Source organism: Alosa alosa, chromosome 8 (genome assembly GCF_017589495.1).
Source record: "Alosa alosa isolate M-15738 ecotype Scorff River chromosome 8, AALO_Geno_1.1, whole genome shotgun sequence".
NCBI classification, from domain to species: Eukaryota; Metazoa; Chordata; class Actinopteri; order Clupeiformes; family Clupeidae; genus Alosa; species Alosa alosa.
This window is the reverse complement of record NC_063196.1, coordinates 220,637-485,501: the sequence shown is the minus strand read 5'-3', so window position 1 is coordinate 485,501 and position 264,865 is coordinate 220,637. Positions and strand designations below refer to the sequence as shown.

The 264,865-nt window shown below is 40.0% G+C and overlaps 1 protein-coding gene across 6 annotated transcripts; it reads left to right on the top strand.

Moving 5' to 3' along the window:
• The first annotated feature begins 24,050 nt into the window (after positions 1-24,050).
• On the top strand, positions 24,051-261,396 carry enah (ENAH actin regulator). Of its 6 annotated transcripts, none has more exons than XM_048249976.1 (15): positions 24,052-24,170; positions 51,297-51,419; positions 97,249-97,414; positions 118,469-118,646; positions 144,395-144,467; positions 156,938-157,272; positions 171,597-171,704; positions 198,452-198,789; positions 200,791-200,927; positions 201,186-201,234; positions 223,777-223,825; positions 223,972-224,038; positions 256,008-256,092; positions 258,243-258,300; positions 259,825-261,396. In XM_048249976.1, the coding sequence occupies exons 2-15, from the start codon at positions 51,406-51,408 to the stop codon at positions 259,860-259,862; spliced, it is 1,695 nt and encodes a 564-aa protein (XP_048105933.1). In that variant the 5' UTR covers positions 24,052-24,170; positions 51,297-51,405; the 3' UTR covers positions 259,863-261,396. The 6 variants fall into 6 exon arrangements, with proteins under 6 accessions (XP_048105935.1, XP_048105933.1, XP_048105934.1 ...); XM_048249977.1 differs by lacking the exon at positions 24,052-24,170 and adding an exon at positions 24,296-24,430; XM_048249978.1 differs by lacking the exon at positions 51,297-51,419 and having other exon boundaries at positions 24,051-24,170.
• The last annotated feature ends 3,469 nt before the right edge of the window (positions 261,397-264,865 follow it).

The window sequence follows — 264,865 nt, the reverse complement described above, 5'->3', positions numbered from 1 at the left end:
CAGTTAGATTCTCTTACCATTTGTAAGTTAGATGAACTACCCATTACGAGCGCTCTTTGGGGACGTGGTTGATTACGTTACTGTTGAGCATCTGTCCATCATCGTATAAAGCCCGCCCTGACAATTTCATTGGCCCGCCAGCCCACTATGGATCAATGCCAGACCGAACTTCCCGACCTCAAACGTTGTGGGCGGGACTAAGTTCGGAATGGCACCCAGGCTACCCACAAGGTGTTTGGGTGCTCTGAAAATGATAACCAAAATTATTTTTCAGACTTGTGAGGTCTGCTGTTCAGACCCTGAAGGGATTTATTTTCTGTTCATTGCTTTTTGTGAGAGTGTTTCTACTTATCTCAGTAAGGAAAATAAATCAAGAGCCTATGTTGAGTACAAATATGTCTTCTGAAGGCTTAAACAGAGCCCAGCCAAAAACTCCAATAAAATTTGTATCAACTTTGAGGGACAGCTTTGACCATGCAGGATTATCCAGACCAAACGTGACCATTTTGCTACATACTATTCCTATGTATGTACCACCAAGCAAAATTTGAGCCTCCTACATGGTTTAGTTCTTGCGCTGTGGGCTTGTGAACTTTGACAAAAAAAAGAGGCTGGACAAAATCGACACCCCCCTCCCCCTGTAAAACTGTCTGTATCTTGGAAAGTATTGATCTTACATAAGAGTAATTTTACAGTGTGTCTCCTGGGTAACAAAGGTACACCTGGTAATTTCAGAATTTTTTGAGACCTAAGTGCGTGGGCCCTGGTTGAACTGACGTGGAATGACCCTAAATGCTGTTCACAGGTACTCAACAAGGGGTAAATGCTGTTCACAGTTACTCAACAAGGGGTAAATGGGGTTCACAGTTACTCAACAAGGGGTAGTACCACTGACTTTGTTCTATGTAGATTGGAAATGTATGTATCTAAATGTATGTATCTATGTAGAAGTATGGAAATGGTCTATGCTGATTTTTTTTTTTTTACAATTAGTTCTATTTTTGGCTCCAAAATGGGTTACTTTGCCTGGACTAAAAGTCCTCGGAATTGCTTTTCTAATTCTTGTGGTATTCCTCCATGTCCCAATGCCCTTTGCCCTATGTTCTGTGCCTACCATAAATGCCAGTGCCAGTCTGCCATCCTGTGTCCGTAGAATACCTTTGCAAATGTATTAATAAAGGGCAGAGAATGCCCTGTGCCTGTGTTATTTGTGATATAACCTTGGCATAAAGGTATTTCTATAAGTACAGATATGTTTTAGTGGAAATTACTTGAAAAATATTGTCATTGCGGTCTCATTTATTGCTAGTCTTTGAAATGGCCTTGGCCCTTTCCCTTTCTTGAAACTGAATTGCCCCCAGAGTGAGTTGCTCCCACAGTTTTCCCAGTTATCCTCCACACACCATTGCCCAGATGCATTCTAGATGGAAAGACCACTGGAAGTCTTATCACCTGAGCTTTTCTAGATTCTTTCTGATTGGAATAGTGGGACTGGGGCTGGAATGAAAAAAATATGTTTCTATACTACACCATCTTCTCCTGGAACGTTTAGCCAATATCGGAGTGCGGGGCAGCGTTCACCAGTGGTTCACCTCCTATCTCTCTGGAAGGACACAGTTTGTACAAATACAGAGTTGCAAGTCTGAGAGCAGTGTTGTGACAAGAGGGGTACCCCAGGGGTCTGTGTTGGGCCCTCTGTTGTTTATTATCTACCTCCTCCCACTTGGCACTATCCTCAGGCAACATGGTGTTCAATTTCACTGCTATGCTGACGACACCCAGCTCTACTTATCTACAAAACCTACTGCCACTCTTCCTCCAGCTGCAATTACTGCCTGCCTGCATGACATAAACTTGTGGATGACACAAAACTACCTGAAGCTGAATAGCAGTAAGACTGAGCTCTTAGTGGTTGGCTCCAAATCAGCTCTTGCTAAGATGGAACCTTTCACCCTTTGTATAGATGGCAGCACCATCCCTTGCTCCAACCAGGTCAAGAGCCTTGGTGTCATACTGGACAACACACTTTTATTTAGTGTGCACATAAACAGTATGTCTCAAAGTGCTTTTTTCCATCTAAGGAACATTGCACGGCTTCGCCCAGCGCTCACCCAGCAGAGTGCAGAAGTCCTTGTAAATGCGTATGTGACATCGCGCCTTGACTACTGTAATTCCATCTTGTCCGGAATCCCTAACAAGCTACTCCATTGGCTCCAACTAATTCAGAAATCTGCAGCAAGGATTATTATAGGCTCCAAATCAACTAGTTATGTAACACCATTACTGATGCAACTGCACTGGCTTCCAGTTGCCTACAGAATACATTTCAAAGTCCTACTCCTGGCATACAAGGCCTACACAATTATACCCCCACCTACCTCACTGACCTCCTAAGTCTACACTCCTGCCCGCTCACTGAGATCCCCCTCAGCAGGCCTACTGCATGTCCCTAATGTGAACCTCAGCACCCAGGGAGAGAGGGCTTTCAGCTACATAGCCCCCAAGCTGTGGAATTCACTGCCAGACTACATGAGACATTGTGACTCAATTACTGACTTTAAAAGCACACTTAAAACATATCTCTTCAAGATGGCTTATGGACTGACTGACTGACTGATTTTTACTTTTTTATTTTTACTTTTAATTAATTTTTTTGAGATGACTATAATTTTACACCCTTTTTGTTTTTGTTTATTTGTGAAGTGACCTTGGGTGACATGAAAGGCGATGTATTATTATTATTATAATGAACCAAACCCCTGCACTAAACAATATCACATACAGTATCTGCTTCACAAGTTTTACATTCTAAAACACCCTTTCTGCAAATAACTAGCATGGTAATTTACATTATGTGGCCAACCCAACTACTATGCCATTCCCCTGTACCACTCTCCCTATCATCAATATGTGTTCCAAGGCCTTTCCTCTAATTAGAAACTGGTTAGAACATAATAGGAACATTGTTAATGATGCTCTTTTTAAAATGACATTGCCTTTAAAAATGATTTATGGTGGCATGAAAGCCTTATACAAAGCTCATCAGATATGGGGAGCTGTGGCACGGACGACAGTGTCCATACTATGCTCTGGTCCGGATGTCCATAGGTCCCAGTTTTGGCCTGCAGTTATTTTCCAGTTCCATACATCTCTCGCCCATGCAAGGTAATCTCCAGGAGGCCTGGCAGGGTATTAAGACAATGGCAGCAGTCAACACTGTGCCTGACTTCAGACCTGTGTGTGTGGCTGGCAACAGTGATGAATCCCTCCCCAATGAGCTTAACTCTTTTTACACCAGGTTTGAGAATGATCACCAGTCTCAGTTGGCGGATATCATCAGTAGTTTGCCCGGCTCCTATTTGCGGATTTCTCGTCTGCCTTTAACACCATTCAACCTCACATGCTGGCTAAAAAAATGTATGGACTGTTTCAATCTGGATCATCAGCTAATTCTGTGGATTACAGACTTTCTGACCCAAAGAACACAGACGGTGCTAGTCAACAAGAGGTTCTCTGACATCAGATACACGTCCACTGGCTCACCCCAGGGTTGTGTCCTCATACCACTACTTTTCATCTTGTACACAGATGACTGTAGAAGCCGCCATGCTGATCGTCATCTAGTGAAGTTGGCTGACGATACTGTTCTCCTTTCCCTGCTACATGGTTTTGTCCAAGATCACGGGCCTGTCCTCAGTGAGTTTGTGGAATGGTGTGATAGCTCCTTTTTGGAGCTAAATGTTACAAAGACCAAGGAGATGTTCATTGACTTCACTAAGCATGGAGGAAGCAGGACTGCAACTACAATCCATGGGGAACCAGTGGAAGTTGTACAAGAATACAAATACCTGGGCACTGTCATTGATGACAAACTGCGTTTTGACTCTAATACAGAGGTGATCATTAAAAAATGTCAACAGAGGCAGTATTTCTTGAGGAAGCTTTACTTTACTTTACTTGAATTTCCCCTGGGGATCAATAAAGTATCTATCTCTATCTATCTATCTATCTATCTATCTACTCCTTTGGAGTGAACAGGAAGATTCTCAGCATTTTTTACACCTCCTTTATTGAAAGTATACTGACCTTTTCATACATGTGCTGGTTTCACTCCCTCTCAGTCAAAAATAAGAAACACCTCCAGAGCATTGTGAACACATGTTCTAAAATCATTGACCAGACAACATTACGGACATTAAGGAAAGCCAACTGCATCCTAGAAGACTACCCATGTCCTACACAAAGTTTTTGAATGGCTGCTCTGGCTAGGACTAACAGGAGGAAGGCCACCTTTACTTTTGAGGCTATTCGCCTTTTGAACTTGAATATGCTCCAAGCCCCCTCCTCCATCTTCTCCTGGGACTAACCCCCACCCCTCCCCCCTTACACTCCTGTCTGTCCTGTTCTTTCTTTGTCTGTCCTGTTCTTTCTTTTGTCCTGTCTTATATGTTGTGTTATGTCTTATATGTTGTGTTATGTCACTATGCCGGCATAGAGAAAATTGCCCCTCGGGGATAGATAAAGTTTTTTGAATTGAATTGAATAGTCCAAACGATGTAGAAAAAATCACATCAGATAGGAATAATAAACTAGAAAATGTAATTTCGGGGAAATTACCAGTGCATGATGTTACAACCACCCGGCTCGTTCTGGGTGATTTAACATAGGGAGACCACACGTGGGTAAAGAGTTAACAAAAAATATGTATTTCATGTATGCAAAATGTGAAGAAGTCAGTATTAATGAGATGGTAAGAAAACAAAGGTGTGGTGTAAATCAGAGTAATGTGCTAAACCCAAACAAAAGACAAAGGCGACGCATGTTGCAGTGGAGAGAGGGAACCCCGAACTTCAGCCAGGTAGCCTCTTTTATAGTGCAGATGCCCGAATCAGGTGATCAGCAGCACCTGTGCCTCGACTCCACCCTGCACACAGAACGACAGAGACAGGCAGGCAGACAGAGACCGGCAAGGTCGTAACACTCCCCCCCCCTAAAAGACAGAGGACCCTCGAAGAGGACCTCTGTTAAATCACAAGACAGCCAAATCAAAAATACAGCAATCAAAAATAAATTAATAAACAAATCTAAACAGTGATACATAGAAATGTCAATCAGTCACTTATCTTACGGGGGTCCAGAGATGTGTGTGAGAAAATAGAGCATGAAGCCCCAGCTGCAGGATAACAGTCTCCCATGTCTGAATCTCACCATCCAGCAATTCTTTGCCACTAAGAAAAGCATTTTAAGGACAAGAGAGAGACAGACAAAAAACACAGCCAAAGTTACAACTGATCGACCTGGATCATTTTGCCTCTGGGTCCAAGTGAACACAGTGCCCACACCCCAGTCCACCAATGGAAGAGCACAACACGGAGACAAAATCTCTTTTTGTATGGTGGTAAGTGGTAAAAACAAGTTCAAAACCTGAACTTTACATCTAAAGGTGGGCAAATGAAAACATAAGGCCTCGCCAAAACTGACTGATGCTCTAACACCAAGTCCACATCCTTTGCCTTTTCCTTGTCCAGAGACACAGGAAGGGAGCGCTGAAGTATTGGGGAAGCCTCAGCCAAAACCTCAAGGTCAATCAACTCTGTGGGTGTGAAAGCACCTGCCAACTTCACAGGACCAGATAACAAACATCTCCCCTGCACATGTCTCTCCTCAGAGTGGCAGGAAGAGAACTCCCAATCATGTTCAAGCTGAGGCTGGAACACATGGTCAACAGACTGAGGCTGGAATACATGGTCATCAGACTCATTCACCTCCTCCTGAGTGCATGCTGCCACCATGCTAGGAGTGAATGAGTGAACCATTTCCCCTGCTGAAGACCGTCCCCCAGGCTTTACCGCTACTATACTCTCCTCCTCAGAAAACTGACCAACACAAGACACCAAATCAATGCTGCAGAGCTGAGTGGACGGTTGCCGATCCAGAGAGGAAACTAGATTCTCCTGGTCAGACACACAAGGCCTACCAATCTGCTCAGCAGATACGTCCAAAGCAAACAAGTCAACTAAGCCCATCTCCTCAAATTCATTGCCAGACAACAAGGCAGGAAAATCTGGCAACCACTTACTCGTACAGCTAGCTGTACTGTTAGTAAGAACTGCATCAACCAAAGTCCCCTGTGAAATTAATGAAAACCGCTTAGTCTCATAAGGGACCGTTCGTTATTTATAAACGGGGCCACTGGAGGAAAATAGGGGAGGGTCATGTCTTTTTATTCTTTGTTGAGGGGAGGGTCACCTAACTTTTTTTTTTGTCTAGGAGGCAGGGTCACCCATCTTTTGTCTTAATGAAAACAGCAAAAAGTGGCTTGTTTGATTGTTGATTTCTGTCGCCATATAACGTTCTCTTTCGTTCCATAGCTCTGTCAACATTGAACAATGAAAATAAGGGAGATTTCCGGTTTCTCACGCATAAAATACGGGAAAATGTCAACATTCGTCTCCATTAACTTAAATTTAACTTTGGTTTACTTGTAGTTTACCGTGTAGCCTAACTTTAAACAGTGTGCATGCTTAACATAAAGCACACTTGTGCTTCATTCATCCACACATCCAGCTCCTAACGTTTTGACAAGCATTTCTACCAATTGACCTCGTTCCTGCCCATCTCTAGCTTTGCTGTCTCCATCCTTTCTGTTTTTGTTGTTTGCAAAAAATATATAGTATTTATTGGTAACCAGCAACAAGTGCAATTTGTTAATCGCTGTCATTCTCTCTCCTGCCAACAAAAATGTGTAACGTTCCAAATAGCAGTGCGTAATTCTGCTTCATAAAGTTGAACAAATACATTTGGTCATATAAATAGCCAGTTTATGGTCTACAGTGTAGTTGGTAAATTGTGGTAGGCCAACTTGGAGTGAATATACAGGGGGAATTCTTTGTCTAGCCGAGTAGCCTGGCAGGTGCGCACGTAGGCATAGCCTACGGCCGAACACTGCAAGCGCTAATGAATCGTGCTCTCACGACAACCACGTTGTTAACTTAAATAGGCCTAGAATAGGATTTGAATACATCTGTTTCACTGGAAGGGCTAGGGGTAACAGGACAACACAGAGACAGGCCAGAATGCAGGACTAATGTTATGAGAGTATTACAGTAATATGGGATATTCTACGGGAAAATATTAAAACGGCAAGACAGCGGGGAAACGTTAAAATTATAAACCCGGAAAAAGTTGGCATGTTAGTTATTCTTCGGTCCCTGTGATTATTTGTGAAATTGTGCAAACGGCCTTTTAAAGCCATTTGAGAAGGAAGGAGTGTAGCAAGCTCCCAAATTGACGCTCGTCTAAAAAATTGAGTTTTGGATAATGTTCAGCTTCGGCAGCTTTACAATGACTGAGGAAGCCTAGAGACGAGTCCATAGCAACAAGTTCATGTGTTGAATTTGTTATTACCCAGTGTGCTTTGTTGAATGGTCTCAATGCTTTATTGTTTTATTTCATGTGAATACTTACTAGAGGAGTAACTTTTCAAGTAGGCTAATGCAGTTGCAGGAAGTGTGCATTTAGTTGTTTCCACAACAATGTTAGTAATCTACTGAAATGGCCACCATCTTGGTGAAGTGTGATGTGTAAGATCAGAAAGCAGAGGTTGGTTATAGGGCGGTAGCATATGTAGATGTGTTTTCATGGCGGGAAAAGAGCGTGGGCGGAAGACCTCGACAATTGGCCGGGGAGGGTCATGTCAGTTTTGAAAATGCTGCTGGAGGGTCGTTGAAAATTATAGCTCAGGCAGGGGAGGGTCATGCAACTCTTGATCGAAGCACTCAAAATCCCTCCGGTGATCCCGTTTATAAACTAGATGTACCGCATAGCGGTACAAAATATGACCGCCGCTCAGTCCTGTACATCCGTTCCTTGAAAAATAAATCACACTTCAATTTGTCTCCATATTTTACTCCATCCCCCACTCTTGAAACTTTTGTGTATGCTTGTTTGGCATGCCTGAGTGTGTGTGTGCGGCTGCACAGAGAGTAGCCTACTGGTGCTGAAAAGGTGAATAGATTGTAGAATAGCCAAAGAAGATGTAGCATTGTTATAAAACCTTTAAAATCTCTAAACAATCACAAGTAGGGCAGTTAATCACAGTTCATCCATTGCAACTGGATTGATGAAAGGTCACTTACACCTGTAGGCTACATTGTATTTGGGAAAAGCAAAAGGTATCAGCATAATGTTATTTATTTATTTATTTATTTATTTATTTATTTTTTGTGTAAAACATCTCTTGTCAGTTCCATGCCGTTTTCAACAGCTATCAAAAACAAAGGTCATTTTTGGATGGATGGATTTTTTGTGAATGTTTCTTCTTCTACATAAGATTTTAGTCATCTTTAGTTCATGTAATACTTTATTGTCAATGCACAAATTAAGTAACAGTAGTCTGAAACGTTATTGTTAATGCACAAATTAAGTAACAGTAGCCTAGTCTGAAACGAAATGCTGTTTTACATCTAACCAGTGGTGCAAATAACTGACATGTCCAAATGGGCCTTGATGAAATGCGTCGCTAGACTGTTCATACACATTTTAACGGGCCAAAGTTGAAGAGCTTTTGTCCGTTATTGTTCGTTGCAAATATAGGCTGATTCATGTTCCCTTGCATTGTGTAACTGAGGTCCATGGCTAGTCTGGCTTTCATCAGACCAAGCTCAATCTTTTAAGAAATCAAAAAAAAAAATAAATAGCGGGCAGATCAGGCTGGGTTCACCCAGCCTAGTCCATAGGCACCGATATTGTTTAATTTTCCGATTGAGATATACACGCTCTGGCTATTCTAAATGCAAAAATGCATCAGGGAGTTATGACAAAACGGTAACTAACTGTTCTAACTGACGGTTCCATGCTATCCATGTGGGGGTACATGCCCACCAAGTTTTGTGTACCCCGGTCTTTCAGTGTCCCAGGAATCCTTGTTGGTGTACGTCACTAAATGTACACATAAATTATTTTATTGTAAGGCCCCCATGAACGAAAAGTACACAAAACTTGGCATGCATTCGGAGGGTGTCATAATGATCCTACACTTTTAATTTTGTGCAGTTTTGACCTTGTCAGCCAGAGATATTGTGATGAAAACACCTAATTTTTGCTTTTTAATTTTTAACTAGGTGGGCTATACATGAAATAAGTGGTAATGGGATGGGTTGACATGCCCCTTAAGACCAACATACATAAAAAAAGGTGGACCTCCTAGGCCCCACGGTTATCGAGATATTCACAGAAAACTGTCTCCGGCCACCTACAGGCCAGTTGGTGTATAGTAACATAAATTAATTTATTGTGTGGCCCCCCATGAACGGAATTCCACAAAACTTGGCGTGCATACAGAGGGTGTCATAATGATCCTACAATTCCAATTTCGTGCAGTTTTGACTATGTTAGGTCACAGATACCTTCAATTACAACACCTCATTTTAACTTTTTTGTGTTTAACTAGGTGGCGCTATACATGAAATGAGTGGTTATGGAATGGGTTGACATGGCCCCTTGAGATCAACATACAAAAAAAAATGGTCCTCCTAAACCCTACAGTTTCCGAGATATTTACAGAAAACTGTGTTTGCCCTACCCTCCTTTCGGGGGGGTCCAGTCCAGCGGGGGGGCTACAGATCAAAACGAAAAAGGATGGTTTCATGCTATCCATGTGGGGTTACATGCCCACCAAGTTTCGTGTACCCCGGTCTTTCAGTGTCCCGGGAATCATTGATGGAAATTTGGGCATCTAAAAAAAAAAAAAAAAAAAAATCTGACTAAACCTATATGACTGCCGCTTCACTGCGCGGCGGTCATAATAACGAACGGTCCCTAAGCCTGTTCAATTTCTTTCATTTTGGCTTTATGTGCTAGCTCCCTTTCTCTTTCCCGCAACACAAAAGGCAAAAGCAAACACACTAGCTCTTTATACTGTTCGACAGTGTAACCATCACCTATGCACACTCGGAAAAAGCATAGATTCGATGCCAGCCCCAAGTTCTAAGTCAAATTTTTCAGCTACCTCCTGCAGCTCCGCTTTATTTAATCTCCCCAAACCATACGCTGTAGGGGAGGCCACAAACCGATCAACAGTATCCATAGTAACCAACAAACTAAGCCACGTAACCTAAAATAAATCTGACCAACAATTTACCACGGCGTTAAGTGCCTGAAATTCAAACAACCATACAATTTCCTTGGCGTTGTACATGAATTGGCATCGTCTACGAAACAAAACAAAAGAGCGATCAGGAGCTCCCCGCATCTAACTTGTCAAGTCCCCTGAATACACTACCCACCTGCGTCTTCTCGCTTCTCCCCAAGAACCGAGATTTTTACTCACCATACCGATGGAGCGACCATCCGGGCTAATCCCCTCAGGCCAACAGTCCACGGCTGAGTCCTCAGTCAAGGGCAAAGCACGCCAATCCCCAAAAAGCCAGACAAAAAAGCGCAGAACGGTCTGAAATCTAACGCAGGGTTAGTACTTTGCTCCAATGAAACAAACGAAATCAATGTTCCTGCAAACAATGCCAAGACAGCACTTAACTATTTTATTAAAGTTGCTTACGAACAGCCTGGCAAAACCAAACTGGTTTCCCTCTCTCCGTGTATCTAACGGAACTATACAAAACTGAAGTATCAAAAGAAACTCTTACCATCCCAACGATATCCACGCAAATCTCCCAAAAAAAATTCACCTACTGGCAGGCTTGGAATTTCACCATTCTGGGGGCATGGCCACTTGGCCTTCAGTTGGGCATATTTGGTAGGGGGCACAAAGGCCACATGTCAGGGCACCCAGGCCAAAGTTAACTATACAGTAGTAGGCTATAAAAATGATCAAAGTTTTATTTAGCCTATTCACTGCAGTAGACCTGCATCACTGACTGAAACATTACAAAAACATGAAACATGACATATTACATAGAACTGGCTGGCTTGCACTGAATACAACAGGAAAGCCCTGCAGCGCATAGTGAACACAGCTGGAAGGATTATTAGTGCTTCACTCCCCTCCCTGAAGGACATTTACACCACCCAGCTCACCCGCAAGGCGACCAAAATTGTGAGTGATGCAAGTCACCCCGCTCACAATCTGTTTGATCTACTGCCCTCTGGGAAGAGGTACAGAAGCCTGCGCTCCCGCACTACCAGACTCACCAACAGCTTCATACACCAAGCTGTAAGGATGCTGAACTCTCTCCCTCCTCCACCCTCAGCTACATAATATCCTGGACATTGGACCCACAATGGCCGCCTGCACTACTCCACTTGCACACTTGTACACTTTACAACTTGTTGTTGTTGTCCTGAAAACACAACACTTCTGCTGCTCTTACATAACTTGCACCACTATGCCACTTTCTTTCTTACTTAGGTCAAACAGAACTATTGGCCTGACCTTGCACTAGTATTTTATTGACTGTCTATGCACAATTTCAACCAAATTTTGCTGCTCTTATTTTTTTTCATTATTATATGTGCCCTCTTATTTACTTATTTACTTACTTTTTTGTTTACTTGAATGTTATGTTTGTCTGTGGACTTAAATTGGTAAAATATGTCTTGTCTTCACCGTGGGATAGTGAGAAACGTAATTTCGATCTCTTTGTATGTCTGGAACATGTGAAGAAATTGACAATAAAGCTGACTTTGACTTTGACTTTGAGAACTGTAAATCATCTGATCATCTAATATTTACAGATCTAGGCTATATATAACATTTATTTTATATTTGGCCTGTTATAAAATCATGTATTGAACAATTTAACCACAGCTCAGCTTTAAGAAACTCAAATAGCCTAGATGCATGCTTAGCATTTTGTGATCATTAGGCTAAGGCTACTTTCACAAACTCAGTCAGCTGTCCTCTGATTTACCAATATCTAGGCGATATTTGTAACATTTATTTTGTATTTGGCCCGTTATGAAATCATGTGGAACAATTTAAACACATTGTAAAACTTAAAGCCCAAATTTGGAGACATCCATGCATGTCGAAACTTACTGCAAATTCAAAACTGGATTACTCTGGAACGGCTAACTGTACAGGGGACCTGTACCTGAACTGTACTTTACATCTTTGTGTTCGGTAAGGTCTGCTGTTTATTCTGATACATGGTTTGTCGTGTGTTAAAAGAAGGGTTCGTGAAGTATTCCACCGAGATGAATGGGTTGGGAGATCATGGGACGCAAAACCTTCAGTAGAATGTATGATTAAATTGAATTATATTATTTACTTTTCTCGCGAACCGTTCAACTCAGCAATTATCGGATAACATCGTTTAAAAGCTGAGAAAAAGCGCTTTCATGTGATACTTGTGATGTCTGTGTGATGAATAGGCTACTTCGCGAGTAGTTCAAGATGAATGGGTGAATTTGGACGCACTTTATTTCTTGCGCTGTCACTTTCTCCACTGCGTAAAGGACTAAATTAATTTGCGCTGTGAATGCTAAGATTATTTTGACTGGCCACAGGCTAAATAAAAATCGCTATTAGTAGGACGCAAAGCAGAATATTGAAAGAAGGGGGCACCAAGGCCACTGTGGCCTGTAAACCTCTGAAATTCAAAGGGGCCTCACGGCCAACGCAAGAGGCCATGGCCGTCGTGAAATTCCTACCCTGCCTACTGGCCTAGGGTGCACTCAAGAACAAGGAGTAGCCAATTAAATGCGCAAATGCCCAATTCAAACAGGTCGCGTCTTCTAGACCGCCTACCTATTCACAAATTTAAGTGATACGTTCACTTACCCAAAACCGGCGGAATTTACCTACTCCGCTGATTTAACATGAGACCACACGTGGGTAAAGAGTTAACAAAAAATATGTATTTATTAAAGTAATCATGTATGCAAAATGTGAAGTGAAGTCAGTATTAATGAGATGGTAAGAAAACAAAGGTGTGGTGTAAATCAGAGTAATGTGCTAAACCCAAACAAAAGACAAAGGCGACGCATGTTGCAGTGGAGAGAGGGAACCCCGAACTTCTTCTTCTTCTATTAGGTTTGCACCCCACAATGTTGCATTGCTGCCTCCTGCTGGACTAATGCTCTACAAAATTAAATTCTCCCATACAGCCCAGTATCCGATAAAAACTTAAAGAAGTGGCGCTTTCCCTTTACACTTGTGCCCACATCAAGCACACTTTTTAGTGACACTTCTTTCAGCCCACACCGCTTTAGGCACCTGAACAAGTCTTGCCTATGTGATTCATACTTCCTGCAAAATAGCAATATGTGTTCAACAGTCTCCCTCTGCTGGCAAGAACACAGTCCGTCCTGATGCTTTCCTAAAATATACAGTGTGCTATTCAGACATGTATGGCCTATTCTCAGTCTTGTAATGATAACATCCTCCTTACGCTTACCACTAGCGCAGGCCGTAACTGAGTCAGAAACACTACCAATAATGGAATAGAGATGTCTGCCCTTTGTGTCTTGATCCCAAAGCTGTTGCCATTTAATAAGAGAATTCTGCCACACAATACTCTCCTTCAGACTTAGACAGTGTCAGAGGAACATCTATGGCTTCTTTTCGAGTCGCCTCCTTGGCCAACGCATCCACCTTCTCATTCCATCTGATTCCCACATGTGCAGGCACCCATAAAAATGACACCTTCACTCTCTTTTTTGCCTACATTATTGAGTGCCAATAGCATCTCATAAACAATATCCTGCCGCCCCTTTGACATTCCCTTTCCAAGGCTTTTGACTGCAGACACAGAGTCACTGCATATTAACACCTTCCTATCTCGTAGTTGATCCGCCCACTGCACAGCCATCAAGATGGCATATAACTCAACTGTGAACACATGTAATGAATCAGACGTTCTCTTTGAGCCATGAACCTTCATTTTCTTTACAAAAAAGGCTGCTCCAGTAACCCCTGACTCCTGATCCTTCGACCCATCAGTGAATATTAAAACACAGTCAAGGTATCTTTCTTCTATATGACAGTGAAAACTATACACTAACTCCACTTCAGGATCATTTTCCTTAATTTCAAGTAGTGTCAGGTCAATTTCTGGAACATGTAGCTGCCACACAGGAATCACAGGCCATATTACTGTTGAGCAAAAGGAACAATGTAGAACATTCATTTCTCGCGCCACAGATTCTCCAGTCCACCCAAAACTCGGCAAATCTGCCACCACACTCCCAGCTTGGCTCAATAACAGTTCTCACAGGATGGTCGGGTCGCTGACCCATCAGATTCACCCAATAGTTGGCCTGCAACTGTCTTCTCCTCACCCCCAGAGGCATTTCCCCAGTAATCACTTGCAAGGCGCACACAGGAGAGGACTGCACAGCTCCAGTACATATTCTCAATGCAGTAGCCTGAACTACATCCAGCTTGGCCAGCACAGATGCTGCCGCAGAGGCATACACCAAACATCCATAGTCGATCCTCGTCCTGATCAAGTATATATAGATCAATTTCAAAGAGGCCAAATCAGCACCCCACTCTTTCCCAACAAGACATCTCATTAAATTCAGAACAGTTTTACACTTGTCTACTACCCTGGAGATATGAATTCTCCACGTAAGTCTAGTGTCAAAAAACACACCCAGGAATTTAAAACAAGGCACCCTCTCCACAGGACAGTTGTACAGTTGCAGTTTCAGACTATCGCATACTTTCTTCTTCGTAAAAAAAACATTGCCTTCGTCTTCTCCACTGAAAATCTAAAGCCCCACTTCCTACCCCAGTCCTCAACAGTTGTTAAGAGCTTCCTGAACTCTCTTCAAAGTGTGTTTCACATTTCTCCCTCTTTTCCACAAACTACCGTCATCAGCAAAGAGGGACCGTCCAATATCGGGCTGTACTTCAGAAAAAATATCATTAATCATTATATTGAATAGGAGGGGACTGACCACACTCCCCTGCGGAGTTCCATTTTCAACTAAGCAACGCCTTGATATATCCTTCCCTATCTTAACCTGGATGCTGCGGTTATTGAAAAAGTCCATTACCCAGTTGAAAAGGTTCCCCCCAATACCTAGCATATGCAACTTGATCAAGAGGCCCCCCACCCAGAGCATATCGTACGCTTTTTCAACGTCCAAAAATAGCCACAACAATTTCTTTATGTATTTGAGCTTTTCTAATTTCATTCTCGAGACACAAAACAGAGTCGATTGTATTCCGACCCTTTCTGAACCCACTCTGATATCTAGACAACAACCCCTTTTCTTCAACAAAGTACATTAATCTTTCATTGACCAGTCTTTCCATCAGCTTACCTAACTGTGAGGTTAATGCTATTGGTCGGTAGTTTACAGGGTTAGAAGGATCTTTGCCAGGTTTTCTGATACAATGGTACAATGACCGCCTCTTTCCATCCTGGAGGAATGCATCCCTCCTCCCACACCCTATTATATAAATTCAAGATTGCCATCAATCCCTCATCGCTCAAATGTGATAACATTTTATAATTATAATTTCATCCTGTCCAGGGGCTGAATTCCTGCACCTCTCCAACACATTATTAAGTTCCAACAACGTAAAGGGAACATTATATTTGTCCTGCAATTTCTCCTTCTTTTGAATAACCTCACCAAAAAGTGCCATTGTCTCCTCTCTACCTCTCCTTTCCTGATCTGAGAGATTATCAGAGCTATGGACCTTGCTCAAAGTCCTCACCATCATTTCTGCCTTCTCAGCATCAGATACAGCCAGCAGGTCACCATCTGAAAGAATTGGATAGTCCCACCCCCTCCTATTACCCTCCATTTTCTTAATCATACCCCACACCTCAATAATATCCACACTATTACCTATTGTACTGCAGTAATCCCTCCAGTAAGACCTCTTACTTCGCCTGATGACCCTCCTAACTACAGCCTGTGCCTGCTTATATTCAATCAGACGTTGAAAGTTATGTGTCTGTCTCAGCTGTCTAAAAGCCCTTTTCCTGGCTCCCACAGCATTCTCACATTCCTTATTCCACCAAGGAACTGCATTTCTAGCCATCTTCCCTGAACTTTTTGGGATTGACTCCATGGCAGCCATATAAATCCTCCTGCACACTTCACCCTCATGCCCCTCCACATTATCCGTGCTTGTAACAGCCCTAAGAAACAGGTCACTTAAGTCCCTAAATCTTTCCCAATCTGCCTTTTCAAAAACCCACCTCCCAGCCCTCCCACCTGGCCCTCACTTCCTCCCACTTTAGTCCCACCATACCCAGATGCTGAACCGCTGCCTTTGTAATAATTTGGATCCTTTCAGCAATAAACGTTACCAGGTCCATTTTCTCCCCCCAGCCTTCAACTCCTTCACAGGTCGAGCCACAGTGCTCCCTGCCCCACCTCTAACCACTGGCAAATCCCTACCAGCAGGTCCGGCTTGGTCAACTCTTCTCACCGCCTCTGCATAGGACACTTTATTTTTCCGCTTCACATTATGAATTTCAGTTTCTCTTTTCATAATCGCGCAGCCCCAGTACGCTGCACTGTGTGCCCCTCCACAATTACAACACTTTGGGCTCGTTCCCTCACCATATTGTCCATACTCATGAGCTCCCCCACATTTTGCACATGTTTGCACTCCTTTATACACCTTAGCAGCATGACCAAATTTCTGACATTTAAAACATCTCAAAGGTTTATGTATGAACTCCCTCACTCGATATCTCATGTAACCCAAGTAGAGCTCAGTGGGAAATTCTCTAGTACTGAAATGAATCAAAATCGACTCTGTCTCCTTTTTCTCAACTCCCCTAGTCAATCGTGTTGCACTCTCAACAGCCCTACATTTCTCTTTCAGATTCTTAACCAACTCACCCATCTGCATTGTCAGAGGAATTCCGTATATCACTTCTTTACTCCCTTCACTACCAACTCTCACCACTTTCACAACTTTCGCCTTCCCAACACATTGCAACCTGCCAGCCTTCACAACCTGCTCCTCAGACACACATCCAATCAACAAATTACCATCCTCCAACACTCTAGCATTTTGTATTATCCCAATCTGACTCTTGAGCACATTCGTCAATTTCATCGGATCCATATTTTTAACGCCACCATTTTCAAACCTCACAACCACAAAGGAACATTTCTCCCTGTCACTTTCACTGCCCTCTTCTCTAGACCTCTTCAATCTCCTCAACCGCCATTCTTGACTATCCACCTCTATACCCACTATCCTCTCCCTGCCTCCCCGCCATGGCAGAGAACTAAGAAGAGTATCGTATACCGGACCTATACAGGCCGTCGGCCAACACCCTCACAAAATTCTCCACTCACAGCCTAACCCTACTCTAATCAAATCAAAGAACAAACAAAATCAAAAGAAAAACAAAAAAGGGGCAATGAACGTGATTAAACGCGAACTTTCACAGGACAGTGTGCCGAACGTGCTCGAGAACCCGCGTCGTATGCAGCATCCCCTCTCCGAACCCCGAACTTCAGCCAGGTAGCCTCTTTTATAGTGCAGATGCCCCAATCAGGTGATCAGCAGCACCTGTGCCTCGACTCCACCCATGGGCGGATTATGAACTTTTGGGCCCCTGGGCCCAGATGTATTAAGGGCCCCCCACTTATTGTCGTATATATGTGGGAGGGGGGGTTTGGGGGTCCTCCCCCAGAACATTTTTCATTTGTTTGATGTAATTTCCTGTATTCTGGTGCATTTTGGGGATGGCCAATACTAAATTCAATCAGATTCATAGCCTACATCCTGATTTGATAATATTGAGGCAATGATTCCATGCAAAGGCTTGGGCTTCAGGGCCCCCTGACCCCCTGGGCCTGGGCCCGGTAGGCCCGTGCAGTAATCCATCCCTGACTCCACCCTGCACACAGAACGACAGAGACAGGCAGGCAGACAGAGACCGGCAAGGTCGTAACAATGAAAATGCAAAACATATATTAACATAAAATGCAAAACAAACTTTTATTTGGAAACAGTTGTGGGCAGAGGAAACAGTTGACGGGAGTCATGGTTGATGACAACTGACAGTTGTAATGGCTGAACAGTTAAATAGTTGAGTAGTTTAAATAGTTAAATTATTTAATAGTGAATTATAGTAGCGAGGACTTTTATTTTGAACATATTTTTTAATGTCTCTGGAAGGGTATTGCACACTTCAGTATGACTAATTTACAAAATGTGGTGAAACTAACAGCTAACTGAATTAATCCTATAAGGAGTCTGGGGAACACCTTTGTAGAATGGACTTTTAAATACCATTTCAAATAATGTTACAACTGCAAGAAGGCCTAGGCCTATCATTTTCACTCTGGAAAAACAGAAATGGTTTTGTTCCCATTTTCAATTATGCTCATCCCAAAATTATATTTTCGTTTTTGTTCCTGTTTGTTATCCCTGGTTTAGTGTAGCCTACCTGTTCAATAGATAGGTGACGACGTTTCTGTAGGCTAACTGTGCCACAAACATACCAGCTTTTGTGTCTTATGGCCACCTTACACCAAATAAGTTCGACAAGATTTGGGAAAGATTCTTTAAAGATTGTAGTATTTTAACTAATGCCCCCCATTTAAGCTTTACTCAAAAGACTCCAATCTTTGAAGAATCTTTCCCAAATCTTGTCAAAGTTGTTTGGTGTAAGGAGGCCATTAGCAATTTAACACAATGGCATTGATTCGACAAATTCTGATTGATCTAATACTGATTTTGTGGTCTAGGGTTTTCACCATGTCAAAGTGCTTATTCATGAGTTAGGCAAACGTTTATTGTGTCACTTGCATGTGTTTGTCAAATCATGAGGAGCAATGCAAATGTAATTTTACCACTTATGTTGCATGAATAATGGGAAAATGTGTGTGCCTACACACTGTGGCACCCAGAAACTGAAATGAATTTAAATAGGTTATGCTCATTCTTTGCGGTATAAATTACATGCATGCTATAACATTATTATTCGAATGAAGGAAATCTGTGCCAACCCAAGAAAAGCACTGATTAGGGAATCATTCTATCCATATAGGCTAGTGACAAATGGTCAGAAAGGGCTTTAGTTTTTGAGATACCCTTACCGGAGGTAGAACTAAACCCAACAATGTTTTTCCTCATCTCTGGTCTCCCATATATGAAATGGATTCTTGGCTAAAAATATTTTACTGCTAAGATTGTTAAATTAACAGATATTGTTACACACATAGACTGTATATATAGAACTATTCTGTTCTATATATACAGTCTATGGTTACACACCCCAAAACCAAAAAAGGACTAAAATATAGCCTGTCCGTATTGGAGTTAAGGCATATAAGTTAGTGCAGATTAATCACACAAGCTCTGAGAGCTTTGAAACTTGGCATGTTCATAGTCAGGAAGTTGCTTTACCTACTAGAAAAGACTGGATGTGAATATCTTGATGTATGGAATGAATAGAGACATGTAAATATACACCTAAAATAAGCGGACATGCAAAAAAATGAATATCTATGCAGAATGTTTTCATTTACTTTGTAGCTGCTTTACCAGGGATTATCATAGAAACACATATGATGGCTTGTTGGAAAGGTGGAGTTGTTCTGAATCCAACAATACCAAATATATAAATATAAATATTAAATATGTATATAATTATGTATATTAAATATGTATATAATATATATATATATATATATATATATATATATATATATATACTGCAAGGTAAGTGCTGCTCTATATTTACATTTAATAATGATACATTTCATATGTCCCAGTATTAAACAATTCATATGAAACACAGCATCCAACTGAGGTTAAGGTTAACATTGGAATGGAACACCTTTATTAAAATATTTATATTCACTTAAATTTTGTTTTGGTCAAGTCATTACTGAATAATGGAAAATAATATTGTTAGCTTTTGTCTGTCCAGACCAGCAGTGGACAGTGGCCTACACTGCTTACTTCACCCCTAAGTAGCTAAATAGTTAGTTGTAGAAACTACTTTCCCTAGCTAAGAAAGTACTTAGCCCTCTGACCAATGTTGCACGTGTAATTCAACTTGATTTGCATTTCAATGAAAATTCTGAAATGTATATAATTTTTCCTTTTCACTAGTCTTTTGAATTATGGAGAATGTCTTACAGGCATTGGATCCAAAGATTTGTATCATTTGTGGGAAACATTTTGAAAAGGGCAAGAAAAAAGATCCCTATGTCCAAAACCCTACAGTAGAAGGCCTCCAACGCATACTTACCCTTGCTCAGCAGAGAGAGAGATGGTGATGTCCATAAAACTCTGGCTCCATATACAGATGATATTTTCTTCCAAAATCAAAGTTTCATATCATGTAGAGTGCTACTGCAGTAAGACAAAAATCATTGAGCAGCAGCAAGTTGGAAATGTTGAGAGTGAGAGCACATCTGCACCAAGAAGGCTGAGTAGGGCTGATACAACATCATTTCAAATACTGAGAGATTGTTTCATTTGTGGGAAGGCCAGCTCTAGATCAGAACCTCTGACAGCCAATTCGACTGGTACAGGGGCAATGTAAATTATAGGCCAAGTATATATTGCGTAAATTATAGGCCAAGTATATATTGATACAAGGAATTTGGTCTCTGCATTTATCCCATCCGTGAATTAGTGAACACACAGCACACAGTGAACACAATGAGGTGAAGCACACACTAACCTGGAGCAGTGAGCTGCCTTATTACAGCGGTGCTTGGGGAGCAGTGAGGGGTTAGGTGCCTTGCTCAAGGGCACCGTGGATGTGGGCATGGGAGAGCAGTGCTCAACCACTTCCCCCGCCTTTTTTCCCTTCTGGGTCGGGGATCGAACCGGTAACTCTTCGGTTAGCCCGAACCCCTAACCAGTAGTCCACGGCTTTCCCCAGTACCAGAGACAAGGTCCTTCGGGCAGCTTCTGAATGTACATTCAAATTCTTTCATGCCCATGATCTCTTTGCATATGATGGCAAATACCATAAAATGTGCCTTGCACACTACATCTCTAAACAAAATATAACAGCAGCCATAGAAAATAATCAAAAAAGCAGACCAATGTCTATAACAAAGCCTTTATTAAGATCACTGAAGACATTGATAAAACAGTATTGTCCAAAGATATAAAAGTGAAGACTCAATTCTTTGACTGATAGCTATGACAACATACTAAAGACCATTGCTGAGCAAGAAGGTGTGTCTATAGTTCAACACAAGAAATATAGATCCTGGAAACTAAAGGAAAAGCTGATACAGCATTACAGAGACAGGCTTGCATTTGTTCTACGTCCTAGACAGTCAGATCTGATCTGCTCAGATAGTATGACCATATTGTGCACTGAGGAAAGCTGCTAAACTCACAGAAATAACAGTAGACTGAGACTACACTTCCACAGACAAGAGTCTTTCTGAAATCCAAATATTACACAGGGCTGCAGACATATTGAGGAAAAGCATGGATCAGGTAGAGCATGACAGTGAGTAACATGTCAGCAGTGACTGTCTATTATGTTTCCAATGCAGCAAGTATGTACCCAACATCCTGTATGACATCCTGTATGAACTGTTGTGTTGATTAACATGCCCACAGAAATTACCTAACATGTGATGATGACCCAGCTTCAAAGGAGAATCTGTGTATTATCGCAATTTGTCATGATCTCATTGAACAGAGCTGTCACATCCATACGCCAATCACACTGGGACTTCCCATTTTGATACATCATAAGTTTGGTAGTAAGACAGTCATCAATGAGCTCAGTGCAATGGGACACTGTGTTTCCTATACAGATGTTAGGCACTTCTCACATCTTTTGCAGCAGACCAGATATCAAGGACAGAGGGTGGTGTCTACATCCCAACTGGCCCCACTGGAGTTGCTGAACATGGAATTTGTGATGCAGCCATCAGCAACTTTGACCAAAATGAAGACACCCTGGATGTGAAGCGTAAAAGAATGGACAAAATGTACCTGTATACAAGTTTATCTCCATCCATTCATATCAATCATGTTTAAGGTGGTGAGGGACCTCTGAACCTGTGCTAGGCATTTATCTGCTGTGGAGACTTGGCCTCTTCGGAACACAACAGACATCATAGCATGAGTTGTACCCTTCCCATCCAGGGTGTCTTCATTTTGGTAAAAGTTGTCGATGGCTGCATCAACAATTCCATGTTCAGCAACTCAAGTTAGAACAGTTTGGATGTAGACACCACTGTCCTTGATCCATATTCTTGTGTTGACACACCTTCATGCTCAGCAATGGTCTGTCAGTATGCTCTCATAGCTATCAGTCAAAGATTTGAGAGTTGAGAGTCCTCACTTTCCTACCTTTGGACAATACTGTTTTATCAATGTCTTCAGTGAGCTTAATAAAGGCTTTGTTATAGACATTGGTCTGCTTCTTTATTCTTTTCTATGGCTTCTGCTAAATTTCATTTAGAGATGTAGTGTGCAAGGCATTTTATGGTATTTGGTATCATGCAAGAGATCTGGGCATGAAAGAATTTGAAGATGTACATCTTCATCAAGCCTTTCAGAAGCTGCCCGAATGACCTTGTCTCTGGTACTTGCGACTGTTCCAGTTGAAATTGCTGTCAGAGGTTCTGGTTTAGAGCTGGCCTTCCCACAGATGAAACAATCTCTCTGTATTGGAAATTATGTTGTATCAGCCCTACTCAGCCTTCTTGGTGCAGATGTGCTCTCACTCTCAACATTTGCAACTTGCTGCTGCTCATTGATTTTTGTCTTACTGCAGTAGTTCGCTATACATGATACATGATATGAAACTTTGATTTTGGAGGAAATATCATCTGTATATAGAGCCAGAGTTTTATGGACATCTCCATCTCTCTCTCTGCTGAGCAAGGGTAAGTATGCGTTGGAGGCCTTCTACTGTGGGGTTTTGGACATACATCCAAAGGGATACAGGGATCTTTTTTCTTGCCCTTTTCAAAATGTTTCCCACAAGCTTTGGATCCAATGTCTGTAAGACATTCTCTACAATTCAAGAGACTAGTGAAAAAGAAAAATTTCAGAATTTTCATTGAAATGCAAATTAAGTTGAATTACACATGCAACATTGGTCAGAGGGCTAAGTACTTTCTTAGCTAGGGAAAGTAGTTTCTACAACTAACTGTTTAGCTACTTAGGGGTGAAGTAAGCAGTGTGGGCTCTAATGTCCACTGCTGGTCTGGACTGACAAAAGCTAACAATATTATTTTCTATTATTCAGTAATGACTTGACCAAAACAAAGTGCAAGTGAATGTAAATATTTTAATAAAGGTGTTCCATTCCAATTTTAACCTGATTCAATTGGATCTGTGTTTCATATGAAATGTATCATTATTAAATATAAATATAGAGCAGCACTTACCTTGCAGTAACAATGAATTTGTCAACATTCTTCTCACCACTGATAATGTGATTTGAACTTGAGACTGTATTTTGCCAGTGTTTCATTTTGGACACCTCATACATTGAGTGACAGAACACCCTAACTTGTCATACTATATGTACATATTTGGTATTGTTGGATTCAGTACAACCCCACCTTTCCAACAAGCCATCATATGTGTTTCTTTGATAATCCCTGGTAAAGCAGCTAAAGTAAATGAAAACATTCTGCATAGATATTCATTTTTTGTATGTCCGCTTATTTTAGGTGTATGTTTACATGTCTCTATTCATTCCATACATCAAGATATTCACATCCAGTCTTTTCCAGTAGGTAAAGCAACTTCCTGACTATACACATGCCAAGTTTCAAAGTTCTCAGAGCTTGTGTGATTGATCTGCACTAGTTTATATGCAATAACTCCCATATCGACAGGCTACATTTTAGTCCTTTTTTGGTTTTGGGGTGTATAACAATATCTGTTAATTTAACAATCTTAGCAGTAAAATATTTTTAGCCAAGAATCCATTCCATATATGGGAGACCTTAGAGATGAGGAAAACATTGTTGGGTTTAGTTCTACCTCCGGTAGGGGTATCTCAAAAATGTGGGGCCATTGTCACTAGCCTAATAAGGATCACTTAAACGCAAAACCTTGGAGGGGGCGTGACACCATGTTCTCTGTACGTCCTTTGCGTGACTCACGTAGCAAAGGCTCTGCGTCTGTCTGGGGATAGAACGTGTTGTTGGCGGTACTCCTACATAGAGAGACTGCAGTTTTTAGTTTGTTTTTTTTTTTTGGGAGGGGGGCAAATTCTGTTTGGGGATTAACGTTATATCTAGTTTCCAGTCAAATCTGCCGGGATGTGGTAAGTCGTTTAGAATGGTTGCTGAAATCATTTTATTTCATCATGTGATTTCGTTGTTTAATGGATGTAACGTTCCAGTCATTATCCTCGAGAAACGGCGTTAGGCTGTTTTTGATGGCAAAAGTGTGAACTTTCCAAAAACTAGCTATCGTTAGCATGCTAATATAATTTACTGCAAAAACATCAGATTCTTGTTATTCCCGACGGAGAATCAGCCAGTAGTCTTACTTGGTTGAAGACTTTTGGCTAACCATAATGAGGTAAGGAGTTTTAAATTCCCACACGTTGCAGAAAATCCTCGTTAGGAAACGCTATCTTCAAAACCCAGTCTTTAATCACGTTTTTGTTTCTATTGTTTTTGAGCTAAGGATTAGTGAAGACTTTCGAGACGGCCAATAATATCGATATGGTTTTTTTTATGTTTGGTGAATGGTACCGTGACGTTAACCTGAATCAAAGTTACATCGTCAACGTTAGCCTGATGACCGTGGTAGTGCTACACATTATACATGTATACATTATAGCCTAATTTAGATCAGTGATGGTTGGTGTCCGTAGATTATTAAGGTCCATGTTGTTCATGTACATTTGTGAAATGTTTGTTTGTGTCTTAGTTTGCCCATGTGTCTTGCATGGTCATCATGCATTGCTACAATTTACGTCAACATTGGCTAGTTAGTATTTGCAATGCAACCCTTTGGATTTCTGACCAGTGAAATGCGAGTAAAATTACTCCATTAGTTAGGATTTTGCAATGTTTGTTATTCATAAAGATGGATTAATGTCCAGAATTAATGACCAGGATATCAACGTGCCCACTCAGCATTGATGGCTCTGCCCACATTTAGGTTAGGTCTTCATCAGACAAAGATGACGGGAGTTTTTAAAGGTATTAGGCGAGAGTAAACCATGTAGCCTAGTTAGTCTTCATGGTAGCCTACATAACATGTAACGTTATGTGACTAGAACGAGACAGACCGCTGTTCCATGATACTTCCACTTTGGATGCATTTTGAATATTTTCTACATTTTCAGTAGGCATACGTTTTTAGATTTTTTGAATATTGTGAAGATAGTTTTCACATGTTTTTTGTTTATGCTTGTGTGTGAAATATGTGACTTAGTGCTGCATTCTATGAAAAAACAACAACATTGCATCAGTGTTCTGGTATTTAAATCTGCAATATTGCAATAGGTAAAAATACAGGAATTGTCATTAGTAACTTGATCTTAAAGGCCTGGAGAATTAGGCCTCCTTGATGATTGGGGTGATTTTCGAGGGAAGTGAGTCTGCATAGAAACCCATTGAACAGCCGAATCACAGGGACTTACTTTTTTGGCCTCTTGAGGTGATAACTCGAAGGTCTCATACTTGGGTAAACTATAAGCAGAACACTCTTAAGCCCAGAATTGCACTGGACTCCTGACATAATCTGGGCATCAAACAGGTGGGCTGTATACTGTATGTGAACAATGTCCGGATTATTTTACTTCAAAATCACCCGGTCTGACACTACCAGTCCCTAGTACTAAGTCTGGACATCACTAGGGGGAGCGAATGTCTGAACACAAAAGGTTAAAGCATGGGTAGATTCCTGGGCTGAAACGATTCATTGAGTTACTCGATTAACTTGATTACAAAAATTGCTTGAGGCAAAAACTCTGCCTCAGCCTCACTAAATTCCTATGACACGCAAGGGATCTGATTGTTCCACACGGACCGTTGTTCAGGATGCACACCACTAGTGCGTGATACATTCAGAATTTAGTTGGCGCGATGACAGTCAGGATGGCCATAAATGGCAGAGAATGTCTTAAGTTTTGGGATCATTATATACTCAAAAAGGAAGGGAACAAGCATCTGAACTAAAAACATCCACTCCATGCTGTTTCACCAAGCGTCGCTGAAACAATCAATAAAAGATCAATATAGTATCTCTATCTATCTATCTATTTATCTATCTATCTATCTATCTAAAACATTGATGTTCGCTGATTTTAATCGCATGCTGTATTTGTAGTGATATCGTGATGCGGTTTGACTAGATATGATGTTTAGCTTTGATGTTTTTATGTAGTAAACTTATTCACGTTCAATTGCAATCTTGTCTCGCTCACTCTCCCTCACGCACCGAACGCGTGCACACACACAGGTTGCTACTCTAGGTTACCATAGCAAATAGGCTCACCCCAGAAATAATTTTTTAGTAGCCTAATGGTAAAAATATTTGTTAGTAGCCTAATGGTAGGCTATTTTTAAATGCTGCAGGTGTAGAAAATATACGTCCATAAAACGGATATTTACTTTTATGTCAGAGCTAGATTACAGTATTGATAAGAAGTGCTAGATTAATCGATTACAAAAAGAATCGATAGCTGCAGCCCTAGTAGATTCATACCTAGTGAGGGGGTGTGGTGGTGATGTTTTGTGCAAAATGTATTGTGTTCCCTTGTCTTTACCGTATGTGTCGCACTTTGGTACTCTATTGGCAAATATGGGAAGTTCCCAAGGACAACCATTGTACTTTTTTACCTGTGTGTTATGCAAGCCAAACTCTGTTTTCATGAGCCAGGATAAGGATCAATGACTGGTGAAAATATGAATGAAACTGAAATAAACAGACATGGGGAAAAACTTTCTCTTATGTCGCTTGCAGAAAGTCCTTATGCTAGCACTGCAGCAAGCTAAGTTAAGATATTGATAGAAAATCACATGTGAACAAAGTGCTAAGTTAGCCCATTCATATAGGTCTAGGCTACCACTTGTATTGAAAAAGATGTGCCAAACAGACGTGCACGTTTTAACATCGTTAAAAAGAGAAGACTGTCTTAAAAGGACAACTTTTGATCCTCAGGATCTTATTGTGTGTGGATCTTTAATTCAACTCAATGTATTGTTATTTAAAAGTACAGAGCCATAGTCTCAGAACACTTACAGTACAATTAAAACAAGCACACAGCGGGTGAGCTAGTTGGCATGGCTGCGTAATTTCACAGCTCTGGTATCAGCATTAAAATTCCCCATTTAAAACTCTTGCATTCAAATTGACTGATCATCTCAATAGGGTCATTCCACGTCAATTCAACCAGGGCCCACACACTTAGGTCTCAAAAAATTCTGAAAAAATTACCAGGTGTACCTATTAGGGCTGGGCGATATGACTGAAAACTGTATCACGATATAAGTATTTCATATCAGTCGATATCGATAATTATTGATTTTTTTCTTTTTTTTAAATCTATTTCAGATGAGGACCAGAAGGGAAAAAAAAGTTCAAATTAAACAGTTTTATTTTAAACTTAACCTTCCTCTGATTTTAATTACCTCAGCTATCAATCAAAGCAAACAGGGAAAAGAAATAGCAACACAATCATGAAAAACACTCAAATAAATAAATGTGCACATAAGTCTGAATGAAAAGCAGCACTGGTTGAAGCCTGGAAATATTGTAAACAAATGAGCTTAATTCGCTAGTTTATCATAGTCTGGTTAGACTGTTCAGTTTCCCCACGTGTGTTTAAGTTTCAAATGAATACTTTTTCTCCTTGGGACAGGCCCGTTTGAGTCTTGGAAAATACTTTTCCATTTGCATCGGGATTGAGATGATTAGAACTTAGCAGTCAATTTGAATGCAACAGTTTTGAACAAATTCGTGCAGCGTGCTAAGGCATAAAAAAAAAAAATTCTTGGGTTCCGGGGAAGAAATAACACTAAATACATTAAATAAATCCACAAATAAAAGGCAAACTATAATTACATTAATTACCCCTTGCGTTATGTATAGGGATGAGCGTATTCTCTCTTTTACAAAGTAGCCTATGCACAGCTGTTCACGAAGACGATTGTTTTCGTGACTTACCAAGGCACTCGCAATTTTGTCCAAACACCGCAAATTTTTTTGCAATTTTGACCAATCATCGTAGTTTCACCGTGAAATATCACCTACCACAACAGTCCCTCGCGCAGAATATTGAGCCAGATGGCACACTTACTTCTGCACCTTCTGCATATGACACCAAAGACTGCCCTAACGTGTTCGCTCCTCTACAGTTTTGATGACCATAAATAGAAGGCTAACATTAATGATCTGCTTACTTGCATCTGTCAACCTGGTGTTGCTAACCTACCTAGGCTATGAAAGTAAGTTAATTAAGGCCTACTTGGTTTACTGACATTTGAGTAGGCTATGCAACCCATTGGCAAACATTTACCTGGATATGTCCTTTTAGCTTATGTCATGTTTGCTAGCTTGTGGGCTTAGTTTGAGAAGTGCTACCAAAATCATAGAAATTAATAAAATTGCAAGACATTTACCTCTTCTATGATCCAAGAATGATTTCATTCGAGTTGTTTTTTTTAACATTTATTTTAACTAATGACATAGAAGACATTCCCAATTGCATCCACATATCGTAATGCACTATGCAAAAAGTGATTTACACTCATAGCCGAACACAGTGAGATGCAAGCCTTCCAATCCACTCAGAAATGTAATTGGGCTACTCTCACGTCCTTAAAGGGGCAGGCAGTCAATTAGACGTACACCACCAATGTAATGACATTAAACAGAAGTGTAGTCAAATAGTTTAAATCAATATGAAATTACTAGATACTTACTTGGCTATTAGTAATTATGCAGGCCACAGACTATGAATTTTTAAAAAGATATGAACTTAATATGAATTACAAAATATATGAATGGATTGAAACATATGACATGATGCAATCTATTTAGGTGACTGTCTTTTTTGGACAGTTCTACGAAAGGTTATACTGATTTGTGAATTACCTCAGTCAAAGCATTCTCACAAATAAAGTAGGCCTACTTTGATTTTCTGTAATCCTTACTGTTTACCTTTGATTATCCTTTTTTAATAAGCATCAAGATTATCAGTGTGATTTTGGTCTTACTAACCTTAATTGGCCTAAATTTAAAAAAAAAAAAAAACCCAACTATTTTTGCAATTTTCATTTCCTCCCGCAATTTCAATTTCTCCACAAGAAACAGCTAAAAACACAGCAACTTCCATCCAGGCATTTTAGGTCGTAACAGTCTCAAAAAACCTCGTGAAATCCTGGAGGGACTGATTTTCTACCTATCCCTTACTGCCACTGGGGAAAAAAAAAAATTCCCTACCGACCCATGGCCTCAACTGACAACCAACAGGAACCAAACCTTTTTTTTTTTATGCCTAATGATGCTAACCGGATTTAATAGCAATTTACAGTCATCTTGCACGATTGTGAATGTTTGGATTATATGTCCATGTACATATTACATGTACATATGGCTATCGTTTTATCGCCCAGCCCTAGTACCTATGTTACCCAGGAGACACACTGTAAAATTACTCTTATGTAAGATCAATACTTTACAAGATACAGCCAGTTTTACAGGGGGAGGGGGGTGTCGAAGTCGATTTTGTTCGGGCTCTTTTTTTTGTCAAAGTTCACAAGCCCACAGCGCAAGAACTAAACCATGTAGGAGGCTCACATTTTGCATGCTGGTACATAAATAGGAATAGTATGTAGCAAAATCGTCACGTTTGGTCTGGATAATCCTGCATGGTCATAGCTGTCCCTCAAAGTTGATACAAATTTTATTGGAGTTTTTGGCTGGGCTCTGTTTAAGCCTTCAGAAGACATATTTGTACTCAACATAGGCTCTTGATTTATTTTCCTTACTGAGATAAGTAGAAACTCACAAAAAACAATGAACAGAAAATAAATTCCTTCAGGGTCTGAACAGCAGACCTTAGAAGTCTAAAAAATAATTTTGCTTCTCATTTTCAGAGCACCTGAACACCTTGGTAATTTTTTCAGAATTTTTTGAGACCTAAGTGCGTGGGCCCTGGTTGAACTGACATTGAATGACCCAATACCAATGTTTCCCAAAAGGACCTGTCCCAAGGAGAACAAGTATTACCTTGAAACTTAAACACACATGGGGAAACTGACCAACGGTCCAGTCAGTATACTATGATAAACTAGCCAACTATGATACAAACCGAATCGTGAGGTTGGTGTATCGTTACAGCCATAATAACAATAACTAACAGATACATAAGCGGTAGTGTGCAATAACTATCTGTAAGTGGGATATCGATAATGTTAGCAGGGTTCTAAGGGTTCCCACGGGTCCTTGAAATCCTTGAAAGTTTGTGAATCTGAAAAAAATAATTCAAGGCCCTTGAAAGTTTTTGAAAAGAGACATAAATAAATGGAGGTCCTTGAAAGTCCTTGATTTTCTTTTGAGGAAAAAAAAATCCATACAATTACGCATAATTCCTTTTTTATTAACATGTACACGGCCATCGTGATTTCTGTGTGTTTCCCGCGTGTAGTGTTTGTTGCCCAAATATTTAATTTAACATTCTGATGAATAAACCAACATGTTCATGGTAACGAGTTTAACTTGTTTAGGACAAGTTTATTTCAGTTCAGTTTTATGCAAAATACAAACATGAAAAATAGAATAGGCCTGTCATATGACCAAAATTAAAAGAAAACTGTGACAAGGTATCCTTGGTCTGTTGAGGTAACATGATTTAACCACGCGCTTGAAATTTATCAACACATCACAGTAGGTCCTAGAATTTAAGGATATTGGGCCTGGAAAGTCCTTGAAAGGTCATTGAATTTGATCTTAACCAAGGTGTGGAAACCCTGTGTTAACTTTACTGAACATGCCAGAAAGGAGTAATGTTAACGTTATGTGATATCTGCAAATAAACCTGGCATGGGCTTATCATAAACTTTATGGTTAATTAGGTTATGACCCATCACTGAATTATGTCTATACTTTGCTGGTGCTAGCTAAACTAATAATTAGCTAAACATAATTGTATTTTGTCATTTTCTTACATCAATATGATTGTCACTGACATCAAAACATGGGGATGGTGGATGCACATCAATAATATCTCACCTAAAGAGAACAGACGCGGACGCTTGTTAGAAGCCATAACTCTAGAGGCACCACAACTCCTCAGCCGGTCAGTCGTGTGTAGGCTAAACTCAAAAATACCGGAGAATGTGGTATAGAGGGTTAATTCAGTATTCTATTCACTCAAATAGATTAATATATACAATGAGGGGAGACAAATCCAAGAGGGGAGTAAGGACACAAAGTAACGTGGGAAGAGAAATGGAGAAGGAGGCCGGAGCCAGCTATACCCTACAAGATGGAGACTATGAAGGCAACGAAAATTTGGTATCAATTTGTGAAGCCGTGAGCGAGGTTGAGTCTACAAGGTAGAGACCGACTGATTTGGGTTTTTCTAAAGCCGATGCCGATAACGATTTTTAGCGGTCGGAGTCAGCCAATGGCCGATGTGACCTGCCGATTTTTTGGGCCGATTTTTAGGGCCGATATGCTATCGTATTATCCTTAATTGGCATGCTAAAATAGCATAGAAATCTAGACGCACCCTAACGGCGGCAAATTAATTTGCTCAGCCTGTACGTCTAGTATCAAACCATAGGGATTTCTATTGGCTGGCGTGGACTTCATCCAATCACAGCTTCTATTTTGTTAGAGAGTCTTAAGGCGGGCTTAACAGGATAACGACAGTCCTGCGACTGTGAACAACAAGAAAGGTGGCTATGGCTTAACTAAGAGCTGTTGTTTGAATCGGCGTTGGCGGCCAACTTTGGATGAGTTGGACTTGTGCTTTTCTTTGAAAGTTGAGCAACACAATGCACTTAAGTCATTACTTTCGAAGAAGGATGTATTTGCCGCTTTGGTCAACCGGATAACGGATATGGTCGTAGCGCTGGCCTATTGCATGCCTAGGCAGTTTGAAAGACAATTCTCTGCCCGCCCCTTGGATTAAGCGAGGTGAATGGTTCGATTCCAGACTATACATTTCAATGATACAGGATGGCCCGTCAGGCTAATGCTAAAAATCATACTAGTGACTTCTTGCAGTCTGTTAGTCTATTAATTATTCATTTTAATATGTTTAACAGAGTGCAAGAAGACTTCCATGATGTGACAACTTCAGATAGTTACTTCAAAACGGCAACATACATGTTCAGGTTATACAGTTTCACTGTGGAACTTCTATGCCTTACCACAGACCTAGGTTTCAACAATATAAAACTCCGTCTCCCAGCATTCTGTGCAGGAAACCGGAAATAGGAACTAGAGAACATCCGTTTGATACTTCTCAAATTAATCAAACATATACTTCGCTAAAACAAATTTACACAAGATGACCATGTTTTAAAACGTTCACTTGTTATTTATGTGTCTTCTTTTTTCTAACATTTCACTTAGATTGTCCGTTACTTAAGTTTAGATCGTAACATAGCAGTCACCAGCATTGAGGGCGGGGGCTTGCAAAGTCGGCGCATTCCCAACGCACTCGTAGCCACAACGCTAAGCAACTTTCATTTCTTCTTCAACTCCGATGCAGTTGAAAACGAATGGACATGGGATGACAGTGTTATAAAGCGTTCACATGTTAGATTTGCGTCCTCTTTTTGTTTTTCATTTAGATTGTCCGTTACTATAGTTTAGATCGAAACATCGCTGGTCATCAGGGGTGGTCATCAATAGGCGCGGCCAAATAAGAAAATCGGCCGATGCCGATTGATTAAATAATAGCAAAAATCGGCCGATTACATCGGCTGGCCGATCGATCGGTCGGTCTCTACTACAAGGACGGCAATGCTATGAGCTGAACTGAAAAGTGATCTGTCCGAATTTCACAAGTGCTTAAGAGAGGATATAAAAAAAACAAATTCACGACAGAAACGAACAGAAAAATGCAAGATTTGACTGGCTAGATAGGAGTGGAGAGGAGTCACAGAACTGGCAAGGAACATGGCTGATGCAGAGCAGTGGGACATTGGAGTCAAGGGTCTCGCTTAACTGCTTTCTAGTCAGAGAGCATTGCAAGAGAAGGTGACCGAGTTGGAAGAACATTCCAGGCGCAACAATGTTCGAATTTATGGCAATCCGGAGGATGCGGAGGGCACCTTCACGGCTGTGTTCATCGCTAATATGATAAAGACGAAACTGGGAGATGACCTCAACCCAACTGGGGCAGTGACGTGGGGATGGAACTAACTGCAAGCGCTTCCCCCCCACTCAGTGGCACCCCTTATCTGCTAAAGGCTATATGTCGCCTTTTTTTTGGAAGCTCTGTTCAGTGCTTTGTATTATATTTCATGGAGTTTTCCTATTTCTTTTCTTTTTTTGATTGTTTGAGGTCAGGGGGTTACAAGTACAAAATTACAAAGGTAAACTCAGTGCATTATCAATACTATAACGTACTCTCTCTGAATGTGAAAGGGCCAATCCAATTAAATACAGTAAAATAATAGCTAAGATTAAAAGGTAAAAGATCAACATAGCATTTTGGCAGGAGACTCATTTATCGGAAGTTGAACATGAAAAGTTAAAAGAACTAGGCTTTAGGCATATTTGTTCATTATATAAAAATGGTAAAAAGAGGGGAGTGGCTATGAATCTCAAATTCAATTGCATTTGAATTAATATCTGAGATAAGAGATGGAGAGGGCAGGTTCATGTTGGTAAAAGGAAAATAGACCAAAAAGAAGTGACCTTTATTTAAAGCAAAACCAAAGCACTTTTCCTCTGTCGCGCACACACACTATTTATTTATCCAGCACTAGCTTTGGAAGTAACGATGTACAGACAAGGTAGAGTATGTTGCATGATTTTATGAAAGTATGATATATCATACAGAGTAAAAACAGACTAGACTGCATTTCCGAACATAAACGAACTGCGAAAGTGTGCTTGCCCTGATCCGGTCACCAATGTGAGCAGACAGTGGCATACGCTATGCTGAACCTGGCTTGATCCAAGCATTGTAACAGTGCCTTTCAGTGTTGGAGCAGTGGCAATATCTCAAAAGCTCTAGGAGAGGGCTATTCAACTATTGGCTTGCGGGTTGAATGCGGTTCGTTGGATTTAACCTGTGGCCTGCCTTCGAATTTAGCTTCTATGACTAAGATCAAATTAATAAAATAAAACGACAGCAGTGATTAGCTGCAAAAATAAATAATGTCATGCGTCTTGCGCCTCTCAAACTGGGTTATCAGGTAACCTACAGAGGAATTGAAATTATGAAATATGACCAAGGCATTAAAAGCTGCTTGTTTGTCAGGATAGTTTTTCACTGATTTATTTAAAAAAATATGAGTTAAGAGTGTGAATGTTATATATTCCATCCCACAAATGATGTTTTACTGGTTTATTTGACAAAAAATAATCTATATAGATTTGGTCTAAAAAGACCTTATGTCTGTTTGGGATTGATTTGTGAGCCTGGGGTTGTTTTGAGAGCCTATTGATGTAGCCTATCTCAGATGTATCTCAGAATAAAGGAATACTTCATATTACTCTAAACCCCCGTCTGTAAATCAACTGTATACTACTGTCTACATTGCACAATATTTCTTGACCTGTCTCTGTATATTTAATCCCCTTTCTGTACTATGCATCACAGCTCAGATCTTTGGTTGCTATGAAGGCCAGTCGTTCTAAATGGATGGTTGCTATGGCCAAAGGCCAGTTCTATCTCTGCCGTTGTCAAGCGGGCATATCATAGAATTCTGATTAAGCTTATCTTATTTGAAACACCTCTATTTTACTTAGCCCACTTCCATACAGTGGGTCCCATTAAGAAGTGGCCACTTCATTCGCGCTTACTGTTATTCACACAGCAACATTATTAAATTAATCTGTCACCATATGCCTATGCCTACGTTTGCAAAGAAAACATTTTAATTTGATTCACAATGAAACGTTACATTTAATGTACATGTTGACAATGAGTAGGCTAGTTTTGGTTGTTGGTGGTATTATTGCATCCCTTAGTTATGCCTACAATGCAAAATTGTTTCCTCGCGATTGGAAGCTCCTGTAGACCATAGTAGACGCATTTCAAAACATCGCGTTAGGAGCTAGGAGTCCTCGCGACTTCTTTTAAGCTGTCACAGACTCAGGTGCTACTTTTAGAGCTAAAGTGCTTTGTGAATTACTGTTAGTAAAAAATAGCAGTCCTAAAGTTACAAGAGACTAAGTTACGTGTGCAAGCATCTCATATCAAAAGAAATGACCATGGCATTACGCTAAACAACATAAATCCCAATTAGCAACATACATCTCCTCCCTATAGCTAGCCAGCCACTCAAGAAATTAATGATACTTAATCTCTGCTTAGCATGCTTCTCCGCTTAGCATTCTAATAACAGAAGGGGCATATTTATGTTGACCACTACAACATGACTCATGTCTGTAACTCTATAAAACACTTACTTTCATAAAGGACGCACACCATTCAGCACATACACATGGAAACCGATATTTTGGGCACTTGTTTGGCCACAAATTCGTCAATCTGAAACTGGACTACTGTAGGCTGCACCCAGGAGGGTTGCTAGGGGCAACATCAAATAAACGAAATGAGAGTCTTTCAGTATTAAATGTGTATGTGTGATTATGAATGGATGTGTGTGGTTTGCAATTAGAATAAACAAGAAATAACATTTCCAATAATTTCCCATTATAAATTACATAATATTTGCACCTTCCTTACTTGTGAAGCTCACATAATTCTAATGATGTCACCGTATGTATGTGAAATGTAATACAACGTTGCCACCTAGCGTTCAAATGTATTTAACATTAACGTGACATTTTCTGCTTGTACTGTCGTCAAATCCATGCTTTGAGGAAAACAATCTTTTTATCATAGTTTCCTCTTAAGTGAGCGATTACCAGGTCGTTTTTGTAACAGAGATGGCTGTTTATTGTCCCTACGTTTACAGAAACACCTATTTATATTAAGACGTATGGAAATCAAGTTAACGCTGCAGACCACTGTTTGTCTATTACATGACCCACAATGCCTTGCATGTCTTTACAACAAAACAACCCAGTAAAACCTAATTTCCCGTAAACATATGAATTTGCGTACTTGTTACATTTTTAATAATACTCTCCCATCATGACATTTAACAATAAGGAAAAATTTAATTTGAAAACTGTCAATGTGAAAACAACTGTATTATGTAAGCTATATATAACTACTGTTCTCCTTGCTATTTCAGTTCGTAAGTCCATACTATCCCATGGCAGAGCAAGGATTTCATGATTGGGTAAGGCTTCCCATAGACATTGTGCACGCGGGGGCCAGCCGCGTATAGGTGTGACGGAGAAACAGCCAATCAGATTGAAGCTTTGTTCAGCCCTGTGCATATCATTATCTATTTTATTATTTAATTATTTACTTGAAAGGTACAGGTTCAAATCCCGTCAGGAACAATATGAAGTATGAAAAAAATGAGTAGAAAGCATTGAAAATAATCATTCTTTAAAGAAATTTGCAACTGTAAATGTAAAATATAACTTAATATTTTATATAATTTGTTTTTGATGGAAGAAATGCTGCTCCTTCAGCACAGTAAAATACTGCAATAATAATAACAACAATAATAATAATATAATGCAACATTGCAGAGGAGAGTACTTTTCCAGTTATTCTCTTATTTTTTGTTTAATTATCATTAATATCTTCAAGGAGAAAAAAGAAAGGCAATGTGTAGTATTTCAGAAGCAAGGTTCCATTTTATTTGTGAACAAGTTATAAATTACAGATAGTAAACAGTTATGAACAACATTGATAAAAAAAAAAAAAACGGCATTCTGTGTGTGTGTGCGTGAGAGGCAGTGTGTGTGCATGTGTGTGTCTAATCCTGTGTGCGTGTGAAGGTGTGCGTGCGTCTGTGTGCGTGACAGCGTGTGTGTGTGTGTGTGTGTGTGATAAAATCATCTCTAAAAAATAATTAAAGTTGGTAAATTAAAGATTTAAGTTATGGTTATGGGGTTTTGCAGACGCTTTTGTCCAAAGCAACACACACATACATAAACAACATAATATTTAAAATTTAACAGGGAACAGATTAGAATGTTGGTCAAACTATAATAAGGAGAATAACAATACTAAACAACAATGACAATTCAATCAATAGCCTAATAAAATAAGTAATGAAAATGAGGGAAAAAGCGAAAATAAACAATAATGTCCATTCCATCAATAATATAAAAAAAACAATGACATGGTAAGACTATATTAAGGATTATATTAAGTGATACAAAAATTACAGAACATTGGAGAACCGCATGCTATGACTAAATGAACACCAGCTGAAGAAGGCGAAGTGTGTGTGTGTGTGCCTGTGCGTGTGTGTGGGTCGGCTGCTTCTGGACGATACACTTAGACACCAGGGTTGTGCACAATTCGAATTGCAATTCTGCTTCCTGTTTGCTACCTCATTTGAAATGCAAGTGAAATTCAAGAATTAGTTTCAATTCCATTCTGGAATTTTGCACAAGCCTGTTAGACACTGCTGGTGGCCCTGGGTCCGCTGCTGATACAGCGCCATTGCTGCTGGATCCTGGGTGCGCTGCTGTCACTGCTGATGCTGCTGGGCCCTGGGTCAGCTAATGTTGGACGATACACTGCCGATGCTGCTGGGCCCTGGGTCGGCTGCTGTCAGACGATACACCGCCACTGCTGAACCGGCCGCTGCTGTCAGACGATACACCGCCGCTGCTGCGCTGTGGGTCCACTGCTGCTGGACGATACGTTGCCGATGCTGCTGGGTTCTGAGTCGACCCTGCTGAGCCCGTCTGCAGTGCCTGGTCAAGGTGCCACCACAGTCCTCTCTGTTTCCCTCTGTGTTCTGACGGACCTGTACAAATAATTAAATGTCACCATTTATGTACAGTCCTTAAAGCGGGTAACTGAATATGACCACAGCGTTGTGCTAAAACATTTGACCTACCATTGGGAGAGTGCCCTTTGATTTAGCTCACACAGCTGTATCGGTGCCCGACCCATCAGCCTGCGCACATCACGCTCTGGGGTCGCCTCCTTTCAGTGCCACTGTGTCCCTTGCCTCCATGCACACCCTGTCCACCCTCTTGATCTTCTAGGTAGTGGTCCCCTTCTGGCGGTACTCAAGGGCCAGTTCTGCTGCAGCGGAGAGCCACAGGGTCAGTTGGGAGGACGAGGGCTCAAACCTAAAGGGGGACACAGATGCAACTTTCTACGAGGAAAAGACAAACAATTTAAATCGCACCATACAGAATCCATTTTGAAGACACACACAGATCCCTGGAGTTGTAATAGCCTATCACTATTAGTTTGATAGTGGTGTACTCATTAACACACATAAAAAAAATCAGGTGTTCTGTTTACATATCTAAAGCATACTTAGAATTTCGTATGTAATGTAGTAAAAACATCTAGAGGGTCTAAACATGCTAGGCAGATTATCTGATGAGGGCTTAAATACATTTACAGAGACCACCAGCCCTCGTAAAAGTAGTAAACAAAAAAAGTCCATTCATCACTGTTTTTAGCATGGAATTCCTGGTTGGCATGTTTACACTTCAAAAGCATATTTACACCTCAAATTCCAACTCCAAACTGTTGTAACACCATCTCTATGGTCTTAAGAAGTGAGCTAGGGTGTCTGATCACGTTTTTAAGGTATTTCCAGTGATCGTCAGGTCTTTACAGTGGCGATTGGTAGCTCATTCGTTTTCAATGCATTTAGCTGCTAGCATGCTAATCGTGGTTGATATTCTAACGCATCTAAAGCATATTTGCACTTTACATTTCGAGTCCACACAGTAGCAGTACATTCTCCAAGGTCTCAACATGTAAAACCAATAGTCTGATCGCATTTTAAACGCATTTCAGAGAGATCGAACCTAGCTACTTGAATGTAAACAAGCGGTGCTAGCCTAGCCAATTGGTGGCAGAGAATTAGTGTCAGTACGGCGCTAACAAGATATTATCACGTAAAATCATGAATATCAGACAAAGTATCCAAAAATATACCGAGTTTCATTCATTGAATAGCACGTAATTAGACCAAACTTACCTGAGAGTAAAAAGTCAGTCCGATATCCGTCATCGGTAACGCCGACCACAACAAATGATTCAAAGATGGCTGCCAATATTTTTAAAAAGCAGCTCAACAGCGCAACAGCGCCAAAATGTTTAGTGGACAAAAGCATATTGCATCCGTAGTGTTAAGAACTACCATAGAGAATGAATGGGGAAAAGTTAAGAAAGTTAAGCTTAACTATCCATGGCTCCCGTACTTGGAAGGCATTGTGATAGAAGTACAACAGCAATGAAAGGTGATAGTTACCAAATACGGGTGGGTGGTTTGCTAAATGCTGGAACTTTTTGGTATGTTTTCTTTTTTTCTTTTTAGCTTATGCACCCTCACATTGGAGTCCCGAGTTCAAATACAAAATTTGGTATCGATATGTGACAGTGTTCCTGAGATATGGACAACTTCCTGTTTCAGAGCTTCGCTACCGATTTCGTTTGGCTGTGACGGGCAAACGCTTTCGAAAATCAAAAATCCTTCTAATAACTTTTGTGAGGCTTGGTCCAAGGATAATGTACGTCAAGTTTCGTGACGTTCGGACCAAATTTGTGACCTTTGAAAATTTAGTTTCGCTTTGTGTTCAATCCAATATGGCGGATGAACGACACGCCCACCTGACATCATCTTCGCGAGCAACTTACACCGGTACTGACCAGACGTTTTAAAGTTGGAACGGTGTCTCTGTCTCAAAGGGCCTAGGCGCTAGAGCTGACAAAAAATTAGGGAGACGGGAATAATAAAACTTAAGAACAATAAGTCTGTGCGTAAAAACACGCATCTGTGCGTGTTTACCTTTAAGACCGATATCACGCATCTATGCGTAGTTACCATTAAGGCCGGCAAACGCGTCTGTGTCATTTTGAGTGTTGTCGTCTTTTTCGAGGCACATGGCCAATTATATGTACTGTGATTGGCTGAAATATCCTTGGGGTGAGTGACGGAGATGCTTCGGGATTTAAAAAAATAATAATAACATGCTTTGTGATTGGTCGAAATAAGCCTACACGTGGAGTATGTTTTGGTGAAAATTTTAAACACCGTAGCGATCCGTCATGGCTGACTCAAGTGAAGGAAGTGATATTGACGAAGTAGTAGATTCGAATTTTAATGGAATTATGGAGGATGACCGGACCAGATTTAAATGATATTCCAGATTTAGATGTCGATGTACCAGCCGATGGCGTAGTTAAAGAGCAGTGGATATTGGCAATGTTTCAAGAGGGAGAGGCGGATATGCACGATTTTGTTGGCTTTCAAGAAGAATGGAAGACTGACAACTTTCACTCACGTGATAAGATCCCGTACAATCGCGAACCAGGTGTCAAAATAGAACTTCCAGATGTTGTTACACCAATACAGGTATTCTCTCATATTTTCACGGAAGAGTTGTGGATGTGACTTGTAACAGAAACAAATCTGTATGCTGAACAAACACGGAGCGCAACTCCATCAAACAGCAAGTGGGTACCCATCACAGTTGTAGAAATGAAGACCTTCGTTGGACCATGGGCATTCTTGAACTGCCATCACGTAGAGATTTCTGGCATCAGAAAAAGTGGCTTTTTCGAACGACCATCCCCCAAGCCATTTCAAGGGACAGATTTGCCATCATTTGGAGGTAGGCTAATAATAATAAACTAGAGAATGTAATTCCAGGGAATTTCGAGTACATGAATATGAAGCTAGGACAGACATAGCATACCTTAATAAAAGTTGATAGTTTAAAAGTTGAATGTAGATAGTTTAACAGTTGTTAATAGACAGATAGTTTAATAGACAGATAGTTTAATGAATGTTGAAAGTTTAAAAGTTAAATGTAGATAGTTTAAAAGTTGTTGACAGACTGAAAGTTTAATGTGTGTTGAGCTTATCATTTTTAGTAGGTATGCTAACTAGCATGCTAACTATGCTAACCATGTGACTTAGCTAATCATTTTTAGTAGTTATGTTTACTATGCTAACTAGCATGCTAACTATGTTAACCATGTGACTTAGTTAACCTAGCTAATCATTTTTAGCAGTTATGTTAACTATGCTAACTAGCATGCTAACAATGTTACCATGCTAACCATGTTACTCAGTTAACTTAGCTAATCATTTTTAGCAGTTTTGCTAAACATGCTAACTAGCTACAGTGGGTAGGAGTCATAGTTGATGACTGGTAACAGTTACAATGGCTGAACAGTTAAAAAGTTCAGTAGTTTAAAGGGTTAAATTGTTTAACAGTGCAATATTGTAGTGAGGACTTTTATTTTGAAACAGTTTTTGGCAGAGGAAGCAGTTGAACAGGATGTGTAGTCTTAATAGGGCCAGTTTGTATGCTTAAAGCCTGAGACTGGCAGTTGATCCAGGTGGCCGGAACACCTGGCATAGGATTGTAATTGCTTAACGGCTCTATTGTGATGTCATCAGCCCATGTTAAGTCTATGGGGAAATTTTGAGTAGTTTTTAATTAATAGTTTAAAAAGTATAAAAGTTACAAAGCTGAAAAATGCATAGCCCACATGTCCTAAGTAAGACCTACGGAACATAGTTTGAATGAAGTTTCTACGTTAAACGGTTGAAGCTGCATTAACAGCGTTAGAAGAAGAAGTCAGAAGAAGAAAAAGCCTTGGAATAACAGTACAGTGCATTTTCATGCACTGTAATAAATCGGATAACAGTAGAGTGCATTTTCATGCACTCTAATAAAATGCCTAGGAAGAACAGTACAGTGCATTTTCATGCACTGTAATAATACCAATGGCAACTAGAAAACGCAATTCCAGGGAATTACTAGTGCATGAAAATGCAAAACATATGGTGTGGGTGTGAAATATATTGTTAAAACAGATGATGTGCTAATTGGCAACCAACATGATGAGGTTTAATATAGTTGAAATGACTGAACTAGGTAGATGAGGTTTAATATAGTTGGAATGACTGAACAGATAGGTGGATAGTTTAAAAGGTTAAATTATTTTCTAGGTAGACGAGGTTTAATATAGTTGGAATGACTGAACAGATAGGTGGATAGTTTAAAAGGTTAAATTATTTGCTAGGTAGACGAGGTTTAATATAGTTGGATTGACTGGACAGTTAAATAGGTGGATAGTTTAAATGGTTAAATTATTTGCTAGGTAGATAAGATTTAATATAGTTGGAATGACTGAACTACGTAGATGAGGTTTAATATAGTTGGAATGACTGAACAGTTAAATAGGTGGATAGTGTAAAAGGTTAAATTATTTGCTGGGTAGATGAGGTTTAATATAGTTGGAATGACTGAACTAGGTAGATAAGGTTTAATATAGTTGGAATGACTGAACAGTTAAATAGGTGGATAGTTTAAAAGGTTAAATTATTTGCTAGGTAGATGAGGTTTAATAGTTGGAATGACTGAACTAGGTAGATGAGGTTTAATATAGCCTGGCCACCTGGCCTTGGATTCTAATTGCTTAACGGCAGTCTTAATAGAGCCATGTTGTATGCTTAAAGCCTGAGACCGAGTATATAGTTTAAAAAAATGTAGATAGTGTAATGGATGTTAGACAGAAAGTTGAATGGATGTTGATAGGCAGATTGTTTAATGGATGTTGATGGATAGTTTAATTGGTGGATGAGTGAATGGTTTGAAGTGGATGAATGGATAGAAAGTTGGATGAAATGTGTCTTATATCCTTGTAGAATGGAGAGAGTTGGACTAGTTCAACAGAAAGCAGTTGATACAGGTGCAATCAGTTGAACTGATTCTTTGATGGGGCCTAGATGAGCAGCTGGAAGTTGATACAGGTGCAAATCAAGTTAATTAGTCCATTGTGATGTTATCAGCCTAATGTTAAGTCTACGTAACTTTTATACTTTTTAAACTATTAATTATTAACTTGTATAAAATCCCCAAAGATGAAAAATACAAAGCCCCCATGTCCTAAGTAAGACCTACGCAACATAGTTTGAATGAAGTTTCTACGTTAAACGGTTGAAGCTGCATTAACTGCGTTAGAAGGGGTACGGTGGTACTGTAGTGTAGTGGTTAAGGAGCTGGGCTAGCTAGCGTGCAGTAGCCTGAAAGTTGTCGGTTCAATTCCAGGCTTCCACCGTTGTCCACCGTTTAGCCTAAATGTCTAAAGATGATGATTGATAATAATTCATGATTATGGATAACAACAATAAATATTAAATATATAAATAAATATGATGCTATAGACACTGCTAGCTTATGATGGATGATGATAATTATGGTGTCTGATGATTGATAATAATACATAAAACATACATAAGTACAAATGAAAATGGTAGCTCATGATGGACGACCGTAATAATTATGATGACTGATAAAGTGTAATTATTCATACACATGACAATGAAAGCTCATGATAATAACAACAACAACAATAATGTGTAATTTACTGTCCAACTTGTTGCATTTTCAGGTATCTTCACTTGCAAGACAACCACAGCAATGATGTGAACCGTCCTGACAAGCTCTGGATTGTACCTCGACTACCTGAAAGATCGATTCCAGGAACTGTATGACGTGGATGGGTTTGTGAGTGTCGATGAAAGTATGGTGAAATTCAAGGGGAGACTCGCTTTCTGCCAATATCTTCCTCTCAAACCCACCAAGTGGGGCATCAAGGTGTGGGTCATGGCTGAGAGCTCCACTGGGTATGTATCAAACTTCCAAGTCTACACCGGACGTGAGGGAGGGAGTAGTGAGAAGGGCCTTGCACACCGTGTTGTGATGGATCTGGCTAGACCATACTTTGGGTTCCATCTCTCCATTTTTATGGATAACTTTTCTTCTCTTATTCTGGGGTGCCGCTTTTTGAAGATTTGAAAGCTCATGGTATGTATGCGTGTGGCACCGTTAGATCAAACAGAAAGGGAATCCCCCCAAAACCGCCCGTCATGGATAAGCATCAGTACCAAGTGTCTCAGAAGGATGACCTAACCTTCTGTGCTTGGCAGGATACAAAGGTTGTTTTGGTACTGTCAAATTACCATGAGCTAATGGCAGAAGGAACTGTCAGGAGAAGACAGTGAGACATCCAGACAGAGGCCACAGTGCCAGCGTGCCTTTCTGACTACCAGAAGAACATGAAAGGTGTCGATCTACTGGATCAGATGGTAAGCTACTATCAGTTCCAGCATCGGTCCAAAAAATGGTGGCGGAGGCTCTTTTTCTTTTTCCTGTCTGAGCTGCTACAACTCTTACATTGCTGCAAGGAGTGCTGGATCCTACAAGGGTGGCTACAAAGAGTGGCAGGAGGACCTTGCACAGGAACTTGTCACCCCTGTGACGAAAAAGAGTGCTCCTCAGTGCGCCGCAGCACCTGTGACAGCCTCAGCCGAGCACGACTGTGAAAAAATCTTTGAGAAGAGGAAGATCTGCAGGGAATGTTTACTGTCGAAGAGTGGCACTGAGGCCCGTCCTGGTGCAACAGTGTATTGGAAAGCATTACCGCAGCACTCGACAGTAAATGATGAGTTGTGTTGGGACTTGAGACTGTACTGTTCTGTTAATTTGTACACTCACCACCAAGTTATGATTATATGGTTTCTCAAGATGCTTTTATCTAAAGCGACTTACTTAATACAACAAACAACAAAGTCTTAGGTAAATACTCTGTTTTGTTTTTGGTTCTTTTCTATATCTTTGTTTCAGTGATGTTCATGTGTCACTTTGGTACCTCAAAAGTATGAAATAAAAACAGATTGTTAATGATTTAATAAAACTTTCAATATTTTTTGATGTTTCTTGATTTAAAAAAAAAAATGCAGCTGAAGATTATGCCCAAGCAAGTCTGTCAGGTTGAAAGCCAAGGAAGTAAGCTCTCAAATGCTTTTTATCTCATGTTTTTATCTGCTACAGAGCCTGAGAAATTAAGGTTTTAGTAAGCGTTGACATATTTTTATATATTGTTCTGAAAACCCTCAGGTTTTGAGAGGGGGTTTACAGAAAAGTATTTAGGCATAAAAAGTCCCTTTTATAGCAGGCGTTTTAGGCCTAAATGGGTTAAAGAATGAAAAACACTTGATCGGTCAGAGTCTATAGCAACCTTGACGAGACTGACGACATAACAGTGCAATCGTGGTTGAAATACTCCCGAAACACACAGAAAACAAAACAAAAATCTATATCTATATAAAAAATGGATGTTTTATTCCAAACAATACTACGATAAAATGATGGGAGGATGAAGGAATGAAGGAGAGACCACTATGAGAGTTGGGATGTCCTGCTCACTCACGCATCACTTTTAAGAGACGTCAATTACTGATGATGTGGCGCATCACCTCTTAAGCTACAGTAGAATAAACAGACTCGCAAATTGCAGAGAATATGAGCTTATACCAAAGCCTAAAAATGACTTCCCACTTATTGACCCAGATAATGAGGTGGTGTTTGATAGTTCTTGAGACATGAATGAATACTTATTATACAATATGTGAACAAAACAGGCATGAACTTTTAAAAAAAAAAAAAAAAGTTTGCATGGTAGTTTGTGATAATTCCTGCATATAAAAGTCCTTTTTTTGGCCTAGCTACTAGTATTGACACAAATAAATCCTTATGAACTTGTTTGAAACCGAAAGTTGAGACGTGGGAGGGAACCTTTTACCTTGGCAGCTTGGACCAATGATCGTACAATTCCGACTGAAAATGCTTCCGCGTAGGGTACTCTTGTGTTTCATCGCATATCGGGCCATCCACCTCCCTCCTCTCTCCTTGGTCTTGCCTCCTCTGGTTGCAATTAGATGAATGAGATGTCCTCGATGACGTCGGGCTTTGAACAATTTCCGGGGCACGAGCTGGAGGACCGAGGAGAGAGGCCGTATGCAAATAGAGGTTTGAGAAAACCCCTCTGTGTCTCTTCATTCTACAAGGATATAAGGCACATTCCATCCGACTTTCTATCCATCCATCTTCTTCAAGCCATTCACTCATCCACCCATTAAACTATCTATCAACATCCATTAAACAATCTGCCTGTCAACAACCATTACACTCTACATTCAACTTTTAAACTATCTATTCTGTCTCAGGCTTTAAGCATACAATCTGGCTCTCTTAACTCATTGAATGCCAAGCTGTTTTCGGGAGCTTTGTCCTAGAGTGCCAGCAATCTAGACCATTTGTTGATGATTTTTGTAAGGCCACAGCATATTCTGTGTTATAGCTATGAACACATACAATGGCTCGATTAAAAGGTGAGACTTTAAGCTCTCGGTGTGTGCAAACCGTGTATTTCTACACGCCTCTGTTCCTGAGAGATCCCAAGCTAAACAGTGGCTAGTTTTCATCAAATCGCTGTTTTTTTCTAGAAATGGAGATATAACGTCTTTCATGAAATATGAAGTGTTGCCTGTTACTTACTTGTGTAAACTTTCCGGGAAGTGATCAGCGAGACCTGGCGAGACTGCCACCTATTGATAGACCCACGAAAATGGCCTGGTTTTGACCTGGCGTGCATCGTCACTGATTCGACCAAAGCGGCAACCGAAGTTATGATAAAATGTCCAGATTGTGCGTTTTCATGAGTTTTCGATCGTCATATATTTCATTTCCATTCATCACAGAGTTCCCAAAATCACATATAAGGTGTGTTAGAGTGTCTAGTTTCGTAATAAAAAAAAAAGAGCTAAAAACGTAATATTACGTTTTTTGCACTCAACGCATGGGGAGGAAAAACTTAATATTACATTTTTGGCACTCAATGAGTTAAGACTACAGATCATTTTCAACTGTTTCTTCTGCATACAACTGTTTCAAAATAAAAGTCCTCACTACAATAATTCACTATTAGATAACTAACCACTCGGTGAGTTGCACAGTTTTGAAAACAAACGTTAAGGGTTGTTTTAAGGACATGTTTGTGCATGACTGTAGCCAGCCAATCTGAAGCAGTCAAAGGCGATTCTAAACGAGTCAAAAAGTCGAGACAGACCCATCGTCAACATTTCTGTTTCCACCACTCTAGTTTATCCAAAACAAACCAGAAAAGGGACTCAAAGTGCTAAATACCGGAATTATCCTTTAACTATTTTAACTATTCAACTATTTAACTGTTCAACCATTCCAACTGTCGGTTGTCATCAACTATGACTTACGCCAACTGTTTCCTCTGCCCACAATTGTTTCAAAATAAAACTCACTACAATAATTCACAATTAAATAATTTAACTATTTAAACTATCCCACTATTTAACTGTTCAACCATTCCAACTGTCTGTTATCATCAAATATGCCTCCAGCCAATTATATTAAACCACCACCTACCTAGCAACCAACATAGCAACCATTGAACTAAAGCATCTATGTCAGTTTCCATAGCAACCAACATGATTACCCTAGCAACCATAATAGAAACAGCTTCATTTAGCATATTGAAGAGGTTCATTAGGCTTACTGTTTTACTAATTCTTACTGTTTCTCTGTACAAGCCAATAAGGTAAAATTGTGTACCTGACAAGTTTCGGCTACCTTGCCTCTGTAGCCTTCATCAGAGGGGTCACGTGATGTTGGTGATGTGGAAAACTCCATATAACACAGCTCAGACGACGTCACACCAACATCACGTGACCCCTCTGATGAAGGCTACAGAAGTTCGGAATGGCACCCAGGCTACCCACAAGGTGTTTGGGTGCTCTGAAAATGATAACCAAAATGATTTTTCAGACTTGTGAGGTCTGCTGTTCAGACCCTGAAGGGATTTATTTTCTGTTCATTGCTTTTTGTGAGAGTGTTTCTACTTATCTCAGTAAGGCTCTTGATTTATTTTCCTATGTTGAGTAAAAATATGTCTTCTGAAGGCTTAAACAGAGCCCAACCAAAAACTCCAATAAAATTTGTATCAACTTTGAGGGACAGCAATGACCATGCAGGATTATACAGACCAAACGTGACGATTTTGCTACATACTATTCCTATTTATGTACCAGCATGCAAAATTTGAGCCTCCTACATGGTTTAGTTCTTGCGCTGTGGGCTTGTGAACTTTGACAAAAAAAAGAGGCCGAGCAAAATCGACACCCCCTCCCCCTATAAAACTGGCTGTATCTTGGAAAGTATTGATCTTACATAAGAGTAATTTTACAGTGTGTCTCCTGGGTAACATAGGTACACCTGGTAATTTTACCTAAGTGCGTGGGCCCTGGTTGAACTGACGTGGAATAACCCTGCTTATGATTAAGCATTAAGGTTACTTTTCTTTACCACAGCAACTAGCGGCTTACATCGTTTAAAAGCTGAGAAAAAGCTTTTTCATGTGATGTGATATATGTAATGTCTGTGTGATGAGTAAGCTAATTCGTGAGTAGTTCAATATAGAAGAATGGGTGAATTTGGACGCACTTTTACTATCTGCCCTATAGGGCTAAATAGCAGCATCATAGTGTTCTGTAAAGATATCATGGCGGATTAAAATGTTAGTAGTATACGGCCGGATTTCTACCGAATCAAAGACTAAATTAATTTGCGCTGTGAAAGCTAAGATTATTTTGATAGGCCATAGGCTACAAATTAAAATAGCTATTAGTCGGATACAAAGCAGAATATTGAAAAAAGGCCACGGTGTCCCGTGAACCTCCGATTTTCAAAGGGGCATCACGGCCAACACAAGGGGCAACGACGGCCGTGGCCACTGTGAAATTCCAGTACTTGTCCACGGTGAAGTTAGTTTTGAATTAAAATAATAGGCGAGTGCACAATGCATGTAGTCACAAACAGGTTTCAATAAAATCAAGGTTTAGTGGAATCCCTGTGTTCCATACACAGTCTTGCATGCAAGCAGAGGCGAAATACTAATACGCTGTTTGAAGTTGCGCTGCTTGTTAAAGGGAATGACAGATGTCAGTCTCATTGGTTTAAAGGATGTTGCGCCCAAAACACACCCATGACTGATTAAGAAACAAAAGAATAACCCTTTTGAACAATGTGCCTGACGTTTGATAACAAAATAACATAATGAATGGCTGGACACACGTCTAAATGTATTTAAGCTTTTCGCCACTGACCATGCGTTTCAAATTGCCAAGATAGGGCCCATGGACTGAGTAGCCAAATGTGCATGGAGGGGAGGGGCGGGTCTGCTGTCATTTGGGATAGAGTGTGGAGTAGGGCTGGGATAAACGATTATTTTTTTAAACGAATAATCTAGCGATTATTTTTTCGATGCATCGATTAATCTAACGATTCAGTTTTTCAGTCCGATTCAAATTCGATTATCGATTATCTCCCCATTAATTCACTAATAGCAACGTATACATGTTTATTTATATATCTGAATGAAAAAACATGAATTCTTTAACATTGCAATGTTTATTGCTTTTAAGATTACAAAATAAAAGACTATACAAGTGCAAAGTAATGCATTCTTAGTCAGAGGTAGCATTCAATAAAGTTCAGTAGTTGTAATGGAGTAATGGAGTGCCTGTCATTTTAAGACGTTCCTGTGGGAATCCTTGCAATTAACATGAACACAGTTAAAAGGCTGCTGATGTGTGGATGCAATTCATAACGTAGTTAGTTCAAATAACGGTTCGTACTTCTCCTTTGGACAAGCACTTTTGAGTCTTGGAAAACACTTTTCCATTTTCCATCGGGATTTCGCAAACAGTCAATAAAATGAGCCCTGCATGAATAACGAATACGAGCAGCTGCAAGTAAGCATGCTAAACTTGACATCCAAACAGTATTCTAACTTTGCTTTAAGATACTGCTTGATTGCATACTGTAACTTAACTTAGTTTAGTCTCCTCAATGTACTCTGTTGTGATAAGACCTTAGCAGAGTTTACTTTAACTTTAATGCAGCAGATTTGTACAAATTTGCAGCATGGTCACGATGCTAAGCGGATTTAATAGCAATTTAGCCCACTGTGTTCTATGCAGTGCTTCTATGTGGCAACAACAATCCTTCAACAAACGTGAATATTTTGCTAAATGCACATGCAGAGGAGGAGCAGCGGGCTCGTTACGAGAGAGAGCGGGCGGGGCGAGGAAAGGCTGTGTGAGTAAAAAGTGCAGCTCAATGAAATTATTTTATCTTTAATTTAAATAGTAGGCCTACAACATAGAACATCAAAGTGTGGTGGCCGGTTTTGATTTTGTGGTGCCCAGCCACAGATTAGTAAACGTATGGAAAACACTGAAGGTGTAAGATTCAAAATATTTAGCAGCACGTGTTATGCTTCACGAATCGCCGCTCATATTTTGCGTCGACGTCATTGATTACGTCGACGCGTTGTCCCAGCCCTAGTGTGGAGCAAAGTGGTTTTGTGAATCAGTGTGCTTTACATAGCTGTACATGAAATATTGATCTACTTCCAAAACATTATTGCTAACTGAAATTTGGCAAAATAAGATTTTTTTCTCAATTACATTGTTTTTGTGATTGTTGGGAGCTGAAGTTGCGATCAAAATAAAAAAAATAATTGCACAGCCCTACTCTGCATATTATCTGAACATTTAACAAAAAATTGTGCAGTGCTCGTAACCTATGTTGGATCATGTTGGAATACTATGATTCTTTGATTTATAATTGTCAGAGATCCCCCTTCCTTGCCCCTATAAGCCTCCTGTGTCAAGCACATGGATTTTCTCTCTTAGTGTTGCATAATCACAGTCCTTACTGATGAAGTTACTTCATTCTTAAAATAGCCCTTGTGCTCTCTTGCAACTTGGAACATTTGAAAGTTGAGGTGACTATACTTTAAGTCTTGAAAGCTACATAGATAATAATTTTTAATGTATTTTATGTATACTATATGTTCTGACTCACATGATGATTCATTTGGATTGGGTATCCACCTATCCACCAGTTTTCTGCACTACAGATTTGAAGGCACTAATAGTCATCAGGACAATCAGCCCTCATGCAAAAAGTCTGTTTTATTTTTGCTTTTGTTAGCACCTGTCGCTCTTGTGTCTTATGTACCCGCTGGCGTCTGTGATTCTGATTTTCTTTGTATTATAGAGACAGACTTCCAGTAATTTAAGAGTTAGAAACTCCCTCTATCCCACCCCCTCCATATGAGCTCATGAAGCCTCTATGCCTGTCAGTCAGCAGGTTTATTTTGGGGTTAGGCAACATTCTTCCTGGGCTGCCCAGTTGCCTCTTTTAGCAAGGAGGGAGGGGATTCAGCAGCAGAGTGGTCAAAGTACTAACAGGATCCTTCCACTTTCATCAGGCAGCTCAGAGGACACCTTGGAAACCTAGGACTCAAGAAAAATCTTTTTGGGAGATTTCTTAAGGCAGTTTGACTCCTTGCGGGTGGAGTTGGTGGATATACTGCCAAGATGACACTTGATGTGTAAGTCTGCTTCTGTATGTGACTATCACATCTTTTTATTTATCAAGAACTCATAACAATTAATATTTTTTGTTAGAATGTTTAGCAAGATTTTTTCGCCGATCTGTGTTGTACCCTTAGAAGAACCAAGCCTACCTAGGTTTTGGTTTTAAAATGTGTGAAATGTACCAGGTTTCATATTCGTTTAAATTGAATGATTAAATATAATTGTAGTTGTTGATGTAATTTTCAATATTACTGCATCTGTAGGCTGATTGATTTATTTATTTATTTATTTATTTATTATGTTTAAACTTGCCAGCTTTTTCAGATTACTAGTCTGTTTGTTGTATCCTCTTTTTCCAGAAGAATTAAATGGATTTTATAATTGAATTAGTGTGCATTGTTTCATAGTCTAACTGCTGGTAAATGCAGCTCATCCTAGAAATCCTGTCTTGTGGTGTTAGAGCTTGTCTATATGTATTAGTTGAATTTGAAGATGCAGAATACATTGTGTTGTCATCCATACTTAAGTTTGTCGTTTTGTTGTCTTCTGCACTTGGTATTGGTAGACTTCAGGTGTCTTTGGGAGTTTCTGGTTAAATGCTGGTAACTATATTCTTGTTGTGGTTCAGTCACATTGAGAGTATGAAGATATAGTTTGTGCTGAGACAGTGTGTCTTTGGCCACCTGTTTCCTTTAATCACCATGTTTTCCACAGTCACCTGTTTTGCAGTTGTATCTGATGACAACTGTGTAGAATGTGGGTAGTCCCCATAACAAAAAGTTTTTTGCTCATTCATCTGTAAAATGTACAAGCAGTAAGGAAAAGAAGCATGAGCAAAATGCACTTAGTATGAATCCTTGTGGAAAACTGAAATGTGTAGTTTGAAATGTGGATTGATTTTTTTTTTTTGTTGGAATCCATCACAAATTATCTCATTTCCATCACCCAGAGGTCCATTCAGTCTGACATTATGTGACTGAAATATTTGTTGGTTTATGGATATGTTGCATAAATGGCTATTCAATTTGACTGCTCAAGTTATCTACTCTCTGATAAGCACATGAACACTTTCAACACATATCTGGGAACCAGCAATAGTAGCTGGTCATGCATTCCTGCAGGGCCTGTAAGGCTTTGTGGGGTTCTTAAGGTCAGGCTGTTGACATCATTGGCGTGATGCTTCATGTTCATAATCATGCATCATAATAACTGTCTAAATATTCAAGTGATTACAACGCATATGTTGGCTTACTATTGCTGGTGTACAGTACAAAACCACTACAACTATTCCTTTGTTAAGAATATAAACTTCCTGTCCATGCTCAATTGCTCATTAATGACCATCGGAAATGCCTTTGTCTCTTTATTTAAAAAGGCACTATTTTGCTATTTGAAGCCATTATACGTTTCCATGCGGTGTAGTTAGGTCTGCATTATTTTCCGCCAGTCATGGTATTCTGTAAGCAAACTGAGCAGGCTTAGTGAAAGTAAGGGGATGGTCATCCCAAAAGATAATTTCCAACATGGTCTTCTAGTTGTGTCGAAATGAAACAGGTGGTTATGATTTTATAAGATCTATTTATATTAGTAGTAAATGTGAACTGTTGTTTGTAAGTGTGATGATGTGGTTTGTTGTGGTTGACTGTGAAAAGTACTGTATGCATATATCCACAAGAGGGCCAGAAGTGTGTCTTTTAAACAGAGTATTGTTAAAGTAACATTAGGAATAATAATATATCTAACATGTTTTATATAATATGTAATATATTTTACTTGGTCGGGCCGCCCAGGTAAATCAAAGCCCACCTATGTATAATTGGCAACACATTTTTGTTTGTGTTTTCATTCAAAAGTTGCATCTCTGTAGGTCTACCTTTGTTATAACATAATCTTCTAACGTACTGTAGTCTGTCTATCATGTAGGCTTAGGCTCCTCTCTCCATTTGATGATTTAAGTTGAGGCTTTAGGCTACGTTACAACAGTGGTTCCACATGAATAGTTTGTCATATGGTCCTACAAAGAACCACCCCACGTTTCAGAAGTGAGACCTGCTATTCATGGGTTTCATCAGGTCCATTGCCACAGGTGTATAAAATCAAGCACCATGTAGACTGCATTTATAAACTCCCGGCCTGAAAGAACATTTTGAAAAAAATGACTCCTTAAAGGACAAGTTCGGTATTTTACACTTAAAGCCCTGTTTTCAGATAGTTTATGATTAAATAGAACGTTTAAGATTGAAATTTGGACACATGCTGCTGTCCTGAGAATTTTCGGTTTCTGTGGTAGCAGATCAATCAATCCTTCCTAAAACGCATTAAACTTTTGTTTACAAAGACGTGAAACTCACCGAGTGGTCAGGGGTGTTCGCTGATATGCTCACACAAAAATCGCTACAAAAGATGCTTTCCAACAGGTGTTTTACCATGCGTTGTAAAACTGTGGAGCTATTTTTCCAAACGCCTCACACCCGTACATTCTTCTGTTGAGACCTTGAATAATAGACACTCCAGCCCAGTTGGTGGCGATAATGCACCTTACACAGTCTTGCCAATTACAAGCAAACCACTGGCATTTCATTGAATACACAGAAGAAGCAGAAGATTGCTGTCTTGGAGTATTTTGCAACAGACCGCTAAAAATGAGGCGATTTTTGTGCAGTTCCGAATTGCGGGAAAATTCAACGCAAAAAAAGTTGTCACAGACTTCCTTTCAACGATCCAGAAAGGCTAAAGTTGTGGCTGGAATTTCTGGGGTTGGATGTGAGCACACATGTTGAGAATCTGCAGAAAGCTGATCACCGTGTCTGTCTCGGCGGTCTGCATTTTACTGAACTTCGCTGGAGGTTGAAAGAAATCGCCCAAAAAGCTCTTTCGCCTGAGAAATACAGCGGTTCCCACATTACCTCCTGGGACGACAGAGTTGGAAGAACTTGGGGTAAGGTTGACATTTTGTAACGTAACGTTTGTAACAGGCGGAAAATGAACTTATTTGTTATGTCCATAACCTGTCATGTTCACATCAACACTAACCCTAGCCTACATGAATAATTTGGCTACATGATTTTGTACGTTTACTATTTTTTTGGCTCTGGAACTTTCATGATGAAAACGTAATGATTCACGTAGGCTATCATTCACATCGTGCAAGTTCCAACCCATACAAAAATGTGATATATGGCAATCACATATATTATGTATGTCAATGTATGCCTGAACATGCCCATGCCTACACGAAGAACATGTAGCCTAATGATTCATACATCAGAATACTTTGACAAGATTTGGGAAAGATTCTTGAAAGATTGGAGTCTTTTAACTAATGCCCCCCATTCAAGCTTTACTCAAAAGACTTTCAAGAATCATCCCCAAATCTTGTCAAAGTCTTGTGTTGTAAGGATGGCTTAACACTACCCTTCACAAACTAAAGATCCATTTAAGCCTACTAACGTTCACGTTAGCCTGCATGGTTATTAGCAGCCACTTTAAATGTAGCCTAAGTTATAGCTAGGTTAGCTAACTTACTTACACCTGATATTTCATTCAAACTAAAACTTATATTCATAACGACATCTCAGACAGGCTTGTTGTTGGATATGATGTTAACTATCATTCTAGATATTCCACATAATGGTAAAGTTAGTTAATGGAAAAGTTAACTTTAATAGCTAACATTAGCAATATTAGCTCGATAACGTTATGATAGCTAATTGATAACATTAACGTTAGCTAATTCTAACATGATGGTTAGACTGTTAACAAACGGATTTGGTTAACATTACATTATAAAAACAATATTTTTCTAACTAATTCCCGTTTACTAAAGGCCTTCTTACCTTGGATATGATGACAGCAGAGTTTGTACAGCTTACAAAGTCAGATGCATGACAGGACAGAAAAGTGACTGTTGAAGTCACCGTGGTTGGTGTTCAAAAGTCAGTCAAGGGTGGGGGATGGGTATTGCTGTGTGCGCATGCACATATCAAGATACGATAAGCATCCGTTATATTTAAAGTAGCTTTGGCCTCACACATTTTTGTATGCACATGGTACAACCCAAACGCTCCACACAAAACATTGACACATAAGGCAAAAGATGCTGAGCAGCATAGTCGACACCATACCTGTGACGCCAAGACATAAACAAATATATTCACACTAAGTTCTCCATTTGGAAAATAAGTAGGCTAATGGAATCTAGTGTATGGATATGGATGCCACCATATATGGAGACTACATATAAGTCTGTCACATATTCACACATAAACTTCTCCATATATTTGGAAAACAAATAATTGGATCTAGTATATGAAGATATATAGCATCTTATATGGGAAATTAAAATATTTTGCTTTGAATATATGTTTGACATAAATATTTGAATCGCATATATGTCCATTCAATCAAATGATAAGTCCCTGTTATTTGACATATATGTTCATATATTGCCATATATCACATTTTTGTATGGGAAGACATTTTGGCATTAGCCATGGTTGGACGTGACAGTAATTTGGATAGCGTAGTAGCATACGATACCGCGACTGCATAAGACTACAGAAAGAATACAAACAACCCCATATCCGTTTCCGGCAGCGGAGTAATACCGTACCTCACAGCACATCCAATACAAGTCAATGGAGTTGGATAAAAACTACGTTAAAACCTGTTGGAAAGAATCTTTTGCAGTGATTTTTGTGTGAGCATATCAGCGAACACCCCTGACCACTCGGTGACAGTGAATGGAGTTTCCACACTATCGTTCTCATCCGCTTCTATGGGTGCATGAGTCTTCAAATTGTGCATAAAAAACATTTAACTCATTGGCAACGGAGTTACTCACTCATCACTGAAGGAGACTTGCTTTCATAGCCCGTGATAGTTCTCAGTCCTTTCCATACACTAGCTGGACCACCCTCACTGAAGTCGGCTTCCACTCTGTCCCTACAGTGGGCATCGCTTTCAAATGGCCACTTCAGTCGCGCATTACGAGGCGTAAAACTTTAGGACCACTTTCAGCCACTGTGCGTCGCTCTGCCACTGTACATCGCTCTGCCTGCCGCCCCTTCTGAAAAAGCTCGATTTACCTCGATTTAGGCTACTTGGGTATGGCTTAAGGCTTGACTACACGGTGGTAACGAAAATCGAAATTTGCTGTCTACATTATTGTCAGTGTTGGGTTAACGCAACTACGCAAATCAAAACAGTGGTGTGATAATTGAGCCAGTAGAGAAATAACTGTTCAGAATTAATCTGTAGCCTTAGGTAGGCTTCTGCGACGTTTTTAACAGGCTACGCTATAGAGGCTTAGACAACTATGACCCACGTTTTGGTTTCGTAAATTAATTTGCCCTACTTGACTGCAATGTAGTCAATTGACTGCTTGACATGTCATTTTTATTTTTCTGTACAATAAACAAATAGGTACATCTGCTTTATGCCGCATAATTACATTCATATTTGGAACTTACATAGTCCAATGCATCGTTACACTACGTTAGTGTTTCCCAAAACCATAGTAGCAACGAACGTTCACAACCACTATCGTAAAGTTGTGTAGTTACAACTACACCTCTCGACCTGTGGTAGAATGCTAGTAGAAGCGTAGTTCCAGGGATCTTCATGTCAAAGACGTCACTGACGCCAGTTATTTGTTTGCAAATTAATAATCATAAATATATTTAGGTTTCTAATTGATATTTACACTTCTAACCACCATACATCCATATTTTAAAATGCCCAAGGCAGAAAATACATAAATTAAAAGTCAATTTGCAGCCATGTGCACGTAAGTAAAAGTCACACACCTGCAGATAATAATAAGGTGGTGCATACTTGACGAGTCAGCTGAGAATATGTAGCCTTTGATTTTCATGGGGGGGCTGATTCTGATTTTGATAATATGATCTGCACAAAAGATAAACTTAGGTAAACAACGATGTCAATACTGTTGTCAAAATGTTAACCCAGATTCGAACTCATGGACAGGGGACTGGTAACTGCTGTGCAACGGCGGCTGTCATCTGCCAGCCTTAACGCAATGCGCCACAGAAGTATGTGCAGGTGCCCGTTCACGTGCTACTAAACGTCATTAACCACCTTAGTCCAGACTACTGAAGTTTGGAAACTATCATGGTCCAAACTTACAGTACTACTATGTAATCACGACAGTTTTGGGAAACAGTCGTAACTTACATGTTGGTTAGTTGAATGATGCATCCTGTTAGTAAAAAGCTAACCTCCGTAGTTGTACGGGAAACGCACCCCAGATCAGCTTGTAGGCCATTAGCAATCTTTATTTTATTTTATGAAGCCTACACAGTAGATCACATGCCACATTCTCACTTTCAATAGACAGATGCAATAGCCATTGGTCAAGTATTGAGTATAAAGCAATTAAGATAGTACCCTATTCAAAGAGTACTTCATACTATCATAAAAATTCGTTAAAACGAATAGCATTTTGCAACTTGACAAAACACTGGATTAAATATTGTAGACACAGGGGAAAACTTGTACATCCATTGGCCCATGGGGAGATCACATGCCAGTTGCCTCTCCCTTCAGTGCTGACTCGTTCGGCTGTGAGCATGTTTCGCCAAAAAAAACTATTGCAGATATCAATGCGTCTTTGTTCATGGGTTTGGCCTCACAGCAGAGGCTTAGACAACTATGACCCACGATTTGGTTTCGTAATTTGCCCTACTGCAGTGTAGACAATTGACTGCTTGACAGGTTATTTTTATTTTTCTGTACAATAAACAAATACATCTGCTTTATGCCGCAGAATTATGCACTCGGCCAGCCTATAGAACGGGCACATTTTGGAGAGAATAGAGCAGGGATGTCAAAGTCAAATACATTAGAGGGCCAAAAAACCTTGCTACAAGCCGAGGGCCGGACTAGTTCAATGTTTATTAAAACATATTAAAATGACTGCACGTAACCTATTGAACCAAGACGTGTACTGTATTTTTTTAATGATTAAATGATTAATGACTGACTGAAGTGCAAAGTTTGCACAGAAATGTACGATTTTTCCCATCCTCACCGACCTAGTCATAAAATTTGTTTAAATGATCATATGATGCCTCCTTGCTGCTTTGTCGTCTACATCAGCCTTTCTCAAACTTCTTTGACAAGAGGCCCAGTCAAGGCATACTTTGGGGTCATAGGGCCCACCTACATGAACCCACCCCCCATCAAATTATCATAATGATATCACACTTATTATTATTTTTATACTATATTGCTATATATGCACTTCAAAACAGTCAATGTTTAAAGTGCTAAGATTGTTCACAAAAGTTTGTGAAAACATGCACATCAGAGTACTGCTTTACTAATGTAAAATATAATTAGGCCTACAATAGTTTAATTGTTTTTGCATTGTTGCATGATGCTTGTATGAGAAATACTTCTCAAAACAACAGCAGTTATATGGGTGCCGTTGTTTTGGGATGTTTCCCTCATGCAAGCATCATACACTGATAGAATATTTATATGCTATTTAATTACATTTAATTTGAATGCCTGAATGTAAGGATTCAGGAAACACAATACCAGCTTTTGTGAATGGTAAATGGCGGATCAGATCATGCGTAAATCACTGATCTGGAGATCTTTAACTAAGACTAATTAATAGCTTTTGGCTGACTTTGATACTTAATGCCAAATAGTGTTTTGTATAGTCTGTGCTCTGTTTTTTATGGAAGTTGCATAAATCCACATCGTTCTATTAAATGTTCTTCCAATAGGTTGAAGCTTAGCTTTGCTACCAAAGTGCACACGCATGCATTGAATAAACGCTCATACCACGACTTAATTCTATGCCTTTATGTTTGATGACACCAAATTAACAAGTATTTCCTACTAATTGCAGAAATGTTTGTTTTCTTTTTCTGTCCGCGGGCTCCTTGACCAATTGCGCAGCAAATTATCTGAGGATGACCCGGGAATAATTTCACTCTGCAGACCATTGTCCACATTGCGGACCGCGGCCCATAGTTTGACAAATGGTGACCTGCATGCTGCCATATTAAGGCTTTTTTACGGTGTGTTTTAGCCGGGTTTTCGCGTGGAAGGCTCTGTAGAAATCTAGCACCCTATTCAACGAAGTTAAACTGAAAGAGCGTGCCGTTCACAGACACCAGAATGAACGAGTTCACAGTAACGTTCTTCAGGCAGTAGTAATACAGTACGTTCAGTTCACGTTCGCTCAAAATATGAACGAGTTCATGAACTTTCGTTCAATGAACGCGCTCAGGCACAACACTGGGGAGGGGGGTAGCTGAAAGTTGACATTTGCCCTGACTGAATACTGATGAATAATGAAGTCGAGGCCCACTTGCGGCGCTGTAGTGAGTTCGTGGGCTACCGTTGCATTGTGGGGAATAGAGTATTGGTGCGTGCAAAACAGCAGCCGGCGGCTGTGGCCGGTTCTAATACTAATCAAATATTATCCCGGTGGCCGTAGATAATTCATTCTTTATGAATGAATTTGACATGTCTGGAATAGAGAATGTACGCACGCAAGAATCTGTAGGCTATTTGTGGCTGGTTACCAGCAAACAATGTTTAATGCATTAACTCAAGACGTCAAACATTTTCTAAACAATACAAACAGAAAGGATGCAGCAGGCAGCAAATGTAGAAGAGTCATTTCCAGTGGAAGTGCTGAATGAAGCCCAAAGATATGAAGGCATATCTGGCAAGTTGTTATTTTTTGAATACGTAAATGGTTGGGCTATAGACCTAGTTTGCAAGGAGACATAAAGCATGAGCATGCCACACTATCCACAGCTGTGGTAGCGGGGGGTAGGAGGATTACTGTTAGGATTTATATAAAATTCTTCAACAGAAGGCCTGCCTTGGATGCAGGCTTGCCCAAAAAAAAGGCCTGTGGTTTGCGCAGCCTACAGTAAGTAGGATTAACAATTCATAGACCCTTGGGAACAAATGTCTGATGGCCCCCCTGCCCGCCAGCCAACGTGAATCGGGCGGTCAGTTAATAGGCCCATTTAAGGCACGAGCGCATCTGTGAGGCCAAGCCTCACCAAGTAGCCTGTTTGTTTACAACTAACATTACATTTAATTAAACTGCTTATAGGCTATGCTGAAATAGTTTCAACATTTTGAATATCAGTGTCGGGTGAATTAGGAAATGCCTTATGGCTGAAAGCTGCTTGGGATCCCCCTTGTCAAGCAATAACCATACTTAAAGAAAAAGTAAAAAAAAATGACATGATGCGCGTCACTGACATAATGCGCAAATAATATAGCCTAGATATTCCAATATATTCGAATACATATATATGTATATATTCGTGTTTATTTTAGAGGGGATATTCGAACGTCATTTTTGAGCCATTTTGACAGCCCTAGTCCACTGTGGGCTACGCCAATCGTCTATTAAAACCTTCCACCTAACCCCGGTGAGTGGGGGTCGCTATATTGCGTGTGAAATAGCACCATTGAGTAGCCTATGCGAAATAGCCTTAAAATCGTTCCGGTGTTGTGTGCCTTCTGGTTTCTCCACCTACTGGTTTCCTTGCGTGTGCATGCGCTGCAGCAGTTGTCAGACATACACAAACAAGTTGTTTTAGGCAGTTTGAAGTTGCTTTTTATATGCCATGAGCGCTCGGCTACATTACAGCCACTCGGACAAAAGACATGTAAAAAATATGTTTTGAAAACTAGCATTAAACTGGATTCGATCACGCAAAAGCAACACACGCGTGACTCTCTCCATCCTGATTCCCCTAATCTTTGAGCCAACTAATATGTTACGCGAATCAATTAACTACTGTAGGCTACCATTAATTAAAAACGTAAGCAACACCCAGGTAACATGTTGTCCAGGCTATCTGAAACAAGGGGTTGCCTCTCATCTACAACAACTGGTTACATTGGGCTGCTACAGTCGTCAGTGCACTGTGCACAGTAGGCCTATGCTACTCTTTGTGGTTGATCAACTAAAAATAAAAGATCGTATTTGGTGATGACATTATTGTAGGCCTAGTAGACCTACATTCTGAGAAATTGAATGGTACGAGAAACGATCTACATAGCGCACCAGACCGCAATGTCTTCAAGGGTTGAATAAAGGGAATTTCCAAAATTTAGTGTATTTTTCAAGTCAATAAACATTCTTAATTTTCAAATGTCTTTGTCAGGGAACATCTGACTTTTAAAAACCATAGGCCTGGTAGTCGCTCAGACAAGGAGTTATAAGATAAAGGCAATACCATTTGTGTCACCTAATGCAGTTCAGTGAATTAGCAAGATACCATCAGAAGCCAACAATCATAAACCACAGTGCGCGCGCGCTCTCTCTTCCCTGCACATGAAGCTGTCTGCGTGTTGTAGGCTAGATTTGCGTGAGTTCTTTCTATCTGCTTTACTTTTGTGAGTTGCGACCACCTAGGCTATGTTATAGACGTTCTATGAGGTACCAGTGTTTAGCTGTGTCACAAAACAATAAGCTTTGTCAGACTACTTTTAAAATGATATTCAGGGCTATATACATTTTAAACAACTCTATCTTACCACTCCCTCTCCCTCTGACCCCCACCACACTCCCTCACTGAATGCCTCTCTGACTTAAAATTATGGATGCAAAACAACTTTCTCAAGCTCAACACAGACAAAACCGAAATTCTGCTGATTGGCCCTAAAAGCATCCTCACCAAATATCCCCATCTCACTCTCAAAATTGATGGCTCATCTGTCCACTCCACCCTTGTTGTTAAAAACCTTGGCATTCAGCTTGACTCCACCCTTAGCTTTGATTCTCATATCAAATCACTCACTAAGATTGCTTTTTTTTCACCACCTAACATAACATTGCCTCTCGACCCTTCCTCTCTGCTAGTGATGCACAGACTTTGGTTCACTCTTTCATAATGTCCCGTTTAGATTACTGCAACTCACTTTTCCTTGGTCTCCCCACTAAAACCCTTCAAAGACTACAATATATTCAAAACTCTGCAGCTAGGCTCCTCACCCATACCAGACGATCAGCACACATCACCCCCATTCTCCATCAACTCCATTGGCTACCAGTTCCGTCCCGGATCAAATACAAAATACTACTAACCTTCAAAGCCCTCCACAACCTTGCTCCCCCCTACATCTGTGACCTCCTGACCCCTTACACGCCTTCCCGCTCGCTCAGATCCTCTGACCAAAACCTCTTGGCTATCCCCCGCTCCAGACTCTCCACCCTGGGTGGCAGGTCCTTCAGTGCCTTGGCCCCAAACTCTGGAACTCCCTCCCCAACCCCTTAGGTGCCTGTCCTTCTCTCCCTTTCTTCAAAGCACATCTCAAGACCTTTCTGTTTAATGATCACTTCTCCTCCACAACCAACACATAGTTCCTACATATAACTTGTCTTTGTTGTATTGTATTGTTTTGTTTGTTTGTTATTGTATTTCCCTGCCTTTGTCTCTGTTGTATTGTTTGTTTGTTTGTTTGTTACTGTGTTTCCCTGCCTTCCTACTCTGTAAAGCGACCTTGGGTTTGAGAAAGGCGCTATATAAAATAAACTTATTATTATTATTATTATTTTTACGAGACACCCTGCTCACTTGAGACCTTTGCCGGTTGTTCCAGCGTCATTGCAGTGTCACTTCCCGCGAGGGAAGCTGGCCAAGTCGAAGCACTGCCCACTGTATAGCGCCGCTTGGCCTCTTTAATGGTCTTTCGTAGGTTGTATGATGCTGCCTTGTAGTCATTTCACCCGTGATAAGTCCTGCATTGTATGTGTTGGTACGCGTTGTTAATTCTGTGCGGACTTGTCTATCGACCCATGGTTTCTGGTTCGACGAGCAAAACAGGTACCAGTCTACGTTGCTTAAGGGTATCCTGCAGCAGGGCTTCGGATTGGTCAATCCAGCACTTGACCTCCTTTGTCATAGGGGGCTCCCTCTGACTTCTCTGTTTATACTTGGGGAGGAGGAAAACAGCGGCATGGTCCGACTTGCCAAAAGCTGGTAAAGATGTTGCTTTGTGACCCTCCTTGAACTGCGTGTAACAGTGGTCAAGTGTGTTCTCTCCTCTCGTCTCCTCACCTGATCTTTTCCCTAAGAGTTTTTTCTTTCTGGGCCTCGGAGGTGCATCCCCGTTTCCATGGAATTCCGATGCGCCTCAAAGTATCTCAGGCGGCCAGGTTGGTTCAGTGGTTAAAACTTTACGAAATAAATTAATGTACTCCATATCCGATGTCCCGAAGTGTAATGCTGTCATAAGTAATTAAAGCATCACTTATTTGGATACAATGAGAAATTAAAACTAGATAAAGTAGTAGAAAAATGCACAGTTTAAGTGGATCAACTAAAAAAAAAAGGCGTCCGAACGCGGCAGCGCCATTGCAACAAGATTATTATTAACATGACCAGTCAAAAAACACACGAGTCTCACTACACACCACACACACACATTCTCTCTTTGTGTCACACACACACACACACACAATAACACTGACCTGCCTGTACATTGCAAACATAGGAAAGATCTGCACACACACACTATGCATGCACACACACACACACAGAGAGAAAGAGAAACACAGGCCGACACAAAAAACGTTCTAATTGATGTCACTAGTCAAAACACACACAGACATAAAGAGGCACATCATTGCAACCTACATATTTGGTGAAGTGTCACCTAGTGGGTATGTGAGTAAGTGTTTCCAATGTATAAAACTTGCAAAAACAAACATGTGAGTGCATTGTTGGTTTCCGAAATGGCAAGGGTCGCAGAGCCACACGTGCTCGGGCCCGTCATGGCCGCTTGCGGCTATATTTCATTTTAGAACATCAATGTAGATCTAATTAGAAAAAAAGCCATAAGCTATTTTAAGTTAGAATGAAAAACTCATGCAGTGCCATTTTTAGAGATGGGTTTTTATTGTAGGCCTAGGTCTTTAACTAGGCTTTCTTTGTTGATTAGCAAAGACTGTGTAACCGATTGGCCGAAGTAAGCTATTAATACTTGGGAAAATATCCTTTGAACAGACATCAACATTCACGATCAGTGAGGAACAGGAGTTACCAGCACTTACTTTACTCCTAATTTGCTATGCAAACAGTGATTTCGGGGTCTTCGATGGCGCGTCCATAATGTGCGCTGGCTGCGTTTTGACGGGTGTTTGGCGTGGCTTGGATTTAAACATGGAAACAATTTCATCATAAATTACTTTCAGGGGCTTCTTTAAAGGGCATGCTAATAACACCATAATCGACTGAATCAATGAAAGCTTATTTCCATGACAGTAGCCACTGAGACAGGCCAAGAGCTAGTCTGGGAAAAACCCTGACGTACTTCCGGCAAATTCGAGATTCGCTCTGAAAGTCCGTCTGGCCAAGAACCCATTCTAGCCCATTTCCAATTTTCCTAGATCGAGGCACCAATCAGAACCCTTGAGGCGGGCTTTACACGATGACGATAGTGCACCCTGTTGAAGAAGCCGGGTTTTAAAAACAAAAAACAAGCTTGAAGCTGATATCACGTTGGTTTAAGACAGGGAGTTAGAAGTTTCTTAACTGCTTCCTTATGTTGGAATATGCAACATTGTACAAACATGTATGTAAGGTATACCTATGTGATATCTGCAACAGTGGTAGGCTACTGAAAACGGTTTGATATTCTGTTCATTTATAGGACTATAGCAGCTGGACACGTAGCCGTCAGAAAACACATAGGCAACATGATAATGTTAACAACCAAAGTTAATGCATGGACATGACCTTATAATCCGTACATGAGTGGGAAAAAAATCTGATGAATTGGTGTCACATACTTTTTGAATGAGAAGCCCTCAATGGTGGTGATGTTTTTTTCACATATTGAATTTATAGCCATTTTCAGAGCTTTGCAGAGGGGGAATTACACAAGATACACCTGACTTGATTGAATTGTTTAATTCAACAGGAAAATGTACTTCTATTCACATAGTTTCAATAATGTGTGTGAAATACCAAAAGAGCCAATAATGTTGGAAGTTGAACAAAAAGGATTGTTCACCACGATGCTTAAAATGACTTAAAACTTCAAAGGGCTGTCATTTTGGAACCATTAGTGATACAGATATATTATTTAAGATTTATGCATAGGTTTTGGTCTACAAACACCTGTGATTTTTTTTTTTTTCAGATTTTTTGGGAGAGGGTGACCTGCCAGCCACTGGGTGATTTGACACGGAATGACCCAAATATTCGTAAAACAAATAGCAATTGGAATAGAAAAATAGAAAAAATGGAAAAGAAATACACGCATTTTCGCCAGGTGAGACGATCCCCCCTCCAACTCGAACTCAAGCAGGATCTTCCGACAAAAATGTACATTTCTTTGCTAGGAGAGAAGGAGATAGAGAGTGCATGCATAGCCTAAGTGACGATTATTTCTGGTGGCAGCAGAGTAATGGATACCTACAAGAATTGTTTCGAATAAGACAAAAAAAAAGATGTAGGCAACAAATGAAATGTAGGTATCTGTGTGCAGCGGGTAAAGTGAAATAGATCAACCTATTCTGTTCTTGCTGTTTGTCTGAAACTATAGAAAGTGCTGAAACTATAGAAAGCCCTAGACGAATAGGCTAGATGATGGGCCCTGATTAGAAAATATTTCTTAATTTAGTGTTATCAAATAAAGAGACATGCAATTAGGGGTAGTGGTGTCAGCGCTCATTCAATGTATGTGCACGTATGCGCAAGTAAAACTAAACCACTGGAGATGAAGTGTGTAGAAGCAACAAACAACGTTATTTAAAAGAACGAGCAAAGCGGATCCTTGCTGTCCATGAAAACAGCATGGAGACTGGCTAGTCTAATCCAAAAATGGAAATAACAGGTCTTTGAATTGACACGCGAAATGTAGGCCTATAGTAGCAAATATCGTAGCAAATAGCCTATGGTAATGACACAGCTTTAAAACATTTATTTCACTCTCGCTGGAGAACGGGCTGTTGTGCAGACAAATGAATTAGGGTGATCTGCTTCTCCGTTCACCAAAACCTATGGTCTTGCTAACCCATTCGCGCAATAAATAATTTCTGAAAGGTTCTCTCCATTGTTAACGTGCAACATTTCTCCATGTGGGGTAGTGTCAAGTGAAGTAATGTCCTACTGCAGGTCGGCAATGTTCAGACAGAAGATGGGCACTGCTTTCTGTGTTAAAATGGTGTTTTTAGCAGTCAATTTATTTATTTTTTCCTGGGGAGAAACCCCTGGACATCACATCATCCGCACCCCCTCTCAGAAAATACTTCCAACGTCCCTATCGTGACCTCATGAGCTAAACCATTAATGAAAGCAAAACAAACATAAACAAAGCAGCCAGTTGCTTCTTCATAAAATCAATAAGACACCTTCATTAACAATAACAAGTTTTATCGCGAGACTGCGTGTCGTTTGGAGCAGTGTATCGGTAGGTTATATTAAAAGCAAACGATTTTCAGTTTGCTTCGGGATTTAGGCCTAGCCTAATTCACTTTTGAATTATTTGATTATAGTGCTAAATGTTGGGACTGTCGCAGGAGACGTACTGTAGGCCTATCAGCCATCGAAATGAAAGCTCATCGGGGGAATATTGTGGAAACAACTGAAAAAATGTTGGGTAGGCTAAATATATGGCCCATACTGTAGTGCGCATAGACTCAAAGCGGCAAAAGCCGACGTTCCTAACCCTGCTCACAAGTGCCACCTGGTGGTTGTTTGGGTCATTGTAGCTTTACTGGGGAAATATAAACAAAAGACGCGTGATCAACACGTGAGGTCACGTGTGTGTATATATGTTATTCTCCCATTCGAAAAATCCTAAGATACCGGATCTCAAAGATGACAGCTTTTTTGTAGGTGAATTTCAGAGGTCTATGAACTACAAAAAATCTATTGATTGTGGTAATGAATATAGTATGTGTGTGTGTGTGTGTGTGTGTATATATATATATATATATATATATCTCAGAGGAGGCAGAGAAAAATAAAAAAATATATAAAGTGAATTACTAATCTGATAAATTACTGTTTATTACTATTTGAACACTTTGAATGAACAAAATCGTTCCCCTAGGTCAAAATGCCAACAGCACCCCCTATCGCAATTGAAAATTACTGTATGGAGAAGCTTCCTCCAGCAGCTCATTGTAAACGCCTCTGACCCCAGCGGCTCGTGAATCACGCCGTTTTCAATGGCCAAGGGAGGTAGCTCCTCCGTACAGTAATTTTCAATTGCGATAGGGGGTGCTGTTTTTAGCGGCAACGCTGAACTAATGAGCAGCTAGCTGCTCTGCAAGCAAGAACGTTATCTGCAGTCATACAACTTGCTCCTGAAATAAACAGTACAATGTCATCAGAGGACAATGTCCATCTTTTATACATTCAAATACAGTGCAAAGGTTAGGATCAAAGCAGGAAGACCAGTTCCAAAAATGAAGGATGGTAAGGCTAGTGAAAGCTACTCAATGCTACGTAGTATGACAAATAGCCTACCCATGACTAACTGGTAACGTTAGCACTGGTCTGTCACAAACGTGGACAGTTCAGGGTTTTGGTGATAAAACATTTTCGGATAGTTATGCGTTGTTATAATCATCCAAGTTATACCTCAACTAAACAATTGTTAAAAAATATTCTTGTTGTTAATATGTTCTTGTTTTCACCGTTCTAACTGTATCTTTGGATGGTTACATTGTTAATGAATGTTTCAGACCATGATGCATTCCTTTAATGACGTCTTCAATAACATTTGCAACCTGTCTTTAAATTATAGCAATTTGGCTTTAAAAACAATAACATGTTACAAACTAGAAATGCAATTCCAAGGAATTACCAGTGCATGAAAATGCTAAAGTTGTGATGTAAAATATCATGTATAGTTAAAACAGATAATACAGAGATGGTTACTACGATGATGCTAGGATAGACATGGTTGTTGCATAGCTTAATAAAAGTTGATAGTTTAAAAGTAGACTGTTTAAAAGCTGAAAGTAGATTGTTTAAAAGTTGTTGATAGACAGTAGATAGTTTAAAAGTTGTTGATAGACAGCTAGTTTAATAGATAGTTTAATGATAGTTTAAAAGTAGACCGTTTAAATGTTGAAGGTAAATAGTTTAAAAGTTGTTGACAGACTGGAAGTTGAATGAATGTTGATATTCAAATAGTTTAATGGCTGTGTATAGGTAGATATTTGACGATAACTGAAAGTTGGAATGGCTCTAATGTTTGCTAGCAGTTATGCTAAGATTTTTAACTATGCTAACCATGTTACTTAGCTAATGTTTTATAGCAGTGCTAGCAATGCTAACCTGCTAACCATGTTAGTTAGCTAACGTTTTCTAGCAGTTTAATGAATGTTGATATTCAAATAGTTTAATGGCTGTGTATAGGTAGATATTTGACGATAACTGAAAGTTGGAATGGCTCTAATGTTTACTAGCAGTTATGCTAAGATTTTTAATTCTGTTAACCGTGTTACTTAGCTAATGTTTTATAGCAGTGCTAGCAATGCTAACATGCTAACCATGCTACTTAGCTAACTTAACTAACATTTTCTAGCAGTTTTGCTAAACATGCTAACTATGTTAGCAATGCTAACATGCTAACTATGTTAACCATGTGACTTGGCTAACCAAGCTTATCATTTTAGTAGTTATGCTAACTATGTTAATTAACATGCTAACAATGTTAGCATGCTAACTATGTTAACCATGTTACTTAGTTAACTTAGCTAATCATTTTTAGCAGTTATGCTAACTATGCTAACTAACATGCTAAAACCATATTACTTAGCTAACCTAGCTAATCATTTTTAGCAGTTTTGTTAAAAATGCTAACTAGCATGCTAACATGCTAGCATGCTAACTATGTTAACCATGTTACTTAGCTAACTTAGCTAATCATTTTTAGCAGTAATGCTAAAAATGTTAACTAGCATGCTAACTATGCTAACTTTGCTAACCATGCTAACTAGCTACAGTGGGTAGGAGTCATAGTTGATGAAAAGTGTTGACATAGTTGATGACAAGTTAAAAGTTGTTGATAGACAGCTAGTGAATGTATATAGTTTAAAAGTTGAATGTAGATAGTTTAAAAGTTGTTGATAGACAGCTAGTTTAATAGATAGATAGTTTAATGATAGTTTAAAAGTAGACCGTTTAAAAGTTGAATGTAAAAAGTTCAGAAGTTTAATGGGTAACATTGTTTAACAGTGGATTATTGTAGTGAGGACTTTTATTTTGAAACAGTTTTGGGCAGAGGAAACAGTTGAATAGGATGTGTAGTCTTAATTGACCCAGATTGTATGCTTAAAGCCTGAGGCTGCAGGTGGTCTGAACACCTTCCATAGGATTCTAATTGCTTAATGGCCGTATTATGATGTCATAATCAGCAATGTTAAGTCTATGGGGATTTTTAAAAAGTTTTTCTTTAATAGTTTAAAAAGTATAAAAGTTTCAAAGTTGAAAAGTCATACCAACCCGATCTGTTTGAAGACCAACGTTACAAAGTTTGAATGAAGTTTCTAAGTTAAACTGTTCAAGAGAAATTGCGTACGGAAAAAGTGGTAAGCGGAATAATAATAATAATAAGAAGTTGTTGAAGTTGCCTAGGAAGAACAGTACAGTGCATTTTCATGCACTGTAATAACCATATATTTAAGGTCTATTTTTAATGGTAAATAGTTACATGGTTGAGCAAAACCTCCAGACTTTCCATATTTTTGCACATCTGGAAAACAGTATTTCATAACTAGACCTACATATCTTCCCTGACTTCCCAGACCTACATTTACATTTATTTACATTTATTAATTTAGCACTATTATCCAAAGTGACTTATATATTTTAATTATATTACAAAGTCTATTGTCCCTGGAGGAGTTTGGGGTTAAGTGCCTTGCTCAAATGCACAATGGTGAAAGCCAAGAATTGAACCCACAACTTCTGGCTGCTGCATGCTAGCCTAGCTCCTTAGGTCAGACCCCCCCCCTAAGAATGTCAGAACAGCTTTATTGCACAACATTGCCAGTTAAAATGCTACATAGTACATACTGCTGCTATAAATGTGTCTGGCTAGGCGGCCTACATACTCGTTCACATATGCCACCAACACCATCACAACCTCACATTTGCCACTAACACCAATCAAGCGGACATTTCTTCCTCCGTTATGTTTTTAACCATCGGCGGCCACTGATATATATCGGACAATTAAATTTGCAAAAACAGACCCATTGGCAAAAATGGCATATCACATCCTCTCCACCAGGCCATTATTATGACCGCCGCTAGCGAAGCGGTCATATAGGGATTGTCAAAGTCGTCCCCCCCCCCCCCCCCCGTCATCTACTTCCTGAATTTTTGGTCACCGATACCCGGGACACATGAAATTTGGTGGGTATGTAGCCCCACTAGACTTTTACAGAAAAATTTTGTTTCGTCCCCGGGGGCCACTCCCCCAACCCCCCCCGTGCTGGGCCCCCTGAACCGCAAAAAAAGCAGTTTTAGCATTTAGTGACTGTACACTCATTGGCCTGTAGATGGCGGTGCACACATATACACATGCACACACACACACAGGCACCCACATACTATCGGTATTAGAACGGCCGATACATAATTACAAATTCAGTAGCATTAAAAGAAAGCCAAAATAAATATTTATTATCATCATCATGGCTGCATTTCCAGTATTGGCGATAAGTAGTCGTTTGTCCACTAGATGGCGCATCGTTGCAGTGAGACGTAATTTTGTTGGAAGTTAAAAGTGGGTTGGAAAAACAATGGACGCTTCTTACAAGGACTGTAGTTTACCGCAGAGAACGTCTAATAAGGATAGGATGATGTTCACATGAAATGTAATTCCCATTTCTTCTTGAAGCCGAAATAAATCTGAGGATGTTTATCGGACATGCTTGGTTTTTACTGCAGGTACGTTAATCTTATAATATCAATAAGGACCTAGGTAATGTTACCGTTAGCGTTGGTTGAGTGATGGAGGCCAATTTGATTGATTGCATTTGTCGAAAACTATAAATGCGGTTATAACAAGCAAATTGATACAGCACTGTAATTGTATCTTTCGACTGTCATTTGTTGCACGTGCTACAAAAATCATTCTGTGCAATGGAAGATTTACCAACGTTACACCGGTCTGATACAGTTTTGCCTACATGCGTGAGACTGAGACGCCTGTTTATTTTGTTTTAAGTGCGTGCAGGGTGTGAGAGGGGAATCGATGTGCTTTGATTCCAGCTTGGTAGTTGTAGTATGTGAAATTAAAAAGCATGTGTGTGTGAAGTATCCAAACAATGACACCTTAATTTCATTATGGCTGCTTTAGCAACACACCTTTAGCTACTATGTAGTGGGTCCCATTTAGAAGTGGCTACTTCATTCGTGCTTTCCTTGACTCATGGAGCTGCGTGAATTTTATTACAACTTTTCGCCACGATATGGCAGTTTAAGTCCGCTTGATAGCCTACTGTAAGGCGTAAGCCATTGGTTTCCAAAGGAGATTTTATTTGTGTCGCCAGCCTATTGTCGAAAATAGCCTATTGACAATTTATGTTGTAAATAGGCCTACCTTATAAGCCTACCTGTAGCTTAGGGAAGCTAACAGCTTTCTATTAGGTGCTAGTTTGTTAGTTACAGTTTTGTCATAACTCCCTGATGCATTTTTGCATTTAGAATAGCCAGAGCGTGGATATCTCAATCGGAAAATTAAACTATATCGGGTGCCTATGGACTAGGCTGGGTGAACCACCCTGATCTGCCCGCTATTTATTTTTTTGATTTCTTAAAGGAACCATATGTAAGATTGTGGCCAAAACTGGTACTGCAATCACTTTCAAATTACTGTGTCCCCTCCCCCTCCCCCCTGATTCGAGGTTGCCAACCCGGATGCCGAAACACTACCAACGTGATTAGTACATAGGTGGAAGGTGGTAACCTGACCCAAGCCAGTTGAATGTCGTTCCGCTTAGCTCCGCCTAGCTTCACTCACATCCATCTGTGACCTCTTCCATTGAGAGTGATTTCTCCAACCAACTTTATGGTTTAGCCAATCAGGACGCAGGGCAGGAGTTTCATAGATGTGACATAGCGTAGAAGCGACTGTGAGTCTGTTATTAGTGTCACGGGTTGGCTTCGATGTGAGTGGTTGAAGTAGCACGTCAATAGATGACGGACAAGTGGCTTATTCAATCATATGCAAGCATTTTTTGATTAGGCCCAGCCTTCTGAAGCAACACTTCAATGGATCGGTTCCAGATGGATGAGTGGAGCTAGGCGGAGCGAAATTCATCTGGCTATTGCCAGGTTAGGAAGGTGGCGCTTCAGGCCAAAACACAACACAACATGACATGACAAAACACAACATCAACATCAGTTGAGGGCTGCAACTTCACTTTTTAAAATGACAATATCCTGGCCGGACTACTGTTGTCAGTGATATAAGTATTTGAAATGAACATGATTTCTTAATGTCTAGTGACATACCAGGGCCATTTTATGATTAATTAAAATACATTTCTTACATACGGTTCCTTTAAAAGATTGAGCTTGGTCTGGTGAAAGCCAGACTAGCCATGGACCTCAGTTACACAATGCAAGGGAACACGAATCAGCCTATATTTGCACGAACAATAACGGACAACAGCTCTTCAACTTTGGCCCGTTAAAATGTGTATGAACAGTCTAGCGACGCATTTCATCAAGGCCCATTTGGACATGTCACTTATTTGCACCACTGGTTAGATGTAAAACAGCATTTCGTTTCAGACTACTGTTACTTAATTTGTGCATTAACAATAACGTTTCAGACTACTGTTCCTTAATTTGTGCATTGACAATAAAGTATTACATGAACTAAAGATGACTAAAATCTTATGTAGAAGAAGAAACATTCACAAAAAATCCATCCATCCAAAAATGACCTTTGTTTTTGATAGCTGTTGAAAACGGCATGGAACTGACAGAGATGTTTTTGTTTATAAATAAATAAATAAATAAAACATTATGCTGATACCTTTTGCTTTTCCCAAATACAATGTAGCCTACAGGTGTAAGTGACATTTCATCAATCCAGTTGCAATGGATGAACTCTGATGAACTGCCCTACTTGTGATTGTTTAGAGATTTTAAAGGTTTTATAACAATGCTACATCTTCTTTGGCTATTCTACAATCTATTCACCTTTTCAGCACCAGTAGGCTACTTTATGTGCAGCCGCGCACACACACACTCAGGCATGCCAAACAAGCATACACAAAAGTTTCAAGAGTGAGGGATGGAGTAAAATATGGAGACAAATTGCAGTGTGATTTATTTTCGCTGAACGGATGTACAGGACTGAGCGGCGGTCATATTTTGTACCCCTATGCGGTACATCTAGTTTTGTTAATTTATGTAGCAATAAGATTTTGTAGCAATAAGATTATGTTCAATTATATGAGTCACGTTTAATGGAAACGCATTTGCAACATCAGAGCATGGCAGTCTATGGAAAAATAGTACATGTAGGCATAGTGCCTTAATCTATCCTGAAATATTAAATATATATTAAAAAAATCGGCAGACAGGGGCAGCTCTATTTTCTATGTAATTGAAGTAATTCCAATGGCATCCCGAGGGGGTACTCTATGATGATGCAAAGCAATTACCTTAGGCTTAGGAGTTCATCTCTGATAATCTATGATAGGCATACTATTGTAATATTTCAAGGATACAAGGAAGTTTATTGTCACATGCATATAGTTACTGGAAGTAAGAAATGCAGTGAAATTATGTCTGGTGTCAGCCTATTTGTGCAAAGTGTGTGTGGGGGGTGGGGGGTAAAAAGTGAAGTAGAAGAGGGGTTTAGTAGATTAAGTGGCAAGGGCTGCATAAGAAAGGTGAGGGAGGATTGGAATTGGGGGGGGGGGGGCACCAACAAGGAAGAAACCACCAAGGAAGAAACCTTGGGCAGATCCACGGCTCAAGGGGCTAACCCAACTGCCAGGGGTCTTGGTGTGTGTTGGGGGGATGACAGGGGAGATGGGATAGTGTGCTGTGTATGTGGGGAGAGGGCAGTGTGCAATATGTGTGTTGGAGATATTCTATTCTCATTCTGCGTTGGTAATAGTTGGAAAGAAATGTAAAAAGAGATGAATGAGCTGAATGAATTAACTGACCAGACTGCAAGTTATGATGCATAGAAATATTGGTTTGTCCACCTTGTGTCATATGAGTTTGCCATGCATTGAAATACTAGGCTATACTATCTGTGGGCAGGTCATGGTTGGGAATTGATGTTATCTATTTTTTGGGTGTTGTAGCCTATGTTTTAGAATAAGTGAAGTGATACTTTTTGTGTCCTCTCCTGCACGCTTGCATGGTCTGATCTACTCCTCATGCATCTAATATTTTCCAAATTAAGCACTTACTGTATGAACAGAAAAGAGTGGACTAAGGTCAAGTAGTTGAAAGAAAAAATACACAACTAACTTATACCTGATTTAAAAAAAGTGTTGACACAACTGTGAAACTGTATAAAAACATTAAAGTGTCATTTGAAAAACAATATTGCTGACATAAAATATTTTATAATGTTTCTTTACATGGAAAGATTCTCTTGACTTAAATACATTTTGTTATTTATAAATGATTGAAATCTCTTTTGTGGATACACTGTTTCAGTTATGTTAAGTCAGTATGTGATATACATATTGCTAATTGAAATTCAAGAGAATAAATGTCTAAAGTCTAATAGCATTACACTTTGTTGGATATGTTTTGTCTCTCTTTTCAAGAATGACTGAGATCCTGGTTTGAATAGTGTGTCTATACTTGCCGGCTGGCTTATTGAATAATAGTGAGGGTTGCGGTGTGTTGTGTGCAATAATGTTTGTAAGGATGCTGAAGTGAATTAAAGTGTTTATTTAGAGAATATGTACCTTTCAAAAGAGCAAGGACAAGGACAATTTGAAGGATTTCAAGGACAATTTGAATTTGCGTTTTTTCCAAAGCTGAACTGATGTCCTGCCCTTAGTGAGTAATGTTGTAATGATCCAAAGGAACTAGAGCTGCTTTCCTTTCAGCTTATTTATCATCGTATCTTAAGATGATAAATAAACGGATTGTCCTCACTTCTACAGTACATTACATGTTAGTCTTGTATTCCAGTCCTCAAAACAAACCTGTTGGTATGAATTTTGTAACAGCGGGTCACTGGCAGAGTTGATTTAGAGCGGAAGCAGAGCACAATTTTGCGGCGAAGAGGTGGAATAGAGAGAGGACGATGCTCTGTTGAACAGTAATAATACTGTGCAGTGAATTCATCTTCCTCAAGGATGATTCTCCCCCAACAGCTGCTAGAGTCTGCTTCAGCGCTTGTTGCCAGGTTACCCTTCATCACTGTGAGCGTTGGAGGGGGATGTTGTGGGGGTTTCAGCACTCTACCAGCTTGGAGCAGCACCATTGATCTGCGGCACTCTTTAAATAATGAAGCAGTGATGTGTTCCGTCAGAGCAAAGAGAATGAATCGACAAACATAATTCTGTGGGGCGGACTGCTAGCCGCAGATAGTAAGGCTGTAGCCATACTACACCAGCACTGGAGTGCTATTACAACGTCAAAGGAGCCATGCAGCTTCAGTCTGCCTCCAACTGCAAGGTTTCAGGTTTCATTCTGAGTGAGAGATGCACCTGGACAGCTAAGATGGAAATCCACCGGTATGTATTCTGGGACTTTTCTGCTGCTGCTGCAGTCCTGGTGAGATTGTTGTAGGAAAGGGATGGTGTGCTGACCGAGAGATGTGCCCTTATCAAAGCAACTGTTGCATGATCTATTAAGATGTTTTGTGAAACATCAAAGCTGTAGCTCTATCAAGAGGATGGGAAGGGTGTATTTTATAACATGAACAACACAAACTGAAATATATTTACTGAAGTCTCGCACATGTTTGCATGTGAACTGCTGTGGTTTGTGTAATGGAGGGTCTTGTGTTTGGTTTGATTGCAAAAAGGCACAATGATGAGGGAATAGTATTCTTGTGTGTACAAAATGCATGTTTTACAGCATAAGTGGTCCCTTACAGCTACCATACAGCAGTTGTTTTGTGTAGTAGTGGTGTTGTGTCATGAATAATGTATGGTTTGATCTGAAACGATAAGCTAACACGTGTACCGTGTAAACCCCAGGATAACTGTTTTACATGCAGTCCACTCTTTTGTAGCATGGAGATAGGGGTGTTTCTGTTCATTGTCTCTTGTTATTCCACAGTTTGAATTAGGGCTTCTACAAGGACTGTAGCGGAGAGTAAGTCTTACTTGCTTAACCCTCCATAGTCCCTTTTAGGAAAGGTTTTAAAAACAGAATAGACCATGGTTTTTTTGTGTGTTGTTTTTGTTTGCCGACAGTGATGGCCATAGTTGTGCCACTGCTGTACTGTGCTGAGACTGATATCATCATCATCATCATCATAATCATCATCATCAGTTTTTTTTTTTATATATCACTGTTTGCTTTGTGTTGGTGTGATGAGAGTTTGTAATTTGTGTGTGTGAGTATGAAATGCAAATTAATTTTCAGTGAGTATGAAATGCAAATTCATTTTCAGTAGTAAAGTGACATTGCAAGAGAAACAGACTCAGTGACACTTTTTTAATTTCACACCACCTTTCTACTTCAAATGGTAAATGTACAGCTGACAGCTAAACAAACAGCTGATAATGAAGTGAGTCCAGTGTAAAGAGCTGATAATGAAGTGAGTCCAGTGTAAACAGTTTGGGGGGTAAGGAGTTACAAAGTAACAGGTTACTGTAATTAATTACTTTATTTGGTAACAAAGTAAGGTAACACATTACAGTTCAAATTTCAGTAATAAAAGTTATAGTTACTGAATAACTGAAACCTGCGTTAGTCTCTCTAATAAATTGACTTATTGTTTCCATAGCAGCATGCACTGATTGCCTATTTGAAATATAGATTAGCTTAGATAAATTGCAAAATATAGCTGGCGCGGTGTAGCCTACACAAATATGTTCAAAAGTTAACTCTGTAAAATTAGTAGCCTGCTTATCACAATGTTGTAAGTCGTGGAAATGAGATTGTTTAGTTGAGTTTTAACCAAGCATGTAAAAAGCCTGGATTGTCCATGAGCCAGAGGCCCATTTTGGGCCGATCGGTGCCAACTGAGGGTACCACACTTTATGGTTATTTTCTGATAGCTACAGTGGGTCCCAGTTAAGAATTGACACTTCATTCACCATCAAGGTGATTCACGCAGCTGGGTGAAATGTAAGTACAACTGCAGCCGCTTGGGGGCAGCATAGTCCGCTGTGGCGTTCCACGGTTGAACCGGACGGAACATTCAACAGCAAGGGCTGTGATTGGCCGAGTTTTCAGTGCGTTTCTCTGTGTTTTTAGCAGCCCCTGCAACATGCTAGTCCACTGTAGCCTATAAGCTTTGTACATAATGTTAAACATAGTTTTGGATTCAGTGGCAAGATGTCTTGATTGTACAGTGCCTGTCTCTCAGTAATATTTTAAAATGAGAGCTTCGTCAGCTGGCAGTAGGCTACTTGTCGGCAGTCATGAGAAGTTCGCTTGCTAACAGAACATAAATATGCTGCCCAGAAACCTCGTGAATAGTTCTGATTTGTTTTACTACACTAACGATGTTAAATATAGCCTTTGCCTACAGCATCTCCTTAACAGTAATGTTAACAAAATGACAGCATTCATATGACAAAGGAAAACGAATTTGGTCACTCAAGATTGTGCCACATCAACCAGTGTAGGCTACAGTCCTACCCAATAGGCCTACTCGAAGCAGATAGCGTTGTCTGACGGTCGGGTGCGTTAATGCGCGTATTTCCAGAACAGGTCTGCAACTTTCAGGCAGTTCTGAGTTCGAATATAGGCAGGAGCAGAACCATATAAAGGCCTATTGTTATCATTTTTTGCAAGGTGTTGCTCCTGGCAATACTTGTTTTTAAGACGTTTGGTGATTAGTTGACTGTGAATTATTGTAGTGTAGTGAGGACATTTATTTTGAAACAGTTGTGGGCAGAGGAAATAGTAGTCTTAAGAGAGCCAGATTGTATGCTTAAAGCCTGGGACAGAGTATATAGTTTAAAAGTTGAATGTAGATAGTGTAATGGATGTTGATAGACAGAAAGTTGAATGGATGTTGATAGGCAGATTGTTTAATGGATGTTGATGTATAGTTCAATGGGTGGATGAGTGAATGGTTTGAAGAGGATGAATGGATAGAAAGTTGGATGGAATGTGCCTTATATCCTTGTAGAATGGAGAGACACAGAGAGAGTTGGCCTAGTTAAGCAGAAAGCAGTTGATACAGGTGCAATCAGTTTAACTGGTCCTTTGATGGGTCTTAGTAGTGAGCAGCTGGAAGTTGATACAGGTGCAAATCAAGTTAATTAGTCCATTTTGATGTCATAGTGCTAATGCAAAGTCTATGGGGAAAATAAGCTTGTTACAGTGCATGAAAATGCACTGTACTGTTCTTCCTAGGCAACTTCTTATTATTATTATTCCGCTTACCACTTTTTCCGTACGCTATTTCTCTTGAACAGTTTAACTTAGAAACTTCATTCAAACTTTATAATACATCCATTAAGCAATTAGAATCCTATGGCAGGTGTTCAGACCACCTGCAGCCTCAGGCTTTAAGCATACAATCTGGGTCAATTAAGACCACATCCTATTCAACTGTTTCCTCTGCCCAAAACTGTTTCAAAATAAAAGTCCTCACTACAATAATCCACTGTTAAACAATGTAACCCATTAAACTACTGAACTTTTTACATTCAACTTTTAAACGGTCTACTTTTAAACTATCATTAAACTATCTATCTATTAAACTAGCTGTCTATCAACAACTTTTAAACTATCTACATTCAACTTTTAAACTATATACATTCACTAGCTGTCTATCAACAACTTTTAACTTGTCATCAACTATGTCAACACTTTTCATCAACTATGACTCCTACCCACTGTAGCTAGTTAGCATGTTAGCATTGCTAACATTCTTAACATTTTTTAACAAAACTGCTAAAAATGATTAGCTAGGTTCGCTAAGTCACATGGTTAGCATAGTTAGCATGCTAGTTAGCATTTTTAGCAAAACTGCTAAAAAATATTAGCTAGGTTAGCTAAGTAACATGGTTAGAATAGTTAGCATGCTAACATTGTTAGCATGCTAATTAGCATAGTTAGCATAACTACTAAAATGATAAGCTTGGTTAGCTAAGTCACATGGTTAACATAGTTAGCATGTTAGCATTGCTAGCATAGTTGCTAGAAAACTGCTGCTAGAAAATGTTAGTTAAGTTAGTTATAAAGATGGTTAAAACATTAGCTAAGCAAAGCATGGTTAGCAGAGCACTGCTATAAAACATTAGCTAAGTAGCATGGTTAGCAGAATTAAAAATCTTAGCATAACTGCTAGTAAACATTAGAGCCATTCCAACTTTCAGTTATCACCATTAAACTATTTGAATATCAACATTCATTAAACTGCTAGAAAACGTTAGCTAAGTAGCATGGTTAGCATTGCTAGCACTGCTATAAAACATTAGCTAAGTAGCATGGTTAGCATAGTTAAAAATCTTAGCATAACTGCTAGCAAACATTAAAGCCATTCCAACTTTCAGTTATCGTCAAATATCTACCTATACACAGCCATTAAACTATTTGAATATCAACATTCATTCAACTTCCAGTCTGTCAACAACTTTTAAACTATTTACCTTCTACTTTTAAACTATCATTAAACTATCTATTAAACTAGCTGTCTATCAACAACTTTTAAACTATCTACTGTCTATCAACAACTTTTAAACTATCTACATTCAGCTTTTAAACAGTTTACTTTTAAACTATCAACTTTTATTAAGCTATGCAACCACCATGTCTATCCTAGCATCACCGTAGTAACCATCTCTGTATTATCTGTTTTAACCCTTAGAACCCGATTGACGCAAAGTGCGTCAAAAAACACACCCTTTCTTCTCTGTTACATTGCTCCGCGACTGTTCATCACAACGATATAAAACCTTTATTTTATGACAGAGAAGAAGTGGGGCTTTCCAAAGAGACTACGCACTTGTCTGTACGACCAAGTATGAAAATTAAAAAAAATCATGAAATTAAATAAAATTGCATCATATTTAAAGTCTATACTTCTCGGCGTTCACCTGCGCACCCATTACTCTCGTTTGAATTACTCGCGAACCCGTGATCGCATAGATATGGCAAGCATATCAGATGAAAGAGGAGAAACAGGGCTATCCATTGGTACCATGGATATCGATCTTTCTGCCTTATAAAAACAGACGAAGTGATTGCAAAATATTAACATCATGTACACAAACCAACGTTGCACACCCATTACTCTCGGAGTAATTACTCGCGGACCCGTGATCGGATATATATGCCACGTATGTTAGATGAAAGAGGAGACACAGAGCTATCATTTGATACCAAATACATCCTTCTGGGTTATAAAACAGACTAAGTGACAGCAAAATAATAACTTCATATAGCTCAACTTACCCCACGTTTTTGTCTGTTTTTGTGGCAAAGCATGTTTATAATCCAACGCTATCGTGTGTTTCTCTATGGCAAAACATGTTCATAATCCGGTTTTGAGATCCTAGCAAATTCCTGCATGGCATCCAATTCAAGGCTCACATTGCATCCCAATTTGTTCAACAGAGAAACATTTTTTTGCCTTTACTTTGTTCATGGCAATGCAGTAAAAAGTTGAGAATCATCATGAGTGCATACACCATAGTCACACATGCTAACAGTCAAACTTGGGTCAAGTCAGGTCAGATCAGTTAGTGTCACCGATATGGAGCGCAGAATGGTCATTTTTCATCGCTAAATAAAAAATGGCATTTATTTCCGTAAATCACACACCACATATTTCTGTAAATTGCTCAGCCCCAGAGTATCCCTCCAACATGGCAATTATATTGCCCGTTTCAGGACAGTCTGCCCTACACACACATGAAATGCATGTAGAGCTATGAGCTTGCTGTGGTGAGATACAGGTCAAAATATAAGAATTTTTATAATATGATTTTTATATTTTAATTCTTTAAAAATCAAAATAAAATCAATGCTAATACATGAAATGATGGCAGATCTGGATAGCCTAGACTCTGCTGAAAAAAACAATATATAATATGTGTGTGTGGCACTTACAATGACCAGAATAAATCCTTATGAATAAAGGTAGTGAAAATGCCCTATAAACAGCTTAGGGTTCTAAGGGTTAACTATACATGATATTTTACATCACAACTTTAGCATTTTCATGCACTGGTAATTCCTTGGAATTGCATTTCTAGTTTTTTATTAATATCTCAAAAAGTATAAAGTTTACAAAAGTGAAAAATACATTCCCCACGTGTCCTTTTCAAGACCTACATTACAAAGTTTGAACGAAGTTTCTATGTTAAACGGTTAAAGCTGAATTAGACGCAGAAATTTGGTGGGAAGAATAACTAGAAAAGCATTTCCTAAAGGAAATACAGTGCATGAAAATGCAAAAATATGAGGTAAAATATCATACAGAGTAAAAACAAACTAGAAAATGTAATTTCGAGGAAATTACCAGTGCATGAAAATATAAACATACTGTATATTAACATAAAATGCCAAACAAACTTTTATTTGGAAACAGTTGGCAGGAGTCATAGTTGATAACAACTGACAGTTGAAATGGCTGAACAGTTAAATAGCTGAGTAGTTTAAATAGTTAAATTATTTAATAGTGAATTATTGTAGTGAGGACATTTATTTTGAAACAGTTGTGGGCAGAGGAAATAGTAGTCTTAAGAGAGCCAGATTGTATGCTTAAAGCCTGAGACAGAGTATATAGTTTAAAAGTTGAATGTAGATAGTGTAATGGATGTTGATAGACAGAAAGTGTAATGGATGTTGATAGGCAGATTGTTTAATGGATGTTGATGGATAGTTTAATAGGTGGATGAGTGAATAGTTTGAAGAGGATTGAGGAGGCCTTAACAGATACGCTCTGCTCTTGCGAACTCAACCCTCTTGTTGCTTGCAGTTTGTTAAATAAAGCGATGCAGATTACATTATTTATTTCTGATTAATTGCGTCTTTTGATGTCTTTTGCAACATCTGCTTGTTAGGCTGGGCTACTGTCAATGTCCTGTACAGGTAAATGTTCAACAATTGCTGGTGTAGGCCTACAGGCTATAATCAATTAAGGACTGTTCGTTATTTATTTAAGGGGCTACCGGAGGAGTTTATCTGCGGATTTATTTTTTGCATTATTTTGAATATGACTCGCTCCAGTCTCAACAGCACGTCTACTTTTTTCACACGCATCTAAGTTCTAACACACATCCCCTCTCGCTTTCTCTCTTTCCATCCCTGCGCACGGGGCTTTCTTAAAGGAGCTGCACCATTTTACAACAATTGCATCTACATTTTCATATTAGAATGTTTTGTCTGTTTAAGTGTAAGCTTAAACTACCGTGATCAATTTAAGTTCCCGTGCCCGCGCTGAAAGTCTCATGCGCTTATTGTTACACTATTACATCTATAAGTAACCCTGACAAATAGGGTATAAGATATATAAACTCACGCTATTGTATTATCATATATGTTTGGTAATGGCTCACTGCGTCATGGAAGCAGTTAAGTCAAGTCGCATCAAAAATAGTAGTGGCAGAACTCCCAAGTGACACCTTGTGGTTGTTTGTGTCAACTGCAGTTTGTGCCATTTCTGCTGAGAAAATGGTGTGCGTGATTCATGAAGGAACCCGTCCAAACTTAACTGGGACCCACTGTATATGTGTCTATAACACAAACATGCATGATTAGTTAGGGAAAGTTTTCTTCTTTCAATTTGCAAAAAAAAATCTTACCAATAGTTTTTTTTTACTATGTGTTCCTATAGGTGTCTAGTAACTTTTTTTTTTTTTTTTTTTACCAATATTAGCTTTTAAGATGTCTAACTAGAGGTTTTTAAGGGTTCTGAATCTATCCCAACCATTAGTTTTAAGTAAAAATGACTCCAAGTCCATAGGAAATCCACAACAAGTGGTTTTATTGAACAATTACAAAACAAAACTTCCTTAATCAGTTTAAAATTTAACAAACCTCATCCCTCAACTCCCTGCACTCCCTGACTCCTGTTATCATCTGGCTGGTTGATGTTCTGGCAAGAGTTACCATGACACTTTCCACAAGCAGAAATACACTTGACTCCTTGCTTTTTACAGCAGCACCTGAGAGTGTCACAGTCGCCTGCACAGTTGCAGCTGTGACAAACTTCAGAAAGTAGTCCAGTGCAATAGGATCTGGTGTAGAGACTGGTGCATAATCATGTTCTCCTTGTTTCTATCCACAATCAAGGACATCTAGTGATGGACTTTGTAGCAGTAGCCAATCTCAGATATGCCCGCAGAGAGTGCTGTGCTGCAGCTCCTGTAGTCGGAGGTACTTTCTAGTTACTAGTTATGTTAGTTATGTCTAGATACTAGTTATGTTGTCCTCATGAGTTACATTTTGTTGCTTACTCTCCACCCTTTCGTTCTCTTGTCTTTCTCTCTCTCTCACACATTCACACGCACACATACACACACATCTATGCACACTGACTCTCTCACAAACACATTCACAACCACCCACCCACACAAACACGTATGCACACACTTAATAAAGTTCACACCTTCACTGATGCGTGCTTTTAAAGCCAGGCCAGTATCATTGTCCCATGTCCAACCCCCATCCCTCCCTCTCTCTCTCTCACTCACTCTCACACTCACACACACACTCACACATGCAAAATGTCCTTTCTCTCACACACACACACCATGTCGCGACAAAACTATCGGTGATTATACTGTAGTATCAGTGTGTTACACAGAAACAAAACTTGACAAGCTGAGATCTGTTCTTTTCTGCCTTTCTTTGTGTGTGTGTGTGAGGGAAAGAGAGAGAGAGTCCAATGTGGAGGGTGGACGGTGATCAACAAAATGTAAAACTCATGAGGACAAAACTGAGTTAATATTTTTGTAAATATTTTATTATGTCTTTTCATGGGACAACACTGAAGAAATCACACTTTGCTACAATGTAAAGTAGTGAGTGTACAGCTTGTATAATAGTGTACATAGGGGCAGCCGTGGCCTACTGGTTAGCGATTCGGACTTGTAACCGGAGGGTTGCCGGTTCGAACCCCGACCAGAAGGAATGGCTAAAGTGCCCTTGAGCAAGGCACCTAACCCCTCACTGCTCCCCAAGCGCCGCTGTAGCAGCTCACTGCATCGGGATTAGTGTGTGCTTCACCTCACTGTGTGTTCACTGTGTGCTGAGTGTGTTTCACTAATTCACGGATTGGGATAAATGCAGAGACCAAATTTCCCTCACGGGATCAAAAGAGTATATATACTTATCAGGGCTCCAGACTAACTTTTTGCACTGGTTGCACTGGTGCGCCTAACTTTTTTTTTCTTAGATGCACCAGCACAAAAGTTAGGTGCACCCAAATTTTCAACCACATCGCATTTAACACCGCAGCAGGTTCACTTTTTTTCCTTAATTACTGTCCTATATAGGTTGTCCTATGACTTATGATTTACAATTCTACAAGAAAAGTAACTTAATTAAGTGTTGGTTCTTTAAGTGCTTCACTGAGCTGAAATTTACATCTCAAGATGAATTAAATAAAAATAACAGTGAGTAAATCAAACTGCACATCTCATGGCTCAATGTCTTACATACTATCCTTCATGATCTTTAGGCCTTGGCTAAACCAGCTCGCCATGCTAGCATCTTCCATAGAAATGTATTTGAGCACAATTTAAAGAGATGTTCCAAGTAGCCTGGGGGATTTTTATGTGATTTTGCAATGATTGCAATAATCATTTGACAGCCCCACAATGCAATTTACTTTTTAATTTTAGTATTTTTACATTTTCAATAAGAACATCATTATGGTTAATGCAGTAACGAAATGGTAGGCCTATTATTATAGGCTATTGCAATGCCTTGCCATGCTCAATCTAAATGTGTCCATTCAATTCACCGTACACAATGACCACAGTTATACATGCAGGGAATATTTGGGCTTTAAATGTAGCAGCGATATTCGGTTTGCGCCAAAAACCAGATTAAATTGATTGATGCCATCAGAATGAGTTTACACAACTTGCGCGCAAAACGAATATTGCTGTTGAAAACCGGGTTACTTCCTGCATGTAACTGCGGTCAATGACACACTCCTTTTCGGCGATATCTGTATCTCTGTCGTTCGGGAAGGCCTTGTATGCATTGTTCGCAATTTTAAGACATTTCTTCATCTGCAATGACTCCTATAAATTTGGTGCAAGTGGCATTCATGTACGTCGGGTTTACGTTCAAACTATTTTTCTGGCGAATAATTATTTCGGACTGAACTTGGTGAAGGAAAGTTTCACTAGGCCCATCGTAGGCAACGATAAACTTGATCATCATCTCAGGCTCGTCTGATCGGTTTGCTGCTGCCAGCCGCCGAAAGGCAGTGGGGAGAGGGGACATTTATCTCGGCCTACAGTATGTGACCACACCGTAATGCAACTACATCCACTCTGTTTATCTGATGGGTCTCTGACCTCTCTCTTTCTCTCTCTCTCTCTCACTCACACTCACACTCACACACACACACTCACACATGCAAAATGTCCTTTCTCTCACACACACACACACCATGTCGCGACAAAACTATCTGTGATTATACTGTAGTATACTTAGCAAACTGCTAAGTTATTCTACGTGAGTTGGTGAACCTGTAACGCTAAACTGCTAGCAATAATTTTACCGTAACTTCAGCAAGGGAGGGATAGCTAACGTTAGTTTATTTTACCTAGAAGCTAGAATCTGCAAACTCTTCATTCTCAACTTTTCAACCGTTCACCCGAATACCTTTCAGCATACAAAATTAAAAAGTGTCTGATATCATTAAGAAACATACACAAACTTCACATTAGCAGATCAAATTTACCAGCAAATTATGTTACAGCAACGTTTTCCAAGATGGCTCCGCCCATACCCCCCATAAACGGCTTCATAACCGTTCTTCAGAAAATCTATGGGTGACGTCACAGACGCTTTGTCTATATTTTTTACAGTCTATGTGGATAACAGTTTAAATTCCTCACTACAATAATTCACTTTTAAATAAATTAACCATTTAAACTACTCCGCTATTAACTGTTTAGCCATTCCAACTCTCAGTTATCATACACTATGCCTCCAGCCAACTACATTAACTCTTTAGCCGCCAGGATTAAAAAAAAAAAAAAAAATTGGATTTTTACATCAAAATTTCAAAAGGCCATGGATTGCAAGTGGTCAGAGATAAAGTCCTACTGTATGTGAATCATTGAGTATGAACAGAAGTTTATGTAGGGGGTTAATTTACTCATCTAATTTGCATATTATGACGTCACTGGATGGTAACCACCGTTAATTATGCACATTTCAGTAAATACTAGATGTTGAACATATTTGAGCAGTTTTACTTTCTTTTTTGTCATTTCACCCACATAACAAATGAACAGGAAAACGGTCACATTCTCCTTTAGAATCAGAATAGGTGAATAACAGATCCAAGAATTTTTTTTTTTAACATGCGTGCTTCCTGAAAACTTTTGAAAAAAAGGTTGAGCTTGAATCGAAGCTCTGGGTGTCTGCCAACTAGTGGTCAAGAGTACAAATGAGATTTTACACTGTACTCGGGTCTATCGTCTGTTTTATTCAGTAATGACGCTTGTCGCAATATTGCGACATGGGCGGTTAGAGGGTTAAACCACCACCACCACCTACCTAGCAACCAGCATAGCAACCACCATAACTACCCTAGCAACAACCTAGTAACCTAGCTAAGTAACATGGTAAACATTGTTAACATGTTAGCATTGTTAGCATAGTTAACATTGTTAGCATAACTATTAGAAAACATTAGCAATGTTGGCCTAGTAACATGGTTAACATAGTTAGCATTGCTAATATAGGTAGCATTATTAGCATAATTGCTATAATTGCTAAACATTAGTTAAGTTAGCTAAGTAACATGTTTTTTGTCCTGTCTATGCACCACTTACTTTGTATATCACATTGCACTTTTCTGCTTTTTTTCACTTCTGGTTAGACACAAACTACATTTCTTGGACTCTGCACAATGACCATAAAGTTGAATCTAATCTAATGGTTAGCATCATTAACATATTTAACATAGGTAGCATAATTGCTAGCAAACATTTGCTAAGTTAGATAAGTAACATGGTTAACATTGCTAGCATTGTTAGCAAACATTAACTAAGTTAGCTAGGTAACATTGTTGACATATTTAACATTACTTGTTACCATTGTTAGCATAACTACTAGCGAACATTAGCTAAGTTATCTTTTTTAACACTACATTTTACATGATAGGTTTTGCATTTTCATGCACTGGTAACTCCTTGGAATTGTATTTCTAGTTATTATTCTTCCCACCAAATTTCTGCGTCTAATATAGCTTATACCATTTAACGTAGAAACTTTGTTCAAACTTTGTAACATAGCTTTTTTAAATGACACTTGAGGAAAGTATTTTTTGTTTTTGTAAACTTCATATCGGAACTCCCCCTATTACCGTCGGTCCCGTATTTCCGCCGTCTTGCGTGTATGTGTCACTTAATATCCATTTCTATACAAACCAAGACGGCGGACTCCTAAAGAAACGCAACCACCCACACCATAGGTGTAATCTAAATGATCTATGTACCAAAAATGACATTTCACCGTGACTCGAAGAGCTGTAAACAGTGTTGTAAGGCTGCGTGTACACAACCGCTTGGCGCTCCAGTGGAATTTTAATTTCATGACGAGAATTCTCGGTCTAACCGTTCATGTGCCGTTGAAACGGCATAAATAGGCGACCCATCAGGCCAGCATTATAACTCCGAGCGTGGGAAACAAAATCGGATATTTCAGGCAGTAAATGCTCCCGTTAAGAACCAAACCAGATTTTGTTCAAATCTACACACCTATGGCTACTGAAAAATGTAAGGTTCATTTAGCAAATGTTATTTTGAAGTGTTAAAAAATATCGTCGTTTTAGAATTTCTGAACAAAAGTGGTGATGATTGGGGGTGTTACGATACTTGAGATATTAACATAAATCAAGCTTATTTTTCCCCATAGACTTTGCATTGGCACTATGACATCACAATGGGCTAATTAAATTGATTTGCACCTGTATCAACTGCTTTCTGCTCAACTAGGCCAAATCTCTATGTGTCTGTCCATTCTACAAGAATATAAGGCACATTCCATCCAACTCTCTATCCCTTCATCCTCTTCAAACCATTCACTCATCCACCTATTAAACTATCTATAAACATCCATTCAACTTTCTGTCTATCAACATCCATTACACTATCTACATTCAACTTTTAAACTATATACTCTGTCTCAACTTTGCCACTTGTATCGTGGGGAGCCAATAACATCGGTGTATCTGATATAGGCGGGCCAGAGGCGAGCTAAACAGATGGCAATCATAGTTTTATCCAATCGCGTCGAAGTCCAGGATCAGTCAGTAAACGTTAGTGGTATTGTGTTATCAAATTGTGTGCAGTGAGATTTTCAAATGCATGCTTAGTGCTGCCCCTCGAGTTGAGCCATTACATTATTCGTGGCCAGACCCTTAATCTTTCTAGATTACCAGGGTCTGGAATCTCCAGGCTATCCTCTGCCCACAACTGTTTCAAAATAAATGTCCTCACTACAATAATTAACTATTAAATAATTCATCTATTTAAACTACTCAACTATTTAACTGTTCAGCCATTTCAACTGTCAGTTGTCATCAACTATGACTCCAGTCAACTGTTTCCTCTGCCCAAAGTTTTTTCCATATAAAAGTTTGTTTTGCATTTTATGTTGATATGTTTTGCATTTTCATGCACTGGTAATTTCCTCGAAATTACATTTTCTAGTTTGCATATATTGTTAGTGCAAGCTAATAAGCATAATTTGGGTCTCATCTTGTGATGGAGTGCCAATACCAATTCATTAATTTTCATTTATTATACAGGCAAGGATTAAAAGTAGCAATGCAGTTACAATTAAACAGGCCTTAAAACCTGTTCTGCAGCACCTGAAGGACAAAGATGACATCACAATACAGACATGTCACAGATTCCGGTTTTTAGCACTTTAAGGCCCTTTTCTGGTTTGTTTTGGATGAACTAGAGTGGTGGACACCGAAATTTTGACGATTGGTCCTGTCTCGACTTTTCTGACTCGTTTTGAATTGCCTTTGACTTCTCAGGGTGGCTGGCAATGGGCATAGTGTAGTAGGCTACTCAAACATGTCCTAAAACAACCCTTAATGTTCGTTTTCAAAACTGTGCAACTCACCGAGTGGTTAGTGGGGTTTGTTGATGTTCCAAAACAAGTAGCGTAGCGAAATACAGTTTCTGTCGTCTTTTATTTGCCATTTTGTAAAATCCCATTGATTTCTGTTGGAAGACTCATTGCACGTTGATATTACTGCGCCACCGTCTATGCTTCAGGCTCAAATATTGAGTGGATATATTTGATATATATATATATATATATATATATATATATATATATATATATATATATATATATATATATATATTTGATAAATTTGATACATTGCACCGATATATTTGATTTTAATAATCAACGAGCACCACTAACCACAATAGGAAACCTGCCGCTTGCTGCTGGCTAATGTGATCCTCGCCTAGGCTTTCACATTTGGATGCAGCATTTTACTAAATTTTTCTTTTTCAAAACTGCTCAAGCTCTGTCAGGTTGGAAGGGGATTGGGCGTGTACAGCCATTTTCAACTCCAGCCATAGATTTTCTATTACAGGATTGAGGTCTGAGCTTTGACTGGGTCACTCCAGAACATTCAATACCTTGGTGTCTTTAAACCATTTCTGTGTAGTTTTTGCTGTATGCTTTGGCTCATTGTCTTGCTGGAAAGATTGTCCTCCAGGATTGCCATATATTTTGCTGAATTAATTTTACTTTAACCTTTACAAGCCTTCCAAGGCCTGCTGTCAAGAAGTATCCCCACAGCATGATGCTGCTACCACCACCATGAATCAAATTAGGGATGGTGTTTTTTGGTGATAAGCAGTGTTTGGTGTCCGCCAAACATATCATTTAGTCTGATGGCCAAAAAGCAAAAAGCACATCCTCATGTCAGTTCATTCTTTTACAACAGTGTTTCTAGGGGTGCCCTCCAGCATTCTCAAGGGTGCTGCAGAAAGGTGGCTGAAAAAGCCTAAAAAGTATTTTTTTCGAGGAACGCCAACTTTCCATATTCCTTTTTCAAAACTGTACTTCTACTTTCACTCAAGTACATTTTTGAGCACGTAATCTAGTCTTTACTCTGCTACATTTTCAATTGTCTTTTGTTACGAGTACAAGTTTATTATCAGAGGAGAAAGTATCTCGAGGGAGAAAAGCGCACCCCTCCCTCAGTGCACAATGGCGTGGGAGAAAAACAACAGGGCTTCAGAATGCCCTGGATACAAATCCTGCAGATTGGTGGAAAATTAACACAACAAGATTCCCGAGGCTTGCTACATTGGTACGGCGCTATCTATGTGTAGACTACCCACAACCTCAGTCCCATCTGAGCAAGCATTTTTAGAGGCCGGACTGACAGTAAACTGATTGCGCACACACCTCACCCCAGAACATATAGATATGTTCATTTTTCTGAATAAGAGCATAGACTAACTGACCTGTAACTTTAGGAAGTCACTGGTTCAGGCAGTTGTTTAATGGTCAATTGGTTAATGGTTTAATGGGCTTTTTTTGTTAGCCTACAGGTGTCCATTTTTTTTCCAATTAGGCTAGCTGACGTTACATGTCGTGTTGCATAGCCAACCACTTGCCAATACATAACTTGCTGTGAATAAATTGCTATCCAATACAGTTTAAAGTGAAATGAAATGTTCCATCAGGTAGGCCTATCCAGCCTATTTCAATGTAGCCTGCAATATCTTCCGTTGCGCAGCCTTAAGCCATGTGCAATTGGCAGTAAATTAATTGCTGCGACTATGAAATACTGTTTAAAAAGTTGAATGTAAAAGACCACATCATGTTTTCATTACTCTTACTACTATTACTATTACTGTGTCCTGTTTATTTCTTTTTCAAGCTCATAAGCAACATGGGTGACATCCAGGTTTAATGCATAATCAATTATTGTTCATAAGTGAAAGTCGATTAAGAAAATTACTATACATTTGCAACCCTACTTGTGACCTGTTTGTTAAGGATGAAGAAAGTTTTTTTAGCACAGAAGAAGAGAGTAGTGATAGGATCTGATGATGCACTGTGTCAAAGGCTTTACAAAAATCAATAAATAGCTTGAGTGATGTGACCTTTGTTAAGAGAGTCACATATTTTTTCGGAGAATAGTAACAATGCAGACTTGGTTGATCGCTTGGCATGAAAATCAAGTTGAGTGTGACTAAGCCAGTTGTTGTTTTCAAGGTAAAAACTTAATTGATTACATACAGTTAAGAACAAAATTATTCATACCCCTGGCAAATATTGATTCAATGTTGATTTTCTCTTTATCAATATGTTTGTTCTAACTGAAAATTACACTACCACCTGTCAAAAGGTTGTAAGACAATGTGGTAGAAACATGGAATCAAAAAAAGAAGCATTTTCATCTTTTTTAACATTTTTATGAAAAATGACATGTCCAAATTATTCATACCCTTTTTAAATAATCAATGGAAACATCTTTATTTGCATTCACAGCTCTCAAAGTGGTTCTTATAATACCTACCAAACCTCTCCATGTCTCCACAATGATTCTAGATTGCACCTTTTTAACAGCAATCTGGGTTTTGAGCCAGGAGCGATTATTTGCCATCCCTTTTGCCTTGTGCTCACTTTTTTGACGGATTGAGGTCTGGACTATGGCTGGGCCACTCTAAAATGTTGGTATTGTTCTCTGTTAACCATTTCTTGTCTTGTTTAGCTGTATGTTTTGGATCATTGTGTGGTTTAATGGTCCAGGGGACCTGATGACAAGATGGCGGCGCGTACACACGCAGCGACCTCTCTCTGTCCCAACCGTACGGTGTTTTGTTCGTTTAAAAAGTGTTTGTCCGGAAGTTTTACGTGTTCGTCTTGTCTTACTACGTCGTACTACAAGTACAGCAGGCAGTTTTTAATCGACATCTGCAAAAGCAAGTTTTGCAGCGTTCTGGACTTTGCAACAGAGACGCTAAAGGAACTCGGACTACTCCGCCTGCAACAACAACCGGACTCGCCTGCTACTCCTCCCGAAAGAAAGCCGGAAGCGTAAAAGCGAGGAAGCAGAAGAGGGGCAAGCTGAGGCGCCCGGGCCAGGCTAGCGGCCAGCCCAACTCGCCCAGCCATACCATCCATTCTCCTGGCAAATGTAACGATCACTGGACAACAAAATGGATCACATACGACTGCTGAGATCAACGAACCGCACAGTAAGTAACTGCTGTGTGCTCGCGTCTTCACTGAGACTTGGTTAAATGACAACATTCCGGACTCTGCTGTACAACTGGAGCAGCTAGCATGCTATCGAGCAGACAGGGCCATTGTAAAGGGAGGTAAATCACGAGGAGGAGGAATCTGTGTTTACATCCGTGACTTAATGGTGCGGGACACTGTAGTAGTATGCAAACACTGCTCACCACTGGCAGAGTTTATGATCATAAAGTGCCGACCTTTTACCTGCCAAGGGAAATTACTGCGATTCTGCTAGTCGCAGTATACATCCCGCCTACCAACAACAACAGCGATAAGAACGCGGCTCTTAGTGAACTGTACCAGGCTGTCAGTGAACAACAGACGGCACACCCAGACGGTTTCACCATCTTCACTGGAGATTTTAACCATGCTGATCTAAAAACTGTACTTCCAAAGCTACACCAGCATGTTGATTTTCCAACAAGAGGAGATAACATCCTGGACCTGGCCTACACTACACACAAAGGAGCATACAAAGCCACCCCCCTCCCCCACATTGGACTTTCAGACCATATCACTGTTATGCTAATGCCCGCATACAGACAAAGGGTAAAAGCGAACAAACCGGTTCGTAAGCAGGTAAAAGTGTGGCCTGAGGGAGCCTCCGATGCTCTTCAAGACTGCTTTGACACAACAGACTGGGAAATGTTCAAGCAGGCAGCCACTTACAACAACCGGACAGACATAGAGGAGTATACAGACACTGTAACCTCTTACATCACCAAGTGCATCGATGATGTGACCCACACAAAAGACATCATCACTCGGGCTAACTGGAAGCCATGGCTGACAGGGGATGTCCTCAGGCTGCTGAGGGCCAGAGACAAAGCCTACAGAGCTGGGGATGAAGCTGGCATGAAAACAGCGAGAGCCAACCTGTCCCGTGGCATAAAAAAAAAAAAAAGGAATACACTCACAAGATAACCACCCACTTCAAAGACAGCAGGAACTCACAAAGCCTATGGCAGGGCATTCAGGCCCTCACGGACTACAAGCCCGCGCCACAGAGCTGTGAGAGCAACATCCCTCTGCTCAACAACCTGAACCGCTTCTTTGCTCGCTTTGAAGCACAAAACAGCACCTGCCCACAGAAGACCCATCCCCCTCTACATGAGCAGCCCCTGTGCCTCTCTGCCGACAGCGTGAAGAGGACACTTGCTGCTATCAACACCCGTAAGGCAACAGGTCCAGACAACATCCCAGGTCGTGCGCTGAAGGACTGCGCAGGGGAGCTTAAGGATGTCTTCACAGACATCTTTAACACTTCCCTGAAGCAAGCCATCGTCCCATCATGTTTCAAAGCTGCCACCATCATACCTGTACCGAAGAAAACTGCTCCATCCTGCTTCAATGACTACCGCCCTGTGGCACTGACACCCATCATCATGAAGTGCTTTGAGCGGCTTGTCATGTCACATATCAAAGCCATTCTCCCCCCCACCCTGGACCCCTTCCAGTTTGCATACCGAGCCAAGCGGTCTACAGAGGATGCAATCTGCTCTGCCCTCCACCCAGCCCTCACCCACCTGGAAAAAAGAGACTCATATGTGAGATTGCTGTTTATAGACTTCAGTTCTGCATTCAACACCATAATACCACAACAACTCATCTGCAAACTTGACAAACTAGGACTCAGTACCTACCTCTGCAACTGGCTACTGGACTACCTCTGTCAGAGGCCCCAAGTAGTACGTGTTGGCAACAATACCTCAAGCAGCATCACACTGAGCACAGGGGCCCCCCAAGGCTGCGTGCTCAGTCCGCTGCTCTTCACCCTGCTGACGCATGACTGCACTGCAACCTACAGCAACAATCACATAGTGAAATTTGCTGACGACACAACTCTGGTGGGTCTCATCACCAAGGGCTTACGAGACTCAATACAGGTTGGAGGTCCACCATCTGACCACGTGGTGCAGGGACAACAACCTCCTGCTGAACGCCAGCAAGACCAAAGAGATTGTTGTTGACTTCCGGAGAGGTCACACCCAACACCTGCCACTGACCATCGACGGTGCTGTGGTGGAGAGAGCGAGCAGCACCAAATTCCTGGGGGTGCACATCAGTGAAGACCTCTCCTGGACCACCAACACTGCATCACTGGCTTAAGAGAGCTCAGCGCCTGCCTTCCTTCCTAAAACTCAGGCGCAGCAAGTGCTCCACCAGCCATCATGACCACATTCTACCGAGGCACCATTGAGAGCATCCTCTCCAGCTGTATCGCTGTGTATGGAAGCTGCACTGAATACAACAGGAAAGCCCTGCAGCGCATAGTGAACACAGCTGGAAGGATCATTGGTGCTTCACTCCCCCCCTGAAGGACATTTACACCACCCACCTCACCCTTAAGGCTTACCAAAATTGTGAGTGATGCAAGTCACCCCGCCACAATCTGTTTGATCTACTGCCCTCTGGGAAGAGGTACAGAAGCCTGCCTCCCGCAAGACTACCAGACTCACTAACAGCTTCATACACCAAGCTGTAAGGATGCTGAACTCTCCCTCCTCTCCCCCCCTCCACCCTCAGCTACATAACATCCTGGACATTGGACCCACAATGGCCGCCTGCACTACTCCACCTGCACACTTGAACACTTGCACACTTGTACACTTTACAACTTGGTGTTGTTGTCCTGAAAACACAACACTTCTGCTGCTCTTACATAACTTGCACCACTATGCCACTTTCTTTATTACTTAGGTCAAACAGTATTTTATAGTATTTTACAGTATTTGCACTAGTATTTTATTGACTGTCTATGCACAATTTCAACAAAATTTTGCTGCTCTTATTTTTTCATTATTATTATATGTGCCCTCTTATTTACTTATTTACTTACTTTTTTTGTTTACTTGAATGTTATGTTTGTCTGTGGACTTAAAATTGGTCAAATATGTCTTGTCTTCACCGTGGGATAGTGAGAAACGTAATTTCGATCTCTTTGTATGTCTGGAACATGTGAAGAAATTGACAATAAAGCTGACTTTGACTTTGACTTTGACTTTGACAATACCGCCTACATGACAAGCATTCTGAGATAGGTTACTCTGGCCAATTCAACTACAGACACAGAGTTGTAAGGCATAACATCACTCAATCAGAGACAGTTTTTGGAAAACAGTCACACTGTTGCAAAATTTATATGGCAATGAATCATTCCACAAAATGGTGTTTGTCTTTATCATTAAGTTCCTAAATTAGGCTAAACATAGCTTGAACTCAAAGCTTTTGTTAGGCCTATGTCATTTTGATCTGTAAAAAAATGTCAAATGCAGTGATGCTTAAAGGGACACCAGGCAACATTTTTGTGTTAATTAATCATCTTCGTAAGTCGGTATATGGTTAAATGACTCATTACAGGGCGAATGAAGACTTTCTTGCCTGCCCCTACTGCCTGTAGGAAGAATATCCCGCTTGCAAGTTCAGTGTATGCTGAACCTTCAGTCTCACAAAGTCTCAGATATCGTGAGAAGCAGGATCATCATATTACATTCTGCATCCACAGCACAGAGGCAGGCTAACAAAACGCTAGCGATTGTTGCAAATGTGTGTGTATAGTGGCAGAGCTGGCGAAGAGGCAGCGAAAACCCTTGACGGAAGATGCAAAGAAAAGGAAAAGAGCTTCAGACCGAGCGAGGGCTTGCACACGTATCGACACATACAGATGCTAGGGGGAGTTTCGTAGAGAAAAAGCATCAGGCTTGCCTGGTGTCCCTTTAAATTATGCTTATTGCATGTTTATTATATGCTGAATATCGTCTCCAACTATTATTCTATTTTTAAAGAAGCCTTCCTGCAGGCATGTAATTGGGCTACAGGTTTTCTACAGGGATAGGCATGTTTTGAACAGGCAGTAGCAGTAGAAGCAGAAGTAGCTGTAGCAGCAGCAAACCTTTGGATTCAATCTATCTGGCCTTTTCTAAATGCCATATTTCACAAGGAAGCGTTGTTGTGTCTTAATTGTTTACTGCTTCTGACTGCCTAATCAGAGTGAATAACACAATATCTTGTTTTGTTCTGCAGATATTAGCAACTAAGTTTTAATCCAATCAAGTGCAAACAATGAATGAAACGCAAGGCCATTTCTTTGGTTCCATGTATATCTATAATTTTCTGCCACTTATACATTTTTTCCGGTTTTCTAGTTGAAACAACAGAGGTATTTCCAAATAAACTGGATGAAAAACCCCTCAAATTCAGTGTTCTACCCGCTCATGTTGGTTCTTCCAATATTCCTTCACAGTGAGCAAAGTATCTGTCAGGCAAGAGCCGCTGTCATGGTGTATGACGATGCCAATAAGAAGTGGGTTCCTGCTGGTGGTTCCACAGGCTTCAGCAGAGTTCACATCTACCACCACACAGGAAACAATGCCTTCCGTGTGGTAGGCCGCAAAATACAGGACCATCAGGTGAGTAGGAGATGAATTGGGACAGGATTGATTATCAGCCGACTATCTCTACACCAGATGTATTTTTTGAAAAGCATCCATGTTACATATTCCATATTAGTACATTGTGTTATTTTTTTATTAGTACATTGTGTTATCAGTTATCTAAACCTGACAATATGACAATATATGTTTTTTTATGTTCAATTCCCTCATTCATTAATTCTGTTATGGTCCTTCCCTCATTGATTCATTTTGTTATGGTCCTTTCCTCCATTATAAATATATAAAGGAACGCCACCTATTACAGCCCGTCCCCTATTTCCGCTCTCTTACGTGTACTGTATGTGTCGCTTAATATTAATTTCTATACAAACCAAGACGGCGGATTCCTAAAGAAATGCAAGCACCCACACCATAAGTGTATCTAAATGACATTTTACCGTGACTCGAAGAGCTGTAAACAGTGTTGCAAGGCTGCGTGTAGATAGCCGCTTTTAGCTCCAGTGGAATTTTGATTTGCAATGAGAATTCTCGGTCTAACTGTTCTTGTGCTGTGTGAAAGGGTGGAAATATGCACCCACCAGCCCAGCACTAAACTCTGAGTGTGGTAAACAAAATTGGATATTTCAGGCAGTAAAAGCCCTGGTAAGAACCAAACCAGATTTTTTTTCAAATATACACACCTATGGCTACTGAAAGGGGCGGTAGATGGTGCTTTTACGATACCCCCTTTAGATTAGATTAGGTTGGAGTTAATCTGAGTACCCAGAAGCTCGCATCATGCTGAACGAACTTCTGGGCCAAAACCTTCACAACCGGAAAACAGCTTGTTACATCGAGATGCATAGTATCTCTATTGCAGCACATCTAACTACGTTATGCTACTCCATTAATTGGGAACGCATTTGAGCGTCACAAGAGGGTGAGAGCGCGGCAGGTTCCAGCTGGCTTGTCATTGTTGATAATTGATATCTCCTTTTTATAAGAAACTTTTAAAAGAAAATCGCGATTGTAACAGTAGTTCCTGTCAGTTCCCACTACTGACCATTTATAAACTGTGAGAAGGCACAGCCATAAACACAGCACTAGCCATAGTCTATATTTGAGTGGAGCTGGCAAAGAGTCTTAAAGAGTCTTAAAGTGCAGTGCACCATTTATAAATGAATTAAACAGCAAATGAACAGAATGAACAACAAATGAACAGTATTTCTTAAGAAGTTAATTTTCTACAACAAAATTACTTTGTCATTTAAATGATACAAAACGTTATATAAACAGAATATATATACCCAATGTGGCCCTTGATTCAAAAAGTTTGGACACCCCTGCTCTAGGCTTTGTAATTTGCGTTTGGTTTGCAGTAGTCGTCTAATATTTTGTCACATTGGACTGGGCTGATTGAGTCTTCCTCTACCATTACCAACAAGGTCCTGCTGATCGCTGTGAACTCAAAAAATGTGGTAGGTGGATACAGGCCCTTAAAGAACTTGGAATTTACTTATAATTATACTACTGCTTGGTTGCTTTCCCTATTGTGATGCGCTCTTTGTAACATCAATTATTTTTCAGATAATTGCACACCTACAAAGTAGTTTCAATCGCATTACGATTGTATATCAATTTGCCAAACTCCTTGAGAAGTTTAAATGAACGGTCATGTTGCAACAAAGCTACAAATTAGCGATCTGACAGACATCAGAGCATGGCAACATTGTAATATACGACTGGGGTGGCATTTAGCTCAGTTGCACTGCAGTAAGCTAAGTAAAACAGCAATTTTACAAAGCTAAGGTTCAACAGAATCCTGGCATATGCCCACTTGACAACGAGAGAGATGGAACTAACGACTGGCCTTCGGCCATAGCAACCATCCATTTAGAACTAGTAGCAGCAGTTTGTCCTGCAAGTTCAGAAATGAGTTGATATGTGACGGAAAGAAATAGTTCTACAAATAAAACAGTTTTTGGGATTAAAAAGTGGAAATTATAGCAGCAAATTAACACAATGCAAGAGGCAACAGTGGTATAAATTGGAAAAATAATGCATATTCGAAGTGTAACGGCCACTCTGTTGCACCACGTGGCTGCATTACCACCTCTAACATGCATTACTTTTTTGATAATCAAACACCGTGTCGTCCATTATCCCTGATATCAATAACTATAGCAGTATGCAAATTATGCTACCCATACATCAGAAGACTGAAAATATTTGGAAAATACATTTGAAAGACTACAGTCTCACACCCTCTCACATCTAAAGACAAGCCAGAGACTAATCTCAGACTATGCTTTTGGAAAGACTGGTAATCTAAGAGGGTAACTATTTACAAGACTGCAACTAGGTTCCTTTCAATTGTTTCCCATTGTGCACCAGATATCAACAGGAACCTGACTAGCCTTGTATAAATGACCCAGCCTGCTCCTCAAGTCCTATTTTGGTGCTTGTGCAGTGCACCATGGTTTCATGTGTTATGTGTATAACAACATCAAATTAGATATAATGTATCCAATATGCTTCATATGCATGCAGGTGAAGGTTAAGATGTATAAGTATTTTTGGGCAGGTCATTGGGCTATATAGGTGGTCTGTCAGGTGGAATACTAATAATTTATTAGAAACTAAATCACAAATAATGTTGTACAGCTGTACCCATTTTTTCCTTTCCTGTTTGGTGCTGAATAGAGCTCATATATTGGTTTTTATATTGTTCACGTCACTACTTGCATGCATGAGCCAAGACTAAAAGACTTTATTAATGATTATTGTGATTAATACAAACACTTTTGATATTGATATTGTCACATCAGGAATAGAAAGATCTGCCTCGGACTGATTTTAAAATGTTTGGATTACCACCTTGAATCCTTGGCCTCCCACTGTGAAATGGCTTGAAAATTGTATGGTGTAAATTAAGCCTACATTGCACATTAATGTACCAATGATGGTTACTGTTTTTTTAATTTTTTTATTACTTTCACACTATTACCTTATAAACTGAACAATCCAAACCATTTTCAAAGCATAAACATACTTGGAAGTATGTTCTCATTTAGGAAAAGCACTGCTACTTGGGATTTGCAGAAGTAACACCGGAGCTTTTCAGGTGCTGCATGCAAATCACTCCGCCCAAGTAGCAAAGTAGCAGTGCTTTGCCTGAATGTGAACATGGTTCCATCACTACTATATCACTACTATCCATAATCATGTAATGTTATTCTTATTCAGCACCATGTTCATTTAATTGATTTTCTATATCACTCATGCAGACCTTGAACAACTATTACTACAAAACACTTGTTATTGCAAACACTAAACAGAACAACTGTTTCTTAGGAACTGAAGTTCACATAGGTTTTGCTCTCTCAACTGTTTACACTTAATTTTGAATTGGTTGCCGGATGTTGCCACTGAACTGTGTCCGCTCATTACCATTAAGTTGACAAAGCTTCAACTTTCTGTTTGACACTCAAAACGCTCAAAAACAGCTCTAATCGCATCACATCTTTTTTTTTTAGTTGTTTAATAGTTGTGATGGCTTAGGCAAAATGGCAGCTAAAATAGCATGCTGTAATGCTGTAACAAAATAAAAGATAGAATAACAGTAATGTTATCAATCACTCGGTTGCTTGCTGTTGTCTCTGAATAAGCTAACAAACCGAGAAAAAGCTGAAAAAAGCAGATACAAACCATGGGAATTTGGGCTGTGTCCCAACCACAACAGCAGGGTGCTTTCAATCAAGATTGCAGGCATGGGAAAGCAGGGACACTTTACTGGATTTATGGCAGGTATATGGGGTTGTCTCACAACAGTTGGACTGACACAAACGGCAATCCACTACTTCTGACAGGTGTAGATCTGGCCCACAGTTAGATACCGTATGTGAGCTACAGATGGACCTAAATGTGATTGCTATCTGGGTGCAGATTAGATTTTTTGTGTTTGATAAATTGTTAAAAATAGATAATGTAAAACATCACACATTTCTGGTCGGATGTGGAAATATAATGATGCCTGTTTTCCAGTCATTTTCCTTTTTCCAATTTTTGTTTCAAAGTCGGAAATCTGATGAAAGAAAAGTATTAGGTTACATCTGCAAATGGGGCGCAATGCTCCCTCCAAAATGACTTTAAAGCCACTCACACCACCCTGCAGCCACACACACACCCAAACACTCCTCCCTTACCCTGGCCGACAAGGTAATATTACAGATTTAATACAAATTAAATAGGGGCAGCCGTGGCCTACTGGTTAGCACTTCGGATCTGTAACCGGAGGGTTGCCGGTTCGAACCCCGACCAGTAGGCACGCTGAAGTACCCTTGAGCAAGGCACCTAACCCCTCACTGCTCCCCGAGTGCCGCTGTTGTTGCAGGCAGCTCACTGCTCCGGGTTAGTGTGTGCTTCACCTCACTACCTTTTGATACACTCAGTCAGGCATCCTCTCTAAGATGCGAAGAATTTGCAGACTTCTTCAAAAACAAAGTCATTTCTATAAGGGAGGCTATTGGTAACACAAGTAATATGTTTGATAGTACACCCAAACACAGCCCCCCAAAATTAAGGTCCTTTAGCACTATTACTCAATCTGAGCTTGGTAAAATTATAACTCAAACCGGCTCCTCAACATGTGTTTTAGATCCAATCCCTACTATATTCCTCAAAAAAGTATATGATGGCTTAGCTCCCTTTTTTCTCAAGGTAATAAATACCTCATTAGAAACAGGTATATTTCCAACTGCTTTTAAAACCGCTGTTGTGAAACCTTTACTTAAAAAGTCAAATCTTGACCATACCAATCTGAGCAACTACAGGCCTATATCAAATCTATCGTTTTTTGAGCAAAGTACTTGAAAAAAGTTGTTTGTAATCAGTTAAATACCTTCCTCAACGAAAAACAGTATCCTTGAAAAATTCCAATCAGGTTTTAGATCAAATCACAGCACAGAAACGGCTCTAGTAAAAATAGTCAATGATCTCAGACTAGCTACCGACTCAAACAAAGTCTCAATCCTTATTCTTCTGGATTTGAGTGCGGCATTTGACACCATTGATCATAGCATCCTAATTCACCGCCTTGCGAAGTGGGTGGGTCTCTCTGATAATGCTCTAAACTGGTTTCAAACCTACATTACTGGCAGAGATTTTTTATATCAGTCTAGGAGATCATGTATCTGAAAAACATGACTTGCCTTTTGGTGTGGCCCAGGGGAGCTGCCTTGGTCCCCTGCTATTTTCTCTATATATGCTTCCATTGGGAAACGTCATAAGTCAGCATAATGTAAACTTCCACAGCTACGCAGATGATACCCAATTGTATCTTTCTGTGGAGCCAACTAACCCAGATGGCCTTTGCTCCCTCACTGCATGCCTAACCTCCATTAATCAGTGGATGAGCAAAAACTTTTTGAAACTAAATGATGACAAAACAGAGGTACTTCTGGTTGGACCAAAACTAAAGCGAGATATTATTCTTAGTAATCTGGGGAACTTGGCACACCAGGTCAAACCAAAAGTAACAAGCCTCGGTGTCATCTTAGATGCAGAGTTAAGTTTTAAGCCCCATATCAGTAAAGTTACTCAGACAGCCTATTTCCACTTGAGAAACATTGCCAGAGTGCGGCCCTTTTTAACTCAACAAGATGCAGAAAAACTAATTCACGCCTTTATCACGAGCAGGTTAGACTACTGCAATGCACTTTTCACTGGTCTTCCCAAAAAACATCTAAAGAAATTGGCACTCATACAGAACTCTGCAGCTAGACTTTTAACTACAGTAAGACTAAGAAGAGAGAACACATCACCCCTGTGTTGGCTGAACTGCACTGGCTCCCTATTTCCTATAGAATTGATTTTAAGGTTAATTACTTACAAAGCTCTGAATGGCATAGCACCTTCATATATCTCTGAGCTTTTAATATCTTATCAACCACAAAGGAAACTTAGATCATCCAATTCTAATCTTTTAATCGTACCCAAAGTGCTCCACAAACAAAGTGGAGAAGCTGCGTTTATCCATTATGCCCCCAAACTATGGAACACCCTGCCTCTGTACATCAAGCAGGCGAGTTCAGTAAATATTTTTAAAAAAGATCTGAAAACATACCTGTACAGGAAAGCTTTTAGTTAACTCATCTTATCCTGTAGACTACATTTTCAGATTATTCTACATCTGCTACTATTGGAGGGCGCAGCCAGCCAGAAGCAGATGGGCTCCCCCTATTAAGTCAGGTTCTGCTCAAGGTTTCTTCCTGGAATATGGGAGTTTTTCCCTTGCCACAGTTGCCATATGGCGTGCTTGTGGGGGGTAAGAGGGTTAAGGCTGCCAGTCTTATGACGTCATTTTCTATATTTTTGACATGTTGCTGAGTATATCATAAACAGCAAAGAAAAGTGATTGATAATGACTGACTGACTATTATTGTGTTACATGCTTCAAATGTAAAGCACTTTGAGCTGCATTCTGTGTATGAAAGGTGCTATACAAATAAAGCTTTATTATTATTATTATTATTATTATTATTATTATTATTACTGTGTGTTCACTGTGTGCTGTTTGTGTTTCACTAATTCACGGATTGGGATAAATGCAGAGACCAAATAATTTCCCTCACAGGATCAAAAGAGTATGTATACTCATATCTTATCATATTTTATATATATATATATGGACTTTGACCTTTCTGTTTCTAATGCATGTCTTGTCCTGTTTGAGTGGCTGTGTGCATCTGGAAATAGCCAGTCTGCACATAGTATAAACATAATTGCAATAACATGATCTGGCTAATGCACTTTATGTAGACCTATTCTATTTTCTTTAATGTGAAGGCCTACTAGTGAAAAACAGGCTGTGTCACTATAGTGCTTCCCAAAGTTGAAAATGTACCATGTGTCTCTTTGCATATGAAAAATCATGCCAAGAGTACAGAACCATGTTGGCAAGCTAAAATAACTTATTTGTCTGTCTGATCCTGAATAGGTCATCCAAACTGAAACTAACTACACCGGGGTCTCATAGGCAAAGACAAAACTGTTTTACACGTAGTAATTTATTTTCACTATTGACTGACAGGGGGTTACAATCCAAAACATAAAAAACATAAAATCCAAAAAACTCCCCGATGTGCAGCAGAGGCTTTTATCCCGCTTATCACCCGGTTGCCACTATAGGCAATAATCTTTCCTTTATAGCATGCAAAGAAAACAAGCGGTTCCGTTTAAAAAGAAGCCGACTTGTTCAGTTTGTTGTACAACTTTCTTTGGCCCGAACAGTGATAGCGGTGGACAGTGCTTCCAGGCTCAACTGTCATCCTTCTATGGTTGTTATAGTTACCATTCATAAGCATTCACATGGAACAGTGATTCAACTTTTTTACCAGATCTACTTCATACAGTGGGCAGTGCTTTGACTTGGCCAATTTCACTTGCGGTCCGCGCGTGGGATCACGCGGTATCACACGACTTTAATTTGTATTTTTCCAGTGAGACGCTGCAACAACCCAAACAACCGGTAGATGGCTCAAGTGAGCAGGGTGTCTCGTAAAAAGAAATGGAGCCTGGAAAACCCTACACAGACTTCACTACAGACTTTAGCAGACTGGTTTAGAAATAATTTAATAGCCAGAAATATATGGAGTTACATTTGTTCCACTTTTATGAGTGAGCAATAGCACAATTTGAGCACAGAAAAATATTTTGAGCGAGCACACAAATGATATTTTGAGGAAAAAGGAAACTCGAGCACAAAAAAACTTGTAGTTGAGCAAACAGGAATCTATGTTTGCCTGTTTGCTAATATCAATATGTGCAACATCAGCCCCCTTTCTTTCAGTTTCACTGTACGTGCTCACATAAACTGTTCCTCCACTAGCTCAGGAGATCTCTGTCGCGCTCGCTCAACTTCGTCTGTATGCTCACTCAAAACTGTCGACAACGTTACGTTTGATCCACAATTCATCAACCAATCAGAAAATTCAGGGGCTGAAGTCCAATTCTCATTGGCTGCTGAAGTCCACAACGCCTAGCGTCATTTACTAGTGTCAGTCGTTACCGTGGCTGAAATGCCCCCAAGGGGGAAAATATTAGTTTCAATTGCATGTAATCTTGAGTACAGAAAACACCTATAAAAATATTAAATCTTTTAGCAAACATCAATAAACGGCACAAACACGTTTGAACTGAGAGTTATCTGTGTGTCAACGAGGTTAAGGGTAACATTAAGTTCCCTCATTTTGCTAATTCCAGTTAAATGACCAGAACTGTCTCGAGTGTACTCATTGTAGAACTGCTTTCAATGGCCGGACTGTGTAGCTCGGTTTAGCAAGCTAAGCCTTTTGCCGTAACACCACATACTCATAAGTTGCATCTTAATTTATTCTCACATGAATGCACATTCCCTACAATGTCTGTGGGAATAGTTTTAACAAGTAATGTGTACCAGTTGGTTATGTTACACTGACGATACAGTTAGCAACCTAATGGTGCTACCTATGTTACACTGACGATTAACCAGTTAGCAACCTAATGATGCTACCATTGTATATAGCTTCCATAGAAATTTGTCGTCAACATTGGGCAATCGAGGGTGAATTAGGTTGTTGGCATACACTGGGCAGTTAAGTAAACACAATTCCTTTAAATTATTGTGTTCAGAAACAAGCAGAACTCCACCTGAATGTAAAACAAATGTATAAAGTCTAAATGCTAGTGAGTTCGCCGACTTTTATCGTTTGATCGTTTGATGTTAGCATGCTTTCCCCCTCATGGGGGACGGTAACCTTTTCCGAACGTCTTAACCGACTGTATGGGTGTGTTCCAAACGGGAGACAGCTACTGCCTCCCTCCCTACATAGAGAGCTGTCTCACTAGACATAACTTTGGATTAAATGCATCTTTTAAAAATGAACGTAGCACTCTAGAATCTTTGGTTAACACTACGGTATGACGTTAGCAAAGGCCTGACGTTAAACTAAATTAGCTTACGTAAGCTAGCAGGCTAACGGTATAAATTAGTTTTACGGCCGGCAGATATATCAGACCAGACGCTATTAATGGTTACAACAATGGCATAATCAGATAGTAAATTGTTTATTACAGTGCATGAAAATGTACTGTACTGTTCTTCCTAGGCAACTTCTTCTTCTTCTTCTTATTATTCCGCTTACCACTTTTTCCGTACGCTATTTCTCTTGAACAGTTTAACTTAGAAACTTCATTCAAACTTTGTTACGTAGGTCTTCAAACAGATCGGGTTGGTATGACTTTTCAACTTTGAAACTTTTATACTTTTTAAACTATTAAAGAAAAACTTTTTAAAAATCCCCATAGACTTAACATTGCCGATAGTGACATCATAATACGGCCGTTAAGCAATTAGAATCCTATGGCAGGTGTTCAGGCCACCTGCAGCCTCAGGCTTTAAGCATACAATCTGGGTCAATTAAGACTACACATCCTATTCAACCGTTTCCTCTGCCCAAAACGGTTTCAAAATAAAAGTCCTCACTACAATAATCCACTGTTAAACAATGTAACCCATTAAACTATTGAACTTTTTACATTCAACTTTTAAACGGTCTACTTTTAAACTATCATTAAACTATCTATCTATTAAACGAGCTGTCTATCAACAACTTTTAACTTGTCATCAACTATGTCAACACTTTTCATCAACTATGACTCCTACCCACTGTAGCTAGTTAGCATGGTTAGCAAAGTTAGCATGTTAGCATTGCTAACATTCTTAACATTTTTAACAAAACTGCTAAAAATGATTAGCTAGGTTAGGTAAGTCACATGGTTAACATAGTTAGCATACTAGCATGTTAGCATGCTAGTTAGTATTTTTAGCAAAACTGCTAAAAATGATTAGCTCGGTTAGCTAAGTAACATGGTTAGCATAGTTAGCATGTTAGCATGCTAGTTAGCATAGTTAGCATAACTACTAAAATGATAAGCTTGGTTAGCTAAGTCACATGGTTAACATAGTTAGCATGTTAACATTGCTAGCATAGTTAGCATGTTTAGCAAAACTGCTAGAAAATGTTAGTTAAGTTAGCTAAGTAGCATGGTTAGCATGTTAGCATTGCTAGCACTGCTATAAAACATTAGCTAAGTAGCATGGTTAGCAGAATTAAAAATCTTAGCATAACTGCTAGTAAACATTAGAGCCATTCCAACTTTCAGTTATCGTCAAATATCTACCTATACACAGCCATTAAATTATTTGAATATCAACATTCATTCAACTTCCAGTCTGTCAACAACTTTTAAACTATTTACCTTCAACTTTTAAACGGTCTACTTTTAAACTATCATTAAACTATCTATTAAACTAGCTGTCTATCAACAACTTTTAAACTATCTACTGTCTATCAACAACTTTTAAACTATCTTCATTCAGCTTTTAAACAGTCTACTTTTAAACTATCAACTTTTATTAAGCTATGCAACCACCATGTCTATCTTAGCATCACCGTAGTAACCATCTCTGTATTATCTGTTTTAACTATACATGATATTTTACATCACAACTTTAGCATTTTCATGCACTGGTAATTCCTTGGAATTGCATTTCTAGTTTCTAATCTGTAATCTGCAAATCTAAGCAAAATAAGATCACACAAATTACATTTTAAACAGATTCAGCAGCCATTACCGATGTCATCCGCCATGTTTGTTTACCTTTCACAGCTGTTTCAGACGTTGCCGCAAGGGATTATGGGTAGGAGGCAGCATGAAGTGTGCATCGATGCTGCCTTCAAAAATGACCGTTATTTGGGAATTCTAAGATATCTTAAAAGGCAGCAGAATTTGTTTTTTCGGTTTCGAACCGCACTTGCTGCCTTGCTCCCCAGTTAGATATCTTAAAAGGCAGCAACTTTACCCGTTTCGAACACACCCTATGTATCGGGAAAGAAGGAACATTGGAGAACGCCACATGAAAATACATCTTTGGTAAGTATTTATCATATGGGTATTGTTGGATTTACAACACGGTTACAATGTCTACTTAACTTTATGCGTTGAAACTAAGACCAACCTTTCCCGATTTCCACTGACACTAGTAAATGACGCTAGGCGTGGGCTTCAGCAGCCAATGAGAATTGGACTTCAGCCCCTGAATTTTCTGTATGGTTGATGAATTGTGGAACAAACGCAACGTTGTCGACAGTTTTGAGCAAGCACACAGACGAAGTTGAGCGAGCGTGACCGAGATCTCCTGAGCTAGCGGAGGAACAGTTTATGTGAGCACGTACAGTGAAACTGAAAGAAGGGGGGCTGATGTTGCACATACATATTGATATTAGCAAACAGGCAAAGACATTTGTGGAGCACAACATAGATTCCTGTTTGCTCAACTATAATTTTTTTTGTGCTCGAGTTTCATTTTTCCTCAAAATATAATTTGTGTGCTCGCTCAAAATATTTTTCTGCGCTCAAATTGTGCTATTGCTCGCTCATAAAAGTGGAACAAATGTAACTCCATAGAAATATGCCTGCCCTGCCCTAATAAAGAAATATTTGGTTGCGAATGAATGTAGCCGTAGAAGATACACAGGATAAATGAAACATTCTGGTTTTCTCCGAGTGCAACGATGATAGACAGACATCATTTGGACAAAATATAGAGCATATTAACCTCTGTTGCTCAGCCAAATACCTTCCTGTTACGTCCTGTTATCACGGAGTTACAGGCGATAAACGATTTTTGATGGTCACAAGTTTACTTCATCAGCGGTTTATTTTTTTGATTATAAACGAGTGTTTTTCATTTAAAGGTTTGACTTCGTGCTTATTCAGTAGAGCATTTAGTGCTCTTCCCAATCCCAGACGTTCACATAGCATGATTGTTTGTAGGGCCTAATGGATGCAACCGCGAGATAGGCTACGCGTTTGACGGCAATGAGTTGTTAACAGACATACCAAGACATATAGCCAAGCAGCAATCTAGGGACTGTTCGTTATTTATTTGAAAGGGCCACCGGAGGAATTTTGAGTGCTTCAGTCAAAAGTTGCATGACCCTCCCTTGCCTGCTAGAAATTGTTCAATGACCCTCCGACAGAATTGTTAAAAAAGACATGACCCTCCCCTGCCAATTGTCGCTGTCTTCCGCCCGCGCTGTTTTGCGCCACAGCCACACACTGTGATAATAACGTTCTTAAATCAATCTTTCCCGTGAGCTTGCATGCTACCAGTCCTTCCTTTTCAAATGTGTTGTGCCTGTTTGCACAATTTCACAAATAATCATATGTGATTAATAATATGACAAATAATCCCTGTGCACGGGGACCGAAACAATGCATGCCAACTTTTTCCGTGTTTCTCACATATTTTAACTTCCCCCCGCTGTTTTTAATGGTTTTAATGTTTGGTTTTAATGTTTTCCCGTAGAATAATCCATACTTTAATACTCTCATAACAGCCCTGCCATCGGACCTGTCTCTGTGTTGCCCTGTTGCTACCCCTTGCCCTTCCAACGAAACAGATGTCTTCAAATCATCGTTTTCCTTGCTTGAAGGCGAACTTAGAGTGATGTTAACCTAAGTTTAACGGCGTGATTGTCGTGAGAGCACGATTCATTGGCGCTTGCATGGTCGGCCTTATGTCTACGTGCGCACCTGAGGCTACTCGGCTACTAGAGAAAGAATTTCCCCTGTTTGTATGTTCACTCCAAGTTGGCCTACCATAACTTACCAACTCTGCACTATAGACCCTAACTGTATATTTTTCTGTGAAATAAGCAAATGTATTTGTTCAACTTTATGAAGCAGAATTACGCACTAGGCTACTTGGAACATAACACATTTGACCAAGGACAGATGTATGTTAAAGTGACAAAATATTAACTTTCAGTGTTTTACGATGTCTTTGTCATGGGAAAGTTTTTTCCCCCATGCATTTATTTATTCTATGCTACGATCAGTGACTGCCGTGAGAGCAGCGGGTTCTGTGTTTCGTTCATGTCAGTTACTGACGCGAGAGAAGCGGGGTCTGTGTTGTGTTGCGTTGCGTTAATTTATTTTCAATTGGGCATGCCGTGCCGTGTCGTCCACAGCTCAGTTCTGACAAAGCCAAAATTACCTCTTTTTGAAACAATGAGTGCGCGCGTTTGTATGGTTATATTGCTTGACATGGGGGGATCCCAAGCAGCTTTCAGCCATAAGGCTACTTTGAGAACATTTCCTAATTCACCCGACACTAATATTCAAAATGTTGAAAACTATTTCGGCATAGCCTATAAGCAATTTAATTTAATGTAATGTTAGTTGTAAACAAACGGGCTACTTGGTGAGGCATTTGAGGCAGGCCTGTTGAAGAATTTTATATAAAGCCTGCGCTAACAGTAATCCTCCTGCCCCTGATACCACAGCTGTGGATAGTGTGGAATGTTCAAGTAATAACACAATCCAATGTGTGTCTCAATTGTCCCCCGCTGACCACCTCACACATTTCTCTAGATTTTTGCAGCGACCTTACATGACACAATGCCATAAAATGCCAGTTTTTAGGACACAGAATAATGTTTGTAATGATACCAGTTAGGCCTACGTTCAACAGTAACATAAGTGTAATGAGCTATTCATTGTCGTAGGTACATGGTGAAGTGAAATTCTTACTTTGGAAAACAAACATTTGCCGATATCATTGGATAGGGAATAGGCCTACTTGTTTATTTTTTACGTAGCCTACAATGGCCAGTTCAGACAAAGCCGAAATTACTCATTTTGACACATTTGTATGGTTATATTGCTTGACTTAAATCCGCTACCACACCCCACAGTGATGGGCCTAGTGGTCTTAGGCGTTCAGTGTGGGGTTCAAGTAGTTTTATTGTCATGTACTTATAAAATTAATTATAAGTAATGAAATTCTTAAGCTCAAGAGCCAGCTCAACTTAAAAGAGTAAAATTGAAAAGCAGTAATTAGGAAGGTGTATTTTGTGTGTATGTGTGTGTGTGGGGAGGGGGTATGTTGTGTGTCTGGGTGGGGGGTTCTGAGGTTTGAGGTTGATTAGCTATGTGGAAGAGCATTACAGTTCAGCATCCTGGTAGCTAGTGGAAAGAAGCTATCTCTGTATCTGCTCGTAGAAGTCTGCATACTCTTGTACCTTCTACCAGATGGTAGGAGGGTGAAGACACTGTGGCTGGGATGACTGGGATCAGCGAGGATTCGCTTGGTCTTCCTCCTGCAGCGCTGGCTGTAAAGGTCCTGGATAGTTGGTAACTCAGTCCTTGTGATGCGTTGCACTGACCTGACCACCCTTTGCCGAGCTTTGCGATCATGAGCGGTGCTGTTTCCATACCATGCTGTAATGTTGCCGGTCAGGATGCTCTCAATGGTACAGCAGTAGAAGTTGGTCAGTATTTCACCGTCCATACCAAACTTCCTCAGCCGCCGAAGAAAGAAGAGTCGCTGTCTTGCTGACTTTGTGACCATACCTATATGGTGTGACCAGCTCAGATCCTCACTGATGTTAATTCCAAGGAATCTGAAGCAGCTGACTCTCTTTACTGCTGTGCCTCTAATATAGATGGGTGCGTGCTCTTCCTGCTGTCTCCTGTAGTCCACAATCAACTCCTTGGTTTTGCTGATGTTGAGCAGCAAGTTGTTGTCTTGGCACCAGGATGTCAGGGTTGCCACCTCTGCTCTGTAAGCAGACTCTTCATCACTCGTGATACAGCCGATTATGGTGGTGTCATCAGCATACTTAATGATGGTGTTTGAGGTGTGAGTTGCCATACAGTCATGAGTATACAACGAGTACAGCAGTGGGCTTAACACACATCCCTGCGGTGCACCAGTGCTGAGTGTTAGAGTGGATGAGATGATGTTACCCAGCCGTACCGCCTGTGTCCTGTCAGTCAGGAAGTCAAGGATCCAACTGCACAGAGAGGGGCTGATGTTCAGGTCTCTCAATTTCATGATCAGCTTGGATGGAACTATGGTGTTAAAAGCGGAGCTGTAGTCAATGAAGAGCATCTGTATATAGGTGTTTTTCTTATCTAGGTGTCAGAGAGCAGTGTTCAAAGCAAATGCTATCGCATCGTCTGTGGACCTGTTTGGCCTATAGGCAAACTGGTGTGGATCTAATGTAGAAGACAGAGAGGATGTAATATGATCTTTAACTAACCGCTCAAAACACTTTATAACAACAGAGGTGAGAGCAACAGGTCGGTAATCATTAAGGCAGCTCACTGTTGATTTCTTAGGGACTGGAATGATGGTGGACCTCTTGAAACATGCAGGGATAACAGATAGATAGATAGATAGATCCCAGGGGAAATTCAAGGTCTCAGCAGCATACAGACAACACAAACACATTCTTTAACAGCAGAAAGAGTAATTAAAGTATATAATATAAAAACACAACTAAGCAATAAGGACAGTAGAAGATAAAGAATATGCTAAATATACTAAAATACAAATTATACTAACTAAACTTAAATACAATATATAAAAATATACTAAAATACAAATTACAAAAATACAAATTATACTAACTAACACTTAATCTAAATCAATTCTAAAAACAGTATCCACATAGTGGTGATTAATCAATCAGAGGCGCTTGCAATGACTGAGGCAGGGACTGAGCCTGTGATTCTGCATAGTAAGGTATGGTAAGGTGCTCTAAGGTGCTCTGTGTGAATGAGTGTCATGGTGGTAGTGCAATGGTGATAGTGGTCATGGTGATAGTGCAAGTGAGTAAGTCCAACAGTGCAACAATGCAGAAATAAAGTAAAGTCTATATATCTATATATTTAACTATTTAAGAAAATGTATAAGTGTGGCCACAGTTCGGCTGTGGCATGGAGGGGGGGTATGCATATGTGCTAATGTGCTAATATAGCACGCAAACAGTGAGGCATAAAGACAGTGGTACAAGTGGCTAGTGGACAGACTCTATCTTTTCTCTTCCCTTAAGTGAGGCATTGAAAAGTTCAATGGCCCTGGGGACAAATTACTTTCTCAGTCTGTCAATTGTGCAAGGCAGTGAGCGAAGTCTCCAGCTGATCAGGCTCTTCTGCTTAACAATAGTGCAGTGGAGTGGGTGACACTCCTTGTCCAAGATGTTGATCAGTTTGTTCAGGGTCCTTTTGTCAGATAGTGAAGTGATGCACTCCAGTTCAGCTCCCACTACAGAGCCAGCTTTCCTTACCAGCCTGTCAATTTGCCCCGCATCCTTCTTCCTTGTGCTTCCTCCCCAACATACTACTGCATAGAAGAGGACGCTGGCAACAACAGACTGGTAGAACATCCTGAGGAGCTTACTGCACACATTGAAGGACCGCAGCCTCCTCAGGAAGTACAGCCTGCTCTGCCCTTTCTTGTAGAGTGCATCAGTGTTGGCTGACCAGTCCAGTTTATTGTCCAGGTGGAGACCCAGATACTTGTAGGTGCTAACCACCTCCACATTGACCCCATCAATGTGGACTGGTAGCAGAGTGGGCTTAGACCTGCGGAAATCCCCCACCATCTCCTTGGTCTTTCAAGTGTTAAGTTGAAGATGATTGAGTTTGCACCATTGCACAAAGTCCTCCACCAGGCTCCTGTACTCCTCCTCCTGCCCGTTCCTGATACACCCCACAATTGCAGTATCATCAGAAAACTTCTGCATGTGGCATGACTCGGTGTTGTAGCAGAAGTCAGATGTGTACAGGGTGAACAGGACTGGAGATGGCACAGTTCCCTGTGGCGCTCCGGTGCTGCAGATCACAGTGTCAGAGAGACAGTTCTTCAGTCTGACGAACTGTAGTCGCTCGGTCAGGTAATCTGTAATCCAGGTTACCAGGTGAGCGTCCACACCCATCTGCAAGATCTTGTCTCCCAATCTGAGGGGCTGGATGGTGTTCAGGTCTTGAGAAATCAAAGAACATGATTCTCACAGCACTTTTCCCCTAGGTGGGAATGTGTCCTGTGTAGAAGATGATGGCATCGTCCACGCCCACTTTCTCCTGGTATGCAAACTGTAACGGGTCTAGTGCATGGCGTACCTGGGGTCTGAGCATGCCTAAGACCAATCGCTCCATTGTCTTCATCACATGTGATGTAAGAGCGACAGGTCGGAGGGGTGCAACATCCAGTGATGGTGGGGGTACGATAGCCTGTGATGATGGAGGTGAGTGTTGCGCTGGTATTGAGGGGGTGTGGGGGATGGGGGATGGTGGACAGACCACTGCCATTGGAGCTGGAGCAGGGCAGTCAAACCTGTTGTAGAAGTGGTTCAACTGGTTCGCCCTGTCCAGGTCCCCCTCCACAGAGTTGCTGTTCTTCTTCAGGCCAGTGATAACCTTCATGCAGTCCCATGTCTCCTTCAAGTTGTTTTCCTGCAGCTTCTGTTACACCTTCTTTCTGTAATCCTCCTTCGCTTCCTTCAGCTTGAATTTGAGTTCCCCTTGCACGCGCCTCAGCTCTGCCATGTCCCCCTCTCTGAACGCCATCTTTTTCCTGTTAAGCAGGGTCTTGACATTGCTGGTTATCCAAGTCTTGTTGTTGGGAAAGCAGCCTACAGTTCTGGTGGGAACAACAATGTCCATGCAGAAGTTCAGGTAGTCAGTTGTGCACTGTGTGACCTCCTCTAAGTCCTCTCCAATCTGTAACACACTCCAGTCAGTACACTCGAAGCAGTCTCTCAGAGCCTCATCCGCCCGGGTGTCCACTTCCCTGAAGGTGCGTGTGGCAACTGGTAGCCTCTGTACTTTGGGCTTGTACATTGGCTGGGGATGAATGAGGTTGTGGTCTGACTTTCCCAGTGGGGGGAGGGGGTTTGCACTGTATGCATCCCTCAAGTTTGCATACATGAGGTCTATTGTCCTGTTTTTCCTTGTAGGGCAGTCAACATACTGGTAAAAATTTGAGTGTGGAATCCAGTGTTATGTGATTGAAGTTGCCAGAGATCACAAAAAAGGCGTCAGTGTGTTGGGTTTAAGCCTTGCGATTGTGGAGTGGATGACGTCACACGCTGTGTCCGGGAGAGCTCGAGGTGGAACGTAAAAACAGATTGCGTGCGAGAACTCCCTCGGCATGTAGTACGGACGGAGACTAACCGCTAATAACTCCACATCCTTACAGCATACAGTCTCCTTTACTGTTACATGTCTGGGATTGCACCATCTATTGTTAATGTACAGCACCAGTCCGCCTCCCTTCTTTTTGCCAGAAAGTTTACAGCGGCTACAGTGCTGATGCAGAGAGAGATTAAAGATGTCCATAAAGACCTCAGCCAGTTCAGATGCGCAAGCCTTGAGAACACGACCTGGGATGTTGTCAGGTCCTGGAGCTTTATGTGTATTCACCCTTCTAAATGATTTGCACACATCTCTTTCAGATAACTGAAATGGGCAGCAATCTTGCTCTAACAGAGCCTCTGACTTGATGTCATTTTCAAAGCGGGCATAGAAGGAGTTCAGCTCCTCTGCAAGAGATGCAGAGACCTCTGCTCTGACGCTCCTTCCTCTGTAGTCTGTAATTATCTTTAGTCCACTCCACATGTCTCTGGTGTTAGCAGCAGTTATCAGTCACCTGTCCAAGAGTTCGAATCTGAGTTAAGCCCATATTTTGAGAAATGCTTAATAGACCACAAACAATTTCAATTCTTCAACACGGACACCGTTATACTAGAGGGGAGAAAGAATGGGAAAAGATCTGGGCACAGTTCTTCCAGAGCTTCGTGCCAAGTAATAAGCGTTGAGTCGAGATGTTTGTGTGAATGAAACGAAGCGTATAGGCCATAGTGTGACATGTGTAAACCAATGGTGTAGAGATGACGCCACAGGGTTTTATTTAAAAGAGCCTACGTTTGTATGTAGGCAATTTATATTCACAATACTTAGGCCTACTAAAATAAATAGTATTTTATTTGTATTGGTTGTTTAGAGTAACGCAAGTTGGTCTTAACGCAAGTTTACAACCGGCAAGTCGGTCGGACTAAAAGGGGAAAAAAATAAATATTTGGGCCGGTTCTGAATTGATAGGGTCGGTCGGGTTACGGCAAACGAAAATATTTTTAAGGATGGCCTGGCAGTGTTTTTTTGCGCGTCTGCAGAAGTCAGCCAAATATGAATGTAATTCTTTGTACAGAAAAATAAAAATGACATGTAAAGCAGTTAATTGTCTACATTTGAGTACGGTTTTAGATTTGAAGACAAGTATAAGCACAACCTGTGTGAGGCATGGTCAGAAGATCATATTTGTCAAGTTTGGTGATGATCAGACAAAATTTGTGACCAGTGAAGCTTTAGATTCACTTTTGCTAAAATCCAATATGGCAGAAAATCCATCATAGGGTGTGTTGAACTTGGCTTGGTCCAAGGATTCCAACGGCACCTAATTTTTGAAAATCGGAGAAACGGGTCAAAAGTTACGTGTGTGAACTTGCGTCCAACTTTGGCCCATTGGTGGCGCTATAGTGCTCGAGGTGCCGACTTGAAACTCGGTGAAATTAATCATTGGACTGTGTGTAATTAGTGTGCCAAATTTTACAACTTTTTACCAGACGGTTCTATGGGCTGCCATAGACTTCCATGGCGGAATCTATCTATAAAGCAAGAAGCGTCTGTGTGTCCTAATGTCTGTGGCACGCATATCTCGCTGACCGTTTGTCAGACTGATTTCACTTGGCAGGTGTCTTGCTACGGGCATGAGTAAGTGCAGTGACGTTTTTTTTTAATAAGAAATGCAAAAGATATCGTTTAAGTATAAGTATATATACTTTTTTGATCCCGTGAGGGAAATTTGGTCTCTGCATTTAACCCAATCGGTGAATTAGTGAAACACAAACAGCACACAGTGAACACACAGTGAGGTGAAGCACACACTAATCCCGGCGCAGTGAGCTGCCTGCTACAATGGCGGCGCTCGGGGAGCAGTGAAGGGTTAGGTGCCTTGCTCAAGGGCACTTCAGCCGCAGCCCACTGGTCGGGGCTCGAACCGGCAACCCTCCGGTTACAAGTCCAGAGTGCTAACCAGTGGGCCACGGCTGCCCCAAATATATCGGTAAAAGAAGCACACATTGGCTTTCATCACTAGCCACTCCCCCTCCCACACAGCACTAAGCTACCAGTGAGGATAGAAGCAGGGCTTTGGCAGAACTGGATCAGTGTAGGTTACACGGGTAAAAGGTTAAGCGAGTGCAAGATGTGTTAACATGTCTGACCTCAACAATAAAGACCCCCTGTATGCGGTTTGCTTGCATAAAATGACTCCACTGATTTTGCAACAACACCCTAACACACACAGGTATGCAGTGGCTTTTCAAAATTACGTAAAAAATGATGTGCAAAAAACGGACACTTCAAATAGCCCAGGCTACTTTGGACTGTCTTTAGACTTTGAATAAGCAAACAACAATTCCAACTGCAAGGTCCTAAATTGAAGCGAGCGATAATGGTGCCGAATTAAAGAACGTCTCAGAATGCCACACATATAGCCTTGACTCAAAACAGCTGTTAGGATTGTGTTATTTTGATTTGTAAAAAATGTCACATGCAGCCGTGCTTAAATTCTGCTCACTTCACATGTATTATATTATTATATTATCTGTATTCATTATTGAATGCTTACCTGGAATTATGATTTTTAAAGCAGGCCTACCTGCAGGCATGTAATTGGGCTACAGGAAAAGCATGTTTGAACGGGCACTGCACTAGTAATAATAATGGGAAAACATAGAAACACAATGGGTGCCTTCTCAGCTTCGCTGCTAAGCCCCCAATAAGAAGAAAACTTAGAAACACAATGGGTGCACTTTGCAGCTTTGCTGCTTGGTCCCCAATAACAATAATAATAAGAAAACATACAAACACAATGGGGTCCTGCAGCTTCACTGCTAGGCCCCCCCAAAAATAATGCAATAGTCAGCTGTATAGACATTTTTGCACAGTCTAATGCTTTAATAAAAAATATTGATATTTGCCAGCAGTGGCGATACAATATATTCCGCAATTGGCGACACAATATGTTGATATTATGATATTGAAAGCACAGCTGTAATAAGTGGTGGATAACTTTGTCATATATAAGTTATTTGTTGTTCATCTCAATTAATCTGTCTCTCTCTGTCTATGCAGGTGGTAATAAACTGTGCCATTCCCAAGGGGCTGAAGTACAACCAGGCCACACAGACCTTCCACCAATGGCGTGATGCCCGGCAGGTGTATGGCCTTAACTTTGGTAGCAAAGAGGACGCTAATGTATTTGCCAGTGCCATGATGCATGCCCTGGAAGTGCTGAACTCTCAGGATGCAGGTAAGAGTTTTTATTAAATGATGGTAACATATGAAATTTAGCTTTAATTAGTCACCACACACTTTGTCTTTATATTGTGGAGATCATTTAACTTTACATGTTAGGGATGTCCCGTTACCATTTTTTTCAAACCCAGTACGAGTATTCGCATTTGTGTACTTAAAGATACCGAGTACCGATACCGATATTTCTACCACAAAATAACTAGCATAACATTGCAATGAATTTCCTTCTCTGCTCTGGTTGTTACAATAAGCCTAAAATAAATATAAATAATAATAATTATCAAATAGCAGGCTATTTCAAAGCAAAAAATAAACAAACAATTATGTCTAAAACAAGCCTCCTGGCACTGTCTAAATGAACCCTTATGTGCCCGACCGTTCTAATTTCGTTAAAATTTTAACAATGACCAATCGTCTAATATCTCAGCTGTCCAATCACTGATTTTATTTCTGAAATCTTCCCCGTAATGCTGACAACATAAACTTCAATTTGATATGATTGGTTAAGGGGTTTATGGCGCGAAATGTTTTAGATTTTTGAAGAGGAGTCATGAAAAAATAGTCTCTCACTACAGTCGGTACATTTGAAGTGGACAGCCAGACGCCACCTGCACTTCGTTGGAGTTTACCTCGACTGGGAACCACACAGCTGGATAAACTGAGGTAATATATGTTTTACGTCAGTTCTTGTTATGGTTTATTTTAATTTGTTGTCATTTAGTTATTTGTTATTAGTTATATCAGTTATTTGATAGTAATATGCTTTCTTATCAGCATCAACATTATGGCATAGCGGGGGCTAGTGCATCGTTGAACTTTAGCTAGCTGCATTACTCTGAACTGCTTGAAATATTCTCATTTGCTATTGCTACTGTCAGTTATTTTCATTTGACAGTTTTATTTAAAAACCTGTTAGTATATAACCTGTAAGTAAGTTTATTGGTAGCGCTTTAGAATAACTTTTAGAATAACTGCTTATTAGGTATTAACAGTGCATAATAAGCAGTTAACAATTCATTACTAACAGTTAGTTAACTGTTGTTATCCTTTAAAAACATTAACTAACTGTTAACATGCAGCTTGTAAGTGTTAATAAGCAGCCTTTTAAGTTACTTACAAACACATTTGTTAACAGTTGTAAGTGTTAACAAGCAGCTTGTTAATGCTTGTTAATGGTGTATAAGACAAAGAGGTGGATAACTAATACGCTTATAAGACCTTTCTTACCTATTTGTAGTAAATTTTGCAGCCCCCCAATCTAAAGCGAGGACCATGTAGCCTATAGTTCCACAAGCCCAACTTTCTATCTCTATATATACTGTATCTATCCATCTAGCTTGGTTTAGCTGTGAGAAATGCACCTTCAAAATTGCGCAGTGAGCAGGAATCGAACCCCGGGCTCCTGCATCATAGAGTGACTTGTTACTTACTGTGCTACATTCCTGTGCTACATTCCATTATTGAGGCCAAAAATATTAATGTTAATGAAGACAAAGGAGTGAAGGCAGCCAAAAGGCGGGCAGGAAGGTAATTGCAAAGTAAAAGATTCACTGAAAGAAAATGCCATGTGGTACACCAAAATCTATCTAAAATGTGGAGAATACAATGCAATCAAGCATTTTGGGCGATGTGGAGTTGCAAGCTGGCAGCAGATTAAATGCTCACAAGAGAGAAAAAGATGCAGTTTTAGACGTGACTGAAGCAAGCCAGTCGATAGGCCTAGGCCCGACCGTAATTGTAAAGCAATTTACAAAAGATTCACTGAACAAAAATGCTGATGTGGTACATGAAAATTTAGCTAAAGATGTGGAGAATGCAATGCAATCAAGCATTTTGGACGATGTGGATAGACAAGCCGACAGCAGATTAAATCCTTGAGAGAGAAAAAGATGCGGTTTTAAAAGGATGTGCAGACCGAAGCTGCAGCAAACAGGTGATATTTAGAAATAAAAGTCCCTCAACTCTAGCCATCATAATGCGAGAAATTCCCACAGATTTTACAGCGCTGTCTGACATTAATCTAATAATGGAGCGGCCTGAATGCAGGACTATTGACTGGACAGACCAACTCTAACTTCAATTGAACCCCATGCAGAGACACACACACGCGCGCGCAGGACCACTTTGGGGCTGCCTCTTTCTCTCGTTGCTCTCTCTCTCTCTCTCAGCAGGATTTGTCACCGCTGAAGTCAAATTATAAGTTAAATTATAATAGGTGCGCCTTCTGCATCAAACGCTATCGACAAACGTTTAGCGATCAGGAACCGTCAGGAATTTTGCAAACACAGAAGCATGACAGCCTATAACGCGAGAAAACATGGATGTGTTCTCCATTTGAGGAACGTTATAATCGATTGCGGACGTGAACAGACGACTACAGACATGGAGCGCATAGTAAGCCTACTTTCACTTTATGTGCATATTCATTACATGAAAGATAATTGGTAGCAAAACAGCGATCAGCTATAGGCCTTTATTTCTTGCGTTTTATTGTGAGACATAGGCCTACTTTTCGTTTGGAGCGGCATACCGGTAGGCTATCAAAAGCAGAAGATGTTCAATTTGAGATTTCATTTACGTTTGGACTGTTTGATTATATTGCTAAATATCGGGACTGATGACCACTGAAATCTGTGGGGTATTTAATGGTTCACTATTAAGTTTCATGTATGAAAGAGTGTCGGGATTTCCATCCGCTTATTGCGAGATAAGGCATCCGCTTTCATTCATTCATGGAACGTGTGCTGTGCTGCAAGGGAAACCGTATTCCGTATAGCCAAAGAGGTCTAAGAAAATTATGCATTTAGTTTTTTTTATAAAATTCGTAGGCTGATGCCTGGTAGCAACAATTGTGTTTAAATGTTATTGCTTCAGCCTCTAGCTCAAAAAGGGGCTGCGTGCGGCTGGTAGCTTGAGAGCAACGTGTTGGAGACTCATGGTGTGGGACAATGACTTTTCATTGGCAACAATATTAAACCAACCAACAATATAAATTATTAAGAAGAGCTCTTTTATGAGTTAAATTGAAACAAAATTATACTGGCTTTTATTTGTCCGAATCTGAGGCCCGGCTGTAAATAGAATCCCGGCCATTTGAGGATTTAAGTATACTGTAAGCATAGCACAAGCACTAATCTCTGACTGAAAGTGCACAGGACTTGTGCATTTGAGAGCGCTCTCTCTAGGCTGTAGAGATGGTAATGTTTCATGATGGTAATGTTTCATGTAGGGTTCATGTCAGTTAATATAAATTAACATTTAAAAACATGTTCAATTATATAATTTTTTTCATATATAAGTCGCACCTGACTATAAGTCGCAGGACCAGCCAAACTATGAAAAAAGTGTGACTTATAGTCCGGAAAATACGGTATGCACTGTTAATACCTAATAAGCACATGTTATTCTAAAGTTACCAGTTTGTTTTCTAGTACCAATATGCTTGTTAGGGAAGCATATTGCCAAGTCATGTATAGCATACCAAAGCTGAATAAATTCTATGTACGCTGCGTTTCTAAGTTGCGTTACGTTCTCTGACATGAAATACATTTTTACTCCTCTCCATATGTAGTTATTGAAAACAAGATGTGAAATCACAGATTCTGTCAGAAATGTAATTAACTTATTGCCTTTCCTTTGGTTGTTACATCACTAGGCAGTCTGTAGTGAACTATTTTAGCTTGCCAACCTCTGTGTAAATGACAAACATCAGATGTTCTTGTCTGAATATTTTCTAAGATGGCATGACTTGAAATAGACGATAGCTATTCTGCTTCGCTCAATATGTAGTTAAAGAAAACATTATGTGATCACATATTCTGTCAGAAATGTCATTATTGCATTTCAGCAGTTAGTTACTAGGTGACCTGTAATCTGTCTTTATCTTGATGCCAGCCAGGCAATCAGATTTAGGGTAGCTAAACCCATGTGTAATAAAAATGACTTTTCATACTTCTAAATATTGAGATAGGCTATCTCTTGTGTGTATGTGCATACACGCACACATCTGCAGTTTTGTGATTTTATTTTTTAAATTAATAAAAGTATTACATTTGTATGATTTTGCTGTTGTTTCAGATGGAGGATGACGAGACCTATACAGAACTTCTCACAAGCCTGAAGAGGAAGAGGTAGCTGACTGCTGATGAGCTTACACTCACAATGCTGAAGACCATGAGGGGATGGAGGAAGAAGGTATAGATTTAGGTGGTGTGCGTAGGGTTGTGCAGACTGCCACTATAACACTGTGTGAAATAGACTTTTTATGTGTTTTTTTCTCACGTTATTGTCTCAAGCTTGTGTGGTTTTACCAACTGGAAGTCAAAGTCTGCTTTATTGTCAATTTCTTCACATGTCAAGACATACAAAGAGATCGAAATTATGTTTCCCACTATCCCACGGTGGAGACGAGACATATTTTACCAATTAGGTCCACAGACAAACATAACATTCAAGTAAACATTCAAGTAAACAATATAAAAAGTAAAAATAAGAAGGCACATACAATGAAGAAATAAGAGCAGCAAAATTTGGGTTAAAATTGTGCAATTGTGCATACAGTAGACAGTCAATATAATAGTGCAAAAGTCAGGCCAATAAATGGCTGAGGTAGTTCTGTTTGACCTAAGTATGCAAGTGGCATAGTGGTGCAAGTTATGTAAGAGCAGCAGAAGTGTGTTCAGAAGTGTTTTCAGGACAACAGGACAACAACAACAAGTTGCAAAGTGTGCAAGTGTACAAGTGGAGTAGTGCAAGGCAGCCATTGTGGGTCCAAAGTCTAGGATGTTATGTAGCTGAGGGTGGAGGGGGAGAGGGGGGGGGAGAGTTCAGCATCCTAACAGCCTGGTGTATGAAGCTGTTGGTGAGTCTGGTGGTGCGGGAGCGCAGGCTTCTGTACCTCTTCCCAGAGGGCAGTAGATCAAACAAATTGTGGCGGGGTGACTTGCATCACTCACAATTGTGGTCGCCTTGGCTTGGTGAGGTGGGAGGTGTAAATGTCCTTCAGGGAGGGGAGTGAAGCACCAATAATCCTTTCAGCTGTGTTCACTATGCGCTGCAGGGCTTTCCTGTTGTATTCAGTGCAGCTTCCGCCCCACACAGCGATACAGCTGGAGAGGATGCTCTCAATGGTGTCTCGGTAGAATGTGGTCATGATGGCTGGTGGAGCACTTGCTCGCCTGAGTTTTCCATGAGAAGTACAGGCGGGCTGAGCTTTCTTAGCCAGTGATGCAGTGTTGGTGGTCCAGGAGAGGTCTTCACTGATGTGCACCCCCAGGAATTTGGTGCTGCTCACTCTCTCCACCACAGCACCGTCGATGGTCAGTGGCAGGTGTTGGGTGTGACACCTCCGGAAGTCAACAACAATCTCCTTGGTCTTGGTGACATTCAGCAGGAGGTTGTTGTCCCTGTACCACGTGGTCAGAAGGTCGACCTCCAACCTGTATTGAGTCTCGTCGCATTCGGTGATGAGACCCACCAGAGTTGTGTCGTCAGCAAATTTCAGAAGAAGAGGTGGGAGCTTGTGCTCAGTAGGCCGTCATATGCAAACAGTGCAGAGGCATGGGACAAAGAGACCCCAGAAGAGTTTCACAGGTTTCTGGGATTGATCATTTACATGGCGTTCACTTCCCTCCCTAATATCCATTGCTACTGGAGAACCAAGTCTCTTCAGGGATCACGGGCCAAATTGGTTTATGTTGTGTAAGTGTTTTAAGGTTTTGGCTGCTTTGCATGTAGTAGATCCAACCACAGAAAACAATCAATATTGTCTTAGGAAACTGCATTATTTGAAGGACCACCTCAAAAATAATGTCTTGGGGACCTGAGGTGGCGTAGAATACAGGGTAATGGGTAACACTTTATAATAACTACACACAATTCATCATTATTAGGCTTTTGTTAATTATTAGTTAATGGTTTGTTCATCATTAGTAATTTCTTGTTCATACATAATGTATCATCAGTAAAGCATTTGTTCACACAGTTGCACATGGAGGAACTGATGTTCAGGTCTCATTCATGATGAGCCTAGATGGTACTATGGTGTTGAAGGCGGAGCTGAAGTTGATAAAGAGCATCTGTACGGACGTGCTGTTCTGATCCAAGTGAGAGAGAGCAGTATTCAAGGCCAAAGCTACAGCATCATCTGTAGACCTGTTAGACCTAAGCAAACTGGAGTGGGTCTAATGCAGTAGTCAGACAGGATGTAATGTGGTCTTTGACTAAGCTCTCAAAGCACTTCATCACAACAGAGGTCAGAGCGACAGGGCGGTAATGATTTAGACTTGATGGTTTCTTAGGGACTGGGATGATGGTCGCCCTCTTAAAGCATGTGGGGACGACAGACTGTAGCAGTGAGAGGTTGAAGACATCTGTGAATACCTCTGCCAGTTCAGAAGCACAGGCCTTAAGAACACGCCCCGGGTTGTTGTCAGGTCCTGGAGGTTTATGTGCATTCACTCTTCTGAAGGTTTGCATACTTCTGTCACAGATACCTGAAAAGGGCAGCAGTCTTGCTCTAACAGTACCTCTGACCTGATGGGTGTCTCAAACCGGTCATAGAAAGATTTCAGCTCCTCTGCAAGACAGACAGAGCTTGCATCTGCTCTGTGGCTTTTTCCTTTGTAGTCAGTGATGGTCCTTAACCCACTCCACATATCCCTGGTGTTGGATCCTGTGTAATATGACTCCACTTTTTCTCTGCACTGTATCTTGGCCAATAAAATGGATTTGACTATTTTGTACTCACTAGGGTTACCAGAATGATAGGCTGCTGTCCGGGTGCTAAAGAGACCTCTCCATTCACCCATGGTTTCTGATTAGGAAAAGTTTATACAGTCACTCGCGGTACAACTTCATCTATGCATTTGCAAATGTATTAGGATACAATTTCAGTGTAATCATTGATGTTATCCCCGGCAGACTGAACCCTTTCCCAGTCTGTTTTTTGGAGACAGTCACGCAGTGTACAGTGGACAGTGGGTCCCAGGTGGCCACCTCATTCAGGCTTTCCGTGATTCACACAGCTGCGTGAAATGTATTACGACTTATCGCCACGAGGTGACAGCTTAAGTCCGCTGTAGCATTGCCGATAAACAGGGCAGTGGGCTGCATTCAAAAGCGTTGCAAGCGGCAGTGTGATTGATATTGTAAGCTACAGAGCGATACTTAAGATCACATCATTGAAGTCATACAGTAGACTAGGCTAAATCAGAGCCTACTTTTTTATCAAGCAGGGACCAAAGATGATGGCCTTTGGTGAACAGTGTAGGCCTAGAAGAAATATGTAGCCTAAGTTGTCATGAGTTTAATGCAATGCTGATATTGCAGCAGATTGTTTAGGCTTTTTTTTTCAATTCAGTTTTAGGCCAATGGCCCTGTCTTTTTGCAGTGCAAAGTTGTACATTTCTGTGGGTCGTTTTCTTTAATTTAGTTGAACTTGTATGTATGTGAACTTGTATGAAATATGCCTGTCCTGCCCTAATAAAGAAATATTTGTTTAACTTCGAGTGATTATTCCCGTTTGCAGCCGCTTAATCTCAACAGCGACAAATGGATTTCGTTTAACATAATGGTTCAGGAATCTTTCAATGGTTTAAGCCTACTTTATCAGATTTCATTAGTTTTTATAATGGAGTTCTGTAAAAATATATTGGTTTTTATAAGGGTTGCCTAGATTTTCAGAAGTCAAGTCAAAGACTCCACCTGGCATTTCATATAGCGCTGCAGCAGATTTCACGCACGCAGCTTACTTGATCACTCAACAGAATTGATAATTGCCAGCAAACGGTGTTGATAATGGACATAAACTGTGCAAGGATTCACTCTGGCCTCCCTACATCTAGGGCCAATCCTATATAAATATTAGCTTTTAGTGTTGCACGATTTCTTTGTAGTACATTGTTTCTTAAAGGTGCCATGTGTAAGAATTGAGGTAAAAATATCCCAAAAAATGAGCTGCATGCATCAAAATAATGAGAAGAGATAAGGGCGATGAGGTCATTAAAAAAATGACAAGGTATAGTGCTGCAGAACACGCCCCGGGATGCATTACTAGCCACAGCCCGACTTTTTTTGTCATTCTTATTGACTGTAACATTTGCTTATATCCGAATAAATGGTTTATTCGTATAGAACAAATAAAAATAAACCATTGTGTCGGACTTTATTATTAGTTTTAGTAGTAGTAGTCATACTTTTATGTTGTTGGTGAGAAAGAGAATGTGAATTCTGTCAACATTCTAAATCCCGTTTCCTGCATTTATTTACACTTTTGTAAATAGAAAAAAAATGAAGGATGAAGGTGAAGGATATTTCAATTCAGTCTTTTTGTTAAAAAGCCCACAACTTGCTGAACATGTCATACACTATTTTTTTTCCTCTATCTTGTTAAAATTAATTTTTTTGTGAATGAAATGAAATTTTGACAAATTTTGGATATACATTTGGAGGGGATTTTCAAAGACTGTTCATTACTATATCAACATTACCATATGTATTTTACTTCATTTCATAGAACTGATCCTTCTGATTACAATGGTATGTATATCATATTGATGGTATGTATTATACTCAAGAAATAATAAAAATGGAATTTTCTGCACGGGCACGAAAGGGTTAAACAAAATATTAACTAGACTATTTTGCACTGTCTCTCACTAAAATCTGAAAGGGCAACAAAACATGATCCCACGTAGATACCTTTGTAAAATTGGTGTGGCTCCTTTAAGTGCGTGGAATGAGTGGCTACTCAATGAGAGAGGAAAAGAGAGAAGATGCTGCTGCAGAGTCCGTCTACTGATTGCTGCCTAAGGGCAATTCCACGGAAAATTGACTTTTTTCACATCCATAACGCCAGTGAAATCCCTTGGCATTTGTATGATGTAAATGATAATTCATTTTTTGTCCATTTATTTTCATGTACATTCTTCAGCCAAAAATAGCAAATGCTCAAATTTCATGTAATCATTCACATCATACCATACCATCACATTTTATTGCCGTGATGGATGTTACAAAAAACATAATTTTCCATGGAATTGCCCCTAAGCAGAGTTGGTGAAGGAGATTTGCATTGTTTAATCTATTGGCCATTGAGGAAAGCGGTGATTTCTTGCACAATGTCTTCTGCCTGTTACTCATGACCTACAGCTGAAGTGAATTGGGTGCTGACTTAAGTCTTGGAGCATATAACACTATTGATAAAGGTGTTTAAGAGACTTATTAAAAACATAATCTGCTCATCCATCCCCAACACTAGTGACCCACTGCAATTTGCTTACCAATCTAATAGATCTACTGAGGATGCCATCTCTCATGACTCATGTCCTTCATACCACCCTTAGGCATATTGACAGTGGAAAAGGGAATTGTGCGAGGCTGCTGTTTATTGATTATAGTTCAGCTTTCAACACCACTGTTCCTCACATGCTGGACTCTAAGCTCAAAGATCTTGAACTAAACACCTCCCTCTGTGACTGGATTTTGAACTTTCTTTCTGGCAGACCCCAGGTAGTGAGAATGCTGTGTAGGTTCACATCAAATTCCATCATTCTGAACACAGGAGCTCCACTGGGCTGTGTCTTGAGCCCACTGCTCTACTCTCTCTACACCTATGACTGTGTGTCATCTCACAGCTCCACTTCCATCATTAAGTTTGCTGATGATACAGTAGTCCTGGGCCTCATCTCCGACAACAATGAGACTGCCTTCTTGGAAGAGGTGAAAAAGCTGATTGACTGGTGTCAGGCAAACTGTCTCCAACTGAATGTTAGCAAAACCAAAGAGCTAATTGTAGACTATCACTGTGTGGTATGCCAACAGCACTGAGAAAGACTGCCAGTGTATTAGCTGTGTAGGTTCAACGCAGATACATGAATCTAGCTAGTTTTATGTTTTTTTAAGGCAACACTGAAATAAGTGTCGCGAGTAGGATACATGAAAGCATAGCGACAGTTTCTTGAAAGCAGCAGCTAAGCTACTATGATTTATACTCGTTTGATTTAGGGGAAACGGTGTAATTAAGTGGTATCTGTGGGTGGTATTGGTGAATTTTTTACGAGTATGAGCTTATGGGCCCAGTATCAGCCTGATCCCCGATATCAGTATCGGGCCATCCCGCAATTTGAAAAAACAAAACAAACAAAAAAATGATATATTTACAGCTGTGCTGAGTAACAGCTATCTATCTGTTTTGTACAAATTACACAGGAGTAAGAATATATTGAACAACGTCGTAGACCTAGATAATGTTAATGTGCAGGATACCAAAAGGCTACAAGTAAGGCTACAATTTGATTATGAAATACAAGTTGAACTGAAGACAGAATCCGTTCATTTTGTAGGCAGTTTGCTGGTTAGCCTACACATGCAGATATATGTAGCGTTTCAAGGTGGGACAATACTCTGCATTAAAACGATCTAAGTTCACATTCATGTTGGCATGAAAGTTTAAGGCCCTGTGTCCACCAATCATGTTTTTGTGCTGAGCTGACAGCGCCCTCAACTTCATTTTCTCAGCGCTTCGGTCAGTGTTCTCAGTGCTTGTTGCAAGGTTACAAAGTTCCCAGACACTTCCACATTCGTTCCATACACTTCCGCATTAGTTCCTTGTTTACACTATCAATATTATTTCCATACATAATACATATTTACATATTGTCTAAAAAATGGAAATTTGCAGCAGCTTTTGACATGCCAGAGCCTGCGAAAAAAAGAGTTTGGGTGCACAACTTAAACCTTGATGGAAAGCAGCTGGGAGATGGAAATGCCATTACCTCATGCAGACCATCTTGGACCCTTGCCACATGTTTTCAGCGAAACATCATGAGACCCTACCCTGGCCGACATCTACCAGCAGAGAAAAGAGTCTGTCGGCTTACTCATGCCAGGCGTATGGTGGAATGCATATTTGGTATTCTGTCAAAACAATGGAGGTTGTACAGAAGGTTTCTGGGGGTGTCACCTGAGGTAGCAGAGTGTGTCGTAAAAGCCACCTGTATAATACACAATTTTCTTCGCTGGGATATTTAAGATTGTGATGTTCCCGCATCTACATCAACGGAGTCCCAAGGTGCAGTGCAGAACATCCTCAGGGCTGCTAGCAACAACACTTCCAGAGAAGCAGCTGCAATCAGAAATAACTACTATAACCAGCTATTTCTCTTCTCCAGAGGGGAGGGTGTCATGGCAAGACAAAGTCCTGTGAACTGGACACCACTGAGTAATTTGTCTGAATTAAAATTGTATGATCTATTTAACCCATTTGTCTGCTCTTTTATTTAACACACATTACAAATTATTAGATTCAAATCTCTGCCCCAAGCTCCATCAGAACTTCCTGAAACCAAATGCGGGCTTAAGCCTTCTTCAAGTTGAAGAGGCGTTTTAAAGCAGGTACCAGGGACAGAAAAAAGTATTCATCCTCATCTGTTTTTTTATTGATAGCAGCAATTATTGACTCCTGATAATCAGTCAGTGCTGGTGTGGATGTAGCTTGAGACTGCTCTTCATCACTCTTCAAAATATGTAGAAACATAGTTACAATGTCATAAAATATATCATGCCTTTTCCATTCAGATGATGATAGGCTATTACTACTGCTGATATGTAACCTGAATTAAATAAAATGACAGCCCAATGTTTAAATTGACCTCAATCTGAGGAGACATCATTGGCCTTAGAAGAGCCATCACCTCCTCTGACACTTCAGGCTCAGATGAGTTTTGTGCACAGAAGCTGGAAGTAGTTGGTCTCTTTCAAATGGGGTTCAAGGAAGCTGAGCACATGTACTTCCACTTTTTTTTAAAACTACTGGCTGACCCGTTCTTCTTAAACATGTCCTGATGCCTCTCCTTAGCATACCTGTCTTTTAAATACTTACACTTTTTTGCAGTCCTCCTCTGCACATATTCAAATAAAACACATTATTAGCTAGACTGCTATAATGTTAGCTTCAGCGGTTTGACTCCATAGTGATATTGAGTAAGTTAACTAGTTACACTGTAACAGCACGTTAGCTATTAGCTATCTTAAACTGTGACTGTTTACAAATACAATACACACCCGGTATCCTGACAGATGTGGCAACATCCCTCCATGCTCTCTTTCAACAATTTGACATATCATCAATTCAGTGTTTGTTCGGATTGGATTGTCCGTGACAGCGAGGACCAGTTTTTCCTCCACCATTGTTGGTTGTTTTTCTGCTTATGTCCCGTACCCTCCTCAATTTTGATTCGTCGTCATTGACGAGCCCAACGCTGTTCTGAAAGTTGAACAGATTTCAACTTTCAGTGTTCTGAGCGCTGCAGAAAGGACTCCGAACCATCACTGGCTTTGAAAGAAAGTCCCCTCCTATGATGAATGTGAGTAAAGCTCTCCCTGATGAACTTAATGCTTTTTATGCTCGCTTTGACATGAAAAACACAGGTTTTCAACCCAAGGTTTCCTCCTTGGTAAGGGAGTTTTTCCTTGCCCCTGTTGCTCTTGGGTGCTCCTTGTTGGTGCCCCAATCCCAATCCTCCCCCACCTTTCTTATGCAGCCCTTGCCACTTGCCACAGCCCCCCCCCCCCATAAATACACAAATAGGCTGACACCAGACATAATTTCACTGCATTTCTTACTTCCAGTAACTATATGCATGTGACAATTAAACTTCCTTGTATCCTTGTATCATCTATTTTGGAATTTTACCTGGATAGAATGAATGCTATGTCGGGTAGCTGTTTATTTTTTGATTGGCTGGTGAATGGTGAGCTATTTCTGAACCCTTCGAGAAATCCTCTCGTATGGCTGTGCCTCATCCATTAATTATGTGGGTACCGGCAATGTTTGAGAAGTAGCAGAACGCAAGAAAAAGTGTATGAACGCTAAGGACAAACATTTAGAAGTGCCGGAACTGCATTCCGCTGCGTTCCGGCCCACTTCAAGCACTGGTTGTAGCTCAACATGCTAGGCTGAGGATATGGCAGGTGACCATCAGTCAACCTGTTTCTCAGTTGAGTCTAGACACACTTACTTATTTGCTGCAGTCCGTGTATGTCATAACATAATACAACAATAGTATAATGCACCTGTAGGTTGAAGATGACTTTTGTCAGTCCAGTTTTATAGTTGAGAATTGCTGTGTCTCTTGATTTACCATTACAATTTTAATGGAAAACACCAGGCTATTTATTCCTGTAATATTATACAGTATCACTCTAATGGAAGTTCTACCAATGTCAAACTAGCAATAATATCAGCCATAATAACCAGCTTAAAATTTGTAGGTACTATGCAATATGTTAAATGTCTTCACGAGCGGGACGCCTACAAAGTAAAAAATAAAAGGTTACACTTTACTTGACAGTATCGACATAAGAGTGACATGACAGTCATGAACATGTCATAAACAAGTCCATAAATGGTTGACACAATGCTTCTGTTATTAAGTGACATTCTGTTTTTGTCATAACAACAGTGTCATGTCACTCTTATGTCGATACTGTCAAACAATGATTCTAGAACAGAGCAAGATGGATTACTGGCAGGAGAATACGTTGGATATGTTGAAGTACGTTCTACTGTATGACTCTATGGGCGCCATTTTGGTAAGCTCACAGACACTGGCTACCGTGGGAATCCTATGGCGCTGATCCTAAAATGAAATACAAAGCTGGCCTGGACGGGCCTAGGCCCATCTACTTGTCAGACGCTTGAACATCAGACGCTTGAGTGAAATCTCAACCTTATTAGTGATTGATAATAATAGCCTATTGTAGGCCTATGCGCTGTGTTTAAGCAGGCCGTGAACAAAGGGTTAACGGATAGCCTACAGGTAGAAAAAAGAACAATGGTGATAATATAACCGTTAGCTAAGTTAGTTTGCCTGCTAGCTAGCTTATCAGTAGGCTATACAGTCTCTCAATGGGAATTTATGTGATCTATTTACCAGTGCAATAGCTACTTCTGTTTAAATAATAGGCCTATTTACCTCTCCTTATTCAGTGTAAACTTGAAAAAAGATAAATCAGGCCTTTCACACGGTCAGTTCTTGCCGTGTAAAAAAAAAAAGTTCATTACCGAGTAAAAAAAACAAACAGCTGGCAACGTTAAAAAAACAGCTGTTCAGGTGGGCTCATAGAATTGGAACTGTATATGAAATGTTGCGCTGAGCTTACCAAAATGGCGCCCTGTCAGGCTCAGAGCGTACTTCATGCCTATGACGTAACTGATCCATCTTGCTCTGTTCTAGAATCTTTGCTGTCAAGTAAAATGTTACCAAATAAAACTTGAATGAACATATTGGTCTTATGGAACATTACCCAAAACCCCTACAAATATGAGGATGTTGTTACAAAAAAATGCACTGAAAAGTATTAAAAACCCTTTATCAACGTATCCTAAAACTATCTCTCAAACAATTTCTGTGGTAGACTGGTAGTACATTTCTGAATTATTTATTTACTTTGGTATTTGTCTTGGCCAGCAAGGGAGACAAAGAGTCTGGTATGTCATTCAATGGACAGACTCAGTGCTGAATTACACTTTGGACATGAAATGGCAACACTACTCAGATTCTTGCTTGAGAGAAGGGAGGGAGATAATCTATAGTATCCCTAGTAACAGGGGCGGACTGGGACCAAAAATCGGCCCTGGCATATTTGGCCCAAGCGGCCCTCAAATCGGTCGGGCACACCTAATCAAATACAAAATCTTTGCATTACCCTTAAATATGCATATATTTTCAACTGTCATGGAGCACTGAAAGTGATGTAGGCCTCATTGGCTATCACTCTGACTGATCAGAGGTAGCCATGGAGCACATAATCTCCATATTCAAGTAGCCTAGGCTATACGAGCAATTATTAAAGAAGAGTTTCTGCTTGAATTCAAAGTATCATTTCAAATTATTCAATAGGCTACATTTAAACTATACAATGCTCAACTCACAGCAGCACCAAACAGTTACTGAAGCCTATGTGTAAAGAGCTAAATTAGACGTTAATCACTGTAGGACAACTGAAACAACACAAAATAAACAGGGCTGTTGCTGGAAATATTTTATTCCTGTAGGCTATACTACATTGCTGGTACATTTTGGAACATTATAGCTACATTAACTAATTATCTTTAATGTCTTCCAGTAGCCTATCGTATAGGTTACTGTATATTAGTTGGCTTGTGCATGAATATGACTTGATGTTTTGTAGCCTACATTTCCATCAGTCTACAGTCTTTTAGCCCATCTTTACCATGATAACCATTCCAAGATAGAACCCTTTCGACGCTCTACTTTGAGAGACCAACCACCACTCATGCCATCGATGTTAAATTTTGGGCGTCTGACGGAAACTGATCAATCTAACCAACAATTAACATCGATTTGACACTTTTTGCTGCCCGGGATTACAAATCATTCATTTAGAACATTGAAGTTGCGCTATTTGTTATTATAATCACAGCACGGCCTTACGTTATCATTACCATATCGTTTACATTATCGCAATTAATAAGTCATCATAATCATCATCGTCAGCATGGCATGTCACACATAGCATACCTGCTCCACCACTGAGTTCTTATCATGTAGCCTCAACTAGGCTCCACCACCTGCTCACTGTCCCTCTGCTCTGTATGCTTGCATCCTCGTTCAAACTCAACGAACTTCAACATGTTGCTGACATATGCTAGCCTACTTGCAATATTGTATTTTTGAAGCTTCTACATTGGTGTTACTTTTGCACTATTGTCACTACCGGCACCCGCCTCAATTTTGTGTGGGCAACTTCGATTAACTTTTGATGCGCTCACAAAATCCTGGCTCTGAGCCAAAATGCGAGGGGTGGGGCCTGATGTGAGCTGTTATTGGATCAGTCGAGTGTCAATATGGAAATGTAGCCAATGGGCCGCTGATTGTCCTTCCTTTGGGCCGATCGTTGGCCAAAATGATTAAATTATATATAGCCTATTCTATCGGCCCAAAAGGTGCGTCGGCCCACCGGGAAAATGCCCGGTATGCCAGATGGCCAGTCCGCCCATGCCTAGTAAACTAGCAGACTTAGTGGAGTGAGGAATTTTTCCTGTCCTTTATTTTTAACACATTGTCTAATAAAAGCAACCCTGCTTAGAGACAGTACAGCCGTAAGTGGCAAAATACTGGGAGTAGGGGGTCTGAAACTGACACACCATGCCACATGCAATCCAACACCTGTTGATGATCTCATGACTGAATTACTCCGGGCCAATGCATTCAACACCATTTCCAGCAGCCCTGAAAAAAGGTCAACCTCAACTTCCTTTTTCAAAACATTTGGAATTTGCAAATTAAAGCAACAGCCAGGCAAGATCACAAAACAAAAACACAGACATAGACACAATGAAAAAAGACCACAGACAATAATCATTAGCTAGTAATATGTTAAGGTATTTAAAGATGTTCACTTCAGCATGATCCAGCTGGCCAAATTGTAAACACTGTGCCATCACAGCACTAGGGGTATCACGATTCGATTCAATTTTCAATTAATTTAAATTATATTACTATTAGTGCATTTCTTATGTTGTTTACTTTTGTGCCTTTTTTTGTTTTGGGGGACTTTTATTTTAAAAATGTGTTTTTTATTTTGAAACCATTCCTACCGTGAGCTAGTAAACAGAACAGACATTAAACATGGACATTTTTTCTAAATATGTGACATGGTTAGTCTGACATGGTTGTCTGCAATGTGTGAGACCTACAGGAGCAGTTGTGGCTGCCTAACCCTCTATACTGCAGATTTAAAGCACAACTCTACACCTACAAAAGTTATCTGATGACTCCACAATCATTGGTCTGGGGATGGAAGGGAGTACAGAGAATCTTAACCCAGAACTGTATTGGTTTGTCTTAATGGAACTGCCTCTAGATCAATGCAGGGAAAACCAAAGAAATTGCAGTGGACTTACGGCCAAAGCATACTATACTGCAGCATATACTGCGGACGTTCTAAAAAGCAAACATAGCAAAAAAGAGGTAATTGAAATGCTAGGCGCTCTAAGCGATGCTGGGTAACGTCACTTCTAAGTATAAGTATATATTCCGTGAGGGAAATTTGGTCTGCATTTATCCCAATCCGTGAATTAGTGAAACACACTCGGCACACAGTGAACAGGGAGCAGTGAGGGGTAAGGTGCCTTGCTCAAGGGCACTTTAGCCGTGCCTACCGGTCAGGGTTCGAACCGGCGACCCTCTGGTTACAAGTCCGAAGTGCTAACCAGTAGGCCACGGCTGCTACTTCTGTTGACTTTCAAACAAAACAGAGAGCTACTGTAGCTCGCTACTTCCTCCCCCTCCCTCCCGTGCAATTGAAACTCTCCTAATGTAATGTAATGTAAGGATAATTCCGGTGTGGTTTTGACTTAAAGTGTCTTGAAACATGATACCGAGTGTGAACGTATGTCTCATAGCTCACCTCAGCTTGTCCTAAAAATAATTCCGTGGAAATGCATGGATTCCAGTTGCTGCTACTGGAAGCAACTGAATCCATGCATTTCCACTGAATTATTTTTGGAATCTGATCCCTTATCATACCTGTTCATTCGTACTTGTCGCTCGACTTATCGCGACTAAATTCAAGATGGCGTCGAACGTTAAAATTCCTTAAGGTACTGTCTTTATAAATCGTCTTGTAAATAAACTATTTTTACAAGTTTCAAAGTTCCTCATGTCTCGTTTTAAATGTCGAGGCCCTCGGAAGACTACCAATGAAGTATGGAGATACTTTGAGCCTCGTAAATGGTGTAAAACAGTGATTTATTTGCATGGCTAGGCCGATGCCCGAGGCACGACAACGAAACACTGTTGGTAGCATTGGCTAACTAGCTGCAGATTTCTGAGTGCAGGGGACAAGCCGAGGTGAGCTATGAGACATACGTTCACACTCGGTATCATGTTTCAACACACTTTAGGTCAATATCACACCGGAATTCTCCTTTAACGCGCATCTCGTCTGTGATTTGCTGGAACAGTTTGTTATGTTTTTATGTTTGCCCAGGTTGTTTTTGTTGCCGTTTTTGGAGCCTGGTCTGTCCACAGAGATTGCTTTTTTTTACAGTGTATTCAGGACACAGACAGGTAGCGTTTAGTTAGGTGATGTTTGCAGTAAGTGACATAAAATGTTTTAGCCTAAAAAACACGTGGCATCGCTTAGAGCACCTTTAACAGACCATCAGCTAACAGAATTAAAACATTTTAAAACCTCATGGTACACTGCAAAAACTGTTTATCTAATCAAATCTTACCAAGTCTTATTAACCTTATATCAAGAGCAAAAAATCTGTTTGGTATTGTTTTCAGTATAAAGAGACTTACCTAGCGCTTTCTTGTAAAATCATTTGACTTAATTTAAGAAGAGTTTGATTTCTTGTAAGACGTCTCATCCTAAAAACAAGCAAATTTGTCTGCCAGTTAAAAATGCTAGAAATAAGTCAAAGTGTTCTGAAAGTCAAAATGATCTTTCGAGAAAGTGCTAGGCAGAGGCACACCTTGTCAATGCTTGGAGCCCCAAGCCACTATGGGTCCCCGAGACCTGGTCTCAGCACTTTTGCCGGTGGGACAAGCGAGAATTTCGTCCATAGAGATTAAATGATTGAGACTGTGTTCTTTGCTATGACATAATACTGACGAATTAAAACAAATGCACAGTGTATGCTGCAAAAGCCTGATATGCATATGGGTTAACAAGCGGTGGCCAACTGGCCATACATTTGTCTAATATTTCACTGCCTTTGTAACATAGTGATAGCCAACCTTAGAAAAACATTGAGTAGCAAGATCCCTATGGTTTAACCGTAGGTCATATGACCTACCGATATATTTCGAAGGAAAATTGACTGTGAACCACAAGTGTGAAATCATGTGTGTAAGCCTATGTAAAATGGAGAGTGACGTCACCAATCAAAATAGCTGTAGTCCCCCGAAGCTCACGGTATAATTCGAACACTGATGCTATGTCTTTATAAACAGAGGATCTGTGTTCAAAAGAGTTCAAAGAATCTTCACATATTTACTGTAGGCTATTATGGTGAACGTCAATCGAGGGTGCGAAGTGACGGATCAACATCGGAGTTTGGCATTGACTCAATGAAGTTATGGTAGGCTAATGTTAATTGGCAGAAAGATTGGACATGGTTTGCTACATCTATATGACAATTAACTTGAGCTAGCTAGCGACAGTTACAACTTGTATTAGGGCTGTCAACCATAACGCGATGTGATTTGGCTAAAGGACCAAGCATAACACGTTCATTTTTTAAATCGCGTGCCGCCAAAGATTTTTAATTTTACACCGTCACTTGTTCTGTTATGAACAATTCTCTTTGGCTGCCAATATTTTGATCCTTTGATGCACCGTTTCTTGTCCTGAAACTGACATAGACACTTCTTAGTAGCTTGTCTGCCTTCCGTCGACATGGAATTAAAATATCACTGAAACACCTCAAATTTAAGTTATAATCTCCGACATGGGTCGGCAACAGGCGGCCAAAGCTGACCGCCACTGAAATTATTTGACCTAGCCAAATTATTCTGGCAGTTATTTTTTTTAAATCTTTTATTTTACAATATCGATTTACATATAGCCTAGGCTATTCACCAATCAGACTGCTTAAACAAATATGAGAAAGAACACCAGAACACACTGGATCCTGCTAGCTGTGCATAGCCCTCGGCCAGCACTTCGATATTGCGCTTTTGTGCTTCTGTTTGGAGCAGATAGGTCCACTTGAAGGTGCCGCTGCGTTTTTATAGTGCGGTATGATATTCTTTTCAAACAGCACATCAGATACAATGGCTTTGCGTTTGTGAAACCGGGTAAGATGAATGCAAAATTTTCTTTCCAACTCCTGTAGTTTGCTTCTCACTCTGCATGCTAATATTCCTTGTAGGCAAACAATAAACATTGTAACATTGTCAGGATATGGGTCAACCAAGTAGCCTATTTAAGAATAAGCTAGACTTTATCCAAAGAAGTAATTAGAATAAGTCAGGCTCCATGTTAAACTGTCCATCAATTGAAAAAATATAATGTCTGCAACACTGCTTTTGACTCCCAATTATTTAATATATATGTATAGTTTTCTTTTGTCCTGCACCTGCCAGAAGGTGGGATGTGCACAATAACTGTTTGCTAAACTGTCCATCAATGCCACAATTATTGTAGCCTAGTGCCTCGTGTTGTATAGTGCCCACATTTACTATTCACAATATTAAAAGGGGAGATAAAACAGAGTTCATCAAGATAAATGAATTACCAATTTTGGGTATAGGACTCCAATAAAACTATTTCACTTCTATACTTTGTTTTGGGTTTTTTAAAGTAATTTACTGTATTTTGTTCTATTTTATTTATTTATGTATTTATTTTTTATTCTTTAGGCTACATTTATATTTTCAAAATAACAAGGTTTTTCATGTCAGATTATTTACAGCCTAACATTGGTGATGAACCCTGGTCGGTAGGGCCCCTTAGGAATTTTTGCTTAAGCCCCCCACAGACTCTAGAATCACCTCTGGTGCTACAGTGAGCAGTGCTTCGACTTGGCCAGCTTCCCTCGCGGTCCGCGCGCGGAATCACGCGACTTTAATTCGTATTTTTCCAGTGATGCTGCAACGACGCTGCAACAACCAGCAGAGGTCTCAAGTGAGCAGGGTGTCTCGTAAAAAGAAATGGAGCTGGAAAACCCTACACAGACTTCACTACAGACTTTAGCAGACTGGTTTAGAAATAATTTAATAGCCAGAAATATGCCTGCCCTGCCCTAATAAAGAAATATTTGGTTAACGGCGAGTGAATCCCGTTTGCAGCCGTAGAAGAAACGCAGGACAAATGAAACATTCTGGTTTTCTCCAAGTGCAACGATGATAGACATTATTTGGACAAAATATAGAGCATATTAACCTCCGTTGCTCAGCCAAATGCCTTCCTGTTACATCCTGTTATCACGGAGTTACAGGCGATAAACGATTTTTGATGGTCACAAGTTTACTACATTAACGTTTATTTTTTTGATTATTAAAGAGTGTTTTTCATTTAAAGGCTTAACTTTGTGCTTATTCAGAAGAGCATTTAGTGCTCTCCCCAATCCCAGACGTTCACATTGCAGGTTTGTTTGTAATGGATGCAACCGCGAGATACGCTTGTCATAGGCGCCGAAACCGTGGGTGCTCCGTCTCTCGGGCACCCACTGAAAACATCGAGCACCCACGTGTGCCAGCTTACAGTCCCGGCTAAATTTACATTAATTTAAAATCAAACATCGCAGTTTATGTTAAATTCAGCATCTCTCATAATGTGATTGTATATGTTGCTGTCAATTCCCTACTCCATATACTAACCACCAATGAGAGCATCTCTAGTATGAAAATTCCTGACACTTCCCACCTGAAGAATTCAGCCCCGAATGTTTAAAATGTATATAGCCCCGAATATCATTTTAAAAGTAGTCTGACAAAGCTTATTGTTTTGTGACACAGCTAAACACTGGTACCTCATAGAACGTCTATAACATAGCCTAGGTGGTCGCAACTCACAAAAGTAAAGCAGATAGAAAGAACTCACGCAAATCTAGCCTACAGTGGACAAGGGCTGTCAAAATTGCTCAAAAATGATGTTCGAATATCTCCTCTAAAATAAACACATGTATTTGAATATATTGGAATATCTAGGCTATATTATTTGCGCATTATGTCAGTGACGCGCATCATGTCATCTGTTTTTAACTTTTTGTATGGTTATTGCTTGACAGGGGGGATCCCAAGCAGCTTTCAGCCATGGCATTTCCTAATTCACCCGACACTGATATTCAAAATGTTGAAACTATTTCAGCATAGCCTATAAGCAGTTTAATTAAATGTAATGTTAGTTGTAAACAAACGGGCTACTTGGTGAGGCTTGGCCTCACAGATGTGCTCGTGCCTTAAATGGCAATACAAATATTCACGATAGGCCTAAGTTATTAACTGACCGCCCGATTCACGTTGGCTGGGGGGCAGGGGGGGCCATCAGACATTTGTTCCCAAGGGTCTATGAATTGTTAATCCGGCCCTGCCCCCAATGAACGCAACTTTCCACCTCTGAGACAGCTTAAAAGAAGTCTAGAGGACTCCTAACTCACTAAGACCTACTTAGTGTAGGCTGCGCAAACCACAGGCCTTTTTTTTGGGCAAGCCTGCATTCGAGGCAGGCCTTCTGTTGAAGAATTTTATATAATAGTGTGGCATGCTCACGCTTTATGTCCTCTTCTTGCAAACTAGGCCTATAGCCCAACCATTTACGTCTTCAAAAAATAACAACTTGCCAGATATGCCTTCATATCTTTGGGCTTCATTCAGCATTTTGTTCTTCCACTGGAAATTACTCTTGTACATTTGCTGCCTGCTGAATCCTTTCTGTTTGTATTGTTTAGAAAATGTTTGACGGGCACATTTGTGCCCGAAAATGTTTGACATTGTGAGTTAATGCATTAAACATTGTTTGCTGGTAACCAGCCACAAATAGTCTACATATTCTTGCGTGCGTACATTCTCTATACTCTCCAAAATGTCTATAGGCTGGCCAAGTGCGTAATTCTGCGGCATAAAGCAGATGTATTTGTTTATTGTACAGAAAAATAAAAATAACCTGTCAATTGACTACATTGCAGTCAATAAATAGGGCAAATTACGAAACCAAAACGTGGGTCATAGTTGTCTAAGCCTCTGCTGTGAGGCCAAACCCATGAACAAAGATGCATTGATATCTGCAATAGAATTTTTTTTTGGCGAAACAAGCTCACAGCCGAACGAGTCATAGCACTGAAGGGAGAGGCAACTATGTGATCTCCCCATGGGCCAATGGATGTACAAGTTTTCTCCTTTGCCTACGATATTTAATCCAGTGTTTTGTCAAGTTGCAAAATGCTATTCGTTTTAACGAATTTTTATGATAGTATGAAGTACTTTTTGAATAGGGTACTATCTTAATTGCTTTATACTCAATACTTGACCAATGGCTATTGCATCTGTCTATTGAAAGTGAGAATGTGGCATGTGATCTACTGTGTAGGCTTCATAAAATAAAATAAACAGATTGCTAATGGCCAACAAGCTGATCTGGGGTGCGTTTCCCGTACAACTACGGAGGTTAGCTTTTTACTAACAGGATGCATCTACTAACAACTAACCAACATGTAAGTTACGACTGTTTCCCAAAACTGTCGTACTTACATAGTACTGTAAGTTTGGACCATGATAGTTTCCAAACTTCAGTAGTCTGGACTAAGGTGGTTAATGACGTTTAGTAGCACGTGAACGGGCACCTGCACATACTTCGGTGGCGCATTGCGTTAAGGCTGGCAGATGACAGCCGCCGTTGCACAGCAGTTACCAGTCCCCTGTTGAAGAGTTCGAATCTGGGTTAAGATTTTGACAACAATATTGACATCGTTGTTTACCTATAGTTCATACCTGTCAACATTTAGCTTTCCAAAAACGGGAGATTTTATTTTTTGGGCGGGAGGGGATGTCCGTGTTTATACCGGATCTGTGCATATTTAATATGTTTCATACATGTGTTTCAACATTGCATTTTGGTCGTTGCTTTTACCTTACCATTACCTTACGCATGCCAGTTATGTATCCACCAGCTGCCTACCTGCAGCCTACTTCCAAAACTCCACAGCTGCTTGCTGTCAGATTTGGTTCCGAGGGCACAAGTTCAGTGTATCAACAACATTCAATAACAGTTTATGTGATGTGTTAATCAATTAAATTCCCAACAATTTCACAACAGCTAGTTCTGGAGTAGGCCATTCAACTAGCCCGCTTGCTTACGACGAGACTCAGGCTGCGCAGTCGGCACCCGCTTCCTTATTTGGGTTTTGGGTTGCCAGGTTTTAGCCTATGACAAAACGGTTGAAATTGAAACTAAGTGATCGTGTATGTGTAGGGTGTATTTCATACACAATCTGGCAACCTGAATGGATCAATGATTTTAAAATAAAGTTTGATGGCCATGCAAATTACAGGGGGTTTTCCGGGAGAAATAACAAAACGGGAGGGTGCTGGGAGATGACCTTGAAATACAGGAGAAACCCGGGAAAAATGGGAGTGTTGACAGGTATGCTATAGTTTATCTTTTGTGCAGATCATATTATCAAAATCAGAATCAGCCTTCTTGGCTTGGTTTGCGTAAACTAACAAGGACCCCCCCCTTCCATGAAAATCAAAGGCTACATATTCTCAGCTGACTCGTCAAAAAGTGCGCACCACCTTGGTGTGTGACTTACTTACGTGCACATGGCTGCAAATTGACTTAATTTATGTATTTTCTGCCTTGGGCATTTTAAAATATGGATGTATGGTGGTTAGAAGTGTAAATATCAATTAGAAACCTAAATATATTTATAATTATTAATTTGCAAACAAATAACTGGCGCCAGTGACGTCTTTGACATGAAGATCCCTGGAACTATGCTTCTACTAGCATTCTACCACAGGTCGAGAGGTGTAGTTGTAACTACACAACTTTACAATAGTGGTTGCGAGCGTTCGTTGCTACTATGGTTTTGGGAAACACTAACGTAGTGTAACGATGCATTGGACTCTGTAAGTTCCAAATATGAATGTAATTCTGCGGCATAAAGCAGATGTATTTGTTTATTGGACAGAAAAATAAAAATGACATGTCAAGCAGTCAAGGGCAAATTAATTTACGAAACCAAAACGTGGGTCATAGTTGTCTAAGCCTCTATAGTGTAGCCTGTTAAAAACGTCGCAGAAGCCTACCCAAGGCTACAGTTTAATTCTGAACCGTTATTTCTCTACTGGCTCAATTATCACACCACTGTTTTGATTTGCGTAGTTGTGTTAACCCAACACTGACAATAATGTAGACAGCAAATTTCGATTTCGATTTTCGTTACCACCGTGTAGTCAAGCCTTAAGCCATATCCAAGTAGCCTAAATCGAGGTAAATCAAGCTTTTTCAGAAGGGGCGGCAGGCAGAGCGATGTACAGTGGCAGAGCGACACACAGTGGCTGAAAGTGGTACTAAAGCTTCACGCAGCTTCACGCCTCGTAATGCGCGACTGAATTGGCCATTTGAAAGCGATGCCCAGCGAGGTCTTCATACTAAAACAATACCAAATTGATTTTTTGATCTTAATATAAGATTAATAACACTTGGTTAGATTTTATTTTTTGCAGTGTACAGCCTTCTTGTGGATGGAAAACAGCAAAACAGTAGCAACAAGACTCAGAAATTTGATCAGCTCCAAAAAAACTGTTTGACCACCAAAGACATGGAGAATGACCAAGTGAAACCAGGAACACATTTAATAAAGCAAATTAAAAGCCTAAATGCTTGTTTTAATTTTTTATAGTGGCTATGCCATGGAACCAATGGGGGGCACTGTTTTTTATGAGATTATTAGTCTGACAATTAGTCTGTCCCAGCCAAGATCATTAAACAGCAAGAAATAACTAGAAGATCCTGTTGTCTTAAACAGCAGCCATAATGGCTGACACACAACATTTGAACACAACACTCGATAAAATCAGCATAACATATCCAACTGCCTCATGAAAGCTTTTGTTTCATCAGACATCTGTTGGGTCATATTCTTCTTTTTATGCAGCAATATAGAATTGTGTTGCCAAGCGTCTACTGTGTGTGTGTGTGTTTATGACAGTGTTATTTTTGAATATGTACTTAGAGTCTGTATATCTCTGTTTTCAACAGGTCCAACATTGCCTCGACAAAGCCCTCAGGTTCAGAATGGCCCTTCACCAGAGGACCTACAGATGCAGAGAAGGTGAATCACCCAAAAGAGGTTTTCATATGGCTGTTCATATGTCTAATTAAAATAATTACCCACACACAGTAATATTTAATATGAGTCATAGGAAGTAAACAGTTCAAATTAAATGAATGCAAGTGGAAAGAATGAAAGACAAACGGCAACACAAAATACTGAACATAAAAAAAATAATTGCCTATAAAATTGAATAAATTAACAGGGCCTATGCATTTTTTAATTAATCAATTCACAATTCAAATAATTTTTTAAGGTGATGAATTTAGATACTTTGATTACATGCATGTACCTTTTAATCACTGTTGAATAAATGTGTGTGTGCAGTTAAAGTGACTTAAAAATGTCACTCACTTCTCCCATGAGATTAGACAAGTACATAAACACTTCAATGTTAAAGGAACCATATGTAAGATTGTGGCCAAAACTGGTACTGCAATGACTTTCAAATTACTGTAGCTGGCCCCCGAAAGTGCCGAAACACTACTGACTTTGTGATTAGTAGATAGGTGGAGGGTGGCGCATCAGGCCAAAACATAACATGACAACATCAACATCAGTTGAGGGCTGCAACTTCACTTTTTAAATGACAATATCCTGGCCGGACCACTGTTGTCAGTGATAAAGGTATTTGAAATGAAAATGATTTCTTAATGTCTAGTGACATATCAGGGCCATTTTATGATTAAATGAAATACATTTCTTACATACGGTTCCTTTAACTAAATCCAATATACTGTATATTACTCTTTTTGGTAACATTTTAGTTTAGGTAAACCATTAATACTAATAAATGTGTATGTATGAATGCTCAATAAGATCTGTATTAAAGGTACACTATGCAAGATTTTCACCTTAATATAACCATTACGAAGCCAATTTGATGGTAAACAAACTTGTAACAGGAAAAAACCTCAATCCAACTAACCATTCAATAATGCTTATACTAAACATAAAGCAGTGCATACGGAAAGTATTCACAGCACTTCACTTTTTCCACATTTTTTTATGGTTATGGTTATGGGACTTTGTAGACGCCTTTGTCCAAAGCGACACACAAATACAAAAAACAACATACTATTTAAAATATAACAGGGAACAGATTAGAATGTTGGTCAAACTATAATAAGGAGAATAGCAATAATAAACAACAATGTCAATTCAATAAACAACTTCAATTGAACTTCAATTCAACAAACGGTCGCTGTTAAAAGTCCACCGAGTTGCTGATCTACAAGATCGCCCATGACTTCGGACTGTTATGCTTCCAGTGATATCCAGACTATAACAAGGCCTAACGTTCACGTTATCTCCAGACTGCCAGTGAGTGTAAAGAACTTTGTTGGCGTTGTATGCATCGGTTGTGGATTTTTATTTATTTTATTTATTAATATGTTTGTTGTCTGTCTTGTATGTCTTGGTGTCACGGGTAGCAGGCGACTACGCCTCTCCGTCCGGCATCTTTTGCGTTTGTTATTTCTTAAATGTAGTTCTATGTCTTGGTGTCACAGGTACGCTGGCGACTACGCCGCTCCGTCCGCTATTGTCTTTGTCATTGACACATAGACTAACAATGTCTTAGCCTATATGTGGAGCGCTTTGGGTTGCACTCACGTTAAATGCGCACGTTAAATGCGCATTTAACAATACAAATAAAACTGACTTGACTTGACTTGAATAAATAGCCTAATAAAATAAGCAATGAAAATGAGGGGAAAAGCAATAATAAACAATAGTGTCCATTCAATCAATAATATAAAAAAACAAAGACATGGTAAGACTAAATTAAGGAGAATTAATCAATAAATCTATAATAAACAATAATGTCAAACTAGAAATGTAATGCCAGATGAATTACAATAGTGGATGGAAAGCTGCTGGGTTAATGTTGGTGGGGAGATTCCTGAAAAAAACAAAAAAACATTGAATCACTTAATCTTTGAGTTCATACAAACCCTTGTACCAAAAAACCTTGTGTGTCAGGCATTCTTGAGATATCACACTCAAGGTGGGTTTGACCTTGACATTTGACTTCATCATTGAGTCCATAAAAATGATCACACCAAATTTGAAGCATGTGCGTCAAACCGTTCTGAAGTTGTGACGCAAGTACGAAAGCTGGCCTTTGGAAAATGTAGTTCAGAGAAAGCCTAATTGTACAGTGGGCATCGCTTTCAAATGACCACTTCATTCGCGCATTACGCGGCGTGAAGCTGCGTGAAGCTTTAGTACCACTTTCAGCCACTGTGCGTCGCTCTACCACTGTGCATCGCTCTGCCTGCGGTCCCTTCTGAAAAAGCAGGATCTACCATTAAACATAATTGTTGCCGAGAGTAATCCCAGCCTACGAATTCAATAACAAAATAAATCATGCATACTTAAACATTACCGCGATTTAGGCTACTTGGGTATGGGTATTAAGGCTTGACTACACGGTGGTAACGAAAATCGAAATCGAAATTTGCTGTCTACATTATTGTCAGTGTTGGGTTAACACAACTACGCAAATCAAAACAGTGGTGTGATAATTGAGCCAGTAGAGAAATAACTGTTCAGAATTAATCTGTAGCCTTGGGTAGGCTTCTGCAGAAAACAATGTTGTTGCCGATTTAATACTATCTGGCGGCGTTTTTAACAGGCTACATAATAGAGGCTTAGACAACTATCACCCACGTTTTGGTTTCGTAAATTAATTTGCCCTACTTCTTGACTGCAATGTAGTCAATTGACTGCTTGACATGTCATTTTTATTTTTCTGTACAATAAACAAATACATCTGCTTTATGCCGCAGAATTACATTCATATTTTGAACTTACATAGTCCAATGCATCGTTCCACTACGTTAGTGTTTCCCAAAACCATAGTAGCAACTAACGTTCGCAACCACTATCGTAAAGTTGTGTAATTACAACTACACCTCTCGACCTGTGGTAGAATGCTAGAAGCATAGTTCCAGGGATCTTCATGTCGAAGGCGTCACTGACGCCAGTTATTTGTTTGCAAATTAATAATTATAAATATATTTAGGTTTCTAATTGATATTTACACTTCTAACCACCATACATCCATATTTTAAAATGCCCAAGGCAGAAAATACATAAATTAAAAGTCAATTTGCAGCCATGTGCACGTAAGTAAAAGTCAGACACTTGCAGATAATAATAAGGTGGTGCGCGACTTTTGACGAGTCAGCTGAGAATATGTAGCCTTTGATTTTCATGGAGGGGGGTCCTTGTTAGTTTACGCAAACCAAGCCAAGAAGGCTGATTCTGATTTTGATAATATGATCTGCACAAAAGATAAACTTAGGTAAATATGTCAATATTGTTGTCAACGTCTTAACCCAGATTCGAACTCTTGGACAGGGGACTGGTAACTGCTGTGCAACGGCGGCGGTCATCTGCCGGCCTTAACGCAATGCACCACAGAAGAATGTGCAGGTGCCCGTTCACGTGCTACTAAACGTCATTAACCACCTTAGTCCAGACTACTGAAGTTTGGAAACTATCATGGTCAAAACTTACAGTACTATGTAAGTACGACAGTTTTGGGAAACAGTCGTAACTTACATGTTGGTTAGTTGAACGATGCATCCTGTTAGTAAAAGCTAACCTCCGTGGTTATGCGGGGAAATGCCCCCAGATCAGCTTGTAGGCCATTAGCAATCTGTTTATTTTATTTTATGAAGCCTACACAGTATATCACATGCCACATTCTCACTTTCAATAGACAGATGCAATAGCCATTGGTCAAGTATAAAGCAATTAAGATAGAATGAAGTACTTTTTGTATAGGGTACTATCATAAAAATTCGTTAAAACGAATAGGATTTTGCAACTTGACAAAACACTGGATTAAATATCGTAGGCACAGGAAAAAACGTGTACATTCATTGGCCCGTGGGGAGATCACATGCCAGTTGCCTCTCCCTTCAGTATGACTTGTTCGGCTGTGAGCTTGTTTCGCCAAAAAAAAAAACTATTGCAGATATCAATGCGTCTTTGTTCATGGGTTTGGCCTCACAGCAGAGGCTTAGACAACTATGACCCACGTTTTGGTTTCATAATTTGCACTACTTATTGACTGCAACATAGTCAATTGACTGCTTGACAGGTTATTTTTATTTTTCTGTACAATACACAAATACATCTGCTTTATGCTGCAGAATTATGCACTTGGATAGCCTATAGAAGCGGGCACATTTTGGAGAGAAGCGACGCAAGAATCTGTAGGCTATTTGTGGCTGGTTACCAGCAAACAATGTTTAATGCATTAACTCAAGACGTCAAACATTTTCTAAACAAAACAAACAGAAAGGATGCAGCAGGCAGCAAATGTAGAAGAGTCATTTCCAGTGGAAGAACAAAATGCTGAATGAAGCCCAAATTTATGAAGGCATATCTGGCAAGTTGTTATTTTTTGAAGACATAAATGGTTGGGCTATATGCCTAGTTTGCAAGAAGGAGACATAAAGCGTGAGCATGCCACACTATCCACAGCTGTGGTAGCGGGGGTAGGAGGATTAATGTTAGCGCAGGATAAATATAATAAAATTCTTCAACAGAAGGCCTGCCTCGAATGCAGGCTTGTGGTTTGCGCAGCCTACAGTAAGTAGGTCTAGTGAGTTAGGAGTCCTCTAGACTTCTTTTCAGCTATCTCAGAGGTGGAAAGTTGCGTTCGTTAGGGGCAGGGCCGGGTTAACAATTCATAGACCCTTGGAAACAAATGTCTGATGGCCCCCCCTGCCCCCCAGCCAATGTGAATCGGGCGGTCAGTTAATAGGCCTATCGTGAAGATTTGTATTGCCATTTAAGGCACGAGCGCATCTGTGAGGCCAAGCCTCACCAAGTAGCCCGTTTGTTTACAACTAACATTACATTTAATTAAACTGCTTATAGGCTATGCCGAAACATTTTGAATATCAGTGTCAGGTGAATTAGGAAATGCCTTATGGCTGAAAGCTGCTTGGGATCCCCCCTGTCAAGCAATAACCATACAAAAAGTTAAAAACAGATGACATGATGCGCATCACTGACATAATGCGCAAATAATATAGCCTAGATATTCCAATATATTCGAATACAGGTGTTTATTTTAGAGGGTATATTGAAACGTCATTTTTGAGCAATTTTGACAGCCCTAGTCCACTGTAGGCTACGCCAATCGTCTATTCACACCTTCCACTAACCCCGGTGAGTGGGGGTCGCTATAATGCGTGTGAAATAGCACCATTGAGTAGCCTATGCGAAATAGCCTTAAAATCGTTCCGGTGTTGTGTGCCTTCTGGTTTCTCCACCTACTGGTTTCCTTGCGTGTGCATGCGCCGCCGAAGTTGTCAGACATTCACAAACAAGTTGTTTTAGGCGGTTTGAAGTTTTCATCGCCATGAGCTCGGCTACATTACAGCCACTGACGGAAAAAGAAATGTAAAAAATATATGTTTTGAAAACTAGCATTAAACTGGATTCGATCCCAAAAAAGCAACACACGCGTGACTCTCTCCATCCTGATTCCCTACTCTTTGAGCCAACTAATATGTTACGTGAATCAATTAACTATTGTAGGCTACCATTAATTAATAATGTAGGCAACACCCAGGTAACATGTTGTCCAGGTTATCTGAAACAAGGGGTTGCCTCTCATCTACAACAACTGGTTACGTTGGGCTGCTACAGTCGTCAGTGCACTGTGCACAGTAGGCCTATGCTACTCTTTGTGGTTGATCAACTAAAAATAAAAGATGTATTTGGTGATGACGTTATTGTAGGCCTAGTAGACTTAAATTCTGAGAAATGATATGGTACGAGAAACGATCTACATAGCACACCAGACCGCGATGTCTTCAAGGGTTGAATGAAGGGAGTTTGCAAAAATTAGTGTATTTTTCAAGTCAATAAACATGCTTAATTTTCGAATGTCTTTGTCAGGGAACATCTGACTTTTAAAAACCATAGGCCTGGTAGTCGCTCAGACAAGGAGTTATAAGATAAAGGCAATACCATTTGTGTCACCTAATGCAGTTCAGTGAATTAGCAAGATACCATCAGAAGGCAACAACCATAAAGCACAGTCGCGGTGTAGCTCTCTCCCTGGGCGCATAAAGCTGTCTGCGTGTTGTAGGCTAGATTTGCGTGAGTTCTTTCTATCTGCTTACTTTTGTGAGTTGCGACCACCTAGGCTATGTTATAGACGTTCAATGAGGTACCAGTGTTTAGCTGTGTCACAAAACAATAAGCTTTGTCAGACTACTTTTAAAATGATATTCAGGGCTATATACATTTTAAACATTCGGGGCTGATGATCTGACCAAGCCTTGCGTTAATTCTTCAGGTGGGAAGTGTCAGGAATTTTCATACGAGAGACGCTCTCATTGGTGGTTAGTATATGAAGTAGGGAATTGACAGCAACATATCCAATCACATTATGAGAGATGCTGAATTTAACATAAACTGCGATGTTTGATTTTAAATGAATGTAAATTTAGCCGGGACTGTAAGCTGTCAAGCGTGGGTGCTCGATGTTTTCAGTGGGTGCCGAGGCCTGAGCATCCGCGGTATCGGCGCCTTTGACAAAGCGTATCTCGCGGGTTGCATCCATTACAAACAAACATGCAATGTGAACGTCTGGGATTGGGAAGAGCACTAAATGCTCTACTGAATAAGCACAAAGTCAAACCTTTAAATGAAAAACACTCTTTAATAATCAAAAAAATAAACCGCTAATGAAGTAAAATTGTGACCATCAAAAATCGTTTATCGCCTGTAACTCCGTGATAACAGGACGTAACAGGAAGGCATTTGGCTGAGCAACGGAGGTTAATATGCTCTATATTTTGTCCAAATGATGTCTGTCTTATCATCGTTGCACTCGGAGAAAACCAGAATGTTTCATTTGTCCTGCGTTTCTTCTACGGCTGCAAACGGGATTCACTCGCAGTTAACCAAATATTTCTTTATTAGGGCAAGGCAGGCATATTTCTGGCTATTAAATTATTAAAATTTGTAGTGAAGTCTGTGTAGGGTTTTCCAGGCTCCATTTCTTTTTACGAGACACCCTGCTCACTTGAGCCATCTACCGGTTGTTTGGGTTGTTGCAGCGTCACACTGGGAAAATACAAATTAAAGTCGCGTGATACCGTGTGATCCCACGCGCGGACCGCGAGTGAAGTTGGCCAAGTCGAAGCACAAGTCGAAGCACTGCCCACTGTATGCAATGCAAGACTACCTGCAAAACTGGGCTTTCAGTTGGTGTTGATGATAGTCATTGAATCTATGTTAAAATCAACATTACTTTGTCAATATTAAAATCATTGAATCAACGTCGCTCTGCAACATTTATTCTACATCACTTTTGCACCCTTCATTAATATTGAAGCAACGTTGAAATTCTAACTACAGATCAACAGGTTTTTAATGGTACATGTATTTCCACTAAAATGAATATTGAAACAATGTTGAAATTACAACCAAACTAAAGATCAACGGGATTTCAGTGGTATTTCAATTGATATTAAACCTCAGTAAACCACTATTAGCCTAATCTGGCAAAATATTGTGAAATCCATATCCTGCTTTATCTACAGCCAGGATAAATTTGGCTAGGCCTAGGTATGTCTTGTTTAGGCTAAACAAGAATATGTCTTGTTTAGTAGAGGGTCCCTAAAGCCAAACCGAAGTATCCCGAGGTCTTTATGTGGTCGGATAGAGAGTCCAGAATGAATTTCATCAAGCCAGTACCTTTCCGGAAATGTTGCTGCTGCAGCTGGCGTTTTTAGGGGAAAGTCCGTAGGAGTCGATTGCCGAGTGTTGAGTAACACACTCTGGAAATTCACAATTTCGTCGCCGTTTTTAAAAAAAAAAAAAAAAAAACCTAGTCCAGTATTTCTTTCGAAATTGAAATTAAGTTGTATGGACTGAACTATGTTTTTTAAAAAAAAAAAAAACGGTGACGAAATTGTGAATTTCCAGAGCGTGTTACTCCACTACTGGCTTGATGAAATTCATTCTGGACTCTCTATCCGACCACATAAAGACCTCGAGATACTTCGGTTTGGCTTTAGGGACCCTCTACTCACTACCACGTAAGTGTAATGTTGTTTGGAACTGTAGAGGAGGTATAAAAATAGCGTTTTGTAGCGGCGAAATGACTTGCCCTGGTCACTTCCAGGCTAATGAGTTTTGACTAAAAACGGTAAAATCGAACTTTCTCAAAACACATTCGAATGACATGATTTTGATGTCAACTCAACGTATGTACTCCCAATCATCCGTAAATTGATCTAAAGTGCATTTTACTCCGGATAATTCCTTTAAGCAAGTGCATGTGTTCAATCTTCATCTAGAAGTTCACGTGTACTGTGTTTTCCTACCATCCATAGCAGTTGCAGTCAGCCTGATCCTCCAGTAGCAGAGTGAAGCAGCACCTAACAGAAATAGAAGGGGGGGGGGGGAGACAGCTGTTAGATAAATATGTTCAACTGAACAAACAAACTAACAGCTAAGCCTACAATCAAGTAATTTTACGGCACAACCTACCACTCATACAAACGTAATTCAAAACGAAGGCTAAGTTTCAGTCAGTTATTGTTTGCCATTTCCCTCGTCAGCCCAGCTATCGCTACGAAAAGCGGTTGGCCGCCCATTTCAGTGTGAAGTGCTTAGCTACCTAACCTGACCCTAGCCAGATGAATTTCGCTCCGCCTAGCTCCACTCATCCATCTGGAACCAATCCATTGAAGTGTTGCTTCAGAAGGCTGGGCCTAATCAAAAAATGCTTGCATATGATTGAATAAGCCACTTGTCCGTCATCTATTGACGTGCTCAGGGTGCGATTTGTGTAAAAACCAGAGGGGGGGATGATTTTGAATAAGTTTGTAAACCCCCCCACCCAAAAAAAAAATGAATGAACGATTCATAGCCTAGTAATGTCATGGCTAATAATACCCTATATTGTTTTTGCCACCTTTGTAACATTTTAGTTTACCGTGGTGTATGACTTTAAACAGCGAGTGTGCTTGGTATGATGATCAGCTCCTCTAATGCAGGGTAGGACTACGTTTTGACAAGCATACAAATTCACCTTGTTCTTGCCCCATCTGAAATGACTTCTCTACTTTTGCTGCCTCCATCCTTTCTGTATTTGTTGTGTAAAAAAACGTTGTATATGATGGCACTGAAGTCTTACGTTAGTGAATTGGCTAACAGTGTTAGTTGGTAACCAAATAGCCTACACATTGCGCTGCGCTCGTAGGCTACGTGCATTCTCTCTCCTGCTGATTTCGCGTTCAGTAGCCAAGTCGTAATATTGCAAAAGTTGAAAAATAAATGTGTTTATTGTAGCCTACAGAAAATAAATAGCCTATCATACTGTCAGTTAATTGCCTACAGTGCAGTGAAGAGTTTGGAGAATAAAATTATAGGGCAACTTCAAGTTTTATGAAAATAATTTACGAACCAGAACATAAAGACCATGAAGCTTCTATTTCTTGCAGCTGTTAAAACACCCGCTAGATAGTTTAAATACCCACCAACATTCGTTTTTGCAGTACAGATTATTTCTAAAAGTTATTTGTCTACTACTGGCTGATTTATCAAACGAGTGCTTTCTCGTTCGTCCTCCGCAAACTACAGGTGTTTCTGTAGAGAGCCATTGAATAAGCGATGCCAAGCAATTTCTGTAACACTTTTTGTGACATTCAGCAAATATCTCCTCATTTAATGTAAGTTCCTTCGGACAATAGGCCCACGTTCTACTCTACGTGCAGTTGTCCTCCATTTCAGTTGCATCAGTTTTCTAATTTTGAAGGTTCTAAAACATTATTATGCTTCACTGAATCCTTCTTGTTTTCTTTCATTTGTCCAGCTAACTTTTCCATTGAACCTAGCCATTTATGATGGATTACACACTCGACATTCTGAAATGTCCTGCACGATCAAGGCCAAATTAAGTTATCACGCAGCCACTGTGTCAGCAGCATTAGTGCTGGCGGTGGCCAGTCGTTTCTGATGTCAGATTATTATGTAGGCTAGCCTACTAGACTGTTCTCACGTTGTTGCAGCTTTACTTATATGAAGTAGCATTAATCAATATGAAGGGCAGAGGGGGATAAATGTTGTCCCCCCCCCCGACGATAAAAATAATTTAGCAGAGGTAGGGATAGGAAAACCAGAGGGGGGGGAATCCTAACCATCCCCCCCTACAAATCGCACCCTGGACGTGCTACTTCAACCACTCACATCGAAGCCAACCCTTGACGCTGATAACAGTCTCACAGTCGCTTCTACGCTATGTCACATCTATGAAACTTCCGCCCTGCGTCCTGATTGGCTGTACCATAAAATCGGTTGCAGAAATCACTCTCAATGGAAGAGGTCCCAGATGGATGTGAGTGAAGCTAGGCGGAGCTAAGCGGAACAAAATTTATCTGGCTAGGGTCAGGTTATTAGCTACCGCCTCCACTGCACACAACCGTGAACCTAGAAACATTCCCGAGGTCTAGCTAACGTAATATAACTTGCCTACTGAATCCTCGGTTATCGCTTAATCAAGTTATGAACTTACTCGGCGTAATACCAATATTATCAAACTAGCTAGAGGTAAACTTAACATCCTCTCTAGACGTAGCATCTACGAGTATGTTGCTAAGCTACAAGTTTGAAGTTAACGCCAGCTTGCTTGCTTACTTGATTAGCCGAGTCGTTTTAAACAGACTTCACACACTCCATTCGAATAAAAAACACAAATTAATTGTAACTTACATTGGTTGTGGTAGGAAAACATCAGTTTCGTCGTCGTTGGTTGGACGAACCAGACACCAAGAATGTAAACTTTCTGCAAGAGGATGCTTGACAGCAGTGCCTGTAGGAATCAATGATGCAAGGAGAAGGCTACTGCACATGCGCACAAGTTAATTACGGGATGTGGAGTTTTAGGGAGCACCAGATTGTATGCATTAGAAGCTGAGACAGTTGGATTCACAGGTGACACCTGTGCATTCATTCACTGTTCACAATTCACTGTACATTATTAGGAGATGCACACATCTCTTTATATAAGTTCTCACAGTTGATGGTGTTTGTCAGAGTGGCAGAGGCAATTACAGCAGTGGCGATATCCTTTCACATCCTCATGACCACGAATGTCATATTGCTTTTATAACAGTTCCATTGCCATCTAATTTAGTTTTAAGATACAGAATTGTGTTTTCTATCGTTTATTTTTTTGTTCGTTCATCGTCTGCCCACACAAATAGTTCTAATCTAGCCTTTTCGTTTACCGTTGTCAAGCAACATGACACCACTCGAAAGACCTACATTAGGGTTTTGCCTATGGACAATATCATCGTCCATCGTGATGGTTGACAGACATCACGATGGGAAGCAACCATCGTGATGCCACGCTCCCACATGCCAGTCACTAATTCCTGCTGTAACAGGCTAAAACATAAAAAAGCCTTTCCCTGGAAATGAAATTGAGCCTACTTTAAAGGCTGTCAGCCAAACAGTTATCACGTAGTAGTCTACCGTCTCATAAAATAAAAGACTTATTAGTCTACCATCTTATTCAAATAATTCCTGACTGTGACGTGAATGTGTAATTGTCTTTTTGTAGCCTACATGTCTCGCAGGCCTATAGCTTACATTTGACGTAAAATATGTAGCAATGTTTTAGCAGAAAATAGTCCTATTGAATTATTATTGTTAGGCTATGACTAGGACATTCTAAGCTCAAAATTTTTTTTTATGAGGCTACAGCTGAAGCCAAATGCTGCCCTTCTCCTCTGTGTTAAAATAAACCACTTCTTTCGTTAATTACAGGATCAGAAGGTAGCCTATCCGTCTTTAACTGTAAGGCTTGAATTTCATGCATTTAGCAAAAGACCCAGACAGTAGCGGAGTAATCGGGATTCGTTATCTGTAAAAGTTTTTTTTACTTAGCCCTATAGCCTGGACTGCGCAATCGCAGCCCTTTACTTTCACTTCCCGCCGCCCTCATAGTCAGCATAGACGGTAGCCTGATAACGTGGGATGCCGCATAGCGTAGGCCTACTACTGAAGATTTTAAATGAGTGACAACGATAGTAGTCTTAAGTAGCTTTTTTTGCTAGGCCCAGCACGTAAGTGTTCAGATTGACTGTCTATCCGTCTTTCATAACGATTTTCTTGGAGCAGATCTTCCACACAACTTCGGTAGTCTGGTCAGTATGTCTCTCTTAGCTGTCCACTTTCATCAGGCCGTATATCAATAATACATTTTTTATTTTTTATGTAGAAAATTATAAAAAGTATTTCTGTACAGACATATGGTATTAATTAGTGTTTACCAAAGCCCCCGATGATATCATCGTCCATCACAATGTTTTACTGTACACATCGTCAACTGCCAATTTAGGGAACATCGCAATGCTCCCCTCCATAAATACAATTCTCTTTTTTTCCATGTGTTTTTTTTTCTTACCTGATTCCCTCAGGCAGCAGCAAGACCTTCAGCGCCAGAAGGATCAGGAACGGGAACAGGAGCGTGAGTTGCAGGAGCGAGATCGTCTGGAGCAAGAACGGCAAGAACGAGAACGTTTAGAGCGGGACAGGGTGGATAGGGAGCAGTTACAACGTGAACGTGCAGAGCGTCAGCGCCAGGAACGGCAAGAGCAAGAGCGTCAGGAACAAGACCAGCTGGAGCGTGAGCGGCTGGAGAAAGAATTGATAGAGCAAGAGAGGATGGAAAGGGAGAAGCAAGACAGGGAGCAGGAGCAGTTGGACAAAGAACACATGGACTGGGAAAGAGGCAGGCGCATGTCTAATGCTGGTGAGTCTCTATTTGTTTCTTGATCTACACCCTACACAGTACAATAGAACTACTGAACAGCTGTCAACAAATTAATGGGTCATACAAGTTTACAAGTTTACCCTTATCCCTTTGCATTATTTGCAGTACCTATTTTTCATGTAGTGATTACTGATGTTCTCACTTTTTTGCCTAAACCTCTGTAGCAACAGTATTTTAGGCTACAGCGTTTAACTATAACTTGTAAGCTTGATGCATGTGAGTTAGCATGATGCTACTCCATGGTACCTCATCTGCTCCCATGCATCCATTTTTCATTTTAATTGTGTGGGTGATGCTCAAGATGGCTACATTTAACTCAAAGCCCTGTTATCCAGGACAGATGGGCAGCTGCCAGGTCTAGAAAAAGTTAGTTGCTTTGTAGCATGAGCTGCTTACCTGTGTGCATGAGTTCCATAGTTACTACATTACATTAGCCAGACTGCTCTGCCCTGTAAACACAGGTCTGACTTCATACAAAGATTGACACACGCAGTGGTGTCGTTAGGTATGGGCATTTGGGGCTATATCCCTGGATGTTTTTTTCAATAGCCCCTCTCACAACACTTACTAAAAAAAAGAAGAGAGAGCAAATAACGCAGAATCTATTTGAAGGGTTCAGATGCAAAAGCCTCTAAATGCCACCTACGTCAAAAATGAGAGAAAGATGTTGAGTGGATTCTCTCCACACATAGTATAAGTTAATCAAATAATTTAAAACCCACTAAATACCACTCTCTTCCTGGTCTGAAGGTTTATAGCGATTTATTGGGGGCCAAGCTGCGCGGCAACCCATAGTGATTCTACCTTTTCTTATTATTATTGGGGGCCAAGCAGCGAAGCTGCGCAGCAACCCATAGTGTTTGTACCTTTTCTTATTATTGGGGGCCAAGCAGCGAAGCTGCGAGGCAACCCATAGTGATTCTATGTGTTATTATTATTATTATAACGAAATGCTCATTTGCCATTGAACCATACAGTAAAAAGTTGGGAAATCTGGCACATTGATTCGGTATAGTCATATGATTAATTTCACTAAGTTTCATGTCAAGTGCTCTAGCGGCCCCAATGTGTCAGATTTTGCATTACATCTATGCGCTTAAAGTTTCAACCATACAAATTGAGGTATACTTGGAATCCTTGGATGAGACCAAACTCAACGCACCCCATGACGTCAATTTCTGCCACGTTGGATCTTCCGCCATATTGGATTTAATCAAAAACACTTAAAAGGAATCAAAGGTCATAAAATTTGCAAAACTTTAGCAAAACTTTCTCGCATCGACACCAAACTTGGTACATGGACTCGGGAACACATCCTGAAGACACACAATGTATTTAGTGAGCTTTGACCACTAGGGGCGCTATAATTATCAACAATTTCTTGTATCGACACCAAACTTGATATGTGGACTTGTGACTACAACCTGAGGACGCACAATAAATTTGGTGATGTTTGAGGTGTGCTTATGTGTGGGGAGCTATTGGGTTGTGTGGGGGAGGAAGTTGATCTGTGTACATGTCTGTGTGTGGGACGGGGGGGTTAATTGGGTGTGTGTATAATGTAGCAACACTGGGTTGCCATGACAACTCCTGCTCAACTGCTTGGCCCCCACATTGCTGCTTGCAGCTATATTTATTGGGGGCCAAGCAGCGAAGCTGCGAGGCAACCCATAGTGATTCTATGTGTTCTTATTGGGGGCCAAGCAGCGAAGCTGCGAGGCACCATTAGTGATTCTACCTATTCCTATTATTGGGGGCCAAGCAGCGAAGCGGCAAGGCAACCCTTAGTGATTCTACCTTTTCTTATTATTATTGGGGGCCATGCAGCGAAGCTGCGAGGCAACCCATAGTGATTCTATTTGTTCTTATTGGTGGCCAAACAGCGAAGCTGCGAGGCAACCCATAGTGATTCTATTTGTTCTTCTTATTATTGGGGGCCAAGCAGCGAAGCTGTGAGGCAACCCATAGTGATTCTACGTATTCTTATTGGGGGCCAAGCAGCGAAGCTGCGAGGCAACCCATAGTGATTCTATTTGTTCTTATTATTATTGGAGGCCAAGCAGCGAAGCTGCGAGGCAACCCATAGTGATTCTACGTATTCTTATTATTGGGGGCCAAGCAGCGAAGCTGCGAGGCAACCCATAGTGATTCTACGTATTCTTATTGGGGGCCAAGCAGCGAAGCTGCAGGGCAACCCATAGTGATTCTATGTTTTCTTCCCTATTATTATTACGCTTCCGCCATTGAAGTCTATGGCAGCCCATAGAACCGACTGGTCAAAAGTTGTGAAATTTGGCACACTGATTGGGGACAGTCCAATAATTCATTTCACCAAGCTTCAAGCCGGCACATCCAGCGCTCTAGCGCCACCAACAGGTCAAATTTGGACGTGCGTTCACGCACGTAACTTTTGACCCGTATGCCCGATTGCCGATAATGTGGTATCGTTGGAATCCTTGGACCAAGCCGAGTTCAACGCACCCTATGACGTCAATTTCCGCCATGATGGATTTTCCGCCATTTTTGGATTTTTTCAAAAACCTTTAAAAAGTTTCACGCCTCACATAGTTTGTCCGATTTTCACGAAACTTAGCACATAACATCTTCAGACCAAGCCGCAAAAAAGTTATCGATTTTCATCTTCGAACTAAAACCGTTTGCCTGTAACAGTAAAAGCGAAATATCTTGCGAAGCCGCCAAACAGGAAGTGAGCTCATATCTCAGCAACCCTTTCATCTGTCATAACAAATCTTAGTACATGGACTTATAACCCAATCAGTAGGGCACTCAAAAAATCTGGTGATCTTTGACCTCTAGGGCGCACTGTAATTAGCAAAAATGCATTTTGGCCTGTAGCTGCTGTTGTGCTTAGAATTAAAATGCACTAGTGGTGTCTGACAATACTGTGGAAGGTCCTTAGGTCAACAGAAGACAACTTGTGATGTTAACATAATTTATTTGGCTGCCATATTGGATTTAATCAAAAACATGAATAAGTAACAAGTCACAAATTTCAGCTGATCCTCACCAAAATTGGCAGAGACCACCTTCAGATCATGCCTTATCAGTGTATTTTTTCTGGAACAATTGACAGAAGCGTTCGCCTGTAACAGCCAATCGAAATTTGCGGCGAAGCCGCCAAATAGGAAGTGAGCTCATATCTCAGCAACGCTTTCATGTATCAAAACCAAACTTAGTACATGGTCCTCAGGACCAACCAGGAGGACGCTCAAGAAATTTGGTGACCTTTGACCTCTAGGGGGCTCTGTAATTGGCAAAAATGTATTTTGGCCTGTAGTTGCTGCATTATTCTGCAATGCAGGTCAATGCCAGCCCATAGAACCGTCTGGTTCATCCTGATGATGCACAAATAATTTGGTGACCTTTGACCTCTATGGGGGCATTGAAATCACAGCAATCAATCAATCTTTTATTTTTGATGTCAAACTGATGACAGCGAGTTCCATCCAGTTAATTCTAAAGCTTGCGTGCAAGAGTGGGGCAGGGTTTGATTTGGTTCAGTCATATCTTTAATTTATCAAAGTTTCAAGTCTGCACTTTGAGTGCTCTAGTGCCACCAACATTTCAAATTTTTTATTACATCTATGCACTTAATGTTTCAACCGTACACCACTTTTTGAACATTAAGGTATATTTGGAATCCTTGGATGAGACCGAACTCGACGCACCCCATGACGTCAATTTCCGCCATGTTGGATCTTCCGCCATATTGTATTTCATCAAAAACACTTAAAAGGCATCAAATGTCATAAAGTTTGTCCGATTTTCACAAAACTTGACGCAGATGATCTTCAGACCATGACTCACAAATGCATTGCTTTTTGGAGCCATATTCAAAACATGTCGCCCGTCGTGACCAATCAAGTTTGGCAGCGAAGCCGCCAAACAGGAAGTGAAGTGATCTCACCAAGGCTTTCGCGTATCAACACCAAACTCAGTATATGACCTCAGGACCCAATTAGGAGGAGGCTCAATAAATTTGATGACTTTTGACCTATAGGTGGCGCTATAATTAGCAATATTACGTTTTGTCCTGTAACGGGTGATGTGTTTGGAATTAAAACATATTAGTGACGTCTATTAATACTTTGAGAGGTCCTTAGGCCGACACATGCCAACATGTGACATCAACATAATTGATTCAACCGCCATATTGGATTTCACCAAAAACATTTAAAAGGCATCAAAGGTCACAAAGTTTCTCCAATTTTCATGAAACTTGACGCAGATGATCGTCAGACCATGACTCATAAACGCATTGCTTTTTGGAGAAATATTCAAAACCGGTTGCCTGTGACGACCAATCACCTTCCTCACCAAACAATCTGGTGACCTTCATCCACTAGGGCGGCGCTAGAGTAACACATGATTAGGTCATATCTCAGCAATGCTTTGACAAAACCAAACTTGGTTCATGGACTTGTGACCACATCCTGAGGATGCACAATCAATTTTGCGACCTTTGACCACTAGGGGTGCTATAATTTGTGACACTTTCTCGTATCGTCACCAAACTTGGTATGTGGACTCGTGACTACAACCTGACTACGCACAATAAATTTGGTGATGTGTGAGGTATGCATATGTGGGAAAGGAGGTTTATCCGTGTATATGTGTATGTGTGGGACGGGGGCGTTAATTGGGTGTGTGTATAATGTAACAACATTGGGTTGCCATGACAACTCCTGCTCAACTGCTTGGCCCCCACATTGCTGCTTGCAGCTATATTTACACATCTTTCCGCTGCCATTGAAGTCTATGGCAGCCCATAGAACCGTACAGTAAAAAGTTGTGAAATTTGGCACATTGATTCCATACATTCCCTTATTCCATTTCACCAATTTTCAAGTCTGAATCCCAGGCAGTCTAGCGCCACCAATGGGTCAAAGTTGGCGTTGCATCCATGCACTTAACTTTTGAACCGTATGTCCAATTTTGAACATCGATATATAGTTGGAACCCCTGGACCGACCTGAGTTTAATGACTCCTATTACGTTACTTTCCGCCATATTGGACCTCCGCCATATTGGATTTCATCAAAAACATTTAAACGTTTTCATAGGTCACAAACTTCATCCAATTTTCATGAAACTTGGATGTCTCATAATTGCATTACCTTTGACACCCATACTCAAGACTAGTCGCCAGTCACGACCAATCAAAATTGGCGGAGAAACCGCCAAACAGAAAGTGAACTAAGATCTCGACAAGGCTTTCACATATCAAAACCAAACTCAGTATATGGGCTCAGGACCCAATTAGGAGGAGGCTCAATAAATTTGATGACTTTTGACCTACAGGTGGCGCTATAATTAACAAAACTACGTTTTGGCTTCTATGGGTTGATGTGTTTGAAATTAAAACATATTAGTGATCTCTCTTAATATTTTGGGAAGTCCTAAGGCTGACACATATAAACTTTTGACATAAATAAAATAATTGATTGGACCGCCATATTGGATTTCATCAAAAACACTTGAAAGTTTTCACAGGTCACAAATTTCATCCAATTTTCACGAAACTTGGCAGAGATGATTTTCAGGCCATGCCTCACAAATGCATTGCTTTTTGGACCTTTATTCAAAACAAGTCAGCCGTGACGACCAATCGAAATTGGTGGCGAAGCCTCCAAACAGGAAGTGAACTGTTATCTCCGCCAAGCTTTCACGTATCAAAACCGAACTCCGTACATGGGCTCAGGACCCAATTAGGAGAAGGCTCAATACATTTTGTGACTTTTGACCACTATGGGGGCACTATAATCACAGGAAGTAGGCTCATATCTCAGCAACATTTTCACATATCAAAACCAAACTTGGTATATGGACTTGGGACCCCATCCTGAGGACACACAATCAATTTGGTGACCTTTGACCACTAGGGGGGCGCAAGAGTTACAGGAAGTTAGCTCCTATCTCCGCAACGCTTTCACGTACCACAACCAAACTTGGTACATGGACTTGGGACCCCATCCTGAGGACACACAATACATTTGGTGTACTTTGACCACTAGGGGCGCTATAATTAGCAATACTTTGTCGTATCATCCTCAAACTTGGTACGTGGACTCATGAACACATCCTGAATAGCTACAATACATTTGGTGTCTTTTGACCACTAGGGAGAACTATGACATGAATTAGGCTCAAATCTTACTAATGCTTTCATGGATTGAAACCAAACTTTGTACATGGACTCAAGACCCAATCCCAATCCAATTCATTCCAATTCAAACCAATCCGATCAACAATCACAAGAAGTAGCCTCATATTTTAGCAATCCCAACCCAATCCAGTTTAATTCAATACAATCCAATCAACAATCACTTGAAGTAGGCTCATATCTCAGCAATCCCAATCCAATCCAGTCCATTCCAATCCAGTCCTGTCCAATTCAGTCCAGTCCAATCCCAATCCAATTCAATCCAGTCCAGTCCAGTCCAGTCCAATTCAATCCAATCCAATCCAATCAACAATCACATGAAGTAGGCTCATATCTCAGCAATCCCAATCCAGTCCAGTCCAGTCCAGTCCAATCCAATCCAGTCCAGTACAATACAATCCAATTCAGTCCAATTAAATTCAATCCAATCAACAATCACATGAAGTAGGCTCATATCTCTGCAATCCCAATACAGTCCAGTCCAGTCCAGTCCAATCCAATCAAGTCCAATCATATCCAGTCCAGTCCAGTTCAATCCAATCCAATCTAATCCAGTCCAATTCAATCTAATGCAATCCAGTCCAGTCTAGTCTAGTCTAGTCTAGTCTAGTCTAGTCTAGCCTAGTCTAGTCTAGCCTAGTTTAGTCTAGTCTAGTCTAGTCTAGTCCAGTCCAATCCTAACTTCTGCTTATTTGCTTGGCCCCCACATTGCTGCTTGCAGCTATATTATTGATTTATATTGTTGTTAGGTTACGGGGACACTGGCGAGACACACCGCTCCGTCTGGCATCATGTTTTTGTTTGTTTTTTATGTAATGTTCGTAATTTTTTGTAATGTCATGTTCATTTTTTATATTGATTTGTCTAGTTAAATGTATTCTCTCTTTATTTATGTTAGTTTCGATAGTTGTCGTGTTATTCTTAGTCCCTTTTACTGCTTCCAAGTCGGCTGATGTCGTTGTCATTGGGAGCTTGCTATGGCTAGAACTACCTTTTGCCCTGGACTGACCTCCTTCATCCATCTATCCGTGAGCGGTGCTGCACTTTACTGTCTGGTCGAGGAGATTTATCGGGACAGCTGGACCTGGGCCTACTCTGCTAGGGATCTGCCGCGACCGCCGAGCTGCTGCTGACCTGCGAGCTGCCATCTGCCTTGCCTGGAGTCTCGATTGAGCAGACTAGCCTGCTGCTAACGTTCAAAACTACCGTTGACGTTGGGGAGCTCTGCAGTCTCTCAGAGCATCAGGCTGTCTCTGTCGGGGGTCCACCGAGTTGCTGATCTGCGGGATCGCCCATAACTTCAGACGGTTAGCTTCTATGCTTCCATTGATCTCTAGACTGCAGTCTACCAGTAGGCCTACTAACATAATTTACAGAAGGCCCATGTTAATGTTGGATCCTCCGGGTTGGTCTGGAGACGCAGCTGTGCGCCATGTCATTGCCATTGGACTGAGTTGGACTAAGTTAACACAGACTTTTCTTTATTTTAATTTCTTATTTATTTATTTTATTACTTTGTTTGTGGAGCGCTTTGTGTGTCACTCTGTGCATGTTAAATGCGCTAAAAAATAAAATTGACTTAACTTGACTTGACTTATATGCTCATTTAAAAGAAAAGTGGTCAGACAGATTTAGAGGGTTTAGCATCTGAACTCTTCAATTATAGTTTATATTCCCTTTGGGCATTAAAACCTTGAGATGAGATGGACCTACAGTATTTATCAAACATACAAGTATACGGGTTTCCTCTCACTCTCCTTCATGCAGCAGATCTAACTTGAATGTTACCTTACCATAAAACATAATTTGAAACGTAGGCTACACTGCAAAAAATAAAATTTAACCAAGTGTTATTAATCTTATATTAAGATCAAACAATATATTTGGGATTATTTTTAGTATGAATAGACTTACCTAGCAACACCTTTTTTTTGATATGTTGTAATATGCGGAAATGGCGATATGATGAATTGAAACATCTCATCACGTAAACAGGAAATGAGTCATAAATTCACCATGCATTGATTGACGTACAAAATGGCAGTGTGGTCTAGCGCCACCATCTGACGACAGGAATAGTAACTATACTGCTTTAAGACCATTCATCAGATTAATTTCATTGTTGGTGTGCATTAAGTGATAAGTGTCCCAATTCTCTATATTGTGAAGAGATTTTTGATATGTTGAAAAGGGGAGAAGATGAATTAGGGTATTGCTCAACAGACTTGTTGATCTCTGCCTCTGAAAACCACGCCCACCGCGGCAGAAGTAGCTGACAGTGACAGAGATCGCAGATGACACAGGTGGCTGCTGATTGTGGTAAAATATAATTAGTTTGACATGTTTTTCTTAGATTTGTCAAAATGTAGCGAGAAATAAACACTGTTCCTTACTATCTGATTTTACCATTGTTGTAACCATTGATCGTGTCTGGTCTGATTGATTTACACGGCACGTATGTTAGACAACTTTCTACCGTTCGCCTGCTAGTTTCCGTAAGCTAGTTTAATATCTTGCTCATGAATGTCTGTGTTCTTGCTTGAGCTAATATCATACCATAGTGATAGTGTTCTCGTAAGAGACCATTCGAAACCATCATTCAAGAAACATTCAATCAAAAGTTATGTCATATGAGACAGCTCTATACCACGGCAGCGAGCCGCTGCTCTTCATTTAAAACAGCCTGGCGAGAGTTATTTTGGCGAGAGTTACGCAGATGAAACGTGTCTGTTTGCTGAATGATAAGATGCAAGCTTGCTTGTTAAGGGCGTGATGCAGAGAAACGCGGGTTGTTAGTGATTGGTTCAAAGCGGTTCAAAGGAACTCCAATGATTTTAAACCTCAAACTGTGCCCTCCCCGGAAATAAACATTTGCCTATGGATCTAGGCCAGACTCTCTGCAAAGTCAGAGAGTCTGGTATCCAGGCTACATCACTACCACAGTTAAGTAAAAATAATAAAAATAAAAAATCAGGTTGTCACATTAATACCATCCAATCAGTTAAGCCAATTAGAAGGCAATTATTATGACATTATCAATCATTTCTTATTTAAAATGTGCAAAATTGGAAATGTCCTTGTTTGAGGTATCTTGTCAAGTTACCATAGCACTGAAATATTTCACAGGTCAGAGAACATAGACAAATCTAAAGTCTAGAAAAAAAACTGTAAAAGAGAAAAAAGAAAGGAAAATAGTAAACTTAAGTGTTGCAATATAAGCTTGTGAACTCAATTCCTTATGCTGTCCTTGTGTGAGTAAAGGAATGTGTGTAACCTTAGCTAGTCGTGTCTCCTCAGTTGATGCCTTTAAGCACAACTAACTTCTCAAACAGTGTTGCATTCAGACGACGCCTATGGGGCCTGTCTAGGACGATAAAATGTAATTATGAGGACCGCCAAGGGCGCCTGAGGCGGTTATATAGGTTTAGTCAGATTTTTTTTTTTTTTTTTTTTGCATGCCCAAATTTCCGTCAATGATTCCCGGGACACTGAAAGACCGGGGTACACGAAACTTGGTGAGCATGTAACCCCACATGGATAGCATGGAACCATCGTTTTTCGTTTTGATCTGTAGCCCCCCCGCTGGACTGGACCCCCCTAAAGGAGGGTAGGGCAGACACAGTTTTCTGTGAATATCTTGAAAACCGTAGGGTTTAGGAGGACCATTTTTTTTGTATGTTGATCTCAAGGCCATGTCAACCCATTCCATAACCACTCATTTCATGTATAGCCACCTAGTTAAACACAAAAAAGTAAAAATGAGGTGTTGTAATTGAAGGTATCTTGGACACTGAAAGACCGGGGTACACTAAACTTGGTGAGCATGTAACCCCACATGGATAGCATGGAACCATCGTTTTTCGTTTTGATCTGTAGCCCCCGCTGGACTGGACCCCTAAAGGAGGGGTAGGGCAGACACAGTTTTCTGTGAATATCTTGAAAACCGTAGGGTTTAGGAGGACCATTTTTTTTGTATGTTGATCTCAAGGGGCCATGTCAACCCATTCCATAACCACTCATTTCATGTATGGCGCCACCTAGTTAAACACAAAAAGTAAAATGAGGTGTTGTAATTGAAGGTATCTGTGACCTAACATAGTCAAAACTGCACGAAATTGGAAGTGTAAGATCATTATGACACCCTCTGTATGCACGCCAAGTTTTGTGGAATTCCGTTCATGGGGGCCACACAATAAATTAATTTATGTTACTATACACCAACTGGCCTGTAGGTGGCGGAGACAGTTTTCTGTGAATATCTCGAGAACCGTAGAGCCTAGGAGGTCCACCTTTTTTTGTATGTTGGTCTTAAGGGGCATGTCAACCCATCCCATTACCACTTATTTCATGTATAGCGCCACCTAGTTAAAAAATTAAAAAGCAAAAAATTAGGTGTTTTCATCACAATATCTCTGGCTGACAAGGTCAAAACTGCACGAAATTAAAAGTGTAGGATCATTATGACACCCTCCGAATGCATGCCAAGTTTTGTGTACTTTCGTTCATGGGGGGCCTTACAATAAAATCATTTATGTGTACATTTAGTGACGTACACCAACAAGGATTCCCAGGACACTGAAAGACTGGGGTACACAAAACTTGGTGGGCATGTACCCCCACATGGATAGCATGGAACCGTCATTTTTTCGTTTTGATCTGTAGCCCCCAGCTGGACTGGACCCCCGAAGGAGGGTAGGGCAGACACAGTTCTCTGTGAATATCTTGAGAACTGTAGGGCCTAGGATGACCATTTTTTTTTCATTATGTTTGCCTCCAGGGGTCATGTTAACCCATTTCATGTGCACACATGTGCACAAACAGATACACACACACACACACACACACACACATACATTCACAGTAATCATACGTATGACACATGCTCACACAGTAGACATATGTACGCTTGCATGCACAGGCACATACGCAGGCACACACACACACACACACACTCACACACACACACACCCACACACATAACATAAACATAACACAAACAATCAAGTATTTCTCAGAATTATGAACAGGCAAGATGGAGGTGGGGTTGTATAAAATGAATTTTACATGTGAAATCTATGAACTAATCATGTTTTGGTACTTGTTGTCTAGCAGATACCAGTGAGAATTGAGTGTGGATAATGCAATTTAGTGAGACAGAATCATATAGGCCTTTCAGCGTGATTTATTTTTGTGGAAAAAATGTGCTGGACTGGGCGGCGGTCATATTTTGTACCGCTCTGCGGTACATCTAGTTCCCGTTTCTTCTTGAAGCCGAAATAAATCTGAGGATATTTATCGGACATGCTTGGTTTTTACTGCAGGTACGTTCATCTTATAATATCAATAAGGACCTAGGTAATGTTACCGTTAGCGTTGGTTGAGTGATGGAGGCCAATTTGATTGATTGCATTTGTAGAAAACTATAAATGCTGTTATACCAAGCAAATTGATAGCAGCACTGTAATTGTATCTTTCGAGTGTCATTTGTTGCACGTGCTACAAAAATCATTCTGTGCAATGGAAGATTTACCAACGTTACACCGGTCTGATACAGTTTTGCCTATACATGCGTAAGACTGAGACGCCTGTTTATTTGTTTTAAGTGCGTGCAGGGTGTGAGAGGGGAATCGATGTGCTTTGATTCCAGCTTGGTAGTTGTAGTCTGTGAAATTAAAAAGCATGTGTGTGTGAAGTATCCAAACAATGACATCTTCATTTCATTATGGCTGCTTTAGCAACACACCTTAAGCTACTGTGTAGTGGGTCCCATTTAGAAGTGGCTACTGCATTCGCGCTTTCATTGACTCATGGAGCTGCGTGAATTTTATTACAACTTTTCACCACGATATGGCAGTTTAAGTCCGCTTGATCCTGTAAGTCGTAAGCCATTGGTTTCCAAAGGAGATTTTATTTGTGTTGCCAGCATAGCCTATTGACAATTTATGTTGTAAATAGGCCTACCTTATAAGCCTACCTGTAGGGAAGCTAACAGCTTTCTATTAGGATCTAGTTTGTTAGTTACAGTTTTGTCATAACTCCCTGATGCATTTTTGCATTTTGCATTTTTCTGTATCGGGTGCCTATGGACAAGGCTGGGTGAACGCTATTTATTTTTGGATTTCTTAAAAGATTGAGCTTGGTCTGGTAAATGCCAGACTAGCCATGGACCTCAGTTACACAATGCAAGGGAACATGAATCGCATTTCATCAAGGCCCATTTGGACTTGTCAGTTATTTGCACCACTGGTTAGATGTAAAACAGCATTTCGTTTCAGACTACGGTTACTTAATTTGTGCATTAACAATAACGTTTCAGACTACTGTTACTTAATTTGTGCATTGACAATAAAGTATTACATGAACTAAAGATGACTAAAATCTTATGTAGAAGAAGAAACATTCACAAAAATCCATCCATCCAAAAATGACCTTTGTTTTTGATAGCTGTTGAAAACGGCATGGAACTCACAGAGATGTGTTTGTTTATAAATAAATAAATAACATTATGCTGATACCTTTTGCTTTTCCCAAATACAATGTAGCCTACAGGTGTAAGTGACCTTTCATCAATCCAGTTGCAATGGATGAACTGTGATGAACTGCCCTACTTGTGATTGTTTAGAGATTTTAAAGGTTTTATAACAATGCTACATCTTCTTTCTACAATTCTACAATCTATTCACCTTTTCAGCACCAGTAGGCTACTTTCTGTGCAGCCGCACACACACACTCAGGCATGCCAAACAAGCATACACAAAAGTTTCAAGAGTGGGGGATGGAGTAAAAGATGGAGACAAATTGAAGTGTGATTTATTTTCGCGGAACGGATGTACAGGACTGAGCGGCGGTCATATTTTGTCAGAAATTGCTGATTATACTTAACAGCTTTCATATTGGAAAACTTTTCAAGATTGCACCTCGGCTTTCAAGCATAAACCCTGCAACTAGATTGTGTCCAAGTGCTTATCTAAATGCCTTATCATGACATTAACTCATCAAAGTTTAATATTAATCTTTTATGTATGAAGACAGTTATTGTTATGGCATGGGCCTTTTCTTGGTTGAGATGTTGGTATTTTAACATTTAATGTGTTTTTTCTTTCTTTCCACTGTGTGGGAGCTTTGGATGCACATAGTATAGCCTTTGTTAGTTGCATAACTCCAGAGCAATATTTTTTTTTCTGGACCAAACCAATTAGTGAAGTTATAGGGCAATGCATTTTTACAGTGCGTCTGTGGTTTGTTTCAAAAGCTAACCTTTAGTACTAATGATAGTGTTATGTGACATCCAAAAACACAAAATGGTGATGTAGCCTGATGTGCTAGTTGTCTTGCTTCATTGCCCCTTTCTCTCTTCTTTCTTTTTCTCTCTTTCTGTCTGGTCTGTTTCTTTACCTCTGCACGGTGGCTGCTTATTCCCCCCTGTCATGTCATCTGCTGTGCTCAGCATTTGAAAGCACCCTCTACACTCCTCCACCACCTGATTACTCCAAGACTACTTCCTCCTCCTCACCTGTCTCTTCTTCCACTCCTAGCTACCCTCCCCCCACATCCTTGACTTCCTGTTCAACGCCTCCCACCCCTCCACTCCGTCATTCTGCCTCCCGGTTTGCCACCTCACTGGGTTCTGCTTTCCACCCAGTCCTGCCACATTATGCCACGGTTCCCCGAAAACAGCCAACCCTGGCTGCTTCCCCAGCCACACACTCTCTCCCAGCTTCTGTCCCTGCCCCTCCAGCTGCACAGAAGTCCATTGTCTGGTCAGCTACTAACTTTAGTCCCCTTCCCCCATCTCCTCCAGTCATGATCAGTAGTCCACCAGGAAAAGCCACAGGTCCACGGCCAGTCATTGCCATTCCAGCCCCTGGCTCTCTCATGCAGAAGCCTCCATCACCTACACCACCCAATGGCCAGCCAGCATCACCTAAACTCCACACAACCTCACCTAAGCTCCATGCACCCTCACCAATATTAGCGCAACCCCCACCATCGGCCTGTACTCCCCCACCCCCACCCCCCCTCCCCTTCTCTCCATGCCATCCATCCCCACCCATACCCACCTCACCTCATGTGTCCTCTCCCTCACCCCTGCCTGCTATTGTCCCCTCTCCTTCCGCAGCCTCCCCTGCCTCTGCTGAACTCTCTGTAAACTCTGTGCTTGGAGACTCCTGCTCCACTCCTCCAGACCTGCCGGCCTGTCCACCTGCTGATGTTCCCTGTCAGCCGGGTAAGGGCCTCTTCTGTCTGTCTCTGTCTCCATTACTCCACTAAAGGTGGTGGTAGTGGTCGACTTTTCATTTGCTGCCTCTTTGTGCTAAGATCTATGTGAGGCTAGAGCTAAACCTAGCTATGTGCTTCACTGTGGCAAGCCATGGGATATTCTCATTGGGTCATCCCAGATTAGTTTCAAACTTTAGTTTTATGTTTGGTTTTTGTGGGGCTGTTTTGCTGTTTTTTAGTTGCATATTGAATGTCTCTGACCTCTTTGGCATGAGATTACTCGCCTCATGAAAACCTCACAGTGCCTTGATATTAAAATCAGGTCTGGCTAACCCCAGTCATACTTACAAAATCTGAAAGTTTGTCCTGAATGCCTTTATATATTGCAATAAATTGCTGTGTATAGGGGTTTTCATTTTAATATGATAATCTAAGGAAGTATTTTATTGTCTGAGAAATCTCCTTTAAAACATTATGTAAGTTATGCACTTCACCTTTTCCTCATTCATTTTTCCTCACTTCACCTTTTCCTCATTCATTTCAGCAAAAAATATTTTGTTAGCTGTGCATAATTTACCTTGGTGTCATTTGCTTTGTGTGCATCATTTTTGCCATTGCATGTCTACTTCACCTTTTATGAATGTTGCAGTCTACCCTCAGGCAGGACTGTCAACTCTTCCTGATCCAAATTTTGTGAGGTATCCCCATGTGTAATTTCTGTGTATATGCATCATTTTAGTTTAGAAGGACCAGTTCACTTGATGTCCAAAAGTAACTTCATAACCATCATTAAAACAGACAAATTAATAGTTTGTTGAACTTTGGTTGATCGTTGGGACATTCTATCAGAAACTTACATTTTCACTATAAAATTCTTTGGGAAAAAATATTCGGTGACACTTTATAATAACTACATACAATTCATCATTTATTAAGCCTTTGTTACTTATTAGTTAATGGTTTGTTCATTATTAGTAATTTATTGCTCATACATAATTTATCATCAGTAAAGCATTTGTTCACACAGTTATAAATGGTTTGTTCATAGTGAATAAGCCTATCAAAAAATATTTTTGTAAATACATGATTTCAACTTAAATCATGAAACAACCACTTATAAATGAAATAATGTTCCCAGTATAAACCAGTTGCAAACTATTCTGTTCATCATTTATAAAGCATTGCTCCTATGTTAATTCTCATAAATAAAGCATTTGTACACACAGTTATAAATGGTTTGTTCATAATAAATAAGCCTATATCTAAAATATGTTTATAAATTATTGTTAATACTTAATAAATTATGCAATAATATATTTGATAAAGTAACATTTCCATTATTTAACAGTTGTCACATACACATGCACTAATGATTAGTTAGTGTGAGGATATATATTTTATAAACCACTTCCTAATACTATAACTCATGATTAACTCAGGAGTTACAAGTGGTTAGTTAATGATATTTTGTGAGTTTATGTAAAGTAAGGACTTTATATGCCTTTCAACACATTTTCAAGTGAGTTGTAAAGATTACATTCACATTCATTCATTTAGCAGACAAGTGACGTACACATGTCAATTAAATTAAAGGCAATTGAAACAACAGTGAAAACCGGGAATCAAACTAACAACTTTTCAGGCTACTGCATGCTAGTCCAGCTCCTTATCCACTACACCAGCCTTTCTCAATCTTCTTTGACCTGAGGCCCGGTCAAGGCAGACTTTGGGGTCATAGGGCCCACCTACACGTACCCCACCCCCATCAAATTCTCATGATGATTATCATTATCACAATTATTATTTTGCGATATTGTTATCCATGCACTTTCACTTCAAAGCAGTCAATGTTTAAAGTACTACATTGTTCACAAAAAGTTTGTAAAAAACATGCACATCAGAGGACTGCTTTACTTATGTAAGATATAATAATTACAATAGTTAATTGCTTTTGCATGGTTGCATGATGCTTGCATGAGAAATACTTCTCAAAACAACAGCAACTATATGGGTGCTATTGTTTTGGAATGTTTCCCTCATGTAAGCATCATACACTGGTAGGCAAATGGAGAAAAATGTATATGCTTTTTAAAGAAACTTCATTTGAATGCCTAAATGTAAGGATTCAGGAAACATAATACCAGCTTTTGTGTATGGTAAACAGCGGAGCAGATAAGCGTAAATCGCTGGTCTGGAGATCTTTAATAGAAAGACCAATAAGGCTACAATAAAAAATTGGAAGTGTAGGATCATTATGACACCCTCTGAATGCACGGCACGTTTCGTGGAATTCCGTTCATGGGGGGGCCACACAAAAAATTAATTTATGTTACCTGTAGGTGGCCGGAGACAGTTTTCTGTGAATATCTTGAGAACCGTATGGCCTAGGAGGTCCACCTTTTTTTTGTATGTTGGTCTTAAGGGGGCATGTCAACCCATCCCATTACCACTTATTTCATGTATAGCGCCACCTAGTTAAAAATTAAAAAGCAAAAATTAGGTGTTTTCATCACAATATCTCTGGCTGACATGGTCAAAACTGCACAAAATTGAAAGTGTAGGATCATTATGACACCCTCGAATGCATGCCAGGATTTTTTGAACTTTCGTTCATGGGGGCCTTACAATAAAATAATTTATGTGTACATTTAGTGACCGTTACACCAACAAGGATTCGGGACACTGAAAGACCGGGTACCTACGAAAACTTGGTGGGCATGTAACCCCACATGGATAGCATGGAACCATCGTTTTTCATTTTGATCTGTAGCCCCCCAGCTGTACTGGACCCCCTAAAAGAGGGTAGGGCAGACACAGTTTTCTGTGAATATCTTGAGAACCGTAGGGCCTAGGATGACCAATTTTTTCCGTATGTTTGCCTCCAGGGGTCATGTTAACCCATTCCATGTGCATAAACAGATACGCACACACATACATTCACAGCATCATACGTATGACACATACTCACACAGTAGACATATGTACGCATGCATGCACATGCACAAGCACGCACACACACACACACACACACACACACACACCCACACACATAAACATAAACGTGTACATGCACACATGCACACAATTCAAGAATTTCTCAGAATTATGAACAGGCAAGATGGGGGTGGGGTTGTATAAAATGAATTTTATATGTGAAATCTATGAACTAATCATGTTTTGGTAGTTGTTGTCTAGCAGATACCAGTGAGAATTGAGTGTGGATAATGCAATTTAGTGAGACAGTTAGAATCATATAGGCCTTTCAGCGTGATTTATTTTTGTGGAAAAAATGTGCTGGACTGGGCGGCGGTCATATTTTGTACCGCTCTGCAGTACATCTAGTTATACTGTACCATCAATGTCAGCCCTACTAGCAAGGGAGACATGCGACATGGAATGTTCAGGTGCACAGAACGAGTTTATTAATATTCTGAGACTCACTAAACACTCACAGACGTAGACCATACGAAGGTAATGCATAAACATAATGCTAAACTAAATGTACATTCATTTCATGCTAGACTGAATTGCACTTTCCATGCACACTAAGCTAAACTACACTGAATGCATGGAAAGTTGCTAGCGGAGTTTACAGCTAGTCACGTTAGACTAGTGTGTATGAACTCTTGGTCATAATGAAAACATTAATAAACATTCTCTAAGTTGCTACAAATTGCACCCAAATCCTAACAACATTTTACTGTTACAAAATTAAAACAAAGTGGGGAGTGCTTTATACAGTCAACCTACCCAATGCAAAGCATACCACTTCTGATCGGCTATGGCAACAATACAAGGACAAAACGCAGCAGAGCTGCAGTATACCGTTTCTCCAAAGGGGGCTCCAAAACACCAATCTCAATAAAGCTGCTTAATTCCGGCGAAAATCACATACAAACACTAAACTACATTTCAACATTACAAAGGTATCTAATGAGGATGAAGTGGAAGAAGAGGTGCGCAAACTCTCACACAGCCAACCACTGGCAGTAGGGTGCCTTATAGCTACACCCCACAAGACCATAAAGCCATAAACCATAAATTCTCCACAAAGCTAATCAGAAAAGCAAGATAAATAATATGTCATTAACTTTTATATTAGCATATAGTTTGTAAATAAACATTTAACATTCAAATGATGTAAGAAATAACTGTTAATTAGTGCCAAAAAGACATTTAGTTAACTATTAACAAATATTAATACAATATTAGTTCATAGATTTGTTAAAACATTTTATGCAAACAACTAATATTTAATTAATGATGAAAACAACTATTAACTTGTGCCAAATAGATATATTAGTAACAATTAACACATATTAACAAAGGGTTAGGTAATTACTAGTTTGCTATTTATTATGGCACCTTATTATGGAGTGTTACCACACTACCTTGACCCAGATAAAAACACCTACAACCATGCAAACGTTTCTGTTTTCTTCTACTACACACTGTTAAGCATTTATTAAACATCTGTAAACTATTATTAAATGCTGAGAAGATCTCCGTTAGGAATTACGAAATGAAATCGCCTAGGCCTGCAGGTAATGCATGTATAGTGTAGGCTAGCCTAAGACAATATAGGGAACGAAACAGGAGTGGGACGGGATTCGGGAGTCTTTCTCTTGGGATTTTGCAGGACAGGATTTTTTGGCGGGGCCAGTCACGTGATCGGGATATGACGGGAGTATTTTCGTGGGTTCGGGATGGGAGCGACAATTGATTCCCGTGTCACCCTCTTCAGGGGACTGAGATGGCAATGGGCGAAGCTTGATTTTGTATTCAGTAAACCATATTTGTTTTGATCTGGACGATTGTTTTGGTTCATTGACCTGATGAATGATCCAATCATGACCAACTTTTAGTGTTTTGTCAGAGATTGACAGATTTCCTTTGAAAATATTCATGTTTTTCTTGTTGTTCAGGATACCATGCACCTTAATTAGATTCCCAAGGCCTTTGGGAATAAAAACAGCCCCGCAATAGCACAGCGCCTCCACCATAATTTTCATTACAGTGTAGGTATGAGATTCTTTATAGTATAGTCATTATTTTACAGTATATATGCCAAACACACCTATATGCCAAAGAGCACAATTTTCATTTCATCTTACAATAAACCACACTTACAGACAAAATCACTGTACCATTTAGTAACTCCTGCCATTTACATTGGTAATTAAATGACTGGACAGGCTGTTACGTACCATGCCCTCTAAATAAGCTATTAGCAATGAGGTCACTTTTTAATTTTTTGGGGGGGACTTGGTGACCCCAAGATGACACCTTGTCTGTAACTCTCCAATAGTGGTTCTTATGGAATTTTTTGCCATCCTCCATACTGTACATGGGGGCAAAATAACCTTGGGTCTTTGTCCAAGCATGTCTGTCACATTTTCAGTTGATTAGAACCATTTAATCATTGTTTTAACTGTAAATATAGACATTTTCAACAAAGTTCCTAGTCTGTAGACATTCCCTGACTTATAAATGTCAACACACTTTCTTTTTATTTAAATTTAGTGTATTATCTTGTCTTTCTGATGTTGAAAAATGACTAGAGGATTCACTTTATACCTTAGTAAAAGAAAGTCACAAACTACTTCTGAAAGATCACAGACACTCTGATTAACTTAAATAAATTGAAATTAGATAGGAAAATGCTTCTGTTAGGTTTTGTATATAAGATTTTTCTAGGGCTGTAAATAATTGTAAGCAACATGTTTCAGTTAAGAATATTTATTTCTTTGAGATTTTCCTTTTTCTCAGAATAAATTTTCTTCCCTTCAAGGGTGGATTTCCTCATTGTTCTCAATGTGAGAGGACAGTGAATCATCAAAAGATTATTTTATATACCTGTTTTAGTCAACTTTACCCAAGGTGCCAATAATTCTGGAGGGTACTATACTTGCTTAAAATGAGTTGAATAGAACAACCTGTGTAGGTTTTTATAGGCTGTATTGTAATATGCTATCAATGCATGTAATATATTTTAAGTCAATTTATCAGTTAGTTTCCACAAAACAATTTCACCAGAAGTCATCATTTAAGAGGTTCTTTTTCAAATCGGGGGAGCATTAAGAGTATTGTATGTCATGGGGCCCAAATTCTCCAGCAGCACCCAATCAATAGTTATATACCAAGTACATCCTTCTGGGTTATAAAACAGACAAAGTGACAGCAAAATAATAACTTCATATAGCTTGACTTACCCCACGTTTTTGTGTGTCTTTGTGGCAAAGCATGTACATGTATAATCCAATGCTATCATGTGTTTCTCTATGGCAAAGCATGTTCATAATCCGGTTTTGAGATCCTATCAAATTCCTGCATGGCATCCAATTCAAGGCGTACATTGCATCCCAATTTGTTTGACAAAGAAACACCTTTTTTGCCTTTGCTTTGTTCATGGCAATGCAGTAAAAAGTTGTTGTAGGCCCCAGCTGTGGCGCAACTGGCTGGGGCACCTGCACCGAACGCCGGCGACACGGGTTCGATTCCCACCCTGTGGTCCTTTCCGGATCCCACCCCTGCTCGCTCTCCCATTCGCTTCCTGTCACTCTCCACTGTCCTATCATTAAAGGCATAAAAAGCCCCAAAAATAAACTTAAAAAAAAAAGAAATTGTAGAGAATCATCATGAGTGCACGCACAGGCTAACACGCAAACTCGGGTCAAGTCAGGTCAGATCAGTTTGTGTCACAGATATGGAGTGCAGAATAGTCATTTTTCATCACTAAATAAAAAAATATATTTATTTCTGTAGCGCACACACCACATATGTCTGTAAATTGCTCAGCCCCAAAGTCCCTCTCCACCATGGTTTTTATATTGCCAGATTCAGGACAGTCTGGCCTACACATACATGAAAGTCATGTCCAGCTGGCAGCTTGCTGTGGTGAGATACATTTCAAAATGTAAGAATTGTATAATATGATTTTTGTCTTTGTATTATTTAAAAGTCAAAATCAAATCAATTTAAGTACTAATATATGAAATGGTGGCAGCTCTCGGTAGCCTAGACTGCTGAAAAAAATATAGCATGTGTAAATGACACTTACAATGACCAGGATAAATGCTTATAACTAAAGGTAGTGAGAATGGCCAAATATAGAGTAGGGCTCATAGGGCTACAGTGGGTCCCAGTTAAGAATTGACACTTCATTCACCATCAAGGTGATTCACGCAGCTGGGTAAAATGTAAGTACAACTGCAGCCGCTTGGGGGCAGCATAGTCCGCTGTGGCGTTCCACGGTCGAACCGGGCGGAGCATTCGACAGCAAGGGCTGTGATTGGCCGAGTTTTCAGTGTGTTTCTCTGTGTTTTTAGCAGTCCCTGCAACATGCTAGTCCACTGTAGCCTATAAGCTTTGTACATAATGTTAAACATAGTTTTGGATTCAGTGGCAAGATGTCTTGATTGTACAGTGTCTGTCTCTCAGTAATGTTTTAAAATGAGAGCTTCGTCAGCTGGCAGTAGGCTACTTTGTCGGCGGTCATGAGAAGTTTGCTTGCTAACAGAACAAAAATATGCTGCCCAGAAACCTCGTGAATAGTTCTGATTTGTTTTACTACACTAACGATGTTAAATATAGCCTTTGCCTACAGCATCTCCTTAACAGTAATGTTAACAACATGACAGCATTCATATGACAAAGGAAAACGAATTCGGTCACTCAAGACTGTGCCACAGCAACCAGTGTAGGCTAGTCCTACCCAATAGGCCTACTCGAAGCAGATAGCGTTGTCTGACGGTCGAGTGGGTTAATGCGCGTATTTCCAGAACAGTTCTGCAACTTTCAGGCAGTTCTGAGTTCGAATCTAGGCAGGAGCAGAGCCATATAAAGGCCTATTGTTATCATTTTTTGCAAGGTGTTGCTCCTAGCCATACTTGTTTATAAGACGTTTAGTGATTAGTTGATAGCTGTTTTTGGGACACGTTAAACGTTCTTTATAATGAGCGCATATGGGGAGTAAAACGACTGTTACGCGCTGTTACAACTGTAGGCTACAATGATTGCAATACAAAAATATGTGCGTGTTAGTTTAGTTAGTTTTGTGATGTTTTGCACTTTTGCCTCATGTGTTGTCAGGTTTGAGGGCTTTTTTGGCAAGATTGACCTTGGTTATTTCTGTGTTATTTCTCCGTATGGAAAATAAAATCAATTTTCAACACACATCTGTTATTAGTTCAATAACAAGTGTTCCTTGTTAAAACATGTACCCCCCAGTACCCCCTGTAATTCGAACTATGCATTCAAACTGTTGATAAGATGTGCACTATGGAAATGGTCTGTAGGCTAACATTGGACAAATAAATGACACAGACTCGCCATATCCTTACTCTGAAAAAAACATTGTCTTGCTTTGCCGCAAACTCAGCAATGAAATCATAGGCCATTTTGCAGGTAGCATAACGTCTTTTTCAATTCATAGAAGGGAGAGCCCAGTCTCTCCTGTGACATTTGGTCGCGCCAAATACGTTTTTTAATAGCCTGTTCAACTTCGAAAAGCTTCACCCGATGCCAGTCACTGATCGCAATTTCAAATTTCGGGAAGCTTCGTTCAATCTTTTTAAGTTTTAAGTGCAGTAGGCCCCTATCTGCCCCCTTTGGAATTATATCTCGAGCCTATTATAAGGTCCAGTGCGTTATGTCCTAGGATTCGGACGTGCTCAAAAAGAAAAGAAAAAACACTTTTTTTATAGATGGTTATGAGGAGCAGTATGAATCTGAACTCTGTGTCATTCAGACTCAACCCTCTTGTTGCTTTGATATCTTTTTCGTTGTCGTTTGAACGTCGGCAAGCAGGCATGTTGCGGTTGCAATTTAAGTGAAATTTCTACAGTAGGCCTACAACATGCAACATGCATCTTGTACAGGTAAATGTTCAGCAATTGCTGGTGTGCAGGCTATAATCAATTAGCTAAATAATTTGTCCAGCTATTTTAAAAAAAATTAGTGCTACATTCAAACGCAAAAGGTGCTTTGATATCTTTTTCGTTTGAACGTCGGAACGTGCTGCGGTTGCAATGAATGAGGATAATTGGTTTTATCTGCGGATTTATTTTTTGCATTATTTTGAATATGACTGCTCCAGTCTCAACAACAGCATGTCTACTTTTTCCACACGCATCTAAGTCAACTGCAGTTTGTGCCATTTCTGCTGAGAAAATGGGGTGCGTGATTCATGAAGGAACCCGTCCAAACTTAACTGGGACCCACTGTAAATAAAAAAATGGCACACACCACATATTTTTCACATTTGCTCAGCCCCAGAGAATTCCTCCACCATTGCAATGATATTGCCAGATTCAGGACCGTCTGCCCTACACACACATGAAAGGCAAGTTGAACTGCCAGCTTGCAGTGGTCAGATACAGTGGGCAGTGCTTCGATTTGGCCAGCTTCACTCGTGGTCCGCGCGTGGGATCATGCGGTATCACGCGACTTTAATTTGTATTTTCCCAGTGAGACGCTGCAACAACCCAAACAACCGGTAGATGGCTCAAGTGAACAGGGTGTCTCGTAAAAAGAAATGGAGCCTGGAAAACCCTACACAGACTTCACTACAGACTTTAGCAGACTGGTTTAGAAATAATTTAATAGCCAGAAATATGCCTGCCCTGCCCTAATAAAGAAACATTTGGTTAACTGCGAGTGAATCCCGTTTGCAGCCCGTAGAAGAAAGCATGGGACAAATTAAACATTCTGGTTTTCTTCGAGTGCAACGATGATAGACAGACATCATTTGGACAAAATATAGAGCATATTAACCTCCGTTGCTCAGCCAAATGCCTTCCTATTACGTCCTGTTATTGCGGAGTTACAGGCGATAAATGATTTTTGATGGTCACAAGTTTACTTCATTAGCGGTTTATTTTTTTGATTATTAAAGAGTGTTTTTCATTTAAAGGTTTGACTTCGTGCTTATTCAGTAGAGCATTTAGTGCTCTTCCCAATCCCAGACGTTCACATTGCATGTTTGTTTGTAATGGATGCAACCGCGAGATACAGGCTACGCGTTTGACCAGTTGTTAACAGACATGAACCAAGACAGCCCAGCAGCAATTTAGTAATTTAGTATTATTTATTGAAGGGGCCACCGGAGGAATTTTGAGTGCTTCAGTCAAAAGTTGCATGACCCTCCCTTGCCTGCTAGAAATTGTTCAATGACCCTCCGACAGTATTGTTAAAAAAGACATGACCCTCCCCTGCCAATTGTCGCTGTCTTCCGCCCGCGCTGCTTTGCGCCACATCCACACACTGTGATAACGTTCTTAAATCAATCTTTCCTGTGAGCTTGCATGCTACCAGTCCTTCCTTTTCAAATGTGTTGCGCCTGTTTGCACAATTTCACTAATAATCATATGTGATTAATAATATGACAAATAATCCCTGTGCACGGGGACCGAAACAATGCATGCCAACTTTTTGCGTGTTTCTCACGTATTTTAACTTCCCCCTGCTGTCTTGCCGTTTTAATGTTTTCCCGTAGAATATCCCATATTTTAATACTCTCATAACAGCCCTGCCATGGGCCTGTCTCTGTGTTGCCCTGTTGCTACCCCTTGCCCTTCCAACGGAACAGATGTCTTCAAATCATCGTTTTCCTTGCTCAGCGAACTTAGAGTGATGTTAACCTATTTAAGTTTAACGGCATGATTGTCGTGAGAGCCGCGATTCATTGGCGCTTGCATTTTCGGCCTTATGTTGGCACCTGAGGCTACTCAGCTACTAGAGAAAGAATTTCCCCTGTTTTTTATGTTCACTCCAAGTTGGCCTACCATAATTTACCAACTCTGCACTGTAGCCCCTAACTGGCTATTTATATTTTTCTGTGAAATAAGCAATACAGTGGGCATTGCTTTCAAATGACCACTTCATTCGCAAGATTGCGCGGCATGAAGCCGCGTGAAGCTTTAGTACCACTTTCAGCCACAGCCCGCTCTGCCACTGTACATCGCTCTGCCTGCCTTTACATAATTGTTGCCGAGAGTAATCCCAGCCTACGAATTCAATAACAAAATAAATCATGCATAATTAAACATTACCTCGATTTAGGCTACTTGGGTGCTTAAGGCTTGACTACACGAAAATCGAAATCGAAATGTGCTGTCTACATTATTGTCAGTGTTGGGGTTAACGCAACTAGGCAAATCAAAACAGTGGTGTGATAATTGAGCCAGTAGAGAAATAACTGTTCAGAATTAATCTGTAGCCTTGGGTAGGCTTCTGCAGAAAACAATGTTGTTGCCGATTTAATACTATCTGGCGACGTTTTTAACAGGCTACGCAATAGAGGCTTAGACAACTATGACCCACGTTTTGGTTTCGTAAATTAATTTGCCCTACTTCTTGACTGCAATGTAGTCAATTGACTGCTTGACATGTCATTTTTATTTTTCTGTACAATAAACAATTACATCTGCTTTATGCCGCAGAATTGCATTCATATTTGGCTGACCCATATTCCAAGATTAAGATAGTATGAAGTGCTTTTTGTATAGGCTACCATCATAAAAAAATAGTTAAAACGAATAGCTATTTGCAATTTGACAAAACACTGGTCCTCATTTTGCGAATGCGAGGACGATATGAGCCTGTTGCATTTAGTTAGATGTCCGAGTCACACATAATGTTTGAAAACCACTGGCTCGTAATCACAATAATTTAACACACGACAGTTGGATAACCTACTTCATCATGTCCCCATGCCTACATTTTTGTGAGTAGCATAGAGATCGTTAAAAACAATAAAGTATGGCTCTCCGTTTGGGACATCGAAAACTTATATTTTTAATAGACTACCGTCGAAGATGCTGACTTGCAAAAGCCTCGGGATAACACGTTATCGCCACTATCATCAGTCATGCCCCTTGATCAAAGTGGGGAATGAAATAAAAGTTTACAAGGCTTAACAAGTTACCTACAGTCCAGAACACAGAATCTGTTGCAATATTCTGATGATCGGCGATGATATCGGCAAATGTTTGTTTTCCAAAGTAAGAATTTCACTTCACCATGCACCTTCGACAATACCTGGCCTACCTGGTATCATTACAAACATTATTCTGTGTCCTAAAACTGGCATATTTTATGACATTGTGTCATGTAAGTTCGTTGCAAAATCTAGAGAAATGTGTGAGGTGGTCAGCGGGGGACAATTGAGACACACATTGGATTGTGTTATTACTTGAACATTCCACACTATCCACAGCTGTGGTAGGCCTATCAGGGGCAGGAGGATTACTGTCAGTGCAGGCTTTATATAAAATTCTTCAACAGAAGGCCTCGAATGTTGTCTTGTTTGTGGGGCGTTTTGCTTCGCTTCTGTAATTTCGGCTTCATTGAAAATGAGGGCTTCCCTCAATGACCCTCCGAGAATAAATAAAGGTTGAATGAATGAATGAATGAATGCAGGCTTGCACAAAATAAAGGCATGTCGTTTGCGCAGCCTACAGTAAATAACAGACCCGCCAGAATGTGCGTTATGATGCTTTTTTACGAGCAAGATGTTTTTGGTACCCCACGACACTGCATGTTCTTAAATAACAATGATCATCAGTAATATTCGACCATTAATTTGGGTAAATGGGCAAGCGTGACCACCTTGATTGGCTGATTGGCTGATGATTGTAACGCGGGCTGGCGGGCATGATTCCAAACACCTCCCTTAGGGATGATGAGTGACAGGTCTCAGAATGCGGCGCTACACAAGGACGGAAGATGATGAATAACTGGGGCCGTAGGCTATTCACAAAGGCTTTTATCTTACTACTAGGAGTAGGCTACTCCTTAAAGATTTTAAAGTTTTCTCTTAAAAGTTATTCACAAAGCCTTTCAGACAACTCCTAAACTAGGAGTGAGTCTTCGTGGCTATGGATGATGTCATTACTCATGCACGAGCTTGACTGAAGTGACCACCTTGATTGGCTGACGATTGTAACGCGGGAATTCCAAACACCTCTCTTCCGATGATGACTGACAGGTGACAGGTCGGAGAATGCGTGCGCTACACAAGTAGTGCGAAGGACGGAAGATGATTAATAACTGAATAAAAAGGCCTAGCCTAAATGAATAAAGAGTAAGGCAAAACAGATAGCTTAGTAGCCTAATGAAACATAGGCCTATGGATTGATGCAGTAGCCTACCTTTGCAACATTATTAAATTAATAACATTAATTATTAATTATAAATTATTAATTATGACATGAACGAAACACAGAACCCGCTTCTCTCACGGCAGTCACTGACAGTAACCTAGAATAAATGCATGGGGAAAAACACTTCCCCATGACAAAGACATCGTAAAACACTGAAAGTTAATATTTTGTCACTAGCAACATTCATCTTTCCTTTGTCAAATGTATTATGTTCCAAGTACCCTATGCGTAATTCTGCTTCATAAAGTTGAACAAATACATTTGCTTATTTCACAGAAAAATATAAATAGCCAGTCTACAGTGCAGAGTTGGTAAGTTATGGTAGGCCAACTTGCAGTGAACATACAAACAGGGGAAATTATTTCTCTTGCAGCCGAGTAGCCTCAGGTGCCACGTGACATAAGGCCGAACATGCAAGCCAATGAATCGCGGCTTAGCGACAATCGCGCCGTTAAACTTAAATAGGTTAACATCACTCTAAGTTAAGCCTTCAAGCAAAGAAAACGATGATTTGAAGACATCTGTTTCGTTGGAAGGGCAAGGGGTAGCAACAGGGCAACACAGAGACAGGCCCGATGGCAGGGCTGTTATGAGAGTATTAAAATATGGGATATTCTACGGAAAACATTAAAACGGCAAGACAGCGGGAAAGTTAAAATCGTGATAAACACGGAAAAAGTTGGCATGCATTGTTTCGGTCCCCGTGCACAGGGATTATTTGTCATACTATTAATCACATATGATTATTTGTGAAATTGTGCAAACAGGCGCAACACATTTGAAAAGGAAGGACTGGTATGCAAGCTCACGGGAAAGATTGATTTAAGAACGTTATCACAAAGTGTGTGGCTGTGGCACGGGCGGAAGACAATTGGCAGGGGAGGGTCATGTCTTTTTTAACAATTCTGTCGGAGGGTCATTGAACAATTTCTAGCAGGCAAGAGAGGGTCATGCAACTTCCAACTGAAGCACTCAAAATTCCTCCGGTGGCCCCTTCAATAAATAACGATCAGTCACTAGATTGCTGCTGGGCTATATGTCTTGGTTCTGTTAACAACTCATTGTCAAATGCATAGCCCATCTCGCGGTTGCATCCATTACAAACAAACATGCAATGTGAACGTCTGGGATTGGGGAGAGCACTACATGCTCTACTGAATAAGCACGAAGTCAACCCTTTAAATGAAAAACACTCTTTAATAATCCAAAAAAATAAACCGCTAATGAAGTAAACTTGTGACCATCAAAAATCGTTTATCGCTTGTAACTCCGTGATACCAGGACGTAACAGGAAGGCATTTGGCTGAGCAACGGAGGTTAATATGCTCCATGTTTTGTCCAAATGATGACTGTCTATCATCGTTGCACTCGGAGAAAACCGGAATGTTTCATTCGTACCCGTTTCAATCGTCCCGGTTACCTAGCCTACTCAAAACGCAGATAGAACCTTATTATTCTAAGGTAGCGAAATAGCGTTCAGCATGATTCATGCCCAATTAATTCCCCCTGTTAAAGTGTTCGCCTTTGTAGTTTGGTTTTGTGATGGCCTATGATAAACGGCTTATGGCCAAATATGTGAAAACGATCAAATACAGTAGGCGATAAACCCTGAAAAAGTTGACAGTGATTTTTTCATAATCACTTTGGAGGGTCATAGAAAAATGTATTGCTGGCGAGGGAGGGTCACGTCTTTTTGGACTAATGCTCCCAAAACTCCTCCGGTAGCCCCTTAAATAAATAAAAAACGAACAGTCCCTAATGAAGTTAACTTGTGACCATCAAAAATTGTTTATCGCCTGTAACTCCGTGATAACAGGACGTAACAGGAAGGCATTTGGCTGAGCAACGGAGGTTAATACTCTATATTTTGTCCAAATGATGTCTGTATCATCGTTGCACTCGGAGAAAACCAGAATGTTTAATTTGTCCTGCGTCTCTACGGCTGCAAATGGGATTCACTCGCAGTTAACCAAATATTTCTTTATTAGGGCAGGGCAGGCATATTTCTGGCTATTACATTATTTCTAAACCAGTCTGCTAAAGTCTGTAGTGAAGTCTGTGTAGGGTTTTCCAGGCTCCATTTCTTTTTACGAGACACCCTGCTCACTTGAGCCATCTACCGGTTGTTTGGGTTGTTGCAGCGTCTCACTGGAAAAATACAAATTAAAGTCGCGTGATACCGCGTGATCCCACGCGCGGACCGCGAGTGAAGCTGGCCAAGTCGAAGCACTGCCCACTGTATATTGCTTGACAGGGGGATCCCAAGCAGCTTACTTCCATAAGGCTACTTTGAGAACATTTCCTAATTCACCCGACACTAATATTCAAAATGTTGAAAACTATTTCAACATAGCCTATTAACTGACCACCCGATTCACGTTGACTGGGGGGCAGGGGGGGCCATCAGACATTTGTGCCCAGTTAATCCGGCCCTGCCCCCAACAAATCACAACTTCCCACCAGCTGTGACAGCTTAAAAGTCAAGAGGACTCCTAACTCACAGACTTATTCACAAACCGTTTTTTTGGCATTTTGAAATCCTATGCAGAGCTTCCAATCGTGAGGAAGCAATTTTGCATTGTAGGCATAACCAACATGCAAAATGCCACCAACAACAACCAAAACTAGGCTACTCATTGTCAACATGTAAATTAAATGTAACATTATTGTGAATCAAATTAAAATGTTCTCTTTTGCAAACGTAGGCATAGGCATAGTAACAGATTCATTTAATAATGTTACAAAGATACTACATCAATCCGTATGTTTCATTAGGCTACTAGGCTATATAGGGACTATGCCTACTTATTTTTTACGTAGCCTACAATGGCCAGTTCAGACAAAGCCGAAATTACTCATTTTGAAAAATTTGTATGGTTATATTGCTTGACTTAAATCCCAGAGAGTAGGCTAGGCTACCGCACCCCACAGTGATGGGTCTAGCGATCTTACGCATTCAGTGTGGGGTATAAACAAGCTGAGAATTTAGCGGTGTCACGTCTGCCTGTCACAGACGTGGGGAGCTGAAGCTTGGGATACAGTTACAGTAACGGTATTTTATTTTACTTCTTATGGAATATATATTTTTTTCACTTTTATAAAGGCTTTGTTTGAATGCTGTTGGAACAAATAGTAGTTGATTATAAAGGCAACTTTCTGTTGCAATATTCTGTGTGTTCTGGACTGCAGGTAACTTGTTAAGCCAGTGGTTCTCAAACTTATTTCTTTCATTCCCCACTTTGATCAAGGAGGCATTGACTGATGATAGTGGAGATAACGTGTTATCCCGAGGCCTTTGCAAGTCAGCATCTCCGACGGTAGTCTACCCTATTAAAAATATAAGTTTTCGGGGTGCTGTGGCGCAGCAGGCTACAGCGGCCATACCATATACGAGTGCCCACGGGGACCCAGGTTCGAATCCGACCTGCGGTCATTTCCCGATCCCACTCCATCTCTCTCTCTCCCACTTGCTTCCTGTCTCATTCTCCACTGTCCTGTCCAAATAAAGGCAAAAAGCCCAAAAAATATACTTATAAAAAAAAAATATATATATATGTTTTCGATGTCCCAAACGGAGAGCCATACTTTATTGTTTTAACGATCTCTATGCTACTCACCAAAATGTAGGCATGGGAACATGATGAAGTATCCAACTGTCGTGTGTTAAATTATTGTGATTATTTGAGCCAGTGGTTTTCAAACATTATCGTGACTTCGGACATCTATGCAACAGACTCATATCGCCCCTCGTGATTCGCAAAATGAGGACATACAGACTGCTCAGATAACAGGTGTACCTCCAGTTATGCACGGTTTTAGTCAAGTCATTTAAATGTGCTGGTGAAACAGTTGTGTACTCTGGGCACAGTTCTGGGCACAGTTCTTCCAGAGCTTTGTGCCAAGTAATGCGTTGAGTCGAGATGTTTGTGTGAATGAAACGAAGCGTATAGGCCATAGTGTGACATGCGTAAACCAATGGTGTAGAGATGACGCCACAGGGTTTATTTAAGAGAGCCTACGTTTGTATGTAGGCAATTTATATTCACAATACTTAGGCCTACTAAAATAAATAGTATTTTATTTGTATTGGTTGTTAAGAGTAAAAAAAAAATTGGTCGGTCTTAACACAAGTTTACAACCGGCAAGTCGGTCGGACTAAAAGGGGAAAAAAATAAATATTTGGGTCGGTTCTAAATTGACAGGGTCGGTCGGGTTACGGCAAACGAAAATATTTTTAAGGATGGCCTGGCAGTGTTTATTTGCGCGTCTGCAGAAGTCAGCCAAATATGAATGTAATTCTGCGGCATAAAGCAGATGTATTTGTTTATTGTACAGAAAAATACAAATGACATGTCAAGCAGTCAATTGACTACATTGCAGTCAAGAAGTAGGGCAAATTAATTTACGAAACCAAAACGTGGGTCATAGTTGTCTAAGCCTCTATTGCGTAGCCTGTTAAAAAACGTCGCCAGATAGTATTAAATCGGCAACAAAATTGTTTTCTGCAGAAGCCTACCCAAGGCTACAGATTAATTCTGAACAGTTATTTCTCTACTGGCTCAATTATCACACCACTGTTTTGATTTGCGTAGCTGCGTTACCCCCAACACTGACAATAATGTAGACAGCCAATATCGATTTCGATTTTCGTTACCACCGTGTAGTCAAGCCTTAAGACATACCCAAGTAGCCTAAATCGAGGTAATGTTTAATTATGCATGATTTATTTTGTTATTGAATTCGTAGGCTGGGATTACTCTCGGCAAGTCTCCTGCTTTTTCAGTAGGGGCGGCAGGCAGAGCGATGTACAGTGGCTGAAAGTGGTACTAAAGCTTCACGCAGCTTCACGCCTCGTAATGCGCGACTGAAGTGGTCATTCGAAAGCGATGCCCACTGTACATGTCAAAATATAATATTATTAAATAAATTAAATCAATGCAAGTATTAATACATGAAATTGGGTAGCCTAGACTCTGCTAAAAAAAAAAAACTATATATAGCATGTGTGTATGGCACTTACCATGACCAGGATAAATGCTTCTAACTAAAGGTATTGAAAATACCCTCAAAACAGTCTAGGTTCTATGGGTTAAATTAAGTCAAAATGATCTTTCGAGAGACCGCTAGGTTAGTCGCTTCATACTAAAAACAATACCATAAAGATTTTTTATCTTAATATAAGATTAATAACACTTGGTTAGATTTTATTTTTTGCCGTGTGGAAGCTATGCTGAGCTGTTTTCTTTTATGCCATGTAGTAGTAACACACAGGTCGGTTTGGGTTGCATTTTAGGAGATTAAGTTGTTATAACTGGTCACCAAACTCGGTGAACTGGGCATCAATACCTCTCTCTGTAACTGGATTCTGGACTTCCTAACCAGCTTATGACCGAAAAGCACTGCAGAGTGTGGTGAAACACATCATCGGTTCCTCACTGCCCTCCATCGATGCCATTCAGGGCAAACGATGCTTGCGTAAGTCTGTGGTTCTCACCCTAACCACAGACTGTTCACCCCACTCCCCTCCGGGAGGCATTACAGGTCTCTCTGCACCACTCTCTGAAAGAGGAAACTTCTTTCCTGCGGCTGTCACCCTACTGAACTCTAGCTCTGCACCCAGGTGACAACCAACCAACTAAGCCTCCCACCGCCCCTGCCCGATACCTCCTTGCCTGTGTCGGTTGAGGTGTCCACGACTTGGACAACAAGGAGGAATTTGTCTGCTAGTGCGTTGAGTAAATTTGTCTTGACTAGTGCAGTGCCCGTTCAAACATGCCATTCCTGAAGAAAACCTGTAGCCCAATTACATGCCCACAGGTATGCCTGCTTTAAAAATAGGATGATAGGGAAACATCATTCCAGCTAAGCATTCAATAATGAATACTAAAGATTATATTAGCCTATAATTAATGTGGCCTCTAATGAATGTGTAATAAATTTAGGCACGTGCATGTGACATTTCTACAGATCAGAATGACATAAGCCATAAGTCTTTAGCATAAGTGACGTCGCTCAGTCTGCCACTTGTTGTCTAGCTATGTGGCATTAGCCTATCGCTCGTTTCAATTTGGGACCTTGCAGTCGGAATTGTCGTTTGTTTAGTCAGTCTCCAGTCGAAAGTAGCCTGGGCTATTCGAATCCGCATCAAAGTCATCAAAGTGATGCTTTGACATGGGGTGGAGCTCCCCTGAAACTGATCCCCTTGGGAACAGTGCAGTGCAGCGATAAACGTCCTACGTAAATAAGCATATTTTGAAATATGCATTCAAAAATCTTCAAAATCGTGATTGCACACCTTTGTGCCACGCGTGAGCCACATACGAAATCTCAGTCTGACAAACGGTCAGCGAGATATGCGTGCCACAGACATTAGGACACACACACAGACACTTCTTGCTTTATAGATAGATAAGACTCCTTAAAATAAGTCAAAGTGTTCTTAAATTGCGTCAAAATTATCTTTCGAGAGAGCGCTAGGTAGATCTGTTCATGCTAATAACAATACAGAATAGATTTTTAAAGGAGAAATCTGGCCAATTTTAACACGGAACTCGTGGAGTTGACCATGTTCACGCAATACTGTCGGTCAGAAAAAATGTGAAAAAAATTGGTGCCATCTGATGCGAGCTAGACGGCTAGCGGCTAAAGCAGCCAAAGTGCTTACAAGCTAGCTTATGGGGGCATGTTCTAAACTGTACCTGTGCCTCTTAACAGACTCAAAATGTTGTGACAAGTGCTGTGCAACATGAACAGTGTCCTTACATGACAACACTGTGCGTGTTCAACCCAGTAATTGTGAAGGAAGAGTATAAATCCTGTTTTTGTAGCCTAGGTTGTCACCCTGCCTGTTTCCCTCCATTGCTTCCTGTAGCCTAAAGTCCATACCGAAGTTGATCTCATGCCTTTTCCCATTTTCACGGAGACCAAATGTGACGCTTATGTCCAAACTAACGATGATTCAGCATTGCAATGTTTATATTAATATGAATGAAAAAAAAAAATGAGCTTTTGGTGTTTCCAGCTAAAACAGATTAACATCCAGCTTGACTCATCTTCACTGACCCCAACTAGATCGGCACGTAACAGCTGTGGCCTACTGGTTAGCGCTTCGGACTTGTAACCGGAGGGTTGCTGGTTCAAACCCCGACCAGTAGGAATGGCTGAAGTGCCTTTGAGCCAGAGTCCTGCAACGGGTCGGGTATCCGCGGGTACCCGACGGTTACTCGCAGAAAAGTTGCTAAAACGGGTAAATTATGACGTCTCTAAAATGTATGGGCGGGTATGCGGCCGGGAAAAGAACTCCTTGCGGGTGGATACGATGAGAACCAAAACTATAGAAATAAAACATAATTGAAAAATATGTGAAATATTTGTATATCTAAATTACCATTACCACATTGCAAATATGTGTTTTAGTCAATGATACGACACTTGACCCATCACATCAGTAGGCTACTGCGACTTACTGCGAATTATTTGTTTGATGCATCTATGTGTGAAAACATTAAACAATATAACCGTCTCGTAGTTGGAGCGCAAGAGAGTAGGCTACAATGGATGAAGTCAAGGTAAAGTTGGCTAGTGGCAGGCTCAGGTTGTTTTTTTCTTGTTCTCCTTGTTTCATTAACAGGTCCATTTTATGTAGAATAATGTTCTGATGCAGCAAGGTTTGGGCTATGTTTCGTTGTTGTAAGGTTTATCCCTGACGCAAAATGTAAAAAAAAAAAAAAGGTCGCCCTTTATGTGCTTCAATTGTGCGAGAAAAAAAATAAAGCACATTCATTTGAATGATTTTAGCTTGTGTGTGATTTATCGCGGGTCGGGTAACGGGCAAAATATTAACGGGTCCGGGCGGGTGCGGATTTAATTTTAATATCACCACAGGTGACGGGTCGGATCTGGTGCTGAACTTCTTGGGTGTGGGCGGCGGCGGGTCTAAAAAAATGGACCCGTGCAGGACTCTGCTTTGAGCAAGGCAGCTAACCCCTCACTGCTCACTGCGTCGGGATTAGTGTGTGCTTCACCTCACTGTGTGTTCACTGGGTGCTGAGTGTGCTTCACTAATTCACGGATTGGGATAAATGCAGAGACCAAATTTCCCTCACGGGATCAAAAGAGTACATACTTATAACCTGGGCGTCCTAATTGATGATTGACTTAACTTCTCTGAGCATGTAGCCTCAACTGCAAAATCATGTCTGTTTATCCTTTACAACATTAGGAAGATCAGACCTTATCTGACACAATATTCTAACTTCTTGTACAGGCCATAGTTATCTCTAAGCTGGACTATTGTAATTCACTGTTAGCTTGCCTACCTGGTTGTGTAGTAAGATTGTTACAACTGATTCAGAATGCTGCAGCACGCCTGGTCTTCAATCAGCCAAAGAGGACCCATGTAGCTCCTCTCCTATTACACTCCACTGGCTCCCTATAGTGGCCAGAATTAAATTTAAATATCTTACTTTGGCCTATAGGACACTGACAGGATCTTCTCCCTGCTATCTTAATTCAATGATCAATATATATATCCCCAACCGCTCACTGCGGTCTTGATGAGCGTCTGTTGTGTCGACTTACTAGCCATAAACGCTAGGTCAAATTCAAGACTCTTTTCCTCAGTGGAATGAGTTGCACAGTGCTTTCCTTTCCTCTGTTCAACATGCACTTAGTTTATTAGGCGTTTCTTATGCATTATGGTTTGTATATTATAGTATTTATTATGACCGCCGCTAGCGAAGCGGTCATATAGGGATTGTCAAAGTTTTTTTTTTTTTTTTTTTTTTTCCCCTGTCATCTACTTCCTGAATTTTTGGTCAACGATACCGGGACACCGAACCACGGGGCACATGAAATTTGGTGGGTATGTAGCCCCACTAGACTTTTACGGGAAAATTTTTGTTTAGGCCCCCCCGGGGCCACTCCCCGTGCTGGGCCCCCTGAACCGCAAAAAAAAAGCAGTTTTTCCTAAATAACTACCTGAACCGTGGCACTGAGGATGAAGAATCTTTTATGGTATGTTGGTCTCAAGGGCCCACATCAACCTGGCCCATAATCACTCATTTGTGATTTGCACCCCCCCGGTAAAAAATGAAAATGCAATATTATTCTGCTTTAATCGCCCCTATCTTCAGTTGTGTTCAGAACTGCACCAAATTTGATGTGTATGATTGACCTGGCATTCTCTGGGGGTATGCCAAGTTTCGTGGAATTTCATCCATGGGGGGGTCTAAAAAAATCAGGTTATGTGTACATTTAGTGACTGTACACTCATTGGCCTGTAGATGGCGGTGCACACATATACACATGCACACACACACAGGCACCCACATACTATCGGTATTAGAACGGCCGATACATAATTACAAATTCAGTAGGATTAAAAGAAAGCCAAAATAAATATTCATCATCATCATGGCTGCATTTCCAGTATTGGCGATAAGTAGTCGTTTGTCCACTAGATGGCGCATCGTTTCAGTGAGACGTAATTTTGTTGGAAGTTAAAAGTAGGTTGGAAAAACAATGGACGCTTCTTACAAGGACTAGTTTACCGCAGAGAACGTCTAATAAGGATAGGACGATGTTCACATGAAATGTAATTCCCATTTCTTCTTGAAGCCGAAATAAATCTGAGGATGTTTATCGGACATGCTTGGTTTTTACTGCAGGTACGTTAACCTTATAATATCAATAAGGACCTAGGTAATGTTACCGTTAGCGTTGGTTGAGTGATGGAGGCCAATTTGATTGATTGCATTTGTAGAAAACTATAACTGCGGTTATACCAAGCAAATTGATAGCAGCACTGTAATTGTATCTTTCGACTGTCATTTGTTGCACGTGCTACAAAAATCATTCTGTGCAATGGAAGATTTACCAACGTTACACTGGTCTGATACAGTTTTGCCTATACATGCGTGAGACTGAGACACCTGTTTATTTTGTTTTAAGTGCGTGCAGGGTGTGAGAGGGGAATCGATGTGCTTTGATTCCAGCTTGGTAGTTTTAGTCTGTGAAATTAAAAAGCATGTGTGTGTGAAGTATCCAAACAATGACACCTTAATTTCATTATGGCTGCTTTAGCAACACACCTTAAGCTACTGTGTAGTGAGTCCCATTTAGAAGTGGCTACTTCATTCGCGCTTTCCTTGACTCATGGAGCTGCGTGAATTTTATTACAACTTTTCGCCACGATATGGCAGTTTAAGTCCGCTTGATACTGTAAAGGCGTGAGCCATTGGTTTCCAAAGGAGATTTTATTTGTGTCGCCAGCATAGCCTAGTGACAATTTATGTTGTAAATAGGCCTACCTTATAAGCCTACCTGTAGCTTAGGGAAGCTAACAGCTTTCTATTAGGATCTAGTTTGTTAGTTACAGTTTTGTCATAACTCCCTGATGCATTTTTGCATTTAGAATAGCCAGGCGTGGATATCTCAATCGGGAAAATTAAACAATATCGGTGCCTATGGACTAGGCTGGGTGAACCCAGCCTGATCTGCCCGCTATTTATTTTTTGATTTCTTAAAAGATTGAGCTTGGTCTGATGAAAGCCAGACTAGCCATGGACCTCAGTTACACAATGCAAGGGAACATGAATCGGCCTATATTTGCACGAACAATAACGGACAACAGCTCTTCAACTTTGGCCCGTTAAAATGTGTATGAACAGTCTAGCGACGCATTTCATCAAGGCCCATTTGGACATGTCAGTTATTTGCACCACTGGTTAGATGTAATACAGCATTTCGTTTCAGACTACTGTTACTTAATTTGTGCATTAACAATAACGTTTCAGACTACTGTTACTTAATTTGTGCATTGACAATAAAGTATCACATGAACTAAAGATGACTAAAATCTTATGTAGAAGAAGAAACATTCACAAAAATCCATCCATCCAAAAGCGACCTTTTGGTTTTGATAGCTGTTGAAAACGGCATGGAACTGACAGAGATGTTTTTGTTTATAAATAAATAAATAAATAACATTATGCTGATACCTTTTGCTTTTCCCAAATACAATGTAGCCTACAGGTGTAAGTGACCTTTCATCAATCCAGTTGCAATGGATGAGCTGTGATGAACTGCCCTACTTGTGATTGTTTAGAGATTTTAAAGGTTTTATAACAATGCTACATCTTCTTTGGCTATTCTACAATCTATTCACCTTTTCAGCACCAGTAGGCTACTTTCTGTGCAGCCGCACACACACACTCAGGCATGCCAAACAAGCATACACAAAAGTTTCAAGAGTGGGGGATGGAGTAAAATATGGAAACAAATTGAAGTGTGATTTCTTTTCGCGGAACGGATGTACAGGACTGAGCGGCGGTCATATTTTGTACCGCTATGTGGTACATCTAGTTTAATTTCATTAGGCTACTGATTGAATTGACTTTGTTGTTTATTATTGCTATTCTCCTTAATGTAGTCTTACCAACGTTTTAAATTGTTTACTGTTAAATTTAACGTTGTATTGTTGTTGTTTGAATGTCGCTTTGGGCAAAAGTGTCTGCTAAATACCATAACCATGAATGACTGTAACAACATGGAAGTTCCAAATGAGAGCTGCAGCTGTACACTACTGAATGGAATATGGACAACCAAAGATATATTATTAAAGATACATATATTATTGGGTAATTACTACATGTAAAAAGTAGATAAATACAGAGAAACTAAACATGAATAAACCTAGGCTGTTACCAGCATAGACCTTGAATAACTACAATTGTATCTGGTAGTGGTGGGTAAGGTGTTTCCAAGAATTACTAGCCTACTTTCATGGAAAGCTGAGTAGGAAATGTGGCTCTCATAATAACTAAATGAACAAATCATTAAATTAAGACATAACATCCATTAGCTTCCCCATTGGGATGTGACGAGATCCCACGATATAAACATATCACAATATTTCTCGTCAAAGAAAAAACTGACGCAATCTCGTGCCACGAGATGGCGATATGGCTCTGGTCCGCAATATTTCCAAGAGCCTGACTAAATCACAGGGCTTAAAATTCATTTTTCAAAATGGGGGGGAATTCCCCCCTTAGGTTATTCATGTAGGGGGGATTTACACAATTTGGGGGGGGGGGAATTGCAATTTCGATACTTCTTCGATACTTTTTAAAAGTGTTTGATTTTGGGGCCCCCAACACCCTGACGTCATCAGTAATATATACTGTAGTGGGATCATTCACAACAGTGGACATCCTAGATTCTGCTTGACTCTCTCCACATACACACACTGAAATTTATGGCTTATGTGATGGGCTATGTTTCTATTTCATATATTTGTTAATTTATATAGAGTGTATTTAGTGAATAATGTATAGCATGTTACTAGTAATTACTAGTAGATAAACATATTTAGTAATTTGAATGCTTCATATTGACGTTTAAGCTATAACACTTAGGCATATCTTTAATGTGTCGTGTAGGTCTAATTGAGTGCACATTGGTGATGAGTAGGTGTAATTGAGTGCCTGTCACTTTAAGAAAATGCGTGAGAGTAATTAGCCTCCCTTCAGCCTGACGGTTTTAGGCTAGTCGCTAGTGAATAAAAGTTGTGCATAGTGCATAAGGATATGTGGATGCAATTAATTATGTTTTCTATGTTATTAGATAAAATTAATGTTCAAAAAACTAACAAGTTGAAGACAATCTTTCTGGGATCAAGTGTTGACGTGACCTGAGCTAGCAGGATAGTTACCAAGGAGTTCTTTCCAGATGTAAAAGTTTGCCATGGTTGCGTAGTAGCCTATTTGCGTAAGCGCAAAGTGGTTCTCTCTCTCTCTCTCTCCGTGTGTGTGTGTGTCTGCGTCTGCATGAGGCCATGTTCAATTCAAATCGGTAGTTGATCCGTCCGGTCAATAGCACCACCTTCACCCCACTTCCACGCCACGCCGTCATCAGACGCATTATGATGGCTAGAGTTGCGGGACTTGAACAAATTATGCGCAATACCCGCAATCCCGCAGTGAAATTTAAGCCCTGAATCAGCATATCAGTCAGATCAGTCTTGCTGTATTTAGTCTATCAGTCATGCTGGCTAAAGCTGGATACTTCTAAACGATACCGAACGAGACAGACATCTACCTTGACGAGAAATATTGTGGACCAGAGCCGTATATCGCCATCTCCTGGCATGAGATCTCGTCACATCCCTATTCTCCATGAGACAGATTTTTGCCTTGACGAGAAATATCGTGATCTTTTTGTATCACCAGATCTCGTGGCACGATATCTCGTCACACCCCTAGCTTCCCCATGCTTATTTTACCCAATAGGTTTTCACATGGTTTACAGATCCAAAACAGAGTTTTATGCAAATGTAGAACACGGAAATGGAATTTTCGATGAGCACTAATTTGAAATACCCTTATATTTTGTGACTTTGTGATGAAATGGGAACAATGGAGACTCTCAGAAACACACTAAGCGTTAGAGATTTTTGTTGAACTGTTTGTAAAGCACCAGGGTGTCTGAAGAACTAAGGGGACTGAGTACCAGTTCAGCTGAATGTGCTACTGAATGCACTAGCTTTCTATCATTTTGATCTAATGATGATGATTTTCACCTCTCTCTGTAGATGCAGTGCAGTGTCTTGGTCTACCCACACCTCCTCCTCCACCACCCCTTCCTCCAGGTTCCAATGTAATCCCTGCCACCACTGGACCTCCACCTCAATTAGGCCCCCCTGCTCCTCCCCCTCCTCCCCTCCCTCCTATACTCACTCCATTGGCCCCACCTCCTCCTGGTTCTTTTCAACATGCCTCTGGACATGGACCTATCCCCACTCCTCCCCCACCTCCAGCCCCACCCCTGCCTAGTGGTCTGTTCACAATCTCACCCACATTGGAAGACAACCGGCCCTTGTCTGGCTTGGCGGCTGCCATTGCTGGAGCAAAACTGCGGAAAGTGCCAAGGGTGAGGAAACAATGCAGTACCACCCCTACCACTATCTTTACTTTGATATAGTTGTTGTTGGAATAGTCTTTTATTTCATCTAGATATCATGAAATCCCATATGATGCCCATCATTAAGTAGTATTAAGTAATTGATAGTGGTAACTGTTAATTAAGTAGTATTAAAGGGTGTTACGATGCACCGTGAATCGGCTAAAAATCTATACACGCGTGAAAATTACAACCAATTGAGAGAAAAAAAATAATCCTGCTGGACGTTGTCCCAAAAATAAATAAATAAATAATAATTTCATAGCTCTTTCATTGTAAAGCTACAGTATGTGCAACTTTACCAAAGAATAACAGTAGCAGGTAGCCTACCTTACAGCCTCCCCTTGCCCCTGTCTCTCTGTCCCACGCACATTTAATCCAGGAAAGGACTGTTATTGCTAAATTGCTATTAAATCCGGTTAGCACACTGCAAAAACTGCTAATCTAATCAAATCTAGCCAAGTGCTATTAATCTTATATTAAGATCAAAAAATCTAGTTAATACTGTTTTCAGTGTAAAGAGTCTTACCTAGTTCTTTCTCATAAAATCATTTGACTTAATGTAAGAAGAGTTTGACTCCTTTTAAGACGTCTCATCCTGAAAACAAGCACATTTTTTTTGACGCCAGTGCGTTAAGCAAATTTGTACCAAAAACAAGCAGATTTATCTGCTAGTGCGTTAAGTAAATTTGTCTCAATAAGACTCCTTAAAATAAGTCAGTCTTCCTAAATTAAGTCAAAATGATCTTTTGAGGAGAGTACTTGGTAAACCTCTTCATACTAAAAACAATCCCAAATAGATTGTTTGATCTTAATATAAGTTTAATAACACTTGGTTAGATTTGATTTTTTGCCGTGCATGATAGGCACACTGCAAAAACTGCTTATCTAACAAAATCTAACCAAGTGTTATTAATCTTATATCAAGATAAAAAAAAAACTAGTTGGTATTGTTTTCAGTATAAAGAGACTTACCTAGCGCTTTCTTGTGAAATCATTTGACTTATTTTTTTTTTTAAATTTACTTATTTTAAGACATCTCATCTTGAAAACAAGCAAATTTGTCTGCCAGTGCGCTAAGCAAATTGTCCTAAAAACAAGCAAATTTGTCTGCCAGTGCATTGAGCAAATTTGTCTTGATAAGACTCCTTAAAATAAGTTAAAGTCTTCTTAAATCAAGTCAAAATTATCTTTTGAGAGGGCGCTAGGTAAGCCTTTTCATACTAAAAACAATACCAAATAGATTTTTTAATCTTAATATAAGATCAATAACACTTGGTTAGATTTCATTTTTTTCAGTGCAGTAGAATATGATAAACCAGCCAATTGGGTTAGGCGTACTTTGTTTACAATATTTCCAGGCTACAACTAGTGCTGCTGATTGCTGAAGCAGTAAGACACAGAAAAAGGTAGAAAGAGCTGTTGGAGCCTAATGTAGCTTAACAGCACCTAGGCTATATACTGTACCTAGGCTATAACATATTTCCTGCGGGAAACACTGACTGCACTGATTTAACTAAAGAAATCATGAGAAAAGTGCATTGTGAACTTAAAATTGTGAATCATATCCTATCGTGTCGAATCGTGAGTTTAGCGTGTCGTTACATCCCTAGTATTGAAGTTATTCAAGCTTACATAACACACATGTATTTTTGAGTCCTGAAGTACAAACTAAATGATTGATCTACATCTCCAAGTTGTGGCATTGTTTTGTATGTTTGCGGCACTCTAACCATAAGCTTCAACATGCGCCTTTATGTTAGATATACATTTTCTTTATCAATCTCTACATAGAGACTTCCAAACAAACTTGAAAATAAATGTGTTTGCGCGGTATGCAATATACTGTATTCTGCACTTATATTGGATCCAACAAAGTAAATTACAGAATTAGATTGGTGTTCTGCTTTACATAGTTTCAGTAGGGTGTCCTATATCATTTTGTGGAGTAATATGAGCTTGTGTTTACAGAGTGATGAGGCCTCAGGTGCAGGTGGAGGAGCTGTAGTAGGTGCGGGTGGTGTTAAAGCAGAGGCTGCCCGAGGCAATGGACCACTTCCTGGGGGAGGAGGTCTGATGGAGGAAATGAGTGCTCTATTAGCTCGGAGGTGAAACCAGTACTTTTTTTAATGTTTATTTTTTTGGAAGGTGTCAGTCTAATACACTAGAACATTTATATTGCCTTAGTAGAGGTTGCAGTAGGATTTCTATACCTTTTTTGTGATTTAAGGGAACCATTTGAAAGGCTTTTCTAAGCCTTCTTGGATGGTGGAAAAACTCTTTACTTGAAGTAATGAACATGTATGAGTACAAGTTATAAATATGTTGTCTTCGTTGAAAGGTACATCTTTTTTTTTCTGACACAGAAGAAGAATTGCGGAAAAGGGATCATCGCCTGAGCCAGAGCAGAGAACAGTAAGTATCTAGCGATGCAGTTCTGCAAGTGAATATGAGGCTGTTTGGACCACAGCAGCTATTGGCAATTTCAGATGTGATCAGTAATGAGGAGTATTCACAGTGGGCCAGTAACATTTTGGGGTTGGGCACTGGAGTCTTGTGATATTAAAAAATATCACTTTTTGTAGAAATTCTCTTCTGCACTCTCCAGGTGCCTCATGTACAAAGCTTGGGTACACACAAAAATGTGCCATCTTTCACGCTCATGGTCTATTAGAGATGCGCGGTTCGCGGTTACAGCCGCGGACTCCGCGGTTAAACCGCGGATCGGGCGGATGACTTGAAGAAATATAATATTTTAATTAAATTCGGGCGGGTGGCGGTTGAACCAATCAAACGCATCAATACATTAAAACAACCAGCGGATGGCGGGCGGGTGCGGTTTTGAAAATTGGTCAAAAAACGTTGGTGCGGATGGATGGCGGATGGATGATAAGTTTTGCTATGCGGTTACGGTTGAAATAATAGCCCATCCACGCATCTCTATGGTCTATGGATGGACCAAGGAATCAGGGTCTTGAGAACCAGTTTTTATGACACTTCCAGCAGTCCCCACAGCCTGCAGAGAACTTATCAAATGTTGCTGTAAAGGGGTATTGTTCCACCTGCAAATGTGGCAAAGCAAGTCTAGACTGCTCACCTCTGCAATTGCAACTCTAACAACTCATATTTATCAATTACAGGGCCAATAACGATTATATTGCTAATACTTTGACATGGATTGAAGCTTTAGTTATGTAAAAGTTCATAAACATAAATAAATATATAAAATGTTAACTTTGGGATTCATTTGAACACTTTATCTTGTGCAGGAACTTGAAAATCGCTGTTTTTAAGCATATTTCATTGATGATAATAATTATATACTTCTAATATGACATGTTACAAAAAAGAAAAAAATTAGCACCTCAGTGACAATATTTTCACTACGCCACCGGACTATATAGCCTAGAGTAAAAAATTACTTTAAGGCCTAGAATGCACACTAACAGTGCAATATTCCATGAACACTAACCTTGTGTCTCTTCGGTGTGGCGCTATAACAGTTAAATTATCATTTTGTGTTATTTAATTTCTCTATGTTCACATCTAGGTGTCTGTTCTGTTTAGTAACCTAGCTCACGGTAGGAACGGTTTAAAAAGTTTCAAAATAAAAGCCCCCCCCCAAAACAGAATTGCAAATATGCCAAAAAAAGTACATGCAACATGAGAATTGCATTAATGGTAATAGAATTAAAAAATATTGAAAATCGAATTGAATCGTTACCTTAAAATCTAAAATTAAATCAATTCGATGATTTGGAGAAGCATGACACACCTAATTGATTATCTATGAATCAGTTGAGGAGTATTAATCAGGACCTGCTATCTGGCTTTACCAAACCTCACTAGGGAAGGCTGTCTTTTTCCTGACATCTTTTAAATGATTTTCTGTCCTCTCCCTCCTATTCTGACAGGATATAAACTGCATGTTTCCTTTATGTCTATGTAAAAGTCTGAAAAATTAGTCCATTTTGTATCATGTTGTCATGTGGTTGTAGCGGGAATGTTGCCTTATTCATATGCAAATTGCACAATTTGAAATGACCACTGCAGACAATGTCAGAGCCTTCTAGGGGGGTCCAGGGGCATGCTCCCCCGTAAGAAAATATTGCATATTTTAACATTTAAATACATCAATCTGGTGCACATGCACACTCAGGTGGAATAGTTATTATGAAGGTCACAACCACAAAGCATATTTGCTGAGTTTCACAGTTCAGAAATGGTCAAAATAGTGTACATTTCAGCACCCCATGAAAATTTGCAGTCACCTGTGTTGTTCAGCTAGTCAATCTAAGACAAGATAGTTATATTGGTCATTGTAATGGCCATCTATACATGCAGGACAGTCTGGGCTACCCATATCTGGGAAAGTACTATGTAATAATATTTGATGTCGTATGTCAGCCTTTATATATATATATATATATATATATATATATATATATATATATATATATATATATATATATATATATATATATATATATTAAAAAAAACTTATACCACAGGTAGGTTACACAGAGTTTGTTATCCTTTCCCCCCTAAAACCTCCTGTCACTAGCTAGATGCTTTTGAATTTAACATGGTTTAAACTCATATGTTGCAGTAGAAGTTCTCTGTCACTGCGAAAGGAAACTAGCCTATTTGGAATATTCTGTAGGCCTGCTGTTCCTTTTATGTGAACAATTTAACTGACTGATCAAGTTTTCATTAGGCTATTGAATGCTTCAAATGCTATATACTTAATTCACCATTAGCTAGATTAGCGTGGTTCTATACACAGTTGTCATTTAATTGCAGTGTTTTGTAGGGTATTTAAAGCATTTCACGTTCATCACTCAGTTGTGGTGTAGGCCTATGTCTTGTCTATGTCTTGAGTGATTGCTGTCCCTTTAAATATCTGGGACTTTAAATGACATTTTCGCTCCATGCTGTTTTGTTGATGGACAACACCGTCTTTGATTCAGTTTTCCTACGGGTCATTCCACATCAGTTCAACCAGGGCCCACGCACTTAGGTCTCAAAAAATTCTGAAAAAATTACCAGGTGTACCTATGTTACCCAGGAGACACACTGTAAAATTACTCTTATGTAAGATCAATACTTTCCAAGATACAGACAGTTTTATAGGGGGAGGGGGTGTCGATTTTGCTCGGCCTCTTTTTTTTGTCAAAGTTCACAAGTCCACAGCGCAAGAACTAAACCATGTAGGAGGCTCAAATTGTGCATGCTGGTACATAAATAGGAATAGTATGTAGCAAAATCGTCACGTTTGGTCTGTATAATCCTGCATGGTCATAGCTGTCCCTCAAAGTTGATACAAATTGTATTGGAGTTTTTGGCTGGGCTCTGTTTAAGCCTTCCAAAGTCATATTTTTACTCAACATAGGCTCTTGATTTATTTTTCTCACTGAGATAAGTAGAAACACTCTCACAAAAAACAATGAACAGAAAATAAATCCCTTCAGGGTCTGAACAGCAGACCTCACAAGTCTGAAAAATCATTTTGGTTATCATTTTCAGAGCACCCAAACACCTTGTGGGAATTTACAAAGATTTTTTAAATAGGTTTTTCTTTATTCTCCATGATCCCTTCTTTTTGAAAACACCAATTTGACTTGTCTTATGCAAATCTTTCTTTTTTATTTTCCACCCTGAACATGGGCAAAATGCCCCATTGACATCAATATAAAAAAATAATTAAAAGTAAGCAATTGTTTTTACTTGTTTTCTTGCAATTCCCACATAGCATTAGATACTAGCCCTAGGTTGCATTAAAACATTTTTTGTCGGTTACTGTCTATGACTAGTTTGAACTTTGTTACTGATAGGCGGAATAATTTTATTATTATAGGCCTACGGTTCTGGATGATCACAGTCAGATGGCAGTGCCAGCGTCAGCTGAACGAAAGCTAATCAAGTCCACAGTTGCGTGTTAAAACTTCCAGCTGAAGTGGCTATACTGCGGAGGTAATATAGCACAAACTGAGAAAGTTGCCATCTAGCCTATATTTTCTTAGCTGCTATCTGAACGATTGGCTACCGCTCCTTTGCTACATGACCAAATATTATTAGATGAGTGACAGAAGCACCGCATTAACCAGCGGGCCCATATGAGAAACGCTGCTCTGGTTCCTCTGGTAGCCTGCAGTAAAGCATCCCTGATCAGACACCCCCCTCCCCTTTAAAAAAACACTTTGGATCTGCACGATTCACACAATCACCCAAACTAACTAAATAGTTTACATTAGAATACATTATAACTTCGGGCCAATGTTGGAAAACAAGTAGAAATTTGTTGCAATTTCAAAACCGGATTATGTGTTAAGTGAAGAGTTTGTGAGATATTTCATCAAGAGTAATGGGTGTGCAGAATGCAAATATGATTACATTACAAAGTAAGTAAGAGTAAAAACTCGTAATTCTGATTCTTGAAAAACATTAAAAAAAACACACTGTCACCTATTGTGGGTACTGTGGAGGGAGAACCATCACAACAATTCTGAAAACTGGTGAAGTCAGGTAATTTTAAACTTAATTTTAAAGTTAAATCGCGTTGCAATAGTTATACTTTGGTCCCTAAAGTTGTTAGTAGTCATTTTGCAACTCAGCGGCAGACTGATATTACCAAGGCTACTACTAGGTATCCCCATTGGAGTGCGCTTTACTGTTTACTTTTCGGCGCAGTACTACTAACCGGAGCAAGTATAATTCCGCCGCTGCTAAGAAACTAGTCCCTCAAAATGTAATGCGATCGTTGAAATGCAAGGATAGAATAACGTTAGAAATAACACTGTCAATACAGACATTTACATCGATAGTCTGCCGTTATAATTTATTTGCCTCGGGTGTACTTTGGAGTGGGTAAGACTGTCTTTAGTGGCAGGCTAGCACATACCGTTGACTTGCGCTAGCCTAGCACCTGCGAACTCTGCAATTAGAAGGACTGGATGAAACGTGTTGAAAACGGTCTCCACTGATAAATATCACACTTGCTTACTTGGAAATGAGGTCCTATGTCCAAAATCCTGAACCACCCCTTTAAAATTTAAAGTTACTGACTATTCCTATTGAAGAGCAGCTATAATGTTAAGTCCCATAGACCTAGGCCCCTATCTTGCACCCGGCACAAGGTGCCACAAAGCGCAACACAAAGCTTATTCTTATCTTACACCCAGTCAGTGGTGGATTTTTTTTTCTTTTATTAAACCGTGCACCCAGGGGTGTGGTAATTAGCATCACAGGGGTGTGGCATGATCCAAATATTGCTATCTTACACCCTCTAAAAATCATTATGCCACTGACCAAGAAAAACACATTTAAATGAGAAAACCATGTTAACAAATTACTTACATCGTACTTACATCAACCTTACACCATCGGAGAGTGAGGTGTAACATTTAAATTATAACTTAGTGTTTTGTTGAAACACTCCTCTGCAGGATAAATATTAGGATTTTTATTCAGTCATTTGGACATTATTGGGGTAAGTGTTTTAATAAAAATAATTTTGGCAAATAATAGACAAGTGCAGATGCGTGTAGGCTATGCTCTGCTAGTCACAAACAGGTTTTAGTTTACTAAATGGTTTAGTGGAATACCTGTTCCATATGGTCTCGCGTGCAAGCAGATTCCTTCAAATGCGCCGGTGACTATCAAAATACCGATGCGCTGTTTGAAGTTGTGCTGCTTGCTGTTAAACCAGATGTCATTCTCATTGGTTTAAAGGATGCTCAAAACACACCCATGACTGATTAAGAAACATAAGAAGAACCTTTTTTGCGCCAGGCGCCCGACGTTTGATCACATAATTGCGCCATTAAATTAGTGAATGTAGACTGGCCACACCTTTAATGTGTATAAACATTACGCCTCTGACCATCCGTTTCTGATTGTCAATATAGAGCCCTTGATTTCAAAAAAATGCGAAAACAGAAATGATCTACCAAAAATATTTTTCCCTACAAATCGCTGGTTATTAGCGGGTTTGATCCAGCAAGCCCACAGCATGGCAAAGCTGTTCACCCAGTTTTTGCACGGACTACTGCTCCTAGAGCGTTTGAGCTATCGGCACGGTTCCAACTCTAACAATTCAGGTTCGAACCGGTGTAGCTTGCTTACATTTTTCGTGTGGCTGCCCCTTGTCGTTTTTGCGTTATTCACGTTTTTCAGCGTTTTTTGGCCCCATTGAAATGAATGGTGGAATGTTCAGTTGTTGTTGACATCACAGCTCTAACGGCTAAAGCTTGCACCTGGCAGAGTTCTAAGCCATCTGGCAGCTGCCTAATGGGCTGGGCTGGGCTGTCTGTGTATGTGAAGGTGTGTGCATGTAACTTTTGACCCGTATGTCCGATTTTCAAAAATGAGGTACCGTTGGAATCCATCCTGAGGACGCACAATAAATAAAGTGACCGATGACCACAAGGGGCGCTATAATTCGCAACACTTTCTTGTATCGACATCAAATTTGGTACATGGACTTGGGACACCATCCTGAGGACACGAAAAAAACCTTTTCGACTTTCGACCACTAGGGGGACGCTAAAGTTACAGGAAATTAGCTAATATCTCAGCAAGGCTTTCAGATATCAGAAGCAAACTTGGTTCATGGACTCGGGACCACATCCTAAGGACGCACAATAAATGTAGTCACCGTTGACCACAAGGGGCGCTATTATTACCAACACTTTCTCGTATCGACACCAGACTTGGTACGTAGACTCGGGACCACATCCTGAGGATGCACAATAAATTTAGTCACCGTTGACCACAAGGGGCGCTATAATTAGCAACACTTTCTTGTATCGACACCAAACTTGCTACGTGGACTCGGGACTACATCCTGAGGATGCACAATAAATGTAGTCACCGTTGACCACAAGGGGCACTATAATTAGCAACACTTTCTCGTTTCGACACCAAACTTGGTACGTAGACTTAGGACCACATCCTGAGGACGCACAATAAATTTAGTCACCATTGACCGCAAGGGGCACTATAATTAGCAAAACTTTCTTGTATCTACACCAAACTTGGTACGTTGACTTTTGACCACATCCTGAGGACGCACAGTACATTTAGTAACGTTTGATCACTAGGGCGGCGCTAGAGGAACAGAAAGTGCTGACGCATGTCAGTTGCAGTGCAGTTGAGAGACCCTGGGCAATGGGCAAGTGGTGCAGTAGAGACCTTTAGGCAATTGGCAGGCGAAGCAGTAGAGACCTTGGCAATGTCAAATTTATCTGCCATCTCAGCAGCTCAAGTATTTGCAACATGCTTGGCCCCCTCATTGCTGCTTTGCAGCTATATTTCTTGTTGAGTTTTCTTTTTCCTTTTCTTCTTATGTTTGAGCAGGAGAGAATACGCATACAGGCACACAATAGGCTACTTGTTGTTTTCTTTTACTCGGCTTTCTATATATGGTTATCAGCACACAATGTTGAGCTAATTCACTAACTCAATACTCATCATGGATATCACAAGTTTAAACAACGAAAACAGAAAGGATGGAGGCAGAAAAGCTAGAGGAGTTATTCAAGATGGACAAGAACAAGGTTGGCTAAGCAATTGGTGTGCTTGTCAGAACGACTGCACTACAGCTGTTTAAAGCCAGCCGTTACAGTACGCTATAACAAAACTAAAGGTAGCTTCAGCCTGTATAGGGATGTATAAAGTTGTGTGTGTGTGGGGTGATGGGTGTGCGTACCATAGCATTAATTCCTGCAGGCGCCCCTGTATACTTACAGTATACTTACTTACTTAAATTTAGAGGGTATAACAATTTCCCTCCAGTTATTACCTGCTCCTAGAGCAGGGCTATTCAACAGCCAGACAGGAAAACCACTGGGTCATTGTGGGCCACTCAAAATACGGTGTTGCTAAAATTACTCCTATTGTGGCTATTAGAGACATGCATTCATGAGTATCCAGCTACATTTAATGAGTTAAGTAAAATACATTCACACACACAAAAAAAAACACCACTGTATGTGGTGTCTTTTATTCTGAGATACATCAATAGGCTCTCAAAACAATTCCAAACAGACATAAGGTGCGTATAGAGCAAATCTATATAAAGTATTTGTCAAATAAACCAGTAAAACAGTATTAGGGGATGGGATATATAACATTTACACCCAACTTCTGTCATAACTCATATTTTTTTAAATAAATCAGTGAAAAGGTATCCTAACAAACAAGCAGCTTTTTAATGTCCCTGTCATATTTCATATTTGTTAAATAAACCACAGTGAAACATTAACTGCTGCCATTGGTCAATTCTTCTGTAGGTTACCTGACAGCTCAGTTTGAGAGGCGCAAGCCATGCAACATTGTTTATTTTTGATGCCAATATTTTATTGATTTGATCTATAGCCATAGAAGCTAGACTTGAAAACAGGCGGCAGGTAAAATCCAACAGGCCGCATTCACCCCGCGGATCAGTAGTTGAATAGCCCTCTCCTAGAGCTTTTCAGATATTGCCACTGCTCCAACACTGAAAGGCACTGTTAGAATGCATGCCAGGTTCAGCGTAGCATATTCCACTGCTCATGTTGGTGACCACACCAGGGCAAGCACACTTTCGCAGTTCATCCGGAAATGCAGTTATCATTTAAATGATATAATAATAATAATAATAATAATAATAATAATAATAACTAGAATGTAATGCCAGAGGAATTACAATAGTGGATGGAAAGCTGCTGGCTTAATGTTGGTGGGGAAATTCCTGGGAAAAAAAAACATTAAATCACTTAATCTTTGAGTTCATACAAACCCTCGTACCAAAAGACCTTGTGTGTCAAGGAGTTCTTGAGATATAACATTCAAGATGTTTTTGACCTTGACATTTGACCTCCAACATCAATTCACTTCATCTTACAAATACTCATACCAAATTTCAGGCATGTATGTCAAGGCATTCTTGAGATATCGCACTTAGTGTTCATTGACTTGACCTTTGACCTCCAACATCAACTCACTTCATCTTTGAGTCCATACAAACACTTTTACCAAATTTGAAGCATATGCGTCAAACCGTTCTGGAGATATAATGCGCAAAGCATGAGATATGGCTGTGACTTTTATTGACACAAGGGAAACACTTAAACAGGATGTGTAGTTTTAGGGAGCACCAGATTGTATGCATTAGAACCTGAGACAGTTGATTTCACAGGTGACACCTGTGTCAGTGTTCTAATTAGCCCGGGAACTACTCGGGGAGCTTAACAAGCGCAGCTGCCTTTAGGCCATTATGACATCACAGCCTTTGAAGTCTAAGGGGGGAAAATTAGCTTTTTAACATTTTTAATCCCCTATTTCTCAAAAAGTATAAACTTTTTAAAAAATCTGAAAAAATAACTCTCTTGCCCCACTCCAGACCTTCACAACGGTTATTTCAACATGTCTGTACATTAAGCGGTTAGAGTCGCATTAATTCTTGAAAAGGTAAAAAGAAAAGGTTATAATAATAACTAGAATGTAATGCCAAAGGAATCACAATAGTGGATGGAAAGCTGCTAAAGTTGGTGGGGATTTTCCTGAAAAAAAAACATTAAATCACTTAATCTTTGAGTTCATACAAACCCTCGTACCAAAAGACCTTGTGTGTCAAGGCGTTCTTGAGATATAACACTCAAGGTGTTTTTCACCTTGACATTTGACCTTTGACCTCCATATCCACATCAATTCACTTCATCTTTGAATCCATACAAATACTCATACCAAATTTCAGGCATGTATGTCAAGGCATTCTTGAGATATCGCACTCAGAGTGTTCATTGACTTGACCATTGACCTTTGACCTCCAACATCAACTCACTTCATCTTTGAGTCATACAAACACTTGTACCAAATTTGAAGCACATGCGTCAAACCGTTCTGGAGATATAATGCGCAAAGCATGAGATATGGCTGTGTCTTTTATTTTGACACACGGGAAACACTTAAACAGGATGTGTAGTTTTAGGGAGCACCAGATTGTATGCATTTCAAGATAGTGGATTCCATCCACTATAATAACTAGAAAATGTAATTCCAGGGAATTACCATTGCATGTAAAAGCAAACTGCTGTGTATAACATTACTTACAGTATGATTATTCAGATTACATAGACTTACAGCATTCTTGAAAACCACGTTCTTGGTTAGATGTTAGCTTAGAGTATATAGCAGTCAGTACAAATAAATGGTTAATTCAATATTGATCAACATTCTTTGTTTTAATACAGTACTGCAGTAACAGCAGAATGATACTCAGAACACACTAATGAACACTTAACAACCAATGCAAGCTTCAAGTCAAAAAAATCAAAGTTGTTGAAACCAATTTTAAAGTTAACCAATAATGATATGGGAGAAAACAGATGTCCACTGAATTTGCATTCTTACAGAACTTGATGATGCCAAACATATTATCCTAAAACAGATATATTAATCAGTTATCAGTATTTTGAACTGGCAGCAACAGCTAGAGGGTAATAGGTCAAATTTAATGGTGATATACAGTGGGTCCCCGTTAAGTTTGGACGGGTTCCTTCATGAATCACGCACCCCATTTTCTCAGCAGAAATGGCACAAACTGCAGTTGACACAAACAACCACAAGGTGTCACTTGGGTGCCACTACTATTTTTGATGCGACTGACTTACGGCTTCCATGGCCTTGGCGGGGCACGGAACTTAAATTGATCACGGTAGTTTAAGCTTACACTTGACAAAACATTCTAATATGAAAATGTAGATGCAATTGTTGTAAAATGGTACAGCTCCTTTAAGAAAGCACCGTGTGCAGGTATGGAGAGAGAGAAAGCGAGAGGGGATAGGCCTATGTGTGTTAGAACTTAGCGTGTGGAAAAAGTATGTGCTGTTGAGACTGGAGCGAGTCATATTCAAAATAATGCAAAAAAAAAGCAATTATCCTCATTCATTGCAACCAAAGCATGCCTGCTTGCCGGCGTTCAAGCTAAAAAAATATATCAAAGCACCTTTTGCGTTTGAATGTATACGAAAAAATGTTTAAACAGCTGGACAAATGATTTAGCTAATTGATTATATAACCTGTACACCAGCAATTGTTGAACATTTACCTGTACAAGTACATTGACAGTAGCCCAGCCTAACAGCATGTTGTAGGCCTACTGTAGAAATTTCACTTAAATTGCAACCGCAACATGCCTGCTTGCCAACGTTCAAACGACAACGAAAAAGATAATAAAACAACAAGAGGGTTGAGTCTGAATGACACTGAGTTTTTAGACACTGAGTTTTTGTAGTTAAGAAATATTTTCGTATAAAAAAATGGTCATTCTTCAATCTCCTTCACTGACGCCTATGGAAAAGGCTTAACGTCCCAAAACAACGATCAATGATCATCAAATTTCTCTCCTCATAACCATCTATAGAAAAGTGTTTTTTCTTTTCTTTTTGAGCACATCCGAATCCCAGGACATAACGCACTGGACCTTATAATAGGCTCGAGATATAATTCCAAAGGGGGCAGATAGGGGCCACTGCACTTAAAACTTAAAAAGATGAAGCTTTCCGAACTTTGAATTTGCGATCAGTGACTGGCATCGGGTGAACGAAGCTTTTCGAAGTTGAACAGGCTATTAAAAACGATTTGCGCACCTCCATGTCACAGGAGAGACTGGGCTCTCCCTTCTATGAAAAAGACGTTAGGCTACCTGCAAACTGGCCTATGATTTCATTGCTGAGTTTGCGGCAAAGCAAGAAAAAATTTTTTTCCTGAGTCAGGATATGGCGAAGTCAGTGTCATTTATTTGTCCAATGTTAGCCTATAGATACAGACCAGTACATCTTATCAATAGTTTGAATGTCGTGTGTGTTTCTGCTCATTGACAAATACCGTTCAGCACAATGATTCATGCCCAATTAATTCCCCCTGTTAAAGTGTTTAAAGTGCCTTTGTTACACTATTTGGTTTCGTGATGTAGCCTATGATAAACACCATATGGCCAAATATGTGACTCAGCTAATGGTATAGGCTATACAATTGAATTTCCCCTCTTAAAGGCAAGCTGGTGTAGCTTATTAGACTAGGCTACTATTAAAATACACCCGACGGTAGCCTTGGCTATGTGTAAAAGTAAGCTAACGATGATTTCATGTACGTAAGTGAAAAGGGCCTTGCATCTGTCAAGTTCGCACAGGGCCTCGCATCCCCTTGCGACGGCCCTGCAGCTCCTCCTAAGACAGCGAGGAAAAAGTTAAAATACGCGATAAACCCGGGAAAAGTTGAGTCGTAGCATGCAAGCTCCCAAATTGACCCAGTAGCCTAAGGCATCAATAAATTGTTGGGACTGGGGAGGGTCATGCGTTTTTTTCTCAATCACTTTGGAGGGTCATAGAAAAAATTCTTGCTGGCGAGGGAGGGTCACGTCTTTTTTGACTAACGCTCCCAAAACTCCTCCGGTAGCCCCTTAATTAAATAAATAATTGATTAATAGCCTAGGCCTACACCAGCAATTGTTGAACATTGACCTGTACAGGACATTGACAGTAGCCCAGCCTAACAAGCAAATGTTGCAAAATACATCAAAAGACGCAATTAATCAGAAATAAATAATGTAATCTGCATCGCTTTATTTAACAAACTGCAAGCAACAAGAGCATTGAGTTCGCTGTAAGGCCAAACCCAAGAAATCTGTTAAGGCAGTCGATAGGCTATATAACGAGCTGTGTGCCTGGAAAGACGATAGATGACGGCTCTGGTCATCCCATACCCTCCCCCCACTTCCTGTAGCCTACCATTATGAAGGCCTGTAGCCTAAAACGACTCGTTGCCGTTTTGTGACATTAAGCTTTTTCACGTTAAGCCCCCCTCCCCCATCCCCTTCTTTCACAAGCAGTGGGGGAGCGCCGGGCACAAAGTAAACACTTTTGGTAGACAAAGGAGGGTTTTTCAGCGCTTCTGTTGTTTGGCCACAATCCGTTGCAACCAGGCCAGGACAGATATTTTAGAGGAGATGCGGTGCAGCTCAGATGTCTTCTTAATTTTTTTTTTATTCTTCAGTAAAAGGTGCAGAACATTATTAAACTTTGACTAACATTTCGATGTGTCAATGTTTTTGACTAATGAACATCTAAAACGTTAGTCAAAGTTTAATAATGTTCTGCACCTTTACTAAAGAATAAAGAAAATTAAGAAGACATCTGAGCTGCACCGCTCTCCTCCTTCTTCCTTCCACTTTTTGGCTTTGGCTAAATATTTCTAAAATCATTTGAGTTTCACTAGTCACATGTTTTAACAAGCAACACTTGTTATTGAACTAATAACAGACGTGTGTCGAAAATTGACTTTATTTTCCATAATGGAGAAATAACATATGCAGAGTCTAACCAAGGTCAATCTTGCCAAAAAGCCCTCAAACCTGAAAAACACATGAGGCAAAAGTGCAAAACATCACAAAACTAACTAAACAAACACGCCATATTTTTTTGTATTTCAATCATTGTAGCCTACATTTGTAAACAGCGTAACAGTCGCTTTTACTCCCCGGATGCGCTCATTATAAAGAATGTTTAACGTGTCCCAAAACAGCTATCAATTAATCACCAAACGCCTTATAAACAAGTATTGCCAGGAGCAACACCTTGCAAAAAAATGATAACAATAGGCCTAGGCCTTTATATGGCTCTGCTCCTGCCTAGATTCGAGCTCAGAACTACCTGAAAGTAACAGACCTGTTCTGGAAATACGTGCATTAACCCACTTTCGACCGGTCAGACAATGCTATTTGCTTCGAGTAGGCCTATTGGGTAGGGACTGTAGCCTACACTGGTTGCTGTGGCACAGTCTTGAGTGACCGAATTCGCTTTTCTTTGTCATATGAATGCTGTCATTTTGTTAACATTACTGTTAAGGAGATGCTGTAGGCAAAGTCTATATTTCAACCTCGTTAGTGTAGTAAAAAAATCAGAACTATTCACAAGGTTTCTGGGCAGCATATTTATGTTCTGTTAGCAAGTTTAACTTCTCATGACTACCGACAAAGTAGCCTACTGCCAGCTGACGAAGCTCTCATTTTAAAACATTACTGAGAGACAGACACTGTACAATCAAGAAATCTTGCCACTGAATCCAAAACTATGTTTAACATTATGTACAAGGCTTAGGCTACAGTGGACTAGCATGTTGCAGGGGCTGCTAAAACACAGAGAAACGACTGAAAACTCGGCCAATCACAGCCCTTGCTGTCGAATCGCCCGCCTGGTTCGACCGTGGAACTCCACAGCGGACTATGCTGCCCCCAAGCGGCTGCAGTTGTACTTACATTTCACCATTCACCATGATCGTGAATGAAGTGTCAATTTTTAACTGGGACCCACTGTACTGAAGAATAAAAGAGTCAGCCCTTCGGATGATCAGTTTTAGACAGAACTTAGTTAGAATCTTAATTTTCACACAGCATAAAAACAGAGGTCTAACAGCATAACTAAGTTTCACAGATGTTACAGCACAGGTATGATTCAAAGGTATGGATGGTTGATAAATATGATTCACAGGTTCCAACAATATAGTTCTCAGAATGTCTCAGTGTAGATCTCAGAAACGTCTCAGTATGGTTAAATGGTATGTGCACAGATATGTTGAGATGTGGTCACATGGTAGAGTAGAGTACAAAAGGTAGAGTACAATACAATTGTTGCACCATCAAGCTACTGGTATTTAAATACTAGCCTATAATAATAAATTACAAACAAAGCAGAATTCTGTGTTTTATTGTTTTCAGTTTAAGGATAGTTGATAGCTAATCATCTTGCACCAACTGCTATAAAAACAGCTTGCTAGGTCTGTCAGACACATTTTTTCCTACAAATTACAATGTACAACTGGAAAGCTCGATTCACGTGCCAGGCTACACTTTAATTTATAGGCCAGAACAATGCAGAAATGAGTAGGCCAAGCAAACATACTATTGTAGCCTATGTATAGAACACAAACGTTATAGCGCAACTTCTGTACAATACTTCATATAGTCCATTTCCTAACAGTAGCCTATTCATTGCTTTCATAAGGTCCCTCTCCACAGTATTAATCAAGCACCATGCATTCATTATCTAGGTGCTTGATTGTATACAACTGTGGAAAGGGACCTGATGAAACCCATCAAAAACGAACTATGATCGCATACCGTGATAGTGTTTACTAAGGCTACATAAGAATCAACAGCGTAGAATGAAAACGTAGCCTGGTCTATTTACACAAACAAGCGGTGTACAATGTTTGGTAAATAAAAACAGGAGCATATGTTAGCTTTAACTAAAATGTGAACGGTAGAAGCTACAGTAGGCCTATAACGTTACGACCATCAACAATGAGTATTCATGCCATGAATGAAACCATGATGGGTTTCATCAGGTCTCTACACACAGTCTAATCAAGCACCAGTCTGCATTCATAATCTATTCTAGGTGCTTGATTCTATCCACCTGTGGAAAGTGACCTAATGTTAAATAGAACCAGAGTTTACGTTTACGTTCTAGTTAAAACGCTGCTGCCTAATGAAATGTAATGTTAGTGCTTAGCTGGGAGCCAACGTTACGTTACGTTTGACTGTCGTTAGCTATCAAACCCTAGCTAACCGGTCACTGTAAAGTCGACGACATTAACGTTGATTAACAGTGGGTTTCCTTACATAATAAATATCAACGTAATAAGGTGCTAACGTTAACTATTTCACTAACATTAACGTTAACGTTTTCTAACGTTACCCACTGTCTGTGGGTTTCTGTGACCCACTGTCATACATGCTAACGTTATAGCCAGAGAATGTCTAATAGGAAACATAACGTTTGACGACATGAATGACTCAATACCAAAAACCAAAACACTTACCTTGTCTGTAATTAGAGAAATGTGCCTCTGAAGGAGAGTTTACGAGCAAGTAAAGTATCACGGCAGGCGAAAACGTCCAAAACGTTCAGAATATTCACAGCTCCAGTGGGAGAAAGATTGTGGTGATTGCTTTCAGCTGCCGGTCACGTCATAATGCTAAAAGTTGCCGCCACAGCGGTCAATGTTAACTCTATGGGAATTTCTTGCTCTTTTATCTTAAATATCTCAAAAAGTATAAAGTTCACAAATATGAAAAATACATAGAATGATTGTCCGTTACAAGAGCTTTGTAGGAGTCTTTGAATGAGGTCAGACGGTTTAGCGGTTTCAGTTATAAGAAGAACAGTGATAATAGTCCATTGCATTTACATGCAATGCAATAAGAAGAAGAAGAAGCCAGGAGATTTCAAGATAGTGGATTCCATCCATTATAATAATAATAACTAGAAAAGCATTTCCTGAAGGAAATACAGTGCATGAAAATGCAAAAAATATGATGTAATGGTCATACAGAGTAAAAACAAACTATATTGGTTGCTAGGTAGATGAGGTTTAATATAGTTGGAATGACTGAACAGTTAAATAGATGGATAGTTTATATAGTTAAATGATTTGCTTGGTAGATAAGGTTTAATATAGTTGGAATGATTGAACGGTTAAATAGGTGGATAATTTAAATGGTTAAATTATTTAGGTAGATAATTGACAATAACTGACAGTTGGAATGGCTCTAATGTTTGCTAGCAGATAATAATGTTAGCCAAGTTACTTAACTTAGTTAACTTAGCTAATGTTTTCATTTTTAGTAGTTATGCTAACTAGCATGTTAGCAATGCTAACATGTTAACTATGTTAACCATGTGACTTAGCTAAACTAGCTAATCATTTTTAGTAGGCATGCTAACTATGCTAACTAGCATGCTAACATGTTAAGTATGCTTACCATGTGACTTAGCTAACTTAGCTAATCATACCTAGCTAATTATGCTAACTATGCTAACTAGCATGTTAACTATGCTAACCATGTTACTTAGCTAACTTAACTAATCATTTTTAGCAGTTTTGCTAAAAATGCTAACTAGCATGTTAGCATGCTAACTATGCTAACCATATTACTTAGCTAACTTAGCTAATCATTTTTAGCAGTTATGCTAACTATGCTAACTAGCATGTTTACTTAGCTAATCATTAGCAGTTTTGCTAAAAATTTTAACTAACCTGTTAGCATGCTAACTATGCTAACCATGTTACTTAGCTAACTTAGCTAATCATTTTTAGCAGTTTTGTTAAAAATGCTAACAATGTTAGCAATGCTAACATGCTAACTATGCTAACTAGTTACAGTGGGTAGGAGTCATAGTTGATGACAAGTAACAATTACAATGGCTAAACAGTTAAAAAGTTCAGTAGTTTAAAGGGTTAAATTGTTTAACAGTGAAATATTGTAGTGAGGACTTTTATTGCATTGCATGTAAATGCAATGGACTATTATCGCTGTTCTTCTTCTTATTATTATTATTATTCTTCCGACCAACTTTGACGTTCAAAGGCTCTAAAACCACTGAACCGTTTTACGTCATTCAAACACTCCTACAAAGGTCTTGTAACGGAGATTTGTCCAATGTATTTTTCACATTTGGGAACTTTATACTTTTTGAGATATTTACGATAAAAGAGCAATAAATTCCCATTGACTTAACATTGACCGCCGTGGCGGCAACTTTTAGCATTATGACGTGACCTCCAGCTGAAAGCAATCAACAGTTGAACGTGAGCTACCGCTGGCCCTGTGAATCTTCTGAACGTCTTCGCCTGCTGTGCCTTGGTCACTTTATTTGCTCATAAAACTCTTCTTCAGAGGCACATTTCTCTAATTACAGACAAGGTAAGTGTTCCGGTTTTTGGTATTTGAGTCATTTATGTCGTCAAACATTATGTAATGTAAGCGTGTATGAAATGATGGGTCACAATAACTAAACTAACGCTATAACGTTAGGTAACGTTAACGTTAGTGAAATAGTTGACGTTAGCACCTTGCTACGTTGATATGTATTATGTAAGGAAACCCACTGTTAATCAACGTTAATATGTCGTCAACTTTACAGTGACCGATTAGCTGTAGGTTTCGATAGCTAACAAAAACGTAATGCACTAACGTTACATTTGTTCATTAGGCCTACCTACCAGGAGCGTTTTAACTAGAACGTTAACGTAAACCAGAGAAGTAGGCCTACAGATACTAGGCTCTGGTTCTATTCAACATCAGGTCACTTTCCCTAGAATAGATTATGAATGCAGACTTGCAGGTGCTTGATTATAGCCTAGGGCGGCTGTGTGAAGGGACCTGATGAAACCAATCATGGGTTTCATTCATGGCATGAATAACGTTAGCTAACGTTACTTGTTGATGGTCATAACGTTATAGCTTCTACCATTCACATTTTAGTTAAAGTTAACAAATATATGCTCCTGTTTTTATTTTAACAAATGTTTAACGTTGTACACCGCTTGTTTGTGTATCAAATAGGCCAGGCTCGTTTCATTCTACACTCCTGATTCTTACGTAGCCTACAATAAGTAAACACTATCACGTATACTATAGTTCGTCTATTGATGGGTTTCATCAGGTCCCTTTCAACAGACATTCAAGCACCTAGATTATGAATGCATTGGTGCTTTATTAATACTCCTGTGGAAAGGGACCGTATGAAAGCCATGAATAGGCTACTGCTAGGAAATGGACAATACGACTAAAGTCTTGTTAAAACACACAACAGAAGTTGAGCTATAATGTTTGTGTTGTCAACATAGGCTACATAACATAAATGCAATTCCAGGGAATTACCATTGCATGTAAATGCAAAAAAGCTGCTGTGTATAACATTATATTACTTACAGTATGATTATTGAGATTACATAGTCTTACAGTATTCTTGAAAACCACTTACTTGGTTAGATGTTAGCTTAGAGTATATGACAGTCAGTAAAAATAAATTGTCAATTCAATATTGATCAACATTCTTTGTTTTAATACAGCAGAATGATACTCAGAATACACTAATGAACACTTACCAATGTAAGCTTGAAGTAAAAATCACAGTTTTGTATACAGAACTTGATAATGCCAATCATATTATCCTAAGACGGATCTATTTATCAGTGGTAAATCTGAACTGGCAGCAACAGCTAGAGGCCTCAGTTAATGGTATTAGGTCAAATTTGATGGTGATATATATACACTGAAGAATAAAAGAGTCAGAGCTTCAGATGATCAGTTTTAGACAGAACTTAGGTTAGAATCTTATTTTTCACACAGCACAGCTCAGGTCTAAAAAGAGAGATCTAACAGCACAGCTATGTTTGCTACAGCACAGGTATGATTCAGAGGTATGAATGATTCACAAGTATACAAGTTACAATGTCTCAGTGTAGATCTCGGATAAGTCTCAGTATGGTTAAATGGTATGTGCACAGATATGTTGAGATATGGTCACATGTTTGTAAGAATGTATGTTAGTAGGTATGTTGCTAGCAACATTGTCAGAGATTGGTTGACAGGTGTGCACACAGACAGGCACACACGTAATGTCATACACGGTCATCACCACTGGTCTGGTCTGGAACCTAAAAGACAAAAGCAAACAAGTTTAACAGTTATACTAAAACAATACAAGGAATGTCTGCAATTGTACAATTGTTCAATACAACTCATTTATTTAAGTGAAGTTGTTACATCACATTAGGCTGACACACTTTTAACCTAACGACTAACATCGTAAACAGTTTAAGCTTTAAACAATTCTCTCAACAATTCTAGGACAATAAAAATAGGTAGAGTATAATCCAATTGTTGTACCATCAAGCTACTGGTAGTTAAGCTTAAATACTAGCCTATAGTATTAATTTGCAAAAACAAAGCAGAATTCTGTGTTTTATTGTTTTCAGTTTAAGGATAGTTGATAGCTAATCATATTTTTTTACATATAAAACGTTAACAGCTTAGAAAACTTTGCAGGCAATGGGTTTGTTGTTGCTGTTGATAATCATATGAGTAAGGACGGATCATTCTGATACTAAGTATCTTGATAACCAACTACTATAACTTGAACAGCTTACTAGGTCTGTCAGCCACATTTTTTCCTACAGATTACAATGTACTACAACTGGAAAGCTTGATTCTCGGGCCAGGCTACACTTTAATTTATAGACCAGAACAATACAGAAATGAGTAGGCCAAGTAAACATTGTAGCAGTAGCCTAGGCTTTCATAAGGTCCACAGGAGTATTAATAAAGCACCAATACATTCATAATCTAGATGCTTGATTGTATACACCTGTGGAAAGGGACCTGATGCTAACCATGTGACTTAGCTAACCTAGCTAATCATTTTTAACAGTTATGCTAACTAGCATGTTAGCAATGCTAACATGTTAACTATGTTAACCATGTGACTTAGCTAACCTAGCTAATCATTTTTAGCAGTTATGCTAACTATGCTAACTAGCATGCTAACACGCTAACTATGCTAACATGTTACTTTGCTAACAATGTTAGCAATGCTAACATGCTAGCTATGCTAACCATGCTAACTAGCTACAGTGGGTAAGAGTCATAGTTGATGACAAGTAACAGTTACAATGGCTGAACAGTTAAAAAGTTCAGTAGTTTAAAGGGTTAAATTGTTTAACAGTGAAATATTGTAGTGAGGACTTTTATTTTGAAATAGTTTTTGGCAGAGGAAGCAGTTGAACAGAATGTGTAGTCTTAATAGGGCCAGTTTGTATGCTTAAAGCCTGAGACTGGCAGTTGATCCAGGTGGCCTGAACACCTGCCATAGGATTCTAATTGCTTAAGTGCTCTATTGTGATGTCATCAACCCATGTTAAGTCTATGGGGAAATTTTGAGTAGTTTTTAATTAATAGTTTAAAAAGTATAAAAGTTACAAAGATGAAAAATACAAAGCCCCTATGTCCTAAGTAAGACCTACGCAACGCAGTTTGAATGAAGTTTCTACGTTAAACGGTTGAAGCTGCATTAAATGCGTTAGAAGAAGAAAGAAGAAGAAAAAGCCTTGGAATAACAGTACAGTGCATTTTCATGCACTGTAATAAAAACAGATAAGAAGAACAGTGATAATAGTCCATTGCATTTACATGCAATGCAATAAGATGATGACTAGGAAGAACAGTACAGTGCATTTTCATGCACTGTAATAAAATTCCTTGGAATAACAGTACAGTGCATTTTCATGCACTGTAATTATTAGCCAGAAAGCAAAATACCTCAATGTCGTCATGTAGTTGAATAGTACAAGCTGATTAGTATGCTGAAATATGAAGGAGTGAGATTCCAGTCAAAAACACCATCATGTTCATCAGATCAGATTTTAGCAGTGTTTCCCCTACAATGTATTCATCAGTGGCGCAGCGCTGCTCCTGGAATTCAAGCGCCACTGCAAAAAAGGTTGCCTAATTAAAAAAAAAAATTGACGCAAGTAAACTTCAGGAACAGCTGCCGTTCGTTCAGGTTTCATGTCAACAAATAATAGTAGGCTAACGTTGAAGGCGCAGTCAGGGATTCCACAGGAGATCACGCTTGTTTGTGTTTATGTTTAAGTTTATTAGCAGACGCAATTTTGTGGGAAAAAACTTGGCATACCTTATGTTAACCAAGGAACCAAATTAAACACGCCAGCAAGATAGCTCGCCCCTACCTTCAGTAGCCTATTCCCAGATAAATTCCATGCATTGTTTCGTTTTTGTTTGTGATACAGGCAATGCTTTCAAGCCCTGTGTTGCTAACATACCTAGGCTGTGTAACTAAGGTCTAGCTAGCCTATTAGTGGGTTTAATTGAATTTGAGTAATGAGATACGCAAGCATTTACATCTGAGATAGTTTGTAATTCCTGTAGAGCTTATAGATATGATACAAGGCACTTATCTGCTATAATCCAAGATAGATTTTCTTCGAATTTTTGACCATTTATTTTACCAAATGACATGGGAAACATAATTAATTTCATCCACATATCCTTATGCACCATGCACAACAACGCTACTAAGTTAGCTTAAAACCGTGATAATCAAGCCAGCGTTACGGGCCGTCACGGCATTAAAGTAAAGGCACTCAATTCGACTCAGCACAGCACCAATGCAGTGTAATGGCATGAAAGAGAAGTCTATATAGTTTATACAGTGCTGTTCAAAAGTTAAGACACCCATTCTGAAATTGGCTAAAGGGAGGAATAAAAAACATATTTTGTCTTTTGTCTTAATGCCTTAATTAAAAACAAAATAGGACATCAATTATTTTTTAATGTATCATGTATCGTAAATAAATAAATGTTATTATATATAAATGTCTTAACTTATGCACAGCACTGTATATTCTAAATAGTAATAGTTTGTACAGTGGCCTACAGTGTACAGTTGTACAGTGGCTAATACTAATAATGTAAATGAAAAAAGTGAAAGAAAAACATGAATAATCCTGTTCAAGTACTGCAATAATCATGCTTTGTAAATGCTTGTGTTGATGGTTAAGTCATAATTTGTAACTCAATCTGTCAATTTCTTTCACAAAATCCACCAGGAGTCATTTTTTCAATTGTTTCTCTTTTTTTGGGGGGGAAACACTGTTTAGATATTGTGAAACCATGATCAGACTGCTGTCAATTGAAATAAATTCATATTGACTGACTTGCACATCTCAATGTAGTAGGAAACGTCATTCACTGACACTCTGTGCATGCAAATGCAAAATAACACAGAAAATCAAACCTATTCTAAAAACCTCTTTGATGGACAAAGTTGCAGTTCAGACTTGGTGTGTAAATGCGATTGACACAGCGCAACCTAATTATTTTTCTATTGTGCAATCATATTGTGTGAAAATTTACAGTGGCGTATATTATGTCAGTCATGGTGTGCAACCTATTTTATTTTTATTAATTAATTACTCACTTACTTTTTTTTCTGAGATGACCACATTTTTTTAACACTACACTACGCTACATCATTTAACAACCCCACTCTCACTCATGTTATATTGCTTAAACATTGCCTTTGAATAAATTCTTCATGTTTGCAACAGGATGAACCTGAGACTGCAACTCCAAAACTTCCTGCATGTAGCACTCCAGGTAAGTGGTATTTAAGTAGAGGAACCATATAGTGGTTTTCCATTACAAAGGCTACATTTAGTAACTGTTTTGCTAAACAGGTAGGTGCTTCTTTAGCTCTGTAGTGTAACTCAATTCTGAATTAATCTCACTATTTAACATTTTAGAGATGCCACGAAAACCTTGGGAGAGGACAAACACTATGAATGGTAGCAAATCACCAGTCATCGGAAGGTAAACATAACATACTCTCATTATGAATATACAGCGTCCTCCACAATTATTGGCACTACTAGTAAAGATGAGTAAATAGTGCTATAAGAAATCCACCTTTTAATTCATTACAGTGGGCATCGCTTTCAAATGGCCACTTCAGTCGCGCATTACGAGGCGTGAAGCTGCGTGGAGCTTTAGTACCACTTTCAGCCACTGTGCGTCGCTCTGCCACTGTACATCGCTCTGTCAGTAGCGTGACTGCCGCCCCTTCTGAAAAAGCAGGAGGCTACCTTTAAACATTGTTGCCGAGAGGAATCCCAGCCTACGAATTCAATAACAAAATAAATCATGCATAATTAAACATTACCTCGATTAAGGCTACTTGGGTATGGCTTAAGGCTTGACTACACGGTGGTAGTGAAAATCGAAATCCTTGATAGCCTACCGGTGCCACTCCACAAAACGAAAAAATATCTTAATTTGCTGTCTATCTGCCTACGTTATTGTCAGTGTTGGGGGTAACGCAACTACGCTAATCAAAACAGTGTCATGTGTGATAATTGAGACAGTAGAGAAATAACTGTTCAGAATTAGCCTAATAAGCTTCTGCAAAACAATGTTGTTGGCGATTTAATACTATCTAGCGACGTTTTTAACAGGCTAGACAACTATGACCCACGTTAATTTGCCCTACTTCTTGACTGCAATGTATAGTCAATTGACTGCTTGACATGTCATTTTTATTTTTCTGTACAATAAACAAATACATCTGCTTTATGCCACAGAATTATATTCATATTTGGCTGACTTCTGCAGACGCGCCACTTCCCTCCCCATATTCCAAGATTAAGATAGTATGAAGTGCTTTTTGTATAGGCTACTATCATAAAAATTAGTTAAAACGAATAGCTACAGTGGGCAGTGCTTCGACTTGGCCAGCTTCACTCGCGGTCCGCGCGTGGGATCACGCGGTATCACGCGACTTCAATTTTCCCAGTGTGACGCTGCAACAACCCAAACAACCGGTGAGCAGGTGAGCAGGGTGTCTCGTAAAAAGAAATGGAGCATGGAAAACCCTACACAGACTTCACTACAAACTTTAGCAGACTGGTTTAGAAATAATTTAATAGCCAGAAATATGCCTGCCCTGCCCTAATAAAGAAATATTTGGTTAACTCTGCGAGTGAATCCCGTTTGCAGCCGTAGAAGAAGAAACGAGGACAAATGAAACATTCTGGTTTTCTCCGAGTGCAACGATGATAGACAGACATCATTTGGACAAAATATAGAGCATAATAACCTCCGTTGCTCAGCCAAATGCCTTCCTGTTACGTCCTGTTATCACGGAGTTACAGGCGATAAACGATTTTTGATGGTCACAAGTTTACTTCATTAGCGGTTTATTTTTTTGATTATTAAAGAGTGTTTTTCATTTAAAGGTTTGACTTCGTGCTTATTCAGTAGAGCATTTAGTATTCTTCCCAATCCCAGACGTTCACATTGCATGTTTGTTTGTAATGGATGCAACCGCGAGATACGCTTGTCATAGGCGCCGATACCGTGGATGCTCCGTCTCTCGGGCACCCACTGAAAACATCACGTGTGACAGCTTACAGTCCCGGCTAAATTTACTTGAAAAATACACTAATTTTTGCAAACTCCCTTCATTGAACCCTTGAAGACATTGCGGTCTGGTGCGCTATGTAGATTGTTTCTCGTACCATTTAATTTCTCAGAATTTAGGTCTACTAGGCCTACAATAACGTCATCCCCAAATACATCTTTTATTTTTAGTTGATCAACCACAAAGAGTAGCATAGGCCTACTGTGCACAGTGCACTGACGACTGTAGCAGCCCAACGTAACCAGTTGTTGTAGATGAGAGGCAACCCCTTGTTTCAGATAGCCTGGACAACATGCTACCTGGGTGTTGCCTACATTATTAATTAATGGTAGCCTACAATAGTTAATTGATTCGCGTAACATATTAGTTGGCTCAAAGAGTAGGGAATCAGGATGGAGAGAGTCACGCGTGTGTTGCTTTTGCGGGATCGAATCCAGTTTAATGCTAGTTTTCAAAACATATATTTTTTACATGTCTTTACATGAGTGGCTGTAATGTAGCCGAGCGCGCTATGAAAAGCGACTTCAAACCGCCTAAAACAACTTGTATGTGAATGTCTGACAACTGCTGCAGCGCATGCACGCGCAAGGAAACCAGTAGGTGGAGAAACCAGAAGGCACACAACACCGGAACTATTTTAAGGCTATTTTGCATAGGCTACTCAATGGTGCTATTTCACACACATTATAGCGACCCCCACTCACCGGGGTTAGTGGAAGGTGTTAATAGACGATTGGCATAGCCTACAGTGGACTAGGGCTGTCAAAATTGCTCAAAAATGACGTTCGAATATCCCCTCTAAAATAAACACATGTATTGAATATATTGGAATATCTAGGCTATATTATTTGCGCATTATGTCAGTGATGCGCATCATGTCATCTGTTTTTAACTTTTTGTATGGTTATTGCTTGACAGGGGGGATCTCAAGCAGCTTTCAGCCATAAGGCATTTCCTAATTCACCTGACACTGATTTTCAAAATGTTGAAACTATTTCGGCATAGCCTATAAGCAGTTTAATTTAAATGTAATGTTAGTTGTAAACAAACGGGCTACTTGGTGAGGCTTGGCCTCACAGATGCGCTCGTGCCTTAAATGGCAATACAAATCTTCACGATAGGCCTATTAACTGATCGCCCGATTCACGTTGGCTGGGGGGCAGGGGGGGCCATCAGACATTTGTTCCCAAGGGTCTATGAATTGTTAACCCGCCCTGCCCCCCAACTTAATAACTTTCCACCTCTGAGATAGCTGAAAAGAAGTCTAGAGGACTCCTAACTCACTAGACCTACTTACTGTAGGCTGCGCAAACCACAAGCCTGCATTCGAGGCAGGCCTTCTGTTGAAGAATTTTATTATATATATATCCTGCGCTAACAGTAATCCTCCTACCCCCGCTACCACAGCTGTGGATAGTGTGGCATGCTCACGCTTTATGTCTCCTTCTTGCAAACTAGGCCTATAGCCCAACCATTTACGTCTTCAAATAATAACAACTTGCCAGATATGCCTTCATAAATTTGGGCTTCATTCAGCATTTTGTTCTTCCACTGGAAATGACACTTCTACATTTGCTGCCTGCTGCATCCTTTCTGTTTGTATTGTTTAGAAAATGTTTGACGTCTTGAGTTAATGCATTAAACATTGTTTGCTGGTAACCAGCCACAAATAGCCTACAGATTCTTGCGTGCGTTCTCTCCAAAATGTGCCCGTTCTATAGGCTATCCAAGTGCATAATTCTGCGGCATAAAGCAGATGTATTTGTGTATTGTACAGAAAAACCCTACACCTAATAAATAACCTGTCAAGCAGTCAATTGACTACATTGCAGTCAATAAGTAGTGCAAATTATGAAACCAAAACGTGGGTCATAGTTGTCTAAGCCTCTGCTGTGAGGCCAAACCCATGAACAAAGACGATTGATATCTGCAATAGTTTTTTTTTGGCTTAAACAAGCTCACAGCCTAACAAGTCATACTGAAGGGAGAGGCAACTGGCATGTGATCTCCCCACGGGCCAATGGATGTACAAGTTTTCTCCTGTGCCTACGATATTTAATCCAGTGTTTTGTCAAGTTGCAAAATGCTATTCGTTTTAACGAATTTTTATGATAGTATGAAGTACTTTTTGTATAGGGTACTATCTTAATTGCTTTATACTCAATACTTGACCACTGGCTATTGCATCTGTCTATTGAAAGTGAGAATGTGGCATGTGATATACTGTGTAGGCTTCATAAAATAAAATAAACAAATTGCTAATGGCCTACAAGCTTTTCTGGGGGGCGTTTCCCGTACAACTACCTGCATCGTTCAACTAACCAACATGTAAGTTACAACTGTTTCCCAAAACTGTCGTACTTACATAGTACTGTAAGTTTTGACCATGATAGTTTCCAAACTTCAGTAGTCTGGACTAAGGTGGTTAATGACGTTTAGTAGCACGTGAACGGGCACCTGCACATACTTCTGTGGCGCATTGCGTTAAGGCCGGCAGATGACAGCCGCCGTTGCACAGCAGTTACCAGTCCCCTGTCCAAGAGTTCGAATCTGGGTTAAGACGTTGACAACAATATTGACATCGTTGTTTACCTAAGTTTATCTTTTGTGCAGATCATATTATCAAAATCAGAATCATGGGCTTGGTTTTATGTAAACTAACAAGGACCCCCCCCTCCATGAAAATCAAAGGCGACATATTCTCAGCTGACTGGTCAAAAAGTGCGCACCACCTTATTATTATCTGCAAGTGTGTGACTTTTACTTATGTGCACATGGCTGCAAATTGACTTTTAATTTATGTATTTTCTGCCTTGGGCATTTTAAAATATGGATGTATGGTGGTTAGAAGTGTAAATATCAATTAGAAACCTAAATATATTTATAATTATTAATTTGCAAACAAATAACTGGTGTCAGTGACGTCTTTGACATGAAGATCCCTGGAACTATGCTTCTAACATTCTACCACAGGTCGAGAGGTGTAGTTGTAACTACACAACTTTACGATAGTGGTTGCGAACGTTCGTTGCTACTATGGTTTTGGGAAACACTAACGTAGTGGAACGATGCATTGGACTATGTAAGTTCCAAATATGAATGTAATTCTGCGGCATAAAGCAGATGTATTTGTTTATTGTACAGAAAAATAAAAATGACTTGTCAAGCAGTCAATTGACTACATTGCAGTCAAGTAGTAGGGCAAATTAATTTACGAAACCAAAACGTGGGTCATAGTTGTCTAAGCCTCTATTGCGTAGCCTGTTAAAAACGTCGCCAGATAGTATTAAATCGGCAACAACATTGTTTTCTGCAGAAGCCTACCCAAGGCTACAGATTAATTCTGAACAGTTATTTCTCTACTGGCTCAATTATCACACCACTGTTTTGATTTGCGTGAGTGCGTTAACCCCAACACTGACAATAATGTAGACAGCAAATTTCGATTTCGATTTTTCGTTTCCACCGTGTAATCAAGCCTTAAGCCATACCCAAGTAGCCTAAATCGAGGTAATGTTTAATTATGCATGATTTATTTTGTTATTGAATTAAGTAGGCTGGGATTACTCGGCAACAATTATGTTTAATGGTAGATCCTGCTTTTTCAGAAGGGACCGCAGGCAGAGCGATGTACAGTGGTAGAGCGACGCACAGTGGCTGAAAGTGGTACTAAAGCTTCACGCCGCGTAATGCGCGAATGAAGTGGTCATTTGAAAGCGATGCCCACTGTATTTGCAATTTGACAAAACACTGGATCTCATTTTGCGAATGCGAGGACGAGCCTGTTGCATTTAGTTAGATGTCCGAGTCACGCATAATGTTTGAAAACCACTGGCTCCTAATCACAATAATTTAACACACGACAGTTGGATAGCCTACTTCATCATGTCCCCATGCCTACATTTTTGTGAGTAGCATAGAGATCGTTAAAAACAATAAAGTATGGCTCTCCGTTTGGGACATCGAAATCTTTTTAATAGGATAGACTACCGTCGGAGATGCTGACTTGCAAAGGCCTCGGGATAACACGTTATCTCCACTCTCATCAGTCATGCCCCTTGATCAAAGTGGGGAATTAAATAAAAGTTTGAGAACCACTGGCTTAACGAGTTACCTGCTGTCCAGAACACACAGAATCTGTTGCAATATTCTGATGATATCGGCGATAACAGGACGTAACAGGATGGCATTTGGCTGAGCAACGGAGGTTAATATGTTCTATATTTTGTCCAAATGATGTCTGTCTATCATCGTTGCACTCGGAGAAAACCAGAATGTTTCATTTGTCCCGCGTTTCTTGTACGGCTGCAAACGGGATTCACTCGCAGTTAACCAAATATTTCTTTATTAGGGCAGGGCAGGCATATTTCTGGCTATTAAATTATTTCTAAACCAGTCTGCTAAAGTCTGTAGTGAAGTCTGTGTAGGGTTTTCCAGGCTCAATTTCTTTTTATGAGACACCCTGCTCACTTGAGCCATCTACCGGTTGTTTGGGTTGTTGCAGCGTCACTGGAAAAAATACAAATTAAATTCACGTGATCCCGCGCCCGGACCGCGAGTGAAGCTGGCCAAGTCGAAGCACTGCCCACTGTAGATTCATCTTACACTGGAAGAATGGAAATCCATCTTTTACTTAAAGTACATTTATTCAATGCTAAACAAAAATCCTTATTAAAAAATAATTGTTTAAGAAAGGGGATTCCTTTCAGAACTCTCAACACCATTTGGATTTGATGAGGCTTTTGCATCAAAATTCACACCCATTTTTCTGTGAATTGCTCATAGTGCTTGTCATGCATATATCACATACGTATCATGTGAAAGTGTACCCTGACGTTGTCATACTCAAATTCTAGTCAGAATATGAGTCTGATACTGCTCCATTGTGACATAATTATGGGGCGTGTTTCAACCGATACAGGGGGGGCACTCAATTCGATAGACCTAACCAATCAGAGCAACGAAATGGATAGAAACTGTCTCTGTATCTGCTGGTACAGGTCCTCGTAGGAACTCACGACTGCACAGTTTGCATAGGCCTACCGCTTGTCCTTCTCCATAATTTGATCTATCCAAAACCCAAAGTGCTTCCACATCGAACTCGTCAAGTTATTAGGGCTTATCCTTGTACAGTGAACTGGTTAAAATCGATTCCCTATTTTAGTTTTCGAAACTTGTGTTGGTTGGTCCAATCGATTGTGCAATAGATTTTCGAACGTAAAGTGACAGCCCTAATAATGACCTGCACACACCAAAAGACCTCAGTCTTCTCAGCAAGTGGAGACGACTTTGGCCCTTCTCAGAGGTGGAAAGTAACGAAATACATTTACTCACGTTACTGTATTGAGTAGTTTTTCTGTGTATTTTGTATTTTTTAAGTAGTTTATAAAATCGGTATTTTAAATTTTACTTGATTACATTTTGAGTGAAGTATTGTACTTCGCTACATAAAAAATCCCATCCGTTACTTGAGTAAAAAAAAAACGAAAACAGAAAGGGAGAGAAAAGAAATCACGCCCTAACCCACTAGCCTAGTGATAATGATCAGCATGTAGCCTACAACAGGACATGAATCAAGCTGGCGCCATGCTGTCTTTCTGAAAGGGATGGAGATGGAGCTGGATCACGAGATGCATCAGATTACATGTGTAGCCTAACCTATGAAAGTGTATTTTCCGCTATTTCAATGGGTTGTCTCAGTTCGTTTTAGCACTAATGATAGCTGAGATATTCAAGCAAACACCATGGGATTTCGTGTTTTGACGTTTGTGCTCACGTTTCTTTGGAAAGAAGTTTATTAGCAGTTGTTTCCCCTCATTTTGATGTCTCTCTTTTTAGTAACCTGACTTGGCTTTCTTGGAGAAAACATTGCACCAGCAGCACAACAATTAGCGGTCCACTACTAGCGATGCTCAACTAAATAAACAAAAGATAGACTACCTTATGAATCGTGCAGGCGGACTAAACCATTTAGCTCTTTAGCCAGGGAGAGTGACCTTAGACAGTTTTCACTATGTTTTGTATACAAAATCCAGTCAGTCAAACTTTAAATTTCGTCTGACATTCATTTTGACATTTAATTTGGAAGTTAAAATATTCAGGTAAAATAAATATATGTTGGACATATATATATATATATTTTTTTTTTTTTCAGTAATTAGCTTAAATTTCCAGTGAGTCTATTCGAAATTTTCACCACACATTATATTAACACACGTATAAAAAATCCAAACATAAGAGTTATGTGTATTAAAGTGGAATGACACAGGAAAAAGTATTGAGCGTGCCTACTATTTCTTCAATACTTTGTGGAAAAGCCTTTGTTTGTAAAGACAGCTTCAAGACATTTCCTGTATGACAAAACATATTAGTCACAGTATCAGGTGTGATTTTGGCCCATTGTTCTAAACAGATTCCTGGGGTCCCTCTTGTGAATCCTGATCTTTAGTTACTTCCAGAACTGTTTAATTTAATTTAATTTAATTTAATTTAATTTAATTTAATTTAATTTAATTGGCTGCCTTCAAGTCTTTCTGGAGCTTACTCGAAAGTGGTCCTTGGCTTTTGGAATTGACTATCCTTCTGACTCCCTGGTCAGAAATATTGCGAGGAGATCCTGCATGGCAGTGATGTTTCTTCCACTTGCAGATAATGGCTCCCATGCTGCTTACTGAAGATTCTGAAGTTTTGAAATGCATCTGTAACCAGTTTCATTGATATGTTTTGCAACAATAAGGTTGCAAAGGTCTTGGGAGAGCTTTTTGCTTTTATCCATCATGAAATGTTTCTTGTGTGACACCTTGGTAATGAAAAACCTTTTTATAGCCCATCAATATACTAACTAAGCTTATATTAATTTGCACAGATAGAAAGGATAACTACTCTCTAACTACTTACAGATTCCAGCTCGTTCCTTCCCTTTCCTTGCCTTAGTGCTTTTTCTTAGCTTGTTCAATACTTTTTCCCTGTGTTATTCCACTTCATTACACATGACTATTTATGGAGTTGTTTGGATTTTTTATGTGTGGATTACCTGAGTTATTACTAATGCCTGGTGAAAATGTTGTACCCCCCGTTCCACTTTTCATGGGCCCTCTCCTCCATTGGGGCCCTATACTCCCCCCCCCAGTTTGACACCCTTTAATCTGCTGAACCTTCTGCTTGTTTCCAAATATAAAAAAACAACTCAACATTGGCCTGCCTGCTCAGTTGGATTACTGTTCACTGCAAAGCGACGCAAGGATGAGTGCAACTAACTTCAACTACTGCTCAAACTTAAAGGAGAACTCCGGTGATTTTTCACATAGATCTCCATTTCTCAACGTCACCGAGTACTGTCGGTATGAACAAAACTGAAACAATCGGTTTTACCTAGCTCGAGTTGCTGCAGCTACAGCGCTACACACTGGGAGCATGAACATGGCTGCCTTAGCTGCTGGCTGCAGCAACTCGAGCTAGGACCAAAGTCCTTTTCAGGCAAGAACCTCCACTCGGCGGCCATATTGCAACACTTTTTGGGCACTTATCGTGCATCTATTTCGGCAGAAATGCGTGTGCGTAAGGCTTCACGACACCAATCTTGCTCCAGCAGCGAGATCACAACAGATGATTGGCACGATGTCTTCACAGCACACCACATGATTGGCTCAATGTATTTTACAACACACCACATGATTGGCTCAATGTATTCACATGTCAACGTTTTGCCGCGGAAGGGTTGTGATCAGGCTTGGAATTTCACCATTCTGGGGGCAAGGCCACTTGGCCTTCAGTTGGGCATATTTGGTGGGGGGCACAAAGGCCACATGTCAGGGCACCAAGGCCAAAGTTAACTATACAGTAGTAGGCTATAAAAATGATCAAAGTTTAGCCTATTCACTGCAGTAGACCTGCATCACTGTATGAAACATTACAAAAACATGAAATGAAAACATGACATATTACATAGAGCTGTAAATCATCTGAATATCTAGGCTATATATAACATTTATTTTATATTTGGCCTGTTATGAAATCATGTATTGAACAATTTAATCACAGCTCAGCTTTAAGAAACTCAAATAGCCTAGATGCATGCTTAGCATTTTGTGATCATTAAGGCTACTTTCACAAATTCTTAGTCAGCTGTACTCTGATTTACCAATATCTAGGCGATATTTAACATTTATTTTGTATTTGGCCCGTTATGAAATCATGTGGAACAATTTAAACACATTGTAAAACTTAAAGCCCAAATTTGGAGACATCCATGTATGTCGAACTTTACTGCAAATTCAAAACTGGATTACTCTGGAACGGCTAACTGTACAGGGGACTGCTTTACACCTTTGTGTTCGGTAAGGTCTCCTGTTTATTCTGATATATGGTTTGTCATGTGTTAAAAGAAGAGTTAAGTAAAGTATTCCACGAGATGAATGGGTAGGGAGTAGTAGAATGTATGATTAAATTTAATTATATTAATTACTTTTCTCGCGAACCGTTCAACACCGCAATTATCGGCTAACATCGTTTAAAAAGCTGAGAAAAAGCTCTTTCATGTGATACTTGTGATGTCTGTGTGATGAATAGGCTACTTATGAGTAGTTCAACTGAGAATGGGTGAATTTGGGCGCTTAATTTCTTTCTTGCGCTGTCACTTTCTCCACTGCGTAAAAGACTAAATAAATTTGCGCTGTGAATGCTAAGATTATTTTGACAGGCCACAGGCTAAATAAAATTGCTATTTGTAGGACGCAAAGCAGAATATTGAAAGAAGGGGCCACCAAGGCCACCGTGGCCTGTAAACCTCTGATTTTCAAAGGGGCCTCACGGTGAAATTCCTACCCTGGTTGTGATATTTGTAGACAACTGACTAACCCCATGCATTACTATGGAGGATTTTTTGAGTGCTGTATCTCCTCATTAGAAAGTCTCTGGTAAAACTGGTTGTTCTGGTACCCCCAAAAAAAAAAAAAAAAAAAAAAAACTAAGTAACTTTTACTTAAAGTACATTTTAAATGAACTACTTTTTACTTTTACTTAAGTACATTTTCAGATCGGTATTTTAACTTGTACTTGAGTAATGTTTCATCAAGGTATTGGTACTTTTACTTGAGTACAATATTTTCGTACTTTTTCCACCTCTGGCCCTTCTTGTACAGGGCATCAGAAAATTTCTGGAGATGGCAGCTATCTGTGTCGTGTTGAAAGTCTGAGGTATACAGGGAAAAGAGAAAAGGGGGAGAGCACTGTGCCTTGTGGGGCCCCCGTGCTATAGACCACCACATCTGACTCACAGCCACGTAGCCTCACGTACTGTGGTCTGTTGGTGAGGTAGTTGATGATCCAAGCAACAAGATGACAGTTGCCTCCAGCTCCTTCTAGCCTCCCCCTTAGTAGTGCCGGTTGTATTGTATTGAATGCACTGGAAAAGTCAAAGAACATGACTCTAACGGTACCCTCCAGGTGAGAGAGAGAACGGTGGAGGAGGAAAGCTATTGCATCCGCCACACAGACCCCTGGCACAGGGGGTCCAGCTCGCTGCCCACCAGGAAACGGAGGTAATTCAGGACAATCCTCTCCATGCTCTTCATCAGGTGTGATGTCAAAGCCACTGGCCTGAAGTGATTGGGCTCTCTGGGCTGTGCTATCTTTGGGACAGGAACCACACAGGAAGTCTTTCACAAGATTGGGACTCTCCCCAGACTGAGGCTGGTGTTAAAGATGTGCAGAAAGACCCCACAGAGTTCATCCGCATAGTCCCTGAGCACTCTGGGGCTGATCCCATCAGGACCTGTGGCCTTCCTCACCTTTGTCCTCCTGAATACATCCCTCACCTGTTCTTCAGTTATGAGGAAGCTAGGGAAAGAGGGTGATGTACTGATACTCCCACAGGCAGGGGAGGCATTCCCTGAGTGAGTGGGGAAGGGCTGGTAAGTGCTGCAGAGTACAGAAGTTGAAGATGGACAGGGGGGGAGTGATGGGTAACCTCCGAGTGGTGCATGCTGGTAGTACATGCTGGTGTCACAGATTGGCCTGGGCTCTGGTGGGTGGGGTCATGAGTGGTAACGGGGGCATCCGTATCAAATCGGTTAAAAAATAGATTTAAATGGTTTGCCCTCTCCCTATCACCGGATTCAGGTCCATTACCTCCTACTTTACCATGTCCTGAGATAATTTTTAAACCCCTCCAGACCTCTCTGGCATTGTTATTCTGAAGGCGCTGCTCCAATTTCTTCCTGTAGGTGTCCTTCCCCCTTTTTATTTCCCTCTTCACATCCTTTTGCACTCGACTCAACTCCTCTTTATTCCCAGATCTAAAAACCCTCTTTTTCTGATGAAGCAGTCCTTTCAGTTCAGGAGTCACCCAGGGTTTATTATTTGGAAAACAACGTACCCTTTTAACAGGTACAGTGTTATTCACACAGAAATGTATGTAATCTTTGACACAAGTTGTTATGCTATCCAAATCCTCCCCATGAGGACTATACAGAAACTCCCAAGCTGTACTATCAAAACAGTCCTTAAGAGCCATGCTGGCCCCATCAGAGCATTTTCTTACATACTTCTTAGTCAGTGGATGTTTATTCACTAAGGGCTCTTACAGAGTCAACGCGAGCAAGCAACGCTAGTGACGCAAGCGACGTGCTCCCTTTCATAGTCTACACACACACGGTGGACGCAAGCAACGCGGCCGATAGGTTCAATGCAATACATCGCTCACGCAACAGGGGGTGGCAGTCACTGGTGACTGACATTCTGAGTGATATTCAGGCTTTCTGTAAAAGTTACATCCCAAGAGGCTCTTTTGGAGAGCCACGGATCAGATTTAATTTAGAATTCTCAAAAAGACTCCAGTATGACATGGAGACATGTATAAAAAGTAATATCTAGCTTTGTTCGGTGACAAACTAGACGGGAGGTGAGTGTGATTCGCTGTGCTAGATAGACTGCATGTTACAAGGACACTGGGTCATGTCATGTAAGGAACATGGTACTGTAAATAAACGGAAACATAGCCTACATTGCAGAACCACTTCAACTTTATTAACATATGGTGAATAAATGTACACTAACACATGTGCACAGCCCCATGGTTTTCTGACATGACGATGCTAGCACGTTAGCAGCGGTTAGCTAACTATACTAACGTAACAAGTCTGAAGTCTCCTCCAAGTGACAATCATGTTATACACAATGAATAGCATGTACTGTAACCTACAATGCGGAGCTCCATAGACCGTAAAAGAAAGATAAGCTTGCATAATTTTTCCTCTTCACTGGCCATTGTATTCAAACCTTCTTCTGTAAATATAACATATACTTGACATAATGTACAATATTTGCAGTGTCGCCCCCACCGACAACGCATAGTATCGCATGCGTCGGTGCGTCACGTATCAAAAACTGGGATGACACATTTTGCTACGCATCGACGCATAATGGTGGCCGAAGCGTAGCGATGCGTTGACTCTGTAAGAGCCCTAAGGGTATGTATCCAGGGTCAAATGGACAAGATTGTGATCAGAACAGCCCAGTGGGGGTAGGGGTATTGATGCATATGCATCCTTGATGTTGAACATAACATCATCCTCGAACATAAAACAAGCTTGTACCTTCTACCACATGGTAGGAGGGTAAAGAGACTGTGGCTGGGATGACTGGGGTCAGCGAGGATCCGCTTGGTCTTTCTCCTGCAGCGCTGGCTGTAAAGGTCCTGAGTAGTTGGTACTCAGTCCTTGTAATGCGCTGACCTGACCACCCTTTGCAGAGTTTTGCGATCATGGGCAGTGCTGTTACCATACCATGCTGTGATGTTGCCAGTCAGGATACTCTCAATTAGCCTGACGAGCCAGACGTAGGCGTGATGTAGGGTCTGGGGACTCACCATTCGCAGTGCTCAGTCTGAGGTGCGGGATAATCAGTTGTCTTTCAAATTCACTCTGCGTTTTCCCACCAGCAGAGCTAGTTGGCTAGTTCAAACTTTTGCCAACTTAAAAAAAAGCTTAACTCGTGTCATACTGTTCGCTAACAGCAACATCCATCATCTTTGTTTTCAAGTAGCAGGGAATTCACGCCGAACCATTGCAACTCTGCTATCAATCGTTATGTTAAGCCCGCCCACCGACTCTATACACGATGTGATTGGCTGTTTTGCTACTAATTATCTTTCACGTAATGAATACGCATAGTGAAAGGCCTACTATGTGCTCCGTGTCTGTAGCTGTCTGTTCACGTCCGCAATCGATTATAACGTTCCTCAAATAGAGAACACATCCATGTTCTCTCGCGCTATAAGCTGTCATGCTTCTGTGTTTGCAAAATTCCTGACGGTTCCTTATCGCTAAACGTTTGTTTTCCTTTCCTGTCAATTGCGGTTGATGTAGAAGCACCTAGGCTATAATTTGACTTGGGGTCCTGAGAGAGAGAGAGGCACCTGCAAAGTGGTCCTGCGTGTGTGTGTCTCTGCATGGGGTTCAATTGAAGTCAGAGTTGGTCCGTCCAGTCAATAGTCCCGCATTCAGGCCGCTCCATTATTACCGTAGATTAACGTTATCAGATAGCGCAGTAAAATGTGTGGGAATTTCTCGCATTATGATGGCTAAAGTTGCGGGACTTTTATTATGCGCAATACTTAATAACTTATGCGCAATACCTGCAATCCCGCGCAAGGAGCAGAGTATACAGTATAGGGTGAAGGTTGTGAATCTTATGAATTATACTTGATTCTACTAATTTTCTATAAAAAATTATAACATTCAATTTTGCAAATTCAAAGCGACACACAAATACAAAAACAAAATAATATTTAAAATATAACAGGGAACAGGTTAGAATGTTGGTCAAACTATAATAAGGAGAAGTATAGTATAAAGTATATATACTCCTTTGATCCCGTGAGGGAAATTTGGTCTCTGCATTTATCCCAATCCGTGAATTAATGAAAGACACTCAGCACACAGTGAACACACAGTGAGGTGAAGCACACACTAATCCCGGCACAGTGAGCTGCCTGCAACAGCGGCGCTCGGGGAGCAGTGAGGGGTTAGGTGCCTTGCTCAAGGGCACTTCAGCCACTTTCTACTGGTCGGGGTTCGAACCGGCAACCTTCCGGTCACAAGTACAGTACGAAGCACTAACCAGTAGGCCACGGCTGCCCCAGAATAGCAATAATAAACAACTATGTCAATTCAATCAATAGCCTAATAAAATAAGCAATGAAAATGAGGGAAAAAGCAATAATAAACAATAATGTTCAATCAATAATATAAAAAAACAATGACATGGTAAGACTATATTAAGGAGAATATCAATAATAAACAATTATGTCACATGAATCAACAGCCTAATGGAAATAAAACAATATTATACAAACCATAATGCATAAGAAGCGCTTAAAGAACTAAGTGCATGTTGAACAGGAATGTCTTTAGACCCCTCTTAATTGACCCAAAACTACCACAGGAACGGAGAGCACTGGGCAACTCATTCCACTAACATGGAACCACTGAGGAAAGGAGTCTTGAATTAGACCTAGTGTTTATGACTGGTCGACATAACAGACGCTCATCAGAAGATCGCAGTGGGCGGTTGGGGATGTATGCCTTGATTATTGAATTAAAATAACTAGGAGCAGATCCAGTCAGTGTCCTATAGGCCAAAGTGAGACATTTAAATTTAATTCTGGCTACTATAGGGAGCCAATGGAGAGTAACTAAGAGAGGAGTTACGTGTGTCCTCTTTGGCTCATTGAAGACCAGGCATGCTCCAGCATTCGAATCAGCTGTAATAATCTCATTACACAAGCGGGTAAGCCAGCTAATAGTGAATTACAAAAGTCCAGCTTGGAGATGACCATGGTTTGAACAAGAAGTTGTGTGGAATCTTGTGTCAGATAAGGTCTGATCTTCCTAATGTTGTAAAGCATGAACCGACATGATTTTGCAATAGAAGCTACATGCCCAGAGAAGTTAAGTCGGTCATCAATTACAACGCCCCAAGTTATGTGCCGATCTAGTTGGGCTGAAGTGAAGTTGAGTCAAGCTGGATGTTAATCTGTTGGGGAATCGCTGTTTAGCTGGAAACACCAAAAACTCAGTTTTTGAGAGATTAAGCTGAAGGTGCCGATCTTTCATCCAGGCTGAAATATCCTTAAGGCACGCAGAAATCCGGTGGGAAACGCTAGAGTCATCAGGTGGGAAAGACAGGTAAAGTTGAGTGTCGTCTGCATAACAGTGAGAGTCAAATCCATGGGAGCGAATGGTCTCACCTAAGGAAGTGGTGTAAATAGAGAAAAGCAAGGGTCCTAATACTGATCCCTGAGGCACACCTGTGGTGAGGTCATGAGACTTAGATACCTGTCCCTGCCAAGACACGATGAAAGAACGCCCTTTAAGGCAAGATTCAAACCAGTCAAGACATTTCCAGAAATTCCCAGTTCAGATAGTCTAGAAAGAAGAATGTCATGGTTAACAGTATCAAAGGCTGCAGATAAATCTAGTAGAATTAATACTGATGACTGAGCAGAGGACTTAGCTACTCTCAATGCTTCAGTCACAGATAGAAGAGCAGTTTCAGTAGAATGACCACTCTTGAAACCAGACTGCATAGGGTAGGCGTATTCAATTAACCTTCAGCGAGGTCCAATTACGGAAATTTTCCTGAAGCAAAGGTCCGGAATGTTTAATGTGCGTGTATAGGCTATGTGTGTGTGTGTATAGATAGATAGATAGATAGATAGATAGATAGATAGATTGATAATAGATATATTTGGATGGATAGATGGATGGATGGAGCATAGTTGTAGGCCTAATGTTTAATGACCCGAAATCCTGGAAACCGAGCAAAATCATGTTGTTGGGCAGTGAATGGATGTAACTAGATTGTGGTGGATCAATCATATTGCCCTTTTAAATCGTAGAATATTCTGAGGTCTCAGTTCACTGTTGAATGAGTAGGCCTAGCCTACCCTATGCTTGCTCAAAATATATGCTTTGTCTAGTAGAGGTGCTTCAAATTGGCGCTTTTAAAAATCGCCTGTCTCAGGATATGTAGAAGAGTCGGTCCAGGGCAAAACTGTCACATCCATAATGCCAACAAATGCCATGGTAGCCTATTTAGTTGGAGTTATGGACGTAACAGTTTTGCGTGGTATTGCCCCCATATTGTTATATAAAGCTCTGTTGGTGCTGTCTAGCTTTCTCCTCTTTGAGCAATCCATTATTTGAAAATAACTTACTTATCGCTAACTTAGATATCCACCTGATTGTTTCTCGTCCCGTCTCCTCTCCTCGCTCGTTTCAGGCTATCAGTGAGTCTCTTCACCATAGAAACTTTACTCACTGACTCGACTATCAGAATGCACAGATTTCACTGGCTGAGTAGCAGCAAGCGAAATGATGGTTCCTGAAGCTACTGAAGTAAATGCTGTTATCCTAACCTACGAAACATTTAGTGCAGCTTTGAAATCTTACGTGAAAATCTAAATTAAGCTATTATGGTCCGGGTCCGGATAGGATCACGTCAGGGTCCGGACTCGGACCGCAGTCCGCCATTTGACGACCTCTGGCATAGGGTCTAGTAGATTATTCTGATGAAGAAAGTCACATACTTGCTTGAAGACCACTTTCTCCAAAACCTTTGACAAGAAAGGAAGAAGGGAGACAGATCTGTAGTTCTTCACCTCAGTTGGATTAAGTGTACTTTTCTTTAGCAGAGGTGTAACCCTAGCCTGTTTAAAAGAATAAAGAACTATTCCAGAACTGAGTGAAGCATTAAATGCATGTGTGACTGCTGGTAGAACAGCGGGTGAGAGACTGTAGAAGAGTGGACGGGACAGGATCCAATGGGCATGTTGTTGGACGACTTCGCTGAAGCAATTGAGAGACTGCTTCCTCATCAAGAGGAGAGAAAGAGTCCAATGATGCTGTTATACTAATACAAGGCAAAGCCCTCCTTATAGGTTCATCAAACTGAGCACTTATTTTAGCAACTTTTTCAGTGAAAAATGTTGCAAAGTCATCTGCTGTGACAGTGAACTAGTTGATGGTGGAGGTGGAGGATTGAGAAGAGACTTGAAAGTGGAAAAAAGTTTTCTACTGTCAGTGGCACTCTCAATCTTGCTTTGATAGAATGCCTTTTTTTGCAGTTGTAACAGTGGATGAAAAGGATGATTGCAAAGTTACTAAGATCGTTTCCATCTCTGGATTTACGCCATTTCCTCTCAGCAGCTCTAAGTTCCTTTCGTACTGAGACTATACTGTTCGTCAGCCATGGATGACGAGGTTTAGAACGAGTAGGTCTTGAGGAAAGAGGACATGCTGCATTCAGACAAAATGCCAGTGTAGAGCAGAGAGTCTCTGTAGCGTCATTAACCACAAGTGCCGAGAATGAGCTAGGAGTAGGTAAAGCAGATGTTACTAATGTTGCAAAATGGTCCCTTGAGAGGCTTCTGAGGTTACGCCAGAACGAAATTGTCGGAGGAGGAGCTGCTGGGTTATCCAGGAGACGCACAGAGAATATGATAAAGTGATGATCCAATACATGTAATGGATTAACCAAAACATTGTCTGTATTACAGTTACGTACCAGAATTAAATCAAGATCTTTACCAGCCTTGTGAGTAGGAGGACTGTGGACATGTGTGATATTAAATGAGGAGAGTAAGGACAAGAAGTCAATTGAAGACGAGTTATCCAAATTAATATTAAAATCGCCAAGGATTAATAATGGGCATGCATCCATTGGAATAGGAGACAGTAGAATATCCAACTCATTCACAAAGTTCCCAAGTTGTCCTGGAGGGCGATAAATAACCACCAAGTATAATTTGTATGGCTCAGGTCATGATGGCATGATATTCAAACGAGCTGTGGACCTGAGCAGGCAACAACAGTGTAAACCTCCAATCATCAGAGACAAGAAAGCCTGTCCCGCCTCCTCTACCAGACGAATGACCTGGTATGCGAAAAAGCGTAATTGGTCGACAACGTTGCAGGTGTGGCAGTATTCTCTGGCCTAATCCACGTCTCTGTAAGCACAAGGAATTGAAGCGATAACTGTGAGGCCAGAGCAGGAATGAAATCCGCTTTATTCGCTGCAGATTGGCAATTCCACAACCCCACAGAAAAAGTAGGAAGAGCCTGCTGAGCTGATTGTTGCCTTTCAACATCAGTGCGCTTATTAACCTGACCTGATACAGGGATACAGTGGGCAGTGCTTCGACTTGGCCAGCTTCCCTCGCGGTCCGCGCGCGGCATCACGCGGCATCACGCGGCATCACGCGGCATCACGCGACTTTAATTTGTATTTTTCCAGTGACGCTGCAACGACGCTGCAACAACCGGCAGGATGGAGGTCTCAAGTGAGCAGGGTGTCTCGTAAAAAGAAATGGAGCTGGAAAACCCTACACAGACTTCACTACAGACTTTAGCAGACTGGTTTAGAAATAATTTAATAGCCAGAAATATGCCTGCCCTGCCCTAATAAAGAAATATTTGGTTAACGGCGAGTGAATCCCGTTTGCAGCCGTAGAAGAAACGCAGGACAAATTAAACATTCTGGTTTTCTCCGAGTGCAACGATCGAACATCATTTGGACAAAATATAGAGCATATTAACCTCCGTTGCTCAGCCAAATGCCTTCCTATTATGTCCTGTTATCACGGAGTTACAGGCAATAAACGATTTTTGATGGTCACAAGTTTACTTCATTAGCGTTTATTTTTTTGATTATTAGAGTGTTTTTCATTTAAAGGCATGACTTTGTGCTTATTCAGAAGAGCATTTAGTGCTCTCCCCAATCCCAGACGTTCACATTGCATGTTTGTTTGTAATGTTTGGTCATAAGTGGTCCGCGGTCGCCCGATATTTTAATCAACCGACCGCAACTCGGACCGCGAATATTAATTAGGACAAAATTATATCCGACCCGCTTATTAACAAAATGTGTGCTTTTGGTTATAGCCTGCATGCAGTGTGACAGTAGGCCATTTCTGTAAAACAAACTAATTTATTTGCGAAACTTTATGCAGTAGAACTACACGCAGTAGGCATGCAGGACATAATGTTTGCGCGAGGAGAGAGAATGAGAATAAGAGCAAGCACACAATAAAAGAACCACCAAGGATTAGAACACTAGGATAAGATTTGAAGGCTATGGACATACATCTTTCTTCGAAAACAGAAATGGTGAGGCAAGGTATAGGCAAGAGAGAAACATTGCTGGTCAAAAAAAAGCGTAAGAACTGGTTTATAATGCCGAATGAAGCACAAAGCACATTTACTAAAGCACATCCACTGTTTAAAGTCACAAACACAACGAACTAAGGTAACTTTTATGCATGCGCGAACCTATACATACCGGTAGATATGGCTGTGTAGTCTGTGCCATAACATTTATTCCTGCAGGCTGCCCGTTTTGGCTGTCATACTTTTAAATGGCTTCGCAAGAAGTAGGCCTACATAGACCATAACTTGTACTACTGTCATCTTATTTAAGAACTTTTCCCAATATTTCCCATAGCCTATATCGCTTTTCCTGAAGAGGTGTCTTTATTATTTTAACTCGCGTTTTCAGCTTCTTTACTGTTGACTTTACTGTATTGATGCTAGCCTTTTCGTGATGTTTTAAGTAGGCCTATTTGTAGAAAATATATATTTAATTAATTTTAACTGACCCGCCCGCAAATGACCCGAATATCATTAAAATATTTTGTTTATGACTCATAACCGTGGGTGACCGCTTAATTTCTGGCAGACCGCACAACACTGTGCGCTATGTAGATCGTTTCTCGTACCATTAATTTCTCAGAATTTAGGTCTACTAGGCCTACAATAACGTCATCACCAAATACATCTTTTATTTTTAGTTGATCAACCACATAGGCCTAAGAGTAGCATAGGCCTAAGAGTAGCATAGGCCTACTGTGCACAGTGCACTGACGACTGTAGCAGCCCAAGGTAACCAGTTGTTGTAGATGAGAGGCAACCCCTTGTTTCAGATAGCCAGGACAACATGTTACCTGGGTGTTGCCTATGTTATTACAGTGCATGAAAATGCACTGTACTGTTCTTCCAAGGCTTCTTATTACAGTGCATGAAAATGCACTGCACTGTTCTTCCTAGGCTTCTTATTCTTATTCTTCCGCTAACGCATTTAATGCAGCTTCAACCGTTTAACGTAGACACTTCATTCAAACTATGTTACGTAGGTCTTACTTAGGACATGGGGGCTTTGTATTTTTCATCTTTGTAACTGTTATACTTTTTAAACTATTAATTAAAAACTAGAATGTAATGCCAGAGGAATTACAATAGTGGATGGAAAGCTGGGAATGTTGGTGGGGAAATTCCTGGAAAAAAAAACATTATTAAATCACTTAATCTTCAAACCACTTAATCATACAAACCCTCGTACCAAAAGACCTTGTGTGTCAAGGCGTTCTTGAGATATAACACTCAAGGTGTTTTTGACCTTGACATTTGACCTTTGACCTCCAACATCACTTCATCTTTGAATCCATACAAATACTCATACCAAATGTCGTGCATGTATGTGAAAGCATTCTTGAGATATCGCACTTAGAGTGTTCATTGACTTGACCTTTGACCTCCAACATCAACTCACTTCATCTTTGAGTCCATACAAACACTTGTACCAAATTTGAAGCATATGCGTCAAACCATTCTGGAGATATAATGCGCAAAGCATGAGATATGGCTGTGACTTTTATTGACACAAGGGAAACACTTAAACAGGATGTGTAGTTTTAGAGAGCACCAGATTGTATGCATTAGAAGCTGAGACAGTTTGATTCACAGGTGACACCTGTTCCAGTGTTCTAATTAGCCCGGGAACTACTCTGGGAGCTTAACGAGCGCAGCTGGCTTTAGGCCATTATGACATCACAGCCATTCAAGTCTATGGGGGGGAAATTAGCTTTTTACCATTTTTAACCCCCTATTTCTCAAAAAGTATAAACTTTTAAGAAAATCTGAAAAAGTTACTCTGTTGTCCAACTCCAGACCTACAAAACGGTTATTTTAACATGTCTGTATGTTAAGCGGTTAGAGTCGCATTAATTCTTGAAAAGGTAAAAAGAAAAAATGGTAATAATAATAGAAGAAGAAGAAGCTAGGAGATTTCAAGATAGTGGATTCCATCCACTATAACTATTCAAAATTTCCCCATAGACTTAACATGGGCTGATGACATCATAATAGAGCACTTAAGCAATTAGAATCCTAGGCCAGGTGTTCCGGCCACCTGCATCAACTGTCAGTTTCTCAGGCTTTAAGCATGCAGTCTCATTCTCTTAATAAAGGCCCGTACACACCGAGTCCGATTTTTCGGACGAAATATTCGCACGAAATGACGCAGCCTACATGCATTCGTATTAGTCTGTACACACCGAGGACCTAAATTCAAGCGATTAAAAACATTTTAGAACGGTCTTATTTCATGCAAATTTCGCGAAAAAGCTGTTGACCAATCAAATAATGATTTTGCAGGGTTCCATTGATGTCACAATAGAATGACGAGCAAAAAAAAAGCTGATAGATTGGGTGATCCTACTGCTCAGTGCTCACGATGACTAGTCTTCTTAATAGGCCTATATGGCAAAGTTACAGAGAGTTTACGTTACAGTAGACTCTCTCAGGTGTTCAAGAGTAGGCCTATTCCTGACGAACTTCTTACGTAGTGCAAACTCCTTACAGCTTTCCCCACTTCTTACCACCGTCCCATTTTCACTCAACCAAAAATAATTAAATCTCACTACAGAGGGCTTCTCACTGCACAAATTTGCAATGAAAAAATACAACATGCATTCATGGAAATGGAAGTTTTAAGAATAGGTCATGATAGGCTATGCTGCTGACAACAGCATTATGTCCAGGGTTACCACTATCGTAATTTTGCCTCACATTTCCTGGTGCGTTAACTTTGCTTTATGCTTCTGAAGTAGCCCAATGTGGAACTCTGAAAAACTTTCTGTGGATCTTATAAAGGTAAGCTAATGACTGATAGGCTGCTGTTTGTTGGATCATCGTCATACATGCTGATCAATTTTTACCACTTGTTGCAGCAGTGCGATTTTATCCCATGCTCATTTCTACAGGCTGTCTCTGTGCCTCCGCTCCTTAGCAGATACATTTTGATGTAGCCTGCGTGTGAAATGGTTTCGTGAGATGTAGGCCTAGCCTACATGATATAGTCTATGGCCTTTTATAGTGGTGGCGCGATAGCATTTTGGCATGTAACATTTTAAATGAGGCCTTGCCTACCCTACAGCTTGTTAGGCTACACCAGTCCAAAATGGCATACCTCGAGTCCATTATGCTGGGCCCCCTGGCTGCAGCTTGCAGATCGGGCTGGGCTCAATGTGGCGCAAAGTTGAGCTCAGCACAAAATCAGCTCGTCATTCCCTGTTGACCTCTCGTCCGCTCTATTTACCCGACTCTGAGTTTTTCTCAAGGAAGAATGCTTAATTCTATAAAAGCGCATCCTCCTTAAACTACTGCCAACATTAATCATGTCCCTTCCGCCTAAGCGTTAGAATTCATGTGTGTTGTGTAGTGGGGTGGGTGTATGGGTGGACTAATGAGCCCAACCAACTTATGTGTTGGACTGCACAATTATCACAATAGCACAAGTAGAATAGACAAGGGATGGGAAGGATGGCCGTAAGCTTTAATTTCCCCAGCACATCTCAAGCCAATAGGCCTACACGGTTCCATGAATGATCAAGGCTATAATCTGTTTCAAATCTTGATGATTTTATGAGTTCTCCCTGCTTACTGAAAGTCGCTGTGTGAACCTGCGGACGGAGTGCTAAATAGAATGTGAAATATTAAAATAATCGTGATCAATTTCGCGACACAAATTTTTCAGATTTTCGACTGTTATTTCACAGATCGTGATCTGGTGTTAATGGGCCTTAAGACTACACATCTTGTTCAATTGTTTCCTCTGTCCACAACATAATGTAACCATTTAAACTATCCACCTATTTAACTGTTCAGTCATTCCAACTATAATAAACCTCATCTAGGCCTACCTCGCAAATAATTTAACCTTTTAAACTATCCACCTATTTAACTGTTCAGTCATTCCAACTATATTAAACCTCATCTACCTAGTTGAGTCATTCCAACTATATTAAACCTCATCTACCTAGAAAATAATTTAACCTTTTAAACTATCCACCTATTTAACTGTTCAGTCATTCCAACTATATTAAACCTCATCTACCTAGTTCAGTCATTCCAACTATATTAAACCTCATCATGTTGGTCGCCAATTAGCACATCATCTGTTTTAACAATATATTTCACACCATATGTTTTGCATTTTCATGCACTGGTAATTCCCTGGAATTGCGTTTTCTAGTTCTTATTCTTCCTTCTAACGCAGTTAATGCAGCTTCAACTATTTAACGTAGAAACTTCATTCAAACTATGTGGGCTTTGTATTTTTCATCTTTGTAACTTATATAGTTTTTAAACTATTAATTAAAAACTAATCAAAATTTCCACATGGGCTGATGACATCACAATAGAGCCGTTAAGCAATTTGAATCCTATGGCAGGTGTTCAGGCCACCTGGTTCAACTGCCAGTCTCAGGCTTTAAGCATACAAACTGGCCCTATTAAGACTACACATCCTGTTCAACTGCTTCCTCTGCCAAAAACTGTTTCAAAATAAAAGTCCTCACTACAATGTTTTACTGTTAAACAATTTTAACCCTTTAAACTACTGAACTTTTTAACTGTTCAGCCATTGTAACTGTTACTTGTCATCAACTATGACTCCTACCCACTGTAGCTAGTTAGCATGGTTAGCATAGTTAGCATGTTAGCATTGCTAATATTGTTAGCATTATTAGCAAAACTGATACAAATTATTAGCTAAGTTAGCATGGCTAACATTGTTAGCATTTTTAGCAAAACTGCTAAAAATGATTAGCTGAGTTAGCTAAGTAACATGGTTAGCATAGTTAGCAGGCTAGTTAACATAGTTAACGTAACTACTAAAAATGATTTCCTAGGTTAGCTAAGTCACATGGTTAGCATAGTTAGCATTTTAACATTGTTAGCATGTTAGTTAGCATAGTAACTTGGTTAGCATTATTATCTTTGTTAACATAGTTAACATAACTGCTAGCAAACATTAGAGCCATTCCAACTGTCAGTTATTGTCAACTATCTACCTAAATAATTTAACCATTTAAACTATCAACCTATTTAACTGTTCAGTCATTCCAACTATATTAAACCACATCTACTTAGCAACCAATATAGTTTGTTTTTACTCTGTATGATATTTTACATCATATTTTTGCATTTTCATGCACTGTATTTCCTTCAGGAAATGCTTTTCTAGTTAATTAATGGTAGCCTACAATAGTTAATTGATTTACGTAACATATTAGTTGGCTCAAAGAGTAGGGAATCAGGATGGAGAGAGTCACGCGTGTGTTGCTTTTGCGGGATCGAATCCAGTTTAATGCTAGTTTTCAAAACATATATTTTTACATGTCTTTTGTCCGAAAGTGGCTGTAATGTAGCCAGCCATGGCATATGAAAAGCTTAATTTCAAACCGCCTAAAACAACTTGTTTGTGAATGTCTGACAACTGCTGCAAGCGCATGCATGCTAAGGAAACCAGTAGGTGGAGAAACCAGAAGGCACACAACACCGAACGATTTTAAGGCTATTTCGCGATAGGCTACTCAATGGTGCTATTTGACATGCATTATAGCGATTCCCCCACTCACCGGGGGGTTAGGTGGAAGGTCTTAATAGACGACATGAGCCTACAGTGGACTAGGGCTGTCAAAATTGCTCAAAAATGACGTTCAATATCCCTCTAAAATAAACACATGTATTCGAATATATTGGAATATCTAGGCTATATTATTTGCGATTATGTCAGTGACGCCAGATCATGTCATCTGTTTTAACTTTTTGTATGGTTATTGCTTGACAGGGGGGATCCCAAGCAGCTTTCAGCCATAAGGCATTTCCTAATTCACCCGACACTGATATTCAAAATGTTTAATTAAATGTAATGTTAGTTGTAAACAAACGGGCTACTTGGTGAGGCTTGGCCTCACAGATAGGCCTATTAACTGATCGCCCGATTCACGTTGGCTGGGGGGCAGGGGGGGCCATCAGACATTTGTTCCCAAGGATCTATGAATCGTTAATCCGGCCCTGCCCCCAACGAACACAACTTTCCACCTCTGAGACAGCTTAAAAGAAGTCTAGAGGACTCCTAACTCACTGACCTACTTACTGTAGGCTGCGCAAACCACAGGCCTTTGGGCAAGCCTGCATTCGAGGCAGGCCTTCTGTTGAAGAATTTTATATAAATCCTGCGCTACCAGTATTCCTCCTATCCCCCGCTACCACAGCTGTGAATAGTGTGGCATGCTCACGCTTTATGTCTCCTTCTTGCAAACTAGGCCTATAGCCCAACCATTTACGTCTTCAAAAAATAACAACTTGCCAGATATGCCTTCATATCTTTGGGCTTCATTCAGCATTTTGTTCTTCCACTGGAAATGACTCTTCTATTTTTGCTGCCTGCTGCATCCTTTCTGTTTGTATTGTTTAGAAAAGGTTTGACGTCTTGAGTTAATGCATTAAACATTGTTTGCTGGTAACCAGCCACAAATAGCCTAAAGATTCTTGCGTGCGTACATTCTCTATCCTCTCCAAAATGTGCCCGTTCTATAGGCTGGCCAAGTGTGTAATTCTGCGGCATAAAGCAGATGTATTTGTTTATCGTACAGAAAAATAAAAATAACCTGTCAAGCAGTCAATTGACTACATTGCAGTCAATAAGTAGGGCAAATTATAAACCAAAACGTGGGTCATTTTTTTTTTTTTTATTTTTTTTTTTATTTGCAAACATCATTGACATTACAGAAAATGCAACACTAATACATGCACATGAATACTACATACGACAAACAGGCGTACATTACATAAACACATACTGTAACTTAACAAGACATCACATTGACTTGGCTTCCACAAACATAACACAACATAACATTAATAACAGAAAGGCTAAGGATGATTTGCGTCCAGGATGATTACAGATATGATTATCAGGGATGAAATTGATGACCGGAATGAAAAGAAGGGGGATGGGGGGGTATGGATGGTAGCTCTAAGAGTGTGAATGAGGTGGTGTTGGGATGGGGGTGGGGATGGGGGTGAGGGGTAGTGAGTATGTGAGGATGTATGTGTGTGTGTGTGTGTGCGCATATGTATAAGGCTGGTTTGCTGTTGGGCCAGGAGGAGAGAAGCTGGAACATAGAGAGGGAGAGAGGGAGGGTTTCAGGAGAGGAGTTGTAATTATTCTATTAATGATGAGTATAATAATAGGAATAACTGATTGCCTGGTTGATTGCCTGACTGATTGCCAACCTGGGCACCCATTAATGGCCACAGTTCCACCCAGCCCCTGCAGTTATACTACACGAGCTGACAGAGGGGAGGACCTGCGTGCCACCCATCGCCTCAGGCCCCAGCATATGCACACATCCCCCACTACCACGACCAACCACACCTGCCCCCAGACCTTCACCCAACACGCCACTCTTGACCTAAATATGTACAGTATGTGAATGGCTAGGTTGAGGGGTCTATCTAGAATGTAGCATTAAAAGAAGTGGGCATGCATGGTGAATATCTGTCAGGATTTCCCCATGCACACCACACTTACCCTGTGTAAGATGTATGCCTCAACAATGTGTGCATTAAAATAAGTGAGGCATGCAGATAGACACCTGATGAGGCATCTACCTGCACTCCACTCTTACCCTAGCCTGTTTTGTAGTTTTTTTTTTATGTATGTCACCCAACATGTAGTGCGATTAAAAGAGAGTAAAGCGTGCTGTGTGCTTCCAGGACAAGGCGTGTGCATGGCCATTATGAGGAGGGTGCACACCGGGGCCCAGGGCCAATAGATAACCCACAGGACCCAACCAATGCCAAAACCACACAGTCTCCCAAGCCATCCAATGGGGCCCCGGCAGAATAACGATGGGAGAGGCAGAGAGAAAGAGTGAAATTAGTAAAGTTATCAGAGAATGTAAATAAAAGGGGGAGGGAAAGAAGGGGATGCTATTTATATTACTACTACTACTACTAATAATAATAATAATAATAATAATAATAATAACAATAATAGTTCCAGCTACCCTCCCCTGCCTAGTGTTCGATGATATGTGTATCTGTTGATGAAGTGTGTTATGATCGTGTGGAGATGGAACTCAGGCAAAGAGGGTCAGGACTGTAAGTAGGTGATAAAGGGGTACCAAGGAGAGGTTGTATCCTGAGTATTGATTAAGTTTGTAGTTGATAGGTTTTCTAATGATATATAGTCTGTTAACAAGTTTTTCCAATGAGTGATGTGAGCTTTTTCTTAGATTTCCAGTTCATGAGGATTGTTTTCTTGGCGATAGTCAAGCTTACCAGTAGTGTTTTATTGCGGAGTTGCTTAAATTGACTGTGGATGTATCACCAAGTATGCATAAGGAAGGGGATGCTGGGATGTGACAGCCAAAGATGGAAGAGAGAGATTTTGTGACACTCACCCAGAAGTGGTTGATTGGAGTGCAATGCCAAACCGCATGAATGTATGTATCTGGGTTATTTTGTGTGCAGTGAGTGCAAAGATCCGAGCCAAAACCCCATTTTTGCCAATTTATGTGCAGTGAAGTGGAATCTGTGAAGAACCTTGTATTGTATTAGTTGTAGATTACTATTCTTTGTCATGAGGTAGATGTTTTTGCACATTTTGGTCCAGAAGTCGGCACGGAGTAATTGATAAGTCTGATTCCCATTTGTGATATGGCAGGCCAATTGTTTTTCTGAACAAGATATAATTTTGTAAATTTGGGAGAGTATTTTTTGGGAGAGGAATATTAAGCAGCTCTGAGATTGGTGGGGAATGTCAAGGTTAGCTGTCTGGATGTTAATTTTTCCTAGGATAGATGATTTAATTTGCAGGTATTGTAAGAAGTGTTTACTCGATGCCGTGCTTCTGGACCAAACAGGAAAATGAGGCCAGATTATTGTCTTGAAGAATGTGTTGAAGGTGAGTGATGCCCTTTCCCATCCATGTGTGAAAGTTAAGTGTTTTTTTATTGACGGTGAAATCTGGGTTATTCCAAATCGGGTGCGAATTGATGGTGCTATAGGTGAATCAGTGATGTGGTAGAATCTCCACCAGGCTGTCAGAGTAGCTGAAATTGTTGGGGCTTTGAAGGATGGATGTTTTTTGACCGACTGACTGCAGAAAGGGAGATCTGAGATTTTAATTTCTTTACAGATTGTTTGTTCTAGGTCTAACCAGGTGTTGTCTGAGGGGGTGGGGTGTAGCCATTTGTGGATGAAGTGGAGCTGGTTGGCCAGGGCATAGTGCTGGAAGTGTGGGGCCTCTAGTCCTCCCATTGCTTTTGGTTTTTGGAGAGTGGCGAGTTTGATCCTTGGGGTCTTATCTTTCCAGTAGAATTTAGTGATTAATGAATCGAGAGACTTAAACCAGAGGGTGGTGGGCTGGGTTGGAATCATAGAGAATAGATAGTTTATTTTGGGCAGTATTGTCATTTTGATTACTGAGATTCTGCCCATGATGGATAATGGGAGGTTCTTCCAGCGTTGAAGGTCATCATCTATTGAAGTGAGTAGAGGGGAATAATTTAGGCTAAATAAGTCTGACAGCCTGGGGGAGACTTTTATCCCTAAGTAAGTGATATAGTTAGTGCAGAGTGGGATAGGTGAAGAGTTGGCTGTCACATCCCAGCTGTTGGGATGTAATGGGAGAACTGCAGATTTATTCCAATTGATTGAGTATTCAGAAATTTTAGAGAATGTGTCAATGAGTTTGATGGTTTCTTCTACTGATGTTGTGGGGTCTTGAAGAAAGAGAAGAATGTCGTCAGCATAAAGGCTGATTTTGTGATGCATATATGGAGTCTGGACACCTTTGATGAGGGGGTTCTGACGGATGGCAGCTGCTAGGGGTTCAATGAAGATTGTAAATAGTGAGGGGGGAGAGGGCACCCCTGTCTAGTTCCCGGTGAAGAGTGAAACTTTGTGATGTTAGTCAATTGGTGATTACTGTGGCTGAAGGAGAGGTATATAGAAGTTTAATCCAGTTAATGAACGACTCCCCGAAGCCAAACCTCCCTAATGTGGAAAACAGGAAATTCCAGTTCACCCCATCAAAAGCTTTTTCTCTGCACTTCTGCATCGTCAACCTTTGACGCCTGGAGTTAATGCTTTCCACCTCTGTCATAGTTGGGTCATAGTTGTCTAAGCCTCTGCTGTGAGGCCAAACCCATGAACAAAAACGCATTGATATCTGCAATAGAGTTTTTTTGGCGAAACATACTCACAGCCGAACGAGTCATAGCACTGAAGGGAGAGGCAACTGCGTGTGATCTCCCCACGGGCCAATGGATGTACAAGTTTTCTCCTGTGCCTACGATATTTAATCCAGTGTTTTGTCAAGTTGCAAAATGCTATTCGTTTTAACAAATTTTTATGATAGTATGAAGTACTTTTTGTATAGGGTACTATCTTAATTGCTTTGTACTCAATACTTGACCAATGGCTATTGCATCTGTCTATTTAAAGTGAGAATGTGGCATGTGATCTACTGTGTAGGCTTCATAAAATAAAATAAACAGATTGCTAATGGCCTACATGGGGTGCGTTTCCCGTACAACTACGGAGGTTAGCTTTTTACTAACAGGATGCATCGTTCAACTAACCAACATGTAAGTTACGACTGTTTCCCAAAACTGTCGTACTTACATAGTACTGTAAGTTTTGACCATGATAGTTTCCAAACTTCAATAGTCTGGACTAAGGTGGTTAATGACGTTTAGTAGCACGTGAACGGGCACCTGCACCTGCACATACTTCTGTGGCGCATTGCGTTAAGGCCAGCAGATGACAGCGCGCCGTTGAACAGCAGTTACCAGTCCCCTGTCCAAGAGTTTGAATCTGGAAGATTTTGACAACAATATTGACATCGTTGTTTACCTAAGTTTATCTTTTGTGCAGATCATATTATCAAAATCAGAAAATCAGAATCCGCCTTCTTGGCTTGGTTTGCGTAAACTAACAAGGACCCCCCCCTTATTATCTGCAGGTGTGTGACTTTTACCTACTTGCACATGGCTGCAAATTGACTTTTAATTTATGTATTTTCTGCCTTGGGCATTTTAAAATATGGATGTATGGTGGTTAGAAGTGTAAATATAAATTAGAAACCTAATTATATTTATAATTATTAATTTGCAAACAAATAACTGGCGTCAGTGACGTCTTTGACATGAAGATCCCTGGAACTATGCTTCTACTAGCATTCTACCACAGGTCAAGAGGTGTAGTTGTAACGTTCGTTGCTACTATGGTTTTGGGAAACACTAACGTAGTGTAATGATGCATTGGACTAGGCCTATGTAAGTTCCAAATATGAATGTAATTCTGCGGCATAAAGCAGATGTATTTGTTTATTGCACAGAAAAATAAAAATGACATGTCAAGCAGTCAATTGACTACATTGCAGTCAAGAAGTAGGGTAAATTAATTTATGAAACCAAAACGTGGGTCATTGTTGTCTAAGCCTCTATAGTGTAGCCTGTTAAAAACCTCGCAGAAGCCTACCCAAGGCTACAGATTAATTCTGAACAGTTATTTCTCTACTTGCTCAATTCCAAATCACACCACTGTTTTGATTTACGTAGTTGCGTTACCCCAACATTGACAATAATGTAGACAGCAAATTTCGATTTTGATTTTCGTTACCAGTAGTCAAGCCTTAAGCCATACCCAAGTAGCCTTATCGAGGTAAATCAAGCTTTTTCAGAAGGGGCGGCAGGCAGAGCGATGTACAGTGGCAGAGCGACGCACAGTGGCTGAAAGTGGTACTAAAGCTTCACGCCTCGTAATGCGTGAATGAAGTGGCCATTTGAAAGCGATGCCCACTGTATGTTGAAGGCACATTATTAGAAGGATTATCAGATAACAAGACAAGGTGAGACAAGAGTGAAACTTATCTGAGAGTTGCCTTGCTTGTGTCCTTGCTCAGTGGACTCGTCGCAGGTAGACTGTTAGTCTTAAAATCTGTGAGTGGACAGGCCAGCTGCCAAGCTGGGTGGGCCTGGGCTTTAAAGTAAGGTTTAGTCATTATGTTGCCCACAGAAGGGGTGGAAAAGGCTTTGCAGCATTGAAATATGGTTGTATAATTTGCTTTGCTTATACTACTAGACACGCAGATAATAATCCAGATAATAAGATTCCCTGGGATAGCCTTACCATTAATTTAACCATTTCATACTTTTGCTCTCTTCAGGCCCAAATCTACACCCACACCCACAGGATCCTTAAGTACTAATGGAGTGTTAACAGAAGTGCTTGACTACGACAGATTGAAACAGGTAATATGACTTAAGATCACAACATGTAAACAGAACAATGTTTGAGTTACTTTGTCACTTCTGGGAGATAAACTATGCTAAGCTATGCTAACAGTGGGTGCTTCAAACTGAGTTACTACACGCTCAGAGACCAGAAGGGTGTATTTCTATATTACAGGTATGTTTTATGTAACTGGAGGAATAAGCTAATTTCCCAAAATGTTAGCGTGTTCCTTTAAGTAACAAATATTTTTTTAAGAGCAATATAATACCCCTAAGGTGTGTTCAAATAATTTGCTTTGAGTTTTCAACTAATATTCAAACACTGTCAAACTTTCTGCGCAGGTAGTTCTCCATTAATAAGCACAGAGAAAAAAGATCTATTTTTGTTGTTTTTCCAAGTCACAGTTGAGCTCAATTTATTATCAATGTATTTTTTACTATTGTCTCCTATATCTTAAGGTCATCTCCTAAGAAATACCCCAACGGAGAGGAATATTTATTGGCTCAAAAGCATATTTCTTTGTCTCACAAGAAATAAATCAGCTTTTATTGGATTCTGACTTGTTTTTCCTAACCCCCCTTAGGAGAAGTAAAGGAGCAAAAGGATAGATTGAGATGAGATCTTCAGATGAATTAGACTTGAGCTGAGACAGGACAAACAAACAAACAAACAAACAAACACATTACATTTATATAGCGCTTTTTTCCTTGAGCCTCGGGACCTCACTAGTAACCACCACCAATGTGTAGCACCCACCTGGGTGATGCACGGCAGCCATTATGCGCTCCGAACGCTCACCACACACCAGCTTGAGGTGGAGAGTGAGGGAGTGAATGAACCAATTACAGTGGGGGATGATTAGGGGGCCAGATTGAATGAGCCAGGTTGGGAATTTAGCCAGGACACCGGGGAACCCCCTACTCTTTGCCATGGGCTCTTTAATAACCACAGTGAGTCAGGACCTCGGTTTAACGTCTCATCCGAAGGATGGCAGTAAGTGCCACAGTAAGTGCCATGGGCTCTTTAATAACCACAGTGAGTCAGGACCTCGGTTTAACGTCTCATCCGAAGGACGGCATCTCCTACAGTGCAGTGTCCCGTCACAGCACTGGGGCATTGGGATCGATTTTTTTTGGCCAGAGGGAAGAGTGCCACCTACTGGCCACCCACCAACACCACTTCCAGCAGCAACCTAGTTTTCCAAGGAGGTCTCCCATCCAAGTACTAACCAGGCCCACACCTGCTTAGCTTCAGTAATTCAGGAGGGCTATTCCTCAGGAGTTGAAATGAAGAAAAATAAAGAAAATACCCAAATACCGTTATTCATGTTAAACTGAGCTCAATTATGGAGAAATGGGAAACATACGAGGGCCCACCTCGAATTTTACTTTTCTCTGGGGGGTCCCATTTAAGTTCAACTTAATCTTAAAATACTCTTAAAATACCCCTTATTTCTCCTAAAGGAAGTTTAGGAGAAATATATTTCAGCAATCTCAATTTAAGAGCTGATTTATGTCTTAGAGACAGACTGTGAAGAAGACTCTTCTTGGTGGACACTGGATGAAGGGTTACTGTTGAAATGGAAAGATTTAGAATAGTTACACAAAAATGTTCCAATCTAACCTTTCAAAGAAAAAAAATGTTGCCCTTTGTTCACTTTTACTTTACTTGTAAATGTTATGTAAATGTGCTGGATGACAAGTCAGTCAGTTATGTCATCCAGCACATTTACTAATTTTCAAAAAATCTCTTGACTTCCTATAGGTTTTAATTAATAGCAAATGGGAATTTTTTTTTAATGATGTTGAATGTTAAATAATGACTCGATTTGATAATGATGGTTTGTGATGTTACAATTTATATTTATGTTGCATATATTCTATAGTAGTGAGAACAGGCGCGCTCAACTTCCAATCTGAGAGCAATTTCGGGTGCGAGTTATAAAGTGAAGTTTTTTCTCATTACTTATTTATTGCCATGTCTACAGACGCGTTTCGGCCTAAGCCATCGTCAAAACGCATATATTCTATAGTCAGCATAGTCTAGCCCTCCAAATCTTATATTAGATTGAATTGAATGAAACAGAATGACCTAGTGTCATAATTTGGCACCAAATCCAAACTAACAATTGCTAATTTACTTATTGTTTGGTTTTTATTTGATACAGGACATTTTGGATGAGATGAGAAAGGAACTTTCCAGACTGAAGGATGAGTTAATTGATGGTAAGTGTGAGTAGTATGGAGTAAAACTCAGCTTAGCCAACAGATGTTGCATCTCCATAGACTGAAATTGAATTTCATGGTCTGAAACTGAATTGTGAGAACTGAATGTGGAAGGGCATAGAGAGTGGGATTTTCAGACAGGATAATTTATATATCAGAGCAAATTAATTCAATTTGTATTGTTTTTCAATACAATTGGTCAATTCAGCATTGCAAATACAAAATATTCAGATTCATTTTGAAGCGACACAATTATTACTCCATAGCGTAGCCTGTATTCTGACTTAAAGGCCGTGTTGCAGGGTTCATTTTTCAACGAATTTGCACAATTTGCTTGTTGGTAATAAACATTTAAACTGTTATCCATTGTATTTGATGTTGTTGGGTATCACAAAACGAAATATAGTACGAAAAAGTCCATAGGGTAGTTGTGATATAAATGCTGTAACGAAATTCGAAGTGTAAATATACAAACTTTATGTTGAAAGTGTAACCGTGACCGTTTCCCATAGGAATGAGTGTAAAACATACCCTCCAAAACGAGACCTCCCGAAATTCAGAAATAAATTGAAATCAGACGTTATTACCTTTGGTAGATCATAGAGTAACTGTGATATAAATGTTGTGACGAAATTTAAAGTGTAAATATACAAACTTTATGTTGAAAGTGTAACCGCGATGTCCATTGGAATGCATTGAAATGAATGAAGTGCAGATCATGGTTATGGTTATGGTTATGGATTTAGCAGACGCCTTTGTCCAAAGCGACACATAAATACAAAACAACATAATAATATTTAAAATTGAACAGGGAACAGATTAAAATGTAGGTCAAATATAGTAAGGATAGTAGTTGTAGTACACAATAATATCAATTCAAGCAATAGCCTAATAAAAAGCAATGTAAAAAGGGGGAAAGGCAATAATAAAACAATAATGTCAATTCAATCAATAATATAAAAACAATGACATGCTAAGACTACATTAAGGAGAATATCAATAATAAACAATAATGTCAAATTAATTAACAGCCCAATTAAAATAAAACAACATTATATAAACCATAACACATAAGCGCTTAAACAACTAAGTATATGTTGAATAGGAATGTCTTTAGACCCCTCTTAAACGACCCAAAACTACCACAGATCATGTGCACCCAATGTTAACGTCATCACCGAATTGCGTTAAAAACCCTCGCTAATATCAAAAACGACAAAAACTGGCATTTAACACCATTTTGAGACATTTTTTAAAAATTATATACATATCTTGAGTGTTTTTTTTAACCACCACTGTCGATTAATGGGTAACCTGCAACACAGGCTTTAAAATTATGTTTTTCCTAGTCTAGTCATCAGGTGTTTTATTATTGTTTTTATTGTTGTCATTTTATTTAATATAATTACATTGAACTGATATATTAAGTAAAGAAAATGTAAAATCAATAACACATCAAGCAGGTAAGTTACATTGCTATGTGTCTGTGTTGTGATTTATGTATCCCTGTCTCTCTATTCACAGCAATCCGAGAGGAGCTTGGCAAGTCAAACTCTTCATAGAAGTTCCCGAGGCATACTTTTACCTTCCTGATACTTAAAATCTAATATGGTATAACTTAAACGTTATAAAAGAAGTGAAACAAACAGTTGGATATTAACAGTTATTATTTGAGGGCAAGTAGAAGCATACAGCTGGAGTAGGCAAATGGATTGAGGGATTGACTCAGATGCCCATATAAACCTCAGTTTGGCCTGTGGCAAGGACTAGACACGGTCTTTACAATAAGGGATTTTTATCATGTGAAACTGGATCTCAATTTTGTAGACAGCGGGGAAATATCTGTATCTTAACTGAACAACATACCAGTTAAAAAGTCATTCAATGCTGTAATTCAAACATAAAGCATCATGACTTAGGCATGAATATGCCTGGATATGGCTTGAATTTGATGAGAGCATGTAAGAGGGTCCCTCCCGGGGATAAAAGGAAGATTGTTGGACCAAGTCTGTTTTTGGTTTTAATAAAAGTCTTGCAATCACGATGAATTGGTTTTAGTCGACTGCTGCTGGACTGTATAGCTTGTCTTCCTGAAATACCATTTTGACTTTTGACATTGCTAAAACACAAGATTGTTCATGTCATGTAAGTCAGAAAGTACTTCATGGTCATATGAGGTAGCTTAATTCTATCATTTAAGGATGCTGCTGTGTCTTTACAAGATATTTATGGATGCTGAACAGCTGATTTAATGAAATTTGACATTGTAGCTCTTCTTGTTTTGTTTGTGGATGACCGATGGAATATGTGCAAGGAACAATGCCTTTCTACCGTAAATAATTGTAGCTCTTTAACCAAAATCAGAGAAATGGGTTGCGCCAATATCAACAAGACCACATCTGTAGATAGGGCTCTTGAGAGCTAATTTTTTTATCTGAAAATGTTTTTTTAACTTCTGTCAGACTTAGTGCATGTCATATTTTGTACTGTAAAGGAGCAATGTATGCCATACAATTAATGTTGTCAGTTTAAAAGCAATAAGTGTAGCATTTATTTGTTTTGTTTGCTCTTTGTCTGAACCAATTCGCCTTCATCAACCAACATTTGTTTACTGTTTATTGTTTTTTTAGGAAGCCCACCCATTTAGTCATAATGATTTTACAATGGCAAAAAACAAATTGCTCTGTACAATCTACCTTCATCGTTGTTATCCAAAATCGCTCTTTTTTAAGTACTGCCTCAGTGTAATACAAGGTAACAGTCAGTTGCAGGCTGCATGTTTTTATTTTGTGCCATTTGTAGTGTTTTTAATTTTCAACATGGGTTATTCATTTATCTTTAATATTTTGTTGTTTAGTTTGACCTTTATATAGCACCTAAATCAGGCAAGCATACATTTTAATCTTGGTTTGAATCTCTGGTTTTATTCAAATAAAAAAGTATGGAGCTAGACATCTGACATATTTGAATCATATATCTTATTTAATAAATCTGAATTTATTTGCTGTGAATTTCATACATTTTGTATTTTTAACATTACCTTTGAAGTGAATGTTGATATATTGTACTCAGATACATAAATACACATCTCTGAAATTCAGATTGCAGAAGTTCTGTTTTCGCCTGAACTAGCTTAAGGCAAAACATCCAGGTTTTCCAGGGAAAAGTAAACTAAAACTAAAACAAAGGAGTTAGATGCAAATGGAGCACAACAAAGTAAATGCTTATCAAATGTGTATGTACTGTGTGGTTCGACTGGTTGTTTTAGCTTTTAATTTACAAAGCCTAGACCATAGTGATTCATAGGGATTTCTTATCTGGGCCCTATTTTATGATATTTTGTTGGCTATATATGTTTTATCAGGGGGGAAAACTCTCAAAGTTGCTTGAATTTTGGGTTAGGTATCTAATACCTGTCCTTGTTTACAGTCAGTTGCGGGGAAAAAGTGGTTTACTTTGATGTGGATGCTTCCCTGATAGGATTACATTGTAGCCTATCATCGCTGCTGTTAAGGTGTTTTAAATTTAATGTTAGCTAAAACATCAGCTAAAAGGTAAAGATAGTCTAACTATAAAGCACGCACATATGTTAACTACATTCAGAAGCTTCAAAACTTTCATCTGTGCCCAGCTAGAAATTGCATGATCTCTGTGTTTAAAATGCAGCAGTGATGCACATATAGTATGTGTGTTTGTATGTATGTACAGAGATACTGGATTTTTGGGGGTCTAGCAGCGAAGCTGCAGATTATTATTATTATACCTTCTTCTGTCATGGGAGTCTATGGCAGCTCATAGAACCGTCTGGTAAAAAGTTGTGAAATTTAGCACATTGATTGGGGACAGTCCCATGATTAATTTGACCAAGTTTCATGTCTGCACCTCAAGTGCTCTAGCGCCACCAATGTGTCAAAGTTGGCATTAAATCCATGCACTTAACATTTGAACCATATACCATATAATTTGAAAATTGAGGTATATTTGGAATCCTGCGCTGCAATACAGGAAGTGAGCTCGTATCTCAGCAACGCTTTGATGTATGAAGTTCAAACTTGGTACAGGGACTTGGTACCTGATTGTGAGGACGCACTAGGAAAGTGGCATCATTTGGCCTCTAGGGGCACTTAATACAGGAAGTGAGCTCATATCTCAGCAATGCTTTGATGTATGAAGTCCAAACTTGATATAGGGACATGGTAGTTGATTGTGAGGACATGCAAGGAAAGAGGTCTCATTTGGCCTCTAGGGGTGCTGTACTACAGGAAGTGAGCTCGTATCTCAGCAACGCTTTGATGTATGAAGTCCCAACTTAGTACAGGGACATGGTAGGTGATTGTGAGGATGCACAAGGACATTGGTGTGATTTGACCTATAGGGGTGCTGTAACACAATAAATGAGCTGATATCTCAGCCATTCTTCATCCAATTGCCATGAAAGTTGCTGTGAGTGCTTGTTCATGCCATGGCAATGCCATTCCTGCTATTGTACTGCTAGACCCCCACATTGCTGCTTGCAGCTATATTTAAATGTTCTTATTTTATGGAATGACCTGGCTGTAAATAGGTTAGGCTATATTTTTGTCCCTCTTGTGTAATAAAAATACAAAATGTATGGCGCACACAGCAAACATTCTCATTTATTGAATATGACACTTGACATGATATTAAACAATTCAGGTATTACATATTTACATTCAGATGTTTATGTAAAAATGCACATGTAATATTAACATGAATCATGACCAGTTTTCCACCAGTTTGTTCTGATTTAGTATTGCATGTGAATTTGTCACTTAGAATTGGGGCACATCCTCCCTGTAACATGAATTGTTACCTTTGATTAGGCAGTTTCTCTTTCCTGAGGGTAAGGGCCTATGTTTTTGTTTCTGTAAGGGGGTCTACAGTGATAAGATTTCCTGTTGGCGCAGCTGAATGAACAGAAATGGACTTCCTCATATGTTGTGCTCAATAAATATAATCAGTGGTCAGTTCTTGAACATTTCCCTGTATTGCAGAGCCAGCAAGTTGTACAAAGACTGTTTACAGCATTGATTGCACTTTAAGAGTAGAAATCCAGTGTGTTACTGCTAATCATAACCAATACCCTCAGTGGATTCCACCAAGGTTTCTGCTGTAGATCTACAGTCCGTGACAAAAATATTGGCACTCTTGCCCATTATGAGAAGTAAAGTAAATTTAAATTGACAAAAGTAAATGGAAGTAACTTTTCATTAAAGTACATGCAAATGCACTGTAATGTTCTTCCCAGGCTTCTTATAATTGATGATGGACCATTATTCTTCAAACCATTATTTTTCAATGTGAACCATTACACATACAATTTTCATTCAAACTTATTTCATACGTTTTGAAAAGGACACTTGAGCAATGTATTTTTTATTTTTGAGAACTTTATACTTTGAGATATTAACGAAAAACAAAACTAATTGTTCCTACTGACTGCATTTACATGCCCGTTATGAGGCTTATTCAGGATATGGTGTTACATGAACACACATGTTATGTCCCTGTATATATAATGAATAGCCTACTAGTATCCCGGTTATCAAAAATAATGTTCTATTACTATTACTCTCAAGCTGTTGTCTGGTGAGCGTTCTGGTGCATTATGGCTACTGTGCATCACCCAGGTGGGTACAATACATTGGTGGTGGTTAAGTGAGGTTCCCCCTTCGCTGTTAAGCGCTTTGAGTGTCCAGAAAAGCAGTATATAAATGTAACGTGTATTAGCAGTCACACAGGTTTGCATGAGAAACCGGGATAAGGTGTAATACTTCTAAAGAAACTGGAATACTGTCCCAGTACTCCACCTAGCATAACCGGGTTACTGAAAACTGGGATAAGGGCTTATCTGGTGTTCTGTGAAATCAGGATATGATGTTTATATGCGTAAATACCAAATCAGGATACTTAAAAATCTCGATCATAATTGGGATACTAAAGTGTGTGTAAATGCAGTCAGAGTTTCTATTGGCCATTATGACAATAGGGCAATCAAGTTGGCTCACAGCTGTGTTCCACTGACTGCAGCTCCTCAAAGGCTCCCCTTTTCGCTTTCTCTTTCTTCAACTGGGAATATTAATACAATATGCACCTTTCATTTTCATCCTTCCATCTATTGTCCATCCATGTACCCACATCCAGCCATTTATCTATCCATTGATCTGCATCCATCCATCTATTGATCTATCCATCCATCCATTTATCCATCTATCATTCATTCATGTATCCATCCATCATCCACCTATCTACAAACCATATTTATCCATCCATCTACAACAAATATTGCATTAAACTACCAAGAGTATCCTTTTTGCATCTTTAGTTTTTATTATTCTTTTTACCTTCTATTGCATCTAATTCAGCTGGAACCGCTTAACATACAAACTCTGGAACACTGTTGCATAGGGCATGTGAGCAGTGTATTTTTAAAAATATGATATTTTTATATTTAATTAAAAACGAAAAAAAAAAAAAAAATCCACATTGACTTTCAGTGGGCCATTAAGACATCATGATGAGGGCTTAATAGTTCTACTGATTG

Bases quoted from the DNA above. Each gene is read 5' to 3' on its own strand.
- enah (XM_048249973.1), top strand. From the start codon at position 76,029: ATGCAGCTTCAGTCTGCCTCCAACTGCAAGGTTTCAGGTTTCATTCTG. The intron at 118,647-144,394 runs GTAAGAGTTTTT...TGTTTTCAACAG, and splicing joins GCTGAACTCTCAGGATGCAG to GTCCAACATTGCCTCGACAA. The intron at 258,301-259,824 runs GTAAGTGTGAGT...CTCTATTCACAG, and splicing joins GAAGGATGAGTTAATTGATG to CAATCCGAGAGGAGCTTGGC.